This window comes from Balaenoptera musculus, chromosome 11 (assembly GCF_009873245.2).
Source record: "Balaenoptera musculus isolate JJ_BM4_2016_0621 chromosome 11, mBalMus1.pri.v3, whole genome shotgun sequence".
In the NCBI taxonomy this organism is placed as follows: Eukaryota; Metazoa; Chordata; class Mammalia; order Artiodactyla; family Balaenopteridae; genus Balaenoptera; species Balaenoptera musculus.
In genome coordinates, this window is record NC_045795.1 from 58,378,339 (window position 1) to 58,648,887 (window position 270,549).

The window sequence follows — 270,549 nt, forward strand, 5'->3', positions numbered from 1 at the left end:
ATTACCTGAAAACATAAGCAATATAAAAGATTAGAGAAAACAACACTGGGCCAGGAGAACACAGATCAAACTTTCACCCACACTGACTAACTAACCATAACTGCAAGGTAACATTTTACCATCATGATTTAGCCCTAGGCCATGACAAAATTTCACAGACTGGATGGCTTAACAGAAATTAATTTTCTTATGGTATAGGAGGCTGTAAGTCCAAGATCAAGGTGCCAGCTAGTTGGTTTCCTCTGAGGCCTCTCTCCTTGGCTTCCAGATGGCCAACCTCTTGCTGCCTCTTCACACGGTCATCCCCCTACGCATGTGCACCCCTGGTGTCTGTGTCCTAATCTCTCTTCTCATATGGACACCAGTCTGACTGGATTAGCGACCACCATAACAACCTCATTTTAACTTAATTATGCTTTGAAGATCCTGTCTCCAAATACAGTCACATGCTGAGGTACTGGAGGTTAGGGCTTTAACATATAAAGTTGGGCGGGACACAATTCAGTCCACCTGCCATATGCTGAACCCATCCCGCTCCTAAGCACCGAAGCCTCACCATCTCCCTATGTACAGGGTCCAAGCATGTTCCCTCCTCCTCAGCCCTAGCAGTTGCTGTTCCCTCTGCCTGAAAAGCTGCCCTTAAATATCAGCACATCTTGCTCCCTACTTTACTCTGGTCTCTTGTTCAAATGTCTCCTCATCAGAGTCTGTCCCTGATCACTCTATCTATCCCTTTCTATACCCCTTCCCTGCTTTATTATCCTTCATAGCATTTACCATTACTTGCCATAAAAATTTATACATTGTGGGGCTCATCCGTGTTTAACATACACCCAGGATTTTTAGAAATCATGTATGGTAAGGTCACAGACAAGGAGACAACTGCCTTTGAAAGAAGTACTTACAGTTCCTGAAAAGAGGGGGCATGCCACACCACGCAGGGGGCCCATGGGGAAGCACCATGGGGTCAGTCAGGAGGCAGAGGAGGGGGCAGAAAGCATAGGCAAAAGCCTTTATTACTAGAGCGGTGGGAAGTTGTTAGGTGGGGACGTTCTCCTGCTGGGCAGGAAGCAAAACACAGATGTTGGGGTCTGTGGTTGGAAGGTTTGTAGTATGATTTTTGCACACCCAAAGGGGAAATATAATCAACTTTGGCTGTTAGTTTGACTCTATGATCAATGGATGCCAAATCATCAATTACAATATTTCTAAATGTTGGTTAGAATAGCCCACATTTTTGGCGTTACACCAATATATTCAAATGTTGGTTAATAAGAGAATAAGGGAATGAGTTTCCATATGACTAGTTTATGCCTGTCCTCATGTACACCCATGTCCTAAGGGTAATTCTTGCTGCCACCACTCAGGTTCCAGGCTTCATCCTGTCCTCTCAGGCCAGGTGTACCTCTTCTCTGTACCTATCTTGTCTTATCTGAAACCTCTCAGAGGCTCCTTTTGGTGAATATAGATGGATGCAGCTTCACCTCGGACACAGTTTCCATGAAGTGCCTGCACTGGCTTACCTCAAAACTCAAGTGGACAGAGGTCAAAGGGAACAAAGCTCATCTGAGGCTTGGTTTTAAGGGACACAACCTGTCATCATCTAGCTTCTTCAATTCTTCTTATGGAGAAAAGTATGATTCTCAGTAGCTTAAGGCAGAGAACGATACATCAGCAAGATGGACTGATCACAACTCCCATAAAGAACCTCTACCCCAGGTTCTGTTTTAACATTTAACATTGTTTGTACTGGCAGCGTGATTCTCTGCTCACGAGAGGAAGATAACAGGCACATCTCAGAATGCTGAGACAACGCAGCGATCATTCCAGGAAGGAGCCTGAGAAAACTGTAGGTTCCATGAATCCAGATTCATAATCACAGGATCACAGGAAAGCATCCAGGAGAGGAAGTTGGGGGAGATAATGGACAGAGGATTTATAAGCCAAGAAGTAATGTGGAGCCCCCAAACTGTAAATAGAGTTCCCTAGAGACTACACACCAGAGATAGGAAAATGTTTATTAAATATGCAGGCATCATTAGAGCAAGACTGAATCCACAGCCTGTGCTTTTCAACACCACTGCATCTCTCTGTAGTATGATTGTGCCGATTAAAGCTCTATTATCAAAAACCTCAATTCAAGATCCCCTTATCTGTCCCACAGGACAAGGATAGGCTATTGATGTGATCTTGCCCTTTTAAGTACTTTATTCTTGTGTACTCAATGCTACCTAGCTTCTGTAGAGTATTAATGTATTTCTATTAATACGACCCAGTAAAATTATACTCATAAAGTGACAGAACTGAATGAATCAATTTGCCCACTAAACAAACAAACAAACAAAATGTACATACGGTGTGTTGAAAAACATAGCTCCCAATATAAAACCAATCTAGAAAGAGTGACAATATATTGAAGTTCCTAGCCACTCTTGGCTAAGTTCTCCACATATGTGTGGTGTGCCTTTAGCTTATCCAGTGGCCCAGTACTAATACTAGTCTGATGTTTCCCTGCCTCCCCAGCACCATTACCTCATGCTCTTTGTCATGTGTCGACACTGGCTTAAGGATCATATTTTTAATTTAAATTAATTTTATAGGAGCCTAAACAAACTATGTGATGCATTCAAATGGCAGATATAACTATTGTGAATTATCAGTGTTCCCTCCATGCGAATGGCTTACTGAGAGTTGACTGTGTCTGGCTTCATGTGATAAGAATAGACTGATGCTATTCAGTCTATTCAGTTCCCTCCATGCTCCTGGCAATGTGTGAGCAATGTGTGGTTTCCTAGCATGTAACTGCTTTTAACAGAAGGCAGCAAAAGTAACTACCCTTTGATATGTGATGTTATTAGGATATTTGTAGTTTTCTTTCAAAAGAGAAGCTGGTGTGATTAGGTACCTTTTGTTCCATTAACAGCAATAATAAAGATGCTATCACTCCTCAAAAAAAAAAAATGCAGGCAAACACTGGAAGACCTTGAAAAAGTCCTTAACTCTCAACCTCTGTCTTTTTTCCTGTATTGAAATAAGATAGTTGGACTAGACAACTTCAAATGTCCTTTTCAGCAATAAAGTCAATGAGTCAAAGGAACAAAACTGAAACAAGACTTACAGATGGTTTAACAATAAATTTTGATGACTCCCTACTACTATTTTTTTCCTAAGATATATCAATGGATTTTAAGATTCTTCATTAATTTTATCGCTCTGGCAAGGGTGGGGAGAAGGTAAGTTGGAAAAAAAAGAATGGTAGTCATGTTAAAATCACATCCCAAGTTATAAGGCATGTCCCAAATATTACAGTATTATAATAGTGACCTACTTCCAAATCCCACTCTGTGTCAGCTCCTTAGTTCACCACTGGAAAACAGGGATCCTGCCGTGGATTGATTCTGCGAGGTACACTCATTAAAGACAATGCCTGCAACACAACAGCTGCCACTGGTTAGACCACAGATTCCCAACTGCATAAAACTATATGTGCTGGTGGACCTTTACACTTTAACTGGTTTGTTCTGAGACAAAATGATTGCGATTGTCACACCCAGTTCTCCTTCCTCTGCTCATACATCATGCATGAACAGCAAGACAAAAATCTCACAACCCAATTTCAGGTCTGCAGTTTCCCCAAGTTCATGGCATTCTGACTCTAAAGACTTCCCGGGGGACTTCCCTGGTGGTCCAGTGGCTAAGACTCCGCACTCCCAATGCAGGGGGCCCAGGTTTGATCCCTGGTCAGGGAACTAGATCCCACATGCTGCAACTAAAAGATCCCACATGCCGCAACTAAAGATCCCCCATGCCGCAACTAAGACCTGGCACAGCCAAATAAATAAATAAATAAAAATTAAAAAGAAAAAGAAAAAAGACTTCCAGGAAGGTGAGGGAAGCAAGGCGTGTGGGTCATGGGAAAAGTTGTCAGATGATGCTAGACACCTCATCTTTGTGGGTAGAAAGACTCTAATAAGGACAAAGAGTAGTTAAAAGCATGAACTGAAGGGCACAAAAGAAAACACAACACAAATTCTCACAGGTAAAGCTCATTTCACAGAGCTTCTATCCAATATTAACACAGGTAGTGTTTTCTTGCCAATAGAGTAAATAGGTACTCCTTGGACATGGATGTTCTATTTCTCTTTGTACCTATTTGTCTGATACAGTAGATATGATCAACAGACTTCCACATGTGGTTGCCCTATACGAGATTTTCTTAACAGCAGCACTAATGGCATTTGGGGCCAGATAATTCTTTGTTGTGGGAGACTTCCCTGTGCATTGTAGTATATTTAGTTGCATCCCTGGCCTTTAGATGCCCACTAGATGTCAGTAGCAGCCCTATCCCCAATTGTGACAACAACAAAAAATGTGTCTAAACATTGCCAAATGTCTTCTAGGAGAAAGGAGCAAATTCACTGTCAGTTGAGAACCACTGACCTATACTGATATATTCACACATTCCTTGAAAGAGCAAGATGTGGTTGAGAATGAGAAGCAGAGAAGTATGGGTGTGGTTGAGAACTAAGTGGGAGATTGAGGAGAGAGCGTAAAATCATAGATTATAACCAATCACTGACATAGTTTTGAATACTCATCTAAGGAACTTGGGTTTTGTTTTACAGACAAGGGAGAATCATTAAAGGAATTTCAGAAAGAGGGTGATATGATTTGATTTTCATTTTAAGGAAATTTTCTTGATCTAAGAATGAGAGAGGATTGAAAAGACAACAGCTATCACAAAACTCTGACGTGATAACTATGGAGAATAGACCAGAGGATGTGGAAATGAAATGGCCAAGCTGCTGCATCTGTGAAATGGAATCATTAAAACGTAGTCTATTTATGAGGGTGCAGGACAGAGAGGAGCTGAAGATTTCCATGAGGTTCCTGGCCTGGACAAGTGGGCAGGTGGTGGAGAAAACAGGGGTTAGTGTGTACCCGTGGGTAAGGATAATAAGTTCATTTTTGTACATGTGGCTCCCAGATGTCGTTTATTTTTATTTATTTATTTTTTGGCCACACCACGCAGCTTGTGGGATCTTAGTTCCCTGACCAGGGATTGAACCCAGGCTCTCGGCAGTGACAGCGAGGAGTCCTAACCACTGGACCGCCAGGGAAGTCCCCCAGATGTAGTTTAATCCAAATGGGTAAATAATCCTGTCACCTGGTGACACTGTATAGAGTTAGAAGAGGGACAAGATTGGATCCCTAGGTGACTACTCATCTGTAGAGGGTGGACAGAAATGGAGGAAACTCAAAGGAGGCAGGAACTAACAGGTCAGGAACATCAGGAGAAAGTGGTGACCCAAGAGCCAAGAGGACATTTTCAAGGGGTGTAAATTATCAACAGGGATACATACGGTAGATGACGAAGCCCAGGAAGCCAGGCGCTGGCAGTAACCTCAGTTCAACGAGTTTGGTGGGAGCAGAGGTCAGTTGCTACGGGCTGAGGAGCTGGTGGACAGACAGAAGAGAAATAGAGAGTAGCTGTCATGAACCAGAACTAGTGTTTCAGAACAACTCCCACTCTGCAGGGCAACAGCCTCCAGCCCCACCTGCAGGTGGAGCCGGCATCAAGGCTCTCTGGATGGACCATGCCCACCTCTTATGTTTGTGCTGAGTTGATTGTCAGTTTCCATATTAACATCACCATGGGCGGCTTCCCTCAGGTATATCTGTCACCTTTTCAGAATACTTTCGCTTTATATATCCTGGGGGTTCTTTTTGTTTTGAATCTTATTTGCCACCAGTTTCCAGCATATATCACTCCCCTCTTTTTCTTGTTCCCCTTTCACTCAGGCTTGCATTTTTCAAAGGAACATCAGGGAATCTGATCTGCCACCCCCAAGGCAGAAATAGTAAGGGAGCTTAGCCCCATTTGCCTGAATACCCTTTGAGCCTCCCAGGAAAATAATAAAATAAATTTGGGGCCTGGTGGTTAGATCCCTTGCACTCAGAGTTAATATTTTCTCAAAGAGAAGGGGTCAGAGTGAAAAGCCTATGTCGAGTTTTCTACCGGGTGCTCTTGTGGGAAGAGAAATCTGTAGTATAAGACACAACCCAAGACACCAGCTGATTGTCTGCCAGACAAACGTACTGTTTGGCTTCTTCTTTCACACCAGTTCTTTCTCATTTCGTTTGATATTATCAACAGAATAAAGTTTCTGTTATATACTTGACAATGAATAAGTTTTTTTCGGCTTCAGGGGGTACAATACAGTGGAAATCAGAAGACATCAGGTCTCCAGCTGCATTCATGCTAAGCACACTTTAGCCTGGACTACGTATGCTGGAAATGGGGGTAGAGGCTGAACAATTCAGTTGCTTAACTCCAACATCTGTATCACTTCCACCAGACAAATATAGTCCTTCTTTCGGAGAAAAAAAATGGTTAAAGCCAGCTCTTTTTGTTTTCTCTTTCTGCTAAAGTAAGGAAGCAATTTTCCACTCTATACAGTAATTTACATCTCAATCACTGGCCAGAGGAATTGTCTTTCAACATCAGAGAATCTTCTCTAGGTCTGAACTCTGTCCCTCTCAATAGCTATTGGAACATTGTCCTACCTCTGAACTTTTCAGTTATGTGAGCCTATAAACATCTTTTATTAAACTAGTTAGATTTGGGTTTTCTGTCATTTGCAAATTAATTATACTGATCCTGGCTTATATTTGAAAGCACTGTCTTCTTGTATAGCACCTTAATATCACATTTTCTCTTAGTGGTCACACAAGCTCCTCATTTGTATTTCATCTCAGTTGCTTGGAGGTTAAGTGCCTAAATAGGTACCTTTCATGCCCTAACCTTAACTTCGTGAATCCCACCGGACTAATGTTTGTCATACCGTAACATACCTTCCAAATTTGATGAAAATATACTCTCAGTTCCAGATTCTCCAGTGGATAATTTCCAATCTCTTTGAGGTAACTTCCAGGCTCCCCTACCCTACCTATGTGAATTTTGGGTTTGCCACGCCACCAATGTTTTAAGTCAGATCATGTGGAATGCCCAGGATTTTTTCGTATCTGCTAGAGACTTTGTCTTACTGGACATCCATTTCCACGTGCTATTTCTTAATCCTCCTAGAACACCTATCTTTTGCCATGTTTTGCTAATTCTCTCATTGTGATACTTCTAAAATTTGTCTTGCCATTCCACCACTCTGCCTACAAACATTTCCATCTTTGAAAGAGAGTTCCTAGGGTTGATCAACTTCCATGATCCTCTTCTGTAAGTCCAAACTGTTTCTTCTCTTTCATAGTTCCATTTCCGTGGGTTCTTATTCTTATTCATTCTCTCTCTCTCTCCCATTTTAAAATACTAACATATATATCACCTGCACTCTGGGAGCTTCTGAATATTTAGGATTTTAATGAGCACCTCCTTAGAGTCCCAATTGGAAAGTCAACCCTATTTCAACTGCTGCCTGCATAATGTTGCCACTGGTAGTGTAGTGTTGCCAATCCCTCACTGATGCTCTTTCTTAGCATTTCTTCTTGGTGCTTCCCCCTGTCCAATTCCCTAAATACAGTTGGTATTCCAAAAGACTTCATCCTGGGCCCTCATATTTTGCTGTACTGTCTCTGGGGGCACTACTGTCCAATAGACCTTTCTGCAATAATGAAAATGTTCTACGCCTACACCATCCAATAAGGTAGCCAGCTACCACATATAATTACTGTGTGCTTGAAATCTGGCCAGTGTGGCTAAGGACATACATTTTAAATTTAATTTTAATACCCACACGTGGCTAGTGGCTACTGTATTGGATAGCGCAGCTCTAGGAGATTACATTCATTTCTTCCCATGGCTTTAAATACTTTCTGTTCGTTTGACCGCTCTCAAAGGTACAGCTCCAGGTATCACTAACCCAGAGGTCCAGCCCATATATAAAACCACCTACTTGAAATTTCTAATTGTACATCTCACACTTATCGCAAATGTTAATCCAAAATAGAGTTCTAGACTTTTCCGTCTCCGAACCTATTCCCATTCCAGTCTTATTCAGTCCAGTAAATGGCACCACTGTCTAACTCAGCTGCTCAAGTCAGAAGCCAGAAAGCGATCCCTGATTCCTCCCTGTCCATTACCCTTGCATCTAAGCCATTGGCAGCAGCTCACTGATTCTATTTCCAAAATATATCTTCAATCCACCTTCTCTTCATTTCCATTACCACCACCCTCTCCAGGCCACCATCCTCTCCAACTTGGACGGCTAGCAGTCTCCAACATGGTTTCTACTTTCACTTTTGTCCCCTTACAACCCATTTTCTATTAGCAGCCAGAGTGCTCATCATCACCTTACAATAAGAATCAAACCTGTCATTCCTCCACTGAATACCCTTCAATGACTTCTTTTCACTTAGGGTGGAATTGAATGATCTGGCCCATCGATCTGTATAATCCCAACTGGTGCCACACATGCCCTGTTCGTTTTGCTAAAACCTTGTTTTCTTGAACGTGCCAAACTCTTCACACATCAGGGAGTCTGCAGAGCTGTTCCCTCTGCCTGCTGTTCTTCCTGTTCTTGATACAAGAGGCTCGTTCTCATCCTCTGAGTCGTACCTTTAATGTTACCTCTTAGGATAGGCCTTCTGTGAGCATCTATAGAAAGAGGGCCCCACTTTCTGTACCTTGTTCATTCCCTTCAGAGCACTAGCAATCTTTAATAATCTTGTTCACTTGATTTTTTTTTGGTTGGTCCCTTTAATCTTCACTAGATTAATGTTCCAGGAAGGCAGGAAGCAGGTCTGACTTATCATTCCTTTACAGCACCTGGCACAGTGCTTTGCATACAAGCAGGTGCTCGGTAATATTTGCATAATAAACAACTTCCTCAAAACACGTGTTCACATCACTCATTTCCATTTCGTAATGGAAATGGGTCTGTGAACTCATACTCGTCTGTGTAGTACAAAATAAAATTTTTACTGCTTATTAGAGGTACTCTAGCTGGACTACACCAGACCAAGTTCTATTTACTACATGGCCTTTGGCTTCAGCAGTCAGAAACTCCAGTTATCAGTATGTTTGTACTTTTCAGGAAGCAGAAGTTTGGTCCAAGCAGGCCTCTGGCTTCTCCTCCTTGCTCCTTTATCAACAATTATATTCACTGGCTGGGAGCTTATAAAGTGGGATGCCTAAATAGCAATGGGGCAAACTGCAGTCTGGAAAATGGCTCTAAAGGTGGGGAGTCTGGAATGGATGTTTCATCTGTTTTGGCCAGCGTTCTTCTTCTCTGAATAGGGCCTTTGGTTCTCTGACTCTTTAAGATGGTTCGTACCATTCATTAATATCCTGCATTTCTTCAGTTAATATTTTAACAGCCTGTATCCCCTTTTTAAAAATACTTTATTTTACAGACTTGATTTCAAGTATAGTTAATTTTGGAATTCTTCACATTCCCCTTACTTGCTGCGTAGAATCTATGCATGCCATTTATGTTTGATCCTGGACCTATGCAGGGCATTTGTGACCCTGACGCCAAGATACTGGATTATATTTCCACTGCTAACTGATTGAGGATACCCAACAGAGCATGAAGTGACCACTTCTCCCTCCTTTGGTGATAGCCCCACAGCTTACTTCGGGATGTAAGTATTATGGTGATGAGAAGGGGACAGACTAGGAGAGAATTTAGGATAGTGGTGCAATGAGAGGGATTGTAGCTCTACAGATTTTTATGAAAAAAAATTCCCACTTGGTTTACATTTTCCCAGTCCCAGAGTACTCTCTTATAACACAAGGGCAATCAGGTCTCTCAAGACTCTGCAACCCAGACTATCTCCACTGCTTTCCTTAAGTTACCTTGGCGACCTAAAGGAGGCCCACAACTTCTGAGGAAGAGAAGGTCCTGGAGTTGGCAAAGTAACAGCAATATCACTATATCAAATACGGTTTTAAGTGGGGTAGACTTACGGAAAGTAGTATTAATAAATAGTTGTGCGGGCGTGTACCCAGAAAGATACAGAAACAATGTATTGTCTCTGAGGAGGACTGGGAGACAGGAGTGACAAGGAAATTTACTTTTCATTGAACACCTTTTTGAACTATTTCAATTTTTTTTTATCATGAGTATGTTATAGCTAGTCAAAAATAAATACGTTTCAAAATTTGAAAAACATAAAGAAATGTGGTGTTGATCCTCAAAGAGTCATTTAGCCAGACTAACAGCATGAGACTATTAGAAAAAATATAAGACAGCACATAATTAAATACCAACTTGGGTGGTACTGCCTACAATTAGAAAACGAAGAGAGGTCTGTTCACCTGAAGGAGCTGGGTCGTAGATGAGGAAAGGAGACTTTTAGCCCAGGGAAATTTGAGCAAATAAAAACAGGCAGAAGCAGAAATGTGCACAGATAAAGAACAATAGATTCGGGAGTCAGATAGGCCTGGTTCCAATCTTAACTCTAAACTTTACTAGCTGAGTGAACTTGAATGAGTTTATAACCTCTTTCAACGTCAGATTTCTCATTTATAAAATGAGGATAAGAGTACCTACCTTATAGGATTAAGAAAAGTTAAGGAATGTATGTAAAATGGTTAGCACAGTACCTGACATAGAGTAGGTGCTCAACTAAATGTTGTCTAGTATGAATATGGCTGAACAGAGAGACCAGTCTTGCTGGAGTACAGGGTATCTACTCAAGAGAAGGGGCAAGACAATACTGGCTATTACAGTTACAGCAAACTGTGGGCAGTCATCTCATCCTGTGGCTGGGGTTCCTGTAGCATAAGAATTATAAACAACTATCACCATTATGCATTCTCTAATATTCAAGAAAGTGAGAAGTCTGACAGTTATAGGGTTTCTCTTTAGCATGGCGCCTCTGGTGCATAATCAAAACAGAATTCTGACTGAAGGCCTTCCCACACTCATTACATTTATAGGGTCTTTCCCCAGTATGGATTCTCTGATGACGAGTAAGGCATGCCTTGCAAATGAAGCTTTTCCCACAGTCAATACATTCATGAGGCTTCTCTCCAGTGTGGACCCATTGGTGCTGAGCAAGATCCAAGTTCCACATGAAGTCTTTCCCACAGTCCTTACATTCATAAGGTTTCTCCCCAGTGTGGATTCTCTGATGTCGAAGAAGGACTGGGTTCTGAGTAAAACTTTTCCCACATTCCTTACATGTATATGGTTTCTCCCTGGTGTGGATTTGCTGATGTTGTGTACGGCTTGTGTTCTGACTAAAGCCCTTCCCACATTCCTTACATTCAAAGGGTTTCTCTCCGGTGTGAATTATCTGGTGCCCAGTCAGGTTTGATTTCCAAACGAAGGCTTTAGCACATTCGTGACATACGTAGGGTTTCACCCCAGTGTGAATCGTCTGATGTACAATGCAGTGTGACTGAAACTGAAAGTCTTCCCGCATTCCTTACATCCACAGACTTTCTTCCCATATGAATTCTCTGATGTTGATCAAAGTCTTCATTTTGAACAAAACACTTGCCACATTCTTCACATATATAGAATACCTGCTCACGTAGACCTTTCTGAGGTACAAGGTGGGTATAAACATCAGCATCCTTCAAATGCTCTTCTACTGAGATCATCTCATCCTTGACAATCACTTCTGTAATGTCACATGTAGTGTTCTCCACACTTTCCCTACTGGGGTAGGCAGGCCATCTCCTTAACCTGCTTTTCTCCTCTTCACAGGTTTTTCCAAACCAGAATTCCTGGGAACCACAGCACTGGGGTCCACCTGATAGCACCATGTGGTCCTGTGCCTCCTCAAAAGTATCCTCCTTCAAAATAAAACCTTCTTTCTCACTCTTGGACACAGACTCTGAAAGAAGAAACCAGAGCTGCAAATGTCATCATTACCCATGACAGAGTGACTAAGGTCACCAAGTGGTATTAATATGTCCATTTTTCTCCAAGTGCCACCCCTGTGTCTAAGTGGCCCTGACCTAGCTGAAAACGGTAAAACAGAGCTAACACACAGAAAGCAACCAAAATAAAAAGGCAGAAATTAGGCAGACAGTCCCTGAGGGCTGAGGGCTCTGATTTCCAGCACCAGAGCAAGCATGGGGCAGGCAGGTGGGGAGTTGGGGGCGGGGGATGCTCTTGGGAAATAGTTGAATTGAATTCTAAGGGAGTTAAGTCAAAATTCCTTCTAGGTAGTTCAGTTTATAACATGAGAAGAACTAGCCAGGATTCAGAGCAGAGGACCTGTTCAGAAATAAAGAATATCTGTGGTATACCTGGGGACCCTGAGCTTATCACACACGGTGGGAAGCACAAAGAAGACTCTCTCATACTTCTCAACACTGAATGGAAATAAAGTCTTCTCATTCAATCCAAACACCAGGTCCACCATGAAAAGTGCTTCCCTGAATTACTTTAGGCAGTGTTGGGCAAAGTGTCTCTTTGTTCCATAGTGTCTTATTCAAATCTCTGTTACAGCATCACATTTTGTTATAATTATACATTTTTGTATAATGTCTCATCAGACTGTGAGCCTTTCCGGGATAGGAGCCATATATTACTTGATTTTTGATCCCTAGCAATGAACACAATGAGAAAAATACAGCATTTACTTTTTTTGTTTGTTTGTTTGTTTAAATAATTTATAGGTCATGTTGTGTACTTCCTGTGACATCACATCCTGAGGTTTTTTTTTGTTTGTTTTTTTGTTTGTTTTTTAAATTTATTTTTCTTTATTTATGGCTGTGTTGGGTCTTCGTTTCTGTGCGAGGGCTTTCTCTAGTTGCGGCAAGCGGGGGCCACTCTTCATCGCGGTGCGCGGGCCTCTCACTATCGCAGCCTCTCTTGTTGCGGAGCACAGGCTCCAGACGCGCAGGCTCAGCAGTTGTGGCTCACGGGCCCAGTTGCTCCGCGGCATGTGGGATCTTCCCAGACCAGGGCTCGAACCCGTGTCCCCTGCATTGGCAGGCAGATTCTCAACCACTGCGCCACCAGGGAAGCCCCAGCATTTACCTTTAACGTATTGATTGACCACTGCAGCCAGATAGGTAAGCCTCTGTTCAGTTTGAGCCTAAGATGAAAGATCCATCCAAATTTAATTATCTGCACTTGTCCAAATAAAAGCTGAAAGTTTAGAGTTTACATTTCCTCTGATTAATTAGTTGATTTGGGGATTTTTAGACAGTCTTTTATTTAGAACATAAATGGAATGGAATTTTAACGTTTTACAAAGGAAAGACAGGAGAAAAATGTGTGACTGGGAGAAAAGTGCTCATTTCCCTCTCACTTACCGGTACAAATTAGGCTTGGACCCTCTCCTTGCAGTTTCGGTTTCAATGGCTCTTCCACCTGCTCAAGATGGGAGATCCCAGCAGGCTTTAGAAATGGATATCCTGCCAGGATCAAGATATAAATAAGGCTGACTCAGCTGGAGAAGTGGGGCCCATTAGGAAAGGAGCTGAGATGGAAGTGGTAGGGGAGAATGAAGGTTGGGGAAAGACTGGTAAAACAGATGATCTGAAACTTGAGAGTAATAAGAATATAAAGGATAGGAAATAGAGGTTCAGGGAGGTTGTGATTCCATCAGTTCACCAATATACAAAAACTTATCACTCATTTTAAAATGTCAAGAAGAAACAGGAAAGACTAAGGTCTCTTCTGCACCTGCCCCTAGGAGTTGAAAGCCAATTCATATAGAAAAGTATCAGGATAGGACAGAATTGCAAGGAGCTGTTCCTGAGGCTATGTTGGGAAAGCACCACCTCTTACTTTCCTTCCTTCCTACCTATTTATCTACTGCCTTCTCTTTTCACAAAGGATCAACAGTGGGTCTCTCTATGGCATCCATAAGAAATGGCCTCAAAGCCTCATTCAGCCATTCCCAGAAGTCACTTCTTACTCTAACAATAAACACCACTATTTACAAAGGTCCACTCTAATAAATTCTTCAGACTTAGCTAAGATTGGTCTCTTTGTAACTCCCAGCTAAATCCTCCTAAGAAACAGATCAATTCTGCAATTTCCAAATGATGACCTTTCAGTGTGATGAATTGGGAGATTGGTATTGACATATATACACTAACAGGTATAAAATGGATAACTAATAAGAAACTGCTGTATAAAAAAAAATAAATTAAATAAATAAATAAATATATGGAGAGGACTTTTAAAAAAAAAATGATGACCTTTCATGCTGCTGAGGCAAAGGACTGTGTGCCTCGTGAGTATTCTCTTCTTCAAGACTCTGAGTAGGGACATGAGCTCCAAGGAGGGCTGCCGCAAGTCAGGAAGTTAGGGTTTTGCTCAAGGAATAACTTAGCCGTTAGCTTTCTGCCTAAAGCAGAGATGAGAATGCCCTTGAGTGGCAGGGAGAGTACGTATTGAGGTCCTGAGAGAACGTAGAGGACACTGTAGGTGCCTCCCTACATCCATTCTACCCCTCCCCCACTAGGGAGTAGCCAGGCCCTTTGGGTGGGAGTGATCCCAAGTCCAGCTCCTGGTACAGGCCCTCACTGAGCTAAGCCAAACAGGTTCTCCCATCCCACTCACTACATGAGAGATCCGTTCAGGGACCAGCAATCCAGGCCAAGTCAATCAGTGCACAGCTTTTCCCTGGCTGTAGAGACCGATTTAGAGCCGGCATAAGTCTTAAGATGGTGCAGCAGAGCAATACTTGGGATTGTGATTCACAATGGTTAAAGTCTAAGGAAGGCCTGCTCTGTTCCTCCCCATTGGTGTGAAGAAGCACAGTCCTGGTTACAACTACCAATCACCTTACAACCACGAGAGCCAGACTATAGACAAAACCAACATACGAGGAGACAGAGAAGAGCAGAGACTGAAATTCTGATCAAAATGTACCTGCAGCCCATTCTACCTATGGACTTCCCAATTACACAAAACAAGAAATTCCTCTTTTTTATTTAAGCCAGTTTGAATTGGGTTGTTACTTGCAATCAACGGTATCCTAACATGGAAGGACTTCCAGACACAGCAAGGAACTGTGTGAATGGGGAAGTTGAGGGCACAGCTCAAGTCACCTGTGCCCACAGAAGAGGCTCTGTGGGAAGAAGATGAAATGCGGCCGGGGGGCAATAATAGGACACAGTTCTCAGTAGGAAATTAGGAGCAGGGAAGCCCTGTGTTGGGCCTAAACAAATGCCAGGGCTTTCCCACCAGAAATCGCTGAGGAACAGGAAGTATTTGGCTCAGGGTTATTTAGACTTCTTAATTTCTAATGATAAAAATGGCCATGATACCCCAAACGGCAGTCCGAATCTTCTGCTGGAAGATTATAAGCAGGCCAGGGAAGTAGAAAGGCCACCTCAGATCAGAAAGGAAACAGAAAAGTCAGGGAGTAAAGATACATAACGGCCCTGAAAAGAACAGTGGAGATGGGGAAGAGGCAAAACAGGTGTATAAAGATGGCACACAGAGGAGCCCGGATGAATAAAGCAAGGACTCAAGAAGATGGAAAACCATGGGAACACAGAGGAAAACAAGGAATCCCACTGGTGTCTACAGCACTAGGTTAAGAGAACACACACCCATGACAATTTAAAGATTAAGACAAGGGAACTGGTCAGATGACTGGCACATGTATCCTCACTCACCTGAGGAGATGCCCCTCGGGCCCTCTCCATCCAGAGCTCCCTGAGGAGCCAAGCTCCATGGTGCTTCCCCTCATTCCAGCTGGAAAATCAGAGCCAGCTTGGGAAATGGAAATGCTGTTTGACAGGAAGGAAATGGGACAGGCAGGTGAGTAGGGTGACACAGAGCAATCCCAGGGCTCCTCCCAGGCCTGTGTCTTCAGGGGCGGGAGGGGAAAGAAGGGAAATTACTAGGGAGAACAAGAAAAAGAAGTCCGGGAAAAGGGACAGGAGACCCAGGGAAGAGGGGCCTGGAGGCTCACTAAGGTCAGGAAACAGAGAGGAAGGGGTGCTCAATAACAGCATGAGTGAGCAAAGATGACTTCACTCTTTGAGGAACTGAGCTTTCTTGTGCTTTCCCTCTCCGAGAGCTCTCAAGTTCAGACGTCTGCATGAGGATGGCTGGTATTGGGCTGGGTCTCCCAAACTGAGGTGGTGGGAACTGAGGGCTCAGAGGGGCACCAGGAATCTTCTCTCCTCCCACTGTATCCACAGCACATGAATCAGGAGAACAGAAGCTCTCAGCCGGGGGTAAGGAAGTCCTATGTGAGGCTCGAATTGATACCAAGACTTCCTACTTCCCAGCAACCTCTAAGGTTGGGTCATTAAGAATCCAAGAGCCTGAAGTTGCCACTCAACTGAGGTTATCAAAGACTCCTGAGCCTTTGAGGAAGAAGGAGCCAAGAAATTCCAAAGGATAGAGGCAGAGTCCAAAGGGAAAGACCCTTACCCAGGGAAGCCACAGCCCCATAATCCTCCAGCATCACATCCCTGTACAGGGCCCTCTGAGCAGGGGCCAGGCCGGTCCATTCGTTCTCAGAGAAGTAGATGGCTACATCTTCGAAGGTCACTGACTCCTGAAACAACATGTGTTTAAATGCCCTAGGACAATCCCAGGATCCAGGCCTGGAGTCTGGGTAGACCCAGGCACTAAGAGGTACTGGAGGGGATGCCCACTGAGTTTCTGGATTCTGAATGTCTAAGGGAACTCTCAACAGATTTTTGCCCCCTACTTACAAAGATACAAGGGATCAGCTACCAATCTTCTCATGTCTCTTCATTTTTACTTCAGCAAACATCCTCTCATCTTTTTCATGAGTCTCTGCAAGTTTTCCCTTTTCACTCCCATATGTGCTCTAAGTGCCATCCTTTCTCCACAGTGTATCCTCCTTCAGAGGTCACCAACCCTTGATAACAAGACCAACTGACATTTATTGAGCCTGTGCCAAGCACTTTATATATATTACTCTGGGCATGCCTCACAGACTGTAAGAAGGACATTAGACCCATTTTACAGAAGGGAAACTGAGACTCAGAGATTAACATCCCCCGAGTTAAAGAGCTGAGACAGAACTCAGGCCTGTTGGACTCTCTGGCTCTTACCTACTATGGCACACTGTCTTCTATCCTCACTCCTGCCACCCCTGCCGCCCCTGTCTAGGACCCTTGCTCTTCTCTCCCTCCCAGTCACTGCCACCAGCCAAAGAGGCAGCTAAGGGCCCCTCAGAACACTCAGGCTGCTCGAGAAGCTGTATTCAACAGGGCAGAGCCCAACTCTGACTACTCCCTAACGCATCTACCCTACTCTTTCTTCCCCACATCCCAGTCCCAATGTTCCTTTTTCTGTATTTCTGGGAGCCCTAGCTCCTGCACCTTTTCTTTTCTTGCCTTTCTCTCTCACTCTCTTCCTTGAGAAACACAAACAGTGCTAACCTGGAGCCATCAAGACTTATTATAATTCCCGGCCACTGCCTCATTCAGGATCTCAATCTCCATACTATGGAGGGGCCAATTCTGGTCCATTCCCATCAGTCCTTGCCCGGCAATGTTCCCACAGCAACTTACCCAGCATTCCAAGGCTCAAAGACTTTGGCTGGCTCACTTCTGCCTGCCTAAAAAAGTCCAACTCCTCTGAACTGCAGACAATTCCAGTCACCATTCAGGGACCCAGCTTACTTCCCAAGGATCATCTCCTGCAAGACCACCCTCATGCCCTATACTGTCACGGTTCCGTTATGAACCCAAACCCTTTCCTTACCCAGATCTGCATCCTTGGACCTACACCGCCCCCGGTCCCCACCCCCCCTCCACCCCCGGCCTGAAGATCCAGATCCTTCCTCCTACTCCTGCAAGCTCATGTTCTTCTCAAGACCCACCTCAAACAAAACCAGCTCTGTAAAACCAGTCGTGGAAATTCTGGTCATTCGTCGCCGCGCACAGCGCTCTGTGCTGGGACACCTCTGCCCCAGAACTGGCTCACGCCTGTGCATCTGCACGTGTGCTTCCCCTGCCGCCGCAAGCCCGGGGGATGTCGAATCCACTCTGCCCCTACCTGTTCCTCCGGGCCCTCCACTCTGGGCTGTACCCCGATTTATCGGTAGCCGCACTGCCTCCTCTCCGCCCCTCATCTGGGCCTAGAGCCCGGGTCAGAGCCGAGCCAGCTTCGTGGCGCCGGCTCAGCGCTCACCGGGCCCAACCGGGGACTGCCCGGGGTCAGGGAGGGACGCTCCAGACCTGGGCGGGCCTGACATAGCGGCCCCCGGCCCGGGAGCCGCCCGAACAAGAGCCAGGCTCCAAGCCCCAGCCAGCCCCGTGCCCAGCTCCCCACTTTCTGCGTGGGCCAGGTCTCTGCATGCGAGAGGCGGGGGCTACAGCACTCTTGCCATTCCGGCTTCTCTAGGACGGTGGAGGGCTCCGTGTCTCCATGGTACTCCCTTCTCGCCATGCAAAGTAGGGAGGGGAGAGTGGTCCAGCTCTCCCAGAGACACTGAGGGCTCCGGGCGCTGCAGAAATCAAGGAGAACGGTAGGGGGGGTGGGGGGAGGCTGGGGAGAAGGCTTCCTCTGGGAATCCTTTCCTGGCCCTTTTCTTCCCACTGACCACTCTTCTCCACCTCGTTGCACCTTTGTAGGATGGATGCTGGTATAAGGTAGCACATCCTTCACTTGACTACGCCTGTTCACATATCTGCCTCCTTTTACTAAGTTCTACATTCCCAGAGAGCAGACTATGTCCTTGATATGTTCATCTTTGTGCCTCTAACATCCGCCCAATGTCTAGCACCTCTTAGGGCCCAATTTCTTTAAGTGGCATAGAATGTTTGTTGAATAAAAGCATGATTAAATGTTGAACCAGTTTATCAGTTGAAGAAAGTAAGGCCCAAAGAGAGGAAACGACTTACCTAACATCACACAGCATGTCAGGAAGCTATGCTTTTAAAGAAAGTTGTGGAAATAAAGGAAGACCTCCCAACTGAGAACAAGCAACGGCTATTTATTCAGAGCTTATTATAGCAAGGAAGTCAGCCACCATACTTGCATTTGGCAGAGAAGTGGGAAAGCTTTGTAGTAGGAAAAAAGGAAGGCTTCAGGTATGCTCTGAGTAAAGATTGTAGGCATGAGGGCTTACTAGAAGCAAAGCATCTTATGTGATTGGTTGGGAAGCATTATTCAAATTCTGGCTGTTTGAGGCTGGTTACTACAGGGGTTATTTTGGCTTCCTGGACTGATTGCTACAGATAGTAGTTTGAACTCTTGGACTGGTTATTGCAGATAGCGGGTTGGTTTCCTGGACGGGCTGCTGCAGATTGTGGGTCACAGTTCTATTTTTCTATATGGTTTGGCCATTGTCCATTTGTATATTCAGTCTCTTGGGTGAACAAGGTAGGAAGATGATGTCTGCTTCACAGGAATTCAAGTCTACAGGTTCAGATGCATTATAGCTACCCAGGTACTGAGAGCTTACAGATACCATACCTATGAAAAGTCACAGAGCAAAGGAGACCTCAGATGAACTCCCAGGCTTGTTGGTTGGTTGGTTGGTTTCTAAGAGGATACTGGAATAACTCATAAAGGGACACCAGCTGATAGTCTGTGAGTGCTGAGAAGGAAGCAGAGACTCTTAACTTGGGGAAGATCACTAGGAAGGTTGAGCATACAAAAATATGTTCCCATGATTTTCTTTGGGACTAGATGGAGAAAACTGAACTGGTGACAAAACAATTATGGGAGTTTTAGCTCAGAACAAGGAGACCTCAGATAACTGATGACTAAGTCATCGTCCACCTGAAGAAAGGTCTCTTATGACTATGATCAGCGTTTGGTTCAAAATTTTTTAGAAAACTAAAGAGGAGAGGAATAGTCTATCATAATTAACCATATATTTTTACTCTATTGTTCTTCTGTCAAACACACAGCAGCAGGCAAGGCCAAGGCCAAGGCCAACTCCTAACTGATTTGACCAGTAAATATACAATATGCCATTTTTAGATTCATATAATGTATTACTTACATAAACAGCAAAAGGAAGAGTAGCCAAATATCCCAGTTCCCCAAGTCTTTGTCCCACACACCAAAAACAATGACACGGAAACGAAAGGGGGCTGGATGACTGCCACGTGGGTTGTGGGATACGCCTTGCTGAGGAGACAATTGTAGACTGCAGCTAAACAGTGTTATAGTCTGCAGTTATAACCTGAGGAGAGTGGGGCAGAAAGCCTCATACCTCATCAGAATCTGGGAGGCTATGACAAATTCTCTCATGGCAGCCTCCCACGGGGATAGGGACAGAAGTGGGAGATGGCCTCAAAATCTTGTAAAGTTCCTCTCATCCTCTCATGTTCTGGAATGATCACAAGATGATCTGCCAAGACTCAAATCAGCTATAGTTCAAGCCTTTGCCTGCAAGGCCTATATAGATATGCGTGAAATTGCCAGGGGCACCATGGTAGAGCCATTCCCCTACAACTTTACCTCCTAACTTATAACACAGAAAGAATTCTCGGGAGCATAAGTCACCACATAGGTCATCAGATACTCTAATTAATTGTACAGATAAAGGATTGGGCCAAATATATTCCATTTGTCTTAGGTAGCACTGGACAAGAGTGACCATGATTACGACTCACGGTAGTATAACCAGGCTCACTGGAGGAAAGACCATGTCAGGCTCCACACCCAGAGCCAAGCCAACTAAATGTGTCATTAATCCAGGTGAGACAAGAAAAACTAGCAATGGCACATACCCCAGCTAAACTGGCTAGCAAAAAATCCAGGGCAATACAATTGTCCATTACCATTCATGCTAGAGAATTTAGAAAAATCACTGATCTGTGAAAAATGTACAAGGGAGTCCAACATAACAGTATGAGGCTAAAGGGAATCACGTCAATGTCCATAAAGTTAATCCTGTTCTATTGTTTCTTGATGAGGCTGTTCCTTTCTGGAGTCAATGGCTGTTGGGAGGATTCTGAGTTTTTAAACTAAGATCATCTGCTGGCCAGTAGTCAAACTGAGGGTAGTGGCAAAAGCCTGGGTTAAATCGGCCAGATATCTCATAGACAAAACCTAAGATAGATTAACGATCCCTCCCTCTGCCCCTGACTTCAGAGTCTAAGGTGTTTTCTTCTTCCCAACCAGGGTTGTTCCTCTCCTTCCACAACCACATGATCATTACAACCAGTCTCTGCAACAATTACTTCACCTTTTCCCCAATCCTCCCCATGTCTTCCCACACTATACGCTTCAGCTCATCCCTAGTTAGCTCAGAAGTTCCTACTTATAAAACGTGTAACACCCTAGACCATCTCCCACCCTCTGACATGTGAGTCATGCCAAAATCACCTTAGGAGTTATCACCTCATAATTCATGATCATTATAATCATTTTCTATAATTGCCTAAATCCAGTTACAACTATAATTTCCCACCTGAGTACTGATTTCACTATATGCCATAAGTTTTGGTTTCCATTTTCGTTCATGTCAAGGTATTTTCTAATTTCTCTTGCAAATGCTTCTTTCAAGAAAGCATTAGGAAGCTTGTACATGGATTCTTGCAGACTCCATGTGTGTCTTTTTCCCTTATGATTTGGCTATGTATCCTTAGTACGCCACTGTAATAAATCTTAGTCATGAGTAAAACTATATGCTGAGTCCTGTGAGTTCTTCTAGGGAATCTCTGAATGTGAAGGTGGTCCTGGAGATCCCTGATATGGGTTATGAGAACTAGATGGCATAAAACATGTAAAGCATTTGGTGTAGTTCTTGGCTCATGGTAAATTCTCAAAATAAGAATGGTAAAATTCTTAAATGGTAAAAAATAAGTGGTCACGGTGGCAATGGGGATGACCAGCACAGGGCCATGAACAGAATAGGCACCCAATGTCAATTATTCCAATCCCCATCCTACTCCTTCACTCTCTTCCCCTATATGCCTTCATATCTCTTAGCCTCTTAGTGAATGAACAGCCCAATACCTTCATAATGGCATCTCATTGTCGGCAAGTACCTCAAGTTCAGCCTCCTGTTTGATATAGCAGAACAGCAGGGCCCAGAAAGGTGAAATGAAATGTCCCATATCATGTCGTGAGTTGGTGACAGAGTTGAGACAAGAATCCAGGTTTGCCCTTTAAGTCCTACACTGGCTTCACTGTCACCTGGTACATGAGATGCAGACTAGGAGTAAGGTAATTAACCTGGGGCCAGGCTGTCAAGAACCCAGGTGCTATGGATGGGTTTCCTTCTCTTCCTGGAAAAAAGAAAACTTGAAAGCTAGGGAGGAAGAGGAACCATAAATAAGCCCAACTCTTAAGTTAAATGAGACTACTTTCTGATCTAAAGGTAGAGTGAAATAATTTTTTTCCCTGCATCTCCATTTCAAAGGTACTGCTATTGACTCCTAGGGGTGAGGCAGTGGGCAGGAAGTGGCTAGCACTGGAGGAGGAGTCAATATCACCCAGAATTGGAACAAAGGGCAAACAAGACTCAAGGGATAGCCAGTGTATCCGGTCTAGAGCATGCCCAGAGGAACCACAGCAGGTAAACGGAATTCTTTGGCCGGTGCACAGTTGCTTAAAGTTCTGGGCCATTTATAGAATGAAAAGACATGAGATCTGACGGCACCAGAAACCCACTTGAGCCCTGTGGGTCAACCCACTCAACCCAGGGACTTCCCTGGTGGTCCAGTGGTTAAGACTCCACGCATCCCTGGTGGGGGAACTAAGACCCCACATCCCACATACCGCGCAGCGCGGCCAAAAAAAAAAAAAAAGAACTCAACCCACCCTCCGGCCCACCATGTAATGTGCAAATGAGGTGAGCAACAGAGGAGCTCAAAAAATGTTGAAGGATAACAGAAAGGGCGGGCTCGTATAAGAGGAGAATTCCCAGGCTTGTGGCCTTAAGTGGTGGCTTCTCTCAGCGCGCGCGCGTTGGAAACAGCAGTGGCCTAAGCAGATAGATTAGGGGGTCCCCTGAGAAAGAGAACAAAGAATGACCTTCTTGAGAACCCATTTTGGCCTAACACATTTTGTGATCTAAGCCTGGCTACAACGCTTGCCCTTGAACAGGTCTCAGTAATTAATAATCTTAAAGGCGGGAATGCAGAAACACGGGAGGAGCAGTCAAGAAACCATAGTGCAGGGCTTCCCTGGTGGCGCAGTGGTTGAGAATCTGCCTGCCAATGCAGGGGACACGGGTTCGAGCCCTGGTCTGGGAAGATCCCACATGCCGCGGAGCAACTGGGCCCGTGAGCCACAACTACTGATCCTGAGCGTCTGGAGCCTCTGCTCTGCAACAAGAGAGGCCGCGATAGTGAGAGGCCCGCGCACCGCGATGAAGAGTGGCCCCCACTTGCCGCAACTGGAGAAAGCCCTCGCACAGAAACAAAGACCCAACACAGCCAAAAATAAAAATAATAAATAAATAATAAATTTTTTTTTTAATTAAAAAAAAAAAAAAGAAACCATAGTGCAGCCTTGGGGCAGGGTCCTGGTTCCTCAAGGGATATACATAATAACATACCTTTGAGTTCTGCAGGAACTAAGGCCCCCCCACACCCAGGTGGAGGATGGAATTAAGATGTCAACCCTCCTGAGTTCAATCAACTAAAGCTTGGACTCTGTCAACCTTTGCCCCGATTCTGTGCTAAATTCTGCTCCCCTCAAGCCCCCCTCATGAATATGCATGGAAATATGCATGTATCATTAGCTTAAACCTTCCCCAACTTTGCTGTTCAGGGTGACACTGCTTTGGGAAAGAGCTCTGGTGTTCTCCTTACTTGCTGCAAGTAATAATAAAGCCTTCCTTCTCCCGATCACAGTGGGCGGGAAGGAGTCAGCCCTCTCCGACAAGTCGTCGTCCCCCCCCCCGCAGCCCCACTCCCTTACTGATTGCTCCGCAGACCAAATGAGAGACACACAGCCCTCTGCGCAAAGTTCCGCCAACTTACGGACAGAGGGCGCCTCCGGACCAAGAACTGCCTGCGGCGCCTACCTAAAGGCGCCTTTATGGAGGGGGCGGGGGCCGGAAGTACGTCACCGCCTTTCCGGCCCTCAGGCCCCAAGGCCGCTCTAGCAGGCCCGGAGGTCGCCTATGCTTATCGTTGATCCTCCTCGACTGCCCCGCCCACCATGGTGACTCCGCCCCCACCCTCACACGGAGGTGCGGCTGGAGCGGGGAAGGCTGAGACTAGCTGCAGGCTTGCGGTGCTCACTCTGCACCGCTGGGCCCCGGCCACTCCGGAGGACTGGGAAGGCAGCCGCGTGGGCCGATTTCCCAGGGGCAGGCCAGCCTCCACCTGCTGGTCCATCTGGCCACCCTTCAGTGGCCCGGACCCAGACGAACGGGTGGCTGGACCTGCTGGCGTGGGAAGGGCTCAGTGCAGCGTGATGGGTCAAAGCCGGAGACTCTTCCCCCTCCTCTGAGCACTCCGGCCACATAGGCTCCCTTGGGACGACCCTGCCACATGCTTTAGAAGCACGTCCCCTACACCCTTACACACAGCACACATTGACCTGGCCTTGTCCTCCGGGTCTCCACTTAATTACCACCTGACCAGTGTGGCCTCCCTGACTCCCCACCCTCCTTCCCGCTCTGCCCTTTTTTTTTTTTTTTTTTTTAATTTATTTATTTATTTTTGGCTGCGTTGGGTCTTTGTTGCTGTGCGCAGGCTTTCTCTAGTTGCCGAGAGCGGGGGCTACTCTTCATTGCGGTGCACAGGCTTCTCATTGCGGTGGCTTCTCTTGTTAAGAAGCACGGGGTCTAGGCTCCCGGGCTTCAGGAGTTGTGGCTCGCGGGCTCTGGAGCGCAGGCTCAGTAGTTGTGGTGCACGGGCTTTGTTGCTCTGTGGCATGCGGGGGTCTTCCCGGACCAGGGCTCGAACCTGTGTGCCCTGCGTTGGCAGGCGGATTCTTAACCACTGCGCCACCAGGGAAGCCTCCTATTCTGCCCTTCTTTGCAGCACTTAACACAATTGTAATTATATGCTTCTTCAGTCAAGGCCATAAACTCCAAGAGGGCAGGGACAGGGTCTATCTCATTTAGGGTTGTAGCAAAATTTCTGGCAATTGAGTGCACATTAAATATCTGTTGAATAGATAGAAGGTGCTGTTCCAAGAAAGGGGGGAATGAATGGATGAGTGGGTGTGAGTGAATGAATGAATAAATGAAGGTGAGAATGAATGTAAGACGGTGCTGCCATCCATTAAAAACTGAGGGACAAAGTTCAGCTTTTTGGAGTTGACCCGCAGTTTCTGATCATATATATATATATATATATATATATATATATTTTTTTTTTTTTTTTTTTTTTTGGCCACACATCTTGCAGAATCTTAGTTCCCTGACCAGGGATTGAACCCGGGACACCAGAGTGAAAGCACCAAGTCCTAACAACTGTATCACCAAAGAATTCCCTTTCTGTTTTTATGTTTTTAAAATTTTATCTATTTATTTATTTTTATTTTTGGCTCTGTTGGGTCTTCGTTGCTGCACGCGGGCTTTCTCTAGTTGGAGCTACTCTTCGTTGCGGTGCGCGGGCTTCTCATTGAGGTGGCTTCTCTTGTTGCAGAGCACAGGCTCTAGGCGCGCGGGCTTCAGTAGTTGTGGCTCGCGGGCTCTAGAGTGCAGGCTCAGTAGTTGTGGCGCACGGGCTTATTTGCTCCGCAGCATGTGGGAATCTTCCCAGACCAGGGATAGAAGCCGTGTCCCCTGCATTGGCAGGCGGATTCTTAACCACTGCGCCAGCAGGGAAGTCCCGGGAATTCCCTTTCTGACCGTATTCTAAGGCTAAGGAGAGTTGGTGGAGCTGAGTACTTGCTGTGGTTGCCATGAGCAATCAGAGAGGACTTCGTGGAGGCAGAGTGTGGATGCTTTCAGCTCCCTGCTGGGAGGAGCTGCACAAGGCAAAGGGAGCTCCCTCAAGAGGGGGTGTAGGAATCTTATGGTCGTCTGAGGAGACAAAGTCCCTGTTTGCAGGTCATTTAGGAAGTTAAAGAGTAACTTGGGGGTTATCAGAACTGGTTGAATCGAGTCTGAACCTCATCACCTATTGCAACAATGAGCTAGGTTGCTTTACTAAACCCTGAGAGTCAACGGCACAGCTTTCTCCTTCTTGGGCCTGCTGGCAGGGACCTGGCCTAACATCTCACAGAAGGTCCCCGGTAAACTGTCAACTCACCTCACCCAAGCTAGAGCAGGTGTCAGAAAAAGTCTCCACTACACTCTGAACCTAGATCCTCATTGTAAAATAAAGCAGTTTGTTTGAAGTCCCTATCATCTCTGACATTTCATAATTCCAAGATTCCCAGTCTGTATTTCTTGCTAGAGAAGTATGCAAGCCAATTGGTGAGAGGCTTGGAGACTGAAGTCTGAGCCTGTGCTTGAAGGGTCCTCTGTCTGGGAGGTTCTGCGTGTCTTTTAAAGATAAGGAAGGGGTGGATGTGAAACTTAGTAAGTGCTCGGTGCATTTCTGCTAAATGAACTAGCAAATTAACGAATACATGAATTCATGAGTAAATAAAGGAGTGAATAATCAGTAAGTCACGGGGGTGAGGATGGAGTCAAGGAAGGCTTGGCAGAGAAGATGCTGGAGCTGGGTCTGAAAAGGTCAGAACAAAGCCTGAAGCTGGTGAGGGGGCTGTGACCATAGCTAGAGGTTTCCTTCTGGGCTTTTTCCTAGTCCCGCCTCCTCCTCCCACATGACAAGGTCCTAACAAAATCCAGGGTAACGTTTTGCTCCCAGGTACTGTCTCGCCAGGGTTATTTACTGTAACTTGCAGTCACCGGGCAAGGTCCAGGTGGACAGATTTTTCTACCCTCAACTTGTCAAGACCTCCCAAACTCTCTGACACCCAGAGAACAACGTGTCCAGAGCTCAACCTGGAAGAGCACAGCCATGGTGCTCTGGGGTCTGGTGCTGGGAGCTCTGATGGTGGCCACTGTGGGGTATCTGTGCCTGCAGGAGCTGCTCCGGCAACAGAGACCCAAGGAGCCCCCTCTGGATAAGGGCTCCGTGCCCTGGCTGGGCCATGCTATGGCTTTCCGGAAGAATATGTTTGAATTTCTGAAGCGCATGCGGGCTAAACACGGGGAAATATTCACGGTGCAGCTAGGGGGCCAGTACTTCACCTTTGTCATGGACCCTCTCTCCTTTGGCCCCATCCTCAAGGATACGCAGAGAAAACTAGACTTTGTGGAGTATGCGGAGAACCTGGTGCTAAAGGTATTTGGATACCGCTCCGTACCGGGAGACTACCAGATGATACACTCAGCCAGCACCAAGCATCTCATGGGGGATGGCTTGGAGGAGCTCAACAAAGCCATGCTGGACAGCCTGTCCTTGGTTATGCTGGGACCCACAGGCCCCAGTCTGGATGCCAGTAGCTGGCGTGAGGATGGCCTCTTTCACTTCTGCTACAACATCTTGTTCAAGGCCGGCTACCTGAGCTTGTTTGGCTACACAAAGGACAAGGAGCAGGACCTGCTACAGGCAGAGGAATTATTCGTGCAGTTCCGCAAGTTCGACCGCCTGTTCCCCAGGTTTGTCTACTCCCTGCTGGGGCCCCGGGAGTGGCTGGAAGTGGGGCGGCTCCAGCGTCTCTTCCACAAGACGCTCTCTGTGGAACACAACATGGAGAAGTACGGCATAAGCAACTGGATCACCTATATGCTTCAGTATCTGAGGGAGCAGGGAGTCGCCCCAGCCATGCAGGACAAGTTCAACTTCATGATGCTCTGGGCCTCCCAGGGTAACACAGGGCCTACCTCCTTCTGGGCCCTCTTGTTCCTCCTGAAGCATCCAGAAGCCATGCGGGCTGTGAGGGAAGAGGCCACCCAGGTCCTGGGAGAGGCCAGGCTGGAGGCCAAGCAGTCCTTCAACTTTAAGGTCGGTGCCCTCCACCGCATGCCGGTGCTGGACAGCGTGATGGAAGAGACACTGCGGCTGGGGGCCGCGCCGACCCTCCTCAGGGTGGTGAACGATGACCACAGCCTGAAGATGGCCAGTGGGCAGGAGTACCTGCTCCGCAGTGGAGACATCCTGGCCCTCTTCCCTTATCTCTCAGTGCACATGGACCCCGACATCCACTCCGAGCCCACCACCTTCAAGTACGATCGCTTCCTCACCCCCAGCGGCAGCCGAAAAGTGGACTTCTACAAGGCAGGCAAGAAGATCCACCACTACACCATGCCATGGGGCTCGGGTGTCTCCATCTGCCCTGGGAGGTTCTTGGCCCTCAGCGAGATGAAGCTCTTTGTCCTGCTCATGGTCACACACTTTGACCTGGAGCTGGTGGACCCTGACACACCTGTGCCACCCGTGGACCCCCAGCGCTGGGGCTTTGGCACCACACAGCCCAGCCACGACGTGCGATTCCGCTACCGCCTGCGCCTGTGGAGCGAGCTCTGCCCAGGTGGCCGCAAGCCTGGCTAGGGGGCTCCCTTGGGGTCTCCACCTCCTCTCACCCCTCTGAAGCCCCAGACCACCCCTTCCTCTGGCCTGCTTGCCCTCTCTGCTCTTCGGCCCTCCTTTTAGTCACCTCACAGGCTTATTCTTCTCTCTTTCAAACACTGTCTCTCACAGTGGATTCTGCAGAAACTGCGTCTCACAGGAAGTCCAGGGAAGGGGCAGTATCTGTGGGCAACTCAGTTTGGGGGCTAATACATGCCTTGACAAGTCCTGCAGTATAGACACTGGTTACGGTGGGCAATGCAGCATCTTGCAAACGTTTAGTCTCCACCCTCCCACTCTGCTTTGTTTTTTTTCCCTCAACACTTATTCCACATCCTGTGGAATTCAGGGTTTAGGACAGTGTCATCCAATAGCAGTACGAGGCAAGCCACACGCATAATTCTTAATTTCCTAGTTGACACATTTTTTAAAAAGTAAAAAGAAAGAGGTGAAATTCATTTTTATACTATATTTTACTTGACCTGATATATCTAAAATATTAGCATTTCAACAGGGAGTCAATATAAAGGTATTAATGAAATATTTTTACATTTCTTTTTCCCTTCAAAATCTGGTATGTACTTTTTAACGCTTGATACTGAGCATATCTCAGTTCAGACTAGCCCCATCCTAAGTGCTCAATAGCCACGTGGGGCTAGTGGCTTCTGTATTGGATAGAGCAGCTCTAGAGAAGGGCTGCCTTTCATGTAGGAGTTGTTCAAGGTCCCTCCTCTGTGCCCTCCTCTCCCCTCTGCACGCCTACCTTGGGGTGATCTCAACCCCTCACTTGGTTTCCACAACCATTCCTGAGCTCAGAGCTCTCTGCTAACTCCAGACCCCCAATCTCCCCCCAGGGGTCTCACAGCACCTCTGACTCAGTTCGGCCCATGCAGAACTCAGCATCTGTCCCCCAAACCTCTGCCCTGAACCACCTGCTTCTCCTGATTTCCCTGCCTCTCTTTACTTGGGACACCACCATCCACCCCCTCCCCCAAGGCAGATACAGAGGAGACACACTGGCTCCTCCCTTTCTCTCCCCCATAGGGAGAGAGTTCTGTCAGCCCGACCCCCTGTGGTGCCACTGAACCTTGTCCCCCCCCTTCCCCCCCCACCCCCCACTGCCTTTCTCATAGCTCAGAACTCGACATTTCTCTCCACGTGGGGCCTGTGGGCCCTCTGTTTACCCTGCTGCCAGAGACTTTTTTTTTCCAAAAGCACCTCTGGGTGTCCCCCTTTTACTTTTCTGGCTCCCCATCACCTCCACACACCTGACATTTAAGTTTTGCCACAGTTGGTCCCCAAATTTTCAATCCAGTGCAATTCAACTTTGGCAACTTTCTCCGGTGGCACTGTCTGTAAAGTACAGGGCTCGCTTTCACTGTTAACCCTGGTGCGAGCTACTCCCGGAAGCCTTTTTTTTTTTTTTTTTTTTTTTTTTTTTAATTTGGGTGATTTTCTTTTTATTTTTTAAAAGTTGTATGAAATTGTTCCAGATACATTTTCTGGGAATGAGTTTTCCCGGAAGCCTTCTTGAACCTCGCCCATCCCATCCTCTGGCCAGAAATGGCCTCCATCTCCTGGATCTGATCTCCCCTACCACCGAGTGTATCACAGCACATCTGTTATGTCATTGCTTTCTGTGTCCTGGTTTCTGCCTCCTGCCCTGCCGCCTGCTCCAGACTGGAGCCCATAGGGCTTGGTATCTTATCCCTTCATCTCTGACCCCAATTCCCTAAATGTAGATTAAATTACAGAAACATGACTTCCAGACTCGGCTAATTTACTTCATGTCCTCAAATAATTTCCTTCCCCTCCCACCTTCACTCAGCTTTCCGGCCTGTGAAATGGAGACAATCCCTGTTGCCAGGCGTGCTTACCGGGGCTGGGAGAGAGTGAGAGGGTGCTACTGCCAGAGCTGCAGCAGGCTGACGGCAGGGCCCTGGCTGGGGCTGGGATAGGAAGGGTAGTGACCGTGGAAGCTGATAGAGCGTCCTGGAGAAGGGAGGCCCAGGCAGCACGGATCCCTGTGGGAAGCATGCAGTCTTAGCTGGAGGTAACTCCTGGAGGAGACAGTATGTCTCTCACAAAAAGCAAAGCCCTTACCTTGGAATGCACTCTTTTTCCCAGGCCTGAGGAATGTAAAAGAGATTAACAAAGCTATCTCAAGCCAGGAGACCTCAGGGAACTGAGAGTCCTGGTTGGTTGTTCGTTATGGCTGGGGGCTGTGTGTGAGCCTGGTTAAGGGAAGATAATGTTCAAGGATAGTTGTTGTAAACTTGTTGACGTCCGTGGTGACGTCCGTGGTGGTGACTGAACTGAGATAAGCAATAAGCAATTCTATGGGTTCATTGTCTAATAACGAGTTCCTCTTCTGTCTATATAAGATTCAGTAAATTCTAAATAAAGTGCCTTGCAACCATCAGTTGTCTTGGTCCTTCTGACCCCATACTCACGGTGCTATTCAGTCCCTTACCCCTCTCCAGGACCTGGAAGACCCCCTGCGGTGGCTGGACCGTCGCAGATCCCCTGCAGGGACCACCCAGGGGGGCTTCTCTCTGCTACCCCAACCCTACACCTCTGACTGGCCTCTTCCTTTGTCTTAAGGTTGCCTGTTTTGCCCCGAGTTTGGCCAGGATAACAGGCTGTTAGACTGGGCAGGGGCCGGGCCGGGGACAGGAGTCTGTCCTCACTAGCTGTGTGACTCTGGGCTGGGGCCTGCCTCTTTCTGGGTCTAGCTGCCCCAAAATGGTGACATCTGCCCAGAGCCTGATAGGGTTGTGACTGGCTAGGAGAAGACAGACATCTGACCCCCTTCCACAAGGGCCAGGGGCGCAAGGAGAAGAGCCCCGTGGGGAGCACAGGAGAGGGAGAAGGGGGCTTGGAGGCCAGGACGTGTCTCTGGGCAGCTTACCAGCAACCTCCTCCACGCAGCCAGGCCCTGTGCCAGAGCAGGTGTGGGAACAGGGATAAAGACACAGGGCTTCCCCACACCTCCTTGGCCCTGCCCGGACATGGGTGCTGCATCCCTTCATTTTCCACACACCCAGAGGACTGTGGACCAGGAGCCGGGCCTGTGGACAGGCTGGGACGGGGCTGCGGGCCCGAGCCCACTAAGTCGGGACAAAGAGGCCTCAGCTGAGAGTGACCACGTGCAGATGTCCCAGGAACTGCATGGATCCTGTGATCGGTTTGAGGGTCTACCTGGGACCGAGGGAAGCCTCAGGGGAGTCAGGTGTGAGGTGAAGACGAGCGTACCATCCCACAGTCAGGGATGTCCACCATAACAACAGGCCCCCCCCTGCAAGAAAGTGGCGAGCAGCCAGGATTAGCCTGTGCACGTGGAGGCCCATGCCCACCTGCTGGCAGGAGAGGGGCCCGTGGCACCTGTAGTTGTATTCCCCCTGGCCTGGGGACTGCTGGACACACCCTCCACAAGGGCACCCTTCCTGCCCCGGCAGAGGCCTCGGGGCAGCGAAAAGACTGAGACCCACAAGGACGCATCTAGTTGCTTCCTGTCCTCACCCAGCAGTTCTGTCTGAGAACCCCTCATTTCTGCACCAAATTTTTTCTCCCTCTGTGTATCCTCTCTGAGGATAGCTTATAACAAAGCAAGATCAGGAATGACGTGCCCGTGGTGGAATTGCAGGCCTCTAGGAAAATAAAGAGATATGTTTCTATAGGCAGTAACTGCTGTGAACGCTCACACCACACTTCACAAGGTGGAAGGTGGGCAGCCCTGTTCCCAAGCAGAGCCATGCCCGCCCTTCTCCCTGGCTCAGCCGGGCGGGACAGTCTCCCTTGCCTCAGAGCCTGAGAGCCAAGAGAATCCTGGGGGCTTTCCTCAGACCTCAGGTAGGAAATACAGGTATGTTAGGCAGTGCAGACGGGAAGCCAAGCCTCGGGGTGGGCAGAGAGTGGCAGGAGGAACCAAGGTCCAGGCTGGGAAGTCAGGTCAGGATGGAGAGGGCACTGTCCTGGCTCTCTCCATCCTGACCTGTGTATGAGAGCCAACCCCCAATTCACTCCCTGACCAGTGCCAGCGAACCTTCTCGCAAACTGCGCCACACTCAGAGCCCTCACTGTGGTCAGCTGTGGTGTATGGCAACTAGACAGTGAGAGGGACCAATGGGCCACCTGCAGCCAGGCCTTCTCCTCCCCTTTAGGCACAGGCTTCAGGGCGCTACGTCTTATACACCTGTTATTTACAGAGAGCACACACCCACACTTAATGCAGCCGGAGAAAGGCACATAGGAACACACGGAAAACCCACGGGCACATACTCAGACCCACATGGACACAGAGACACATTCATGCTAGATCCATATACACAGCCATATGTGCTCCACACAGCCCCAACAGCAACACAGACACACCCACACAGACCACCCCCCCGCACACACGCAAATCCACCAATGCTGGTGACAAGCCCTGCTGGGTGTCCCTTGCCTGGCATACCTTGTCCCATCCCATCTGTGTATCATGGGCACCAAGTCAGAGACTCTGGGAACCTAGATCCTACCAGGACGGCTCAGGCTGTATCTCACCAGTCAGGCTGCCATGCGGGCAGGACTGAGGTCCCCTGTCCGGCAAGATTTCAAGAGCTCTAAAATAGAACGTCACCACCACATCCTCAGACAAACCACCACCTTCACATCGAGAGGATCTTCATTTCCCAGGGGACTGAGTGGGCGCACAGTCCTTCCTGACAGCGGGGAATCTGGGGCCTTGGGGAGAGAGAACCAGAGGCACCAGAGCTGACACAGTGGGAAAAGTCAGCCAGGTCAACTCAGGCAACATCCAGGGACAGCCCTGCTCATGACACATGTGCTGTGACCAGACCATCCAAGCTCAGGGGAAGAGAAGAAAGAGTGGGCAGGATACTGACCACCTGCTCAATTCTCTATCCATCCAGCTATTCATTCAAAAAAAAAAAAGGTAGTGAGCACCTACTACATTCCCAGCACTGACTGAAGCATGGGGGATGCAGATTTTACACCAGGCAGAGTCCCTACTCCCCTAGAGCTTACGTTCACCCAGCCACATGTCCTCCTGGTCTCCAGTCTATCCATCTAAAGGTTTCCTTCTGAGCACTACTGTCTGCCAGGCTCTGGGCTGGGTTTTGCAGGACAGACATGGCAGGACATGGCAGGTTGTGCCAGGTGGCTCTGGGGGGTAGGAGAAAGCAGTGATGCTTTAGAAGCTCAGGAAAGAGAGATGGCACTGTAGGCCAGGGGCTCCCTGGGGAAAGGCTTCTCAGTGGACGTGTCAGTGGGCAGGAAGGATGCCGACCGTGGGAGACATGAGGCACCCAGGCAGGGCATATCCGTCAGGAATCCTTAGATCGCAAGTAACAAAACACCACCACCCCAAACTGGAAAGGAATTTATTGGTTCATGTCACCGTCAAGTCCAGGCTTGGGATGAGCTTCAGCCGTGCCTTGATTCTAGGGCTCGAGCGCTGCCCCCAGGATCTGCTCACTCACTGCTGTCACCTCACCTTCTGAAGTTCGAACCAATGAAGGAGCAGCTCCAGACCTCACATCCCCTTGGCTTCAGTTTCATGCCTCTGTTCTAGCATGCTCTAGTCAAGTTACGTTTCACAAGCTCTGCCTGGGTCATGTGCCCATCCATAAATGAATCACTGTGCCAGGGAAACATAAGGTCGTCACTGGTCAAAGACCCATGCTCTACCCAACCTCTACCCAAAGCACAGGGCAGAGTGACCCCGGAGTGGTTTCCCAGAGCAAGTAGGATTCAGTTACACAACAAGGGTGAGGGGATACCTGGCTGGAAAATGATCCCTGTTCCATAAGGGAGCCGGAAAGCGCAAAAGCAAAGACGGGAACGTGCAGGAAAGAACAATGGGTGTGGCAACCAGGAAATGAAAAGGGAGGTGAAGGAGTACAAGGGTGAAATGGTGTATGGGATTCTAATTGTGAAAGCTCCAGCCTTAAATTGGACAAAGGTTCTGGACTGGGTAGTGCAGGGTCTAGGGAGCCCTGAAGGCTCCTGAGAGGGGGGCGTGGGAGGCAGAGGGAGGCAGATGCTCCTGGACCACCAGGAACACGTGCTCACTCTGCCTCCCACCCGCAGACTCCCATGTGTGGAGCACCTCCAGCCCCTCCTGACTGCCAGACCCCGGAGCCACCATCAAGGCTGTGATAGTAAACAATCTTGCAATAATATTTCCCCAGCTGAGCCACAGGGAAGGCGGCAGTCTGGTGGGTGGCAGGCCTCGGGCTGCTCTAAGAGGGATGGGAGAGACGGCTGAGGGTGTTGTGGTTACTCTGGCTGCTGGGTGTAGGTTAGATGACAGGAGAGCACAAGGATAGGAAGCACAGGGGTCAGCTGGGAAACTGTGGCAGCCATTCAGGCCAGCGAGTGTGGCGTCCTGGCAGGCAGTGGAGAAAGAGGAGGGAGAAGACAGGAGAGAGCGAACGCTGCTGATGGCTGAGGACCAAGAACTGACTGGTTACCAGCACGGTCACTGAGACCTCTGAAGGGAGGGCTTCGGTGGATGCGCAGCTGAGCTGGGTCCCATCTGCTCTCGTGGACGGCGGTGTGGCCACTCAGGCTGAATTCTTCCCCGCGTCCCCCTTGTCAGGGGAGCCCTCAGCCTGCCTCTCCCCGAGGTCATTCATGCCAGTTATATCTTCTTGGCCACTGAGCCTGCTACTCTCAGAATAGCTGGACGGTGGGGCCTGGGCAAGGTAAGGAGCCTGGTGTCGTCGGAGCACAGTGGCCAGGAGAGCCTTGAGGTACTGGCGGAAGCGGCGGCTGGAAAACGCATAGAGGACGGGGGTGAAGCAGCAGTGGAGGAAGGCGATGCTCTCTGTCACCTGCAGCGCGTAGTCCAGGCGCTGGCTGACCGTGCAGTCCCCAAAGACTTGCAGGTCCAGCAGCGAGTGCAGAAACAAGGTGACGTTGTACGGGAACCACAGCACAAAGAAGGCCACCACCAGGCCTATGGCCATCCTCAGAGCCCGGCTCTGGCCTGGGGGCCTCAGCCTGGCCAGGACAGAGCCAATGCGGGAATAGAAGAAGATCATGGCAAGGAGGGGGAGGAGAAACCCCAGGAGGTTCTGCTGGAAGCGGAGGAAGAGCTTCCAGATGGTCCCATGCCCCCCAAAATCCGCAAAGCAGTCCCACACGCCTGGGGCGTTCTCATGCGTCCTCACAAAGACCATGTCGGGGACGGAGGCAGCCAGGGCCACAGCCCACACGGCAGCTGCGAGGAGCAGGCTCTTGGCCCGGGTCCTCAGCCGGTGGTGGGGCTGAGCGCAAGCAATCTCCAGGTACTTGTCCAGGCTCATGCAGCTGATGAAGAAGATGCCACTGTAGAAGTTGACGGTGTAGAGGGTGCTCACCACCTTGCACAAGAAACTCCCAAAGACCCAATGCCAGGCCACAGAGATGCCCCAAAAGGGCAGCGTCACCACAAACAGGAGGTTGGAGATGGCCAGGTTCAGCAGATAGATCTCGGTCATCCGCCTTCGAGGCACATACCGGAGCAAGACCACTAGGAGAAGGAGGTTCCCGCCCAGGCCCAGCACAAAGATCAGGCCATAGAAGAGGGGCAGAAAGACTCTGCCAAACGACAGCACCTCGTCCTTCCTGCAGAGCATCAAGGCCACGTCGTGCAGGTAGTACTCATAGTCATAGAAGGAGCTGCTGTTCTCAGAGCTGGCCACCTTGGCGGTGGGTGTCAGAGGAGAGGCGGTGGCGGCCATGGTGGGAGGACACATCCAGGGCTGGAGCTCTGTGGGCCAGAGAGCAGTGTGAACAACAGGAGACGAATCCACCCTCTCTCCAAACCCACTTTAGCCACTGCTCTGGAGTGTCCAATAGGCTCTTCGCATTTACGCCAGTAACCCATAGGCTAGCAAGTACGAGAACAAGCATGAGGAGCCCAAGGCTACCACTTAATAGTTATGTCACCTTGGGTAGCTGACTTAACCTCAGGTGTTCTCACAGTACTCACTTCTTTCATGATGGTTTCTCTTCTTTATTTTCCCCCTCATCATTTATAAAGACTGATAACGTCTTTCATGTTTTTCTTTATTATTTAGGGATACCAATTCACTTATTTATTGTGTACATACTCTTCCTCATGCGTGGCTTGGAATTATTCTTCTTTGTGTGGCTTATAATTTTTTTTTTTTTAATGAGAGCTTCTCTTCAGTGGAGCTTGCTTTTTCTATAAATACCTAGTGTGTCTACTCTGGCTTTGAGCTCTCTTTACTTCTCTCACTTGAGGATTTCCCTTCCTTTGGTTATTTTTTAAATATTTTATTTATACATATTTAGTTTTATGTCAATATCTTCATTTATAAATATTTAATATTTTAAAAATATTTTATCCACTATTTCTAGGTTTTCAGCAGAAAGGTGTGAACCATCATGTCGATAGACTCAGAACTAAACCTAATCCCTCAGTTTCCCCATCTTTAATATGATATTAATTATAGTGCCTTTTCGTGGGGTTCTTGTGAGGCTTAAATGTTATAATTCAGGCAGAGCATTTCGAGCTCTATGAAGAATGCCCAGAACATAGGAGGCACTCAATAAACATTTGCTTAAATTATTGCTTTGCCCAGAGCTGAGTTCATCATCTTCCAAACCAGCCTCTTCTCCTCTCCTTTGTCTATCTAACTGAACAGCACCACCAGCTACTTGGTCATCTAAGACTGAAACGTGGGAGACATCACAGACCCCTTCCTCACACCCCTCATCATCACCCTGTGTGTCTCTACCTCTTTACTGCTATCTCCAGGTCCCATAAAAATACATACATGATAAAAATATTTACATGATACTCTTTTAATAAAATTAAGACAAATGAAACATATATATATAACCACCACCACCTCAGGAAGGATATAAATGTATGCTGTGAAGGAGCTCAAAGAGATGAAAGACAGGGGAAAGATAGGCACCAGACTGAAGATGGTGGCTGCTTGGGCAGGAGAAGCCAGAGACATGGGATGGGGCAGGTGACTGTCCATGGTCAAGTTCTCTCTGGGCAGCAGTTTCCCAGGTTTTAATTGTACTATTAAACATAATTTTAAAAAGAGAGCCTCACGTGAACCAGTGAAAAACGTGTCATGAACCAAGGATTATGCTCAATCCTGTTCTGTGTTCTAAAAGGAGAGAGACTTCATGTTCAGCACGTTAGATTGTTCACCAATGGGGAAGAGGGTTTGGGGAGGAGAGAGGAAGGAGATAAAAAAGAATCTGTGGCCCAAGCAGGCAATCATGCACAGGCACCAGAATAAGACCTGTAGGCCGGTGATGATAATGGGCCACAAACCCAGAAATACAAATCAACTCCACCTTGTACCTCTGTATTTTAGTTTTTATTCCTTGATTCAAATGAGGCTGAACGTTTAATACACCTAATGTATTATTTTGTATGTATGTCTTCTGTGCATGATTTATTGTTTTAATGGGTGGGATTCTCATTTTATAAGAGGTTTTATATAGTAAGGATTTTAGCTTTTTCCATATATATTGCAAACATTTTCCCCAGTCCTTCCCGGTAGAAGTTTTGCCTGGTTTTTTTTCCAGGTAGAATTTTGAAAGAAATGTTGACTCAGGTCCTCAGCTGACCCTTCTAGTATCCATGACACCGTGACCCTGTGATGGAAACATGCAATTCTGCTGAGGCAGAACCTCTCTCAGGAGAGCCCTGGAGTCCTCCTACTCCTTGAGCCTCTGCCCCACCCTTGGGCTTCTGTCAACTGGTTTCTGTGCCAGATGTTGGGGAAACACAGACGTCCTATCCCCACCCCAAGACCTCGGCCTGGGCGGCTTTAACTAGGGCTGGGCTCTGCTCCTGACTGGCCTCGAGAACTTGGCCCTGTGCCTTCCTTTCCCCGTCCTTCACTCCCTTCCTGTGCATCTGGGCTCTCCTGTCCCTGAGCCCCTCTTTCCTGGGCACCAGTATGGGCACCCCCCACCCCCAGCACATGGCTGGTTTGGGAGCCCGTGAGCTGCTGGCGTTGGGAGGAGGGAGTGCCCTTCTGCACTTGGGCCTGACTAGGGCTTATTAGTCAGGAGTTACCACTAATTAAATACCAGCTCTTCTAGTCTGTTAACACTGACCTTGATCCTGACCTGGCTTCTGAAAGTCTCTGACTTTTGCTTTAACAAACAACCAAGTCTGATAATTGCTTTGATCAAAGCCAGAAGTCAGGGTCAGCAGGCCCCAGGCTGGACCAGGTCACCTTTACAAGGCTCCCTTCACCTGGAACACTCCGTTCTTCTCCCTCTCGGGGCCTCTGGCCTCCTGATCGTTCACCTGGGGAATCTTTCCACATTCTCTGGACCTCTGGGGCCACCAGCCCCTCCCATCACTTTCATCAATAATACCAACAAGGATGACAACAGCAACCAGCATGTGTCATATGCACATGACAACTGGCCAGGCACCTTCATGTCAACTCTGGTAGTCCTGGAAGGCAAACCAGGAAGGAACTGTCAGCCCCACTTAACCCAGGAGCAAAGTAACTTCTCCACAATCACGCAGGAAGTCACTGGCTGAGCTGCATCTGAGCCCCAGGTCTTCAGACTCAGAAACAGTGCCTTGTCCCTGGTCCCATCTCATTCTCGGCCTCTGTTCTGCCCTGTCTAGAAGTTATCAAAAGGGGCCACCTGAGAGAGGTGTGATTTGAGCTCAGGAGGTCTTGGTTGCCCAGGTTTCGCCCTCATTGGCTGGTCCAGCCTCGGTAGATTCCACCATTAATGCCCCCAAGGCTTTATGGAGCCTCCTTGCGAAACGTAGTCTCCCTACGGTCAACAGAGTAGCCTCCCAAAAACATCCACATCCTAACCCCTGAAGTCTGTGGATATGTTACCTTACATATCAAAAGGGACTTGACAGAAGTAATTAAGGATCCTGAGCTAGGGAGAGTACCCTGGATTATCCCGGTGGGGCCACTGTACTCACAAGGTCCTTTACAAGGGAGGCAGGAGTATCCGAATCAGAGAAGGAAATGTGACGATGGAAACAGAGGTCAGAGGGATGCGGTTACAAGACAATGGATGCAGGCAGCCTCTAAAGGCTAGAAGAGGCAGGGAACTAATCCTCCCCTGAGCCTCCGGAAGGAATGCAGCTGGGCTGACCCATTTTAGACTTTTGATCTCTAGAATTTTAAGATAATAAATTTGTGTTGCTTTAAGCCACTGAATTTGTGGTAATTTGACACAGTGGCAATAGGGTCACTTCCGGTGACCCTTTGTGCCCTCCGCATCTCACACTGAGGGAGTGAGAGTGCATGGTGTCCACCCCCTCCAACTTACAGGTGGGGAAACAGAGACTCAAAGAGAGGGAACTACTTGTGCAAAGCATACAGTGAGTCATCTCCGTACGGCTGCACTGAGCTACAAACCCCATGTCTGACTGCCCTTCGGGTCTCTGTTACCCCACCCCTAACACTCCATCTAGCCCTGTTCTGTTTTCCCTTTTTTTGTTTTTTCACTTTTCCTTGTTACCTGAATTCATTTATTTGGCTTACCCAGAAACACCGTGAGAGGAATGAATTGCAGTGTCAGTTATTCACATCTTAGCAGATAGTAAGGCAACCCCGAATGAAGCTCTGGAGTAGAGCCTCTGGGGAATCCGGAGAACTAGATAGAGAGGAGGCCGAAAGGAGCAGGGACAGCAAGGGCAAGGTCAGCTGAGCTCCCCGTACAATGAAGCCAAGGGCACAAGGGCAAACTACAGCTTGTCTCTGGGGCAGTAACATCATCCTGAGGCTGCTGGCCTGGGCTGGCTCCAGCTTTAACTTAGCAAGAATCTGGCTGGAGATTAATGTCTTCTCCTGAGGATCCAGGCCTCCCCTCCCCAGGCCTCTCAGAGAAGTCAAAGTTGAGGCAATAAGAGAGAGGATACTGCTATGTCCATCTAGACAGGAAGGTAGCTATGTTAGTTGAGCTCCTTCTCATTTAATCTTCCCCATAGTTCTGATAAGCAGTACCATTATGATCCCCATCTTCCAGATGAGGAAACTGAGGCTTGGAGAGGTGAAGCCCAATTGCCCACAGCTTAAGATCAGCAAATGATGGGCCCAGGATTGGATGGCCCTAACAATACAAGGTAGAACTGTAACAGAGAAGAACAAACCTGACTCCACATTGGCTCTGTTGCCTGGGCTTAGCCATGCAGGCTCTGCACCTTTGTCTCATCCAACAGGAAAAGAATGATGCTTACAGCCTGAAATATACATAATAACCCTTTCTCAAGGCTCTGCCTCCCAAGCTTGACCATTAAAGGCGTAACACTTTTCATTCATATAGAGATAAAAATTTGCAGAACAGAAAATAACATTTGTCTTGTGGAAGGTTTACAGGAACATCTGACCAGTCCCACGTGGTCAGCTGCAGGAACAAAGGATTATCACATCCCCACCGAGGTCTGGCTGGTACCAAGAGGTCTGCAACAACCAGCCACACCCCGCTTCCCTTTTAGTATAAAAGAAGCCTGAATTCTAATAACTCAGGTAAGATGATTCTTTGGGACACGGGTCCCCCATCTTCTCGGCCTGCTGGCTTTCTGAATAAACTCGCTATTCCTTGCCCAACACCTCGTCCCCTGTCGTGCAGGGGAGCAGTACAAGCTTGGACTCAGTAACAGAACTGGCCCTTTTCCCCCAGCTCCCCTTTTCAACATGAACCAAACTTGAGTTTGAAGGATGAGCCTCTGATAGTGGGACTTCTGGCCTCATCAATGGGCGGCAGAGAAGACTCAAAGTCAGCCATATGCTGAGGCTGGCGAGAGCCAGTAATGCAACATCTGGGAGGCATTCAACAACCAATCATGGAATTAACCAATTCCACATTCAGTGATAAGTCAGTAGCCTGAAATGGGTCATGGTGGGAATATTTACACCAAGGCAAATGCTGTAAACCGGAGCTTCCCTTCCCTCGCCCACCGCTGCTGAGAATCGGCTGAGGAACCTTCACCAGCATACCTCTGACCAGGACCCCCTGGAGCATGACCAAACCTGCCCGTCTTGCTGTCACCCACCACCTTCCCTTTTACACCTTTCACATCAACCCCATGGCTGCCCTCCTCCCCAGCCAAGAGGTCTTGAGGACAGGGTCACGTGTAGGTCCCCTCCCAGCTGACCACAGCACCCCCATGCTGAGTGTGCTGCCCACAGTCGGCTGAGACCAGTGAATAAACAAGATCAAACGTGACCCTAAGAGGCCACACCGGCTTTCGTAATATAAAACAAAGAATAACATTTGAGATCACTTTCAGTGGACGATAATTTTGCTGGCTTCCTTGGAAAAAGATTTATATCCTTTAAAATGCAACCTCAATCCTCCCCTCCCAGGAGGCTACCTGGGCCACTGGCCTGGTGAACCCCCTGCCCCAGCCCCCCAAGCACTCACAGAAGGTCACTCCTCAGCCTCAAATCCACCTCCCAGAAACAGAGTCACCTTTTGAGGATCACTTGCCTCCTCTGCTAGACTGGGGATTCCCAGGCGCTGGAGCTCCCCGGCACAGGGCTGACATCCGAGAGGCATTCAACAAATGACCATGCAATTAATCAGCACAGTCACCCTCTCCCTCCCTTTTTCTCTCACCTCCTTTTTCCCTGGTCTGATTTTCTCCCTCCCACACTGGTGCCCGGCACACAGCTGAGCCAAGACCCTCCTTCCGTGAGTTATTTCCTCAGCTTGGGCAAGCTCTGCCTCAGCAGTCTTGGGAGCCTGTGACCACGGAGTGTGACCGGCCCAGAGCCCCCACTGTTTCCACTTGAGCCAAGTTCAAGGCCGCTTCCAGCTGGCGCAAGCCTCCCTGTGGCCACACCCTGCTCCCTCCCTCAGAAGGCTCCCCTGACTGCTTTGGGAGGACTAGGGTGGAGATAGAGTCCCAAGGCCTGGACTCCAACCTGGCTCAGCTGGTGATGGGCCCCCCTCTCTGCCTATAATTCTAGCATTCCCATCCCATCCCGGCCCAGCTGTGGCTGGAAAAGTTGAGGCAGGAGTTGTGAAGTGACTGACACTCCGACCACAGTGTCGGGCTGTGGAAAGTGCTCTGCTGGGGCACAGGTGGGGGACCTGGGAACAGCACTGGGATCTCTCTTTTCTTCCTCCTGGGTTTGGGAAAACACAAGATATTAAACTCTACTGTATGTATAACAATAACAACAATACCCACCACTTACATAGCACTTCCTATGGGCCAGGCTCTGTTCTCAGAACTTTACATGCATTAATTCATTTCATCCTTGCGATAACACTCTGAGGCGGATAGTTATTATCTCTATGTTACCTGTGAGGAAACTGAGTCACAGAGGGGCTAGGGAACATGCCCAAGGGCACACAGCTAGTAAGTAGCAGAGCTGGGATTTGAACCCAGGCCCAGAGTCTGGGCTAGCTCATTAAAAGACAGGGGTGAAGGTTGGGGACTAGAGACGGAGAGTGACAGGAGACCAGGCTGCCATCGCTCAGGATGCTTGAATGGAAGGCTGGTTGTGGGACTGATGGTACGTGAATAGAAAACAGGAAAAGGAACTGGGAGCCACACAAGGACAGGAGGAAAGAGGTCCAGGGCCATGGGAACGGCACACAGGGAGAGAATTCAGGAATGACCAACTCAGGGGGCACAGGTTGGGTCTCTGCTCCACTGCTCAGTTTGGGATGCTCTTGGGCTTAAACCTTCGTGCAGCCCCAAGACAGAGGCAGGGCTTTCATCCTGAACCCTTGAATTCCACGAGGCTGTTTTCTCATCATAAAATAAATAACACTACAGCAAAGGATTTCGTGGGATTAAACGTGGTGCAGTTATTATAATGGCTAACACCATGGAGCCCTGACAGTGTGCTGGGTGCAGGGACAAGGAGCTTCACATATAGTATTTAATCCTCATATTTACCTTATAGAAATTAAACACTATCATTAGTCCCATTTTGTAGCTGAGAACACCGAGGCACAGAGATTAGGGAACTGGCCCAAGAGCAAGTGAGTAGTAGACCAGGAACTAAAACCCAGAGTCCATGCCCTTTCTTCCACCGTGCAGCATGGCTTAGTTCCCTGACCAGGAGTTAAAACCATGCCCTCAGCAGTGAAAGCGCAGAGTCTTAACCACTGGACGGCCAGAGAATTCCCCAGAGTCCATGCTCTTAAACACTCAATTACACTGCCTCTCAAAGAAAATAACAAGTGAGTTGTGGTCCCTCCCCCCGCCGCTCCCCCACTTGCCCGCCAAGCTTTATATGTGTTAAGGTACTTACTGCTCTCACAACGACCTTTTGAGACAAGCACTATTGTTATTCCCATTTTACAAGTGAGGAACTGAGGCTCAGAGAGGGGGAGTAACATGCCCAAGGACACACAGCAAGTGTACTGCAGGATTAGAAATCAAGCCCCAGCAGTTGGCTCTAGATCTGGAGCCTTGAACCACACACTGCGAGCTGCTGTGAGCCCTCGAAGACTCACAGGACCAACAGCTGCCCCCTGCACGGTCCCCCTTGGGAAGCATGGCATTTGGATTCATTGTGATGTATAAAACACAATGAAAACAATACAAACCAGTCCTGACACTTACATGAGGCTCTTTTATACCCTGGTCCTTGCAAGTCTTCCTGGCTTCCCTGTGAGGAGGGGAGCAGGTGTCCCCTCCCCAGTTTCACAGGAAGCCCAGGGCCTCACCACAAACCAGGCAGAGCTGACCCTACAGCGCTGATCACTGAGCCCTGGACCACTGCACACACTCTCCCTCTTTACGTTTTTAACATGCCTTTTTCCTGATTACAAAAGTAATGTATGCTCAATGTAAAATGTGAAAATACAAGAAGAAAAATAGAAAAGAGGCTAAAAATCTCCCCATAATCCTACCTCCCTCCAAAATAACCCTTGGGAACATATTGGTGTATCTTGCCTTTTTCATGCCCAGAGCCCCCATCTCCTGCACTAACCTTCCCTAGGTTTGTGGAGTCACAGAGCCTGGCTGGAAGAGAGTGGCCTTGTCCGGTCCCCGCCAGGCAGGGGGCCCCTTGCAGCCTCCTGATAGACATGCTGCCTCCTACTCCCTGAGATCCGTGAGACCCACCCACTCCCCACTCCCTGGGATCCCACATTACTCCATGTTTCCTGGCTCTTACCAGGAAACAGAGATGCTTGTGACATTGATGAAATCATAAGAGCAACCCCTCCTCCCAAAGTTTGTTGCAATTAATAAAAACTAAGCAATTTTAGAGCCCGACTCTTCAAGGAGCTGCTGCTGAAGATTTTCACATCTTTCCTGAATTATTTTTGCCTTTTTTTGGGCCTCTCTTGTTGTCCAAAATTTCGCTACTCGAGCTCCTCGCGTTTGCATTTCAGCATTATGCTGGGGTCAAAATGAAATACCCACTCCACCGCCACCACCCCCAGGGAGGGTGGTACACTCAGCATGGTGCAGCATGGAAGAATAGACTATAGATTGGTCCAGTTCTTAATGGCTGAGTAACCCTGGGCAAATTACTTAACCTCTCTGAGCCTTAGGTTTCTCACCTATAAAATGCTTCCTGGTGGCATTTTTCTAATAATTAAATAAGTGCCTAGCACACATTGGTTCCCCTCCAGACCCTAAAATGACACTTGGCTCAAGCTGGGATGAATAAGAGGGGATCCTGGGACTGTTTGGGGCAGATGGAGGGGCTGAGAACTTGGCAGGAGTTGGGGGTAAAAAGAGAGGATGGGGGGTGCATAAGGAGAGAGTGTGGATGTGTGCTGGGAACCTCAGCCCTGGGAGGGGGACCCTTAAAGGCCATCTCATCTGTCCCCATCACAGTACAGCCCAGAGAGGAAAGGGAATGCCTGAGGTCACCCAGCCATGTCGGTACCAACTCTCAGGGATTTCCAGAATCCATGAAGCAGATTCTCAGAGCCGGAATCAAGGGGGCAAGGGGCCAGCAGACCACCTTACTCCCCAGCTGCTGGGGCAACTGCTCCAACAGCTGCCCTAGAGACAGAGCTCCACACTCACCCCGCTTAGCACCTGCCTCTCCCCACACTGTCCACACTCTCCGGGCCACTAGATCCAGTCTCAACCTGTGGCCCCTGTGTAGGGCCCACCCCATTCCGAGAGTTTCAGAAACCTACCAAGCCAGCCCCACTTGCCTAGGGATGTCCACCTCGCACCCAGGAGGAGAGCAGTAGCGCCTGGTCCTTCTTCCTCAGGGAAGTGCAGAGGGAGTGATTCTTCATAAGCTCTTCCCCTCCCTGGACAGCTTTCTGCACACATCCTGCCTTCCGGCTGGAACAAAGTACCTCTTTGTGCCTGCCCCAGACCCACCTCGGCTGCACAGCCACAAGCTGTTTCCCTCACTGAAAATGAGTCAGGCTCAAATGACTGTCCCCATGGAAGAACACCTCCCCCAAAGATAGTCTAATTACTTTGGAAAACATGTGTCCGCAACCACACTTCTCTGGAACGATTCCCCAGCAGCTGGGCCAAGGACAAGAACTGCCTCAGTCCAGACTTCCAGGCTTTCGCTTACCCTGTCCCCTATCTAGGTGGCCTTCCCAGCCTCCAGCTTCATTGGTCCTGGATACCTCCCCAGCAGGATTATACCCACTCCCTCATTCACCCCCAACTCTCCTTCTCTGACCATAACTCCCTCCAAGCAGTGCTGTGTCTGTTCCACCCACAGTGTCAGCGATATTCTCATCTCCTAGACCTTCTAGACCATCTTCCCTCTTTCCCCTTCCCTACTCCCCCTGCCACTCCCATCATGGCATGAATCTCCGCATAGCTAGCTGTCTGTTCACTTGTCTGCTCCCCTACTGGGTCACGAGCTCCCAGGGCAAGGACCATATCTGACCCACCAGCCTGAGTCCAGGGCCAGGCAAGAGCAGACTGAATGAACGAATATGTGTGTGCGACACACTGCCTGTCATATGCTTGGCAGTATGAGGGTACCTCTTCGCCAGGATGGCACCTGTGGTCCAGGGTCAATGTCTCAGCCACCTTCACCTCCAGCCCCACTGCCAGCCCGACACACAGTAGTTGCTTGGTGAATGCTCGTTGCCCCTACCTGAATTGAGCAGTAATAGAATAATGTCAGGTGGTTACAGGCACTGGCAATGGGGTCACACAGAGCTGGGCTTGAATCTGGCTATGTACCTGCTGTGTGACCTAGAGGTGGTGGCTTCACCTCTCTGAGCTGTGGTTTTCAGATCTTTTGCGGGTGTGAGGATGATACCTCCCTCAGACAGGCCTGAGAACTGAATGTCCCCAGAGAGGTGGACAAAGGCAGACATTTGCCTTTCTCTGGCATCGACAGGCCACAGGAGGCCAAGCCTGTGATGGGTTCTCACTCCCACAGAGGGAAGCAGGGGACCTTCCTAGTGGGTGGGTCTCCAGGCCAAATGCTAGTTACCAATAGGGAGAATAAGGCCATAGAGTCCTGCTTCCACCTTGGGGAACAACTAAGTTCTAGAACCTGGGCTCCTTCCTCACCCCCTTTTTAAAATTTAATTTAAAAATAATTTTTAGACTTGGCAAAAATTGTGCACAGAATTCCTGTTAACATCTTACAGAACCACAATACAATGATCTGAACCATGACACAATACTATTAACTAATCTGCAGACCTTATTCGAATGTCACCAATTGTCCCACTAATGTCCCTTCTCTGGTCCAGGATCTGAAGCAGAACCCCACCCTGCATTTTGTTGTTGTGTCTCCTTGGTCTCTCCATTCTGGGACAGTTCCTCAGTCTTGCTTTATCTTTCATGACCTGAAAGTTCTGAAGAGAACTGTAGAATGTCCCTAAATTTTGGTCTGATGCTTCTTCATGATTAGATTGAGGCTATGCATTTTGGGCAGGAACACCAGAGAAGTGACGTGTCCCTCTCAGCGCATGATTACCAGATGCACCTGATTTTAATATGGCTCATTACTGGCAATGTTAACTTTGATCACTTGGTAAGGTAGTGTCTGCCAGGTTTTTCCACCATGAAATTACTATGTATTCCTTTGTAATAAGCATCTCGTGGGGAGGTACTTTGAAACTATGCAAATATCCTGCTTCTTATCATACTTTTACCACTAACTTTAGCATCTACCAATGATGCTTTCTGACAACGATTATTACTGTGGTGTTTGCCAAATGGTCACTTTCTATTTCCATCATTCTTTCTATATTTTTTAATTAGAATTTTACTGTAAGAAAGTTAGCCTTTCTTCCTATTTATTTATTTATATCAGTATAGACTCATGAGTATTAATTTTATTTCATTATTATCATTATTTCTTTTGCTGTTCAAGCTGTCTCATCCTCTTTTGAAATATCTCAGACCATCTGCTTCCTGCTGACTTGATTTCCCAGCCACAGCACATCAAACACTCCCTGATGGGCAGGGCAGGTCACGGGGGCAGCTCAGAGTCTTTGCATGAGTGGTCAGGTTTCCCTGGAACCCACTGAGGCATCTTTCCAGCAAGAGCTGGGCCTTTTCCTGGAACAGGCAGGTTCCAGTCAGGGGAAGTCAGTCATGGCTCCAATGCCAGGGAGTTCCAGGAAGGGCTGGCCAGGTAGGCCCAGGTCCTTCCACTCCTCCCCAGTCTGTCATCCTGCTCTCCACCCCAATCCTGACCCGGCCCATAGCTGCACCGGCCAACCTCATGTCCTGAGATTTTCGTTCTCGACTCCCCCTTCTCTGCTCTGCTGCAGTGACAGTTGCTGAGAAGCCCAGGTGGCAGACAGTTGGGCAACACCTACTCAAATTCATACAGAGGAACTGCTCTCCACCTAAGAGAGAGCTACCAGCTGTCTTCCACTGGCTGCAAGGGCAGCCAAAGCAGTGACTGCAGTGCACTGCAGCAAGAGAAACTAGTCAGGGGGCAGCGGGACTTTCCCATGTGGGCTGCAGGGAGAGGGCTCTGAACTCATCTTCTCTGCTCTCTTTAAGATGTGCAAAGATTATCTTCCCTGGGAAGGGAGTAGACCCAGCCTCTGAAGCCACTCAGCCAGGATACACAGGCCTCTCCCACAGGACACAATGCCCTAAACTATAGGGTAGTGACCTTAAAATCTTTACTATTCTGTCATACTCCTAACTCACAGGACACATTTACTAATTACAGTGAAAAGGGGCATCATGTTTTCAAAACACCTGCTTCTCTCTTCAGCCAAGGACTGACTGTGAATCTGTCAAGCTTTTGCCTGCAGTCTGTCCTCCACGAGCCAGCTCCAGGCCTGTCTCCCCCCAGAAGCCTCCCCAAGTCTCTCCGGGCCTCCCTGATGCCCTGCTCTGAGCTTCCCGAGTCTGTAAGGGAATTATTATTCAGGGGCAAATCTGTCTCTCCATCATTCTGCAAATTCTCCAAGGTCAAGGGCCTTGTTCCTCTGCACGCAGAGTATCCAGTGCTACCCACACAGAACAGGAGCTAGAGAGGCGGCCAGTTGATTTGCTGATGGAGCCCAGCCAGCACTTGACAAAGTGGCTTTTAGATGAAAGAGCCCCGGTTTGGCCCTGCCTCAGCCTCTGTCTCACTTGCTGTCTCTTTCTCTCTATTTCTCTGTATTCCTTGGGCAAAGTTCACCCCATTCTGGGCTGAGCCCACAAGAGGGTCAGTCTGGTCCATCTCCAGGGTCTTAAAGTTGGAATTCCTAAATCACAAACTTGCCCCACGGTTTAGAAGTTCTGTTAGCGCCTGTGTCTAGTCACTTTGATTAGACGTTGTGTCAAAATCTCAGACCAGTTTCTTCCTATTATTCTCCATTGACGGCACAGCAGGAAGGAAATGTTCATCTCACCTCTTCCATTACCTCTTTCTGCGCCGCCCCCGCCAGCTGGCCCCCTCCAGCTGCCCCAGACATGTGTTGTCTCCCCTTTTGTACATCTGCCCAGGGTCTTGAGCTCAGGGCCTTGGGAGGGGGCTGCTTTCAGCTAAGGTGGGAGGGGGTATGTAATCTTTTCGCCACTTACCAGTCCCTTGCTGTGGTAAAAACATATCTGTTTGAAATCAACATATTTATTCATTTATCAAAATACCTTCAACCATATATTACATGAGCTAATGTAGTGGTTCTCCAGATGCCTTCTCTGTGGGTTAGGCCAAGCTGAGGTTATCACACCCATTTTGTAGATAGGGTTGCCAAGGGTCAGAGAGGGAATGTCACTTGCCCAGAAACCCACAGTTGATAGGAGCCCCTGGACTTTCTGATTCCCATGCCAGTGCTCTCTCGCCCATAATGTATGTGAATATTCTGTTTAATTCTTTGCTCCTTCCTTCTCCCTTCCCTCCAACTCAGATCTAGTTAGCTGTTCTAGGACAGAAATTATTTCTTACTCATCTGCGAATCCCTCACAGAAAAGCCCAGCCAGGGCTTGACATGCAGCAGACATGCAGTACAAGTGTACTGGGTGAACGTATGCTTCAACATTGAAAACTCCGCAGAATTACTTACTTTTACCTAAGACTGCTCCCAGTGCTGCTTGGACACAAAGACGCTACTCCCTGGGGCTTCTCTGGAGAGCGGTTGTAGAGGGCTGGACCCGATGATGTCCATACTCCATCAGCTGGCACACTCTGTTGTTGGCTCTGGGACTTTGCCCATGAGGACATGACTGAACCCAGGATGCCTGGCCAGCCCGAGGTCAGGGACGGTAAACAGCAGCAGCTTGCACGTACCCTCGGGTTCCAAGCAAAGACAACATCATGTAGGGCTTGGAAACTGGTGCTCATAACGGAGGCTGGAAGTAGGTGGGAGGCATGGACGAGCTGAGCCGCCAGCTTTCTGTGGCCAGTTTCATTTCTGTGGAATTATTTTCTTTTAAACACTTTTAAGGTCTTGGAAACTGAGGAAGCTGACTGTTAAATCAACAGTTGAGAACTGAAAGGCTTGCCGACCACTCCTTCACCTTTTTACCCCATCTGCCCATCCAGGAGGCCCTCCCCACATGTATGTCCCAGGCCCAGGCAGCCTGACTCCTGCACTCCCACTCTCAGCCCGCAGCCAGTTGGCTGATTGCACCTTCCTTCCAAATCCAGATGTTTTCTCCTCACCACATATGTTTTATAGTTTAAGTTTTTTTATTATGGCAATTTTCAAACATACACTTCGAGAAAGTGCCAGAATAGTATAAAATAATTCCCATGTATCCATCACCCAGCTTCAACGATTATCAACTAGTGCTCAATCTTTTTACTTACACTCCCTCCCACTTACCCCTTCCTGTGTTATTTTGAAGCAGATACCAGACATCATATCATGTAAGCTGTAAATATTTGAGTATGTGTCCTTAAAAGATAAGGACTTTGACCACTGTCACACCTTAAAAAGTTAACACTAATTCCTTAATATCAAATATCCAGTCACTGGTCTCATAAATTTTTCCCTTCACCGTTTGTTTCTTCGATTCAGGATCCAAATAAGGTCCACGCACCGTTAGTGGTTGATATACATTTTAAGTATTTTTAGATCTGTAGGTTCCCTCTCCACCTCTATCGTCTTGCTTCTCCTTGCAACTTGGTTGTTCATCCTGTACATAAAGTTCCCGGAGTCTGGGTTGTGCCGGTTGCATCCTCATGGTGCTCTTTAACACGCTTCTCTGCTCTCTGTATTTCCTGTGAATTGGAAGTGGGAGGTTTGATCAGATTCAGGTTTGCAACTTCACAGGTAGTTCTGTTCTTCCCTCAGGAGGCACGTACTGTGTGGTCCGCTGCCCTTCTTGCGAGGTGAGTGGCACTGGTGCTCAGTGCCCAGCCCCATTCATTCTTTAGCACTTGTATAATGGTGCTGGCGCACCTTTGACGACTTACAGTCTCCTCCTGCACTCCTGCGCACCCCTGACCTTGCTCAAGCGTCTTCCTCCTGAATGGCTTCTTAGCTCCTGGCATTCCTTGGAACTTGGCCACCAGACTCCTGTCAAGGACACACAGTACCACACAGAGCTGGGCATAATAAGCAGGGGACGGCACAAATTCCACCTGAAACATCCCAGGTAGGGGGATGTTCTTGGGGGACGGGAGGCCGAGCTATCATCACAATGTGAACCCTGACTCCTCCAACTAAAAAAAGAAAATTCTCAGAGGGCAGACAGCAGAAGCAAGAAGAACGACAATCCTGCAGCCTGTGGAACAAAAACCACATTCACAGAAAGACAGACAAGATTAAAAGGTAGAGGGCTATGTACCAGATGAAGGAACAAGATAAAACCCCAGAAAAACAACTAAATGAAGTGGAGACAGGCAACCTTCCAGAAAAAGAATTCAGAATAATGATAGTGAAGATGATCCAGGACTTTGGAAAAAGAATGGAGGCAAAGATTGAGAAGATGCAAGAAAGGCTTAACAAAGATCTAGAAGAATTAAAGAACAAACAAACAGGGGCTTCCCTGCTGGCGCAGTGGTTGAGAATCCGCCTGCCAATGCAGGGGACACAGGTTCGAGCCCTGGTCTGGGAAGATCCCACATGCCGCGGAGCAACTAGGCCCGTGAGCCACAATTACTGAGCCTGCGTGTCTGGAGCCTGTGCTCCGCAAGAAGAGAGGCCGCGATAGTGAGAGGCCCGCGCACCGCAATGAGGAGTGGCCCCCACTTGCCGCAACTAGAGAAAGCCCTTGCACAGAGGCGAAGACCCAACACATCCATAAATAAATAAAAATTAATTTAAAAAAAAAGAACAAACAGAGATGAACAATACAATAACTGAAATGAAAAATACACTAGAAGGAATCAACAGCAGAATAACTGAGGCAGAAGAACGGATAAGTGACCTGGAAGACAGAATGGTGGCATTCACTGCTGCAGAACAGAGTAAAGAAAAAAGAATGAAAAGAAATGAAGACAGCCTAAGAGACCTCTGGGACAACATTAAACGCAACAACATTTACATTATAGGGGTCCCAGAAGGAGAAGAGAGAGAGAAAGGACCAGAGAAAATATTTGAAGAGATTATAGTAGAAAACTTCCCTAACATGGGAAAGAAAATAGCCACCCAAGTCCAGGAAGTGCAGAGAGTCCCATACAGGATAAACCCAAGGAGAAACACACCGAGACACATAGTAATCAAATTGGCAAAACTTAAAGACAAAGAAAAATTATTGAAAGCAGCAAGGGAAAAATGACAAATAACATACAAGGGAACTCGCATAAGGTTAACAGCTGATTTCTCAGCAGAAACTCTACAAGCCAGAAGGGAGTGGCATGATATACTTAAAGCGATGAAAGGGAAGAGCCTACAACCAAGATTACTCTACCCGGCAAGGATCTCATTCAGATTCAATGGAGAAATCAAAAGCTTTACAGACAAGCAAAAGCTAAGAGAATTCAGCACCACCAAACCAGCTCTACAACAAATGCTTAAGGAACTTCTCAAAGTAGGAAACACAAGAGAAGAAAAGCACCTACAAAAACAAACCCAAAACAATTAAGAAAATGGTCATAGGAACATACATATTGATAATTACCTTAAACGTGAATGGATTAAATGCTCCAACCAAAAGACACAGGCTTGATGAATGGGTACAAAAACACGACCCATATATATGCTGTCTACAAGAGACCCACTTCAGACCTAGAGACACATACAGACTGAAAGTGAGGGGATGGAAAAAGATATTCCATGCAAATGGAAGTCAAAAGAAAGCTGGAGTAGCAACACTCATATCAGATAAAATAGACTTTAAAATAAAGAATGTTACAAGAGACAAGGAAGGACACTACATAATGATCAAGGGATCAATCCAAGAAGAAGATATAACAATTATAAATATATATGCACCCAACATAGGAACACCTCAATACATAAGGCAACTGCTAACAGCTATAAAAGAGGAAATCGACAGTAACACAATAATAGTGGGGGACTTTAACACCTCACTTTCACCAATGGACAGATCATCCAAAATGAAAATAAATAAGTAAACACAAGCTTTAAATGATACATTAAACAAGATGGACTTAATTGATATTCATAGGACACTCCATCCAAAAACAGCAGATTACACTTTCTACAATGAGGTATCACCTCACACCAGTTAGAATGGGCATCATCAGAAAATCTACAAACAACAAATGCTAGAGAGGGTGTGGAGAAAAGGGAACCCTCTTGCACTGTTGGTGGGAATGTAAACTGATACAGCCACTATAGAGAACAGTACGGACATTCCTTAAAAAACTAAAAATAGAATTACCATATGATCCAGCAATCCCACTACCGGGCATACACCCAGAGAAAACCACAATTCAAAAAGACACATGCACCCCAATGTTCATTGCAGCACTATTTACAATAGCCATGTCATGGGAGCAACCTAAATGCCCATCGACAGACGAATGGATAAAGAAGATGTGGTACATATATACAATGGAATATTACTCAGCCATAAAAAGGAACGAAATTGGGTCATCTGTAGAGACATGGATGGATCTAGAGGCTGTCATACAGAGTGAAGTAAGTCAGAAAGAGAAAAACGAATATCATATATTAACGCATATATGTGGAACCTAGAAAAGTGGTACAGATGAACCGGTTTGCAGGGCAGAAATTGAGACACAGATGTAGAGAACAAACGTATGGACACCAAGGGGGGAAAGCGGCAGGGGGTGGGGGTGGGGGTGTGATGAACTGGGAGATTGGGATTGACATGTATACACTGATGCGCATAAAATGGATGACTAACAAGAACCTGCTGTATAAAAAAAATTAAATTAAATTAAAAAGTTTTTTTAAAAGAGATTTAAAAAGCAGAGGAAAAAATAAATAAAAAATAAAATAAGAAAATTCTCAACAGGTGAGGTCAAGTGTAACTCAGAGTCAGCTGAGATCACACTGTCCTTTGAAACGGAATGAAATGGGCTTGCCTCCAGCAGGGAACTGCCCCTGCTAAAATTCCCAGGAGCTTATGTTGTCACGGTCACTTCGAGCTCTGAGTCTTTGTAACCTTGAACTCCCCAGCCCACTCACAGGTCACCTCCCACAGCTGTTCCCTGCCCCAGCAGATCCAGGAGTGGGACTCACCCTCGTCACTCGACTTTGTCTCCTCAAAATCATTCACATGACTCATTTGTGAGCATGACAGATATTCCTTAGGTTTGGGGCAATGGTTGGGTTTCAAGTTGCCATGTGCCTGGGCCACTCTTCATCCTCTGACTCCCCTCCCCACAGACACCCTCCCCTCATTAGTGAAGATCAGCCTCTGTAATGCCTCAGGTCTCACCCAACAGCACAGAAGACCTGGCAGAGGCTCTGAGATGCCACCCTACCCTGTCCCCATTCTCACCCAGTCCCTAGGGGTAGAAGGGAAAAGTGTGGTGATACATATTCCTCCCCCTTAGAACTTCATTTTTGTGACGACAGATTTCTGGGCAATGTGGCAAAGCCTTGGACTCCCTCTCAGAATAATATTTTTAAAAACACAAAACAAAATATGTTAAAAATGAATTATAGTCCAGAACTGGAAACAATCCTAATTGCCCTTCAGTGGGCAAATGGTTCAACTAACTGCGTATGTGTCTACCATGGAATACTTCTCAAGGACAGAAAGGAACAAACTATTATCTACACAATTTGGATACATCTCAAGGGAATTATACATAATGAAAACAAGGCAATCTCAAAAGGTTACACACTTCTACAACCTTCTGAAAATATGTAAACCTTAAAAGGGTAGAGACTTCATTATATAACATTCTTGAAATGACAAAACTGTAGAGATGGGGAACAGAATAGTGGATGCCAGGGCTTGGGAAGGGAGAGGGAGGCAAGAGTCTGCCTATGAAAGAACAGCATGAGGGGTCCTTGTGGTGATGGAGTTGTCTGGGGGCACACATATCTACACATGTGATAAACTGCATATAAAACTGGTGAAATCTGAATAAGGTATGTGGGTGGATATAGCAATGTCAATTTGCTGGTTGTGACAATGTACAATAATTTTGCAACAGGTTACACTGGGAGAAACTAGGTGAAAGGTATACAGGATCTTTCTGTATTATTTTTTGCAAATGCAAGTCTACAATTATGCTAAGATAATTTTTTTTAAATGTAAAAAGTTATTCTGAAATGCAGTTCTTAAAGTATTTTAAAAACACATTTATGATATAGTAATATATGCATTTCATTATTGACACATTTAAAAAGATCTAGTGACAAATCTTACAACTACCATGACAGTGATGAATATAAATGATATTTTAAGATACCTGTGACAAGGTCCTGCTAATATTACTGTTTTGTTGCTTACATTCATAATCAAAGATGTTAATTTTGTCAGAGGTTAATGAAAATAAAAATGTAAATTTTCTTCCTATCCAAATTCAGGTTTCCCTGAGTCATATCATGCGCCCCCAAGTTAAGAACTCCTGCCTTGTTTAAAATGGCAGCTTGCCTCCTCCGTTTTACAAGCTATAATGAACACAGAGGGCAAAGAGTAGTAGAGGGAGTGTCTCTGGAAGAGGCGGTGGTCACACTGCATTGGTCATGGCAGGGTGGGGCATTTCTGAAACGTTAATCGATGTTTCCCCCTATTGACTTTCCCTCCACTCAAATAGCCAGAACTTAGGAAAGATCTTTGAATTTTCCTTGTCCTTAGAGTACAGGAGTTTGAGGAAATTAAGGTTCTCTTTCTATCCTACATCAAACTAAAATAATATTCCCCAGGCTGGGGAGATGATGAGAGGCCTGAGGGAAGCACGTCAATCTAGACGCTAGACTGACCCTGTGCTCTGCCTACCGGTCAGAGACCTGGGGTTTGTGCAATCCAGGGGTAGAGAGACATGGCACACGGTGAGTCCAAGGTGAGTACGGCCACAGGCAGCCCCATCCCTAGCTTGGCATAGAAGCAACAAAATGAACTGCCAGGCCTGAAGGTGCTGGCAGACCATACTGAGTGTGGATGTATAGGGCTGGTGACCAACAAAGAGGCAAGAAATGACGTCTAAGTGGAGGCCCATATGGACAGATTCTACCAAGAACCATGTGGCACGGTGCTTGCCTGGGCCTTGGCACTGACTGAATCTCTCAGACCTGATGCAATTCTGGGCAAAGGGTGACCCTCACACTGACTGATATTTATTTTCCATTATCCTGTGGATCGGAGTCTCAAAACAGAAAATAAGTTGTTCTAGAAAATATAATCCTATGTTCTTATATACTTGAGTTTGTGGTCAAGAGCTAGTGGCATAGCTCCTGCAGCAGGTGCTGTTGCTGGTGCTCCTATACTCTACCCTCACTTATACCTACTTAGTGTACACTGGCTGACTCCCTACTGAAAACACCCACGCTGCTCTGTCTGAGGGCTTGCTCTGTCTAACAAAGCCTGTTTCACCCCTGCCCACCAGTGCCGCACGCCGGAAGTTCCAGGGAAGTAATGCCTCTCGCCGCCTCAAGAGCCCTCAACCAATGACTGGGCCAGAAGTTCCAGGGAACCAACGCTTCCCGCTCCCTCAAGAGCCCTCAACCAATGGCTGTGGTGAGTTGTTACACATATAGCCCACATCCCTTGCCCTTTGGGTGAAATAACTCTCAGGTGTATGGTCTATACTGTTTTCTTGAATTTCTCCAATGGGATTACACTCCAGTTACCCACAGGTGTAACTGGGTTGATAACACATCCTTTAGGTGACCTTCCCTCCCCTGCCTCACTTCCCTACTATCCTGCCTGTGTCTCCATCTCCCAAATAAACTACTACTTGAACCACATGACATTGCCAATGGCTGACCTTCTTTGCCTTATTAAAAAAAAAAAAAAAGGCAACTTTATATAGTTCAAACTAAAATTTAGCTCAAATCTCTGTCTCTGGGTCTGCTAAGACATTTATCTATATACTCCATCCAAGAATTGTCCCCTTGAGTTGCCACCCAGCCACCTCTGCGGTGGATCAGTGGGAGGAAACTGCTGAACCAAATCCAGGAGAATGAACCCCTGAGATATAGAGAGGACCAGTCTGCCTCCTCAGGTTCCACAGGACAGTGGGTCTCAGGAGAGGTGAGGCAAAACAACACAGAGGCTGCTTCAGGTTGGGGATATGCTCCACCCAGATATTACATATCACAGTGGGAAGTGTAGCCATAAAATGAGGACACCATGAGATAATAAAATGCTGTAATTGGAAATGTGATGAAGTGTTTGGAAGCAGAAGCCCTGGGTGTGGGCTGAAAATCTGCAAAAAGGAACATTTGTATGATCTCAGGAAAGTGACTGTGAAAAGCACCAGGGCCCTATTTGGCCTGATTCCAGGCCTGTCTCCTAGAGAACTCAGTCCCTTGGAGGTGGAGGGCCCTGGGCATATAAATGGTCTGGAGAACACTTTGGCTAAATCAGAACCCCGAACATAGGGACTTCCCTGGTGGCACAGTGGTTAAGAAACTAAGCCCGTGCGCCACAACTACTGAGCCTGAGAGCCACAACTACTGAAGCCTGCACGCCTAGAGCCCATGCTCCACAACAAGAGGAGCCACCGCAATGAGAAGCCCGCGCACCACAACGAAGAGTAGCCCCAACTAGAGAAAGCCTGCGCGTAGCAACGAAGACCCAATGCAGCCAAAAATTAATAAACAAACAAACAAACAAATAAATAAGAGCCCCGAACATAACATAGCACGTTAACCACCCAGCAAAATTAATCTGCCTCCATGGCTCAGAGGGTGTGGGGACCACCCCACTAGGCAGCAGGGCAGGAGCAGAACTTGGACCAGAAGCCAGGCCTGTTTCCACCCGAGCAGATGCTTTTGCCTGTAACCCACAGGAGGAAAAGCATTAACCTAGCAGTCCACTGCACAAGTTACACAAAATAATAATTACCCCGACTACCCATAATGTGCTTTGATATTTTCAATTCTATTGTTTCACATTTCTTAAATGCTGGACATGACACATGAACTGATTTCACAACTCACTTCTGGGCGGTGACCCACAGTTTGAAATACTGCCCTTGAATGTATCCAGAAATGAAAGGATGTGGACAGTAATGCTAGGCTTCTCCTAAATACTGTGTATTTACCATCAGCCTCCATGTCCCATTCAAGGCTGCAGAGAATGTTGGGCTGGGCCACGAGAGCCTCTAAAATTCTGTAAAGTGGACATAGAGAACAGACTTATGGTTGCCAAGAGGGAAGGGGGGGGTTGGATTGGGAGTTTGGGATTAGCAGATGCAAACTACTATAGATAAACGAGGACCTACTGTATAGCACAGGGAACTATATTCAATATCCTGGGATAAACCATAATGGAAAAGAATAGGAAAAAGAATTGTATATATATATATACATACATATATATGTGTATATATATGTATGTATATACAACTAATCACTTTGCTGTACAGCAGAAATTAACACAACATTGTAAATCAACTATACTTCAATAAATTAAAAAATAAAATAAAATAAAACTCCGTAAAGTGAAGGTGGTTCCTATTTCTTAATCCAGTGATTCAAACCAGGCATTGCCACTACTTTCACATTCTTTGCCACATCCCATACCACCTGTACTATGTATTATTGTGTGAATATTCTAAATCAACTCATCACTTTTTAAAACTTAAATACTCACACTAGCCTTGTCTTATGGAGTACTACTGGTAAAATCAAAGGTTTGGAGTTATTCCCTGATGCAAAGTAAAACAAAAACACAGTGATGAAAATAAAACATGCCTTCTGTGTTCCACGTTAAATCATAGAGCTAGTGGCCCTCCCTCCCCTGCTCTTTTCACAAGAAAATAATCCAGCCTCTGTATAGTTCAAGCTGTCCTTAACCCGTAGAAAGGCTTTGTCCTTCTGTCTGTCCACCTCTCCAATGATAATCAGCACTATTATCATGGCTAACGACATTTAAACTCATTTAATCTTCACACCAGCCCTATGAATTTCTCGGGTCACTCCATTTTACAGATGAGGAAGCAGGTATGGAGAGATCAGGCAGACTTGCCCATAGCTAGGAAGTGATGGAGCCAGGTTTTGAACACAGGTCGTCTAACAGCAGAGCCTATGTGCCTAACTACTGTGTTGTACTGCCCCCCTCTGAAGGTGCCCATCCCTAATGTCAGCCCTAGTGTTGCCTCTTACAGGACAGCTTCCTGGACTACCCGTCCCATAATATTGTTCTTCCTCTATTCCCAAAGCACTCACTTCTTGCCTGTTTAATTCATTTGTAGGTTAATCATAAACTACTTGGAGACACTGCCTCTACCAGGCTGGGAGCCTCGAAAGGACGGCTACATGTTATTCTTCTGTGTATCTCTGCGTCCAACAGCCTGTCTGAGGCATTGGAGGCCTTCAGTGTCTCTTGGGCCCTGTGATCTCTCCTTGTTATTTAACAAACACCCAGCACTCTCTGCAAGTCTCCAGCTCACAGGCTGGTTTCCAGTAAACCCTGGGAACAGTCAAAGGGTAGGGAAGATGAGTCAGAGACAATAGAATCAAGGGGTCTTAACCTGGGTCCACAGATTCCCAATGGACCCACGCCTAGTATGCAGGAGGTCTCTGAACTTAAATGGGAACAAGATTACATCCTTATTTTCACTGGCCTCTGATGGAAATTCAGCATTTCCTTCAAATGGAATTCGACCTGTGACTTTGTCACCAGTAAAGTCACTGATAGTTTCATTTCACATCACTATTATAGCAGACAATCTCAAAATATTTATACTCATCATTTCCTGGAAATTCTGGTCGTTTTCAGACTCACTGCTATATCTTGTATTTAAGACATCGGTAAAGAAACACATATATAGCATATACCATGCCACAGTAGGAAAAAATATCTTAGATCTGTATTTTAATAGGATTGGCATTTCTTGGCAATTTCAATAGGATCAGTAATCTTATGTGTTTTATTTTATACTTTTAAAAACATTATTTTGAGATGGGCCCATAGGCTTCACCAGACAGCCAGTGGAAGCCACGGTACAAAAAAAGGTTAAGAGCTGGGTTTGGAGCAAGACAGATCTGAGTTCAAACCTTAATTCTGCCATTTACAAACCAAGTTACCTGGGCCTCAGTTCCCTCATCTGTATAATGGGGATTACTACTTACCTTACTGAGTTAGCATCTAGCATCTGAATAAAGGTGATATCCAAACCCAGCCTAGACTGCCTCGTGAAGCAGACAAAGCCTGGGGATAGTGGAGCCCTCAGCTTCCCACCTCTCCTGTCAGAGAAGTCATTTGTCCCCCTCAGTGCGGCTGAGACCAGCTCCCTGTGGCAGGACAGAAAGGCTAACTTCAGACCCTTCTTAGATACTCTATCCCATTTCTGAGCCCAGAATCTGCACCCCACTCCCCAAATTGGCTGACATTATGTGTCTCACAGGAGGGGCCAGTCACCCTCCTTTAAACACTGACATACATTTCCACACTTTTCCACTGGGTGGAGCTAGTTCACACTCTTAATCTGTCAGCAGGACCAGGAGCAGAGCCAGAACATTTCGGAGTTGGGACCATCCCCCAACCCAGCCCCTGCTTCCTGACGCTCCCCCCGCTCCCGCCCCCAACCACCCTAATTGAGCCTGACGTGCAGAAAAGTGCCCCCTCTGTGCTCCTTTCCAGTAACCCACTACTCTTAGAATGGTGGTGACTATCCTGACTTTTAATATCATAGATTAGTTTTGCCTGTTTTTAAACTTTATTTAAACATAGTCATATTGAACATATTCTTTTGTGTTCGATTTCTTTTGCTCAACATTATGTTTGTGAGAGTACATGCCACTGTAGTTCATTTATTCTCATTGCCCTATAGGTTCCATTGGGTGAATATTCAATAATTTATTTGTCTGTTTATTGTTGAGTCGGCATTTGAATAGAGTCCAGTTTAGGGTTTGCTTTGTGGTTGCTCCCTGGAGGATGGTATCCATGCCTCCACCCATCCAAAATTGGTTTGGAGCTGGAGACTAATGATGCAATACACTCACAAGAGGATTTGAAAGATTAGTAACATAGCAAAGCTTTCTGGGGAGAGCAAGGCCCACATTCAAACCAGCCTGCTTGGCTTAAGCAGAAGGGGCAAGTGGCTCTAGTTTTTACAGTGGTTGGGGAGAAGACTCCCTCTCCCACTGGCTGAAGTTTGAGTGGTCTTAATATCCCACTCATGTCAAGGAAGCAAGTACCCGGGTTTTCTTATTGGCATGTCCAGGAGTGGGGCAAAAAAAGGAAAAGGGGAGTGATGGGGCTTGCAGGCTATCATGATCAAACATCAAAAATAGAATCAGAGGGCTTCCCTGGTGGTGCAGTGGTTAAGAATCCACCTGCCAATGCAGGGGACACGAGTTCGAGCCCTGGTCTGGGAAGATTCCACATGCCATGGAGCAACTAAGCCCATGTGCCACAACTAACTGAGCCTGTGCTCTAGAGCCCGCGAGCCACAACTACTGAAGTCCATGAGCCACAACTACTGAAGCCCGCTCGCCTAGAGCCTGTGCTCTGCAACAAGCGAAGCCACCACAATGAGAAGCCCATGCACCGCAACAAAGAGTAGCCCCCGCTCGCCACAACTAGAGAAAGCCCGCGCACAGCAACGAAGACCCAACACAGACATAAATAAATAAATAAATAATAAAATAAAATAAGGTACTAAAAAAAATAGAATCAGATTCTTTATTACACCATTACTACAAGTAGTACTGCTATGAACATCCTTGTATAAGCCTTTTGGCAAATATTACTCATTTCTCATGGGTGTCTCTAGGAGTGCAGTTGCTGGGGAATATGTTTGTCTTGGGTAAATACTGCCAAATAGTTTTTCAAAGTGATTGTACCAAATTACATTCCATTCAACATGCCAGTTTGTCTATCCACTCTGCAGCTGAGGCACATTTGGTTTGTTCCCAGTTTTCTGTGATTACAAATAAAGCTGCTATAAACATTCATATGCAGGTTTTGGGGTGAATATAGGTTTTCATTTCTCCTGGGTAAAAACTAGGAAAGAAACAGCTAGGTTGTATGGTAAGTATATGTTTAGCTGTGTAAGAAACCAGGCAAATCGTTTTCCAAGGTGGCTGTACCATTTTGCATCTCCACCAGCAAAATATGCGAGTTCTAATTGCTCCACAATCCCCTAAGAACTTGGATTGGTCAGTCTTTACTTTTAGTCATTCTACTAAGTGTGAAGTAGTATTTCATTGTGGTATTTATTTGCATTTCCTTAAGAACTAATGACATTGAACATATATGGATGCCAACTTGCCATCCATATATCTTCTTTCGTGAAATGTCTTTTCAAATCTTTCGTCCATTAAAAAAAAAAAAGGCTGTTTTCTTACTACTGAGTATGGAGGGCTCTCTGTTTATCTTGGATATAAGTTCTTTATCAGGTATATGGTTTGCACATATTTTCTCCTAGTTTGTGACTTGTGTTTTCATTATTGTAACAGTGTCTTTTGAAGAGCAGTAGTTCTTTTTTTGTTTGTTTGTTTGTTTTTTGTTTTTATTTATTTATTTATTTTATTTTTGGCTGTGTTGGGTCTCCGTTTCTGTGTGAGGGCTTTCTCCAGTTGCGGCGAGCGGGGGCCACTCTTCATCGCGGTGCGCGGGCCTCTCACTATCGCGGCCTCTCTTGCTGCGGAGCACGGGCTCCAGACGCGCAGGCTCAGTAATTGTGGCTCACGGGCCTAGTCGCTCCACGGCATGTGGGATCTTCCCGGACCAGGGCTCGAACCCGCGTCCCCTGCATTGGCAGGCAGACTCTCAACCACTGCGCCACCAGGGAAGCCCCAGAGCAGTAGTTCTTAATTTTAGTGGAGTACAAACAATTTTTTTCTTTTATGGGTTGTGCTTTTCGTGTCTTATCTAAGAAATCTTTGCTTACCCTCAGGTCACAGAGATTTCCTCCTATGCTTTCTTCTAGAAATTTTATAATTTCAGGTTTTACATTTAGGCCTGTGATTAATGAACCTATATTACCAAAACTTCAGAAGGTATTATTTGAAAGGGGGTTCCGATATTGGACATATTGAAAGAGGTCAGAGTTTATGTCCAGTAAAACACTGAAGCTATATAAGGAGGGCCACAGTTTCTGTGCATAGAGTCAAAAGTTAAGGATTTCTGCTAATCCAGAGTTTATCTTTCAGAAGAAATGGCGTGAAGTTCTAGGGATGATGGGGGCTGCTTTCCTCCCTGTATCCTCCCTTTGATAGATGTACCATCTACATACAGTACATATTTGGTAGCCTACAAATATGCCCTTTCAGGCTATAAATAATTTCACAGTCTTGGCTTTGTTTCTCTGCTCCTCAGAGAGCCATTTGTTTGGCCTTTCAAAAAGTTAAGAGTTGGGAGGGAGACTTGTTTAATGTAACATGACAAGCAAACCCTAAGTAGCATAACAAATACATAGAGAGTTCATCTTGCAATCAGGATAATTAAATTTTTTTTTTCAATTTTTGGCTGCGTTGGGTCTTCATTGCTGCACGTGGGCTTTCTCTAGTTGCGGCAAGCGGGGGCTACTCTCCGTTGCGGTGCGCGGGCTTCTTATTGTGGTGGCTTCTCATTGCAGGGCACAGGCTCTAGGCATGTGAGCTTCAGTAGTTGCAGCACGTGGGCTCAGTAGTTGCGACACGCGGGCTCAGTAGTTGCAGCATGTGGGCCCTACAGCACGCGGGCTTCAGTAGTTGTGGCATGCAGGCTCAGTAGTTGTGGCGCACGGGCTTAGTTGCTCTGTGGCATGTGGGATCTTCCCAGACCAGGAATCCAACCCATGTCCCCTGCATTAGCAGGCAGATTCTTAACCACTGTGCCACCAGGGAAGTCCTAGGATAATTTGTAATGAATAACTTTTAACAATTGTCCACCAATGTCCAGGATCTACCTGAACCAATAGAAGGATTATTCCTCTTATGAAGTGAAGAACCTGGGATACTTCTTTAATTTTAGAGGTTATCTTTTTCTATCTACCTTGAGCCACAGTTAAAGTTCATGAGCTATTTTATTCTTCCTTTACAGAGGCAAAAGACAACTTGGTTTGTGAAGCCCCAATGGCATTAGTTGCATTAGGCCTTGTTCTAGAATTCCCACAGGTTTTACAATGGGCTTTGCAAGTTAAAAAACAAACAAACCAGTTCTGAGGATTAGCACTAGAAAAAGGACATAAAACCAAATGTTCCTATAGGTGAGTAGTTCTCTATATTACAAAGCAGCTAACCAGCAAACATGCTATGTCAGGGAGGATCCATGTCTTACTTAGGTAGCCTTTAGGTGAGGGAAATTTTTATAGCATTTAGCACACTGTGTCCCAAACGTGGAATAAGCAGCAATCAGAGAACTTTAGAGACAATGCTAAAGTCTGTTGTGCATCAACTGCCAGGTGGTCATGGGTCACCACTGAAAAAGACATTTGAAGGAGAAGCTATGATGGAAAGGGGCAGGGAAGAGGGACCCTCCTGATATGCAGCAGTAAACTATGGTGGTAAGCAAGGTGAGGACTTAAGAATCCTATAGTACTAGCCCGGCAGTCTTCTCTTTCACACGCTGGACCTGAGGGTATTTATCTGGCATCTCCACACAGTCCCACACTTTGTGGTCTTCACTCAGTGCATCTTGAATGCCACAAAGTAACCCCCTTTTCTTTCTAGGCTAAAGCTTCCCAGGGCTTTGGTGGTCTCTATGAATTGTATCCAGATTTACCTTGTTTGCTATCAGTTTTGATGTAGTTGTGGCTGGTCACCCTTGCATCCTTGAGGATGGTCTACAGCCTCACAGAGCCATAGGGATGGCCAAGAGAACATCATAGGGCTCTTTCCATCTAGGTTCTTTATTGAAATTCCTTTTCATAGACCCTGTATCCTGCTAGAACATGCGTGCTATATGGATTCTAGGGTAGCCTGGGCTGCAAAGGAACCCAGGACATAACTGAGTACTTGACAAAAAGAATGCAAAAGACAAGTAAGAAAGCTCTCAGGGTTGGAGTGACACTACTGGAAAACCAGCTAGATAACAGTGTTGATATGGCTTGAGTCTCGAGATCTGGTAGATTGAAGAATTGCAGCGTCAGAATTCATCTTGATCTTGTAAGGGTTTCAGGCCATGTAAAGCTCCCTTGTTGCTGTTTTATTTAGTTTTCCTTAGTGCCATAATTTTGCTTCTAGCTCACCAGAGCTTTGGAAGTTGGAAGGGACGTGTGGTTTGTAATGTATACACGTTTGAAAAGTTGTCCCATAAAATGAGAACATTAGTCTGAGTTTAGATACAAGTCTAACTTTTCCCAGACAGGAATGCATTTTTCGAATTCTTCTGACTGTGGTAACATCTGCCTTCCACTAGGGGTCGCCTCACACTACCCATAGAATAAGCCTAACAACTCAGATCCAGTGGACAACTCCTAACGATTGGATCATATTTTTTGGGTGACAGACGAAAGGCAGTACACATAAGATAAAAACCAATAAATTGGAAAACCCAGGTCAAGCCTAGCATTTTTTATTCTATCATGCTCCTTCATTTGATAGGCAGGGAGGAGAAGGAGGGACCTGCGACCACAGGTTGCCCATCTTGGTGGAGGCTATAAATAGGTAGCACAGGATAGGAACCTGCTAGTGTGTGGGCAGCCTTTTCTGTATCAGGGCCCCATTTTGTAGAGGCTCTTCGGTGGTTCTTACATTGGAAAGTGACAAGGGGCTAGAGACCAGAACAGGGAGCTTATAAATGTATTCACACAATGGCCTGCTTCATCTCAAGCATTTCTCTTTATGGACTTCAACTGCTTTAAATAATAAACAAAGCTTTCCTGGGGAGAAATTCATACTTATAAATCCCATACACTAAACTTTAAATGTTAGGAATCTAAAGGGCTCTTAAATGTCTCAATATTAAGAATAATTTAGTAAGATTTCACCTTAGAAAAATGTATATTGCTCAAACATTTCAAACCAGTTACAAAGCTGTCATTCTACCAGACCAAACCCACCCTTCCTGTGACAAATATATAAAGCATCAAATATATAAAGCCACTTACTTACTTCACACACAAAAAATATTAATGCTAATGGGTCTCTTCTCTTAAATATTTCTATGCTTTATTCTGAAGCTTCCCAGGTTAAAAGATGTTTACCCACCTAAGGAAGGAAGTTACCATACCAGTGTCTGCTAGCAGACTGTTGGGCTGGGAGGCTGAGAATCTTATTGAGAACCCATGGGCAACACCAAACTCTATATATGATTATGTTAATGACACCAAAATGCCAAAGTGGTAATAATTGGGTGAAATAATATAATATAATATAATATAAATATAATATACAATATCTTGGATTTTCTTTAAAATACTCTAGGAGAAAAAAGAAAACGTTGGGACTTCCCTGGTGGCGCAGTTGTTAAGAATCTGCCTGCCAGTGCAGGGGACACAGGTTCGAGCCCTGGTCCGGGAAGATCTCACATGCCGCGAAGCAACTGAGTCCTTGTGCCACAACTACTGAGCCTGTGCTCTAGAGCCTGAGAGCCACAACTACTGAGCCCGCGCACCACAATGAAGAATAGCTCCCGTGTGCCGCAACTAGAGAAAGCCCGCGCACAGCAACGAACACCCAATGCAGCCTAAAATTAATTAATAAATAAATAAAAGAAAAGTTAATACATAAATATATACCTAAATACATAAATAGGGCAGTGATCATCTAGTCCACTTCCCTGGGTTCAAGTTTTATGTTATGCATTTTTCTCCCTAAAAGTCCACAGCTCTTAGCCATGTTGATTTTTTGACTCAGTTTCAAAATCTTAAGATACATAAATGTATATATGTTAAGATATGTAAATACCTTTACATAAATATCTCTAGAGACCCTTGAACTTGAAGACCTGATGGAACTGTGCATTCTTTCATATTCATAGGACTATGTAACTCTTGAGGATCTTTAAAATTAGATCCAATTGGATTTTGGATATTTTATATATATACATATATATATGTTTGGTTTTTTTTTTGGCCGCGCCACGCGGCATACAGGATCTTAGTTCCCCAACCAGGGATTGAACCTGTGGCCCCTGTAGTGGGAGCGTGGAGTCCTAACCACTGGACTGCCAGGGAAGTCCTGGATTTTGGATATTTCACATGGTTTTCTTCTGACTCAAGAGCAGAACGTATAGGTTCATGCTACTAATATTCCCTTTGAGTCAGAAAATGTCTCCTAACTGCTATTTTTAACAGTTTCTGTATTCTTCATGACACCAATAAACGAGTTAATAACATGACTGAGTAGCAAACTCAACAGTAATGCTCAACAGTGTTTCTACTTAAATTCTTGATTCTGTGATTGTACTTCCTTTTCTTTTATACTGAAAATCTTGATTCCTAAAATAATACACACAATCACTACTATGTTCATTCTAATACAAGAAAATGGTTTTAAAATACCATATTACTATGATCAATAAAGCTACAGAATAAAGTCTAAGATTTTTTATGCAGTTTCTTTTTTAAACTGTCTCCGAAAGTGTCACTCCCATTAAGTATGTGTGGGCAAACCATGTTCTAGAGGTGTGCTGTCCAATACAGTAGCCACTGGCCATATGTGGCTATTGAGCACTTGAATGCCCGAATTGAGAAGTGGTGCAAGTGTAAAGCACACACTAGATTTCAAAGACTTAGCACAATAAAAGAATGTAAATATCTCATTAATAATTTAATATTGATTATATCTTGACAATATTTTCAATATTTGGGCCTTGACTGGCAAGGAGGACTGCCCCACAACTGGAGTATTAGTAGGCAGAAGATAAAGAAACCACGCATTCATGCAGATGAAATTTGCCCTCCAGCACCCCCTACTGATAGACTTAACCCTGAACCTGCTGACAGGGAGAAATGTTCTAATATCACAAGCAAAGCAATGAAGGGTGGATTTGGAATAAGGTGGCATTAAGTGACAACTGGGACACCTCTAAAGGTAGGAGGGCTTGATCTTTTGCTATCAGGGGCTTTTTACAGGTACATAAAAGACTTCCCAGAAAAGAATTTCACCAATAGCCTTAATGAGGTTTTGCCACTTCTGCTGGGTGGAAATTTCCTTGTTTTCTCACAGATCTCTGACTCAGTCTGGCAATGATGAGAGTTTGTTTGTTTTGCCTTAAACATTTCGGGAAATGATGGTCCCAGGATCAGTCTTGGAACTTCTGGGCCATCTCTGGTATAACCAATTCCAAATTATACAAAACAGGACCAAAATGTTTTAAATTAACTGACTGGAGAGACGCTGGAGTTTCCTTCCTGACCCAGACAGAAGCATCCATAGAACATTTATCTAACCTAAAGGGAAAGAGAGTACACCTGATTTAGAGGGGTCTGAGAGGAGAGGGTTACAACAGAGGTCAAACAGATAGGCCAACAGGTTTAATTTATGATGCTTGCCAGAAGCAACAAAACCTTTCTGAAAAGTAAACCAGCCCAGGGACAGACCTTAGGTACAGCGTCACCAGGAGTGGAAGGTAAGGGAGGAGAACATAAAAGTAAGACATTCAGGGATCTCATGAGCTGGGCACCTGCTGCTTCATCCTACATCATACCTCTGTTCTTCTGCTGTGTTGCTCTATATCCCGCTGACTATGCCAAATCGTCAGGGGTGGCGGAGTCACAGACAAAATTTCAAAGCAAGATGTTGTCACTCGTAGGGACTACACTGCAGAAGAAAAGAAGGGAGAATAGGGTCATGGTAGATGGGCCTCTGCCCCAGACTCCTCCTGTCTCCCCTTATGTTCCCTGGGGCAACTTATAGTTGAGGGACACCACTTCAAGTTTCTGCCATGTCCTGTTCTGTATCCCTTTTGCCTCTCAGTTGACACAATGGAGAGACGACTCAAAGAGGAAAGCCACGTGGTGAAAGGACAAAGTGCAGGGGGCTGGTAGTCAATAGGCCTTTCTAGTCCCAACTCTGAAATTGGCGTTTTGTAGGAATAAGGCCTCTCTGGGTTTCAGGGCCTTTATCTGTAAAGTTAGAGCTGTTCGAACTCCAGGGCCCTATCAGAAAAGTCAAACGATGAAAGAGCTGACAGAGCTAGGATTTGGGGAAAAGGTGAAGAGAAAAAACAGCAGAGACAAAAGCCCTTGGCCTGATCTTCTGGTATTAGCATTGGGGAAGGTGACTCACTCTGGCCCACCCAGAATTGCCCATTATTCCTGGCCCACCACTCCCATTTTCTCCCCTGACCTCCTTGGGAAGAGAATTTCTGGTAAGTCATAGACAGACTGCCTTAGTCATCAACTCAATAGGCGCTATTGCCTAGAGCACAGTCACATGGATGACTTATGTGCACTTAGTAAGCTGATCTTGTTGAAAAGCTGTAAGACTCCTGACACACCTATGTGGACACGAAGACAGCAATTTTCCTGTGCCTTGCCTCTACCAAAGCCCAGGTTTACAGCCTCCTAGGTACTTTGCACTGGTCAAATAACATGTCTTATACATCGAGCCTCTGTGGCCCTCTCACCAACCCTCATCTCTTCTCTCGTTCTGTCCATCCAAAGCTTGCCCATTCTTCCACCCTGCTCAAGTCTGTTATCCCCCCAGACTAGCTCTGTCCCTTCTCTAATTCTCCAATATCAGGTGGCTTGATGTTCCCCTCCCCCAGGAGTGTTCTGCCCAGTAGTGTTCTGACTAGCTGTCAATAAATGGGACCATGAAGACTGTAACAAAGATATTACTCACTTGGTCAAATATTACACACAACTATGGGCCAGCCCTTATATCATCCTCCTGTTTTATTTAGTGTGCACCACCAAAATTGTAGGTACTTCATAATATAATTTTATTTTCTAATATAATTCTATTTTCAGAGGTTTCTAGAGAAAACAGTTTACATTCTGGCTTGAAAACTGTCCTTACTACACTGTATTCCTGACAAGAAGCCTCCAGAAATACCCTAATTAGCCCCTGAAATCATTGGTCTTTAATCCTAAGTTAGACAGAATAAAATATCTAACTGGTCTGTGGGATGAATTCACCTCTCCAAATCTCGTAGCCTCAGACCTTCCCAGAACATTCATAGATAGGTGGGCTCTGGGAAAATAATAGGCCTCAGAAAATAATTTATTTTGATTCCACCAGAAGTGACCCTTCTCAGGATGAACTTGATCTGACTTTCCGTACCCGACATCAAAATGTAATGTAAGTATCCTGTGACCTATCCCACTGAGATTAAAGCTTCTGACTAGAGCTCTTTCCCTTCCTTATTGACTTTACATATATTCTTTCAGGCTTATAGTTTCTTTTATGGGGAAGATTGAAGGGTGTTTGGTAGCTAAAAAGCAATTCAATTTCCCCTTGCCACCCAAAATTGGCAAACAACCATCATCAAGTCCTTAGTGGGCCTTCTCCCTGTGGGTGAGAGTGTCCAAGCGGAAGCTGGGTGATCAGCTGCCAGAGGGTTCCACACTGATCGACAACTGGGAATCAGGAGTCCTGAGGGTTGTTCCAACCTCACAGCTCTGTAAGTCTCTTTCCCATGCACAGAGAGAGACAGAGACAAAGCGGACAAGCCCAACTCCTAGAGCCCTTGTATTGGCACTTGGTCAGATCCTGTGTTAAAGGTTTCTCGTGCAGATGTACTGTCTTCTTAACTAAGCTGTAGGTTCCCCAGAGGCAGAGTGCCCAGCCTTTCTTTTCCTGTTCTACTCTCTACAGTATACAGACTAGGGTTCAATGTTTAAAAGGTATTCAATAACCCCCAAATTCTCTCATCTTTTTAGTGGCATGCTTTAAAGTCACTAATGAATACTGCATATTCAGGGATATGGAGATACACTTAAGACTTGGTCCTTGCACAAAAGAAACCCATAACATCAGCATGTAGAAAGACTGACTTGTAATAAAGGTTATATCACAGTTATGGGTGTTGGCATATCTATATATCATAGTTATGGGTGACAAGTTCAAATGAAGAAATTGTACATTTTTGCTGGTGAGATGGATGAAGAAAGACTTGACAGATGAAATCCTTTGGACCTTTTACCAGGTGAAAGTGAATGCCTAAAAACTTGGATAGAACACTCCACTCAATGACAGCAGGGTACACATTCTTCTCAAGTGCACATGGAGCATTCTTCAGGATAGACCGTATGTTAGGCCGTAAAACAAGTCTCAATAAATTTAAAAGAACTGAAATCATACAAAGTATGTTCTCTGACCACAATGGAATTAAATTAAATCAACAACAGAAGGAAATTTAGGGGATTCACAATTATGTGGAAATTAAACAACATATTTCTAAGTAACCAATGAGTCAAAGAAGAAATCACAAGGGAAACTATAAAATACTTTGAGATGAAAGAAACCAAAAACAAAATACAAAAAACTTATAGGATACAGTGAAAGCAATGCTTAGAAGGAAATGTATAGCTGTAAATGCCTAGGTTAAAAAAGAAAAAAGACCTCAAATCAATGAATTAACCTTCCACCTTAAGACCCTAGAAAAAGTAGAGCAAACTAAACACAAAGCAAGCAGAAGGAAAGACAAAACAAATATTAGAGCAGAAATAAATGAAAGAGAGAACAAAAATACAACAGAGAAAAAAAAATTTTAAGTTGTTCTTTGAAAAGATCAACAAAATTGACAAAATTGAAAAAAAAAAAGGAAGAAGGAAAAAAAGGGAGAAGACTCAAATCACTAAAATCAGGAATAAAAGAGGGATTATAAAAAAGGAATAAAAAGGATTGTAAGGGAATACTATGAACAATTGTATGCCAACAAATTAGATAATTTAGAAGAAATGCACAAATTTCTAGAAACATACAAACTACCAAAACCGTCTTAGAAGGAAACAAAAAATCTGAATAGGCCTATAATAAAGGGATTGAATTAGTAATCAAAAAACTTCCCATAAAGAAAAGCCCATGATCCGATGGCTTCACTGGTGACTTCTACCAAACATTTAAAGAACTACCACCAATCCTTTCAAAATCTATCAAAAAACAGAAGAGGAAGGAACACTTCCCAACTCATTCTATGAACCATTATTACTCTGATACCAAAATCCAACAAAGACATTACAAGAAAAGAAAACTGCAGACCAATATCCCTTGTGGATATAGTCACACACACACACACACACACACACACACACAAACAATTCAACAAAATACCAGCAAACCAAATCTAACAACATATACTACACACCATGATAAATTGGAATTTTTTTCCACGAATGCAAGGTTGGCCCAACGTATTAAAATCAACCAATGTAATACACCATATTACTACAATAAAAGACATAAACCACATGATCATCTCAGTAGATGCAGAAAAAAGCATTTGACAATCTTCAACACCCTATGATATGATAAAAGCATGCAGTAAACTGGATAGACACTTTTCCAAAGAAACATCAAATGGCCAATGAGCACATAAAAACATACTCAACATTATTAGCGTCAGGGAAATGAAAATCAAAACCACAATGAGATACCTCTTTACACCCACTGGGATAGCTATAATCAAAAAGATGAACAATAATATGTGGATGAGGATGCGGAGAAACTGAAACCCTCATTCATTGCTGCTGGGAATGTAAAATGGTACTGCTCCTCTGGAAAACAATTTGGTAGTTCCTTAAAAAGTTGAACATGGGGGAATTCCCTGGTGGTCCAGTGGTTAGAACTCTGCGCTTTCACTGCCTAGGGCGTGGGTTCAATCCCTTGTCAGGGAACTAAGATCCCACAGCCAAGTGCCATGACCAAAAAAAAAAAGTTAAACATAAAAGTTACCATATGATCCACCAAGGTATAGGTATACACCCAAGAAAATTGAAATTATATATATGTCCACAGAAAAAACATGTATATGACTGTTCCCAATAATTTTATTCATAATAGCCAAAAAGTAGAAACAATCCAAATGTCCATCAATTGATGAATGTATAAACAAAATGTGGTTTGTGTGTACATATATATGTGTGTGTACACACACACACACACATATATATATATATATATATATATATATCTGTGCATTGGAATATTATTTAGCCATCAAAAAGGAATGAAACACCTATACATGCTACAACATGGATGAACCTTGAAAGCACTGTGCTAAGTGAAAGAAACAAGATACAAAAGTCCACATATTATATGATTCCATTTTTTTTTAACATCTTTATTGGAGTATAATTGCTTTACAATGGTGTGTTAGTTTCTGCTTTATAACAAAGTGAATCAGTTATACATATACATATGTTCCCATATCTCTTCCCGATTCCATTTTTATGACATATCCAGAATAGGCAAATCCATAGACAAAGAAAATAGATTAGTGATTGCTTGCCTGGGCCGGTGGGGAGGTTGGGGGGAGACAGAGGGCGACTGAGCGTGATAGTTAATGTGTATCACCCAGATTTGGCATGATAAAAATGCTGGTCTGGAATTAAAGCTGACGGTTATACAACTTTGTGAATATATTAAAAACCACTGAATTGTACACCCTAAAGGGGTGAATTTTATGGTATGTCAATTACATTTCAATGTTTTAAAACTCAGATAAGTGACAGAATCGGAATCAGTGTGATATACTTAGCATAGAACAAAGTGGAACTAAACTTTAACTTTTATTTGATCATTTGTTGCAATAATGTTAAGGAAGAAAAGCAGAGCACGAGATTCAATGGATTGTAGTAATTCATTCTGCATAAGTTTAATGGAGTTCTTGCCATCCTATGTAACTATGCCAGTTGCTTCAGAGTGTACAAAGCTGAATGGTGCTCAGCTCCTCTCCAAGGGTCTTAGAAGCTTATGGAGAGGTTAGAAGAGGACACAGTGGACTGATAGCCCAAAGAGGGCTGGTTCTGCTTGTCTACTCAAGCATTGCGTATGTCAGAGCAGGCCACCAGGCTTCCATTTCTGGGAGCCCCAGATAGGCCTCCCTGGAAAGACAATGACTGGTGAGATGAAGGCTAACAGGCTGCCCCAGAGACACTTGATTAAGTTACAGAATGAAACCACACCTTGATCTCTCAGATGAGAGAGAGAGAGAGAGAGAGAGGGAGAATGGGAGGAGGGAGCACAAGAGCACAGCTGTGGGCCCTTCTGTCCGGGGCCCTTGACTGAGAACAGGGAAGGACTGGGTCAGATTACTCTGACCCCTGACTTAGCTTAGTACAAGTTCCTCTAGACAAGAGGGTAGGGGAGGGGTGCTGTAAGACAGAAAAACTCAAACATAAGAGTTGTCACACTACAGGTTTTATCAGAGATTAAGAAAACAAGGGGAAGGGGTAACTTGTACAAGGGTTGTACTTGAAAAAGCACAACCTGGGTGGGAAGAGATGTCCTTCCTCAACTTCAACAAAGTGAAAAAGAACAGAGGCACAGCCTGGACTGTATGGGGCCTGATAGAATAATGGGGCGTAGCTTAGCACCAAGTGATAGGAGACGGGACAGCATCACGCATAAACACCAGAGTGAGCATGACAGTTGACTCATGTCATGGGAACAGCAATGTGGAGGAGACACAGCTACGATCACAGGGATGAAAAGAGACGTAAGACTGGCATATAGTGGATATAGCAGGAAGATCCTAGCTTTCTTGATGGGAGCAGATTGGAGTAATAACTCTTCTGTTACCATTTTTATCATTAGGTGTGCTTCCCTGACTCTTCATATCTGAGTGGGGCCCCGAGAAACTAAGGTTACACAGAATACAAAGCAAAATGCTAGAAATGGCTCAACAAAATATAAAGTGCTGGGGAAAGGGAGTGTGTTTCAAAAGAAAAATGGGTAGCATCAGGGAATTCCCTGGTGGTCCAGTGATTAGGACTTGACACTTTCACTGCTGTGGCCCGGGTTCAGTCCTTGGTTGGGGAACTAAGATCTTGCAAGCCGCAAGGCGTGGGCAAAAAAAAAAATAAAAGAAACAGAAAAAGGGGCAGCATCAGCTTGAAGATCAGGAAAGATTTTATTTACAAAGGTAGTGGCATATGAAGTTGAAAGGATACAAAAGACTTTAAAAAGTGTTTTCTGATCACGATAAATTTGGTTTGATAAATACAGAAAAGAAAAACAGAGAAAAAAATGAAAATCACAAATCATTATTCTATATTCAGATAAAACCATCATTAACATTTGAGGGGGGACTTCCCTGGTGGTGCAATGGTTAAGAATCCACCTGCCAATGCAGGGGACACAGGTTCGATACCTGGTCTGGGAAAATTCCACAGGCCGCAGAGCAACTAAGCCCGTGTGCCACAACTACTGAGCCTGCGCTCTAGAGCCCATGAGCCACAAATATGAGCCCATGTGCCACAACTACTGAAGCCTGCACGCCTAGAGCCTGTGCTCTGCAACAAGAGAAGCCACTGCAATGAGAAGCCCTTGCACCGCAACGAAGAGTAGCCCCCGCTCGCCGCAACTAGAGAAAGCCTGCACGCAGCGACGAAGACCCAACACAGCCAAAAATAAATAAAATAAATTTTTTTTAAAAATAAATAAAAAAAAAAATAATAAAATAAATAAATAAATAAATAAATAAATTACATTCCCCTTTCAAAAAAAAACACATTTGAGGGGTATACCTTTCCTCATTTTATTTATTTATACCTCTATCTATTTATAAATATCTGTAATATCTATAAATATAGATATACAGATATGAAAGTGCATGTGTTTGTGAATATATACATACATATATATACCTACATCCACACACATACACACACATATTTCAAAACAAAAGTTGTGACTGATAGGGATTCTAACAGGGGAAATGGAAGGTAAGAGAAAGACCAGGCACAGGCAAGGAAAAGAAAGCACAGAGGCAATGGAACCTTCCAGAAAGAGTATGAGCTAAACAGGACTGGATTCAAATCCTGCCTCTGCTTCTATGGAAACATAAGCAAGTTACTTAACCATGCTGAACCTCAGTTTCCTCATGTGTAAAATGGGGATAATAACATTTACTTGATTGAGCTGTTTTAATGATCACTTGAGTACATCAAGTACGTAGCAGTGTGCCCAGAGAATGGGAGGCGCTGAGCGTGTGCTGGTGTTGTACAGCAGGCTGTTTGGTGCATGTGGTGTTGCTTGTTTCTGATGTAAGATACTTGCAGGTAAGAGGGAGGCCAGGGACACTCTCTCACTATAGCTCACGGATCACAAGGATTCCAGATCCCAGCTAAAGGAAAGAGCGAACTGCCCTTAAGCAACAACTCACACAATTTCAGGAGAAATCACGATCTGCGCAGGACACCTAATGCTTAGCCATCTCATGGCCTGTCATTTCCCTCTAATCAGACATACTGTACTAGGCGACAGGCCAAGGTTATGAGGTCACTTTTTCTACAGTTATTTTAATACTCATCATTCTAGAAACTCTTCTGACTCTCATAAAACAAAGTAGCAGAAGGACTTTGATGGCTAGCACTTGTCTGCTGATTCACTGAGTGAACTTGGGTCAGGCACGTAATCTTTCTTTTCCGGTTTTTCCAGAAACAGGGTAGGCGGATTCCTGTCCCTGAGCAAAAGCATCAGCACAGGGAGAGTAATTCAGGGCCACCAATTTGGGTGAAGTGTCTGTCTGCATAATCCATTTTTCTCTCAGAGTTATAGAAGTAATTGTCTGTCCATCCATCTCTGGCAAAGGAGACCATTATCCTGTCCTTATTGAGATATGGATCTAATTTAGATGTTGGCTACGTTTATGAGCCCTCAATTCATTAAGCCATCAGGACAAACAGATAGTGCCTCACAATCAGTGTCACGGCAAAATGACTTGGAGGACCTGGAGATCAGTCAATAGAAACCAATTTGCAGTGCCATTGAGTATGAGAGTGCCTTCCATAAGAGGCACCTCATTCTCAGAGAATTAGCAGGCTGTAAAAATAGCCCTAAATCATTTTTGGGAGAGACAGAGTGGGGGGAAGCAGACAGGCCATCAGTATCCAAGGCAGTGGGGGAGAGGAGAGGAGGGTTCTGAAAGGGAGACTGTCAATGGTGGGTGATCAGGAGAATTAACAAGCCACAGGAGCCCACAGTCCCTGCCCAGCTACTGCAGCCCCAGTAGCTGAAATGCAGCTAGAGTCCCTGAACTCAGGTACTCACCTCTGCAGAGAGATAGTCTTGAGTCAACAAGTATTTTCCACGTGCAGCACACCATCAGGTGCTGTGGGCGAAAATGTTTAGCAGAGGTTCTGATGCCAGGGTGCTTGTAACCCAACGTTCATGCATAACCACGGTACTCTCCATCATACCAAGTACCAGGAACCAGCTGGGGAGCCCAGGTGGAAAATCAGATTTATCCTTTGTGGTGGAAAGAGCTGTTCACCTGTGGTGGACAGAAAGCTTTTGCTTCCAGTGATCAATTCTTTCTTTGCACAATCTAGTCAAATTACCTGTACAAATACAGATTATAAAAATAAGTCGATCTTTTCAGTTATATAGCTTATATAAGATTACAAATTTTCTAATTTTTAAAATCAGGATATAAACCACATAAAACTAAAAGACCAAATTCTGCTTACTCATTCTCTACTAAAAGACACATTTAATAAATTATATAGGATATAAAATTATATAAATTTTTTGGTCATTGTATGATCTGCATTACCGTTTTCTTTTTTTTTATTTTTATTGGAGTATAGTTGATTTACAGTGTTGTGTTAGTCTCAGGTGTACATAAAATTATATAAATTTTTAAGACGAGATGGTTGTGCTGTTAATTCCAAATCCAATTATCTCCAAAGCAAGGGAATGAGGCAGGAAGGTTTCAGCTCAGTTAGAGAAGTTCCGTGCCCACCCCCCTCCAAATAACTAACAGGAAGAACAAAAAGGAATTCTGAGGAGCTTCAGTGAATCCAAGATCCATTTTTTAGTGACAACTGCACGGCTTTTTGTTGGAAAATATTGTCAGTGAAAACAGTCTTGCATCAAGCGTAAAATGATGTAAATGTATTTCCTTATTTAATCTGTTTAAGTGCTTTCCTGTATAAATGATCCTCTCAACATCACTGGGCCAGTTTGGTCAGAGCACAGTACTATGAGAGTGAAGGCACAGTCTCACCTCTGCCACCGATCTTCAGAAGGCTGGCCCCTTGTCATTCAGTTATCTGCCCACATGTCACTGGCTACGTGTGCACAAAAGTAGGAGTAGCATCAAGGATTTACCCAGGTTTCATGTTCGGTTAATGGGATGGAAAGCAGTTCTACCAACCAAGTCAGGGAATTTAAAGAGAAAGTACAGGATTATGAGGAAGGGGTGTCCAGAGCAGGGGGAAGGAGAAGAGAGAGATAATTATGTTCAGTTACGGACGTGCTGTGGAGTCTGGAATTTTATGATGGCCTGGACCCTAGTCAATTCTCCCTGGAGACTGGTCTGTACGGACTATTGCTACTTTAAAGCAGCAGGCCTGGGCTTCCCTGGTGGCGCAGTGGTTGAGAATCTGCCTGCTAGTGCAGGGGACACGGGTTCGAGCCCTGGTCTGGGAAGATCCCACATGCCACGGAGCGGCTGGGCCCGTGAGCCACAACTGCTGAGCCTGCGCGTCTGGAGCCTGTGCCCCGCAACGGGAGGGGCCGCGATGGTGAGGGGCCCGCTCACCGCGATGAAGAGTGGCCCCCGCTTGCCGCAGCTGGAGAGGGCCCTCGCGCGAACCGAAGACCCAACACAGCCAAAAATAATAAATAAATAAATAAATAAAGTAGCTATAAAGTTTAAAAAAAAAAAAAAAAAAAAGCAGCAGGCCTTGTCAAGGTGGTAGAGGGATGACACTACAGCATGTAGCAGCCTTCCCTATCCTTAAGACCCAGGATATGGCTTCAATATAAAGAATATAATAAGCTACATACTCAATAGTCTTGTTTCCTGGCAGAGGAATGCTGACAGTCCTTTTCTAATGCATTCAACTTCACTGCCAAGTACCTCAAATTCACTCAGCTCTTGAAACATCCTGCTCCAAAACCTTCAAGGGCCACCTAATATAATATTGTCCAAGTTCTTTGATTAGCGTTTAAGGTCCTCCCCTGTGAGCTTAGGCCTACTTTCCATTACTCTGGCTCTGCTTTAGTCACAAATTTTTGCCTTTTCCCCATTCACTGTCCTCCATGCCAGAACTACAATCCCATAGTCTACCTCTATTCCTCTGCCCACTGTTTCCTTTTTCTGGAATACTCTTCCAACTTATTTACATGCTAGTCATCCTTCAAAGCCCACTCATTCAAGCCCCTGTCCCAAGAAGCCTTCTTTGAAACCGCTCACTCACTATGATATCTGCCTGGATTTCCATTCAAAGCACTTATCACAGACTGTTTTTGATATTTTTCTATACCTGTTCCTTTGACCTAATCAGATGATAAATTATTTCAGGGAAGGAACTGAGTCTAATTTCTGAGTCCTGTACAGAGCACAATATACATGTCCAGTATTTGCTGACTGTGACTCTCAACTGTAGTTTGAAAATAGTCATAGATATTACCAATTTTCTCGAAAGTTTTAATATTTGTTTTAGACAAAATTCCACAAAGATCACACAGTATTTTTTTAAGGATGTCAAAAACCAGATAGTGTAGCTTTAAGCTGAGCCTTAGCCCAAATCTGAGTTTAGAAGCCCATTTCCCTTATAGTGCATATGATCATGTGTGGACAGCTACTTGGAGCATGAGAAGTTACCGAGGCTCTCTAAAGAGGGGAAATTAGCAAAGCTGTCAGAGACTTCCTGTGCTGCCTTCCTATAAATTACAGGTGGATTAATTTAATACATGAGAACCCAAATAATTTTTTAAAGTCTTCTGCATCAATATACTTTGAAATGACACAAAGTTAAGAAGAATGGAATAATATATGTTGTACATTTGTCACCAATGTCTTATGAAAAATTTAATAGTTCAATCAGCTGTCACTGTTGTTTTCTTGTAACATGATACTGAATAAAGTACAGCAGAACAATCTTTAAAAAAAAACTTCTGGGCTTCCCTGGTGGCGCAGTGGTTGAGAGTCTGCCTGCTAATGCAGGGGACACGGGTTCGAGCCCTGGTCTGGGAGGATCCCATATGCCACGGAGCAACTGGGCCCGTGAGCCACAACTACTGAGCCTGCGCGTCTGGAGCTTGTGCTCTGCAACAGGAGAGGCCACGATAGTGAGAGGCCCGCGCACCGCGATGAAGAGTGGCCCCCACTTGCCGCAGCTAGAGGAAGCCCTCGCACAGAAACGAAGACCCAACACAGCCAAATAAATAAATAATAATTAAAGGTGCTAATAATTAAAAAAAAAATCAGGAAATACAGAAAAGTATAAAAATTATAAAAAAAAACAAAACAACAAAAAAAAAACTTCTGCATCATCTGATACGGATAGGCATCATCACCATTTACCAAGATTTTGGTTTCTACATATGATCAGAAAGAGATCATTTCTTACACAAATAGGGCAGGGTCTGCATCTTTCTGCACAATGCATGGCATAGGAATTTTTAAACTAATAGCTAACACTCCACATTTATTTCCCCATTAACCACCACTACTGTTATCCCCACTTTACAAAGGAAGAAAGTGAAGCCCAAGGTCATGGCTAGTATGTGGCTAAGTTGGGACCAGCACTGGTCTGCCTGACCCCAAATCTCATTCTCTGGAAATTAGCAAATTAGCTAACATTATTTTGATTCATATAAATCCTCTTCAGGAATGAACATGCTGTGGTCACTGCTGCAGTTAGCCTTTGTTTTTCCAGAATCAAGGGACTTGACTTCTGCTTTACTTTTTTTTTTTTTAATTAATTAATTTATTTATTTTTGGCTGCGTTGGATCTTCGTTGCTGCGCACGGGCTTTCTCTAGCTGTGGCGAGCGGAGGCTACTCTTCCTTGTGGTGCACAGGCTTCTCATTGAGGTGGCTTCTCTTTGTTTTGGAGCACGGGCTCTAGGTGCTCGGGCTTCAGTAGCTGTGGCACGCGGGCTCAGTACTTGTGGCGCACGGGCTTAGTTGCTCTGTGGCATGTGGGATCTTCCCAGACCAGGGCTCAAATCCGTATCCCCTGCAGTGGCAGGCGGATTCTTAACCACTGCGCCACCAGGGAAGCCCTTGCTTTACTTATGCATATGACTTTCATATTCAAATCTGTCAGGCTCTTTTATCGCTTTAATTAACCTAAATGAGTTCCTGATCTTCCTACTTATCTTTTTTTTTCCAATTTTTTTTTTGGCCGCACTGCGCGGCATGCAGGATCTTAGTTCCCCCACCAGGGATCGACCCGTGCCCCCTGAAGTGGAAGCGTGGAGTCCTAACCACTGAACCGCCAAGGAATTGCCCCCTACTTATCTTTTAAGCTCTCCAGCTACTGCATCAGTTGTCACTTCTTCTTTTAGCATTACTGAGGCCCTACTGAGCTCAAAGAGTGTTCAAGGAGATGCCTGCATGAACCAGACAAATATACGTGCCCTCAAGCAGCTGAAAGCACTCCACATGACCAATGTAAAGGGTTTTTAATTTATCGTACTCAGCATGAATGTTTCCTACCAGTGTTTTAACTCAATTATGAGACAAAAGATTTTCAAAATCCTGAGCCTATGACACTGAGCTCCTACCTGTGGGATAAAGCACTTGGCAGTCTGCCTCGTTCCGTGGTTACATCCAGAGATTCTAGTTTAGTTAGAGTCCCCACGGTAGCGCTTGATGCTTTGCACTAATTCGCCAGGTAGTTACCGACTGCTCTACGAACAAATTAGGGGCTCTGTCCCGGGAAGTTCACTGCCACAAGGGGCCTCTGACACTTCTCTCCTCAGGTAAACCACCCCGATCTAGGTGGAGTCACCCGTGCTTGCAATGAGTGGCTTCCTCCCACTACAGTGTAAGCGCCAAGCCGGGAGGCCGACAGCGCACGTTCGTGGCGGATAACCGCCAGGGCTTGGAGTGGCTCCAGCGCCCCACCGCCGCCGGCGCCCCCGAAGGCAGGAACGTGCTCCCTCCTCACCCGCAACCCCCCAAGGACCGGCCGCGGTTGAACCCCCTGATCCCCGGCCCCGCCCGGCCGGCGCTCGGGACACCGCCTTCGCGATGCTCGCTGCCGCCGCCGCGTCCCGAGAGGAAAAGGGCGAGAGTAATCTCAAGTACCGCCGGGCCAAGGGCCAATACCCCGCCCGCGTCCTCCGCGCAATCCCGGTCACCGAGCTCTCACCTCTGACGCGATTCCTACGTGAGAGCCGGGGACGCGGAGTCACCGCCCGCGCACGTCGCCCCAGCCAATCCGGGGCTCGCGCCGGGCCGCCCCAGCCACCGCGTACAGGCCCGCACTCGCCCGCCGATCCCGACACCGGCGTCCCAGCCACTGGCTTCTGATTGGCTGAGGCCGGCTGTGGGCGGGACCGGGAAAAGCCGGGCCGACTGCTGATGCGCGAGGTGGGGCAGAAGCCGGTTGGAGCCTGCGACGTTGTGCTGTTGTCTGTAAGTGATGCATGCCGGACTTTTGGGAGCGGGGGATGCCGGGCCTTGGGATGGGAAGAAGTGAGGCCGCGCTGGGCCCGGCTGAGGGCACCTTGGGAGGGTTGGGGGTCGCAGGGCTGGGAGTGGGGGCGATGCCTGGGCTGAAAGGGGCGAAGTCTGGTTGGCGGGGCTCAGGCCCCACCTCGCGGTGCAGGGGAGGCGGGTGAGGGCGTACGGAGCCTATGAGGGGGATGCAGCAAAGGCTTGAGGAGCGAAGCCTCGCGGATGGAGCTGGGGAGGGACGGGGCTGGGGCCGACTTCGGGGAACTCGTAGAGCGGGGTGGGTGAGGAGGGATTGAGAGGGCGGGCGCTCTGGCCATGGAGTCCTGACAAGGTCACAAGAAGAGAGAGGGGAGGAAAGTTGAAGGGTTGAGAGGAGGGCGTAAAACCAAACGACCTTCCTGCCATCGGCTTCATCTTCTCCCCGGGCCGCTATTCCCTGCCACCTTTGGCGACCCTCTTCGGCCCTAGGGAGGTAAAAAGGACCCGGGCATGTATCAAGCATCTCTGACGTAATTTACATTTCTCCCTAAAAAGTAAACCTGCCAGATTAGAAATTACAAAACAGCACGGGATTAGTATTGGGAGCAGCCGAAATGATTCGGCAGGTTTATTCGTCTCTTTTATTATACCGGTGCGGGAAGCAGTTATTTCCCTCTTCGGGGTAATCCCTATGGAAGTAATCTATGCTTTCGGAAGTACCCAGACCGGTTTGGATGAAAAGTTAGGATGGATTGAAGCGGTACCAGGCCCCAGCATGACAATCGTATTTGAGTTCTGTATACCAGGGGTTCTCTTCCTTCCCTATGCACCAGAATCTCTTGAAGGGGTCTTCTTAAGATACAGATTCCTTGGGCCCTGCCCCAGACCATCTGAATCAGAATCTTCCGGGGTGGGGCCTTTGCAGCCATTTTAAATAGGCTGACAGGTAACGGATGCAAAATCAAAATTTGAAACCATTGTTGTTAGATAGTAGTTCCAGTGACCAAAATGACGGGCTGTGAAGATCCTTAAATCTTTTACATCACGTGATGCTGGGCAGCTCCAGTTCCCTTATGCCTCTTCTAGATTCCCATGCATTTGGAAAGGTCTTCAGCAGTATCTTACCAAGTTTACAGACTACTTCGTGTTTTCCAAACTGGCTTTGAGTATCTGGTTATAGGTGCCTCTTTTTGCACCTGTTCAACTTTCCGACAGAGATCTGGGTCAGCTGCTGCGGGTGGATGAGAAAATGATAAAAAAGGAAAATTCAGAAGTGGCGCTAGGGAAAAAAAAATCTTCAAATCACACTTGAAATCGTTAGATGAATTAAGTCACTGGGAAAGAAGGTTACATTTAATTTTAGGCATGACTGACATTTTTTACAATTCAAAGAAAGAGATGTGGGCTCCTGTTAAGGAGTGGATTTTAAATGTTTTTAAGATTAAATACATACCAGCATTATAAGACAGATGATTTGGCAATATATTGTCAATCAAAAGAACCCACAACTGTGTATCAGGAGAGCTGGGTTCTAATCCTACCCTGCCAGAGATGTATTCCTGTTGTTGAGCAGTTCATTTAACCCTTCATAACCTTTTTTTTTGCTTCTGTAAAATAAGCCTATTGGCATGGATTAATAATCTGGGTTTTTACTCTCAAGTTATATGATTTGTACTTACTGACCCTGCTATTTTAAAAGTTAACCATTTTTTATTTAGGTGGCTATAAATCATGAATACTTGGGAAACTTCTAGGTGGTCATTAGGAAGAGAATTATCAAAATCTTTTACTCAGGGAGTGTTACAGATATATATTATGCTAGATATATAATTTGAACCATAGAATAACAAATAACTTTGTGATACGTTGGACTTTTAATATTCCCCTTTATCCTGAAATGTGCACACAAGGTGTTCTGGATCAGAGACAGATTATCATTAGTCACTTGAGACTTAATGACCACATGGTTCCCTCACGCCCTGATTCTTTCCCCAGGGACTGCTTTCTGAAAGCCAGATCTAATGTCCTGTCCGAACAAACTGCTGAAAGGTGATCCTCCTCCCTCCTGAAAGGAAGGAGAAGAGAACTTTTGCTCCATTGACCTGTTGGACAGTTAAAGTTATCCAGATGTGAGAGATTAAAGGAAAAACTACCAACTTTCTTGCTTTTAAAGACAATTCCCAAATGACTTCTTAGTTTAGGAATAATTAAGGCAGAGGAAGAAAACATGCTTTTATATATGTAAAAGAAGGTGCTAGTTTTTAAAAGTGGATTGTGGTATATAATGGTTTTGTCTCTTGTGGTTGCAAGGATCCTAGACCTACTCAGGTTATCATGTGTTCTTTCATAGATACAATATAAGAATGAAAAGAAAAATAAGCACTTATGTACATACAGCTTGACATTTTTATTACTGACTCTACAAATGTGTATAATTGTTAGTTTTCACTAAATATTCCTAATTACCTGAGAATAATTTTAATTGTTGAAAATATTACTTTAAAATTTATTCAACAAACATTTTGTGGTATACTTTATGTAATAAGCATCATGCCAGGCTATGGTATAGACACAAGCAGGACAGGTGTAACCTCCTGACTTCAAGGATTCTAGTGAGAAAAACAGTTAAACTTGCATTTATAAGAAAGAGTTATTATAGAGAAGGCATCAGGTCCTATGGGACTGCGTAACCAAAGCACTTACCATAAACTTGGAGAGTCAGAGAAGACTTTCCAGAGGAGGTCAGTTAAGGCAAGAAACCGAAAAATGGGAGGACTTAGCCCAGAAAGAGTATCTGAAGGAAATGAAAAGGGAAGAAACGTTTTAGGCAGAGGAATCAGCTTGTGCAAAGGCTTGGAGGTTTAGAGAGCATCTATAAGAAGTTTAATGTGATTAGAATGTGGGGTTGGGTGAGGGAGGTTGAAGGAGGATTTGTGATAAAACAGAAAAGTCTTTGAAACTTTTGCCTTTGGGAAGTTTAGATTGGTTATGAAGGAAACTAATAAACATACTGGCCTAAAATAAATACAGTATTTAATCTTACCATCTAGTACATTTATATAGTATCTTCTTGTTGCTGGTTGTTTTTTTTTTTTTTTTTTGCCACCCAGTGTGGAGGATCTTAGTTCCCTGACGGGGGATTGAACTCATGCCCCCTGCAGTGGAAGTGTAGAGACTTAACCACTGGACTGCCAGGGAAGTCACCATTTATGTAATATCTTGAAAGCCAATCTCAAATATTTCTCTGAAACTTCCCAAACTTTGTTATCCAAAAGACATCACACTCCAAATTCTCATTGTCTCTGCTGGCAAAGTGATCACACTCTGGCATGTCTATTTTAAAGAATCTAATTTGTGAAACATTATTTCAGTGTTTTCATTCTATCTCTTCAAATATATAGTGAGCATCCTGAACCTTGAGCTTGTTGAACCTTGTATATAATAAAAGCTCAGAGAAAGGGTTTATTCAATTAGCAGGTAATGGAGCACAATAAAGAAGAGAAAGTCTAGTTCTAATTTCTTCTATCTAGCTGTGTGATACTGTACAACTCATCTGGATTAAGGTTTTCTTCTCTGTCAGATGACAGAATTGGACTCTTCCCAATGAGGATGGGGGCTTGGAGGGACAATTTCACTTTTCAAACTAAGCACTAAGCCTCCCTTCTAGAGTTGGATTTTCTTTGAGGACCTTGACCACTACTAAACCCCCTGAATAGCAAAGTGTTGAATGAGAGCTGTTATTACTGAAGGGAGTATGATGCACATGAAAAACCCAGAAGCTAAGGTAAGACCATATGGGTAATGGCAGTTAACTTTTGAGTTTACTGTAATTGACGTCAATCAGAGACTTGTGCACTTACATACTATGTTTGACTCCCTTTTTTATCTACGTGTAAAGTTTATAGTCTGTTCAGCTCAGTCAGAAGGAAATATGTACATAGTTACCGTGACTAAGGTGAAATTGAATTTGTTATTACTTTATTGTGATGAAATGCCTACTAGCGTCCTGTGTAAGAAAATTGACCAAAAAGGGAGAATGGAGCCTTGGTCCCTTTGTGATAGAAATGAATCTTTTTTTCTGCCCTCTAATTCATATAATCAGGCTAGTATCTTGCCTTTTTTGGTACCACTTAAAGGAATAATCTTATAAAAGAAGTATGCTTTTAACTGCAGAACCTCATGGAAATTCTGTTTCAGGAAGATTCTTCAATCACTATGTCAAGTGACACAGATGTTTCTCTTTCTTCATATGACGAAGGTCAGGGATCTAAACTTATCCGAAAAGCTAGAGAGGCACCATTTGTCCCCATTGGTAAGTTTGACTTTGATGGTCTAATAAGCTATTGTAAGCTTTAACACAGTAGAAGTGTGGTAAACTTGTTTGGTTCATCAAGAATTTCCTGAAAGCATTTATTTTTGAATATATTTTCAGATCTTGAAATATGCTTAGATTGGTATGATGTAGCTCTCATTATAAAAATTCTTCTCTGTGTATTCAGACTTCTTGTTTTAGTGACTTATTTCAGTGAATGTGTTGGGACCTCAAGACTACCATCAGTCTCAATGATTTGCTGGAAGGACTCACTAAGAGTTGTTATACTGACAGTTGTGGTTTATTACAGTCTCTACTATATTAACTGATTGCCTTTGGGGATGGAAGTGAGACAGAGAAGAGTTCCCCTGGCACTCTTAAAGGAATTTATTTACTGGCTTCACAAGCCCACATTTTAAAGATGATCTTAACTTTCTGGATCTGCTACTGTTTGCTTCCAATTGTGGATTTTTAGTTCTGAGGGGGGAAAAATTAAAAATTCAATTTGTATGTTAGCTGGTTAATGGTCTCCTAAAGCATCCTTATAAAAAAAAAAATAGAACGTTGATTGATGATAAAATCATCTTGATTCTCTGCCCCCATGCATCTGACATACTTGTGACTGTCTGTTTTACAGGATTGGCAGGTTTTGCAGCGGTCGTTGCATATGGATTATATAAATTGAAGAGCAGGGGCAATACTAAAATGTCTCTTCACCTGATCCACATGCGTGTGGCAGCCCAAGGCTTTGTTGTGGGAGCAATGACTCTTGGTAGGTTCCTACAGGACATTTCAAATTTGTGGTTCCCCGTTAATGGATTTCTTTGTATATAAAACAAGGTAGATGCTTTTAGCTGACTTTGAAGCAGTTTGCAAATATCACTTATATTCATTTTCACATAAAAACTGAATAAAAATAGTTCAAGTAGTGACATAGTTTTACTGTCTATGATATAATCTTACTAAGGTTTTAAAGAAAGAAAGAAAAGATAGTGCTGCCCATCACTGAGTTTATAATTTCGTTGAAGAGTCTAGATATGTAAATAGGGTTGGTAATAAGATCCATCGTCTGGGAGAGACATGATTGCTGTTTTATTGAGTTTTTGAAGGTGGAAAAGATATTACATGCTTTTATAGACTTTATAATTAATTGACTTTATCTGGCATTTTATAGCAAGAGTAACTCCTTTTAAAGTTGCCAGATAAATATTGATATTTTAACAGTCTGAGCTAGTCATACTGGCCTTGAGATACTTGGGAAATTGTGTAAAAAGAATTTTAGAAATTTGAATTGTTTAAGAAAGCAAGAACGTAAGCAGCCTAGTGCCTTGTTCCCCTTGTAAATATTGTATGCTAGCAAGGGTGCTACTTTTAGCTACTTTATGAACTGTTTTTAATTTTCTAATACTGAAGAAAATATTTAAATGCTTAACTAGCATTCTTTTTCTTTAGGTATGGGCTATTCCATGTATCAAGAATTCTGGGCAAAACCTAAACCTTAGAAGAGGAGATGCTGTCTTGGTCTTGGTGGTGCTTGCTTTAGTTAGACATCTCATATTGAGGTTATATGTTTATGTTGAAAATAAATTCTGTGGGTCGGACAATAACATGGTAATTTGAATATTGGCTTCCTTTCTTGCAGGCTTGATTTGCCTAGCGACTAGTTCACTAGCTAGGTCATTTAGGGGAGTCAGATTAGCACAAAAACATGTCACTTTTAAATGCACTTGATAGTGGTACAATGTCCACCTTCTTAAACTCTTCTGATAAAATTAGTTTTAAAGAGGACAACATGCCAAACCTGAAAATGCTCCCAGTTGCTGCAGAATATCATATGCTTTTGATGTAATGTAGGAATCCTATTTACCCCAGTTAATTTAACTCTTTCTGACTGCCTTGTGGACTGAGTACTGTTTTTAAGGTCTGGTTAGCTCTTGAAGAACCCTTTCAGAACAGTGCACAGAATACAACATTATAAACCTCCCAGCAACTATGTGTGTGTTTTGGTAACAGCTGCTTTGAAGTAGTATCTGTTTCAGAATCATAGTTGTAAACATGAGAATAACTTAACTGTAGATCCCCGTTTAGCTGTTTTGTAATTGCAGAATTATAGTTTGCTGCTGTTATATTAGAATAATTTTTAAATGGCATTTTGAAATAGAAGTGTGTATTTTAAGTGCTAATGCAAAGGTAAATGAAAAATACTTTTTAAATGTGTGCAGTCTGTTTATTTTCTCTGAAAGAATCATAAATGTTAAATTAAATAAATTGCCTATAATGGAAGTGATTTATGAGCAAGCTGGTTTGGTCAGACATTATACAAACTTTGGTATACTACAGAATGCTTTGTTGTACTTGTGAAATTCTCTTGTCTAACCTGAATTTACATTCCATGGTGATAACGTGGTAAATATAGTGTTATTAAAGTAAGTGAACACATCAAATGTTTTGTATTTATTTCAATTTGGAAACAACTATCATTCTTCAAAGTAGCACAAGTAGTTCCAAGAAAAGAGGGAGAACATTTTATGCCTTTTGTAGGAGCCATAGTTAAAGAGTATTTAACAAACAGGAATAATAGCTAACGTTTATTGAGCATTTACTGTGTGCCACACACTGCTCTAAGCACTTTTCATGTATAATGTCATTTAAGTTTCCTAACAACCCTAAGAAGTAGGAGCTATGATCCTCCTTTCAGGGAGGAGGAGACTGAGGCATGAATAGTTTTAAGTAATTAACCCAAGGTCACATAAGCTAGAGAAGGTTGTAGGTTTGGGACTAGAACCTGGGCAGTCAAGCAGTAGATGCCAACAGAGACTTGAAATGTTGGCCTTTGTGAAGTTAATGCTGGGTGGCAGCGGTTATCATAAATTAGTACTGTTAGACAAGAGGGTACGGCATGGTCTTGGCTCACCGCTCCACTGACTGTATAACCTGGACCAATCAAGGTTTTCTCAATTTTCTGCTAGTTAGAAATGAGAGATTGGACTACATAATTTCTATAGTCCTATCTAGTTTATAGATCATTACATGGGTCTATGGGAAATGTGCTTTAAAAATATAAGCTATTACTAGGAACTCTTCTCAGCCTTCAGTAGGCATTATAGGAGTTGCTTGTAGGCAGTCCTAACAATTATTTCATGAAGGATAAGCCTCCTATAGAAGAACAAATTTGTGAACAAGTTTCAGAAACTCTTTCTGATGGATGAGTACATTATTGATTTTGTTAAATAAATACTAATTTGAGAGAAATTGATCTAGACAAATGCCAGAGGACAGAAGAACAGGAGCAAAATGTTGAGACTGTAGTGAGCATATTAAGTGATCAGGAGACAATAAGTAAGGGTGCTTGCCTGAAGAAGACAGTGGTAAATTAGGGTGGATGAATAGGCTGGCATCAGATTATGGAAGTTATTAAAAGTGGCTCAAGTGGATGTAACACTACTTTTTATTGAGTCAGACCTGGGTTCATGGTTTTGCCATTTAGGAGCCAAGTAGCCATGGTTTCCTCATCTGTAAAGTGAGGACAATGTCAGTGGCCTAGGGTTGCTGGGAAGATAAAATGCAATGGGGAACATAAAAGGGCTTAGCATAGCACCTGATGCATTAGTAATCTCTGAATGGTTGCTGTTAACCACTGTTACTGTTAGGCTTGGGAATGTGGCATCACAGAAGGTGTGTGAGCCCTCCTCTCACAACTTACAGTCTAGCAGAGAAGGCTGGCATTAGATCAGTGATTTCGAAAAGCATGATAAATACTAGGTACAGGATGCGGCAGACTGGGGGACCTAACCCAGGGCTGGAGTCAGAGAAGGTATCCCCAAGGAAGTGATGTTCTAACTTAAGATGATTTTTCATCTTAAGTTAAAACATCATCTTAAGACACTGATGAAAGAAATTAAAGATGATACAAACAGATGGAGAGATATACCATGTTCTTGGATTGGAAGAATCAACACTGTGAAAATGACTATACCACCCAAAGCAATCTACAGATTCAGTGCAATGGCTATCAAATTACCAATGGCATTTTTTACAGAACTAGAACAAAAAAATCTTAAAATCTGTATGGAGACACAAAAGACCCCGAATAGCCAAAGCGGTCTTGAGGGAAAAAAACGGAGCTGGAGGAATCAGACTCCCTGACTTCAGACTATACTACAAAGCTACATAATCAAGACAATATGGTACTGGCACAAAAACAGATATATAGATCAGTGGAACAGGATAGAAAGCCCAGAGGGAAACCCACGCACCTATGGTCAACTAATCTATGACAAAGGAGGCAAGGATATACAATGGAGAAAAGACAGCCTCTTTAATAAGTGGTGCTGGGAAAACTGGACAGCTACATGTAAAAGAATGAAATTAGAACGCTCCCTAACACCATACATAAAAATAAACTCAAAATGGATTAGAGACCTAAATGTAAGACCGGACACTATAAAACTCTTAGAGGAAAACATAGGAAGAACATTCTTTGACATAAATCACAGCAAGATCTTTTTTGATCCACCTCCTAGAGTAATGGAAATAAAAACAAAAATAAACAAATGGGACCTAATGAAACTTAAAAGCTTTTGCAAAGCAAAGAAAACCATAAACAAGACGAAAAGACAACCCTCAGAATGGGAGAAAATATTTACAAACGAATCAACAGACAAAGATTAATCTCCAAAATATATAAACAGCTCATGCAGCTCAATATTAAAAAAACAAACAACCCAATCCAAAAATGGGCAGAAGACCTAAATAGACATTTCTCCAAAGAAGACATACAGATGGCCAAGAAGCCCATGAAAAGCTGCTCAACATCACTAATTATTAGAGAAATGCAAATCAAAACTACAATGAGGTATCACCTCACACCAGTTAGAATGGGCATCATCAGAAAATCTACAAACAACAAATGCTGGAGAGGGTGTGGAGAAAAGGGAACCCTCTTGCACTGTTGGTGGGAATGTAAATTGATACAGCCACTATGGAGAACAGTATGGAGGTTCCTTAAAAAACTAAAAATAGAATTACCACATGACCCAGCAATTCCACTACTGGGCATATACCCTGAGAAAACCATAATTCAAAAAGACACATGCACCCCAATGTTCACTGCAGCACTATTTACAATAGCCAGGACATGGAAGCAACCTAAATGCCCGTCGACAGACGAATGGATGAAGTTGTGGTACATATATACAATGGAATATTACTCAGCCATAAAAAGGAATGAAATTGGGTCATCTGTAGAGATGTGGATGGATCTAGAGGCTGTCATACAGAGTGAAGTAAGTCAGAAAGAGAAAAACAAATATCGTATATTAACGCATATATGTGGAACCTAGAAAAATGGTACAGATGAACCGGTTTGCAGAGCAGAAATTGAGACACAGATGTAGAGAACAAACGTATGGACACCAAGGGGGGAAAGCAGCGGGGGTGGTGGTGGGATGAATTGGGAGATTGGGATTGACATATATACACTAATATGTATAAAATGGATAACTAATAAGAACCTGCTGTATAAAAAAATAAATAAAATAAAATTCAAAACTTCAAAAAAAAAAAAAAGAATAAGTAGGTTTTTGTATTTTTATATTCAGGATCCTGCTATTCCCGGAAAAAAGTTATCAGCCTATTTCTAGTTAACGAGCAATAGTGACATCCGGTGGTGACAGCTGGAATTTGACTCCACACATAAATCCCCAAAGTACCCTCTGCTTCTGTACCACGGAGTCAGAACTTTGGAGTAGAGGACTGGTCATGCAGACCACGCCTCTTGCCTCACCGATGAGGAAACACTGCTCAGAGTTTCAGGAACTTGAAATTTAGGCTCTACCCCCATTAAATTTACAGCCCATCAAAACAAAGGCCAGAACAAAGCTGAATGAACATAAAGTATTTTAAAGTTCTCATGTGTCAAATAGTGGAACTGCCAATTATTTATATACTTAATCCTGTTTGAAAGCTCTTCAAATTGAACGGGAAATTGGAGAAAGGAAACCAAACATGCACCAACCGTGACTTGATTACCACTTTCTTAGTGAATGATTTACCTGCTATAAGTTCATGTAACAGCCACTACTACTCATGCATCCTGGCTTTATTCTTAGATAAAGAGAGCCTACTTTCCCCTTAGTCACTGAAATGGGGCAAAATAATTTGTTTTTAGCAAGACGAAAGTTAGGAAATTTTCTCCTAAATTCAGCAGTGATAAATAGTTCCAGAGTGGAGGCCAGCATCCAGTTGGTCCCCTCAGAGGAACCCAGGAACAGGTCCCCTCTGTAGTATCCTGAGCTTCTTATAACATTGGTTTTAGGTCTTTTTCCTGTCCCCAGTGTAACTCTGAAGTGTCACAGAGTGACTAAAAGTTTACAACATGAGGTAGAAATGCCATCATCATACCTTTCGGCTAGAGCCCTATGACCTAAACTCAGCTTATCTGCAGCTATACTTACCGTCTTCCCCACTGGTGCTCCTTCTGAGATCACCCGTTCCTGTCAGGGATCTCCATCTCACACATGTCACACCCTGGGCTCAAACTCAGAAGTGTCTTTCCTTCCTCCTGTTCATTTATCACTATAAAGCCAGTCACCAAACTCTGCCATTTTTCATAAGCAGAGTCCTTCATCACTCAGATTTGCTCTTTTACTTGTTGCCTAGGCCCTTCACCTCCTGTCCTGCCACCTAGCTCCAGCAGAGCCACTGATGCAAAGGCCCTGCGCTCACCACTGCCCCTGACACCTCTGCTTGGACTCTAGTCATTTCCTGAATGTTCCCTCTTCCTGACAATTCAGTGCACTCCTTAAAGACCCAACCCAATTCTACTTTTGGTGAACTCTGAACTCTCCCAGGCCATGATGAACTTTACCTTTTTACAAATCTTGCTATATTTGAGTTTAAAACACAATGCGTGTTCCACTATGGTAACACTTTGTATAGTGCTTTGCTGTATATAAAGTGCTTTAATACTCTTTTAAGTCCCTCACAAAAAATTAAGTATGTATTATCCTGACTTTTTCAATGTGGAAAGCTGTAATTTACTCAAGTCCACACAACTGAAAAGTGACAGAGCTGGGACCCAAATCCAGAACTTGAGACCCCTGGTCTCATGGAAAGACTGCATGATGGAACAGAAGGCAGGTACATAAAATCATGCCTGTCCAAGAAATACTTGTTCTCCCTTCCCTTCATTTCCACCTTCCACTGCACACACATGCACACATACTCCCCACTTAGGTCCCAAATCCAATACTTTTTTCCAATATACTGTAGCTGCTTTATCCTCAGGTTTTTTCATATATAAAAATCCTCAGTCAGTATTTGTTTTGGTCTTTATATAAGAAGGAAGCTGAGTGGATGCAACTAGAGATTATCATACTAAGTAAAGTCAGAAAGAGAAAGACAAATACCATATGATATCACTTATGTGGAATCTAAAATATGACACAAATGAACCTATGAAACAGAAACAGACTCACAGACATAGAGAACAGACTGGTGGTTGCCAAGGAGAAGGGGGTTGAGGGAGGGATGGAGTGGGAGTTTGGGGTCAGCAGATGTAAACCTTTGTATACAGAATGGATAAACAACAAGGTCCTACTGTATAGCACAGAGAACTATATGCAATATCCTATGATAAACCATAATGGAAAAGAATATTTTAAAAAGGAATGTATATATGTATAAATGAATCACTTTGCTGTACAGCAGTAATTAACAGAACATTGTAAATCAACTATACTTCAACTAAAAAAAAAAAAAAAGGAAGCTGCGGAGATTCCCACATAACCATGGTCTTACTGTGGAGGCAGTAAATTAAAACTAGTAAGTACACAAGGCATTGGAGACCTAATCACCAGGGGAGAAACCAGTTATCACTGAGACAAGGTGACTTTCATCCAAGTGTTTTGAAAGACCATGATGTGAGCCAAGAGTGAAACTGAGAAATTTGGGGGGAAAATAGAAAATATATTACCAATCCATTATGCTTGGAGGAGAGCCACGGTAGATCTCAGCCATCAGAGAGGTCCCTTGGAACTAAGGACTAATGAATCTTGGCAGAACATTGAGTCTTCTAATAAAGTCAACCATATGATGAATGAGATCACCATATATACAAACACGTCTTAGACAAAATTGCTCCATGGATAAAATAGGACTTGACTATAGCCAAAATGGTGTTAAGTTAAAAGGCAGAGTGTGCGGGGAGCAGGGGAGTCTGAGAGGCTGGCGGCCAAAAAAGAAAGCCCAAATCCATGGGGAGATGAAGAGGCAGAACTGGCAGTGCATATCCAGCACCTTTTAGCGAGAAGGAACTTGAACCTGGAGACAACAGACAATTTTTATCTATGGGTACTTCTGACTGTGAAGTAGAATGTTTAACAAGGCTTAACCCTGGGTCAAAAATATTTCAATGCAGTTTGCTTCTGTTTGCTCTGAATCGCTCACAATATCTTTCTGATGACTCTTTTGGCTTCATGGGTGTCTGATTCTGGGAAAGGAGGAGCTCTGGATATGGGTCACAATCCCCTAGTGTAAACTAGTGCCTTAGTGTTCTTGTTTACATGTTAATCACTTAATACCATGGCTGGCATAAGTCTGGTCCGAAGAGACACTCCCGGTTTAATGACCAAATTAGATTTTGGACCTGCAAAGCTGAGGTCCATTAAGAGGAGAGCCCTGAAATGGGGAGAGCCAAATGGAGCCTTGGTTTTAAGCTGCAGCAAAGCTTACTTCCATTTTGAGGCAAAACAGCTAAGTCTGTATAATGCATGACAGCTGAAGAGCATTTCAGTTTACAAAGCACTTTCGTGACCTATTTGTTATCACGGGAATAAATTTACTATTGCTATTTTAAGAAGAAAGTTGGGATTTGTGACTTGACTAATGTCAGAGAGTTAAAGCCTAGGTATTCTTACTTCTGACAGACTTTAGTCAATTCAATTTTGCTTCTCATAGTAAGAGTAGAATCACTAACTGCTTATGTTATATTTACTTATTTGTGGGAGAGAGAATATTATTTCAGTGAAGGGAAATCTATTTGGTGATCTTATCATCTTAAAAAAGATAAAGGTCCCAGTTTAAAGTTGGAGCTACATTAAACTGTGGGAAGGACGTAATTTAGCGATTAGAAAAAAGAGCAGTTAGACCCAAACAAATATGCTCAACTGATTAAAAAAAATTTTTTACTATAAAATATACATAGCAATTTACTATTTTAAGCATTTTTAAGTGTACAGTTCAGTGGCACTAAGTATATTTAAAATGCTATGCAGAGTCCGCCCTTGGGGCCCCGTGCTTATCTGAGCCGTGTGGATGACAGGCTCTTGGTGCTCCAGCCAGGCGTCAGGGCTGTGCCTCTGAGGTGGGAGAGCCAACTTCAGGACACTGGTCCACAAAAGACCTCCCAGCTCCACGTAATATCAAACGGTGAAAATCTCCCAGAGATCTCCATCTCAACACCAAGACCCAGCTCCACTCAACGACCAGCAAGCTACAGTGCTGGACACCCTATGCCAAACAACTAGCAAGACAGGAACACAACCCCACGCATTAGCAGAGAGACTGCCTAAAATCATAATAAGGCCATAGACACCCCAAAACACACCACCAGACGTGGTCCTGCCCACCAGAAAGACAAGATCCAGCCTCATCCACCAGAACACAGGCACTAGTCCCCTCCACCAGGAAGCCTACACAACCCACTGAACCAACCTTAGTCGCTGGGGGCAGACACCAAAAACAACGGGAACTACGAACCTGCAGCCTGCGAAAAGGAGACCCCAAACACAGTAAGTTAAGCAAAATGAGAAGACAAAGACACCGCAGATGAAGGAGCAAGATAAAAACCCACCAGACCTAACAAATGAAGAGGAAATAGGCAGTCTACCTGAAAAAGAATTCAGAATAATGATAGTAAAGATGATCCAAAATCTTGGAAATAGAATGGAGAAAATACAAGAAACGTTTAACAAGGACCTAGAAGAACTAAAGAGCAAACAAACAATCATGAACAACCCAATAAATGAAATTTAAAATTTTCTAGAAGGGATCAATAGCAGAATAACTGAGGCAGAAGAACGGATAAGTGACCTGGAAGATAAAATAGTGGAAATAACTACTGCAGAGCAGAATAAAGAAAAAAGAATGAAAAGAATTGAGGACAGTCTCAGAGACCTCTGGGACAATAGTAAACGCACCAACATTCGAATTATAGGGGTCCCAGAAGAAGAAGAGAAAAAGAAAGGGACTGAGAAAATATTTGAAGAGATTATAGTTGAAAACTTCCCTAATATGGGTAAGGAAATAGTTAATCAAGTCCAGGAAGCACAGAGAGTCCCATACAGGATAAATCCAAAGAGAAACACGCCAAGACACATATTAATCAAACTATCAAAAATTAAATACAAAGAAAAAATATTAAAAGCAGCAAGGGAAAAACAACAAATAACATACAAGGGAATGCCCATAAGGTTAACAGCTGATCTTTCAGCAGAAACTCTGCAAGCCAGAAGGGAGTGGCAGGACATATTTAAAGCGATGAAAGGGAAAAACCTACAACCAATATTACTCTATCCAGAAAGGATCTCGTTCAGATTTGATGGAGAAATTGAAACCTTTACAGACAAGCAAAAGCTAAGACAATTCAGCACAACCAAACCAGCTTTACAACAAATGCTAAAGGAACTTCTCTAGGCAGGAAACACAAGAGAAGGAAATGACCTACAATAACAAACCCAAAACAATTAAGAAAATGGTAATAGGAACATACATATCGATAATTACCTTAAAAGTAAATGGATTAAATGCTCCAACCAAAAGACATAGACTGGCTGAATGGATAAAAAAACAAGACCCGTATATATGCTGTCTACAAGAGACCCACTTCAAACCTAGAGACACATACAGACTGAAAGTGAGGGGATGGAAAAAGATATTCCATGCAAATGGAAATCAAAAGAAAGCTGGAGTAGCAATCTCATATCAGACAAAATAGACTTTAAAACAAAGACTATTACAGGAGACAAAGAAGGACACTACATAATGATCAAGGGATCAATCCAAGAAGATATAACAATTGTAAATATTTATGCACCCAACATAGGAGCACCTCAATACGTAAGGCAAATACTAACAGCCATAAAAGGGGAAATCGACAGTAACACAATCATAGTAGGGGACTTTAACACCCCACTTTCACCAATGGACAGATCATCCACAATGAAAATAAATAAGGAAACACAAGCTTTAAATGATACATTAAACAAGATGGACTTAATTGATATTTATAGGACATTCCACCCAAAAACAACAGAATACACATTTTTCTCAAGTGCTCATGGAACATTCTCCAGGATAGATCATATCTTGGGTCACAAATCAAGCCTTGGTAAATTTAAGAAAATTGAAATAGTATCAAGTATCTTTTCCGACCACAACGCTATGAGACTAGCTATCAATTACAGGAAAAGATCTGTAAAAAATACAAACACATGGAGGCTACACAATACACTACTTAATAACGAAGTGATCACTGAAGAAATCAAAGGGGAAATCAAAAAATACCTAGAAACAAATGACAATGAAAACACGACCCAAAACCTATGGGATGCAGCAAAAGCAGTTCTAAGACGGAAGTTTATAGCAGTACAATCCTACCTTAAGAAACAAGAAACATCTCAAATAAACAACTTAACCTTACACCTAAAGCAATTAGAGAAAGAAGAACAAAAAAACCCCAAAGTTAGCAGAAGGAAAGAAATCATAAAGATAAGATCAGAAATAAATGAAAAAGAAATGAAGGAAACGATAGCAAAGATCAATAAAACTAAAAGCTGGTTCTTTGAGAAGATAAACAAAATTGATAAACCATTAGCCAGACTCAGCAAGAAAAAAAGGGAGAAGACTCAAGTCAATAGAATTAGAAATGAAAAAGGGGAAGTAACAACTGACACTGCAGAAATACAAAGGATCATGAGAGATTAATACAAGCAACTATATGCCAATAAAATGGACAACCTGGAAGAAATGGACAAATTCTTAAAAATGCACAACCTGCCGAGACTGAACCAGGAAGAAATAGAAAATATGAACAGACCAATCACAAGCACTGGAATTGAAACTGTGATTTAAAATCTTCCAACAAACAAAAGCCCAGGACCAGAGGGCGTCACAGGCGAATTCTATCAAACATTGAGAGAAGAGCTAACACCTATCCTTCTCAAACTCTTCCAAAACATAGCAGAGGGAGGAACACTTCCAAACTCATTCACCCTGATACCAAAACCAGACAAAGATGTCACAAAAAAAGAAAACTACAGACCAATATCACTGATGAACATAGATGCAAAACTCCTCAACAAAATACCAGCAAACAGAATCCAACAGCACATTAAAAGGATCATACACCATGATCAAGTGGAGTTTATCCCAGGAAGGCAAGGATTCTTCAATATATGCAAATCAATCAATGTGATACACCATATTAACAAACTAAAGGATAAAAACCATATGATCATCTCAATAGATGCAGAGAAAGCTTTCAACAAAATTCAACACCCATTTATGATAAAACCCTCCAGTAAGTAGGCATAGAGAGAACTTACCTCAACATAATAAAGGCCATATATGACAAACCCACAGCCAACATCGTCCTCAATGGTGAAAAACTGAAACCATTTCCACTAAGATCAGGAAGAAGACAAGGTTGCCCACTCTCACCACTATTATTCAACATAGTTTTGGAAGTTTTAGCCACAGCAATCAGAGAAGAAAAAGAAATAAAAGGAATCCAAATCGGAAAAGAAGAAGTAAAGTTGTCACTGTTTGCAGGTGACATGATACTATACATAGAGAATCCTAAAGATGCTACCAGAAAACTACTAGAGCTAATCAATGAATTTGGTAAAGTAGCAGGATACAAAATTAATGCACAGAAATCTCTTGCATTTCTATACACTAATGATGAAAAATCTGAAAGTGAAATTAAGAAAACACTCCCGTTTACCATTGTAACAAAAAGAATAAAATACCTAGGAATAAACCTACCTAAGGAGACAAAAGACCTGTATGCAGAAAATTATAAGACACTGATGAAAGAAATTAAAGATGATACAAATAGATGGAGAGATATACCATGTTCTTGGATTGGAAGAATCAACACTCTGAAAATGACTATACTACCCAAAGCAATCTACAGATTCAATGCAATCCCTATCAAAGTACCACTGGGATTTTTCACAGAACTAGAACAAAGAATTTCACAATTTGTATGGAAACACAAAAGACCCCGAATAGCCAAAGCAATCTTGAGAAAGAAAAACGGAGCTGGAGGAATCAGGCTCCCAGACTTCAGACTATACTACAAAGCTACAGTAATCAAGACAGTATGGTACTGGCACAAAAACAGAAACATAGATCAATGGAACAGGATAGAAAGCCCAGAGATAAACCCACGCACATATGGTCACCTTATCTTTTTTTTTTTAATTTATTTATTATTTATTTATTTTTATTTTTAGCTGCATTGGGTCTTCGTTGCTGCGCACGGGCTTTTCTCTAGTCGTGGCGAGCAGGAGCTTTTCTTGTTGCGGAGCACGGGCTCTAGGCATGCGGGCTTAGCAGTTGTGGCTCACGGGCTCCAGAACGCAGGCTCAGCAGTTGTGGCGCACAGGCTTAGTTGCTCCGCGGCATGTGGGATCTCCCGGACCAGGGCTTGAACCCATGTCCCCTGCATTGGCAGGCGGATTCTTAACCACTGCACCACCAGGGAAGTCCTGGTCACCTTATCTTTGATAAAGGAGGCAAGAATATACAATAGAGAAAAGACAGCCTCTTCAATAAGTGGTGCTGGGAAAACTGGACAGCTACATGTAAAAGAATGAAATTAGAACACTCCCTAACACTATACACAAAAATAAACTCAAAATGGATTAAAGACCTAAATGTAAGGCCAGACACTATCAAACTCTTAGAGGAAAACATAGACAGAACACTGTATGACATAAATCACAGCAAGATCCTTTTTGACCCACCTCCTAGAGAAATGGAAATAAAAACAAAAATAAACAAATAGGACCTAATGAAACTTAAAAGCATTTGCACAGCAAAGGAAACCATAAACAAGATGAAAAGACAACCCTCAGAATGGGAGAAAATATTTGCAAATGAAGCAACCGACAAAGGATTAATCTCCAAAATTTACAAGCAGCTCATGCAGCTCAATATCAAAAAAACAAACAACCCAATCCAAAAATGGGCAGAAGACCTAAACAGACATTTCTCCAAAGAAGATATACAGATTAACAACAGACACATGAAAGAATGCTCAACATCATTAATCGTTAGAGAAATGCAAATCAAACTACAGTGCGATATCATCTCACACCAGTCAGAATGGCCATCATCAAAAAATCTACAAACAATAAATGCTGGAGAGGGTGTGGAGAAAAGGGAACCCTCCTACACTGTTGGTGGGAATGTAAATTGATACAGCCACTATGGAGGTTCCTTAAAAACTAAAAATAGAACTACCATACGACCCAGCAATCCCACTACTGGGCATATACCCTGAGAAAACCATAATTCAAAAAGAGTCATGTACCACAGTGTTCATTGCAGCTCTATTTACAATAGCCAGGACATGGAAGCAACCTAAGTGTCCATCGACAGATGAATGGCTAAAGAAGATGTGGCACATATATACAATGGAATATTACTCAGCCATAAAAAGAAACGAAATTGAGTTATTTGTAGTGATGTTGATGGACTTAGAGTCTGTCATACAGAGTGAAATAAGTCAGAAAAAGAAAAACAAATACCGTATGCTAACACATATATACGGAATCTAAAAAAAGGAAAAAAAAAAAAAAGGTCATGAAGAACCTAGGGGCAAGAAGATGGGAATAAAGACACAGCCCTACTAGAGAATGGACTTGAGGACACGGGGAGGGGGAAGGGTAAGCTGGGACGAAGTGAGAGAGTGGCATGGACATATATACAGTACCAAATGTAAAATACATAGCTAGTGGGAAGCAGTCGCGTAGCACAGGGAGATCAGCTAGGTGCTTTGTGACCAGCTAGAAGGGTGGGATAGGGAGGGTGGGAGGGATGGAGACATAAAAGGGAAGAGATATGGGGATATATGTATATGTATAACTGATTCACTTTGTTATAAAGCAGAAACTAACACACCATTGTAAAGAAATTATACTCCAATAAAAACATTTAAAAAAAATGCTATGCAACCATTACCATCATCTGCCTCCAGAACCTTTTCATCATTCCAAACAGAAACTTCAGAGTCTTTAATAATAACTCCCCATTTCCCTCTTCCCCTGTTCCCTGGCAATCTCTATTCTAGGAACCTAATATAAGTGGAATCATACAATAGTTGTCCTTTTGTGTCTGGCTTATTTCACTTAGCATAATGTTTTCAAGGTTCATCCATGTTGTAGCATGTATCGGTACTTCATTCCTTTTATGGCTGAATAATATTCCATTTAATGGATAATACCACATTTTGTTTATCCATTCATCTACAGATGGACATTTGGATTGTTTCCACCTTTTGGCTATTGTGAATAGTGCTACTATGGACATTGGTGTACAAGTATCTGTTTGCTTTCATATTTTGGGCATATACGCAGAAGTGAATTTCTGGATCGTACTCTATGTTTAAATTTTTGAGGAACTGCCAAACTTTTCTACAGCGGCTGCACCATTTTACACTCTCACCAGCAATGCATAAGGGTTCCAATTTTTCCACATCTTGGACAACACTTTTTATTTTCCATTTTTTTAATAACAGCCATCCTAATGGGTATGGAGTGGTATCCCACTGTAGCTTTGATTTGCATTTCCTTAATGGCTAGTAATGTTGAGCATCTTTACATGTGCTTATTAGCTATATGTATATCTTCTTTGGAGGAATCTCTTCAATTCCTTTGCCCATTTTTGAATTGGGTTGTTTTTTGTTGCTGTTTCTGAATTTACACAACTGATTTTTGACAAAGGTTCAAAAGTAATTCAGTTGAGGAAGGATACCTTTCAATAAATACTGCTGAAGCAATTGGACAGCCATAGGTCAAAAAAAAAAAGAATCTCAATCTAAACTTCACATCTTACATAAAAATTATGCCAAAATAAATCATGAACATAAAACTTTAATGCTTTTAGAATATCACAGGGGGAAATCTTTGGGATCGAGGGCTAGGCAAGGAGTTCTTACACTTGACACCGAAAGAAAGAAATTGGTAAATTGGACCTAGTCAAAATTTAAAATTTTTGTTCTGTGAAAACCCATGTGAAGAGAAAAGGCAAGCTACAGAACGGGAGAAAATATTTGCAAACTACAATCCAACAAACGATTAATAGCTAGAATGTATAAAGAATTCTCAAAAGTCAACAGTTAGACATTGGGCAAAAGACATAAACAGACACTGCACCAAAGAGCATATACAGATTGCAAATAAGCACCTGAAAAAAATATTCAATATCATTATCCATCACGCACATTATAACCACAATTAGAAGTCACTACACACCTATTAGAATGGCTAAAATAAAAAATAGTGACAACATCAAACACTGGCAAAGATATGGAGAAAGTGGATCACTCATACACTGCTGGTAGAAATGTAAAATCATACAGCCACTCTACAAAATAGGTTGACGGTTTCTTACAAAACTAAACATGTTATTATCATACAACTGGACTCCTGGGCATCTATCCCAGAAAAATGAGAAGTTAAGTTCCCACAAAAACCTATACATGAATGTTTATATCAGCTTTATCTGTAATAGCCCCAAACTAGAAACAGCCCTGATGTTCTTTGACCGGCAAATGGTTAAACAATTTGTGGTACATCCATACCATAGAAAACGAAAAGAAGAAAGAAAAACAACCGTGAGATATCTGAAGACTTTCTAATTATAAAGACCTGGATATAGTAGTGACTTAAATTGGTAAGTGTCTTTTAAAAAAAACCAAACATACAAGTGTTTTCCACTTTGAAAATAAACCATGTTCACTATATTCTAAATCCTCTAAAGTGCAAAAATAAAAACACAGCACTGCAATTCCAGTACACGAATACAACCATTTTTAACTTTAATATTTCTATGCATTCTTCCGCAGTCTTGTTTCTGTTCCTAGGGGTTTTTAATTTTGTTTTTTGTTTGTTTTGGCTGCGCCATGCAGGGCATGCGGGATCTTAGTTCCCCGACTAGGGATCGAACCCGAGCCCTGCAGTGGAAGCGCAGAGCCTTAACCATTGGACCGCCAGGTAATTCCCTCCGTTCTTAGTTTTTAAAAATACAACTTCATTTACTTAGCAATTACTATTTCGCGTCCTGCCTTTTTCACTCACCGTCACAAAATAACCTTTTCCCCCGCCACTGTTCCACATTTTCCAAAGACATTCTGAATGGCTACGTTAAATTTCATGGTGGGATCATTCACCTTAATTCCCCCCAGCAGGACTGCGGGATGCGCATCTCTGCGCAGAACGTTTGGCCCACAAAACTTTTAAAATATGTTCCAGAAGCGGACCACTGGGCCAACTTTAAAGTGTCATACACAAGACGCCCTCATCCGTCAGCCCACCTCGCCTATGTACTTACCGCCTCAACCCGGACCATCTGCGCCTCTGTCCCTTTCCGATCTCCCGGCGCCCTCTTGGTTGCCGTAGACTCGTGAGGACGTCACGCAGCGGCGTGGCTGGTTTCCCTGGTGACGGTTGCCGGGGCAGCGCAATAAGGCGTCTAGAAGAGGTGCCCGAGCTGCTGCAGCCAAAGAAGGCAGCAGCGGCGTGACCACTGTAAGTGCGGGGAAAAGTACAGAAGGGCCCGGGCTGGAGCTGGGGGAGCCGGCAGCCGCCGGGGCCCTGGCCGGAGCCAGGGCTGCATACCTGTGTAAAGATTTATTGAGTTGTACACTCAGGACTTACGCACTTTACTATGTGTAAATTATAATTCAACCTAAAATTATACCTTAGTTAAAAACAGTAATGATGTCTGAGCCCCATTCCTAGGAATTAAGATTTTAAATGGTCCAGGGATGTGCCCCAGCATTGCTATACTTTAGGAACTCCTAGGAGATTCTAATGGTCAGCCAGAGTAGAGAGCCACTGTTTTTAGGGACAGGAAGGAGTCAACTGTTGAATCTGAGTGATGGGGAGAGTATTCTGATGCCATTCGAGGTCTGGTGGCACATTCAGGCATGGGAGGGTGTGTAGAGAGCTGACGCTTAGCTCGGCTCAGCTTTGGCTTTCAGGGGACCTGAAGTGAGGGTGGGTCTTCCAAGCTTCCTCATGGACACATGCAAAGATAAGCAGCCAACTTCAGGCTTGGGGGTTGTAGACAGGGCTGACTATGTGCTGAGCACTCTTGGGAAAGGAGCAGTTTGTGGAGTTTGCTTAGGCTCAGGCTTCTTTTCCTTCTCCAAGGGCAAGATGGCAGAGGATGAAGGCTCACAGGACACCTTGAGGCTCCAGTTCAGGGCCATGCAGGAGATGCAGCACAGAAGGTTACAGAAGCAGATGGAGAAACGGAAGGAAAAAGAACTTAGCCTCCAAAGCAGAGCTGATGACCAAAAAGAGCCCCTGGAGATCTCTGATGGCCTCAGCGTCCTCCAAGCCGGGGAGCAGAACTCAAAAACCAGCTTTGAGCAGAGGTAAATGCAAGTTTGGACTCTCCCAGGAGCACTGCAGGGAGGTAGGGAAGGTGGGGGAGAATGATTGCAGACAATTCGACAGGCAGGTTGACCAGATGTGTGTTTATCAGCTGAGACCCAGAAGTTTTGACACAGAGATTGTTATTGAAGATTCTTGCATCGGATAAAGGGACATAATTTGACATGAAGTGTGTTCAAAAACCACTTAAAGTCAAATGGAAAATTTGAAACTCATCAACGTGTAGTTTATTCACTTGAATTTTCTTACGTAGTCTCTCTTTCGTGAAAAATGTGTTTTGGTTTTTGAGGAGCTGGTTGGCTGGCCCTGATGATTCACAGGTGATCACTACTCCAAACCTCATCTGGGACTGTTCTCCTGTGTCAATTTCCCTTTCCTGACACATAAAGACACATAAACATACCCGTCCTGAAGAAGCAATTTATGGATTCCTTGCTTTTATATGGTTGGTGAAACAGTTGAAAGGAGTCCAGAATCTTCTCATTTTGTTTTAAATTTGCCAATGTCACACAGATGCATTGATTTATATTGGTTATTAGAAGCAGGAGTCTGGATTGAAACAAAATTCTTTGCTAGTCATTTTGCAAAAAAAAAAAAAAAAAAATCACAGCAGTTGTTGAGCTATCTCTTTGCTTCTGGTTTCACCCAGAATCTATCTTCTCCATCTGCAAATTCTACTTTTCATGGTTTCTCGATTTTCACAATGTTCTACTGAAAAATGCTAATTAGGAAAAAATAAAGATTTCTCAATAATTGAAAAAATTCATACGGCTCCTAAATATTAGCTCTAAGTTAACCCCAGACCTATTCCCAAATGATCTTTCCCCAAGTCAGAGAAACTGGCATTTGTGGAGACTTGAGCTGTTGGTAGAATAACACCAACAATAATAATAGCTGTTAGTTAATAATTACTGTTATCTATAATTTCTGTAACTTATTTACTTCTTGAGCAACTGCCTCTATGGAGCTGGCTCCATGCCTAATGGTAGAAGTGATCACAGACCCACCAGTCACATGTTTCTCACGTTTTAAAGTTCTAAAAAAATGACTTGCAAGACAATTGTAGTATACAAAACTAGCCACCTATTCTGATTTCCTATTGGGTTTACCTGAGACCCAGAGACCTGGTCTCAACTTAAGGCTTAGACAATTCCTCTTTCATCTTCTAATATACATACGCAATTAAGGCTAAAAATTTCCTTCTAAGTATCACTTTAGCTGCTGTTCCCAAGTTTTCATATATATTGCTTCTACAGTCAATCCATTCTAAATGCTTCATAATACACATTATGATTTCTTCTTAACCCATAAATAATTTAGGAGTGTGTGTATGTGTGTGGGTTTTTTTTTCCATTCCAAGCATATGATGGGTTTGGAGTTCTGTTTTTTATTTTACTTTTGTTCTCTTTTTAGTATTGATTTCTAATTTTAGTCAATTGCCATTAAAGAAAATGGTCTGTATGATGTCCATTATTTGGAATTTGCTAAGGTTGCCTTTGAAGCCTAAATTATAATACATCTTTATGCATGTTCCATGGATGCTGGAAAACAGTATGAATTCTCTGGGTGGGGTTTTATATACCTCTGTTGAATCCGTAGTAAACCATGTTATTGAAAACTTCTTTCTCCTTTCACTTGTGTGTGTGTCCTTAATCGTTCAGTTTTGAGAACAGTGTGTTAAAAATCTGCTCACTGAGATTCCCTTAATTTCTCATTCCTATTTTGTACAGACCAGTTCTTATCTCCACCCAGTGCCCAACCAGGTACAACAAACCTGGGCTGTGGAGGCCTGACCCCTGCCCAACGGTTCCTGTGATTCTGCCTTTGCCTTGCAGGATGCTTGAAGACGAGATCGAACGGCTTCGGGATCAACTCAGGGAAACAGTGGATGAGAACGGGCGATTGTATAAGTTGCTGAAGGAGAGGGACTTTGAAATCAAACACCTCAAAAAGAAAATAGAAGAGGACAGATTTGCCTTCACAGGTAGCTCCACCGCTGTTGCGACAGTTTCTGCTCTGAAGTCCAGGTCGGCTGGCCCAGCTGCCATGGAGCCTACAGGGCAGGACAAACAGCAGGTTCCAGAGGGCAGGTGCTCAAGAGACAGTGCAAGGTTCAGCTGTGCTCAAGCTTGTCCAGATGAATCCTGGAAGTGAGGGAGAGGGGAGAGGAATGGAGCAGGCCAGGTAGGCCAGCATGCTGGGAAACGGAAGCACGAGAACAGCAGGGGCAGAAGGCAGGCATTCCAGGCAGTGTGGGTGACCCCGCTGGGACTCATGACAAGAGTTCTCCGTGATGCTCGCTGCATGTTCGGTGGGCCAATGGCATCCACTCTATCTGGATGCTCTGGCTCAAACACCGTATCATGGACGTGAAAAAGCCCCAGTGGAAGTAGGCATTTGCTCTACACCACTTGCTGTTGCTGCTCCAGAAGGGTGGACAAGACAGGGGAGTTAGCTGTTCTGGGAGGATGTCCTGAGATCCAGCAGCATGTACAGTGGACCTTGGCCCTTCAGGTCGGAGTTGGACCTTGGTTCTGTTGCTGGAGACCTTGACCCTGTGGGTCTGTTAGGGACCTTGGCTTTGTGGGCCTGGAGATGACCTTAGCCCTGTGGGTGTGGGCTGGACATTGACCACTGACTCTGTGGTTATGAGCTAGACCTTGTTCTTACAGATCTGGTGGGGACCTTGGCCCTGATTGTCCTCTGCTCGATGTACGCCCGTTGAGCAATCCCCAGGTGGCTGAGTGAGAAAGCACAAAGTCAGTGTCAGCAATCACAGAGGGCATGATGCCTCACCTGGCATCTGCCAGAGCGTCTCTCTCTGCCTTTGCTAGTAAATGACTTTAAGAGTAGGTGCACCCAGAGGACCAGTGCTGAATTAAAAAACAAGGGGAATCTGGTATCTTAAAGGCCCTTGGTAGCCTGTTGTGCTTCCCTCCATTCTTTGGCCTCTTCTGTCTAAAACAAAACCACACTGAAGAGAAGACAACACCTAACCTGGCTCCGGGTTCAGATGCGAAGGGGCAGCTTCTGCAAGGGTGTCGAGAAGTTGATGGGCTCCGGGGAGGGCAGGAGATGCCTCCTCACCCCAGGAGACCTGGGAGACAGGGCCTGCCCCCTCTTCTCCAGCCTGCCCCACATCCTGTCTTCTGCTGCTTCTGCCGGCGTGCTCATGGCCTCATCTGAGTGTCAGCCCTGAGCCTCCCTCAAGACCTCTTAAATCCAGTCCTCGCTCAGAAGTCCCCATTTCTGATTTCCAACTTCATGTTTTGAAGAGAAAAATCTGACAGTCTCAGTTCATGTTTTTAAACCAGGCTAGAGTGACAGGCTGCTGACGGCTGATGAACTGGTTTTCCTTTGGGTGGACTTTTAGTGTTTGCTTTAGTTTCGTTTTTCTATTTCTTTGTACAATTTTTTTAGTGATTGGGCTAGTGCTTACAACACACATAACTTTACACACGTAACTTTTCATGGTCTACTTAGAATTAATATTTTACCACTTCAAGTGGAATGAAGAAACTTTACCACCATATAAGTCCCTTTACTCTCCCCCCTTATATTACAGCTTTTATATGTATTATGTCTGTATATGTTGAACATCCCATCAGACTATGCTATCATATTTGCTTTCAACCATTATACGTTTTGAAAAACTGAAGGATGCAAAATAGTCTATTATATTTACCCAGATATTTTAGCATTTCTGTGCTTGCCCATTCACTGATGCCCCCATTATAATGGGGTTGCAGCTTCAAGCGTGGGGCTTGTCTGGAGACAGAGTTGGGAGAGAGCCCTGGCTTGCTCTTAGCCCCACTTCCTGCCCTTCGGACTAGAGAGAGCTTCTCTTAGACTTCTTTCTGATGTCTAGTTCCAGGATTTGTAATGCTTTTGGGTCCTGGGAGGAAAACATAACCAGAGAACTCACCACTGGACCATTTGTATTTCTAGGTTTGGTTTCCTTCCCCAGGTTCTTTCTCCTTTCTCCTGATGTGTCCTAATCCTCTTCAACAGACACGAGGTGGCCGAGGGCAGCTACTCATAGTTGCCCAAATGGCTGCTGGCCCAGGCCAGCAGCAGCAAGCCTGTTCGATGTGTGGGCCTGTGTTTTTAACTGACTTCACTGTTTTCCTTCATTTTAGGGACGGCTGGTGTGGCTGGGGACGTGACTGCCACCAAGATCGTTGAGCTGTCCAAAAAGAACCGGGTGCTGATGGCAGAGTCCGAGGGTGCGAAGACCAGAGTGAGGCAGCTGAGCAACCGCATCCAGGAGCTGGAGCAAGAGGTGAGGGGCCTCAGGCGCCCCTGCCCCGGGCTCCCTGTACCCCACGCCACTCCTCCAGAGAGGGAGCACGCTTAGATACCGTAGGTCCTTCCCAAGGACTGGTGGGTCAGTGTTTTCAAGGAGTCCCTCAGTCTCTGTCATATCCTGAGAGGGGAAAGTGTCGGGAAGCAAGGAGGACGCAGGCGGTGGAGAGATAGCCTGACACAGCAAGGAGGACGCGAGCTTGGAGCCTGACCACCTGGGTGTGAATCTCAGCTCCACTACTGACTTGTGTTGTGACTTTGAGCCAGGTATAAACTCTCCGTGCCTCCACCTGTCACGTGGCAGTTATAACGGCACTCACCCCAAGGTTTTCTGAGGATTAAATGACTTAACACTGTAAAATGCTTAGAACAGTGCCTAGCAGGTAGTTAGCACGAGAAAGGCGTTGTTGAATAAATTAACAGGGATCCTTGCTAATCTGAAGCTAGAGCCAGGAGCATTCCACCAGTTCGTCTCACTTTTGTCCACCTTCCTCTTCCTGCTGCCCCGACCTTCCCACAGCTAATGACAAACCCCTCCAGTCGAGAAAGGGCACAAGCCCCAGCGGTTCATGGTCCCTCAGGAGCTAGAGTGAACCTACGCAGCTTCTCCTTATGTGGCTGGAGGAGCAGAGGCTGGCAGAGGTTAAGAGGCTTTCTCAAGTCACACAGCATGTGGTGGTGCCGGATTTCAGATCCAGTTCTGTTGCCCTCCAAAATCCTCCACAGTCATTACACTTGGCATTGAATTAGACCTTCTTTCTTCTATAACGTATTTTTTGAGAACCATCGCAGGCTCTGGGCCAGGCCCTGGGGAGACCGTGGGGAGCAAAATAGGCCTGGTCCTTGCCCTCCTGGAGACAGACCAGCATCGAGGGCCCCTTAGAGGAGGGAGTATGCACAGTGGGTCCCTGGAGGATGAGAAGGGGTCAGACTCGTAGTGGTGGGGGAGAGGCCTTCATGCAGAGGACCCAGCAGGTACAAAGGCCCTGAATAGGAATAAAGGCCTGAAAGGGGACCAATGTGGCCGAGCTTGGAGCAAGATGAGGTCAGAGAGGTGGGAGGGCGGGTTGTGCCCAGCCTTGTCAGACAGGGATGGTCTTTGTGTGAAGGACAATTGGGAAACCCTTAAAGGGTTGGTTGGCTGTCTGTATACAGCAGTGGTCTTGGCCACCAGGCCATGAGCCTGAGTGGCAGGTTTCTCAGTGTCTCTGACCTTGTCTCCTCAACTGTAACGTGAAGTCCGTAGTTCCTTTTCTCTCCGCCTCCCAGGCTGTTGTTAGATGCAGACCACGGTTGCAGAATCATTATTTACTAAGCTGTTCGTGAATCCTAGGCTGCGACTGGGGAGTGGGGCAGACAATCAGTTAAACCCTCTCCCATCGCAGAGCGCCTTGTAAAGGAGAGTTCTTCCATTAATGGGCCTTAAAATGAGCTGAAGGGACGGACTGCTGAGATCCGTGACCACACATCCGACGGCAGCACCAGAGCCCTTCACTCAGGCGCCGCAACTGCTGAGCAGAATTAAATATTAAGTGCCGGGTTTGCTTTTTCAGCTGCAGATGGCCCTGGCCAGGCTGCCAGCCAAGGGGGCCACCGACGCAGGAGCCAAGCTGCCGAAGGCCCAGATGGGAGACAGAGCCTTGGTATGAATTCTCTTCTGTGCTGGGGAGTGTGTGAGGCAGCCATGGGCTTGGGCCTCCCCTCTTCCATGGGGGCGTAGGTGCCTCTGTCCAGCGTCCACCCCATTGCTGAGCCAGTGCCACCATTGCAGCATCCTCAGAGCCATCAGGGGACAGTGGCCAAGTCTACCGTCGGAGGCCAAGAATGCCCCGGTGAAGGCTGGTGAGGGGCTAACTCTGATTTAGTCCCCAGAGAGGGAGGTCAGGAGGGGCCTGAGGACCCTGGAATCCTAGAATTTCAGGACCAGGAGGGAAGACCTGATCCAATTAGCCTCCTGCTCTCAGTCCAGCTGTAAAGGATGTCCATTACAGCATCCTTACTGGGGAGACATCCAGCCTCTCTACCTTACCCCAGGGACAGGGAGCTCACTCCTCCTCAGTGGAACCCTGCTTTTTGCTGGGGCAATCCACATTGTAAGAAGTCTTCCCTTCGTGGAACTCCAAATCTACAGCGTAAAAGTGACTATTGGGAATGGGGCTGTTCCCAAGATTCCATTTTTTCTAAGCCAATGAGCCTCCATCAAACTCAGGGCATGGGAATTGCAGCTCCATGAAAGGAAGGCAGTCTGACCCAGTGGGCTACCGGGGAGAAGCATGGAGCCCAAGCCAGACAATAAATAGCTAAGAGTCTCAAGAACATCCCAGGAGGCCTCCCCTTGGTTTTCTTTTTTCTGTTGTTTTTTTTGGCCACACCTCACGGCTTATGGGATTTTAGTTCCCCGACCAGGGATTGAACCTGGGGCCTCGGCAGTGAGAGCGCCAAGTCCTAACCACCGGACCACCAAGGAATTCCCCCCATGGTTTTCTTAAGAAGCCAAACGAGTTGGTGAAACGGAATCCAAGCCTCAGGACTCCTAGTTCAGTGCCCCTTTTCCACCCGATCTTCCCTGTTGTCTACGACTCAATATTAAGCCGCCTCATGCCTGTCTTAAGAATACTGCCCTCGAGTGATGGGCCCCTCAGGTTCCAGGGGTGAACATGTCTCCTGAAGGCTAGTCTTGCGTAGATCTGTCTCATTGCTGGGGAGGCAACGGAGGGGCTCCGCCCTCAGCAGACGCTAGACTGAGTGTCGTTCAGAGCCTTTCCCAGCTCTGAGGGACACGTCTAAGCTGCCCCTTGTTTATCCGTATCTCTGACTGGGGCTGTCCTAAATGGGAAACTACTTGTTCAGTCACTTGTTGAGCCTGACAGAATGTTCTGAGCCCTGGAACACAGAGAATCAAAGACAGGCCCACTGTCCACAGGGGGTTCAAGAGGGGAGATGAGTAGGCAAACTAAAGGAAGGAGGGGGACAGGGCCTTCAGAGAAAGCCCCTAGGCTCTGGGTTCACAGAGGGAGCACACGTTCTACCTGAGGCAGCCAGGAGGTGGGATGGATGAGGGCTTCCTTAGGTGGCCTTGCTGGAGCAGGAAGATGGGGGTGGCCCTTCCAGCAGAAGCAGTGCAAGGTCAGAGCAGGAAAGCGTCAATATTCCTATTTTGTTTGTTAGCTGGGCATCAGCTGGATAACGTTTGGCTGCAGCCCAGGGCCCCTGAGGAGGAAAAGGGGAACACATCCAAACAAAGCTGGGCCGGGGTCACCTGTGGAGGGAGGCCTTGATGGTAGCTGGAATAGGAAGTCCAACTTCTTTCTGTGGCTGCAGGGAGCCTGGGAGGTTTCTGACGGAAGAGTGCGTGGTGGGTTGCAGTCTCCATTCCTCGGGACACGTGTTTTCCCGGGCATCTTCTGATCAGAGAGAGGACAATAGCCATGTCCCCCTCGTTAGACTGTTCAGGGCGACCCAAGCCTGGGCCATACTCCAGGGCCTGCAGGTTCACTCCACATCCCAGCCCAGAGCTGCAAGCACATTCCAGAGTGGAGCTGAGCGCCCTCACTCCGCGTGGGGCCTCATGAAGCTGTGGTGTGAGTGGCCTTGGCGCTATCTGCTCCCATGGACACCATTTCCGGTATCGCCTCAGAGGAAACAGCCCCGGGGTGGGGAAAGGGCGTGCCCAGGCCCAAAACACCCACAAAGGCTGTGAAATCTCACTCTGGGCAGAAACAGCTCTGAAATGTCAGGCAGGTAGGGTTGGCTCAGCTTCCTGGGAGGGGAGGTCTGGGGCCTGGCAGAGCAGAGAGGGTGATGCCCTCACCAGAACACCATATGGCCCTCAGCCGCCTTTGCCAGCTGCCCACCCAAGCCAGGCTATGCCCCCCAGCATCGCCCCCCATCAGAATCTGCCCCAGAGGGCACCCTTTACGTGCGTTATCCCATCAATACTCACATGTACCCCGGAGGCTGGTGCCCCCATTTCACAGAAGAGGAAACGAGGCTTGGAGATGGTTATTGCCACCTGGGTCTCAGATCCGGATCCAATCGGTGTGCTCTTTCCGTGCCCTCAGGCTCCCAAATGCTCTCACGGCTCCTGTACCGACACCCACCAGAGCCAGCAGGGGGCTCAGGGCACCGAAGATCTGACAGGCAGGGACTGTTGCTTCCCAACGCAGGGCAGATTCAAAGCAGCAGCTTAGCAGGGGAGCAGACGGGCTCCCAACAGCAGTGGGGAGGGATGGCACACAGCCAGGCTGCGGAAGGACATACCAAAATATAGATTAAAGAAAGATGCACGTGTGTTTTATGTAAATTCCCAATTTGCAAATTCTGCTCACACTGGTTACTCTGTTTGGCCTCCTGGGGGTGCTGTGAGGAAGCAGCCGTTTCCTAGATGAGAAGACCAGATGAGTCCAGGCCTTCTGGGCCCTGTGTGCAGGTCTAGTTTCCTTGACCAGTGGTTTTCAGCGGGGCTGCCCAGAGCCTCTGGGGTCCATGGAACTCCCCAGACCCAGTCTTCTGGGATCTGTCTTTCACGCTAGCGTTCACAGGCGGTTTTGTCTGTGGCTACTAAGGAAAGTTCAGAAAGCCGCTGCAGGACCCATCCTGTTTCCCAGAAGTCTAGTCCACCCGATCTGCTGGGACAGGAGCAGATGTTCTTAGTGCCATTGCCTGATGGGACACTCAACCCACCAACTGATGTTTCTGTCACCACGATGCCCTGGCATCAGCAAAAGCTTATATTGGGAGAAACAGCCAGTGCAAAGGAAGGACCAGGCCTCTACTCCCACTTCTGTCACCCCAACCAGCTGTGTGCCTGTGAGGCCATGTTATTTCCCTTCTCTGGACCTTATCTGCATCACCTATGGCAAGGGTTTGAATGGGCTGACCTTGGAGTCCCTTTAATGCCAAAGTTCTGAGAGTTTCAGGAACTTCTATTTAAATCATAAATGGGGAACACATTTGAGAAAAGTTCCATCCAAATAGTTTAAATGAAATATTTTTTTTTTAAAAAGACTTTGCTAAGAGTTCCAGCAGGCAGAGTTTTCATGGCTCCTGCAGTTCTTCAAGCCACAGAAATGGAGCATTTGGGGATTAAACTGGGTCCTTATTTCTATTCAGTGAGCTCATTGCCGGGAAAGGGAGCCCAAGGCCCAGTCTGACAATTCTAGGAGAGGAAGGCCCCAAGTTGGGATGGTCACGGCCCTCCTGCCAAGCTGGGGCTGCCTTTGCTAAAGGAGCCAGTTCCCTCTTCATCCTGAGTGAGGATGGATTTGCTATGATGCCAGTCTCTGAGCACAGCAGAGCCCACAGCCTGGGAGTGTCTGGGGGTTGGGAAGCAGCCCCCCTCCAGATGCTCCCCGTCTGCGGCCACCACCCACGTCCCCCTGTGTGCACCACACTCGGAGCACAGGGCTCAGCCCCCAAAGTTGGGCTGCCGGGATCCACATCCACGCTCCCCCTTACCTACCACGTCCCCCAAGCCGAGGGGTCACCCCCCTCCAGCCTCTGCTCTGCATCGGTAACGGAGCCTACCTCACAGGGGTTGTGAGGATGAAATGGGTTCCTCCTCGTCAAGCACTTCGTGTGGTACCTGCACATACCTGGATAAACGGGGGCTGTGATTATGGTTACTATCTAGGCCACAAATGACTGCTCTCCCTCCTGTCTTTCCCAACTAGCAGGACAGCCCAGAGGTGAAGGTCTTGCAGGACAGGCTGGCGGCCACAAACCTGAAGATGAGTGACCTCCGCAACCAGATCCAGGCTGTGAAGCAGGAGCTCCGGGTGGCCCAGAAGGTATTTCCAGGCCAGGGTTCAGGTCGTCGTGGGTGGGCCTGGGCCTGGGAAGGCCATGGCTGGGACAATGGCTTCCATTCAGGAGCTTGGCCCCATGAGCATCATGCTGCTTGTTCTGGGTCAGGCTCAGATCCAGTAACTTCCTTCCACCAGCCCTTGAAACAGACCCAGCAGGTGAGGGGGGTTGCCGGCTGCCTGCGGGGCCCTGCATAGAAGCCCTTGTGGTGCCCCCCCAACCCTGGACGGGGGAACACAGTTCTGTCCACCCTGGAGGGGCCCTTAAACCTTCCCTGTGCTATGTGCACCCCAACAGATCCTGGGCATCTCCTTAATAAGCCACCTTGGACTTGGAAGCCTACCAAGACCCATCTCCTGCTCTCTGCTGTCTGTAATATTAGAAAATGTAAAGGTTGTTTGTGTGTTAAAGGCCCCTTTCAAAGGAAAATGCTCGGACTTGGGAGGCAGGCCCAGCTGGTTCATTATTTATTTTTATTTACATAGTGAATTCTCTGGCATTTGTACCACCAGCAGCGGTTCCTGCTGGAACCACTCAGGCCAGCCAAGATTTCCAAAACAGAGTTCTATTGTGGAAACAAGCACCAGAGACTTGGTACGCTAGATGGGTTTCCGTGACAGGCTGCAGAGCGGCCCAGGGCACAAGCTGGGGTGTACTGTTTCCACCTCAAAGCCTCGAAGTTGGGCCTGAACACCTCTCTGCAACAGCCCCAAAGCTGGACCCTTCTGGACCCAAACATCCCCAAGTGACATTCGGTAGCCCCCCCACCTTTGCTGCACTCAGACATGGCCCCTTGTCAGTGGCTTTGCACGGAGGGCGAAGCCCTGTGGCCATGTCCTCCCTGGAGCCATCCAGAATGATCTCAGTTCTGGGTGACAGGTGAACAAATTTGGAGTAGGTCTTGGTCAACTCTGTGGTTCACTCATCCCAGAATGTGTCAAGGGCAAGGGGCCCCACCTGGGCATTGTCAGCAGTTCCTTGTCTGCTCTAAGCATCACCAAGAAGTGCTGGGGATGATGGGTTCACTGCTTTCCCAGGGAGAGCTGCTCTTGGAGCGTGGTCAATTGGCCTTTGAGGCGGGGAGCGGGGGAAGGGGGAAGGTTGTGCAGGTGGAGGCCGGGCCTTCAGGGAGCCCCATGCACTCAGCACTGTTTGTGCACGTGCAGCAGCTTTAGGGCTCTGGCAGAGCCCTCTCTCCCAGCCATACTGAAGGCCTCACCTTTTTCAGGTGTTAACCAGTGAGGTTGGGGAAGATGTGAACATCCAGCAGCTCCTGTCCTCGCCTGGGACGTGGAGGGGTCGGGCTCAACAAATTCTCGTCTTGCAGAGCAAGGTGAGCGAGTCATCAGACTTCTCCTGGCCCTGAACGTAAGGCTTGAAATGCCCCAGAAAGACCCGCGCTGACCCACATTAGAGACACAGAACCCAAAAAAGGCCTTTAGGTTCTGCAGAGCGCACTTGCAGGGCTGTTGTTTTACATTCTCCCCAACCAGCCTGGTTTTCATTTGTTATTAAGTGAACGAGCATTTATATAACACTACATACCAGGCACTGGCGCTCAACAAATGCCAGAGCCTTTGATTTATTTTACTCCAGGCAGATTTTTTTTCCCTAGTTCATGTAAATTTGCGTGACTGTTGTACTTGTAGGCTTTTTCCAGTTTCGTCCAGATGCCTGTAGGCTTTTGAAGGTTTTAATTACCACCCCCGCAAAAAAAACTTAGCCTGTCTCCCTCTTTACGCTCTAAATATTTTGGAGCATCTCTAGAGGCTAGGAACAGGGGCTCCACAGCCAGACTGCTTGGCTTCAAATCCCAGCCCACCACCCACCAACTGTGTGGCCTTGGGCAAGTTGCTTCGCCTCTCTGTGCCTCAGTTTCCTCCTCTGTGTACTGTGGATAATGACAGTGCCTACCCCACAGGGTTGTTGGGAGGACTGAATGAGTACAGATGTGTAAATTGCTTACCACAGTGCCTGGCATGCAGGAGACACCATCCGAAGGTTAGCTGTACCAAGAAACCAAGAGTCACACAAATAGGTGTGTCGTTTCCACTATCTGCCAAGTGCATCGCCTTCATCCCCAGGTTCCCAGGTGGCTTGTACCCTCAGGGTCTCCTGTGGGATCCCTGAAGCCAACATGAAGGGGGAGAGGTCTCTGAAAAACTGTGGTTAACGACCAGTGTGTGGCCTTGTGGTTCAAGAGACCTGAGTTTGAGTCTGGCCTCAGTCACTGGTCTATAAGTTTGGTGTCTTTGGGCAAACCTCTTCATCTCTCTGTGTCGCAGTCTCCTCACCTGTAAAATGGAAATAATAATGCCTTCCTTGTAGGGTTGTTGTGGGTTAAGTGAAATATCGTTTGGGAAGTGCCCAGCACAGTGCCTGGCCATAATAAACACTCAACACATTAGTTATTATTGTTAGTGTTGTTAAGCTGTGTAAACAAACGGTTAAAAGTAATAGTACTGTGTTCTTTAACGTTTAGATGGAATTACCACACAGTGCCACACGAGGGCACTGAAATGTGCTTTCAAAGCCATACTGAGGCCCTTTACCAGGGATCCTAGTGAATTTTGTCCCTGGCTCAGGTTTACCCAACTTTGTTCCATCATTTATGTTGTGTTGATATGGAAATCAGGGTTAGAAGGACCCTAGGAGTTACCCACTTTAAACCCAGTGTGATAAAGCCATCGTTCTGTCGGATGACATTCACCTCCCCTGTGCTGAGGGCTTCACCCAGGCCATTTTGGGGTTTCTCGAAGTTGCCTAATCCTAAAAATCACCTGTAGCACTTGTTTAAAATGCAGATCCCCGAGTTCTTCCCCTGGAGCTCTGACTTGTTGGTATGGAGTGGGCCCCAAGATTTGTCATCCCAAGAAGCGTCTTGGGGATTCCCAGGCTCAGACAAGTTCAGGGTACTGAATTCTCATAACAACATTATGCAGCGTGTACTCACAGGCCTCTTCACGGATGAGGGACCTGAGATTCAGAGAAGTTAAGCAATCTGTGCACAGTGACACAGCTAGCGAGGCTTTGAGCTGGTCTCCCGGCTTCCAAACCCTGCCTGCCCTCTGCAGCATCTCCTCCAAGTGGCCAGGAGCCCACAGCCTCCCGAGGAGCCCGCCCAGGCTGGGGTGGCCTGTCTGTTAGCTCTTCCTGGTACTGAGACCTGCTATCCTTTCCCTCCCAAGTTCCTGGGGCTACACATCTGCTTCTTGGCCTCAGAGATAGGGTGATTTTTCTCATTTACTTTGAAGTTTCTCTTTTCCAAGCTAAACCTCCCTAGTGTCTCCCCTTGTTTTGCTCAGGATGCCACCGCAGATCCCTCCCATCCCTCCCCCACCCAAGTCCCTCTCCTAGGGACCTCCACGTCCACCTGGAACCGTGTTGTCGCCTGTCTAGTGGGGTCTCCTGTCACATCACAGGGCGGCCCCCCTGAGGGTCGAGTCTGACTGCAGGCCTGTTGTGGAACCACCCTCAGGTTCGAGAGCTTGAGAAACAGCTGGGACAGACTCGGAGCCGGTCGGTAGAAACAGCCAGTGACGACTTGTCTGTCTATCCCGATCCAAGGAAGCTGTCGGCACAGGAGAAAAATCTGCTGAGGATCCGCAACCTGGAGAGGGAAAAACAGGAAAGCTGGGAGGTAATGTGTGCCTGGAAGGAGGTCAGGGGCGCCTGGGGCCAGGAGACCACGACCACCCCTGTGAGGACTTGGAGGCTCTGGGGTTTGGGGTCACCTCTGTGCATGTTCCTCACGTCCTATCCATCCCCCTTGAGCTGCCTGACTGGTTCCTCAACCAAGGCCCATTTCATGAACGTCGGGTGGCCCCATTCTGGCTGTTTTGGAGATGCTGAACCTGAAACTAGCTCTTGGTGGAATGAGGCACTTCAGTTTGAACCCCAGGCTTGGCGCTGTCCACCGAAGCATGGCTTTTCTCTTTTTGCCTCTCAGGCAGGGATTGAGGGTCCTCGGGACGACACACCCAGCGTTGGCCAGTGGGTTTCCTCTCGTGTCCGAGTCTGGCCCCTGTGTTCTCGGGCTGTCATCCATCTGGGTCACGTCCATCATGTGCTTGGGCTGCCTGATACCCCGGGAGGCCGAGGCTGGGAGTCAGGGGCCCGGCTCCACTGACTTGCTCTGCGACCTCAACAAGTCCCCTCCCAGCTCTGGCCTCACCAGCCAGTGAGAGCGAGGGCTCAGCCGTGGGCCGAGTCCCACTCAGCCCTGCTGCCCGTGACCGCGCCCTCTGGTTACAGAAACTTGCAGTGGAGCGGGATGCCCTCCAGAGAGAGCTCGAAGAGCTGAAAAAGAAGTTTGAGGGCGTGAGGTCCCGGAACAAGGTGCTGTCGAGCGAAGTGAAGACCCTCAGGAGTCAGATGGGGACCCTCGTGGAGAAGGGCCGGCATGACGACGAGCTCATCGACGCCCTCATGGTACAGCCACCTCTGGGACCCCCGCCCCACCCAGAGACCTGTGACCCAGCCCCAGCCCCTCCGGAGCCCTCCCTCGCCCCAAAACGCCACCTGCATAACCCAGGAGCTCATTGCCTCCACTGGGCCCAGCCCCAAAGCTTGGCCGCAAGTACGGGAGCAGCTCAGAGGTTGTGCGAGGGCCAGTACAGGTCGTGTCGTGTGAGGTTGATGCCGGGCACAAGCCACTGCACCTGTGGACCCCAAATGAGAAAGAAGAGGATGAGGGGGCAGCAAATGGGATTACGCCCTGGGATATTTCTCATGGAGGAACGGAAGGGACAACTGAGGGGGGCGCTGGTGCATATCCTTGTCTTTGTGACAGCATACAGCACCCCCGTTTCTGGGCACGTGCGGTGTGGTTTATAATGGTTAGTCACCAAGATAACCCTTAGGGACACATAATCCCATTTCACGGATGGGGAAACCAAGGCTCTAATTGGCTAGATAAGTCATCCAAGGCCACACAACTGAATTCAAACCAGATTTATCTGATCGTAAAACCTCCTTTGATTAACAAAGCCGCACTGCTTTCCTGACCCTAACCTGGCCTTTTCTCTCTGGGGCCTGAGCCACCCCAGGGTTTTGGCCTCTGAATTCCAAGTTGTGCCCACAGGCCCCTGGGGTGGTCATGACTGGCTTGACAGTGGTGCAAGGGGGAACTGACGCTGGCTTAGGCATGCCTTGGTCCATAATAATTCACCAGGCAGGGTGGTGGGCAGGGCACAGAAGACCTGGAATCTGGGCCCCCTCTGTTCATACCTCACTGTGTGATTCTAGGCTAGTTGCATCCCCTCTCTGAGCCTCAGGTCCCAGTTTTTATTTTATTTTATTTTTATAAATTTATTTATTTTATTTATTTATTTTTGGCTGCGTTGGCACTTTGTTGCTGTGCGCGGGCTTTCTTTAGTTGAGGCGAGCGGGGGCTACTCTTCATTGCAGTGCGCGGGCTTCTCATTGCGGTGCCTTCTCTTGTTGCGGAGCACGGGCTCTAGGCACACGGGCTTCAGTAGTTGTGGCACGTGGGCTCAGTAGTTGTAGCTCGCAGGCTCTAGAGTGCAGGCTCAGTAGTTGTGGCACACGGGCTTAGTTGCTCCGCGGCATGTGGGATCTTCCCGGACCAGGGCTCGAATCCGTGTCCCCTGCATTGGCAGGCGGATTCTTAACCACTGCACCACCAGGGAAGCCTCAGCTCCCAGTTTTTAAATAAGGTGTGGGCTGGATGTCCATTGAGGTCCCTGGAGCCACTATTCTTTGTCACTGAAGGTGCATGGTGAGAGCTGCAAACAAGCCCTAGCCCTGCCATTCACCAGCAGTGTGTCCTGGGCTCTCTGGGCCTCCATTTCCTCCACAATGAGGTGAAGACAACGCCCTCACCTGTTCCAGGTCGCCAATATGGTCCTTCTCAGCCCCCCAGGCAGGAAGCCTCCACCCCAGAGGTCTCCTTGGGAGCATCTCCAGGGATGGGGTCTCCATCAGGTGCTGAAGGATCCGTGGTGAGGGGTCCAGGTACTACCTTCAAAGGTGGTCTTCCAGCACAGTGGGATAGGGCTTCTTTTTACCCACTGGCTGAGGGGCCACCATCTGAGCTGTTTTCTGTTGTCCTGAGAGCCCCGTGGATGTCCTTCTTAGCCCCGATCTCAGGGAGAAAGAAGTTGAGGACAGGAAAGCCTGGTTGAACCCCCCCTGAGGACAGGCAAGGTGTTCCTCCTGCTTCTCAGGGGAACACTAGCGTCCCACTGTTAGGTTCCCGAGGGAGCAGGGAAGGGGTGGGAGCTGGGGGTGGGAGGAGGCGGTCTTCTCTCGTGTCCTTCTTTACCCAGGGCCATGGCTGACCCTCGCCCATCCTCCCACTTGGCCCCGCAGGACCAGCTGAAGCAGCTACAGGAGATTCTGGGCAGCCTGAGCCTGCAGGAGGAGAAGACACGAGTGTCCCGGCACCACCTGGACCAGCAGCTCAACAATGAGGCCCAGCAGAGCAGCAGCCTCGTGGCCCAGCTGCGGGCCACAGTGGCTGAGCGGGAGGCCAAGGTGCGGCAGCTGGAGGTGGAGATCGGGCAACTCAGTATGCAGGTGAGTAGGGCGCTGGCTCAGCCCAGCATCCGTTCCCACGTCCTGGCAAGTCCATCCGGTATCCAGAGAAACCTCAGCCACCTCCACTTCTCCCCACCTGCCTTCACTTGGGCTGTGCCACATCCTACCTGGTCCCACTTTGGCTCCCTGCTTCCATCTGGCTCTCCGGCCCATTGTACACGCACCTTTCCTCTCGAAGGGACACACCAGATTGTCTCCCTGCTCCACATAAAACCTGTCTGTGGCTCCCCATCACCCTCCGCCTCACTCAAGCCTCAAGGGTTCGGGCTCCTCCCAGCTCACCCTCTCCCTCCCCAGCTGTGGCCTTCATCCTCATGGTCCAAGATGGTGGCCACAGTGCCAGCCTTTACATCCACATTCCAGGCAGTGGGATGGCAGAAGGGAAGCCACGCTCCTTCGTCCAGTTTGCAGGGTGCCATGTGACTAGCTCCTGCTGTCCTCCCTCCTGCATCTTCTCTTCACTCCCCACTTTCCACAACTCTGGTCATGTGGATACCATTTAGCTCCTCCGTGGCCTTGCTTTCTCCCCATTCTGGGCCTGTGCACATGCCTGAAGCACAAACCTTCCCTTTCCTCCCCCTCAGCCTTTAGATCTTATTAGTCAAGAGCTCCTCCAGGAAGTTCCAGGGCTCCCATTCTGGGTTACGTGCACCTCCTGGGCACTCTCCTAACTCCCTGTACATTCCCAAGCCAAACTTTGGTCACGCTGTGTGATCAATTTCCTGTTTTCTCCCCCAACCTCTCCTTGAGGGGAAAAAGACCATGGTGCCTGGCCCAAGACTGAGCACACAGTAGTTGCTCAGTCAATGCTCGTCTAAGGAGTGAGCTCCTGAAGATATTTTCCCTTGGCAGAGGCCTGGAAGGAACAGCATCTTCACCTCACTGCTGTCCTGGCTCCAGGCACACAAAAGAAGGCTGATTCTCACCTCAGAGGCCACCGGACAGCTGGGGCCAAGCACTACCCACCAGACAAGCTGGCACACACTGCGAGTTTTCTCAGGATGGGCAGGGCTTGGGGGACATGCCAGGTTGTTTGGGGCTCACACCGACTGGCCCACTGTTGATGGCAGCCTGACCTCCTGCTGGGGGTCCTCCAGTGCTCCTCCTTCAGCCGGCCCCACCAGCCATCCGGAAGAGGGAGGGATGGGGGAAGGTCTGAGTGTCTCCAGCTGACAAAGGCCAGTGGCCTCAAGTCACACCTGGCATTCATCCGTGTGGGTGGGGCTACCTAGAGAGGTGGGCCTGTCCCTATACTTCCCCCTGGGACCTGAATGTGGAACAGCTTCCTGGCCCGGTCACCCTCCTTTGGCCATGAAGCTCCCTTTCTGAAGAGAGGCATTATTAGCTGTCATTATAATGCAAGGGGCGCCTTCACCAAACAGGCCTCGCTTTGCACTCCTGAAAAGAAGCCTCTTTCATTTCCCCTGAAAGCCCCAAAATCAAGCCAAGGCCCCCTCCTGCCTTCTCCAGGCCTCTGAGCCAAAGCCCTGAGAATGGAACCCACATCTGTTCCCTGCAGTATCTTCGGAATAAAGGAGTAGGCGAGGGGTCCAGTGGGCCCGAGGTCAACCCGACCTCCGCCAAGTTCCCCGAGGACCCGAGCCTGACCAAGTCCCCGGCCTCAGCAGGCGATCACGCTGGCAGGCTTGGATCTTCTCGGTAAGACAAAATGGGATGGAGGGGTTGGAAAGTGAATATTAATTATTCAGAAGAAAGGATGGGAAGCCACGGGTGCAATTTTATGATGTCTGTGGTATTGTCCTTCCAAAGTGGCGGGGGGGCTTCCGTCAGCCCTGCATCTGCGTGAAGGAGCCAGTTAGGTCCAGATACTATTACTTCAAGAGAGTTTGGTTGCGGCTCCCTGTAAAATCCTCTCCCAGCTGGCCTCGAATCTCACCTGCTTCTAGGATTCTCAAACACACCTGTGTTGGATTGTTCGAGGCTCTGATGTCCCCTGCTCCTGTCTTGTTTTGAGCAAGCGAGAGTTCTGGAAAGGAGGGCAGCAAATCCACAGGGCTGCTGCAAGGGCCGGTGCTGGTCCCCTCCTCTGGCTCCCCGGTTCCCTGCGGGCCCCTGCTCCCCGCGCAGCTGGGCCCAGCCTGCCTGCCCGTGGTGATGTGCCCATTCCGCCTTCGCACAGCTCCGTGACCAGCCTGGGCCACACACTGGTGGAATCTGCTCTCACATGGCCTTCCCTGCACGGTCCTCACGGGCCCTCACCCAGGTAGGAACCCAGGCCCCCCCCGCCCCGGGCCCTCACAGGCCTTCCCATGCTTGACTGCTCAGTCAGTATTGCCATCCCATTACAAGGATGGGAAACCGAGGCCAGGCCAAGTCCAGGGACTCTTCCAAGGTTCCATAAGGACATGGAGGGTCAGGGAGGTCCAGTGCCTTATCCAAGGTGATAGGGCAAGCGGCTTCAGAACTACAGTCTTGGTCTAGTGTTCCTTCCTGCTACCACAGAGTTAACACGAGGAATCTTCCAGGGCCTGGAGCCCAGCACCTTCCCTTGCCTCCTCTTGCGCATTGAGAGTCCATCTCTAGGGGGAGAAGTGCACGTCACATGGGTTCCCACTTTAAGCCACTGATATCCCCTCAGCTCTCTGGCCCCCTCTTGTTGATAGAATCAAGCCTTAGGGCTTCAATGGGCCCTTGTTCTTCCTGCCAGCTCACAGACAAAGGGTGGCTCTGTCCTGCCTCGGAGCCCCGTCCCGAGCCCTACCCACTGTCCACTGGAGCCATGCTCCTGCTGTCAGCTGCCGTTCCCACTCCTCGGGCAGGTCAGTTCAGGCTCCGGTCGAGCCTCGGAGGGGCCCTAGTCTCACGTTTGACTTGCTGTGTGGCTCCGGCAAATCGGTCCTCCTTGGGCTGCTATTCCCCAAGAAGTGCTTGGGATACTTCTGGCCTGACGTTTGGTAGCCCAGGTACCCGTGGGCCAAGGCCACCCCTGCAGATGCCCCATCCAGCAGCCTGGGGTCACAAGGGCACTGGGAGAGAGGGGCCCAACTCTGAGCCTCAAGGGCCCCTGCCACACTCTCCTCACACCACAAGGAAAACAGACAGGCTCTGTCACTCTGACGTGGTTGTCACAGTAGTAGAGGCAAGAAGACGGACAAGATGCCCCCAAGGTCCCTTCCAGGCTTATGTGGCCATGACCTTTGCACTCCACAGGGATACAGGAGCCGACGTGCCCTGGGCTGCCCAGACTGCTGGTTCTTAATCCTGTTTCTTCCACCACACACAAATATTTACTGAACCCGACCGTGTGCGGGCCCTGCCCTCATGGAACTTACAGTGCTCTCCCGTCGGTGACAGGACAGATGTTCACGGGGTGGGAGTGACCCCAGAGAGTGTGGGGTCACTGTCAGGGATGGCATGGCGGCTCTGACGGGGTGCCTGGGAGGCAGGCGGGGCGAGGGGATCAGCTCCTCCCCCAACACGTGAGATCACAGGGGTGACTGGCGTAGGGTTCCCCACTGCGCTGCGCACACGAATCAGCTGAGGATCTGCCAGGTTACATGCAGGTTCTGATTCCGCAGGTCAGATCCTGCAGGAAATGGGATCCTGCAGTTCCAACAAGCTCCCAGGTGATGCCACAGTCGCTGGTTCAAAGACCACGCTGAGCGGCAGGGCCTTAGAGTATATTTAGGAGCCAGAAAATGGAGAAGCCTGTAGTCCTCAGAGCCCATCTCAACCAACCCCCGTTTAGAGGGAGGACTGGGGCCCCACCTTCCTATGATTCTGGAAGAGCAAGTCAGCATCACCAGGGTCTCCCTGGGAAGGGTGAGGGCAGAGCAGAAAGCAGCTTGGCACTCGCACATGGGCTCTGGGGGCTTGGGGTCGGGGACAGAGCTCACCTTGGGTCCCAACCCCAGCCAGCAGGTAAGGCCCAGTGGTGAGGAGGGAACCGGTGATGGGCTGGATCAGGGCTGGAGAAAACTGAGCAAATTACAAAGCAAGTGTCCAGGGTCCAGGAAAGTGGACTGGGCTTGGGGCCATGCCAGGAGATACAGGAGGGCCAGGACAGGCTGACAGGGAGACAGAGGCTGGGCCTACCTGACACTGAGAAGGGCGGTCAGGTCCCAGGCCACACAGGTTCCCAGGGCACCCCCAGGTCCCCAAGAGCCAACTTCCATAGCAGCCAGACTAATTCCAGGCCCCTACAGGGATTGGATGGACAGAGGTGCTGATGAAACTATAGCCCTGCTGGGGTCTGGCTTTGGAGCCAGCTAAGTGAGGTCTAGAGACTTCAGCAGGGCCGGGAATAGTAAAGTGAGAAGACGCCAGCGGAAGAGGCCAGGAGGCACTGGACTGGCTTCTCCTCTCTGGCTCCCTCTGAGGACCCCTGAATGTCCTTCCAGCCCCTCCCACCACCACAGGGATAAGCATCTCTTCAGGTAACCCTTAAGTGACCTCTGCCCGCACCTTGGTCCCCAGGTTCTCGGACTCCCCAGAACAAAAAGCCTGGCAGACACAGGTGACAGAGTTCAAAGCCCTGTGGCAGGCCGCTGAGGTGGAGCGTGACCGGCTCACCGAGTTTGTCACCGTTCTGCAGAAACGGTAACACCTGGCGCCAGGGATGCACTCTCACGGGCCTAGGTGGGCTGGGGGTGGGCAGCCTGGCCCAAGGGCATCCCTCTTGGACAGAGGCCAGGCCGCGTCCATGACTGGGTCCACCTCACTGGTGAGTCTGGCTCCCACAGTGTTGGCCCCGGGCATTCCCAGCCACATCTCACGTGACCCTCAAGTGCCCCTCAGTCTCGGGGCCCTGTTGTCATACTTGTGGTTTGCCCTGTCCTACGTGCCCCCAGTAGGACAGCTGCATGCAGGTGGCTGTGAGGTGGGCATCTCAAGGGAGGGACTCTCTGGAGTAGGTAAATGAGTCAGATCAACTCACCAATAATGACGATCTAGGATGAACATGGCACTGTACTCGGTGTCACTGGCGGCTTTGGTGGGAAGAAGTCCCAGGCTAGACTGAGGTCTGGAATTACAAAGAGGAAGAGAGCCACTGATAGATGGGGAGCTGAGACTTCCCTGGTTGGGGGAGGAAAGTATGTGACCCAAGGCAGTGCACCAGGGGGTTTGGTTTCCTCCAAGGGGTTGTTGACAGATTTCTATTCAGATAAATCAGCGTTCCTCGCTCAAGTGACCCTTTTGGCAAGAACTGTAGGTGCCCAGGCCAGCACATGGCCCAACCATGTGACCTCCGCACTGAAAAATATAAAGGACACCACTGAGTGTCTGCCTGAACAGGCCGTGTCACATGTCAGTCAGGGCTCTTTGGTGACAGACAAAAGAAACCAGTTCTGGCTAAGTTAAGGGAAAGGAGAGTGTGGGAAGGTGCTGGCCGACTCCAAGGTACTGCCCTCCTTTGCAGGGCAGAAGAGGAGCCCAAGAAGATCCAGGGACCTTGGTAGCAGGAATCCTTGAGTGGTCTCTCCTGGGCCACTGGAACGATGTAGACCCAGTGGCTTTCAGTTCTTGTGCCAGTGGGTTCTAGGAGAGAAGGGCTAGCTGGCCTGGGTGGCTCACACGTCCAACCCTGGGCACAGGCCAGGCACCCTGATTGGAAGGACCTCCAAGTGCTGACATAATGGAGGAGGGGTGGGAATTCCCTGGCTGTCCAGTGGTTAAGGCTCCGCACTTCCACTGCAGGGGGTGTGGGTTCGATCCCTGGTCGGGGAACTAAGATCCTGCATGCCGTGCAGCGCGGCCAAAAAAAAAAAATTTAAATGGAGGAGGGGCATCGTGCTAAAGGGAAAGGTGGAGTACAGTCACCAAAGGAGCTGGGGTGCTGGGATGGCCACTCCCTAAGCAGTGAGGAGTGATCAGCTTTGTTTTCTTTTCAGTAGAAAAGGGAGGGTATGAATTTCAGACATGCTCAAGCAAATGAGAAAAAGTAACATTAATTCTTTTTCTGTCATTGAAATATACTGGAGGGCTTCCCTCCATTATATTATGTGGTGCAGTGGTTAAGAATCTGCCTGCTAATGCAGGGGACACGGGTTCGAGCCCTGGTCTGGGAAGATCCCACATGCCGCGGAGCAACTAAGCCTGTGCACAACTACTGAGCCCGCATGCCACAACTACTGAAGCCCGTGTGCCTAGAGCCCATGCTCCGCAACAAGAGAAGCCACCGCAATGAGAAGCCCGTGCACCGCAACAAAGAGTAGCCCCCGCTCGCCGCAGCTAGAGAAAGCCCGTGCGCAGCAACGAAGGCCCAATGCAGCCAAAAATTAAAATAAATAAATAAATTTATTAAAAAATAAATAAAATAAATTTTAAAAAATATATATAACGGATAGTACAAGCCTCTAGCCTATCCAATGGAAGAAACATACCCAATTATGACTTTCTCTCCCAATTCCTTTGAGTTTCTTTTTTTTTAAATTTATTTATTTTATTTATTTATTTATTTTGGCTGCGCTGGGTCCTCATTGCGGTGCGGGGGCTTCTCCAGTTGCGGTGCAGGCTTAGTTGCGGTATGCAGGATCTAGTTCCCTGACCAGGTATCAAACCCCGGCCCCCTGCATTGGGAGCGCAGAGTCTTAACCACTGGATCACCAGGGAAGTCCCTGCTTTGAGTTACACCTGAGTTTGGGGGCAGTGGATTTGTGCATCAAGGTGACTTGGTTATCTACTGCTGCACCATCCCAAACCCAGTGGTCTCAAACACGATGGTTTATTCTTTCTTACCATTCTGTGGGTGGCCTAGGTAATTCTGCTTCACATCATGCCACCTGGATCACTCACATGCCCCGTTCAGCCAGCTCAGCAGGGGCACCTCCATTCTCCTGTATGTGGCCTCTCTCTCCATGTGGTGCCTCATCTTCCAGGGCCTCTGGGATGAGGGTGGGGCAAGCAAGGCACCTAGGGCACAAAATTAAAGAGACACTCACTCTCAGAGTCACGCGTGTGTGATTCTCTCTCAGCGGATACCCTAGAGCTTTGGGGGAACTGAATTTTACTTAATTTTCATTAGTTTTTATTTGAATAGCTACATGTGGACATGAGGCTGCAGCCACTGTGTTGAACAGCACTACTCCATCATATTCCACCATATTTCATGGTGTGAATATGTTACCATTCATTTGGTCTTTCCCCTGTTGATGGACCTTTAGGTTATTTTAGTCTTTTGCTTTTGCAAATGAGTTTCAAGGAACACGTTTGAACAGGTTGTGTTAGTAGCTGTATACTATGCTGGCATACAGTTTTCTGTTGGTAGTTGTATTCTTTTCAAAACTGTTACCATTCTGTTTCTTCTTGACTCTTCACCAAGGTGGGAAGAACACTTCCTCCAACTCTGCACGTACATATCCAGGCTTCCACTCTGATTTGCATGTGTGTATGTACGTATGTAATCCTTTGCTTGGGTGAGATCTCTTGGGACAGTCCTGGCCTTCTAGCTGAGCCTTCAGTATCACAGAAGTCTGAAATGCCATACCTAACCACAAGAAGGACCTTAGCCCCAGCCTCAGTGAAATTAATCAGATCCTTTAGTGAAATAACCAAATAACAAGTTCTTCAAGGCCCATGAATTCATGACAGGCATATAGAGAATAATAATAATAATAATAACAAACAGAAAGCAATCACTAACTCCAGGAAAAGCAAGCAAATAAGAAAGAGAATGTAATCATGAGTATACTGCCTGTCTGAATAATCGTCCTAATGTAACCCCCTGTGGTAGACAGGATTTTGTCCTCCGTGCCCTTCACCCCACTCTTGTGCCTGTGAATACTTTACGTTATATGGTAAAAGAGACTCTGCAGATGTAATGATCGTTATGGCCCCTGAAATAGGAAGATTATCCTGGATTACCACGTGGGCCCAATCTAATCACTTGAGCCCTTAAAAGCAGAGAAATTTCTCCAGCCCGGGCCAAAGAGATGCTTCAGAAGAAGTTAAAGTCAAAGCATGAAAAGGGTATCTGGTTGGCTTTGAAGATGGAGGGGGCCAAGTAGCCTCTAAAAGATGAAAGTCATCCAGCTAACAACCAGCAGGAAACAGGGATTTCAGTCCTTCAGTTGGAACTGAATCCTTCCAACAACTTGGACGAGCCTGGAAGCAGATTCTCCCCTAGAAACTCCAGGTAAGAGCCCAGGTCAGCCAACACCTTGATTTTGGCTTGTGAAACCTGGAGCAGAGAAACCAACAGAACCTGCTGAACTTCTGACTTACAGAACCATGGAGCGATAAATCTGTGTTGTTTTAAGCTAAGTTTGTGGTAATTTGTTACAGCAGCAATAGAAAACTAATACACCACCTAACATTAACTGAGCCAAAAAATGGTAATATAACTACATTGGGAGGTGGAGAGGCGATTCTATTTGGCAAGGAGAGAGTACTAAAATAAAACTAAGTTCTCATGTTGCCTGACAGGAAGTCAAAAGATTATATTTAAGACCAAAAAATAGCAGCCTAAGCATCTGTAGAAACAGCTAAAAGCGGTAGAAGTGGTTGCTTCTGGAGAGCAGAAATTGGGAGTGAGGAGGGGTGGGGAGAAGCTGTGTGTTTTTTTGTTTTTGTTTTTTTTTTCATTTTAAGCCTTGGAGAGAATGATATGGTTTTAAATGCACATTCCTGTGTTACTGCAATAAAAATCAGGAAGAACGAGTCCCATGCCCGCTGGTGTAAGGTGTGCCCACCTCTCTGAGAGCCTGAGCAGGTGGGGTGCCAGGGATTATGGCAGCCCCTGCTCTCTCATCACCAGGGTGGAGGAGAGCAACAGCAAGCTTCTGGAGTCAGAGAGGAAGCTGCAGGAGGAGCGGCACCGCACCGTGGTGCTGGAGCAGCACCTGGAGAAGATGCGCCTGGAGCCTGGGAGGACGTCAGCTTCTCAGAGAGCAGCCCCCAGGAGCAAAACAGGTAGGGCTGAGGTGGGGCCGGCCCGGGGTCACATTGGGCCCACGGCGCTCTGGGGCTCCTGGTTCTGGCTCGGGGGCCAGGGGGGAGAAGACACACAGCAGCAGGGGCAGGCAACGCTCCACCCTGACGGAGGGGCTGACCGCTGCTGCTGACTGGCTCCTCCCTCTTTCCTGAGCTCCTCACCTTTCAAGGGCAGGACCCTAAGGTTGCTTGTGTCACTTATGCTTTCATCCCATTGGCCAGATCCTAATCACATGACCACACCAGCTCCAGAGGACGGTTTAGTTGTCCTAAATCAAAAGGTTAGTTCTACTGCTCTAACACAGTGGTTCTTAAGGTACAGTCTCCAGAAGTGGCAGCATCTTGTGGGGCTGGGAAAGTGAGGGTGTGGGATGCCAGAACCAGAAGCCACTTCTGGGGAGGAAGAACCTTCAGTGTGAAGAGGAGGAGCTTGCCTCTCTCCAACATCCCCACCCCAGCCCCTCCAGGCTCGGGAGTAGAGGTGTTGCCCCCCACTTCCCTGCCTCTCAACACCCCAGTACTCCCCCACCCCCAGCCAAGGACACTCAGATTTTTTCCCAGCGCAGAGATCAGAACGTTTCAGGAGGACATTCCAGAAGTAGGGCACAGAGCGGGAGTGGTGCCATTCTCCCACCAGCAGGGCCAGGGCTCCAGGGGCCTTCCAGGAGCCGCTGAGTCCAGGCTGGGGAAGGTCCTGAGGGCTTAGCCCTGCTGGGCTTGCAAAAACAGGTCCCTTAGGAATGTAGTGTCTCCAGGCCATGGACCCACCTCCTGCCAAGTGGCCGGGCTCCCAACTAGGGACAGCTAAGCCACAGCAGGAAAAACCACTTTGGTCCTGCCAAAGGGCAGGGCAACTGCCTGGGGAGAAAGTGACCACGTGGCTTCTGTCCATGCTGGCCTGTGACATGGGAAGAGCACCGACCCTCTTGGGGGCATAGCACACCCCTCCACCTGTACAATAGGGAGCCTGATTGTGCAATGTGGTCCCTCATGGCAGTTCCCTGCCAGTGGGGAAGAGAACAATAAACCAGTAAAAGATGGTAGGTCAGATGGAGGCGGGTGCTGTGGCTTACAGCTGAGTAAGGGGACAGGAGGTACAGAGAGCAGCTGTCTTCTACGGGGCGGCCACCCTAACTGATGAGCTGATGTCTGAGCAGGGATGGTGGAAGGGGGTGAGGATGTGGCATAGATACCAGAGGGAAGAAGAAGTGCAAGGGCCCTGAGGTGGGCGCACGGCTTGGAGGCTTGGAGGTAGTGAGACTGGATCATGGGGAGGGGAATATGTGGTGAGGTAGGGAAGTCACGAGGTGCTGAGGAGGTGGTCCCATCACACAGGCCTTGAGGGCCAAATGTGTATTCACTGTGGCCTCACAGAGCTCTAGAGGCAAGAACTATTATCCTCATGTTACAGGTGAGGAAACCAGCTCAGAGAGGTTGATGGTTTACCTGGGGCCACACAGCAGGAAGTAAAAGCCAGGTCTGCTGATGCCAAGTGATTTTCCCTGCGCCATGCCACCCCTGAGGGCCTGTTCAGCACAGAGGTTTTCTGATGCTGTGACAGTGCTCGAGTTCCCCACCAGGTGGGCTTTGATTTCTTTTTCTGAGCACTCTTTGTCCCCTGGCCCCAGCCACCGTGGATCCCCTGTGAGTGTGAATGGAGACTGGAGGCGGGGGACCCAGTGGTAAGAGGGCATCAGATGCAGTGACAGCCTAGACTCAGACTCAACCTGCAGGCCAGACCTCAGGCCCAGCTGCCTTCCAGAAACTTATAAAGTGCAAATATGGAGAGAGTAGTGAGAGGAACCACCTCGGTACAAAGCGGGAAGTCAGGGCCTGGAGGAAGGCAGCCCTTGTCCTGCACCTTGAAGGAGGTATAATGTTTCAACAAGTGGAGAAGCAGGAAGTGGACAGTTGGGGGTGGGAGAAGGACGTGTTAACACAGGGCCATGGCCTCATCACAGAAAGTGGCTGCTGCTGCCCCACAGGTGTGCCCACCTCTAACACCAGGCACAACCCAAAGGAGAGTGACAGGAAGGACCCATCTTCCGCCCAGATCTCCAATGTGCCCGTGGAATCCCAGATGGAGGAGCTGACCACCAGGTGCTCCCTGCCCCGTCTTCCTGAAAGGGTGGTGTTGCCTGGGTGGAGGTGTTTTGATAGGCAGAGGGATCACGTCCCTCCCCCTTTGACTTCTATTTGCCCAGAAGGCTGGTCCTGCTGGGTCCTGGGTTCTAGGCCTGCAATTCAGTAACTGGCCATCAGAGGGCAGAGAAACCCAGCCATAACCCTAAAGAGCCCATGGTCCCAAAAGAAGTTTTATCAAGTGTGGGTTACTGAACCCACTTTTCTAATTCAATTAAACCTTTTAAGGTCAAATGCAGTGGTGGGAAAGGGGGAACCTCTATAAATTAGTACTCATGCCTGAGGCAGCCAACATTTGGGGGAACAACAGGGCACCAGGCCCAGTAGCTGTGGCTGGGCCCAGACAGGAATCCCACATGGTATTCCCCCAAGGGTCCCTGAGAGGAGGTCAGAGAGTACCCTGAGTCTGGAGAGCAGCCGAGCTGGCAGCCATCCCCAGGGCCCTCTACACGCATGCACACACACTCACGTGTGCCAGCTCAGCCGCGCTGAGCCCTCTTCTCTGTGTGGTCTAGGCTGGCCATCCAGGTGGAGGAGAACGAAATGCTGAAGGCTGCCCTAGGCAGTGCCCTCCAGGGAAAGGAGGAGGACTTCCGAATGTACCATGAGACTCTGGGCCAGGTGAAAGGGGTCTTCCTGCAGGCCCTGCGGCAGCAGAAGGCGGACAAGCACTAGGATGGCGGCCCAGTGTCAGCCTGGCTGGACGGGGCAGCCTTAGGCCTTGAGAGGACGAGGCTCTATCTGAGGACTACATCTGCTCCTGGAAGCCAACCTGGGGCAGCCAGCTGGGCCCCTTCTCCTAGAAGAGGCTCTCCAAGGTCAACAAGAGCCAACATCCCATGGCAGGAGGGCAAAGGAGAAGCCCTGGGCACACTTAGTGATGGCAGGGGAGGAGGCCAGCAGCCCGTCGGCATCAGCAAGAGCTCTGGGATGAGAAGCCGGCTGTGAACGGACAGATGCAGTCCCTTGGGCAGGTGCTTATCCCAGAGCCTAGCGGGGGACCCTGCATGCCCACAGGGCTCCACATGTGCAGGAGAGCCCAGAGGGCTCCAGGCTGGGCGCATCCCCCAGGCCGCCCAGCCCCGCCCCACCTCCCTCACCAGCGCATCCTCACACCCCACTCCTACCTCCATTGCTCTATCTGTGGGCATCCCCACCCTCTACAGACTTGGGGGCACCACGCTCCTAGCCACCTTGTCGGCCCACCCCTTAGGGTTCTTCCTTAGGTGCAGACCCTCAGGCTTGTAATAATAATGATGATTTTCATGATCACCACAGCTCCCAGTGAGTGGGCACCTACTGTGGAAACCTGACCCCATCTAGACCTCTAGAAATCCAGGGGGTTGTCACCCTTTTCTACTGATGGAGAAACTGAGGCTCACAGAAAGACACGGAGCTAATATTTAACGCTGGCCTGCCTGCCTGCAAAAGCCAGGGTCCTCCACTGGATCCGATTACCCAGGGTGGGCGTGCCTACCCACGGCTGGGCAGCTCTGTCCCCCTGCCAGCTGCTCCAAGAAGCACCTCTTTTTGCTTCCAAAAGGCTGCAGCTGGTGGGTGCTGGTGGCAGAGGGCAGAGGTGGGGCCGGCTTGGAGCTCTGGGCAGGGGGATTTTGAGGCAGTGGGTCCAGGCGAAGGCACAGTGTACCTGCCTCACCACAGCACAGGGGTGAACTGGGAGGGCTGCTGCAGGAGAGCCCCCAGGCCCCTCTGTGACTGCCGCAGTGTCACCCCCTCAACTGCAGTTACTGCCATGCGGAGGGGTGGCTCCATGGAGGGTAGCCACACACCCCGACCCCAGACACCCGGGCCACACCTGTGCACACAGGGGCCCACACAAAGACACAGATGCACACAAATACCTAGGCTCAGGAGCATGAATCTTATGTAGACACACATGTACCAGCAGACAGTGCTGACTCCACACTCACAGGCCCTGCCTGGCCATTTCCCTTCACATGGGATCAGAGAAAAACTTCCTTCACAGGAAAACAGGACCCTTTCATCCTGATGGCCTTCACTACACTTGCTGGGGGTCTCTAGACCTGTCACCCCATGCAGGGTCGGGGCTCCGAGTAGGGGGGCCAGCATGGAGTCCCTCCTCAGCCCCATCCCCGAGGAAGGGCTCAAGCAGACAGGGTCCCAGAAGCCCCAGGTAGCTCCCCCCATGGAGGGGGTTCACGGTACGTATGCCGCATATGTGAGTCACTGCACAAGTGACACAAGTGACCGGTCTTCACGAGCGGGAATGTGCGTCTACATCCACACACACACACACACATACACGTGTGTGTGAGGAGGAGCCAGCTTAGAGCAGGTCTGCTCCATACCCCCAGCAGAATCCCTCTTCAGGACTCACTGAGTTAAAAGGTGCCAAGTGCTAGTGCAGCGGCTGGCACACAGTAAGCGCTCAATAAACGTCAGCCCACAGTATTACCTCTATTAGTTCCACAAATACTTGTTGAGCAATTACTCTGCCCTAGGCAAGGGGGTGCCAGGTGAGGCAGACTCAGTCCCCGAGCTCCCAGAAGCCCCAGATCAGCTGGGGAGACAGATTCCCAGGCCACCATCTACCGAGCCAGCTGGCCATCAAGCAGTCATCGAGTGCCAACTGCATACCAGCCTCCAGGCCTGTGAGGGACCCAGAGGCGAATCTGACTTGCTGCTGCGGCCTTCAGGGAGCTGCTTGTCCGGTCAGAGAGGCGTGGGAAATAGAGGGCCGCGACGGGGCGGGATGGGTTGGGGGTATGCAGAGACAGAAAGCCGCATCTCAGAGCCTCCCACCTTTCCTGCTGGCTTCCGGGCTCAATGCCCAGGTCTGGGTGGGGTGAGGGCTGTCTTTCCAGTCTCCCTGAGGTGTGCGTGGGCAAGGGTGGGGAGGGGAAGGCCCAGGAGAAGAAAGGGTTGTCAGAAGGACCAAGGGCTGGGGCCCTGAAGGATCTAACTCAGGTGGGCCAGGCATGGAGCACGGCAAGCTGGTCTGTCCAGGTTAGTGCCTGCGGCCCCTCCTGAGCAGCACCGCCTGTCCCTGCGGCCCTGAGGAGGACCTCCCAGCCCTCAGGCAGGTGGGCAGCAGGTGGGCTGGACCTGCCTTTCACAGATGGGAACACTGAGGTCCCTACCCGGAGCCACAAGGTGGTGGGAGCGGGAGACAGGTGCCTGGAGAGTGGAGGAACAGCAAGCAATGAGGCCAGGGGTGGAGGCACCTCACGTGAGGACTCTCCCTGGCCGCACCCCAGGCTGCAGGCCTGGGCGCTCAGGTTCCAACATTGACAGGTGAGACCCGGCTGAGCCATGGGTGTGGCTTGGCCACTGTCCCCTTGGGGGCCTTTGGGGCACCACAGCCGAATCGGACAAGGCTGCAGTCTGGCTCAGGCTGATTCAAGCCCCAAACACGTCCCCATGTCCCTGGGCCCTCCCCTGCTCTCAGGAGCCCAGGCCAGGGTGGCCTGCAGCAAGAGGACTCCTCTGGGCCCTCACATCCGGTGGCCAGAACTAGCCTCCCCATCCCCTCCTCCAGCGAGCTCACGGCCACCCCACAAGGAAGTCTCTGCCCGCGCACCCCCTCTCCTGCACACAGGCCGTATCTCCTGTAGTCCCTGAGCCTTACACACACACACACACACACACACACACACACACACACACATGCCATAAACAACATACCACACACACACACACTTTCCCCGACTTTTTACTTTGAGCAACAACAAGAAACAAATGAAAAGGACTTTGAGACTTGAGAGAATTGGCCCCCTGCCCATCTTTCCCAGTAGCCCTTGCTGGTCTTAGCCCAGTCACTTCCTGCCCCTCGTTTTGTGGGCACCAGGCGCCCTCCCCTCACCACCCCTCACTCGGGGGAAGCTGGCCTCAGGCTGTCCAGCCGCAGGTCCAAGGGGCCTCCCTAGCCCTCTACCCACCTGCCATCCCCACAAGCCAAGCTCCCTACAGACCCCACTGCACGCGGCCCGCCTGGTGGACCTCTCCTCCTGCTGTGTGTGAGTGCTGCCTCTCTTGGCCTCTGGAGTGTGGGGTCTCAGCCTCTCTAACAGCCTCTCTTTATGAGCAGTTCAGTGAGCCAGGCCCTGGCCACGGAGTGAGCCGTCGAATCCCCCCAAGGGCCCAGTGAGGTCAGGGCCGGCAGTGTGCCCATTTACAGATGAGTATCTGAGGCTCAGAGAAGTGGGTCGCCAGCAAGGCGGAGCTCAGGCTCAAGTCAGCTGGCTGCACCTGTGCTCTTAACGGTGAAGCCAGACCACCACGTCTGCCTCCCAGAGCCATTCTCTTAGAGCCTCGCGAGGGCACCAGCTGGATGGCCGGCTCAGGCTGGTCTCAGCCAGCACCAGGTGTGGGTGAGCTGGGTTCTTGCCCCTGCAGGGCAATCAACTCCAGAAGCTCATGCGCTGACCCAGTGACTTAATCTAACCCACTCCTGTTCGTCAGTTTCCTCTTCTATCAACTGGGGAAAATGGTAACGACCACTTCCCTAGAGGCTGTGGTGACATTAAAAAGAGTTAATCCAGGTACAGCCTTAGAACTGTGATCAACTTATTTCTCCTCTAACAACCATTGACTCTACCTCAGGACTCTACACAGGTGCCCCACCTCCTCCAGGAAGCCCTCCGTAATGCCCACAGTCTGGCTCAGGCACACCCCCTCCCCAACACTGGCCTCCTCTAGCACCCAGGATCCATGACTGCAGCCCGCACGCAGCCCCTCCAGTGCAGTAATCACTGTTCATGCTTCTCAGAGTCAGGGACCCGCCGTGCAGGCCTCCGTGTCACTCTGTGGGGAGTGCGTGCTGAGAGGAAGCTCAGCGCCTCCAGGTATTGTGGGAAGGTGGGGCACTCTCCCTCCCAGGCCTTGCTCAGGCCCTGGAAGTGCCCCTGCTGAGGGTCGGGGTAGGAGAACACTTCTTCCTCCTCTAGTCTCCGCTGAGCCTATGACTGGGCTCAGAGGGTCAGCACGGGCTCCAGGACCTGTCCTGTGACTCATTATAGTCACACAGCTCCTTCTACCCCCCAGACCCCAGACCCTGCCCCCCGTGCACATGCATAAACAGGCCCTCACAGACTCTGAGATCCTCATCCTAAAGGACCCCAGAGTGGCTGGATCCCTGGGTGGCACTGGCCTTGGGGAGGTTGTGAGGGACCCTGGCACACTGCCCACCATGGAGCTCCGAGGTCCTGCATCCAACCATGCATACGTTCAACCAGCTGGGCTCTGAGGCCACGGTGGGGTGGCCTTCAGGATACCCCTCTGCATCAGGTAGGCTGGGCTGAGGCCTCGGCTGCCCCTTCCCAGAGTGAGGGCCCTGTCCCCCCACTCCTCTCCCCCAGAGGAGTCCTGGTTTCTTAGGAACATTGCCGTCTGCCTCCACCCTGTCGTGGAGAGGATGCCAGCCACTCCAAGGACCCACTCAAGTGACCCTGCCAGCTCCCCTCCACCTGGTCAGCTCCCTATGGGACAGGGCTCGGGTATAGGGCCCACATGTCTCTTGCCAGTTACAATTCCACTAGGCAAGTCAGTCCTCCCCCAGGCACTGATGCCTGGCCAGCCAGGACTCTCTGCATGATGAAATGGACCAGGGCAGGGGGCTAGGTGGGTGTGCCATGGGACAGCCGTTGGGAATTCACATGTAAAGGTGTACGCTGGAATTCATGGAGCTGCACATGAAAGTGTGTGCATGGTATGAGTGTGTGTGTCTGCATGGCGGGGGCAGAGCTCACAAGCCTGGAGAGGCCAGCGGGGGCCACCTGGAAGCCTTCCTGGAAGAGGAGAGTCCTGGCCAGCAGTGAGAAGGAGACACAGGCTCTATGGACCAGGGGAGGCAGGTCGAAGTGAGGTCCAGGTGTCCCTGTCTGAGCCTATGCCAATGGCCACCCCTTCTGCCCCTCCCCAATCCTCCCTGCAGCTCCCTGTGGCCAGCAGCTCTGCAGCACTCAGCTCTGCTCCACTTCGCTCAGCTCCGCTCCAGGAAGGCCACCTCCTCCCTGCCCTCCTCCCCCCCCCACCCCTCCTGCTGTCACCACTCACCGTTCACAGCCTCGAGGGGGTGGGGACCCCAGGGCTGGACACACCACACCAGGGCCCCAGAGCCCAGCTGGTCGGACGGTCGCACGGTCGGACGCAGGACCCCAGAGCCCCGAGGTGGGCAGTGTGCCAGGGTCCCTCACAGCTTCCTCAAGGTCAGTGCCAGCCAGGGATGTAGCCACTACGGGGTCCTTGAGACCTGTAGAGCCCACCCCAAGCCCCTCATCGCAAACCTAAGGCCCCAAAGTGGGCTTTACTCCAGGTGTACCTCAGGCGGGCAGGTCAGTGGGCAGGGGGCACTCCTCTGTCCACAGGCTGGTCCAGGTCTGGGGGTCTATCAGGAGAGGTCCCAGGCTGGGGGCCAGCCCTGGCCTTGCTCACAGAGGCCTCACAGGGGACACCCGGCACCGGCCATGGGGAGCTAAAATTGGAAAGTGGCGAGTGGGAGGCAGCTGACAAAGCTATTTCGCAGGCTCTTCGCCGTGCTCCGGTTTCAAGCTTCTGCTCCCTTAACCCGATCCTCAGGGCCTCCCTACCCCCACCTGGCCCGTGGGAAGGTGCCTCAGCCCTCAGGCCAGCGGTGTAGAAGTCAGGTCCGGCAGGCCGCTGGTAGGGGCAGGGGCAGCGGACGGTCTTCTCTGATCAGAGACTGCAGGGGGGCTCACTGAGAACACTCAATCCTGTCCCTGGTCCGCGGTGTGACCTTGACAGGTCCCTGCCCCTCTCTGGTCCATGAGCCCTCCATCTGTGTAATGGGGAGAATGCCGACTGTGGCGGCCCAGGAGAGCTGGTTTCGGAATTGGTGAGGGAGATTTAGAGGATCTGGGGCAGGAGAGAGGGCCATGCCAGCCATCTCTTGCTCAGCCCAGCCTGAAAGGATGCCTAGACATGTTCTTCCCTTCAGTGTGGGCCCTGAGTCTGTCACCCATGCGGCCCTTGGGAAGGCCACGGGTCAGGCCGGAGCAGGATAGAGAGGGCACAGGTGCTAGCTTAGGTCCCAGGGATGACCCAGAAGGACTCCTGGGGATGAGCTAGGCCCTGGCAGGAGGGAGTGGCCAGGCTCACCCTGAACCCAATACTGGTCAGCACCTTGGGTAGCGGCCAGCACACTCCCTGGTGTCTGCCTGGCCCAGCCTAGCCCCACACCCACTACCCCAGGGCACCTCTTCAAGTAGCACAGCCTCCAGCCGGCATCCAGGGCCTGAATACACAGAGCACTGAGAGAGTGGGCAGGTGTGGCCACGGACACAGGCAGGAACCAGGGACGTGGCAGGCTGGGGCTCAGGGGCTGGTTGGGGTAATGGGGGTCAATGAGAAGCTATAGGCTGAATGAGAGGGATGGAGGTTTGGTGCTGGGGTAGGACCTGGGGAGGTCATGGGAAGTAAAGGCAGCTCAGGAGGGTATGGAATCAGAGAAAGGGGCCCGGAGGAGGTGGGGAGGTTTGTCAGGAGTTGAGAGAGACTTACTGAGGGGAGTGGGAACCCTGGGGGCCAGAAATATGATTGAGGTGATGCAGAGGGAGTTTCTCCACAAGAAAGTCATCTCAGACCTTGGAGGAGCAGTTTGAGCAGAGGGTGGGGACCGGTCCACCTGAAAGGTATGGAGGAGTGAATGAAGGTGAAGAAGGCAGGCTGAGAGTGAAGACCATGCTTTCAAGAGCCTTCAGTGGGAAGGGCGGGAGCGAGAGTAGCAGCTAGGATGGGGCACCAAATGGCAGGGGGCCTGGGAGGAGTGGGAGATGGGCGGGGAGAATGATGGCATGAGATGCCCAAGGGGCTGTCTCTCTTCAGAATGGGGACCCCATCACCTCAGTGGGGACCATGAACTGGGCTAGGCAGGGCTGGGGGGCAGCAGTGCCCTCACCCAATCTGTCTCCCTCAGCCCCATCCAGGCTATGGGCATCAAGACAGCCTTGCCCGCGGCAGAGCTGGGCCTGTACTCCCTGGTGCTGAGCGGGGCCCTAGCCTATGCTGGCCGGGGCCTCCTTGAGGCTTCACAAGGTAACAGCTGGGCCCCGGGACAGAGGGGTGGGACCGTTCTTCTGCTGGGGGTCTCAGGGCTCCACCCAGCAAGGCCAGAAACTTAGAGGCTCCAGACTCAAGGGCAGTCCCTAGGCCTTGGGGCTGGGGGGTTGAGTCAGATGCAGCCACAGGGAGACTCAAATGCAGAAGCACTGACAGAGACCTGGACAGAGCCAGAGAAAGAGAGAGAGAGAGAGTGTGTCTCAGACACTCAGGGATGCAGAGACCTGGCCCCAGACACACAGTGAGACCCAGAGAGAAGCAGAGGCAGAGAGAGACCCAGACCCTCTCCCCTCCCCCCAGGGTGGCGTCAGCCTTGCTGTAGAGGCAGGTGTGGGTGTGAAGCGCCCTGAGACCAGACTCTGTTCTCAGGTGGGGCCCACAGGAGAGCCTTCCGGGAGTCTGTGCGACCCGGCTGGGAGTACATTGGCCGGAAGATGGTAGGTCCCCCGCACCCCAGGGTCCCTGACCGGGGTCTCTGATCCCTGGCCCATCTCTCCTGTCCCAAACCTTTCCCCGCTCTCCCCTGTTCCCAATGGTCCCACATAACAGAGGGCTCGCAATGGGGAAGGTCTCTGGCTTGAATTTTCAGCATCTTCAGTTTCTCCATTGGCCCCTCCTCTGTCCTCCTGGGGCCAAATCAAGCCTGCCTCAGACCCTGCTCATTTAGGAAACAAACCGAGACGGGCTTCCACAGGGCCTCCAGCACCATCCTCCCCAGGAACAATGCAATAATGGTGGAATGTCAGGCAATGTGCTGGACAGAGGGGGAGCTTGGAGCAGCAGGGCAGCCCACGTGGTGCCCCTCATTCCTCTCTACCTACCTTCCCGGTACTTCCCTCAGAGGGGGAGGCAGGGACCTCAGCCATTGCTCTCCTCTAATGCACAAGAAGACTCTGGGGGCAGGGAAGGGGCTGAGACTCTGACCAGCCCAAGTGCCAGCCCACTCTGCCCCCGCCCCACCTTAACCTGCCTGGGCCTGCCCCAGGACGTGGCTGACTTCGAGTGGGTGATGTGGTTCACCTCCTTCCGCAACGCCATCATCTTCGCTCTCTCCGGACACGTGCTGTTTGCTAAACTCTGCACTATGGTTGCCCCCCAGGTGAGCTGGACCTGAGCCCCCCCTGCCTCCCCCTCCCCCTCAGCTACAAGGGTTGCGGGGAAGCCAAACTGGGCTCCCACCTCTGTTCACATGGAGAGGTAGACAAAGCTTTCTCCCCGTCCACAGCTCCGCTCCTGGATGTATGCTGCGTACGGGGCCCTGGCGGTGGTGGGCACGATGGGCCCTTGGTACTTGCTGCTGCTGCTTGGCCACTGCGTGGGCCTCTATGTTGTCTCACTCTTGCGCCAGCCCTGGCTCTGTCTCGGCCTCGGCCTGGCCAGCCTTGCCTCTTTCAAGCTGGACCCCCTCATCTCCTGGCAGGTGTGCGCTGGGGCGGGGCAGGGGTGGAGGGTGCAGGGATAGGACCCCAAACCTCTCACCCCATCCAAAACGTCTGCCTCCTAAGTCTCCCCAAGCATTTCCTTCACTTTCCCACCTGTCTTCAAGCCTTTGACCATGGAGCATGCCCTGCCCACAACGTGGTCGCCTCCACCGCAGCAGAGACATGTCCAGCTCCTTCCCTGCTCTGCCCCAGCACTTAACATGGAATTGGCCCTCGGCGGCCAGTGTTGACGGGCGCTGGCAGAGAGGGAGATGGCAGGACCAGGCTGGGCCCCTGCGGGAGGCTGGGTGGGCTTCCCAGAGGCAAGGGGCACCCTGGTGAGCTGGCGGCCTGTTCTCTCCCATCCAGAGCGGGTTTGTAACAGGGACTTTTGATCTTCAAGAGGTGCTGTTTCACGGGGGCAGCGGTTTCACGGTGCTGCGTTGTACCAGCTTTGCGCTGGAGAGCTGTGCCCACCCTGACCGCCGCTACTCCCTAGCTGACCTGCTCAAGTACAATTTCTACCTGCCCTTCTTCTTCTTCGGGCCCATTATGACCTTTGATCGCTTCCACGCTCAGGTGAGGGGACACCCTGTGGGCTCCCAAGACAGGACTGCGTCCCCCCCTGGGCGGAAGTGAACCCCCCTCAGATCCCAGAGGGGCCCGTGTCTTCACTCTCAGGGTTGCCAGGATGAAGCCGCGTCTCCCCTCACCCTCGCATCCCCAGACAGCTAGTTCGTGACTCACCGCTCAGACAGGGCTCCTCGCGCAGGGCTTGCCTCCCGCCCTCAGACACTAGCCGTCCCTCAGGTGAGCCAGGTGGAGCCGGTGCGGCGAGAGGGCGAGCTGTGGCGCATCCGGGCCCAGGCGGGCCTCAGCGTGGTAGCCATCGTGGCCGTGGACATCTTCTTCCACTTCTTCTACATCCTCACCATCCCCAGTGACCTCAAGTTCGCCAGCCGCCTCCCGGACAGCGCCCTCGGTGGGTGCGCGCCGGGCCCAGGACAGGGACGGGGACGGGGCCGCCACTTCAGAAGGACGGACCCTCTGCGCCCCAATGGCGGCGGAGTCACAGCTGGGGAAGCTGGCGCCCCGGGGGACAGCACCTATTGCAGGGTGGGGGAGCGGGGATTTAGCCTTTTAAACGCGTGGGACTTGGAGGTAGGTTTGCCCCGTGAGGCCCGGAGTGGTACCCGACAGAGGCCGCCCACCTCGCCGGGGCCTGGGGCTGATTCCCCCAGTCAGATAAGGTCTCCCCGGGGCCAGCCCCTCCCACCAGGACGTGGGGGCGGGGCCTGCGTGGGGCGCGGGGCTTGCGTGGGGGCGGGGCCTCCGCGGGGGCAGCCGGGGCGCAAGGACCTTCCCCCCACCACCCCGGAGCTGGGGAGAGAGTTTCCGTAAGGGAGGGCGGGGCTCCGAGCCTCCTGGATTTAGGAAGGCCCGGGGAGGGGTGGGGGACGGGGGGAAGGTCAGTGTGACGCCCCCGGGCCGTGACGACCCCTTGTCCCCAGCTGGCCTAGCCTACTCAAACCTGGTGTACGACTGGGTGAAGGCGGCCGTCCTCTTCGGCGTTGTCAACACCGTGGCGCGCCTCGACCACTTGGACCCGCCCCGGCCTCCCAAGTGCATCACAGCGCTCTACGTCTTCGCGGAGACGTGAGTGCGAGGTCCGGGGACTCGCCTCCGGGATCCCCACCTCCCTTTCGCCTCTTGCCCCAAGCCCCGGAGCTCGTCTCCTGGCTGATTCCCGCCCGTCTGCTCTCCTCCCACAGGCACTTTGACCGTGGCATCAACGACTGGCTTTGCAGGTGAGTTGGGGTGGGGTGGGATGTCACAGCCATACCCCAGGTGTCTGAGCAGGGCAGTGGCCAGGTGGGTCCACGTCTTCAAAGATCACCCCTGGGCCAGAGGAAGCAGGGAGGGAGGGAGGAGGTCATGGCAGAGGTCTAAGTGAAAGACAGAGGTTTGGACTTGGGTGGGGCCCCTGGAGGTGAGAGGAATGGAGTGGAGACACACAGCAGGCAGCCTGGACAGGACTTGGCCGTGGATTGAGGGCATCAGGAAGGAAAGGGCAATGACTCCCAGGAAGTCGTGTGCCCGGAAGGACTCTGGTTGAAGGGAGAAGGAGGAGCCGGCAGAAGGGCCTGAAAGGAGCGGTCAGAGGAGCAGGAGAAAAGTCAGGACCATGGGACACCCTGGAAGCTAAGGGAAGACCATCCTGGCATGGTAGGGGCAACTGGGTCAGACGCTGCTGGCGTCAAGGAAGCCAGAGACTGAGCGTGAGTGTGGGCGGCGTGGAGGTTCTCAGCCTTTCCCTGGAGAGGCAGGGGCGGGGAGGAGTCGGGGCTGGGGGCATGGGGGACAGAGGAACCGCAGGGTAGTTCCTGTGTGGACAGCTCCTGGAAGAAGCCTGGTACTGAAGGGGGACACACAGAAGTGGCCGAAGGGAGAAGTGGGTGTTTTAAAGACAGGAAATAATGGGACATGCTTGGGTGCCGAGGGGAATTATTCAATAGAAAGGAGGAAGTTGGCAGTGCAGGATAGAGGGGTGATTGATGGAGTGAGCTCCCTGAGAAGGTGGGGAGGCGATGGAACCAGGCAGAGCTCTGGCTTCGGGACACGGAGGAGGAAGAAAGGCCAGTGTGGATGCAGAAGAATGGCAGGTGAGTGTGGAAAGGTGAGGGATTCCTCCTGAAAGCTTCGGTTTTCTCCATGAAGTAGGAGGCAAGGTCATCAGCTGAGAGATGCAGGGTTGGGGGTGGAGGGGGCCACACAGATGCTGCCTCTCTCCTCCTGCCTAGATCACCACACCCATTCACACTTGCAGGAGAGCTGAGGTGGAGTAGCCACTGCAGAGCCTCAGAGAAGATGCTGACCAGAGAAACCGTGGCACTGACAGCTCAAGTGGGGTTGGGGGTAGTGGATTTATGGATTCTGATATGTGAAGGTGTAGGATTTTTCCCATCAGGGCTTCGCTTCTTGGGTGCAGGTGAGGAGAAAGTGGGTGATTGGGCTTTCCCAGATGGGTGAGAAGGAAGAAGTGAGGGAGAAGGGTTTTTAGGTTATTTGTGATGATGACTCATTGAATATAGTTAAGAAGGGTGGTAAAAATAGGAGGGGGTCACAAGATGAGGAAGGTGGGGGGGGTCAATGAGATTGAAGAAGTGGAGCTAGGGAGTCAGGTCAGGTGGGGCAGGGTGAAGGATGGGAATTAGGAAGGAGTCAAATAAGTGGTGAAAAAGTTGGGGTGTGGCCATGGGAGTGGGTGACTGAGGTGGAGTGGAAAGGAAACCATTGGTGAAACGAGGAGGTCAAGGAACAGAGAGGCTGGTTATGCAATGGGTCCTCTACTGAATTTATTTAACAGATATTTATTGAGTACCTACTATGTGCCAGGCACTGTTCTAGGCACTGGGGATACAGCAGTGAACATGGCAAAGACCATGAACTCATGGAACTTACAGCCTAGTGGGGAGAAACAGACCATAAACAGGTTAAAAAAAAATAATTTTAGAGAGTGGTAAGTGTTATGAAGAAAATAAAAGAGTGTAATGGGGTAGAAGCTTCTTTAGTTGGGGTCCGGGTAGCCCTCAGTGAGATGAACTGAGACTTGAGTGATAACGAAATTTGGAGAAGAGAATTCCAGATAGAGGGAACAACAGGTACAAAGGCCTTAAGACAGGAACCGGCTGTGTGTGTCTGAGTATCAGTAAGACCAGTAAGGGGAGGGCATAGTGAATGAATGGGAGAATGGTGGGTGATAGGTAAGGGAGGGAGGCAGAAACCAGATGACGTGGGATCTTCTAGCCATAGGAAGGTGGTTGAGTCTATTCTAATTGTAATGAGGAGCTATTGCGGGAGGGTGTGATTGTGGAAGTGAGGTGATCTGGGTTACACTCTTAAAAGATGCCTCTAGCTGCTGTGTGGACAACAGACTGTAGGGGGCAGAGGCAGAAGCAGGGAGATGACTTAAGAGGCTCTTTCGATAATCTGTGTGACAGGAGATGATCGCCTCGACTAGGGTGGTGTTAGTGGAGGTGATAAGCAGTGCTCAGGACCAAGTGGAGCCTGTAACGTTTGCTGGTTTGGATGTGAGTGGAGAGGGGAATTGAGAATCCAAGATGGCACCAAGGCTCCTGGCCAGCAACTGAATGGATGGTGGTATCATTAGCTGAGATGGGAATGAAGTGGGTTTGGGCAGGGATGGGGGAGTTGGTCATTTATGTGAGATGTCTGGTAACAGTTGGATATATGAGTCAGGAGAGAGACTGGGCTAGAGAGACAGATTTGGGGCTTGTCTGCATAGAGACAGTATTCAGTCTTGGGTCTGGATGAGATCACTTGGAGAAATGAAGGTAGCTAGAGAAGACGGGAAGTTCAAGGCTGAGCCCGCCACATTTTGAAGTTGGGTAGAGGAGGGCAGCCACCTGAGGCCCAGAATGTTGAATGTGCCCAGGATGATAGCGTTGAGGAGCTGCCCCCGTTGTGTATCCTTTGCCCGTCTCCCACCTGCCTTTTCCCACACTCCCACCAGCCCCTCTTCCCGCCTTTCCTGCAGGTACGTCTATGACCACGTTGGTGGGGAGCACTCTGCGGTGATCCCAGAGCTGGGGGCCACTGTGGCCACATTTGCCATCACCACTCTGTGGCTCGGACCTTGTGATACTGTCTACTTGTGGTCATGCCTTAACTGCTTTGGCCTCAACTTTGAGCTCTGGGTACAGAAGCTGGCAGAGTGGGGGCCCCTGGCACGAATTGAGGTGAGCAAGGAAGGTCTGGGGCTGGGTTGTCTGGGACACTGGAGGGGGTGGCACTACTGCTCTCTGGAGTCTTCCAGCCACACTTGGCTCCCAGTCCAGAACTTTCTCACCATCACCCCCCTCCGGGTCGTCGGGCAATGGCTCCCTCTGTGGGTACCTGGTGCTCCCTTCCCTTCTGCAGGGTCGGGGGGCACCCGGGCCTGGCTGTGTTGTTCAGGCCCTGCCCTCTCTCCAGAGTTCAGTTTCCCATCTTTTAACAATGAGGGAGAGCTGAGCGGGGACTCTCAGGGACACAGGCATATCCCCAGGACCCAGGTGGCCACATAGGCAAGGCCTCTGACCCGCCACGTCCTCTTTCCCCTGGGCCTCTTGCCTCACTGCCTATGTTTTCCTGGACCCAGCAGGCCTCTCTGTCGGAGCAGATGTCCCGCAGGGTCCGAGCCATCTTTGGGTCCATGAACTTCTGGGCCATCATCATGTACAACCTTGTAAGCTTGAACAGCTTTGAGTTCACAGAGCTGGTCGCCCAGCGCCTGCTGCTCACAGGTGAGGGACGGGGGATACGGAATATGCCAGGTATCAACCTCAAGGACTGTGACCTCCTGAAATGTCCCCACCCCACCGCAATTCCGCAGGGACTCAGCAGGGCGGGACAGTCAAGTGGGGAGAGAAGAGTCACTGGGGGAAAGGGGAGCTGCTTCCCGGCGCCCATGACCTCTTCCCCACACAGGGTTCCCCCAGACCACACTGGCCGTCCTGTTTGTCACCTACTGTGGTGTCCAGCTGGTGAAGGAGCGAGAGCGAACCCTGACGCTGGAGGAGCAGAAGCAGGACAAAGAGAAGCCCGAGTAGGGGAGAGGGGGAGAGGGGAGAGGGATGGGCTCCGCTCAGCTATTCCTGGGAGGGGCCTGACTGATAGAATAAAAGACTTTTCTACCACGGTTTGGCTCTTCCCTGCCCCTTGCTCCAGCAGCCTCCTGGCTCCCTGTCCAGGCTGGATGAGGAGCTGGAGGTTCAGGGAGGGGGCTCAAGCTCTTGGCGCAAACAGAACGTGTAGGAGACACACGTGGAGGGCAGAGACCACCGACCTTGGCAGCCCAGCAGCTGAACACAAAAGCCCCAGTTCTTCAAAGCACCTGGTCGCTGACGCTTGGAGCACCTGATCCCAGACCCCGAGCTGCTTGCTCGGAAGGCACTTTATTCTTCTTACAGGAGACTTACCCAGGCTGCAAGGTGCACTCGATGGGGACCCTCCCCATCTGACAGGCGAGGAGACTGAATTCTGTGGGGAGTTTATGGGCACACACACAGCCAGGCCGGGGCTGGGCCAGGATGCAGCCTGACACCCCCCGAGGTTCTGCCTCATGGACCAAGAACACGGGGGATATGGAGACATCGGAGAGGCCAAAAGTTTCTCGTCCCTGCCCGAAAGGCTAGCTCCAGGCAGCGATTTCCCTTTCCTGGCTGAAGCGGCCCCTCGGGCACTATGACGGGATGGGATACAGGTGGGCTTTGCCTCTCCCAAACTCCTCCTGGGAGCCCCCATCCCAGAAGGCCGGGCCTGTGTGGGCTGCAGCATGGGGGCGCGCAGTCAGGTCCTCTGGGCGGGTCACAGCTTGGTCAGGCGCAGCACGTTGAGCCGTACAGGTAGGAAGGTGGCACCAGCAGCATAGGTGACCTCCCGCAGGACCCCCTCCCACTTCTTCTCATCCTCATTGTACCTGGGGTGGGAGGAGTGGAGACAGGGACGAGGAGCTCAGTCAGCCAAGTCCAGGGTGGGACCCAGCAGGGAGGGGTGGCTGGGTGCAGTATCCCACCCTGGGGAGTGCCGCCCCCCCAGCCTCAGGCCGATCTCCAGGAAGGTCAGCTCCTGGAGAGCGCCCGCGCTCTGGAAAAGGGGTCCCACCCGCAAAGAACACCTGCCCTGCCTTCCAGGAAGAGCCCCCTCTCAGGAAGCCCAGACTCCTTGAAGTCCACCTCCCTCCAGGAAGGTCTGCACCTCCCCAAACCCCTCCTCTTGAGAATTTCTGTACTCAGCCCTCCGAGAAGTCCCCCCGGGGCCTGCTCTCCCAGCAGCACTGCTCTCTAGAGGCTGCCTGCAGCACTGGGCATCACTGAAGGTTCGGAAGCTGCCCCAGGCTGCCGAAACCTCTCCCCTCCACCCCCAGCTAGGACCAGCCGTAGAAGCAATGGCTCTGAGAAGCTGGGATCCAGCTGCTTCTCAATCCCGACCCAGCTCTCCCCCTCAGGAGGGAGGGGAGAGGAAAGACCCGGCTGCCTCTCAGGGCCTGCTCTGCTCCCTGGGGCCCGGTTCTGGGGGTCTGGGCCCTAACCTTGGCACCAGCTCCTGACTGACACTGTCGATGCTCCCCGGGGGGCGTGGTGCCTCGTGTGCAAACCCAGACTTTCCCAACAAACTGGAGAGACCCTGGGCTGAGCAAGGCTTGTCTGCTGCCCTGTCCCCACAGGATTCCCTGGAAGAGGGATCAGCTCTGCCCACAGATGAGCCTGCTGGGCGCTGCCTCGGTGCCCAGCTGGCCTTGCTCACGATTCCCCTCACCTCCCTAGGGCCAGGCTCACCTCCAGATGTCGTTGAGCTCTGTGGGAACCAGCTCCCCGGACTCAGTCTCCAGTGTGGCAAAGCCGCCGATGGCATAGAGGGTGCCTGCCAGGCTGACCAGGCTGAGTGAGCTTCGCTCTTGTGGGAAGGCCTCAAAGGGCGCCCACCTGGCAGGAAGGAGGGGGCGTGAGGAGGTGCCTCACCCGCCCCTGGGGGGCCGCAGCAAGCCCAGTGACTGTCCCCCGTCAGCACTCACAGCTTCAGGTGCACCCTGCAAAATCCGACTCCCAGGCACCCGTGCTCCCAGCACAACCTGTTTCCTGACCTCTCAGGAATGCGCTCTGGTCTTCACTTCTTCCCCATTCTCTTGCCCCTCCCATTTCCCTCCATTGTCCCCTTGTCGTTCCATCTAACCTGCCCCATGAAACCCACCAGGGCTCTCTCCAATGTCCCGCCTTTGCTCCTGAACCAACTCCAGCTTGCTACCTCAGTGACCATTGAGACCGTCCCTTGCACTCCTGCCCCGTCCCTTTTCTCCCCTTCACGGCCCAGTGAATCTCAAGGTGCCTTCACTCCCCTCCCCTGGCTCCCGAAGTTGGGTCTTCATCCCTCCAAAACTGCTCTCGGGTCCCCAGCCACCACAGGGCTCTGGAATCCAGGGTCCACAGTATGCACTTCTGCTGATGTGACTTTCTTCACTTCCCACCTCCCAGCCTCACCTCTTGGGATTCCTTGCTGAATAATGCATCTGCCCCTGCTGCCCCCAGGGCTTGGGCCTCGGCTTCTCCCACTAACATCCTCTCTCCTGAGGGAGCTTGTCCCCTCCGAGTACTGTCCCCCCTCCCCAGATCTCACCCTCGAGCTCTCTGTTTGCCCTAGTGGGCTCCTCCTGGACACCCAGGCACCTCAAATCCACATGTTTTAACTCGACCCTCATTTTTCCTACCTAACTCCAACAGTTCTTCAATAAGTGACGTCCTTGGGACTTCCCTGGTGGCGCAGTGGTTAAGAATCCGTCTGCCAATGCAGGGGACACGGGTTCGAGCCCTGTTCTGGGAAGATCCCACATGCCGTGGAACAACTAAGCCCGTGCGCCACAACTACTGAGCCTGCGTGCCACAACTACTGAAGCCGCACGCCTAGAGACCGTGCTCCTCAACAAGAGAAGGCACCACAATGAGAAGCCCACTCACCACAACGAAGAGTAGCCCCCGCTCTCAGCAACTAGAGAAAGCCCGTGATCAGCAACGAAGACCCAACGCAGCCAAAAATAAATGAATAAGTTAATTAATTAAAAAAAAAATGAGGGCTTCCCTGGTGGCGCAGTGGTTGAGAGTCTGCCTGCCAATGCAGGGGACACGGGTTCGAGCCCTGGTCTGGGAAGATCCCACAGGCCGCGGAGCGGCTGGGCCCGTGAGCCACAATTACTGAGCCTGCGCGTCTGGAGCCTGTGCTCCGCAACAAGAGAGGCCGCGATAGTGAGAGGCCCGCGCACCGCGATGAAGAGTGGCCCCCACTTGCCGCAACTAGAGAAAGCCCTCGCACAGAAACGAAGACCCAACACAGCCATAAATAAATAAATAAATTAAAAAAAAAAAATGACCTCTCACCCTCACTCAAAAGCATTCAGCTCTCCCTGTCACCCCCACCATCCAATCAGTTGCTACACCCTATTCTTCTGTCTGCTGAACTCTTGCTCCTGAGTATGGTCCCCGGACTGGCAGCATCAGCATCACCAGGGAGTTTATTAGAAATGTACTCTGAGGTCCCTCCCCATTCCTGAGAATCAGAATCTGCATTCAGAGCATGATCCCCAGGGATTCACGGGCACGTGAAAAGCGCTGGCCTAAGTCTTTCTCCAGTGCATGCTCTCTGCCCCATCCCTGCTGTACCCCCAGCTCCAGACCACCATCACTTCTTGCTATACAGCTGTACCCCTGCCTCCTAGGAAATCCCTAATCTCTTCTCTACATGAGCTGCCATGAGGCATCTTAGGAAAACACAGAAGGGAGCTTAAAACCCATCAGAGGCATTTCATTACTCTCAGGATAAAGTCCCTCAGCCCAACTGCCCCCTCTCCAGCCCCAGTACCCACAATCCCCACCTCCCTTCACCCACCACACTCCATCCAACCTGACCAATGCCCTTTCCTCCAATGAGCCTGCCTTTTTTTCTCCTAAATGCCTTGGCATCAGCCTTCCTTTGCCTTTGGGCATCCTTCTCCCACCACCCCTTTAGCTGGCTGAGTCCAACTGGTCTGCCAGCTCAGTTTTCTTCCTGATCTCCCAGGGCAGGGCAGCTTCTGTCTCAGTCACTGCTGTATCCCTAGCACCAGGCCAGTGCCTGGTACGAGTCTCTGAATGAGGAACCTGGCATCTCCTGGGAGCTCTCTCCTGCAGACCAGGCTGGCCACAACCCTTGCCCCACCTTGTGGGGGAAGCCCACCTCACTGCTGATCAGAGTAGAGGGGCTAGTTCTGTGCTGATGTCCAAGCTGCACAGTGGAGACTCAAGACAGAGGCTGTTTCCTGCCAGGGCAGACACAGAGAGGGCTGACATAGGCCCAAAGCCACACAGCTGGGCTGGTACAGTGGGGCCCTTCATCCCTGGCTGTCCAGTGGAACGGAGACAGGGAGGGGGGAAGCAGGCATACTTGCTGTCCACGATGTTGTACACCTCAGCTGAACCGGTCAGCCCTGTGTCTGTGACCCCAGCAGCCACAAAAATGCGGCCGTCATGGATGGTGGCCCCGAAGAGTGAGCGGGCAGTCTTCATGGGGGCCAGCTCCCTCCACTCGAACTTCTTAGGGTCATAGACGCACATCTTGTTCAGGCATTTCCTGTAGGGTGGGGGGCAGTGAGTGAGAAGGAGGAGGCGGGAGCAGAGCCGCCTCTCCCTTGGCCCAGTCCCTCCAGCTGCCTCGCAAGGCAGTCAGGACAGACCCCTGACAGCCTCGGGGAGACGCTGCTTCCGTTCTACCCGCCGACCCGGCTGCTGCACTCCTTCCTGGCCCGCGCCTCACCTGTCGCTACCTTTGCCGCCAATGACGTAGACAAGGTCCATATGGGAGAGCACAGAGTGGCCGTACACGGCATAAGGCAGCGGGTCCGATTCGCCCCATTTGAACGACCTAGAGGGGAGGGGAGTAGGGCGCTCTCAGCCCCCGTCTCTGCATTCACCCACCACCCAACCCATATTGGGATGCCCCCGATTCGTTACCGGAACTCCCAGACCTCTTAGCTCCTCGCTCCCACCCCACCTGCCAACCCCGCCCAGCCCCTACCCAAGCCCGCCTCCGCCCCCAGCCCTGGGCTCTCGCTCCCCCGCCACGCCCCGCCGCCGTCCTGGACCAGCCCCCAGGCTCCTCGCCCGGATCCTCGGCCCCGCCCCCAGGCCGCGCTCACAGCCTGTCGTAGCACATGACCGAGTCCAGGCTGCGCTCGTCGTCCTTGAGCTCTCGGCCGCCGACCACGTAGATGGAGTTAAGAGCCTCTCCCAGGCCGAAGAGGCAGCGCGGCGAGGGCAGCGGCGGCATCCCCAGCCACTCTGAGTCCAGGTGGTCAAACTGCGGGCCGGGTGGCCAGTCAGCGACCGCCCCCCACGTCCTCCACCAACCCCACGCCCCAGTCCCAGCCCGGCCCCACCGCAGCCCCGTCTGGCCACCCCCAGGTCACAGAGGAGTCCGGGTCTCCAGGTAGGGCCAGCGCAGACTGGAGGCGGTGCCTGGAGACAGTGCCTCTCCTCCGATCAGGCTGAGAACAGCCGACCGTCCCACCCACTGTAGGTGCCGGGAGACCACCGTTATAGCACCGTGATGGGGCATCCCATAAAGAGCTGAGAAGGGGCCTCTGAGAGGGAGGCCCAGCTGCCGTCCTGGCCTTCCACAGTACAACTCCTGAACTGAGGCCTGCCTGCTCCCTGTTTTCCAGTCCATCCCACTGCACAGGAAACATCCAAATACAGCCACTCACCCCTTAAAATCTACAGTGTAAGTCTGCGACCCTGTGTACCCCAACAGGTTTTTTTTTTCTTTTCTGGCGCACCCCTGCAGCTTGTGGGATCTTAAGTTTCCCCACCAGGGGTTGAACCTGGGCCCCCAGCAGTGAGAGTGGAGTTCTAACCACTGGACTGCCAGGAAATTTCCCCCAACAGTCTTTTAATAACCATACTAGGGGCTCATCTTTTGGGAGAGTTTTCTGAGGCCTGAGCACTGTGCTGATGAACACTTTATAACCATCAATTAACCTTCAAACAACCTTATCAAGCAAGGAAGAATAATATCCCCATTTACGAACAGAGGCCCAGAGAGAATAAACAATGTGCCCATGATGTGCCTTGGCTGGTGGAGATGCCCCCCCTCCCACCCGCCCCAGCTTAACCCTGGCACCACACTGCCCCTCACGCCTCTCAAACCTGGTCAGGCCTCACTAAGCACACCACTCACTATAGGCTCCTTCCCATCTCCGTCCCCTGCTCACTGGTTCCCAGCCAGAAGCACTGCGCCCTCCCCTCCATGTCTCCAAATTCACCCAACTAGCAAGGCTCACACCTACATGGCCAGTCACCAGAAAACCATTCCTGCCCTCTGAGATCCCACTGTCACATTATAACTTGGACTGGGCACCCCACTCTCCTGGTCCTTCCTGGGCCTCAGTTTCCCCATCTATGCAATGGGAAAGCAAGGGAGGATGGTCCCTTTGTTTGAGACACTCCGTTCCACATTCCAGTGCTGGCCTCAGGCAAAGTTCCTGGCCAGGACCCCTACACTGACCTTGCTCTTCCTTTTCACTGTCCCTGACCCCACCCGCTGTGCAGAGCTAGGGCCTCCAACATATCAGACCATCCTGAGGCTGACATCTCCCTGAAACTGAGACACCAAAGTTATGCATCTTATTGTCAACTGCCTATAACTATCTTCAGCCTTCAGGCAAGCGGCTGTCAGTCATCCTCCCCGGTCGACATCTCAGCCTAGACCCAATGACATTCCCCAACAAGGAGACACAGGCCTCTCCTGGGCCCCAAGGCTGGCCACGCCCCTCCCAAGGCTGGCCACGCCCCTCCCAAGGCTGGCCAGGCACCTGCAAGAAGTAAGCACTCATGGGGTCCTCTTTGTTGTCCTCATTGTAGAAAAGGCCCCCAGCCACGAAGACCTGGTTCTCCTTGGTCACTAGACTGACGTGGTTCTTGGGGATCTGGGTGGAGAGGGAGGCACAGTAGCACTCGTTGGCTGCCGGGTCATAGGCCATGGCGCCCTCCTCACTGATCATGAAGATGAGGTCCTGTAGGAACATGCCAAAGCGCAGGGTGTCATTGAGGATCCCGGGTAGGATGCGCTCGGCCTCCTCTTCATCCTCCTCTGCCTTGGCTTCGGCTGTGCCCTTGTCAGTGGCCTTGGCCCCCGCTGCCTCCTTCCCCTTCTTCTTCTTGCGCAGCATGGTGATGCGGCCCTCGTGTGCATCCTTCACCATCTGCACCTTGCGCAGCAGCTCGGGCTGGGCACGCACGAGAGGGTGGCGCTCCACGCGGCTCTCTAGAAAGGCGCGTGGCAGCAGGCGGCAGCGCACGCTCTCGAAGACGGTGGGCAGCGAGCGCTGGCGCTCGGCCTGCCCCTCGGCGTCGCCGCTGCTCGCCCATCTCATCACCGCCTCGAACACGGCCTCCTCCTTCTCCACGTTGAGGCCGTCGCTGGAGATGATGGCGATGAGCTCGTCAGCCGAGAGCCCGAGGAAGTCGGCGTCGCGGGACACCAGCGAGAAGCGCGCGCAGATGAAGTCGCGGGCGGCCACGGCAAGGCGCGCGCAGTCGAGCAGGAGGCCTAGGCGGAAGACCGCCAGGCAGTTGGCGAGGCACAGGCGCTTCTGCAGGAAGGACACGCAGATGGTGAAGATGGATGGGATCTGGAAGCGGTGCGCCGCGGCGAACAGGTCCTGCACGCTTGCCTCGTCCAGCGCGATCTCTGACGTGTACAGGTAGTGTAGCACCTGGGCCACCACGTCAGGGGACACCTCCTCCAGGCGCAGCTCGCCCGCGCGCTCGGGCTCGGCCAGGAAGCGCGCCCGGAAGTAGGAGCTGCAGGCAGCCAGCACCAGGCGGTGGCATGGGAACTCGCGCTCACCCACCCGCACCACGCAGTCGAGGAACTTGCCGTGGTCCAGCATGTCCTTGAGCCCGTCCTGCAGGAGCGTCTGCTGGTACAGCCGCTGCTCCTCCGCCTGCTCCAAGCCCAACGCCATGGTGGGTGGCCTTCTCTCTGCACTCCCTGCCTTCCTGCTGGGTCGCGCACAGTCTACGCAGCTGTCCGAGCTGGACTATATATAGAGGCGGACTGGGCCCTGTAAGGCGAGCTGCCTGGCCTCCTGCACATGACGCAGGGGGGACAGCTGGGCTGAGGCCCCCTCCCAGAGCAGTCTTGACTCAGCCCAGGGGCTCATGGGATGGGGGTGGGGTGTCTCTGTCCTCCCTGAAAGATGGGGGCCTCGCTGTCTCATTTCTAAACGGAGCACAGAGAGGCTTTGACGGCTTTCCTTGGTTGGGTGATACCTCTCAGGGGAGGGGATGACCCAAGCTCTGCCCCTCAGTCCAAGGAAAGGGAAGCCTTTGAGTCCCTCTTCCAGGATCTCCCTTCCTTCATGCCTTCTCGGCCTTTCTACCCAGGTGCCTCTATCCTCCTCCTTGGAGTGTATCTTGCTCCAGCCACCCCTGGACGCAGTGTGCTTGGGTTTCCTGCTCAGTGAACTTGGGCATGGGGACCCTGTTGCCTCAACTTTAAAGTGGGAAGGCTTTTCCTCTTTCTGCCCCAGCTCTGAGTGCCTCCTTGGACTGTGCAAGAAAGCAAGAAGGTACTTAAATAAACAAGGTCACCACTTTCCTGTGGGTCCTGGGAAAGCCAGATCACTCTGTTGAGCCTCAGTTTCCTTTCCTACACAGCGAAGAGATGGGCGAGTTCAATTTTAAGGGCCTCAGTTCTGCTGAGATTCGGAAGCACTGAGGTTCTGTGTCCCTGCGAGTACACTGGCACAGGGTTTAACCCTGTAAGTCGTCAGACATGCCAGAAGATTTAATTTCATAGGATTCAACTATTCTAGGTGTTTAAACCCCCAGGGATCAAAAAACAAACATAACACTCAGAGTTTAATATTCCAGGAAAGCTGTCTATGCTCGGTTCTTGGTCCACACTAAGCTTGGCCTGAGCCTGCGCAGCCTTGGGGCCCCTGCACCCTGTCTAGCATGTATGGAATCGGGGTAGAGGTCTGGGACAGCCGGTCCCGATGCCCACCCTGCTCTGGACCTCTGACCACCCTCCCCCTACTCCACACATGCACACACACATCAGCCTCAGCCACCAAGATTAACTTGTTCCCAAAGTGCCAGAGGCTGCAGCTGTGGGTTAAATTTAGCCCCAGAGACACTGGTGTGAACTGTTACGGGGCATTCTCCCACCATTCTTCTGAGTCACTTGTTTATAACCTCAGGCTTGGGGGGCAGGGGGGATTGGCGAGGGGGCCTCAGGCTGGGCCAGGACTGAGTCACCTCCCCGTTTTGTGATCTCAGTGACGTCACTGCCTGTCCCTCTGATCAGTGCTTTCAACCTGCTTGCTCACCCCACCAGCAGGTCCCAGAGGGGCACAGCACCCAGGCAGTTCCTGGAGGTGGTCCTGTCTGTCTTTCAGAAAGGGCAAAGGCTCACCCAGGGGCCTCCAGCCCGGCCCTGGACTGCAGGGCACTTCCAGTAAGAACCATCAGTGAGGAGACCAGGCTCTGAGAGGCTCAGCAACTTGGCCAAGTCACACAGCTGGCAAGTGGCTGAGCCAGGATTCGAAGCAGATCTGCCTACCTCCAAAGACTGTGGGAATCCCTTTCTACCTTGCTGCTCCTGCAAATAACAAAAAATGTCTGTTAGTCATAGTCTCATTTTCCAAAGACCAGGACAGAAGGTACTGACTGAACAATTAACTTATATTTATCAGATGACTCAGTGACATATTTTTAGATTATGATGAATTCCATGGTGCTCATTTCCTACCAGGCATTCTACTAGAATGTTTACAAGTGGCTCATCCATTCATCGAGAACCTACTGTGCACTCTTCTAAATGCTGAGGATTCAGCAGTGAACACATCGGGCAAGAATTCCTATCTTTATGCAGCTTACCGTCAGTTGAGGGAGGGGGCAACAGATAAATATATAAATATATACAGGGTGTCAGATGAGAAGTGCTATGGTGACAAGTAGCTGGGAAGGGGGCATGGGAAGTGACAGGTGGAGGTGGTCACAATTTTAAATGGAACAGTCAGGATGGACTCACTGAGAGGACTACACCTGAGCAGGTTCAAGCCAATGCAGAGGAGGTTTCCAAGCAGGGGAACAGCTTGAGCAAAGGCCCTGAGGCAGGAGTGCACCCCTCATGTTCCAGGAACAGCAAGGAGGCCAGTGAACAATGAACGAGGAGGTGAGTAGGAGAAAAGGGCAGAGAGGTTGTGGTGGGGTATCATGTCTGGCCAGTGTACAGACTTAAGGTTTTCCCCTCAGTGAAATGGGGAATCACTGTTTATTTTTAAATTATAATTATGGGAAATGCATGTATTTCCAGAGAGAGAATGATATACTAATCTCCCATGTACCCAGCATCCCATTTCAACAACTATCAAGTCATTAAGTCATGGCCAATCCTGTGTCATCTCTGCCCCACCCACTCTGTTCTCACCCAAGGACATGCCCAGGGATCGGATGTGGGAGCGAGGAAGCATGACTCCAGGGCTTGTAGTTGAATCAAAGGAAACTGTCATCTCACTTCATCCTTTTAAACGTTACAGCGCTAGGCTTCTCAACAGAAACGCACCAGCATCTAAAATTCTGAGGGCAATGATTTCCAGCCTGAATTCTGGACCCAGGCAAACTCATTCCTGTGTCAGGGTGAAAGAAACAGTCAAGCTCTTTGGAATTTAATTCCCTGAAGTGGTCCTGAGGAGAAGGTAAATTTTAGGGTTAAGAAAAAGGAGTCCACCAAGACATAAACCTTCTAGAAGTTAAAGATCTCTTCAATGAACTGAAAGGGATACAGTCTCAGCAAAGTGGGACAGGGAACCACTGGCTGGGGGATGTTGTTAGGCAGTTTCTCAAGTCTCCTCATGAGAGCTGGTTGCAGGGTGCACCCCAGGGTCATCTTGCTGCACGGCTCCCTGGTTACAAGAGTGATGAAATTGATGGAACACCCACCGCATTTGCACATATTGGACGGAAAACTGAATTTATAGCAAAGGGTTTGGGAACGCAGCAGTGATAAGCACATAGAAACCGAAGCAAATCACGTTTAAGAGAGACAGAAGTAAAAAGCTGTGCAAGAAAGGAAATGGAATCATATTCTATTATATGGCTTGGTTGAGATCAGTGTTTACACAGTCATAATAATGTACACACTAAATATTACTCTAACCCCAAATAATAATATAACCATGCTGGAAGGAAGGAGGAAGGGAAATTGTGTGCATAGTGTTTGTGCGTGTCATGGGAGTGATGAAGAAATACATCCATAGCTGATGCCTAAAACTGAAAAAAATCAGGAAAGTAGCGTTGGAGGTGTGCTTTTTGTGGGCATGAGAACACCAAAAATACCAACTGAATTGGAACTGCTCGCCTACCGGGAGTTGGAGAGGAGCAGGTGCAGGGGACTGCAGGTTTTTGTTAAAAAACGAAAGTTCTAGAAGTATCAATATTTGGCTTCTTCAACTATGCCCAAGTAAAACTTTCATTTTAAAAAATAGATATTTTCCCAGGGATTCTATAGAAAACAATGCTTGTGGCATCAGGCCATTGCTCACAGCACGGTGGGGCTGAAGGGAGGAGGCCATGGGGAGAGGCAGCAGACCACAGACGGACGGGTAGAAGAGGGGAAACAGAGAGAAGCTGAATCCCCACAAGACACTGCAGGAGCAGCCAGGACCACAGGCCTGACAGCAAGCTTCAGTTTTAGGGTGACTTGAGCGAGCCCCTGTTCCCTTCAGAGAAGTGGGACCGTGTGGAAGGCAATGTCCCCATCCTGGGGATTTGTACCCCCTCTCTGGCTGGTTAGTGAACCCACCCACCAGCCTCCTCTCCTAGCCCTTCCCGGTTATCCCCCTCTCCAGGTATCTGGGACCAAGTGCCACATACATGGGGGCCTCATTCACCACGTGTCACCACAGCCTGGAGTTCTATCCCGCACAGAGCCAGCGCTCCAGTGAACTAATTCATGGAGGTCCCCAGGGAGAACTGCCTGCTCCCTCCTCAGAGTCCGCTACCTGTCTTCCATCTGAGATGTCCTCCCGGGTGCTGACATCTGGCTCCTTCAGACCTCAGCTCCTGACCCTGGATGTTCCCCAGGAGCCCAGCCCACCCTCAAGGGAGGGAGACGGGGTGTGCAGATGCTCGGGGCACGGGTGTCCATGTGGTCTTCGGCCAAGCTGTCAGGTTCCGCGCTACCCTTGCTCTGGTCCAGGTCTCTTCAGCCAGTAGTCAGGGCGGCAATGTGTAAAGAAGAGGCTGGGCCAAGGGACAGTTGTACTGCCTTTATTCCCCTTCACTCTTCTCCTCACCCTCCTGTTGTCCCCCACACGCTCTGGGGCTGTGGGGTGGCCACATAGGGCCAGACATCAAGGGTCCACATGCCCGGGCACAGCCGTTCTGCCACCGAGCCCCCCTGAGGGGTGCCATGTTGGCCGTGGTGGAACGCATCAGGGTCGGAGGCTCAGGTTCTGCCCCCGGCCCGGGTTCCTAGGGCTCACCTCTCTGGCCACTCACCTCCAGCTGGCCCAAGACCAGGGAGTACAAGGGGAGCCGGGGAGGGGGCAGGCCCAGGTTCTGGGCTTGAGGTCTTGGCCAATTGGGCTGAGAAGTCCAGCTGGACAGAGGGACGCCCTGGCAGATCTCCAGTGGGAGGTGATGATCCCAAGCCCCCTCCCCACCACCAGCCCTGGGAAGTGGGTATGGTGCCCAGTCCCCTCGCTCCAATACCCAGGTGCTTGTTAATTTAACAATTAAAAAGGAAATGTAAAAGCTGGTAAAACAAGAACCCCTATCCATACTGGCACTGCTGAGGTACCATTATTGCTTCAGACCCTTGTGGTCTGGCCAGAAAGGAGCTCCCACCAACACTGGCCCAAGGGGAAGAGAGCATTTAGCACCGGGGACACAGGGTTCCTGTCCCCGCTGGGGTAGGGGCCTCCCAGGAGAGGGGTTGGCCGTGCCCACCTACAGCTACAATGACCATTTGACCAGTGCCCAGCCTGCTGTCTGGACCCCTCTTGTGCCCTGAGAGGGGAAGCGTACAAGGACAGGAGACCCAAGTCCTGGGACAGGGTCTTGCTACCAGCTCCCCACACCCATCTCCAGCCTCTGCTTGTCAAAGTCTGGCCTCATGGACCAGAGGCGCAGCCTGGCCAGGGCCCCCTAGGCTCACTAAGGCTGCAGGGAGGGCAGCAGGTGACAGGGCCACCAGCCCCTATGGGAGACCCCAGCGTCAGCAACAGGGGGTGGGAAACTCATTGGAGTCCCAGCCTACAGCCCATTCGGGGAGATCAGACTTTTCTTAGGAAAATGTGGGCCAGCTCTGAAGCTGCCAGGCACTGGGACCAGAGGTTAGAAATAGCAAAGGGAAGGGGGGAGCAGGGAGGGGAGGACCCTGAGGACGTCATGGAAGCCCAGAGATCAAGGGGTGCAGGAGAGGAAAAGAGCTACAGTAAAGCAGGAGCCTGAGAGGCGCAGCACTGACCCCATAAGAGGCTGGAATTCCCAGCCTTGGTGTGGGGGGAGCCTCAGTCCTGGGAGCCAGGCAGGGAGCTTTCCCCTCTCGGGGAGGGGACCACTTTTTCTCCCCAAAGGACAGCAGGGGCGTCTGAGGGTGCGTACGTAGACTCTGGCTTGCACTGTTCCTGCTACAGCCCCAAACTCAACCGGGCCAGGGCACTGCCCCCTCTAAGCCCAGAGAACCATCTGGGCTGTGTGGCTTGGATTCTAAATCCTCAAATCACTCGGGCTCCTTGGGCTTGCCCACATCTGTACATAATAAAGTGCTTTGTTTATTGATGATTAAAATGTCCCCAGCCCCCTGCCCCAGTGCCATGGGCCTTACAAGGAGGTCAGAGGGGTCCTGACCCCCTCAGCCCTTGGGCTGGTGGGGCCAGTCCCCCCAACCCGCCCCCTGGGCTCAGGCCTCTTCCCACTCCAGCCATGCTGGGAAGGTGGTGATGCGGGGGCAGTCGAGGGGTTTAAGGTGCAAAGAGTATAACAGACAAAACTGTATAAACACAATAGGAAAGAGCTTAACTAGGAAACAGGTAGCTTATGGAACCTTCCTCCCCATTTCAAAGGCAGGAATAGAGACGTTAAATGACAACGAAAAAGGATGTCCTATTAGTGCTGGCCTCGTGAGGGCAAGCGTTGGGCACAGGCTGGGTGGGGCTCTCCCGGTACCCCCGACCCCGACCCCCAGGGCCTGATCATGCAGGCTCCTCGCCCCACCCATGAGCAGAGGCGCAGGAGGGACGAGGCCGCTGGACACCAGCCAGGGGCAGGCTGTGGCCAGGCCCAGGGAGTGGCTGAGGCCTGTGCTGCCTTCCAGGAGCAGAGACAGACGCAGACACAGACATCTCTAGCGTGGGAGATTTGGCTGGGGCAGCTGCTGAGGGATGGGCTGCTCCGTGAACAGCTGCCCTGCCCCCTGCCCCACTGATAGCACCTTGAAACCTCAGAACATCTGCCCGAGCCTGCTCCTTAGGGCCCCAGCCCCTGGGGTCCACCCATGTGCAGGGGCTCCTGGGCTGCAGTACCTGGGGGCTGATGCTGTGGGAGCCAGCCCGTCTGCCCACCCAGGGCCCGGCCCACCACACCCTGAGGCCCGGCAGCTCCTGGGGACATCTTCCCCAGGACCCAGGGCCCTCGGTGCAGCCGGGAGCAGGTCGGGGATGCCATGGGGAAAGCAAATGCCTGGGGTCCAGCCCCCGCCCGCCCCCCTCCCCACGGTGCGCAGCTGCAGTCGGTGCACCTCGCCACGCACGCCCACCCCACACAACCCCCCGGCGTCCGGGCCCAAGTCCCTGCCTCGGCATCCGCAGCCCTCACGGTGGGCCCACAAGTCCTCCAAAGGGGGACGGCACCCCAACTTTTCCCCAAACCCTCCGGGATGAGGGGCGAGTGAGGGGGCCCAGGAGGGGCGGGGATGAGCAGCTGAAGGTGACCTGGGCTGGGCCTGGCCACGCCCCTCTGGCTGAGGCCTCGGCGGAGTGACCAGTCACACCTGCTCCCCAGGTCCCTCCCCACCCGTACCTGCTGCCTCCAGCGCCCCCCTCACCTGGAGGGGGATGCTGTCAAGAGTTTCCTCTCTTGTCGTTTTCCTTCACTTCCAAAAAACAAACAAACAGACAAAAAATAAAGGCTTCAAGGAGCCGCTGAAAGGGGGCACTTGGGAGTGAGGTGTCCTCCGCCAGCTCTGGGGGCTGCCAGCCTGCACAGCCCCCAGGGTCAGGGGCCCCGGGCAGAGCGTGTCCAGCCAACTCCGGAGGTGTTGCTCCCCCCGCCCCGCTCCACGACGACGAGTGGAGGGTCCTGGGCCCCGCGCAGCAGGCAGGCAGTTAGTTGTTGGTGTTCAGCCTCCCGCCGGGGCTGTCAGCGGTGGGGAAGAGCGGCGGCGGGGGAGGCAGGGTCTGGGGCAGCCCGGGCAGCAGGGGGAGGGCCTGGGGCGGGGCGGGGGGCAGGCCCGGGGCTGCGGGGGCGCTGTCGCCGCCGGCCAGGGGGTGGCTGACGCGGAAGCACTTCTCCTTGTGCGCCTTGAGCATGTTGGAGAAGCGGAAGCGCTGGCCGCACACGTCGCAGGGGTAGGGCTTCTCGCCGGTGTGCGTGCGCCGGTGCCGCTTCATGTTGGGCCGGCTGGTGAAGCTCTTGCCGCAGATCTCGCAGATGTACGGCTTCTCCCCTGCGGGGTGGGTGGTGATGGGCCGTGGGGAGTTGCTGGCGGGCTGCTACGCCCCCCAGCCCCCCGCCCCGGGCCAGCCTCTGGGCGTCCACGGATCCATCCCGGGCCCGGCCCTGGCACTGTCGGATCCTCGCCACCTTGGGCCAGCCTGTACCAGCCTCGCCCGACCTTGGGAGGCAGGGAGGCCGGTGCTGAGCCTCCTAGCGGAGAAGGGGGCCCGGCCCGGTGTGGAGTTCCTCCCCGTGGGGCAGCCGTACCTGTGTGAGTCTTCATGTGCTCATCAAAGTACTGCTTCATGTTGAAGTCCTTGCCACACCACTGGCACATGAACTGCTTGTGGCCGATGTGGATGCTCATGTGTGACCGCAGCTGGTACTTGTACTGGAAACGCTCGTTGCAGTTCTGAGGGCAGGGTGGAGGGTGAGGGGGTGAGACCCGGCGCAGAGTGGGGAACAGCCTTCAGGGAGGGAAGTGCTGGCCCGAGACCACAGGGCTGTGGGAAGGACTCACATGGGGAGGGGCTCCTGGGCAAGGAGGTGTGGATGCAAAGGCCAGCCGAGGTGCTCCTGGGGTGGGGCAGTGCACGGGCACAGGTGGAGAGGCCATGGGCATGCAGCGCCCAGGCAGGAATGGGGCTCAGGAAGTGGGAAGAGGCCACAGAGTGGAGGGAGCCCTCATGCTTAAGGCCCTCCATCCTTCCTCCTGGTCCAAAGGCCCCCCTCATCCCCACCTGCAGCTCCATCTCTGATCTCTCTGCCTAAGATGCTCCTTTCTCCACCTCTCCAGAAAGCCTGCCCCATGGTTCCAGCCCATGCAGACTTCCCACCCTGAACCTTCGGAGGCTGGGTTAGGGTGGGGTGGCAGGGGTGTGGGGGGAGGTGCAGGTGGGCAACCAGGTAAGGATGGAGTGGGAGGCAGACATCAAGGAGGGGCCCCTCTCTTTCTGCATCCTATACTCCAGTACCCCAACCCCTGGTTTTTAAGCAGCTGCTGCCTCTGATCCCTGCCCCGTCCAGGATGGCTCCCGGGGCAGGAGGAGAAGGGAGCTCACCTCGCATCTGAACGGCTTCTCCCCGGAGTGCTGCAGTGAGTGCACCTTGAGAGACATGCTGCGTTTGAAGGACTTCCCACAGGTCTCGCAGGTGAAGGGCATGTCCTTGGTGTGGGCTACAGGGCAGGCACCATGGCCATGACATCTCGGGGGGACCCATCTGGCTCCTCCCAGGGGACCCCTGCCTGACCACCCCCCAGACCCAGCCCAGATCCCGCCTCCCAGGGCACCACCTACCCTGGGGCCTGCCCCATAGCCTCTGTCCCCCAGGCGAGGCCCCTTCCCTCCCGGCTAGGTCTCTCTGTTTGGTCAGACAGGCATGGAGGCCCTCTTGGTTCTTTAGCCTCTGGCCTCACTCCCAAAGCTTCGGGGAAAGATAGAAGGATTTCAAGTGGACTGGCCTCGGCTCAAATCCTGGCTCAGCCACCGGCTCCCTGCATGGCCAGTGTGTGCCTCAGTGAGCCTCAGCATCCTCTTCTATAAAAAGAGGGTAGAGTGGTCTTGCGCCTCCAGGGTGGCTGGGTTTTACAGAGGGTGGCACCTGTAAAGGCCTCAGCCTTGGGTCCCATGCCATCCAGAGGGAGTTAGTTACCTGCGCTCCTCCCAGAACAAACTCCAAGGAAGATCTGGGAGGAAGCAACTGGAGACACAGAGGGCCCCCCTCAGAGTTCAGAGCTGGGGAATCCAAGCCCAGGAAGGACCACCAATCCTGGGTTACCCAGCATGCTTCTGGCCGATACCTAGACCCCGGGGTCCCAGCTCCCAGTTAGTTCATGCTGGAGGCCTCTAGCACTGTCTGGTAGAGAATGGGGGTAAGGCCTGGCCAGGGCACACTGCCCCTCCTTGGCTACCCCTCCCTAGAGCTCCAGGCCCCAAGCGGGCAAAGAAGGGAGGGCCACCTGGACACCAGACTCCCACCTGGACACCAGACTCCACTAGACTCCCACCTAGAGGGGAGGGAGAGCCATGCCCAAGGCAGCAAAGTGGCCCAAAACACACTTGGGGGCCTCCTTGCCGTGTCCAGGTATGACCCCTGGGGGAGGGTTGCACTCAGAGAAGCCTGAAGCCCTATCAGAGGCACCGCTGTCCTCAGACTGAGACTGGGCCTGTGTCAGCCCATATGGCACTTCGTGTAATTTAGAAAAAGGTGCTCTGGTGGACACAGCCCCATGTCAGGATGCACAGCCTGGTTGGCAGTGTGCTAGCTGGATTCTGGTCCCCACCTGCCATCTTGTCCAGGAGTCCTTGTGCCATGTGCAACCTGCCCAACTATGCATGGCAGCCCTGGCCCCAGAGCCTGTCCAGGACACACCTGCCACTGCAACCAGCCCCCCACCCCCTACCTCCCAGCTACGAGGGGCCTTCTCACCCCTTCATATTGCCCTTGGATTGTGAAGTGTTTCCCAGAACACCCAGCAGCTGGCCCGCTTGGACCTCAGGCTCCATCCCTCACCAGCCTGGACTTACCGACCATGTGCTTGCGCACGTGAGCCATGGTGTAGAACTTCTTCTCACAAATCTCACAGGAGAACTTCTTTTCTGCGTAGCCGTGCACAATCTTATTGTGCTCGTGGAGGGACCAGAGCTTCTTAAAAGCTTTGCCACACGTCACACACTGCGGGGTGAGAAGACTTTAGGCCCTGGGTCAGGACCATGTGACCTAGGACTAGTCACTGCCCCTCTCTGGGCCTCAGTTTCCCCACCTGAACTGTGCTGGAGAGAGAGGCCTTGATGTCCAAGGACCAGCCAGATGTGATGTTCTGAGAGCTGGGGGTGGTAACTCCCTAAATACTTACCCACCTACCCACCCACCCAGGGTGGGTCCCTCATCCTGAACTCACTAGGGTCAGGGGCCACCTCTTCCAGGAAGTCCCTCCTCTGTGCTCATTTCAACAAGGCATCTTTCTACAAAGAAGAGACACAACTGGCTGAAGGACCACAGTGGGTGAGGAGGCTACTCGGTTCATGGAGAAGTCCCTCAGATAACAGGTCCTGGCAGAGCTGGGCCATTACCTCTGCTGCCTCCCCCTGCTGGGACCCATGCCCTGACACCATGGAGATCCCCAAGGAGACAGATTCCAAAGGACTGGGGACTGTAGGAGGTACAAGGGCCTATCAGGCAATAGACGGTGGCGGGAACCGTGAGGGCCACACTCCCCCCCTCCTCTTCTCCTGGGCCCTTGTCCTACCCATCCCTGCAGCAGGCCAGGGCTCGGGCAGAAATTGGGTCAGGGTGCCCAGGACAGAAGAGGTACAAGCGTCTTTCCCCTTCAGGAGGGAAGCTCAGGTGTGTGCGCACGGAGAGTCAAAGGGCAGCCCAGCAGGCAGGCAAGTGGGAGCGTGGGCAGGAGGGTGGGGCAGGAATCCAGGTAACCCCCAGATAACACTTTCTCCACAGGGCACTGCAATTAGCAATTAGTTCAGGCAATTAGCACCCGCCTACCTACTGCCCCCCAACCTCACTCCCAGTCAGAAAAGGCAAAAACCAGCCTGGCTGGCCCTGTGCTGCCTGCACCCTGAAAGGCCGGGCTGGCCCAGACTCAGGCTGGCTCAAGGCTTGGCAGCCAGCCCAACTCCCCTGTTTGGCCCCGGCAGCCCCTGCGCTTCCCAAACTGCTCATCCAGTCCCTTTTCCCAGGCCCAGGCCAGCTGGTACCTCCAAAGAGCTGAATGCAGGGGTTTCTTCCTGCTCCGCTGCCCCTTGCTCCTTTCAGCCTTTGCAGGAAGTGGGAAATGGCACCCCCTTCTGGGCAAACCCCTCCTCCCCTCATCTGTCCTTTTGCGCAGTGCACAGTCTGAGAAACTATATGTGGTGGCCCTGTTGGCCTTGCGGCAGCCCAGAGATCTACTAAAACACTGACTCATCCCTCCTCAGAGCTGGCTGTCCCCCAGCCTCACGTGCTCAGACAACTCTCATCCTCTCATCCTCCCGAGTCCGGGCTCCCCTCTGCCCCTCTGGCCAAGGGTACTGTTTGTTCTACCCCTATCTGCACGTCTCTGCACGTGCTGAAGCCCAGCTCCATCCACCTCCTCCAGGAAGCTCTCCCTGACGTTATCCCTTGAGCTCTCACCACCTTGGGCTCACCCTTGGGCCTGGGCTGGTCCCACTGTCCAGGGGGCCAAGCCTGGTCTCTGCAGACTGTGTGGGCAATGCAGGCAGCAGGACACTGGGTGCCCAGGGCCCAGTTCCAGCCTGGCCCAGCCTGGCTGGCTGCCCCTGTGGGCCCCGTGAACCCACCCCGAGGCCCACCTGGATGTTGCGCTCGCAGTCTGTCTGCCGGTGCAGCAGCAGCTCGCTCTCTAGCAGGAAGCGCTTGCCGCACTGGTCGCAGATCTGCATGCGGCTGTGGGTCACGTTCATGTGCTTCTCCAGGTACCAGCGGTTGTTGAAAACACGCGGGCACTTCTGGCACGGATGGTGCTGCTTCTCCTCCAGCTTCACCTTGGCCCCCAGACCGTCAGCGGCCTGTGGCCCTCGGGCTGGGGCAGGAGCCACTCCTGCAGGTGGCTTTGGCCGCTTCCCACCCTGCCGCCCAGCCTCCTCAGGCTCAGGGAGGCCCCGGCGCCGGGCGGACCGCGTTGCCATGCGACTGTGGGGAGGGGGGTCTGCCCCGCTGCCGCGGCCCCCCGGCCCCTGCCTGCCCCCCGCCCCCCCGTCCTCCTCCTCCTCCTCCCCCTCCTCCTCCTCCTCCGAGCTCTCCTGGTCCGGCTCGCTGTGCCCTTCCTCCTGCTCCTCCTCCTGGTCCGGCTCGCTGTGCCCCTCCTCCTCCTCCTCCTCGTCCTCCTCTCCCTGACTGCCGCCCTCCTCCTCCTCCTCCTCCTCCTCCTCCCCTCCACTGCCACCGCCCTCCTCTTCCTCCTCCTCTTCCTCCTCCTCCTCCTCGTCGGCCTCCTCCTCCTCCGAGTGTCTCTGCAGCCCGTCCTCCCCGCCCAGCACCATGGTGGCCGGGCCTGTGGCAGCGCCCGGCTTCCCCTCGGGCCCTGTGGACACGTGCAGCGTCTGGTTGTTGAGGTTCACCTCCACGATGATCTGGGACTGCTCCCGGTGACCGTAGGCGCCGGAACCCCCAAGATCCTCCTCCAGCTCCTCCCCACCCTCCAGCTTGCACAAGCTGGCCGGGGGCCGGCCGGCCTCCTCGACGCCACCCTCCTTCTCCTCCTCCTTAAAGAAGGGCTGAGCCGGCCCGATGGTGGCAGGCACCGTGCCACCTGTGGCCCCAGCCCCGTCCTCAACGCGCACCGAGTAGGGGTCAGGGCCCTCACGGGCGTAGATCTTGGGCAGGCCCGGGGCGTCGGCCTCCTGCTTGATGTCACAGTAGTAGGGCGGTGTGGCCGGGGTGCAGCTGGTGGCCGGCTGGGCAAGGGCCACGGTGCCGGGGCCTGGGGGGCCGAGGGAGCGGGCGTCCAGCAGCTCCTGGCAGGACGCGGCAATGTCGGCCATCTGCAGCAGCGAGGCGGCGCTGAGCACCTCGTGGACGTTGGCCGCGTTGACCAGCAGCTTGGACGTATAGATGAAGTTGAGGATCTGCTGCAGGCCGCCGGGCGCCAGCGCCTCCAGGGACAGCTCCACGCGCTGCAGCTGCTTGTTCTGGGTGAAGAGCGAGTGGAAGAACTGGCTGTAGGCGGCCAGCACACCCTTGTGGGCCGGGAAGACGCTGCGCTGGGGCACCAGCACCAGGTCCACGTCGCACAGGTCAGGCTGGAAGAGGCGCTGCTCGTTCAGGCGGCCCATCAAGCAGGCGAAGTGCAGCGCCACGTCCTCCACCAGCGAGAACTCGGCCGCCGGTGAGTCCGTCGTCTTCTCAACCAGCAACTGTGGGGCAGAGGGCACAGGTCAGGTCAAGGCCATCTGGGAGGTGGCCACCCACCCATCACTCCTGGTTCCATGTTACAGGGAAGGTGCCGAAGCCCAAGCAAGGACGAGGGGGAACCAGGATTCAAGCCCGAGTTTGCTGTTCCTCAGAGCTCAAACTCTGGTCGTGACCTTCGGAGGCCGCATGTCAGCTCCTGGGTCAGTGGTTAACTTTCCCTGGCCTCCAGCTCTTCCACTGTGAAATGGGAGAAGTGGTCCCGGGAAGGGGAGGGGAAGAGGAAGAAAGGGGAAGGAAAAGGTTCGAGGGTGATCAACCGCCCAGGTGGGCCAGGAGCCTAGGGGTTTCCTGGGATGCGGGGCTTTTGATGCTAAAACCAGGGCTGACCCCAGCAAACCAGGACTGGGTTGTCTCCCCAGAAGCGTCCCCAGAGGCATCCCTTCAGCGTTTCTGGGCCCCGTGGATTCTCTCCTCCACACTCACTCACATACAAATAAAGCCAAGCCTGCCTAAGCCCAGACAGCTCAAGAACAGGTCAGGCTCACTGGCTCACTGCTCTGCCTCTGGCCACTGCACCCCTGGGGCAGCACCTGAGGGGATCCCTCAGCTCACCCACAGCGGCCCTCAAGGTCTAGGCCTGAGGCCTTGCAGAGGCAGAAACTTTTGTGAAGAAATCCAGGCCCATGGTCCCGCTGCCCTGTTGGAGGAGGCTGGTGAGGTCCAGCCGTCCCCTCCTCCCTCAGCCAGAGCTTGGGCCAGGCTGCCGCCTGTGGCCTCAGGCCTGGCGGCAGCAGCTCCCCACCACAGAAAGGTTCTGTAGGGGCAAAGGACACAGCTGTGTTACCTGTCCACCATGCTTGAGGCAGGAGGCCCCTAAGGCTTGTCCCAAGCCCTGTTCCCTCTAGGCCCCCAGACCCCAGGTCAGGTGTGGTCCAGGCCCAGAGGTTCCGAGATGGCCTCATCTTGGAGGTCACACCACTGGGGGCTTCTGGAGCCTGAGGGAGGCCCTTGAATCTGATGGGTCAGATTCCTAGACCCTTGGACCACATCCAGTACCTGTGAATTGCCCAAAGTAATTATTCCTGGTCGCACCACAGCGGCTTCCCCAAAAGGTGGGCAGCACAGACAGGCAGGCTGCCCAGTCCCTTGCATGGGTCCAGCGCACAGCAGATGTTCAATTAACATCTGTCGGCTATCTGCCTGGCTGGACCAGCCCCGCAGGTTCCAGGTTCTGGCCCTCCTCAGGCCCTGTCCAGCTAAGTCAGAGCCTCCTACATTTGAGAGTACCTTGCTGCACTGCAAAGACATCAGCTCCCTGACCCCGTGCACCTCTCTGGAAGCCCTGGGATGAAACCCCAGTCCTGTGCATCCACAGCCCAGCCCTCCCCTTCATGCCAGTCCTTCCGGTCACCTGAATGAGAGGATCTGCCCTGGGCCTCGGGATGAGCCTCAGGGAGCCTCCAGGGGCCACCTGCTGACAGATCTGCCCTGGGTTTCACCCTTCACATCCAGCAGCCCAGGACAGCACCCATGCGCTCTCTCTCTCTCTCTCTCACCACCATCTCTCTTGAGTTCTCCCCCAACGCCTCCATCCCCCCAGCCAAGAAGCCACCCATCTGCTCCTCTGTCTCAGGGCTGCTGGCCCGTCCAGGCTTGACCAATCTAACGGGGATAAGGTGCCAACCCCCTCCCATCTCCATCCACTGACTCATTCTGATTCATCTTCTGGGACCAACCCCTATTACATAGATGGGGAAACTGAGGCTCAGAATGGGAGGGTCCCACAGCAAGCAAGAGCAGAGGCCCTAGAGTCTTAGCTCTGCTAAGGCCACCCAATCTGTGCTGGACTAGACACTATTCCACGTGGAAGTATTTCTTGGCCTTTAATGACTTAAAAAGCAAGATGAGGCATCTGGGGACCCTCCCACCCAGGGGACCAGCTGTGCTTCCCCAGACCCCATCACCACCTCCAGCAACCTGCACCCTCCTTCCCAGAGCTGCTGCCACCTGCGAGTCAGTGAGGGGTCAGGGTGCAACTTGGCTGTAACAGGGATTCCTCAGGGCCTCCAGGGGCCAGGCAGTGGTGGGGAAGTGGCTTGGATAAAGACTTGCCAATGTCGGACCTGTTGTGGGGTACCCACCCTAGGGCACAGGGTTCTGGTCCATTGCTCCCCCTTCACAGAATGCCCTCCAGTGCCTGCCTGCCATGGGGCAAGGGCAATGCCCGACACTTCCCTTGTGCAGATCTGGTCCCAGGATCCAGTGAGGACCCCTCTGGCCTCAGCAGGGGACGAAGGGTTAGTCTAGGGGGTAGTGCTGCCCCAAAGACTCCATTTCCAAGGCAATGCTCCCAGCCAAGCCAGCACCATCCTTGGCCCTTGAGGGGCCCAAGAACCTTACAACCAGGCAGCCTGACTGGACTTCCTTGACCGGGCACATAGATGCTGCCTAAGTCCATAACTGGCAGCCCCTCAGCAGGGCGCGGCTACCCCCTAGCCTGGTACCTCCCACACAGGGCCACCAGCTGTGTCTGCCTCTCCAGCCAGATGTGCTAGTTCCCTGAAGCTGCAGATGCCCCTCCCCATCTGGCTGTGCCAGCTGCAGCCACACACCCCACCCCCAAGTCCAGGCCAGCCCAGCTAAGATACAAGACCAGGGGAGTGGTCAGGCACTTCCGTTGCCAGGGCGTTTCATGCCCTCAACCCTCCCCCCAAGCCAGGCTGGGGGAAGGCCAGGTGCCAGGGACACCTGCCGAGGCTGCCTTACCATGGTCAGAGCCTTCTACTCCTAAGGGGTACCCTGCCGAACTGTCACGAAACCACCAGCTTCCTACCCTGCCCTGGCATCTCCCTGGAGGCCCTAGGATGAAACCTGGGCGTCCATCTGCACACCCTACTCCCATGTCAATCCTTCCATCGCTGGGCAGCAGTGGGTGGGCCCAGACTGAGCAAGGGGGCACAGGCTCATGACGTCCAGCCTCCTCCTTTTAGGGAGGAGGTGTCTATGCCAGCCTCCTCTCAACTCAGGCCATCCGTCCTTTCCGAGAAACAGGCCCAGAGAGGGTGGGAGACCGGCCCAAGGTCACACAGGAGTTTGGACCGGAGCTGCAGGCGTCCCCCACATTCCGCTCGGCCCAGGAGCCCCGAATCCCCAGGCAGGGCGTCTCCAGCGCCCACGTGGCCCAAGGCCCAGGCGGGAATCCGACCTCCTCCCTCCCCCCATCACCCAGTCCGAGGGCGGTGCCGTCCCGGGCTCAGAGAAGCGCCCCCCTCCGCCAGTGCCTAGCAGGACCTCAGCCTCTCGCGCCCGGCCCCCAACCCCAGGAATTTAACCCCTACCCCGCCGACGGCCGCGTCAGAGCGCCGCATTCCCAGCCCGCAAGGACCCAGAGAAGGGGTCGGGGAGACCCAGAGAGGGGTAAGATCCCTCACATCCCTCCACCCCGAGCCGGCCGGCCGTGCGCTCCAGAGGGCAGAGAGGGCAGGTGGGCGGATAAGCGGGGGGACAGGCAGGGCCTTGCGTACCATGGTGCCGTGGCGCTGGGGGCTCACAGGGCCCCGCGGGATCGCGCTGCCCCCGGCGGCCGGGCCGGGGCCGCTCCATGAAGCGCTGCGCTGGGGGCCGCCCCCGCGCAGGGCCCCGCGACCATGGCCCCCGGGGGCGCGGCCGGGCGGGCGGAGGCGCAGGGCCGCGGCGAGTCCAGCCGCCGAGCAGCTGCGGCCCCAGAGCCTCGGGCGCGGCGGGCGGGGGGCGCGGGGCGCCTATTGGAGCCCGCGCGTCAGCTGGGGCCGCCGTCTGGACGCTTAAAGGGCCAGGCCGCCCTGCGCGCCGGCGAGGGTCGCGGACACGCGTGGTGCGAGCCGTCCCGGTGCAGCCCGCCCCTCCTCGGGCCGCCGGACCCCCTGGCCAGGACCCGCCGCTCCTATCCTAGCGGACGGACCCCGGCCTCACTCTCCCGCGCCGAGCCCCCTTTCCTCCGGGAAGTTCGTCTCGGAGTCTAACCTCGGTGTCCTCCAGCTGCGCCACAGAGGCGGGGTCGGAGTAGGAGGCGGCCCTGAAATCGGGAAGCTGGGCTCTCCCGCCCCCCGCCGCCCCCCGCCGCCCCCCCCCCCCCCGCAATCAGCTGCAGAAAAGGCTTACACCTGCTCCCCTGAGCGACCTCACACTGAGGGACCGAACACCCGTATCCTAGCCGCGTCACCATCCCCACCCTCTGGCCTGGGCTGCTCAGACCTTAGGGTGAGTCTAGGATCTCCAACTAGCCTGGCCGCCCCCCGCCCCCGCCCCACCCCAGGACAGCTCAGGGTTTGTTTGGTTCTGTGCCTCCAGGACCTGGTTCTGGTCGACCCCTACCTGGTGGCTGCCTCTGGCTGCCCAGGGCCGCCCAGAGCAGGAGATGCGAGAACCCGTACCGCAGCTGCACTGATGAAATCCTTTAATGTGACAGGCCCAGAGGCCCAGGTCCCACTGTGTCCCCCAGCCGTGTGGCCTGATGGCTGCTGAGAGGCCGCCTTGCTCCGTCTCTGCTGGGGAGATGCAGCCAGGCCTGCGGAATGCTGCTCTGGCATGGACACCAGTGGGGGCTGGGGGCCGGCTGTGCTGGCAGGAGGCTGCAAAGGAACACTGCCAGGCTGAGCAGGCAGCAGGGTGGGGACCACAGGGTGCTGGGCCTGGCAGGGTCTAGGTGGTGGCTGGGCCGCCATTGTGGCAAGGGGGCCTCTCGTATGGCCCATGTCATCATTCAGATGCCTTTCTGTGCCCCCAACTCCAAGCTGATGGCTGCCCCATCTTTGGTCACTCTCACATTGCCCCCATCTGCAGTACCACAGAGCATCCCCCATCCCTCCACTCACATGTGCACTTGTGCTTACACACCCGCCCATGCCCATGCCTGGCTGAGGCAGTGTCCCCTGAGTACGCCACCTTACTCATGAGTGGGCAGGGACTCTGGGGCCTGTTCAGAGTGACTTGGTTCTGGGTGCCAGGGAAGGAAATGGAGCAGAGGCCAAGATCCCCGGCAGGCGCCATCCTGTAGTCTGATGTCTGTCCTGTGAAACTGCAAGGGCCTCCCCTGAGGCTGGGATGGGTAGGCCCTTAAGACAGGGCCATCCCAGGGCCAGGGAGAAAACATCTCACGGGCCAAGATGGGGGTGACCGAAGAGCGCCAAGAGAAAGAGGAGGAAAACACATGGCCAGATGGAAAAAGAGATGGGAAGAGAGGAAGGGGCACAGATGGGGACATGCCCCCAGAGAAGGCCACTGCAGACATCGCCGTGGTGGGTGCAGAGACAGCTGGCTCAGCTCCCAAAGACCTCAAGCTGAGGCCGGGCCAGAGCAGCCTGCATGCCTGACCAGCCCATCACCTCAGGGCTGCCTTCCACTTCTTCCTCCATCCCAACCCACTTCCTCTTCTGACTCAGTGGATCCTTGCACGGACCTGGGAGGTGGTAAGAGAGGAACTGTGTACCCATTGGTGGGATAAGGACAGTGAAGGTACAGCAGGACAGATCACACAGCAAGACACCAGCGTCAGAAGCCAAGAAAAGGGAGGCTGGAGCAGTCTCCCCCGCAGGGTGGGAGGAGCCTGGCAGAGAGGGCTGCACAGGACACTCCTGGGCCCACTTCCCAGCCAAGGTTTGGCAGGGGGTGTGGCCAGCTTGACCAAGGTAGGGCTGCTGGCCCTTTTGGGATTGGCCTTGGTTGCAGCAGTCAAGCCAAAGGAGGGGCTGGAGGTTGGGTGAAAAGGGAGGGAATGGGGGCTCAGTCTTCCTGAAGACCCCAGCTGTTCCCTTTTCTTCTCTGGCCTACAGCCCATCTACTGTGGGAACCCCAGGACAGAGCCAGCTCTGGGAGAGGCTACTGGCACTTGGGTCACATGAGACTTGGCAGGAAGGCACTGTGTGAAGAGCTCAATCTGGTGGGCTCAAATGGGGCTGCTCAGAGCTGATGACTGAAAGTTGAGTAACACTAGGGCAAAAGGAGAGGAAGGGAACTCCAGGCAGAGAGAACAGCACCTGCACAGGCCGGAAGGGAGGGTATAGTTTAACATCTGCAGGGAACTAGAGGTGATTTGATGTAGCCGAATCCAGATTCTCATCTGGTGGGAGTGGCCGGATGGAGATAGGCAGAATTGTTCTCTTGGCCTTGGAAAGGGTCATGCCACAGGATCTTCCCCTCAGGGTTGGTCAAGGCAGGCTTTCTGGAGGGTGTAGGGTGGGACCAGTTATCGGGGAGGGGGATCCCAGGCCAGAATCGCATGCCACAGGGGCAAGCCAGGAGTCTGTGGAGACAAGGGCAGGGCTGGAGGATCCTCAGACACTTGGGACTGGGTGCTGGCAAGGTCGGCAGAGCCACACCCCTGCCTCTAGAGGCCAGCTCATGGGTTTTCTCACAACTTCCCTAAGCTTCTAGACCAAACTTCTCTCCCAGTTCGGAGAGGAAGAGACTCAAACCATGCTGTGGGGCAGCACACGTGTGCGTGTGCGCAGAGCAGGGCTCAGCCTCCCTAGGCGGGGCATGGAGCTGGTTAACTGTGATGGGGGAGGGAGCAAAGAGTGGGCAGGGCCAGAAAACAGAAAGGGACATCGCAGCATGGGGCTGGTGGGGTGGCAGGGAAGTTCCACCTACCTACTAGGTGCTGACCCAGGGCTCTGCAGGGTCGGGCAGCACGGATCTCTGGGTGTGGGGTTGGAGGGGGGGGTGGGGTGGTGGTGGATTGCTCCTGTCCTGAGCTCAGCACTAACAGGCTACAGCTGTAGGGGGGTGGGGCCCTAATTCAAACCAGCAGGTTGCCCAGTTCCCTCCCAGAGCATAAACGTCATGGCCTAGGCATTCAGGGCCTCCCTGGCATCTATCAGGATCCTCTCCCACCCTGCTGGTTCAAGGGGCCCTGGGCCTCTCACTAGTGATTGAGCCTGGCCCTCCCTGTGAAACTTGTGGGACAAGCACTCTGATCTTGGAGGCAAGCCCAGGGGCTAGTGTCCCTGAACAATGTGTGTTTAGTTCCAAGCATTTAATCCTCACCACTCCTAAGATAGAGGAGTTGTATTATAAAGGTCAAGCAATTTACCTAGCTATCCGCCTAGAAGTGTCAGAGTGGAACTTGAACCCAGGCAGTCTGACTCAGGCCCCAAACCCTTAAGGACTGTGCCATAGAATAGTTGCTCATAGAGGTCTTTAATTTCTTCAAAATAAAATCAGATTGGGCCAGTGGGATCCTTCTTGGTCTTTCTCTGGGAATCTGGCCTGGTGGTAGAGGTTTTAGTTGCAGGAGACCCTGGGGGACCTGAGACTGGGAAGTTCCAGCCCAGAGCCCGATCCCGTGGGCTCTCTGGGAGGCTGATTCATCTCCAGACCGGCCCAGGAAGGGCCGAGCACCCCGGTTCTCATATCTGGTTGCACCCTCTTTCGGGGTTTATGAGCTGAGAGACTGACAGTCTAAGGACCATTAGCCTCATGTTGCAGAGGAGGGTCAGGCCTCCAGATGCAGAACACAGGTGTCCGTCCTGAGAGCTTGGGTCACATTTTCTACCCCAATGTCCTCAGGACTCTGGGCTGGCGGAAGAGACGCAACCCTCCCCAGGCTAGTCTGGGTCCTGCCGACTATGAAACTCGGCTCAGGCTCTGGAGCTGGAGTCCGATAGCTGTAGGTGGTGAACAGTGGGTCTGGGGTCTCCAAGTGGCAGAAGTGCTTGGCCCAAGCTTCGTGTAGCCCCACTGGAGGCCTTCTGATTTACGGGAGCAGAGCAGGCAGGGGCGATGGAGCACTACCTCTACCTTCTACTGAAATCTTTTTTTTTTTTTTTAAACATCTTTATTGGAGTATAATTGCTTTACAATGGTGTGTTAGTTTCTGCTTTATAACAAAGTGAATCAGTTATACATATACATATGTTCCCATATCTCTTCCCTCTTGCATCTTTAAAGAAAACCGTCCATGAGAGCCTCTTGCTCCTTTGTGTGTGTTGCCCGGGTGGGCTTTCCTTGCCGCACGCTCATCAGGCGCTGACTGGAGCTGCCTAGGGTCTGTCTGCAAGAGTGCACGCGGTCTTCTTCCAGGGTGCCAGCTCTTCTCCCTGACCTTTACAGCGTCAAAGAACTTCTCCCTGCTGAGCGGGAGTCCTCTTGGCACTCTGCCCAGTTCATTCTATCACCAGTGCCTCATGGGATTCACCTCTCCCTCTGGGCAGTGGCAGAGTGGATTCCCTCTCCCAAAGACCAGCCGTCTGAGCCCAGGCTCTTCCCACGTGAGCCATGGCTTCCAGCCCCTCACCTGGCCACACAGTTTGTGTCACTCACTCTGCACCGGTGAAGCCTCCTTTCGCTTCCAAACAGTGATGCCTAGCCAGTGTTCATGGTCACTCGTGAGAGGGGCATTTCCCCTGAATTCTCTTGCCAGCTAATTCAGAATAGAAAAAAACCAGTCTTTGACACATTTCCTCCCAATACTGCCCAGCTGATCAAGACGATCACTATCAGAATTTGATTAAAGATCCTTGTGTTCTCTAAAAAATAACACCCTAAAGGAACCTCACTTGGGGATTTCCCTACAGCAAACAGACTCTACAATTTCATTTAAATTTTAAGGCAACACATCCAGATTTGCCTGTTTTCAGGAACTGCCGGACTTGGGGGTTTAGTGTTAACTTTGAAAACTGAACCTCTGCCAATCTTACTGTGTGAGGTTATGTTGTATTCACTAAGAAAGTACAAATCCCTTTGAGTTCTGAGGAGAATAAAGTTAATTGTACTTGTCCTGCAAATTCTCATGTGGATGCTAAAAATATCACCATGAATGTTTTCTCCAGGAGAGAGTGCTATGTGCCTGCCTGGTGAACCACTGTTAGGGAGGGACAGCGGAGGCTGCAGGTGGCGTAGCAGGTAAACATGCTGTCCCTAGGCAGCATCTCACAGATGGGCGGGGGGACGTATTCCCTCCTCAGCAAAAGCATCTGTTATATGCAGGTCACCTCAGCTGGATGACAACAGAGCCTGGAAGAAACATGGAGTTGGCAGGGGAAGGAAGACCAAACACCATCAATGGTTCTCTGCGTAGGTGAACGTTTCTGCCTGAAGTTCTCTCTAGCTCCACCTCGTGCCCTACCACTAATACTCGGCCAGAAGACGAAAACAAGCCACAGACAGATGAGATGAAGTCTCTTCACTGGCTGGGTCAGCAAGGAGACTCAACGTCTCCTTTTCCATTTCAGAAAGACTATTTGAAGTCTGGATGAATAAAGAAGGATGAAACATGCACAGACTCAAACTTAGACTAAGTATATATTTTAATTTCTACAAGGCCCCCCTTTCCAGTTTTAGGGAAATTTAAATGAAGTGTATACAAATCAGACATTACCAATATGTACAAAAGTATTTTCTACAGTTTTTGAACAATACCAGCTATATCATATTTCATTTGCAGTAAACAGGACATTACAAAAAGAGTCCAATAATGCATTGTCTATTAAGAAGCACAATACACATAATTCAATTTTATTAAAAAATAATTTAAAATACAGAACAATCCCCTTTATGAAGAAAAGCTATTTCTGTAGTCCATTCAGTAAACACACAAGTTGAATGCTGCAGCTGAGGGCTGTTCTTTTCCATGGAGAAAACAAACGAGGCTTCTAGGGCCCACCTTTTCAGGGTAAAATTCTACCCACAGCACAACAGGCGAAGTTATTGCCTGTGGGAGGCAGAATTCTAAAATGTCCCTCCCCCTATTTCATGTCCCAATCCCAGGAACCTGTAAATGTGATACCACTTCTGTGACTATGTTCTGTGGCACAGCTGACCTTAATATAGGGAGACTATCTCAGTGGGCTTGATCAAATCACACGAACCTTAAAACAGAGGAGGAAGGCAGAGAGACCTGAAGCATGAGAAGAAGGCCTCGATGGGCCATTGCTGGTTTGAAGACGGAGGGAAGCACACAAGAAGGAATGTGAGCAGCCTTAAGGAGCCGAGAAAGAGGACCCCGGCTGACAGCCAGCAAGGAACTGAATACTGCTAACAACCTGAATGAACTTGGAAGCAGATTCTTTCCCAGAGCCTCCATAAAGGAATGCTGCCCTGCTGACCCTTGATTTCAGCCTTGTGAGACCCTGAGCAGAGAATCCAGCCATACTGTGCTGGACTCAGGAGCTACAGAACTGTAAGCTAAGAAACGAGTGCTGCTTTAAGCTGCAAAGTTTGGGGTCATTTGTTACACAGCAGTAGAAAACGAATACACTGACCAAAGGTAACTCTTCTTAACGTAATTAGATTTGGCAGTTTTTGTTTGGGTTCTAAATGCAGTTTCTTTCCACTGCGTATTATTAAAGCAATATTCTCCTCTGCAGGCAACCTTTGAAAACCCTTCATATGATCGCACGTTTGTTTTGTATTCACTATCAAGTATGTTTGTTTGACTTAGGTCCTATTTTCTAATGTATTCTCATCTATCAACTTGGCAAACAACTGGCCACTTAACCCTGTTTATGAACCTTTTATGGGTGATGGTTTTAATATATCCAAGGTCACCCCTCCATCCATCAGGGGTGGTCAGATCCCTCCAACTGAGGGCTCTTTCCCACTTCCCAAGTACACCAGGCAAGCCCTGGGGTAGGATCGCACAGAGTTCTGCATCAAACATCCAATATGAATTTCTTCTGCATAACTGGATTAAACTGGCACTAAGGTGATTAAGTACACTTGGGGAAAAAACTCAAACTAAAGGTTAAAAAAAATCTCACCAGTTTTTACAGGTCAAATCATTTTTGCAGGAACCACCCAAGACTGTGAAAGTGTGTAATCTATGCAGTACTGCACACCCCGATTCCCTGTCTGTTGTCATAGGTTTACCATCTCACACAAGGCTTCACTGAGTCAGTGCAGGCCACTGAAACAGGGAAACATGCTGGCGGGTGCGGAGAACAGTTCAACTGCTCTTGCATCTGCCTCTTACTTGAAAGACTTAAAAGTAAAGCCCTGCAAAATGTGCCCAGGATGGTGGCAGGGAGATCTTGGTGTTACTTTTGAAGTCCACTCTCCAATCACGTCCTCCAGGGGCACACGCATCAGTTCTGTGCAGCAGACCCCAGTGGCCACACAACCCCATGCCAATCCTGCCCGCTCCATGGCCCCCAGCCCACACCTGTGCTTGAGAGAGGCCCTCCAAATATTTAAAGTGAATAGAGCTTAGAAGGACCCATGTTTGGTGCCAATGAATTTTAAAAAATTCATTTCTCTCTCTGACGGAATTCCAATGTACAGTATATAAGAATAATGCACCAAAAGGTACCAAACACCAAAGCATAAACTGGAATAGAATTGTTTTTTTACAAACCGAACTTCTGATAGTATTTATTAAAAAGCACATAAAACATTAGGGCTTTAGAGACAGTGCAGGTATTTATAGTTAAGGCTGATTTACTCTTCTTAACCTCACCCGCCAGCCTGAAATAATACAGTGGGCTGTATGGTGACTACTTTCCTGATCCTCTGAGACAACAAAGAAGTAAGGAATGAATTAAGAACCCCAGAGCCACTGCCTTATACTCCTGGCTACCATTAGTATCAATTCTGGGCAGTTTGTTTTTAAGAGCACACATGTATAAGGTTCTGTGTAATTGGTATATAAGTATTTGGTCACCTTTCACAGTTCTCCTTCACAGTTCTATGCTTGGCAGCATATATGCTAAGACCTTAAAAACGGGCAAAAAGAATCTGTATTCTAAGAAATACATGAGATGGAGAGAAATAATCTAGCTAAAATAATATTGCAAATCATATTTAAATTTCATGATTTCTTGATTCAAGAAAATGAAATTCATTTCCATAGTTGGCTACTGTAAAATGTGGCATACAAATATTTTTAGGAGACATATCTGTATTTTAAATTCTACGCACATGTAAATGAACAAATAACAATAAGTGTCTATTTTTCAACTTCATCTCTAATATTGAAATAGAACAACAGACTGCCATTAAGTTTCGTAGACTTTTAAGTTACCAGATATTTACAAATAAGATATAATTTGTATCAAAAAAAGGGGACACTTTCAACTATATCTGCTGCTTTCACTGGGACTCCGGTGATGAGAGTAACTTCGGTCACTTTCACTGTCAGAGCCATAAGATCTACAACTCCTGTATAACAAAACAAAAACAGAAATACCTTTTAATTGTCAACCCTTTGAATTCCTCTTGTAGCTTCTTTTTTGATATGAGTGGCCTGAAAGCAAGTGGCTTGAAGAGGCACAGCAGTGGGTTGGCGAGTGGGGTACTGACTGTGGCAATACTGTGGACTTTTCAAAGATGTCAATGACAGATGGTGGTAATACCGAGGTTAAGATAAAATAAAGAAACTTCTTGGGGAATTACTTGAAATCCACTCATATATGTGAGAATAATTTTCCATGTTACCCAAAATGAACATCAATATTTAATCAGACTGAGGAAGTAAGGGAAAAAAGGCCCACAAAGAGAGTTTCATTAAAAGACAAGGAAATCAAAATCAAATCAAAATGGGAGCCCAATGAGGGGTGAGGCTGAGGTGGGGCAGGGACAGGACCACTGGGAGAGTGAGTCAAGAAGACTTGGTTATGGTCACCATTCAGTTATTTCGAAAAATATTCAGAGAGAGCCAGTCACTTTGCTAGATGCAAAGGGCACACACAGAGTAGACTATGTAGAGTTCCCTGGGGCTCAAGGATAGTATAGAATAGGGGGCAAGATAAATAAAGCACATGAGGCGGGAGGGCAACATATGTCAGAGTGAGCAGTCAGGAAGGGCTTCCCTGGGGCAGTGAGTGGGTTGCAGTGGAGACCTGCAGAGTAGGTGAGAATTGGCTATTTCAAGAGGCAGGAGGGGAGATGGTGAAGTGGGCATGTGACTCTCTAGGCAGAAAAAAAAAGGTTCCAGAATGTTAGTGCAGGGAAGACAGAAAAGCCCAAGCTGGAGTTGGCAGGTGGAGAGGCCTCCATGCAATGCTGAGGAGCATGGACCTGCCCCTGAAGGCAGTGGGGCATCCTTGAAGAGTTTCAAACAAGGGAGTGTCCAGATCACACTGATATCCTACAAGCTCGACTGACTGTAGTTGTAAGGTACGGGGGAAGGGTAAGACCAGAAGCCACCAGGAAAGGGACATTACAAAAAGCAACCCACAAAGACTTCTGCAGTATGAGCCATATGTTACATAAAACATATCTATAAATACATATAATATATAAACATTTTTAACCATATAAACTGCAATCCTAAGTGATTATTATATTTAATTATATGTTACATTTTAAAAAATATTACCTTTTTAAAATTTAAAACACTGACAAATTGGCTGTTAGTTCTAGCAAGCAACCCTATTTAAAGAATGGGCCATGGTTTGAGTGGCCTTCTCTCTTTATTCCTTCCAAAAGAAATGTTTGTCCAAGGATATGTGAATATTTAAAAATCCATTTTAGATTCAAACATTAACAACCACCAATAAATATTACCCAGCAACTCTTAATACAAAGGCCACTTTCAGTAACTGCCTTTGGGGTGATGAAGTTCAGGAAGAGAAAGAAGTATTTCTGTCCTCAGAAGATGGTGCTTTCTCTTCTACAGCAGTCTCTCACCCCACACCCCAAGTGCCCACAGTAACTTACAGTGCTTGAAAGAACAGAGACCCACCTGGACCGCCTATTGTAGCTTCTGCCTCGGTGATAACTGTCGCTCCTCTGGCTTCTACTTCGACTCCGACTCCTGCTATAGTAGCTATCGTAAGTGTAGGACCTGCTTTAACAGCAATAACAAACACTAAATCTTCCCATTCAAATACTCATATGTTCCCGTTTCTTTTTAGGTTCTTAACTGTCCTCTTAGAACATGGGCACTATGTGACAGTAGGAAGACACATCTGCAGAACAAGTACTGGAAACATTTAACAACTGCCCCAAATCAGACTTACCATATTAAACAGAAAAATGTTAGTTTCTTTTCTGCATTGAAAAATATCACAAAATTAACACTGAGTTAGTTCAATTGAATCTCGTGGATCTTATTAGGCAATTATAGTCAATAAATCCCTGCCATTACAATTCGACATCAATTATCACTTTTGACACTAGAGCACAATGGACCAACAGATTAAAAACTGTTCAAAAAGACAAACGTATGTTTTTCAATAAAATACAACACCTTTTAAAAGGGAATTAAGGGCTTTATAAAACAAGGCCCTTTTAATTCTGCCCCCGCAGGTGGTTTCCCAATCCCTGTCCATACCTGGACCGACTGTGGGGATCGTACGAGCTGCTCCTGGATCTGCTCCTGCTGGACGTCCTAATAGTAATCACATGAGGGGCTATCAACTTGTGGATCAGGACAGGCTGTATCAAAAATCTAGACATTTATTTGCCCATCAAGGAGAAAACACAATGCAATCCGGCAGCTATATTTATTTCATTTTCATATCAAAAGTATATTGGAATTTTTTTAAAAAGCATGTTGGATTTCATAAGAAAGGTTATAAGTTTTACACAATTCTTCTATGAGGTGCACATCAAGAAAGTCACTGGGGAGGAACTGGGTGGGGAAGGGGGAAGACACAGGTGGGACACTTGTAAGTAAAATGAAGCTGCAGCAGTGGTAAATACCTAAGAGGCAAAAGAGGGCTGGAAGAAGCTGGGAAAACCAGAAACTTGGGGTCACCCACCATACACACACTTCTTCCTTTGTCCTCTTTTAATAGTCCTCCTCTCCCAATATCTAACCCGAGTCAAGAGATGACTGCAGATGGAAACTTAGGTTAAAGAGGATGTACTGGGGGTTCAGGTAGCAGTCAGGGCCGCTTTTAAATATTTCTACTGCTTCTCTTGCCTCACTCTGATAAGATACCATCTTGAGAATAGCCAGTAAGAATCCAATAGCCCTTTGAAAGAAAGAGCTAGGTGAGAAAGTAGGCCTGTCTCATATTCAGCGATGACAAGATCCTTTTCAACAGCTACCCCACTCTGCCTGTGCAGGGCAGGCCTTCAAAAGAAGACAGATGGAGACCACACAGTAGGACAGGATTCACAAGCTCACCTATGACTCTTGTAACTGCGGTAGGAACTGCTCCGGCTTCTTGTGCGGCCTCTGCTGTACCACCCTCTGCTCCGACTTCTGGAGTAGCTTCTTGATCTACAAGTAAGAGTGGGAAAAATATAAATCATGTTAACTCATTATGCTGTTAAAATTAATTACTAGTAGGGCAGGAGGGGGAAAACCCAACAAGAGGAAAGGTCTCTGGAAAGGTCTCTCACGAACTCCTCACAGCGGGTATCACAGAGACGGCTAATGAGGGTTTAAACTGAACAGAATGAAATAAAGAGAAAACAGAAAAGGCTGATACAGGTATGTTCATAGGAGCCCTATCTGTAATACCAGAAGAGGAAACAATCCAAATCTCCATTAACAGTAGAATGGGTTAAAAAAAATTAACACAGATATATACTGAAATATTCTAAAGTAGGAAAATGAACTACAGCTGCATGTATCAAAAGAGGTAACTCTTGGGAACATAATGTTGAGTGAAAAAGGCAAACGTAGAATATCTATACATATAAAAAAGGATTTTGTTTGAAAACAAGCAAAAGCAACATTATTTATAGATAGAAACATTTATAGTAAAACTACAAAGAAAAACAACAAAATTATAATAGAGGTTTAGAATAATGTTTAACCCTAGAAGAGAGAAAGTAGGGTAGCATTGGGTAGGACTACATTAGGTATGTCAAAGCTCTATTTTTAAAGCTAGATACCATTTAAAATTATTTTTTATACCTTAATCATTAAAAAAATTTATACCTATTTAATATTTAATAAAACAAACAAGAAACTTAATGCAATTTTGCCCCCACCCTGCTTCCCCTAGTTTATGCCTGCCATTCAGGAACTGAACAATACCCCTGTGTATGTGCTACTCAGGTAATATCTTCATAGGTTTTATTCAGTATGTACTTATGTTCTGGAAGACAGATGCAGTTTATTTGCAAAGACACATTCTGTTCTCATAAGATCCTAGTCATTTACTCAACAAACAATTATAGGGCGACTCTGTTAGGTGAATGAAAGATGAGTAGCAAACAGCCCCTGACTTCACTGAGTTTGCAGGCCAGAAGGGAAGTCAGGCCCACGTAAGTAACCGAAACAGGGAGGCAGTTTAGCTATCTCAGTCTACCACCTGTGAGCTGCCCAACTTAAGAGCAAATTTCTTAGCGTTTCTATGCCTCACTGTCTTCATTTATGAAATGAAATACCACCCACTCCAAAGGCAGGGGTAGGAAGGCAGATGAGAGTGGCCAGCGTCACCAACAGCTCAGAGCTGTCGGAGCGTAAACAGTAAGTATACACCGAGCAGACAGGAGGCTGGAGTAGCTCAACAGGCACCTTCATCTAGAATATGAACCCGGAGAGAAAAGGCCAGGATTCACCGGCTCTCTGGGCCTTGTTGGGAGTCAGAGCAGGAGGAGGTAGAGACGCCAACAACTCAAGCATGGAATGGTCTGAGAGGGAATGAGGAGAGCTAGCAGAGGGCTTCTAGAAGGACTGAAGGGACGGAAAACCTGCCCTGGCACTGGCCATGCAGAAGTACCTGAAAATCTTAGTCAGCTGAGTGAGATGGGGGAGGGAAGGCACAGAATACAAACAGCAAGCAACTGAAGAGTAAATGGGAGATGGTTATTGTAGATGGTAAATGTTGGCTCCTATTTTTAAAGAAGTCTGGGTAAGGGAAGAAAATGACTGATAGATAACTAGGAAGAAAAAAAGTTAAAGATTCTTACTGCATTTTAAGTTCAAGTGATGAAAGTCAAGCACAACGTAATAAAGGATATGAGTCAGAGGCAGTGAGGCAAAACCATGAAACATTTACAAGGAAAAGAAAAGAATACAAATTACTTATTAACTTCATACCACCATCACCAATTTTTTTTAGTTTTAAAAATGCTCATTCTCTGCATTAGCCAGTCTATGCTGATGACAAAAGTTAGACGTAACCTGAACCCAAAATCAACCAATCAATCTTAAGATGATCATTTTTACCATTTCCGGCCCCTTGAATAAAGATCAACTAGATGCATGTCCTCGGCAGCTAACTTTGCCTCTCTGGCCCTCACCCTCCACTTGTATAAAATGGAGGGTTAGATTACTGATCTCTAAATCCTACATATTCTGTAAATGCAAGAATCCCTTCTAAGGCATCACTAACAGCAGAGAGAGCGGCCTCACTCCTTTAAAACTGGAGAACTTGCCACCTATCACGGCAACTCACTGCAATTGCCATGGAGCTTTAATTGACAGCAATAGTTATTTTACCCTGAGCCCAAATTTCTTCCCCTGAAATCTCCACTCCCTGTGTCTTCAGTCTGCTCTGTGAGTCACACAGCACAAGCTTTCTCCTTATTCCCTCCCAGATACTGGGAAATAGTGATCTTGTCCCTAACTCTGAGGTTCTTCCAAGCAAAACAATAAGAGACTCTCCTTGGGAGAAAAAAAGGAAAAGAGAATAATGCTCACCGATAAGATGATGTGGAACTTCTCGATCGACTTCTTGAGTGACTGTAGGAGACAGACCTTGTTCTGTGCCTTGATTTGGTCTCAGATTTACTTCGAGATCTACTTGGACTCCTGGACTGGCTGTCACCATCCCGACTAGGTGTCTGCTCATCACTCGAACTCTCCTGATTTCTTGGCCTCCGGTTTAAGCGTGCTGTCTTTCTTACTTCATCAAAGAGAGACCCAGGCCGAACTTTATTTTTGCTTTTAATTTCTATTCTCAAGCCTTGTGGTTTCATTTCGGGCACAGTAGTCAGTGCCTTAACTTCCACAGCACTTGATGTCGTAGCAGATGGTGCTGCCAGGTTCCCCACACCTTGCAGGGGCTTCCACTTATTATCCATGAGGCTGGTCTGGCTTTTCTCAGCCACCTCTCTCTTCACAGTGCTTTCTACAGCAGTGGCCAAGCTGGCGGAGCTGCTGTCCTGTTTTCCCACCTCACCCACCGTTTTGCTTTCTGACATGCTGCTTTCCTGTTTTCCCAACTCTGCCTCAGGATGCTCTGTTGGCATATCCTGCTTTAGAACAATGCTTATATCCGGGGTGTCAAGCCTTGAATTTCCTAGAGGGGAAGCCCCCTCGGCCTTTGCTGGGGAACTCCTATCAGGAGTGCAAATCTCCATGTTGTCATCTGTTTGAAGCATATCCTCCACTCCGCTTGGGATGCTCTCTTCAATATGCTGAATGTTCGGGGGAGAACTGACTACATTTTCCTCAGTGTTTAAAGCTGCGGGAGACACACTGAGCTTACTATCATCTTTAGTAGGCTGATCAGTATCTGATGAAACCGTTATTGGATTATGTTTACCTGAAAGGTTGCCATCTTCACAGGGCTTCTCAGTTTGGGGAATACTTTCTTTTACGGCTTCACTGTTTTCAGAAAGTTGATTTTTCTCTTTTGCTTCCTGAGTAACTTGCTTTTCATTAATCTCCTCCTCCTCCTCTTCACCAAATTCTAGTGGAGGCTGCCAGTGAAATGCTTGTTTTCGTTTTGGAGCCTTGTGTTTTTTATCTTTTTTCCCTTTCAATTTCTCTTTTGCTTTTTTGGTATGTTCCCTTTTAAGATACTCCTTTGAGCTGTGTTTATGCTTGTGTGGTTTTCCTCTACTGTTTTCTGAATTGGAATAGAACCCCTCAGAATCAGAGGTTGATGACCGCTGTTTGCTTGATTTCCAGGCACTATTACCATCAGGCAGTAAAGTACTTGCTGAAGACTTAGCTGCTGGTTTGGCTTTGATGTGAATTTCACCCAACTCTGACTCCGAATCTGAAGTGGCTTCACCTTCCTCCTTATCAGAAGATGGCCGGGAATTATTTTTACTGTTTTTAGTTACATCTTGTTCAGAATTTGACTCAGAGTCCCATTTACTCCCAGCATAATTCTTCCTTTTGGGCTTACTGGCATTTCTAAAGTGATCGGAAGGACTTTCTTTCAAAGTTCTTTTTTTTGAATGAGAGCATTCCCGTTCAGGCTTAGATTTCTCTTCATCTCTGTTTTTCTCTTGTTTATTATTCATGTCCATTTGGACTTGCTTCTCTTTTTCCTGGGCTGACTGTGTAACCCGAACACTTGACTGTTCACTGTCTGAAGAATAATCTAAAGATGACCTGCTTTCACTGTACTTTCTATGACGTGAAGACTTGTCTCTGCCTTTGACATATTTATTACGAAGTGTCTTTTCAGAGCTGCTGCTGTGCCTTTTATTTGAGGTGTTATTTTTTTTCCCATTGGATCTAAATTTTCTCTTGGCTCGTCTTCCATCATCACTAACAGAAGAGTATGAAAATGATCTACTGCACCGTGAGCGGTCACTGTATTTATTTCGTGAATGAGATCTAGATGAGGGAGACCTAGACCTTGAATGTGAACTAGCTAAACTTCGAGACCTTGTGTATGACCTGGAATAAGATCTACTCCTAGAAGATCTACTCCTTGACCTTGGTGAACTTTCTGAACTTCTATCACTGTATTTTGAATAAGCGCTCCGATCACTTTCTGAATTTTTTTCTCTTTTATGGTAGGATGATGAACTACCAGTCTCTTTAACATTTGCTAAACCATAAGTGCTTTGGATGGGCAGCAAATGGGTTGTTTTAGCTTTCATTTCCTGAATTCGTTCATAAGAGGGCTTCCAGGGCTTCTGTCCAGGCTTCCACCTTGAAGGAGGGGGGCTGTCACTCAGTGGTATTACAGGAATATTTTCCGCCACCACTGGTTGTACTAAAACATTTTCATTTTGTGTCACTGTTGCTCTTAAAGGTTCTGTTTTAACAGGTTTATTTTCACTTAACTGAGAGGCTGTTCCTCTTGGTGATTTTGATGCTGTTCTTTGGTGCCCTGACTTAGAACTAGATCTGGACTTTGATCTACTTCGAGAATGTGATGAGGATTTTGATGGAGTCCTTGATCTTGAGCTTCCTCTAGAATAAGACTGTGAGTGAGATTTTGATCTGTATGAGTCTCTGCTGGAATGGGTTGAAGAGCTCTGGTCATCCTTATCAGATTTAGACCAGTCCCTCTTGGACGAGTGATGAGATGACAATGAGGAAGAACGAGATCTCCTTTCTCTATCACATGAGGATTTCACTCTTCGGGTGGAAGATTTTAAGGATTCTATGTCAGATGGTACAATAATCCTTCTCTTCTTAGTCTGTTTGTGCCTTCTGCAATGTTTCTGCTTTTTAGCTTTCTTTTTATGCTTAACCTTTTTCTCTTTTCTGCGTTTTTTATGGTGACCATCAGAGTGTCTTGCTGTACTTAGATCTGAATAATATCCATTATAGGACCACGATCGGGATCTCTGGGACAAGCTTCTTTCATCCCATCGGCTTGAACAGGGGTCACTTAACCTATAGAAAAGGACATAATACGCATGCAATTATTTACAAGCATGTTTTCTATGCTTTAAAATTAAAACACATTTGTTGTCAATACAAATGCATCAGCAAAAGCTTAGTTAACAACCAAGTACTGACTCTGTCAACACTTTAAGCACACGTAGGAAGGATAAACCAACAGCTGACAGGCCTGGTCCCGACCTTGTAATTTCAAAGAGATCACTACTATCAGATCACTACTATCAGAATTACGAAAGGATTTTTTTCAGAGCCAAGCCAAGAATTTTCAAATTTGATAGGAAAATAGTTTTGAAAAGCAAACCAACTAGAGCAATCACAAAAGCACTGCTGACCTACTGAATTCCTGGCTATCATCCACTCAATAACACTCTGCCTCCAGGAATAATTTCTGAGGGAGAATCAAATCAAGTTCCCAAACAATTCTGTTAATTCTCTGCAGATACAGGATAACTGCCTGAACTTTAGGCGAAGCCTCTTTTTCTTTTTTGGCTGCACGGCTTGTGGGATCTTAGTTCCCCGACCAGGGATCGAACCCGGGCACCAGCAGGGAAAACTCCCGAGTCCTAACCACTGGACCACCAGGGAATTCCCGAGAAGGAATTCCCGGGAATTCCTTAAAAACATGACTACTGTTTTTATCTCAGCCTCACAGAGGTAATCAACAACTTTCCCCTAAGGTTTTAGTTAAACTACTTAGTACAGAAATTAGGGGAAAAGTACGTGAAAATAGATGCAGACTTTACAATATCTCAGTGGTAATGTCAGGGCTCAAAACTGAGAGTTCTCAGTGCCACTGTGTCTACACCACTTCCACACAGCAGACGCACACCTTTTCCTCCCTCTTCTAACTTCGAACCATTCTGCTGGATGCCCACAGAGAAAAACAGAATTCTACCATGAACAATTACACACGGTCCCATTGGTATATTTTGCACTAGCTATTCTGGGGTCAGCCCCATTTCTAAAATAGATACTGCACTGTGGAGTGTCACTGAAGACAGGAGATGGATACACTTCTGAAGAAACAAAAGTCCCTGGGGTCAGAAGTTAACACACACACTGGGTACAGATTTCCCTATCTACCCATTTATTCATTAGTGACTATGAGAACAGGCTAGGAAAGAATCTGCTATATAATTTTTTTTTTTAAGTCCTGATTATTTCTAAAATTGAACAAGAAATCTTTAAGAAATTCAGGAGGGTTATAGTCTTGTGAGGGAAAACAGAATTTTGATTTAAGCACACCCAAAGTCAAGCAGCCCTCCTCCCATTTCACCAAGCATTCCCAAATGTATTCTCTTTGGTCACAGTCTAATTTTAAAGGTAAAAATTTAGTGAAAAGTCCAGAAATATGTCTCTATCCCCTTAAGACTTAAAATATAGAGGACACAGGATTGTACTTACTTATCTCCTTTACTCCATTTTTCTCCACTAGGCGGTCTATATGCTCTTAATCTCTGCATTTCTTCTTTCCAGTGAGGAGGAGTTTCACTGCTATCATCATCATCTGATTCGGAACAGGATCTTGATCTTGGAGGTGTGTGATAGCGCTTTAAAAACAAAGTTAGGAATAACTATCTTCAAAATATCTCTTAATTGTAATCTGCTATAGGACAGAGGTAGGTATAAGACCCAATCTCTGACGCCATTCAAAGGCAATAACGACTGAAGTACCAAGAAGGTGGTATGAAGTTGTGTCAAACTAAAAAAAAAATGGGAAAGCTGGAGATTCACCTGTAATCACACACAAAAATTTCCTCTTTGAAGTCCTAATGGTTATATTCATTAGCCTAGATTATTCAATATACTAACATTTCTCAGCATACTGATTATTTCACATTCACTTCATATTCAAACCCATTCCAACACAGCAGTAAACACTAATCTAACAGCAGTGCCTTCCCATAACTATATAGAATACAGCTAGCTCCTTGGACAGATTTTGGACTATACCTAAGATTAAAGCTAGGATTTTGCCTATAGGTAAAAACATTTTACCGCTTAAGATAAGTAATTTGAAAAAAAGTCCAGTTTTAACACACATACAATTGTGCCCCTTCCTTTAATCTTCCGTCCAGACTTTGATACAGATGGTTTCTGATCACTTACAATGGGTGTAATATCAGGAATCTTCCTGGAAAAGAAGATTGAAAATTAAAAAAAAGCAAATGCTAGGCAGTTTTCTCAGTGTTTAAATGCAGAATTTATGTTCCTATCATACAAAAACACTTCATTTAGATTCAACACTTTTGTAGAATGAGGCACTCCACATAACCTAGTTTTCTAAGCAAATCCTTTAAATACCAAAACTTAAAAAAAAAGTAACCCAACTGAGTAGAAATACACGATACTAGTATCTATCTTTTAAAGTACAGAACTACTTTCAAAAAAATCCTTTTTTAGATGTCTCTTGTCAAAACAGTAATGTTCTTAGGGAATCCTGAGGTATTGTTGACTCTAATGCTCAAGTGTTTTTAACAGTTTTAAATTTTATTTTATGTATATATTTTAAATTATTTATTTATTTATTTAATTTATCTCGGCTGTGCTGGGTATTAGTTGTGGCACGTGGATCTTTACTTGCGGCATGGGGGATCTTTTAGTTGCGGCATGCGGGCTCTTTACTTGTGGCATGCGGGCTCCCAGTTGCGGCATGCGTGTGGGATATAGCTCCCTAACCAGGGATTGAACCCGGGTCCCCTGCACTGGGAGCGCAGAGTCCTACCCACTGGACCACCAGGGAAGTCCCTTACTTTATATTTTTGATAGTTTGTTTGTCTACCCCACTTTACTATAAGCTGCCCCTCCTTCAATGCTCTGAATCTGCTACTTTATCTTACGGGTAATTCTAAGAGTACAGTTTTTATGGCAGCTACAGTCCTCCATGCCTTAGAAGTCTTTTCATACTTGAGTTTGTTTTGTATCTGTTATTATTAACATAATGGCTAGCTTTTATTGAGGGCTTACTATGTGTCAGGCATTATATTAATAAGCATTTTAAACATACTTTTTTTATTGGGTAAAAATATATAACATAAAATTGGCCATTTTAACCATTTTTAAATGTACAATTCAGTGGCATTAATTATACTCACAACGTTGTGCAACCATCACTACTATCTTTCCAAAACTTCTTCATCACCTCATCCCGAAACTCTACCTATTAAGCAATACCTCTCCATTTCCCTCATTCCCTTAGCCTCTGGTAACCTCTAATTTATGGATGAATAACATTCCATTGTATATATATATACACCACATTTTGTTTATCCATTCATCTGTTGGTGGACACGTGAGTTGTCTCCACGTTTTTGTTACTGTGAATAATGCTGCAATGAACCCTGGAGTACAAGTATCTGTTTGAATCTATTTTCAGTTCTTTTGGATATGTACCTAGGAGTAGACATGCTGAGTTACATGGTAAATCCATGTTTAACTTTTTGAGGAACCACCAAACTGTTTTCCACAGCAGCTGCATCATTTTAGGCTCCTCCTAGCAATATATGAGGATTCCAATTTTCTCCACATCCTCACCAACACTAGTTTTTTGGGGTTTTGTTTTAAATTACAGCCGTCCTAGTAGGTGAGACACAGTATCTCACTGTGGGTCTGATTTGCATTTTCCTAATGACTAATGATATTAAGTATCTTTTCACATGTTCGTTCCCCATTTGTATATCTTCTTTGGAGAAATGTCTATTCAAGTGCTTTGCCCATTTTAAAACTGAGTTGTCTTTTTGTTGATATTGCTCATGCTTTTGGTGTCAAATATAAGAATCCACTGTTGAACCTAAGTTCAGGAAGGTTTACCCCTTTGTTTTCTTCTAAGAGTTTTATGGTTTTAGTTCTTATATTTAGGTCATTGACCCATTTTGAGTTAATGTTTGCATATGATGTGAGGTAGGGTCCAACCTCATTCTTTTGCATGTGGAAATCCAGGTGTCTCAGCACCATTTATTGAAGAGACTATTCTTTCTCCATGGAATGGACTTTGCACCCTTATCTAAAATATAATGGCCATGCAAAGTTTGAATCTCAGCATCAAAAATTAGAATTTTTATCATCTTGGGCCAGTTATTTGCTCTTTGAGCTTCAGCTTTCACACCTGTAAAACAGAGATAACACTTCAATTTACCTCATAGGGTTTTATACGAATTAAAGAGATAATGTATGAAAAACTGTTAGTTCAGTGCTTTGCATATAGTAAGGGCTTCCCCCCAGAGCAGGGTTCTCAAACTCAAATGCTGACAGGCAGGTAATGTAAATCAGTGAAGTGGACACAATAGAATAGTTCACTTTCCACTTGATTATTCTTCCACTTGAAGAATAACAGTTCAAGCCCAGTGGTACACTTCAACTTCTCTTGGTCAGGAGACAGCAGAGATTGATATGAATAGGGACAGCACTCTGAGTAGCCACTAATTTTTGCCTTGCAGTGAAATAGAACCAATGTTTTAGAGGATTCTTCAATTTCTCAAGAGAAGACAAAAATCTGAATTTTTGTATGAGTCAACAATGTTTGAGCCAGTATTTGAGCCAATGGTGACTCCGGACACCTGGGAGCCAATTTTTAAAAATAAAACAATAATATGAAGGATAAATAACATAGGTCTATACTCCAATGTTTTCATGATCCACCACCAGTTTTCTCTTCTGCTACAGAGGCTCTTGGACCATGAGTAGGTCCTATATTTCAGGGTCTGAACCTCAGTCATGGGGGACCAGATACTGGATGTTCTCAGTGTGTCCACTATGCCCATCCTCTCGGAGACTCACACTGCTCACCTAATCCACATGCCACTGAGGTACTAACCAGAGGTCAATATAATAAATGACACTGGGAAAAAAAAAATCTAATGGCCGGGCTTCCCTGGTGGCACAGTGGTTGAGAATCTGCCTGCCAATGCAGGGGACACGGGTTCGGGCCCTGGTCTGGGAAGATCCCACATGCCGCGGAGCAACTAGGCCCGTGAGCCACAACTACTGAGCCTGCGCATCTGGAGCCTGTGCTCCGCAACAAGAGAGGCCGCGATAGTGAGAGGCCCGCACACCGCGATGAAGAGTGGCCCCCGCTTGCCGCAACTAGAGAAAGCCCTCGCACAGAAACGAAGACCCAACACAGCCATAAATAAATAAATAAAATAAAATAAAAAGAAAGAAAATAAGCAATTTAAAGAAAAAAAAAAATCTAATGGCCATAGATGTATGGGTTTATTTCTGGACTCTCAATTCTATTCCATTGGTCTCTATGTCTATCCTTATGCCAGTACCACACTATTTTTTTTTTTGAATTTTATTTTTTTACACAGCAGGTTCTTATTAGATACCACACTATTTTGATGACTGCAGCTTTGTAGTAAATTTTGAAATCAGGACATATGAGTCCTCCAACTTTGTCTTTCTCCCTCAAGATTGTTTCGGCTATTTGGGACACCTTGCAATTCTATATGAACTTGGACATTGACTTTTCCATTTCTGCAAAGTCTACTGGAATTTGACTGAACCCATAGCTCGCTTTGAGTAGTACTGACATCTTAATATTAAGCCTTGCAATCCATGAACATAGAATGTCTTTCCACTTATTTAGGTTTTAATTTCTTTCAGCAGTATTTTAGATATATACCTATAGTTTTCATTGTACAAGTCTTTCACCTCCTTGATTTAATTTATTCCTAAGTATTTTATTCTTTTAGATGTTATTTTATGGAATTACTTTCTTAATTTCCTTTTCAGATTGTTCAATGCTGGTTGTTAGTAAGTGTTTTAGAGGCATTAGTTCATTTAATTCTCATACAACATTATGAGGTATGTACTATTATCATCTCCATTTTAAAGACAAAGAATTTTAAGATTAAGAGGTTAAAAATGTTGCCCAAGGTCACGGAAAGAAATGAAACTTGACTCTTATAACCATTTTATAGGGTTTTCCCAACCAGGAATCTGGCTCCAGATAAACATACAATATTACTATAAGAAAACCTTGACTAAAAAGTATATTATAGTCTCTTCAGTCATTTCATATTCATAACATCATTTGATTCTCACAAAGAGAGATGTAATAGGGACTCTTGGCAGGCAACTGTTAACCTCATTTTCCTCATGAAGAACAAAGCACTGAACCAAATGACTTGCCTATTAAGTGTTCGGCACAAATTAATGTTCACCTGGGAACCTTTTAGATGCTGATCCAATGCTGCCACCCTCTATCTCCTCCCCACAACATTCTGATTTAATTTGCTGTATGGCCCAGAAACTGGTATTTTTAAAAGCTTGCCAAATTACTCTGAAGTGCAGCTGAAGATGAGAAAAAATGAATTAGAGCAAGTGTGGAACCCAGCTTTCGCTAAGTGAATTATAAGTGATAATGAGCTTAACTGCTGGTAAATTCAGTAAGGTGGCAAGCTCACTAAGGTTGACAGCCCGTTTCTTATCCTTGCATACCTTGCATTCTTAGCACACAATTCTAGCTCCCAAACAACTGATCAAATCTCAAACATTCTAATGAAATAGATCAACTTGCTATCTTTGTATGACAAAACTACCTGCCAATTATGATTTAAAATAATTCTGCAGAATATAACTTCCAAAGATGTTATGTAACCAAAGAAGAGTGATGACCAAATAAACTTATCAGCAATATTCAACCATAAATACAAGACACTGGTATAAACTACTTTAAAAATACCAGATAACAGGGGTCGGCAAACTTTTTCTTAAGAAAAGAGTCCAAGAGTAAATATTTAGGATTTTTACGCCAAGAAGAAAATTAAGATAACTATGTAACAAAAAGAAAACAAGTTTTCACAAATGTTTTATCAATGAAATTCGAAAGTATCATTTTTTGTGACACAGATCTACTAATGAGAGGAGTGGAATTCTTTTTTAGGGAGAATAACATTTCACTTCATTTAATTAGGGTTCAGTATCCCCTATCAAAGCAGATAATGTTAATACTGTTCTTCTGGTAATGCTGATCTGTAATGAGATTTTTACATACTCCATCTCTGAAAATATCTTTCCACACAGATGGATTTTATGTGTAGCACCTGAAATACTGGAGAGTTATAACTGCATCACTGTGATGTGTAGTGCACTGAATAGCATGTAAAGCGATGAGAGCACCACATACAAACTCTCTGCAACTCCTTGATTCTGCTGCTGTAACACAAAAACAGCCCAAGAAAAACAGTGAACAAATGGATGTGGCTGTGTTCCAGTAAAACTTTATTTATGGACACTGAAATTTGGATTTCATGTAATTTTCACATGTCACAAAATATTATTCTTCTTTTGATTTTTTTCCACAAACATTTAAAAACATAAAAACCACATTTAGCTCATGGGCTGTACAAAACCAGGCAATAGGCCGAATTTAGCCGATGGATGACTATAGTTTGCCAACCCCCGCTAGATGACACTAAAACTGACCTTTCAAGTTTCCTACTTTCTGAAAACCAAATGGATTTGATCAATGAATGGTGTCTTATATTTTCAGAAAGAAGGATCCCACTAAAATTTGTTCACAATGAATGGTGTCTTATATTTTCAGAAAGAAGGATCCCACTAAAATTTGTTCACAATATATTATATTATATATAATATAATAATATAATTAACAGCAAAACTACTGATACCTTACAAAGCTCACTAAAAAGGTTTACACAACTGTCATAAAGAGAACATTCAATTTTTAAAAATGAAAACATCAGTATGTTAAGCTATTAGTTCAAAGATACATCCCATTTCATAATAGCTTTTTAAAATGAGAAAATACAGAATTTTAAAATATCTAATGAACTAAACAATAACCACATGTAGAGACTTGATTGTGAACAGGGACATGTGCATAACTTCTCAGGCTTCAATATTAACTCTTCATAGGAAACTTGTCAATTACACCAACCACTTTATGGTATTTCTATTCATACATTTCCCTTAACAATTCTAAACTTGAGTCTAACACACAAAATACATTAATTACTATTTTTGGAGACCAAATCTAAAGCTACATGTTAGCTTTTCCGGTATAGAGGATTTATCACTGAGCAAGTTAACAACAGTAACATATGGGACTAATTTTTATCCCCAGTCATCATGCAATAATTTTGCACTATAAACTGGAGTATGTTTTATCACTCGATTGGATCCAAAGAGTTCAATTAACCCTCTGTTTTGACAACCAAAATCTCACCTCTAATGAAAGGCCAAGTAAATGAGATTGGTAATGAAATCTTTCCAGATCTCCACTAAGAACTTCTCCCCGATCAACTTGCCAAACCCCCTCTCTCTACTAGCAGAATATGAATTTTGAAAGGTAGGGTACATGTCATTTACGAATCCAATATCTCCCCCAGTATATTTCAAAGTGCTCTATGGGTCACGCTCAATAAATGAGTGTGGACCTGCAATGAGCTGACAGAATCACCAGTCAGAGAAATGAAAACATGTAGGTTAATCATCCTTACGGTTCAGGCTCCACTGTGACAAGAGGCATATCTCTTCTTAGTAAAAATCGGTTCTCGGGCACTGGAGGAATCTCTTCCGGGCGCACCACAGGCTTTTCCCTTTTAGCATTTGAATCGATACACCTTTTTTCATTGGTATCACTCCTCTCGGAGTGACTTAGAGAGAACAAACCGAATCACCAATTAAGATGTGTAATGTCTGCACTTTATAATAATATTAAATAATATAATATAATAATATAATTAACAGCAAAACTACTGATACCTTACAAAGCTCACTAAAAAGGTTTACATAACTGTCATAAAGAGAACATATAAAACATCAATGCAGTGAAAAAGCCACAGTACTAAAATTCTGATAAGAATTGCCAAATGATCCTTTTTTCTTTCAGGGATTATTTTCACCTGCAAACGCATAAATCTTTGACATGAAACATCTGTGCTACCCTTGATTTGCTAGATTTCAATTTAAAGTCCACAAAATGCTATCCTTTTCAACAACAGGTAACAAAGCTAAGTTTACAGAATCACACATACTTTCCCCATTCCAGGTGTTTGTTTTTTAGGTAAGACTACCTTGCTGTTTCTCACTTACCCTTTTGGGCTTATTATATGTTTATTCCTTGGCTCTTCTGAACTGCTTGCTTCCTTTCGTCTCTTTTTAGAATGTTTAACTTTTGGCCTCCTCTTATGTTTCCTTCTTCTGCTTCTCTCATGTTCAGTTTCACTTTCTGAGGATGATTCTGAAGAGGAAGAGGAATTGGAAGAGGAATCCGAGACTTCTGAATGAGTTGGTTTCTTCCTTTTTTTCTCAAAAACTTTAAAGAAATATTAACAAAAATATTAGTACTGGACTTCAGTGCCTATGTTTCAGAGTAAAAAACATGATTACCAAGTATTGTAAAACATGTTTTGTATAAAGAAAACTAAAAACAAAATTTATTTATTCTTTTTTTAATTTTAATTTTTTTTAACATCTTTATTAGAGTATAATTGCTTTACAATGAATGGTGTGTCAGTTTCTGCTTTATAACGAAGTGAATCAGTTATACATATACATATGTTCCCATATCTCTTCCCTTTTGCATCTCCCTCCCTCCCACCCTCCCTATCCCACCCCTCTACGTGGTCACAAAGCACCGAGCTGATCTCCCTGTGCTATGTGGCTGCTTCCCACTAGCTATCTATTTTACGTAAAAACAAAATTTAAATAAACTTTTTTTTCAAGTTGATAATACAATTTGCTGGTGAGATTGTAAGGTAACAAAGCCTTCATGAAGTCTATATTCTAGTTGGGTCAGAGAAGAAAATAAGCAACTATATAATATGACAAATGATAAATGCTAAAAGAAGGGGGAAGTAAAGGCAGGGTAAAGGGAACAGAGAAAGTCAAGGTAATTTAAGATAACATTTGAGCAGAGACCTGAAGGAAGTGAGGGAGGGGATCATGCAGGTATCTGAACGAAGAGTATTCCAGAGAGAAGGAACAGCCAGCACAAAGTCCCTGAGTGCTTGGCATGTCTGAATAAAGGTCAGCGTGGCTGGCAAGACAATGAATCAGGGGAAAGAGAGATTAGAGAAACAGCAGAACGCCAGAATCCCTTACAGACCATTGTAAAGACTTTAGCTTTGGCTGATGGAGAGGGGGCCCTTGGAGAAGATGGCTCTGGTTGCTGCTGAGGACTGTAGAGGGTCAAGAGTGTAAGCAAGGAGACCAGTCAGGAAGCTATCATTGCTGAGAAAAGATTACAGAGGAGCAAGGACAGAGGCAAAGTGAACAGTAATGAGGCTATTGCTATCTTGTAAAAGATACCTGGGTTTGGACCACGCTGACAGCAGAGTAAGTAAAAAGAAAAGGTCAGATTTGAAAAGATTCCCTGATGGGTTGGATACAGGGTATGATATAGAGGCATCAGGGCTATTGCTATACTACTCGTAGGAGTTTCTTCCGCTACTGAAATCTAGGAGGTATCTTTAAGTTACAGTCTTCAACATGTGTTACCTGTATCCTAGCTCCCTCTACCCCCAAAACACTCTTACCGTCTTTTGTCGACTTCGTGGCAAGCACCCCACAGTCAATAACTCGCACATCTGCATAAGGTCTACTTGCAGCATCAGTTTTCAGATTTTCAATTTGTTCGATTACTTCAAAACCGGAAATAACTAGTCCAAAGACAACATGTACCCTGTTACAATACAAATTGAAGAAAAAATTGTTTTGACGATAATTAAGCCATGAGCAGTAATCAAGACAACTGTTATCAATGACATAGCCACAGACCTGAAAATAAGAGCGAAGTGTTTGATGTATGAAGCAACTAGAAGGGAATGAGAACTTCTGCTTCATAAAAGGAAAAAAAAAAATCTCAAACTGGGCCTTAGTTTTCTGCCTTAAAAACAATGGTTCTTAACTATTTTAGAGTAAAGAGTCTGATAACAATCAGATTGCACTTGATACTCAGACACCATCCTTACAGGGCCACTCAAGAGCGCATGCCTGAGAAGTTCACCCATGAGCCCACGCAAAGACCCCTTCAGTGACATGAGAGGTCTCAAGACCACTGCACCCTGTGATCCTTAGGAAGAGCTCGGCTATGAGAGATTAACCCAGAGATCAAGAGCACCCCCTTGAGGGTTCACCCATGGTCTAATCTGTCTTGGATTGGCCACCCAAACACCTCTCCAAGATAAAAAGAACATAACTCTTACCCATCCAGGTGTGGAGCAGGCTTTGTGGTACTGTGTAACAAACATCAACATAAAGAAGATGGCAAAAACCAGGTGTTCAGGTGAACAGAGCAGAAGGGTTTAAATCACAGCATGTAGAGAACAAAGAGGTAAAGATAAAAAGATAGGGGAAAAAGTTAAACATGATACACACCTGAACTTAATAAGCTTAAAAACAGCAACAATAGTCATTTTACTGATTTAAAAAAAAACCCTCAAGATTATAATGAATTACAAACTCATCTCTCTCTCCAACATGAAGACTATATATGTATACATATATGTGATATAGGTTTGAAATACACAGCATAAATATACATTAAAATTAAAGTTATTCTCAAATCCAAAACAACGACAACAACAAAAACAAACTCAAAATTTATCAAGATAATTAAACAAGAATAAAAAACACCTAGCCATTTGCTTATGGAAAGAAGTGTGACCAACACTTAACACTTGCCTCACATACTTAAATGAATTTTTCTATTCATTATTTTTCATACTGAGTCAGTCTGCATCTTTTAGGCAGGCAGATGGAGGCAGGTCTCAGGAGTCCTGTTTTCAGAACTTCCTGCCCCTCTTCCTTCACCTAAGGTGACCCTCTGCCACTCACAGCAACTCTGAAAATGCAGTAGGGAGAAAACCTTCAATCTGCCAACACTCTGACAGCAAACTAAGTAATCATGGCATCATAGACACTTTAAATTTCCATGGCCCAGAAAACACCCAACCGGCTGCTTCTATAGTCACAAACTGGCAGTCATTCTTGGGAAGTCTATGGGGTATATTTGGTTAAGATGTTTTGAACCCAAGCTAGTTTTCCCATAACACTTTCACAGATCTTCAGATTACGTGAATTACAGTGGGAAAAAATTCAAAAGCAGATAACTAGACTCAGAAGTATCTATCACAAACATCTTAGTTTATAAGAAAGAGAAATAGTATTTGAGAGAAAGGTCACTGGATTATCAGGCCATGTTAAGGCAGTCAATTGTACTAGAAGCTCCCTTACCAATTCTTATACTCATTTTAAGGCAATTCTAAGAAACGTAAGTCAGTAAAACACAATTTTAACCTTCACAACAATGTTAAAAATCATTATTCTACCAGGAAATGTAACACTTATACTTACATTAAGAATATTCAGTTCTGTAAAAGCACTACAGAATTTAGTTTTAAAAAATTAAAATATCAACTCAAGAAGTGCCAGAATTTTAAAGGGAATCTTGAGTTTTAAAACCACTAGTCTCAAATTTTCCTTAGATGATTGAGAAGTGGTAGTTTAAGCCAATGTAACAATAAAAATGAATAAAAACAGGCAGAAGAAAGAAAGAAGAAAAAGAAAATCTCGCGAACTGGTGAGTCACTGATGCTTAAATCATGAAACTAGCATCCCAAAATTACCTTGGACAAGAACTTTAAGATAGAATTGTGCTTCCCATAATTAAAAAACTTTACCAAGCACAGTAAAGATAGTAAGAAATTAGTACATATGCTAGACAGTGATTCCACTGTATGAAAGATGGAAAGAGGTAAAAATTTTAAAGGTAAAAATGTTCTGCAATATAAGGGATCAAGGGTCTCAAACATGCAGTAGTGAAAACAATGATTTATTGATTAGATATATTCCTCTTCCTTGGTCCTTTCTCTCACAATTCTCAGATATTCTGGTAATGGGGAAAAGCCTAAAGATCGTCTTAAAACACAAACAACCCAATTCAATTTGCATCCTGGCTAACAGGAGTGCTATGAAAACCACCTCAGAGCAAACCTTTGGAGCAAATAGTGAGATTAAAACATCTGAGCTAACTGCAGTGATGGAGGAACATAATACTTGAAACTCAATTTGAGGATAGAACCTTTATGGACAGATTCAAGTTTTGTTTTTAATTCAAATGAAAACTGAAGACAAACTTGGTCCTTTAGTGCAGTAGTGAAGAAAACAAATGAAGACAAGAGCAATTCTTTCAAGGACAAATTTCACCTGGCCAACTGTGCCTAAACTGGTGGGAATAATTAAGTCCATTACTCGCATCTGCAATTCAGGATGCAGAAGTACAAATTTATGCTTTAATAGGGTTAGACTACATAATAAGAATACTGAAAGTATCTTAACAAAAGCCCCCTGGGGTTCTCAGCCCACACTCTAAGAGTAGAAATTCCAGTGTAAAGCAAGCTTGCTGGCACTGGGCTGATGGGCAGGGGGAAATGATATGCTCGGTCCAAGCCATTCAATTCTACTAAAATGGGCAAAGAGATCTCATCCCGCCAACTCTTAATTGTACTGATGTTTCAAAACTATACAGCTGTAAAGACCCAGGGAGTGGTAACATATGCTCGGTAAGTTAAGACCTTAAGGCCAGAGACTATCATAAATATGTAAGTTTATACATGCTTATGAAAACATACCTAAAGGAGAAACAACCACAAGAACATTTTAAATTAGAAAAGCTTTCAATATTTTCACATTTCCATTTTCTCCTGTCACTCAAACACTGATTTTCTAGTTTCCCTCACCTATGAATCTGCTTTAAAAATATATGCACAAGGGTTCATTTAAACCTTGTAAATCTTAGAAACTGAAAAGTATCACTGTTACTCCAAAAAACAATCTATATATTATTTTTTTACCATTATCAAAGCAGCTTTCGGCCTTATACAGAAATTAACAGTTCTGTACTGAAATGAGATCTAAACCATTATATACAATATAACCCACCCCCCAAGATGTGTGGGAACTTGGTGGTAACAAGCCACTGAAATTAAAATTATACTTCCCAGGATTAACCATGAACAATAAAACACACTTGTTTTACATGTACTGCTGCCACAGATCAAGCAGAAAGTTTTTTTTCTTAAAATGGTTCAATGCACATAACAATAGGATTAAAGAGATAAAGGCAAAGAAAGAAAAAGAGAGAGCCTTAGAGTAATGAGACATTACCTTTGGAGCGCACGGTGTAACACTCTTTCTGTAAATTTTACACAAAAATGGCAAGAAATAAATTGTAATACACTTTTAAGACAAGACTGAATCTATGTTTTAATATCAATATAACTTTGAAATTAAATACTTTCAAGTTTTATGCAAAGCAAGAAAGCTTTTAAAAAAGGAGGGCTCTAAATTTTCTTTCACATAGGATATGTATGTAGAGATGAATTATGTTTAAGAAAAGCATTGTGGTTGAAGTGGGAATCTGCTCAGATCCCTAATATTGTAACACCAGAGTGTGAATAATAGCTAGAAACAAAACATTATATATTGCTTTACAAATCACAGAAACTGGCTAAGTCATCAACTAACATCCTTCTCAAAAAGAGAATAATGTATCCTGAATACATACATAAATAAAAAATCTGAATGCCCAGGAGCAGTTACTAGCAGTAGAAATCAAAAATTTCAATGGAAAGAACTGAGTTAAGAGACTTAAAACAAAATTTCAGGGAACTTTTTTTACTAATTCACTTCAAACAATTAAAGTACCTTTCATGTTTCTACATTTGAAAGCTTTTTTGGTCACACATCAAAACAGACTACCATCAGGAGTTAATGACCAAATGTTTAGACTGTAGTTTCTGTCCACTGCCATTACATACACTCTTATAGTTGTTAAGGAACTGAAAATAATAATAATAATAATAATAATAAAGCATACCTAGAATTTTAAGGATCTTCTCAAAGGATAAAAAGGCAAGAGAGGTATAAGAAAAAGTATGCTGTCAAATCTTGGCCACAGTACTTTCTTTTCCTGTCTAATCTCTGATTTTCTCCATTATGAAAATTTTTTATTCAATGAATATACACTGTCTGACCAATTTTAATCCGATTAAACTTTAAACATATCTGTTACTATTCAGACCAAAACCTATATTACATACAGTGGACAAAATTCTTTATAGGGGTTTTGGATATATTAAATCTTGAAATATTTAAAAATAGCTTTAATTTCTTATAAAGGCATTGATACATGAATTACTGTCAAAAAAAATGTTTCAAATAATGTGGTGTTTCCAATGAATGTTGTTAAAAAAAAAAAAGTGACTCTAGTTGTAAAGTAGTATGAGAGAAGGAAACAAAGACAAACTATTTCTGTCTTAAGCAGGCTTTAACATGCAATTTTCCCCTTCAACTCCTGAAACTATCACCCCTGTAAGAGGCACCAAATTGTACAGAGTGACAAAGCTCATGTAAGGGCAATGGAAACTAACCAAGCCACGTTACAGTGCTCTACCTATCGTTCCATAAGTCACCAAAATAAAACAGCTTTAAAAAATTCAGCACTAACATTAACATAATACACAGCAAACACCATGAGATACAAAATTCCTTCCAGGTTGCTACCAGAAATGTCACACAAACACTAAGTAATATTAAGACTGGATGTTAGGGATGACACTTGATATCCAGAGACGATGGATTATGGTTAAGTGTCGTGAAATCTGTTCATGAAAAAATCCTGAAATTAACATATGAAGGTATTATTCCCAAAAAAGTAAGGAAAAAAGCCAGAACTTCTCAGGTTATTAACATTTACTAGCATTTCTTCTCACACAAATTCATGAATATGTGGAGGGAAAAAGATTTCTACCCCAAATCTACTTTTGCTACCCAAAAATATCAATATAGCTTTATAAAGCCCTTAAAACCAAACCACCCCTCAACTTCCCTTGCTCTGCTACTCTGAAACGATCAGCACTTCTCTCCCATTCAGGTAAGTAGCCATTCTTAATTGACATAGAATATATCCTAGAACTTATGTTTTCCTCCCACAGTCCTATTTACGACTGTTAAGATTTAACACACACTTTTTGTTTAAAGTTCAAAGTTTGACTTTTTGACATTATCTTATTTTCTTGTATTTTTATAATTATCATGACCACTGACAGTGGCCAACGACAAAGCCTGTTCTCCAAGGCTCTGTGGGTCTTTTCATTCCCTGGTTGCGATATGAGGCCTGCATAGACTAAGCCAAGGGAGACGAGAGCAACCGCCACTCCAACATGTTCTAACAGCAGCCGATGAAGAGACTGCAGCTGATTTAGGCAAGATGAGCCAGAGTTTCTTTGCAGCACCTTTCAGACTGATGAAAATTAAGCAATTACAACTATTTCCTTTAGGAGAGACAATATTTGCATATAAATCATGCCACATATTCAGAAACCTAGGATCAACCTACAAAACACTTTCTTCCTTTTATGTCTGCATTTTCACACCAAAATGTTTACTTTACATTTGAAAGTGGGGTAGATACTTTACAAACAGAAAAGGAAAAACAAAACTAACTCAAGGTATATACAAGACTAGATACAAGGCTTCCTGATAGCTAGGTTAGTGCTCTAACCAAGAGAATAGGTATTTAATACAAAGCTATAAATCACCTAACTAATCTTTTTAATGACTACTTTATGCAATATTTTCTTTATCCTTTTGATGAATGAAAATAAAGACAATGAAAATCAGAGTCAGAATTAATAGACTGTCATGACTGACAGCCAAAGGAAAAGAAAAATGCTTTCCTATGTGTCATATTATTCTCCAGCAATGCTTGAGGTGTCTAAAACTTACTAAAATTAAAATAAATTCAGGGGAATTCCCCGATGGTCCAGTGGTTAGGACTCTGCGCTCTCACTGCCGAGGACACAGGTTCAATCCCTGGTCAGGGAGCTAAGATCCTACAAGCCGCGCGGTGAGGTAAATAAAATAAAATAAAATAAAATAAAAATAAAATAGAGTAGAATAAAGTAAAATAAAATAAATAAATAAATAAATTCAGAGCAGACTGGTCAATAAACCTATGTAGCTTACAGCGTGCAGCATTCTCTTTCTAGCTATCAATTTCTTTAGGATTATGAGTAAAACTCCTACAACCTAGGCTGCGTATGTCTTTTCTTCCTTACTCACCATTATCTATAGAACAAAGGATCTCTAAATTCTTTTCTAGTCTAAGACTTTATAATCCTATAGCTTTTACTGTGGCTTCTTCCTAGTCTTTGGCCTAAAAAATAAATAATAATAAAAAGGACCCAGTTAACCTGGTTACTACTCTGGTCCCAGTTCTTTGAATTCCTTCAAAAATAGCTCAGCATGAACAAACCATTACTTCCTCAGTGATTCATGGGGATAGTGCCATATATCACTCCTTTCACGTTTCCTGAGAAGTACTATTCCAAAAACAATTAGTTTTCTTCTATTTAGGCCCCTAAAAGCAAAATCACTATGACTAATATAGTAGTAGATATAAGTAGTTACTGCAAAAATTACAAATAGCTTTATAGAAGATTATCTGGTTTTTATCACACATATAATTTTTCCACCCAAAGAAAGCAATATATACAAAAATATGTTTAATAAGATGATGTATATGCCTTAGGTAGGGGAGGTTTTAAATGTTTTAAGTAATGAAGACAATAGTTATTCTTGAGCACAATAGTTATTGCTCAAGAATTCTTGAGGAACATTTTGTTCAAGTACCCACACTAACTGCATCAAATTTACTCCTTAGAATTAGGAGGTAACAGATTTATAACATAAACTACAAATACAATTTTGCAAGGATATGTTAAAAGTCCTTATTAACCCTATAAAACTGGAACTATAAAGGCAGTTCTTGGCATTTTATGATCCATTCTCACACTATCCTTTCTTTTTCAGGCTGCAGAACTGCTGCTCAAGGTGCCACAGGAAGAGCTGTGGGAGGAGGATGAAACGCAGGAGCCACCCCTGGGGAGCCATCAGACAGCTCAGTGACCATCAACCCTCGGAACCTCAACTTGCAGAGCGATTGATTATCTGTGGTCATCTATACAATTTGAAGATAGTACATTATACTTTTTTACTACTTCCAATTCCAAAAGGATTTGGGCTTGTAAGACATAGACTTTCAAAGATATTTCTTTCATGGGCCACCATCTCCATTTTACCTATCCCTTCTATAAAAGCAAAGAAACATTTTGTTTAGCAAAGTGAACATTAGTTTTATTTTATCCTGCAACCCCTGAGGAATTGGTACTTTTAGCTCACATTAAAAAAAGCACACACATAAAAACTTCTTAAAAAAAAAAAGAGAGAGAGAAGGATTTTTTGTGAGTGCAAAAATGTTTACTTCCAAGATTGCTTTTAACTGAAAATTCATTTCCAGAAGTAAATTTCAAACTAAAAGTAGAAAATTTTCTTTCAATCACAAGTTCACAGTGATTTTAGTGCCATCTACAATCAGTTAATTATGAAAACAAGGTTAAAAAATTTAATACTAATTTACAGGTGTTAAAATTTTAATTTGGTATTCCGTGTCAAAAAATAGTCTAATGTAAAATTAAGCTACGTAGAAAACAGACATGGCTTTAATTTTATTTGATACTAAACATTTCTAGAAAAGACTTAAGCAAGTACTAAATAACAAAAAAACAAGATATTCTAAATTTTCTGAAGAGAGAATCTCATATACTGGATTTTAACTAATGTATGTAGGTGCACGGGTTTTAACTCTAACGTTTTCTAAATAAGCTAATTAGTATATAACAATGGGAAGAAGCTGCTGCTACCTGATAAATAAAAATTTAAATGTACTGATATAAAAAAGGAAATCTAAAAGAAACTTTAGAGCCCTCAGATGGTAGCTTTTTGACCAATGAATCATTAGTTTATCATGTACACAGTTCAGATAAGCTTAAAAATGGAAATGGGAAACCTCAATCAAAGAGTAAACAGCTTCTACAACAAGTTTTTCAAAACATTTCCCCCTACTTTTTTTTGGCCCTCAAGGAGGTTAAGAATTGAAAAATACTCTAGTAAAGTAGTGTAATAACTAATACTCTATGGGATCAAAACAAGACACAGGAATAACTGTTTTAGGCCTTCCTTTTTTCCTGCACAACTCCAAGCATTATCATCTTCTACCAGCTTTCCATTTTTAGGACATTCTTAGGAACAGAATGCCCCTTATCTGAACTTTATCAGATCATGTTGGAATCTGTTTTTCACACAAACTTAAAGTGTGAGATTTATTTTATATGAATAATTTACTCCTTTAAAGACAGGGAAGCGCCATTCATACTCATCCATTCAGAAAGATGACAAAATTTTTTTCTGGTAAACCATGGAAAAATATTTCTCCAATATACATAGCATAACTGCAGAGATTTACTTCCAATCAAAAGCATTAAACTCCGTGCTAGCCAATTATCTTTCATATCTTATATCATGGGATTATAATAAAAATAGGTTTTGGAGTAGCTTTAGATAAGAATATAACTAAAAGTATGCCAAAAGTCTTTCAGATGAGAAATAAGTAAGGTTTTGGTTGTGTATACACATACACGTAAAGGTGTTTGTTTTTTAAACATCAGATTCAGCATTCTGAAGTTTTCTAAGTGATAATATCATAAACTTTGGTGGAAATGATAGCAACATTGGGTTAACTCAATTACGCATAGAGATCTCACAAAGTTTAAGATTGTTAACAATGCTGGCTTAACACCAAATCATTTATCTCTATACAATGTCAGAAAACAATGGCACCTCTCTCAAACTGGTTCAAAGAACAACAGTTAGAGAAAAAGCAACCATACTATGGTTTACTCAAACCAACTGCTTTCCATGCCAAGGGCACATCCAGTCCTAGTCATGGACAAGTTTTAAATGTTCATCAAGGGTTTATGTTCCAATCCAGATTTGGTAATCTGAGCCCCCAAATTTGTTAAAATTCAAAGCCAATTTCTTTTCTTAAGATGACAACATATTCTGAAAATAATTTACATCTTTTAAGTTACGCCTTTTAAGTACCATTCTTCAAATCCAGGATATACGCTTACCACTGTGGCTGTTAGAGCTTACCAATTACTATAACATAATAAAACCCAAGTTGACAGAATCTAGCATTAAACTTGGTTTAACGATACCATCTTTCTCATGAATAGCGCTTCTCTGTTTAGAAAAAGCTCATCTCTGAATTATGCCTACTCACATGAAAAACTGGGAACCATTGGTATGTTTCCCTCGATTTGCCATTGACAAAAGGAACGCTCTGTCATGTTTGAGAATAAAGTTTTCATCTGTTTGAAGAAAACACAAATTTGTCAGTCTACAATTATAAGTCACTTTTAAAGTGCAATGTTCAAAGTAATAAATAGAAAGCAAAGGATGAAATTCCTCTTCTGGTCAGTACAGATACTTGACTGAATACTTTGAAAAAAATTCTTTTAACTAATTAAATAACAAAAGCATAAAACAAAAACAAAAACTCTACTTATTTACTACTTAGCCTTGAGAAAAAGAACATATATTTAATACTTTTATACAAACAGCCTTAGAACAGTCACTTTTAGTAGTAACATATTTTGGCTAAATGATGTTTAAACTATTAACTTTCAGGGAAAACTAGCAAGAAAGTTTTAGAAAAATCTTTACAGTAAAGCTCATTTCCTCCAAATTTCCAATTAACCTGCATAATGCACTATACACGGAAGTTTAATAATCCTCTTACGTGCTTAATTTCTATATGGTAAATTTATTACTCAATTCAATTGATGCTAGACTATGAAACCAAAAACCAAAATATTACAGTAAGTTAAGTTGTAGGGACATGCCTAAATTAAATTAAGTTATGTAGATTCTTTCTAATCAATAGGATCAAAAATTATCTAAGGAAGCAAGTCCTGTAAATACAAAAATTTAAATGGCAAAATACAATTTTTAGATATACAAATATCTGCCACAGGGAACAACCACATTACAGTGGCCTACAGCATTAGTTTCAAATTGTTACATGCTAATAGAACCAGCTAAAGAGCTGTTTCCTACTAGTTCAAAGGAAAAACTCTGTCATAAAGATCACTTAGAGATGGATTTAATTCCAGCAGAAATATCCTGAAAACTAATTTAAATTTCCTTTTAACACTCATACAAACAAATCTTTCTTTAAAACAAACAGAAACATAGAAAACTTTAAAAAAAAAGATTACCTTGGGAACAGGCTTCTGAAAAAGTAGTAATCCATTTTCCCCCAAAAGAAATATAAAAGACTATTATAACACTGAAGCTATCATGGCATTAAAACCTAGTAATATTGGATCCCATTATAAATTTCCGCAACTGACTTTTCTAAGGCTTTTTGGGGCAAGTGCAATAGTTAGATTTATGCAAATACTACTGTAGGAAAAAAACACAATCATATAGCTCTAGTATACAAAAGAAAACATACAAACCTTTGAGAAAGGAAGAAATACCAAATTTTATTCAAAGAAATTGCTTGGTTTAGAGAAAATAAACATTAACTAGATTCTTTTCCCTGATGTGGAAATAATAACCCATTGGGAAAAGAAAAGAAGATACAGATGCATGTATGAAACAGTATACAGAATTTTCCAAGTCTTCAAGCAATATAAGAAATCCAGCCACAACCTGACCCAGACTGTCCATAAATTTATTAGGAAGGGTGCAAGGGAACAGAGTTGGAGTTTGTGTTACTGAGCTTCGTTCTCTTACCTTTTCATTTTGCAAAAGACCACATTCTCTATAAACAAAAGAATATGTTGACAGTTTTAGGCAGGAAGATAGGAGTTTTCATGTATATAGTTGCCTAACCTCCATGCTGAAAGTCATGTTTAACCATAAAGTTAGCCTTAATTAATCTTGTCAATTAAGTTATATATTACAATGTAATTTATCCCCAAGTTCATGCAAATAAAGTATTTTCATGCAGCATTAGTTTCATGCAAAAAGTGAACTATAAGTAAACCTCTTCTCATTAAAAGTACATGATCAAACTTGCTTTAATATCAGAACTGAGACAAAAGACCATAATATATTAAGCCTTACCTTTAAAATATCCACCATAAATTGATTCTCCACCTTTTCCATTACCTGAAAATAATGAGCTACATTAAACAATAATGAAAACTAAAAATATACTAATACACATAAATTACTTTTTATGGTTTCAATTTGCTGAAGGAGTAATTACTGCAGATGATAAAAATTCTAAGACTCCTCAATTAACCTGTTTTAAACTATAAATCCAATCCCATTATAATAAAAACTATTTAAAAAATTCTCTCCATAACCCACTTATTTCAAACAGCAATCACACCAACAAAATTCTAAAAGAATAAAAACAATTGAACAGTACTTTGGCATTCACTGTAGGGTATTCACCAAGTAACTGTATTAAAACTGCATAAAAACAAACAAACAAAAGTCTTAGTATTTTGCTTTTTATACACTCTTGGCCTACAACATTCATTCATCCAACAACTATTCACTGACCACCTAATATTTACATCATACTGTGACACTATATTTACAATTAAAAGTAATAATGAGATGCTTTAGAAACTGATAGAGTTATTAAGAGCATAACTTTTAGCTCTACCTTCACTGAAGTCCCCACCCTGAATCATAAAGTTTTTAACCACACGATGGAATGTAGAACCTTTATAACATAACTTCTTCCCAGTTGTTTTCCCAAGGCCTTTCTCCCCTGGAAAAAAAAAGAAATGAAGTTTAGCTACAAACATATCCTTCCATGGAAAGCACCATCCAATTAATCCTTTGTCAAATCCCTCGTGCTGGGCACTGTAAGAGATAAGTAACATAAATGTTTTTCCTATTTTTTCTACTTTTTAAAAATATAAATCCAATTACATGTAACAAAGAACAATCTCATTATGTTCTGCTTCTCTATTTTCTAATCTTAAATTTCTTGTGAAATCTGGAATGCTAAATTTGTTCAAAGTACTAAAATCTGTAAAATTCTACCAAAATAAGTCAGTTTTGAATATACTATTATTTTATAAACTACAATGGATAAAGATTTCATTACATATGGTGGTACTTCCTTTTTCATTTCTGAGACCATTTCTTTCTCCTCTCTTCCCTTTAAGAAATGCTTCCCTAACATCATATCAGTGAAAACAATATTTTTTATTTGCTAAACTCATTTCACAGATCATTACTTTTTAAGGAAAATATCTACTCTGTTAAGCAAGGTAAAACTGTAAGCCAGGACTTCTCATTGGGAATAATTTAATAATTCATTTACCTGAGCATAGGCAAAGGAAGTTTTTGCAAGTTTTTGGACATATATCTGAAAAGAGCTGAAACATAATGCGACCAACTGAAATAAAACACATGAAAAAAAGGTAAGCAAGTTGATTAAATATATCATATTTTATATGAGAGAAATAAATAGAATTAACAAATCAAAGGGCCCATTTTTGTAATTCATTTTAATTTTTTAAGAGATTCAACAGGAAAGAATTTAACTAGGCAATACCAACTAACAAGAACCCCACTCTATTAGCATTAGGATTCACATGCAACCGAACTGATTTCAGCCCTAAAACTGTAGGATTTTAAGTGTCTTTTAAAGGGACCTTATATTATTAGATTCCTTATAGTGTATCTCCTACCTGAACTATTAATCTTCTTTAAAAATACTCTCGAAGGACTTCCCTGGTGGTCCAGTGGTAAAGAATCCGTCTTCCAATGCAGGGGACGCGGGTTCGATCCCTGGGAACTAAGATCCCACATGCCGTAGGGCAACTAAGCCCGCGCGCTACAACTACTGAGCTTGCGCACCTCAACCAGAGAGCCCGCGTGCCGCAAACTACAGAACCCATGGACTCTGGAGCCCGCACACCACAACTAGAGAGAAAAAACCCGCCCGCCATAACTAGAGAGAAGCCCGAGAGCTGCAATGAAGACACTGTGCGCCGCAACGAAAGATCCCACGTGCCTCAACGAAGATCCCCAGTGCCACAACTAAGACCCGACACAGCCAAGGAAAAAAAAATACTCTTGGTAATAGTTGTCTGATTTATGCTTGAACCCCTCCAGTGATGAGAACATCATATCATAAGATAGTCATTCCGGCCAGTACTGTTAGAAGAAAGTTCTGTCCTCTACATCAGCTTTTTACCTTTATGAAAAAACTGTTTACAGACAACTTCCTGAACTGCCACTCACAACTAAAACTCACATTCTATTCCTGAGAGAGTAGAAAGAGAATAGGTATGGTTCCTAAAAACTAACCAACAAACAAACAACCCTACAATAAACAGGAAATGAGAAGGAGCAGGTCTGAAAATTCGACTTAACTATGCCAATAGAGAAGTGTTTCACAAACCTTTTGGTCTCAAGACTCCTTTATACTATTTTTTCTTTCTTTCTTTTTTAAAACTTTTAATTTTTTTAGTTTATTTAATTTTATTTTTTATTTTTCTTATTTTTATCTTTTTGGCTGCATTGGGTCTTTGTTGCTGCGCATGGGCTTTCTCTAGTTGCAGCGAGCAGGGGCTACGCTTCGTTGCGGCACACGGGCTTCTCACTGTGGTGGCTTTGCTTGTTGTGGAGCACAGGCTTTAGGCACATGGGTTTCAGTAGTTGCAGCACGCGGGCTCAGTAGTTGTGGCACACGGGTTTAGTTGCTCCGCGGCATGTGGGAATTTCCTGGACCAGGGATCGAACCTGTGCTCCCTGCATTGGCAGGCGGATTCTTAACCATTGCACCACCAGGGAAGTCCCTCCTTTAAACTCTTAAAAATGATTAAGCTTTTAAAATGTGGTTATATTTATTGCTATTCACTGTATTATAAATTAAAACTCAGAAACTTTCAAAAAACAAGAATACACAAGCACACATTCCATCAGCTGTCAGAGTGGTGACATCATCACATATTGTGTAATCTCTGGAAAACTCGACTTGTGAATGAGAGTGCAAGAGGCAAATTACATTATTCTAAAAATGGTTTTGACTTTGCATACCTCCTGAAAGTGTCTCAATAAAATAAGAAATGGAATTTTGATTTATAATCACTTTCTTGAGTTCCCTTTCCCTTTATTCTACAAAATCTTTTCCATTATGAACATTTGTATATACTCAAGGAGACTTGTGGAATAAATCAAAATTAACTGTGGACCAAGCATAAGTCATTTGCAGTACAGACACAGAATGATTTACTGTGTATCACTATGATTTTAATTTATTCCTGGCCACGTCAGTCAGTTCCTCTGAGGACAAAACAGAGCTACTGCATAAGAGACAGCCTTAAAGGATAAAAAGTGGGAGATGGAATCATATAAGGAGACTTTCCCAAGTCAACAGTGCCAAATGGAGTGCTGGAACCAAATTTTAAAGCAATTTCAAAACCTTCTAGCTGATCTTGATATCTAAAGGAATGAAGAAAAGGTAAGAAAAGAAAGTAAAAAGGAGGACAGCAATGTATCTAAAATCATTTCAGAATTTTAAAAATTGCATGTAATATCAGTAATATTAAATACTACTCTTTGTATTTACATGGAACTATTTTACCAGTGTGATAAAAGTATTTCCATCACTCTTCATAAATCCCTAAGATATGGCTGGCTAGGTGGGTGTCAAGTTCAAAATCATCTAGCTTTGCAAACTAGAACATACTTAGATCTTTGGAATCCCTTTAAGATAGTTAATTTTTAGAATAAAAGACATAATCAAAACTGAAACTTCGCCTTTTCTTTTAGGAAGTAACTTCAATATCAAGGGGTTTTTTTGCTTTTTTTAAAAAACTGATTTATTTATTATTTGGTTGCACCGGGTCTTAGTTGCAGCAGGCGGGCTCCTTAGTTGCAGCACGTGGGCTCCTTAATTGCAGCAGGCGGGCTCCTTAGTTGTGGCATGTGAACTCTTAGTTGCATGTGGGATCTAGTTCCCTGACCAGGGATTGATCCCGGGCCCCCCGCATTAGGAGCATGGAGTCTTATCCACTGCGCCACCAGGGAAGTCCCTCAAGGGTTTTTAAAAAAAATCTTTAATGCATCCAAGTGAAAACTGATGAAAGTTTCAAATATTTTTAGTTTCTCCTTTACAGATGATTAGTAGTTATGAACACTCTAGTGGTACAATACATATGAAAACAGTTAAATGTGATTATATTTCCAGGTCTAATATTCAGAGAGGGATATCTAACTACAATGATTTTTAAAAAAATGCTCACCTCTAATATCTTACCCTCTAACCTGATGAAGAAAAGAAATTTCTATTGATCTCTCATTCTCATGGGGCAGGGGTTAGAGCAGAGGTTTTGTCTTTTCCATGGCATTGTGTTTTTAAGAGCAAAAGAAAAAAACTGAACAAAACCAAACTGTTTTGGGCTCAATACCATGGTGCAAGGTTAAAACACTGCTAAAGGCTCTAAAGTAAATGATGTACATATCAGAACTGTAAAATATCATACTGGACAGCTAGTTCATCCACCAATGTCAGAATTTCCTTTGCAACAACACTGACAGATGAATACCAACAAAGGGAGAAAAATAACAGAAAAGCACAGGGACTCAAACAGGGGTAGGAGGTGAGAATTAGAAAAGGAACAGCCATCTTATGTTAAAGGTAGAAAAGGAAAAAATCTTTGTATATTTCACTTGGCATTTTGAGGCAAAGAAAGAAAAGGAAAAGGACAGTGCTAAGAAGTGAACTTTCTTCTCTCAAAGTCCCCATAAAAATCCATATGAATTTGTCTTCATGGCCTTTCAACCAGGCCTGGTGTTATTACAGGGATTCTCTGGGCCCTACTTCTAAAAAAATAAGGAGAAAAAGGGGTGGGGAGCACACTCTTGCTTACAGAAATGGAAACAAGACTTTTCCTTAAAATTGAACATGAGCTCAGTGCTCGAGCTCATGCTCATGCATGTGCACTAATTAAAGCAACTTTAAAAAAAGTGTGTCAGATACTGTGCTAGGTTCTTTACAAATACAGGCAGCTCTGCAATAACGACAGAACTGAAAGAAACATTGCATTATCCAAAATATCACATATAAAGACAACTGTTTCCATGGGACAATAGGGGTTGGGGACAAGGGAATTTCAGGTCATAGTAAAAATGACTGTTTTCCTTAAGAGTATCAATAATAAAGGCATGTTTTTAGTTATAAGAACATGTTATAAAACTTAAACATCATTGAGGAAATCCTACAATTGATCACACCTCACTCTGGCCTTTCTCAGCACTGTCATTAGCATAACCCTTCTTGTGGTCTTTCAAATTACTATTAGGACAACAAGAATAACTCAGAATAGCAGTGCTGTTCACAGTTCTTCTCTTCCACATCACTAGTTCCCCACCTTGTTATCTAATTGTGTCACAACACAAACGGTATTGCTCCTTAATTAATCTATCCATTAGAATAAATTCATTTTACAAAAACACAATCTGTAAGACAGGTGGTTGTATTATTTAATTACTTTCCAAGAACCTTACTATGCAGGCACTATTGCACTGAAGTCCTATTAATTTATGAGTGTATAAAAAGGGGAGAAATCATTTAAATAGTGCAGACCACTGCATCCAGTCACTGTATTCATGAGCTTATGACCCAGGGTGTGCTTGAGATGGGAGATTCATTTCTCCTGTTCCCTCAGCACAAATCAGATCTCATATGCTCGTTCTATCTCAAAGTATAAGCTATCTTGAGTGTGAGTCTAAAGTTTAAAGGGTAATTTTGAATACAAGCAAATTTCACTGTACTGCTATCTTTAGAACCACAATAACAAAACTCTATAGTATTTCCATTTACAAAGAGGTCAAGTGTCTTGCCCAAGGTCATAAGCAGTACTCAAACATTTGTCTTCCTCTTTACTTAAAACTTATTTCTCGGTTTCAGTTCCAAATACTTTACAATGTTTACTAAGAATACACTTTTTTAAAAAATAAATTTATTTATTTATTTTTGGCTGCGTTGGGTCTTTGTTGCTGCGTGTGGGCTTTCTCTAGTTGCAGCGAGCAGGGGTTACCCTTTGTTGCGGTGCGCGGGCTTCTCATTGCGGTGGCTTCTCTTGTTGCAGAGCATGGGCTCTAGGTGCGTGGGCTTCAGTAGTTGTGGCTCGCGGGCTCTAGAGCGCAGGCTCAGCAGTTGTGGCACACGGGCTTAGTTGCTCTGCGGCATGTGGGATCTTCCTGGACCAGGGTTTGAACCCATGTCCCCTGCATTGGCAGGCGGATTCTTAACCACTGCGCCACCAGGGAAGTCCTACTAAGAATACATTTTTTGTTCAGTTTCTTCAATTCACGTGAACCTTGAGCAGTAAAGTTAAAACACCCATTTCAATGATATCCCCATTTTATCTATTTTGATAACTTGCCAGGGTTTTATAATATTGCTCTGAGGCCCACATAAAGCAAAATTCTAAAGTGAAGCATTCCTTTAAAGAAACACTTTGGTTATCACTTTGGAAAACCAACTTTAAGCCTCTGACAAATACAAAGTAAGTAATGTTCTATTTAAAAAGGGAAGCGGAGGGACTTCCCTGGTGGCACAGTGGTTAAGAATCCGCCTGCCAATGCAGGGAACACGGATTCAATCCCTGGTCCGGGAAGATCCCACCTGCCGCGGAGCAACTAAGCCCATGCGCCACAACTACTGAGGCTGTGCTCTAGAGCCCGTGAGCCACAACTACTGAAGCCCGCACGCCCCAAGCCTGTGCTCCGCAACAAAAGAAGCCACCACAATGAGAAGCCCGCACACTGCAACGAAGAGTAGCCGTTGTTCGATGCAACTAGAGAAAGCCCGCCTGCAGCAACAAAGACCCAATGCAGCCAAAAGTAAATAAATAAATAAATTTTAAAAAATAAAAAGGGAAGGAGCTGTATTCCTCTAAAATGTCAATGTCATAGAGACCAAAAAAAAGGCTATGAAAAAGAAGGATAAAGAGACATGACAGCTGAATGTAATATCTGATGCCAGACTGGATTTTGTATTGGAGGGGAAAAAATGTTATAATTGACTTTTTAGGCTAACTGACAAAAATGGAATACAGAGACAGTAGATTAAAGTATTATATCAATGTAAATTTATGAAGTTGGTAACTGCATTGTAGTTATGTAGGAGAATATCCCTATTCTTTTCTTTCTTAAAAATTTTTTTAATGTTTCTTAAGACTCTTTTAATGAATATCCCTATTCTTAACAAATATACACAAGTATTTAGGAGTAAAGAGCCATGATGTGGGTGAACCGCAAATGGTTCAGAAAAAATTGTGTGTGTAGAGAGAGAGAAAGAGAGAGATTAATAAAGCAAATGGTATAAAATGTAAATAGGTGAATCTGGGTAAAGAATAGATGGGCATTCTTTTTCCTATTTTTATTTTTCAACTTCTTATAAATGTGAAATTATATCCAAACAAAAAGTTTAAAACATCTGCAGATAAAGCCCAATGCTTGAGTTCTATGAAAGCATGTGTCTATAAGAGCAGTTCTCAAACTTTTTGGTCTCAGAATCTCTCTATACTCTAAACAATTCCTGAGAACCTTAAAGACTTTTTAATATGGGTTATTTTAAATAATTTACATTTTCAAATATGAACAAAAAATTTAATGAGTGTCATTGTTTTACATTTTTGCAAATCTCATTAATGTCTAGCGTAATAGAAGATAGTTAGATTTTCCTATCTGCTTCTGCATTCAAGCTGTTGTGTCATCATATGCCATGCAGCCTTTGGAAAACCCTAATGGATACAAACAGAATGGGAGTGAAAAAAATGGGGGTTTGACTCCTCCTGGCCTCATGACACCATCTCACGGTTTGAAAACAAAAGGTCTACACCATTATACTACTATAATGTAGTATATTACAACTATAATTAATTTTAAAATACCTTACATAGACATTCTCATATAAAGTAATCAGATGAGTTTTAAAACTATACCTTAGGCCTCTAAGAAAGAAACACCCTTCAGGGGTGATAAATCAAAGGCCATACTCCAGAGGTGGCTTCTAATATTGCTTTTGCTATCTTTATTTCTAATCAAACAGAGGCCTTGTAATTAGCAAGATGAATGTTAGAAACAGGTTCTTATTGGTAAATTAGTGATGTTTGGAACATACAGACTGAATAAAAACATTTGGAGATAATCCATACCCTTCCATTAACAGGACATATAAATCTGGAGTCACCCTTTGGAGTGGAACCTAAGGCTGGGTCCACCAAAAAGGTCCTGGGTCTAGTCAAGATTTTGGAGGATTCTGGTGAAGAACACTAAAAGATTTCGTGTGACAATTTTCAAGACCAGAAATCTTTCACATAAAGAGTGTTTGGAGCACTGAAAAGGACAGAACTGGAACGTCATTCAACTTACAGAACTGGTTATATGACTTACTTGTGTGCATACTTGCTTGCCAACGTCTACATGTGGCAAATGAGACTTGCTTTCACTGTGCCCTGGTAGCAAGGTTGTGACAAAGGCAATCTATAGCCATCACCTAACTTATCGGAGACTCCCCGATATACTCTAAAAAGAACTTAATAGCCATTCTTAACTAAACTGGCTTAAATCAGTTTGCAACAGATATCTAAAACCTGGTCCCCTGGGCTCCAGTACTCCATTTCTTGATACAAGATCTGAATAAGGCAAGTAAAAGGCAAGTTTCTGATGCACCAAAGAAGGAAAAACAAGATTCCTATTTCATGTCTGCCCTGGAAGGTACTCAGTTTAACCAACCACTAACAGCCATAGAGAGAAGTAACATTTAACCAAAGAAGGGTGGGCCTACCTGTCAGAAAAATAAAGTTGTCAATGAGAATTTCGTATCTATACTTCCAAACTAGGTATCATATTTCACACAAAAAGCTAATACTTTCAGAAAACATGAATTTATTTGTAAAGACGATGAAAAAGGATTGGCTAATTTCTACTAGTTAGGACCTTTAAAAAATTTATAAGGAATTCTAGGTTCAGTCAAGATGGAGTAAATATACCCTGCCCTATCTTTCTTATTGAATGCACCTAAACAACCTTGGACAGAAAGCATGGAACAATTACCTAAGGACTGAAAAATAAATGGTAGTAGGCATTGGGGAAGGATATCAGAACACAAAAGCCCACCAAGTTGGCAATGAATTTTGTTTTTGTTTTTCCTACCATATCTCTTGGCCTGGAATCAAAAGCAATCTGAAACCTGGAACTGCCCACTGGGTACAGAGAGAAAGAGCTCTAAGAAAAGCCCTCCATTTCTAGAAAGGGGGCCCCAACAGATCAGAGTGAATAGGGGAAATGTCATTTTTTTGGTGTATTTTTTCCATACTCTCTTGTCCCAGCTCCTAAGGAATTCTGCAGTGGCAGCAGCAGTGACAGCAGTGGTGACTGGGCAAGCATATAAAACTCCAAGGGAGGGGAACCCTTCTCTCTGACTAGAGGAACTGTGGTCCCAAGAGCTTAGGAAGAATTCCTGTTGCATTTTACTCCCTATCCTATTGCCACTTACCCTCAGAGACAGAGACAGACACAGTCATGGGAAGCACATGGCAGAACAGGGAAACTAAAACCCTTGCTTTCTAGCCAGATGACCAAAAAAGGGAGTCCCTAAGGGCCAGAATGTGTTGGGGAGATCTCAAAAAAGAGGGAGCTCAAAAAACAATCCCATTGGGCTTCCCTGGTGGCGCAGTGGTTGAGAATCTGCCTGCCAATGCAGGGGACACGGGTTCGAGCCCTGGTCTGGGAAGATCCCACATGCCGCGGAGCAACTAGGCCCGTGAGCCACAACTACTGAGCCTGCGCGTCTGGAGCCTCTGCTCCGCAACAAGAGAGGCCGCGATAGTGAGAAGCCCGCACACCGCGATGAAGAGTGGCCCCCACTTGCCGCAACTAGAGAAAGCCCTCGCACAGAAACGAAGACCGAACACAGCCAAAAATAAAAATAATAAATAAATAATAAATAAAATATTAAAAAAAAAAAAATCCCATTAAGTTGTACATGAATTCCTGGGCTTATCCATGAACTATGCATGGATCTGACACTAAAAAGCAGAAGGTGGGTGGGAACTTGCAGGCTGAACCTAACTGGGTTGACTGTTTGCTATAACATCATCATCTTCAACAACACAAGTCCATATTCTCCCCAGGATTTAAACTAGATCCAGGGTCATATAACATAACATACAAAATGTCCAGGATACAATCCAGCATTTATGGACATTTAAAGAACCAAGAAAATCTCATATCTCATAAGGGAAAAGAAGACAATCAAAGACAGCAACTCCGTGATGATACAGATGTTGAAATTATTAGACAAAGACTTTAAAGCAGCCATTACAACCATACTCCACTAAGTAAGGACAAACACTCTTAAAATGACTGGAAAAATAGAAAGCCACAAGCAAAACCAAAAGGAAATTTTAAAATGAAAAAGTATAATAACCAAAATTAAAGATTCACTGGGTGGGCTCAAAAGGAGGACAGAGATGACAGAGGAAAAAGTGAACTCGAAAAAAAAAAAAAAGTGAACTCAAAGACCAGTTAATAGAAATTATCCAATCTGAAAAACGGAAAAAGTAAATAAACAGAGCCTCAGGGACCTGTGGGGTAGTATCAAACCTCTGATATTTGTGTCATCAAAGTACCAGAAAGAGAGGAAATAGTGTTGGACAGAAAACATATTTGAAGAAATAACAGCTGAAAACTCCCTAAATTTGGCAAAGGACAGACACAGATTCAAGAAGATCAGCAAACCCCAAAGAAAATAAACACAAAGAAATTCACACTACAATAAAACTGCTGAATCTAAAGACAAGATAAATGTTGAAAGTAGCCAGACAAGAACAATACATTTACATTTGGGGGAGCAACAGTTTGAATCACTATAGATTTCTTATCAGAAACCATACAGACCAGAGGGGAGTGGAACATTTTTCAAGTGTTAAAAGAAAATAACTACTAACCCAAAATTCTATATATAGTGAAAATATTTTTCAAGAATAAAAGCAAAATAAAATTTGCAGTTGAAGGAAAACAAAGAGAATTTGTTGCCAGAAGTTCTGCTCTGAAGAAATACTTAAAGCAAATTCTTCACGTGGAAGCGAAATGCTACCAGAGGAACTTCAGACTTCAAAAAAGAACAAACAGTAACAGAAAGGGTAATGATAAGACTATTTTTTTTCTCCTCTTAAGTTCTTTAAAATATGTCTGACAGGGCTTCCCTGGTGGCGCAGTGGTTGAGAATCTGCCTGCCAATGCAGGGGACACGGGTTCGAGCCCTGGTCTGGGAAGATCCCACATGCCACGGAGCAACTGGGCCCGTGAGCCACAATTACTGAGCCTGCGCGTCTGGAGCCTGTGCTCCGCAAGAAGAGAGGTCACGATAGTGAGAGGCCTGCGCACCGCGATGAAGAGTGGCCCCCGCTTGCCACAACTGGAGAAAGCCCTCGTACAGAAATGAAGACCCAACACAGCCATAAATAAATAAAAATTAAAAAAAAAAATGTGTGACATTTGAAAGCAAGTTTTCAGTGTTTGTAGATGTAATACATAGGACAAGTACAACATAAGGTGAGAGGTAAAGGATGCTATATGTGGGATGGTTTTAACAGTTCTCTTGAAGTGGTAAAATATTAATTCTAAGTAAACTGTAAAGAGCCAAGCATACATACTGTAATCTTTAGAGTAACCACTAAAAAAACTATACAGATAGCTCTAAAAATTCAATCGAAAATTTAAAAAATACTAATTCAAATAATCCAAAAGGCAAAAAAGAGAACAGAATAAAAACAGAGGAAGTAAAAACAATTACTAAAGAGACAAATCCAAACATAACAATTATATTAAGTGTAAATAGTCTAAATATACTGATGAAAAGACAGAGAATGTGAAAATGGATTAAAAACCAAGACCCATTGATTTGCTATCTCCAAGAAACCCACTTTAAATTTAACGATATAAGTAGGTTAAAAGTAGAAAATGATGGCTTCCCTGGTAGCACAGCAGTTAAGAATCTGCCTGCCAATGCAGGGGACATGGGTTCGAGCCCTGGTCCAGGAAGATCCCACATGCCACGGAGCAACTAAGCCTGTGCGCCACAGCTACTAGCCTGCGCTCTAGACCCCACGAGCCACAACTACTGAACCCGTGTGCCACAACCACTGAAGCCTACGCGCCTAGAGCCCATGCTCCACAACAAGAGAAGCCACCACAATGAGAAGCCCGCGCACCGCAACGAAGAGTAGCCCCAACTCGCTGCAACTAGAGAAAGCCCGCGCCCAGCAACAAAGACCCAACTCAGCCATAAATAAATAAATAAATAAATAAATAAATAAATAAAAAGTAGAAAATGACATACCATGTAAACACTAATAAAAAGCTGCAGTAGCTGTATTCACATTGGACAAAGTAGACTGTGGAGCAAGGAAAATTACCAGGAATAAAAAGGGTCATTACATAACGATAAGCGAGTTAATACATTAAGAAGACATAACAATCCTGGGACTTCCCTGGTGGCCCAGTGGGTAAGACTCTGTGCTCCCAATGCAGGGGACCCGGGTTCAATCCCTGATCAGGGAACTAGATCCCGCAGGCATGCTGCAACTAAGAGTTTGCCTGCTGCAACGAGGATCCCATGTGCCGCAACTAAGACCCAGCACAGCCAAAATAAATAAATAAATAAATATTAAATTAAAAAAAAAAAAAGACATAATCCTAAATGTGTAAGCATCCACCTAACAAATGAGCCTCAAAGTAAATGGAGCAAAACCTAACAGAACTGAAAGGAGAAATAAACTCACGATTATAAGTAGAGAACACTCCTCTCTTGGTAATCAATAAAAGAAGAAGACAGGAAATCAGCCAGGATATAGACGAACTGAACAACACTATTAGCCAACTGGATCTAAATGACATTTACAGAACACTCTACACAAAAACAGCACAATATACATTCTTTTCAAGTGTACCTGGGAAATTCACCAAAATAGAACATATCAAACCTTAATAAATTTTAAAAAGCTGAGATCCTACAAAGTATGTTCCCTGACCATAATGCAATTAAACTAGAAATCATTATTAGAAAGACAACTGCAAAATATCCAAGTATTTAGAAACTAAAACACTTCTAAATAATTCATGAGTCAAAGACTAAGCTGCAAGGGAAATTAGAAAATATTTTGAACTGAAAGAGGATAAGCAATATATCAAAATTTGTGCGGTACACAAAATTTGTGGGGTCCTTCACAGAGGTAAATTTATAGCATTAAATACTAATACTTGTCAAGAAAGGTCACAAGTCAACAATCCAAGTTTCTGCTTTAAGAAACTAGAAAAAGAGCAAAATAAAGCCAAAGCAAGCATCAGAAAAAAAGAGCAGAAATCAATGAAATTGAAAACAGAAAACAAAACAAACAAAAAAATCAATGAAACGAAAATCTGGTTCTTTGAAATGACAGTAAAATTGATAAACATCTAGCCAAACTGGCCAAAGAAAAAAAGACAACAGGCACAAATTATCAATATGAGGAACAAAGGCAATACCACTATAGATCCCACAGACACAAAATTAAGGAACGATGTTGTTTGACAACTAAGATTAAATGGACCAATTGCTTAAAAGCTACCAACTACCAAAACTCACTCAAGGAGAAATAACAACATGAAGAGTTCTGTAACTATACTCAAATAATTTAAAGACATTTCCTCTTCTAATATATACTTGCATTCATTTGGTGGCTTTACTATTCAAAAGTCTAATTCACATGTTTGCTAAAAAAGTACACAAATTTCCACTGATGGTAATGCAAAAGAATACACACTGTGTTGTATTCAACTCAATTTTTATCAGTACTGCTTGATATCTCATTAATGTGGATAGTATGTCCACTCTTAAAGGATCTCCGCTTATCAAAGTAAATCAAAGATATTACTTTATATTGATATTTATATCAAGTGAATTATTAACTATAGGAGAAGAGTATTACTTGAATAAGTACTCAATGACATACATACTAATGTTTAAATCCTGCAAAGCAGGACACCTCATTTCAAACAACTGAAGTGATCCTTAAAAAAAGTTGTGTAAAAATCAAGTATCTACTACTTACATAATATACTGAAAAGTACTGAAAAGTGCTAGAGAAGTATTTTATATGAGACTGAACCATATGAAATTGCCAATTATCAACTGGTTCAACCGAGAACAATGTAAGCATTCCTTGTTTTCTATATGATTCAGTGTTCTCAAGAGTTCTAGTCACTTCTACCAGAACGGTATTACAGTGTTGGGGACCGAAGTTCATTTTACATTTACCAAACGTATTCTGGAGATGTTTCATGACGAAAGTCATTTTCAAAACTAGGATATGAACGTATATGAGGAAAGGAGTACTGTACTTTTACGTGGCTAGAGAACCTTTGTTTGACCTCCACTTTCCAGGAGTCTGCTATTTTTAACTATTAAAAAAAAATAAGCCCTGTTATTCAAAACGTGGATTCACTATAGAGTAAGGATTAAGATCCACAAGCCTCAAAGTATGAAAAAGAGAGAATGCAACAAAATTACTAAGACCACATCATTCCTTTGCTCAAAACCCTTCAATATCTTATCTCACTGAGTCAAAGTTCTTACTATGGCCTTTACCCATTTCCTGCTTCTCACCTGCCTCCTTTACTCCAGCCCCCGTGGGCTTTTCTTGCTGTTCCTCAAACTTGCAGGTACACTCTCTCCTCAGGGCCTTTGCATTAACTACTCCCTCTAGCAGGAATGCTCTTCTCAAAGATATCCACACGACTCACCTCCTCATCTCCTTCGGGTCTGCTTAAATGTCATCTTCTCAAAATGGCCTTTTCTGACCAACCTATTAAAACAGTATCCCTAGGGACTTCCCTGGTGGCGCTCCCAATGCAGGGGGCCGGGGTTCAATCCCTGGTCCAGGAACTAGATCCCACATGCATGCCACAACTAAGGAGCCCGCCAGCTGCAACTAAGATCCGACACAACCAAATAAATAAGTAAATAAAATAAATAAATAAAATAAAATAGTATCCCTCCTACAAGACAAAAAAATTTTTTTTTGGTTTATTGTCTGCCTTTCTCCAATAGAATATAAACTACAAGGAAGAGAGACCTTTGTTTAATGCATTGCTATATCCTCAGAGTCTAGAACAGCAGCACGTAGAATCTGCTGAACAAGACTGGCACAAAAGACTGTATATATGCCTCCAATTAAAACTTCCCTCACAGATACTAAAAAAGAGGTAAGAAAACAGTTTGGAACCCCGCGCGCTCTGTAACTTAGAATGAAACAACTACCCTCTAGAAGAAAATATTTTATTTTCAACAAAATATACTAACGAATGGCTGGATTCCCTAAAAACAAAACATTAATGCTAAGCGCACACATGCTGCAAGTCTGTTGGTACTGAATGCTTTGGTTTATCACCCAAGACTTGTGCTAAGTCATTTTCCTACGAACCAAGAAATTCTGGCTAAAGATACTTAAGGAAAAATAAAAGCGGAGTTAACCTATTAATGCTGTACAAGGATTAGGAAATACAGAATATACGAGTCCAAAACTCACAGTACAGAGTGAGAGACCAGAAATCGAAATTGGGAGTGTTTGCCCCCTAGAGACACTGAGAGAGACAAAGTCCACAAAGGATTGCACCCCTTTTCTTGGCGCTAGGCACGGCATGAACACTCATTCCGGGGATGCAGGGGGGCATGGAGTTTGGGACTGTGAGGCCTGGATTCCGATTAGGATTGGAGTCGTGTATCCCGGCCGCCCTCCTCTGCACAGACTTTCGCTCGGGAGAAAAAAGAGTGGCGGCTGCGCCTACCAGCTCCCAAAAAGGCTTGGGGGAGGGGTGATGAAGGTAGACCCCTCCCCTTCCCCAAGGCAAGCCCAGGGCCCGCAGGGCTCCCCAGTTTCCCGGCTCACCCGGCTCCCGGTTGATCTCGATGTCGAAGTGACACTGCGGCCGGTCCTGCGCCCCCATCGCGACCGAGGCGGCGGCAAGAGCTGGGAGAGACGGGGAGCAAAGCGGTCAGGGCGCGGGGTTAGGGCGGAGCCCGCGCCTCAGTCACCTCCCGCTGGCCTGGTGCGACAGCGCCCGAGGCCGAGACCAGCTCCTTCTCACCCCAGGCCTCCCGGCCCCCATGGAGCGCGCACACACATGCAGGCTAGCTCTTCACCTGGCTGGCCTCCAGCCTGAGATGCTCCCCGTGAGCTGAGGAGAAACCGCTGCCACCACGGCCGAAGCCCAACGCCACTAACAGACCACCACCCCCGCCCCCTGGCCCGGCCTTCCAGTGCCACGCTAAACCCCGCGAGAGTCGGGACAAATACCGCGAGAGTACGGTCTTGAAGGCGGTGGGTAACCGAAGGGGGTGTGCTTACGTGGGCGTGCCTTGGAGCTCGAAGAGCCTCCAGCCCCGGCGCTCCTATTCCTGAGCTGGCCCTGTTTTGCCCCGCCCCTTTCCCCCCTTGTACGTTGGAATCAGTCGCCCAATCTGGGAGCCCCGGACGCGCCTGTGCTCTCTACTTTCTGTGGTCCTTTCTCCAGGGCCGTGTCTATGTATTTGCAAATACCGCGAGGCTTTGCTGTTTCCGAAGCTGCGAAACAGTTGGGAGAATGAGGTTGTTGACGTGTAGTAAAGCGACAGAGCTTTGGTTTTCTTTTTCTCAAGGAGTAGTTATGACACTATCCCGTTAGACCATTTGTCTCACTTCAAAGGCCTTTAGGCTGAATTGTGCGTTCGTCCCCGCTTTGGGGCCAGCGTCACTGGTATAGTTGTGTTCAAGGCCATTCTTCCTCTTTTGTGAAGTGTCAGTTCAAGACCTTTGCCCTTATTTGAATCGCGTTCTTCGTCTTATAGAATGCAAGGGTTCTGGATACTAACGTGTTGTTAGATGATATATGTATGTTTTGAATACAACTCTCTTGTTAGGTTTATGTAAGTGCGAATATTTTCTCCCAATCTGCGTCTTGTCTTTTCATTGTTTTGAAAGTGGCTTGTGCAAAGCAGTTTTTAATTTTTGATTCAATCACTTGATCAATTTTTTCTTTTATGGGTTGTGCTTCTTTGTGTAGGAAATCTCTGCCTACCCCAAGCTCGAGAAGATTTTCTCCTATGTTTTCTTTTAGAAGTTTTGTAGCCCAACCTTACACCATAGGTGTAAGCCTATGATCTATTAGAATTTGTGGATGTGGGGTCAGGTAGAAGTTGAGGTTCATTCTTTTCCCCGTAGGGCTATACAGTAGTTCCACCACCATTTGTTGAAAAGACTTTTATCCATTGAATTACCATGGCTTTGTGACCACACATGTGCGATTCTATTTCTGGACTCTATTTGTTACACTGATGTATCTTTAGGCTGGGACCACACTGTTGGGTTGTAATTGTTTTCCATTATTTTCTTAAAATTGTAAAATATACTTTACATAAAATTATCTTTTAACTGTTTTTAAGCTTACAGTTCAGAGGCTGTTAACTACATTCACATTGTTGTGCAACCATCACCACCATCTATCCATAAGACAATTTTCATCTTGTAAAACTAAAACTTTGGGGACTTCCCTGGTGGCGTGGTGGTTAAGAATCCGCCTGCCAATGCAGGGGACACAGGTTCGATCCCTGGTCCGGGAAGATCCCACATGCCGCGGAGCAACTAAGCCCGTGCACCACACCTACTGAGCCTGTGCTCTAGAGCCTGCGAGCCACAACTACTGAGCCTGCATGCCACAACTAGTGAAGCCCGTGTGCCACAATTACTGGAGCCTGAGCACCTAGAGTCCGTGCTCCGCAACAAGGGAAGCCACCGCAATGAGAAGCCGGCACACCGCAACGAAGAGTAGCCCCCGCTCGCTGCAACTAGAGAAAGCCTGCGTGCAGCAATGAAGACCCAAAGCAGCCAAAAATAAATAAATAAAAATTTTTAGGCCTTCCCTGGTGGTCCAGTGGTTAAGACTCCGTGCTTCCACTGCAGGGGGCGCAAGTTCAATCCCTGGTCGGGGAACTAAGATCCCACATTCCGCAAGGTGTGGCCAAAAAAAATAATAAAAAAAACTAAAAAAAAATTTTTTCATGTTTGGTAATTGCAATCATTGTTGCTTTTGTTGTGGTCATCCATGTACAATGCTTGGTGTCAGTCTATTTATGTCTTGTAAAAATAAAATACAGTGTGTGTGTGTGTGAATAAAAAAAAAAAAAAAAAAAAAAAATTTTTAAAAAACTAAACTAAAACTTGGTACCAATTAAACAATAACTCCTCATTCTCCCCTCTACCCAGGATCTGGTAACCACTCTCTACTTTTTTTGTTTGTTTTTGTTTTACTTTATTGTGGTAAGAACACAACATGAGATCCACCCTCTTTAAAAATTTTTTGGCCATGTCATGCAGCATGTGGGATCTTAGTTCCCCAACCAGGGATCGAACCCACACCCCCTGCAGTCGACGTGCAGAGTCTTAACCACTAGATGGCCGGGTAAGTCCCGAGATCCACCCTCTTAACAGATTTTTAAGTGTTCAAGCTGTCTAATAAAGGGGGGCAGCTGCCATCCCACTCCAGCTGATGGTTGCCACATGGATCTGTAACCCAGCATTGCTAGAAAGCCAGGCTTTCCTAGGAAATCCTCTTGTTTTTTAAATATTAGCAACTAATTCAAAACTAAATACATTGCACAGCACCCACCATATCTGCTGATCAGATTAGGCCCATGAGCAGCCTACTTGGCATGGAGTATGAGCACGAACCACATGAATAGTAGAGGAGGGAGGAGACCAAGGATGGGTTAGAACCCTACAGATGGCAGAATGGGTGGGGGAGCAGGCTCCCTTCCAGACTTGAGAAGGCCTAGAAAGGGCCAGAGCCTTCAGCTAACACACAAAGCTAACACACTTGGATGTTTACCATGTGCCCAGCTCTCAACTGCATTATCTCCATCTCACAACGTGAGGAGGCGGATACTACTTTCATTATCCCCATTTTAGAGCTGAGGAAACAGAACTTTCAGAGGTTGTGTTAGATCTGGGACTCAAAATGAGGTCCCTCTTCACTGTTTACATGTTACAGCCTCCCTGGGTTGCAACCCTTGACTCCAACAAAAGGAGCTTTTAATTTTGGGTTCACAAGAATCTCTTTGCCTCATTTAACAGGTAAGTCTCAAAGAGGGAAGGTTCTTTATAGAACAAAGCTAATAGAGGCAAAAAGAACAATAAAATAGAAAATCACCATTATGTAATCCCTGAGGAAGTAACAGATCAAAGCTGGGTAGATCATAATTTAAGTGAAAGGCTATCAGGAACTTGATAATAAATCAAAGTAGGTTATTTCCTGATGTGATGCGAAAGCAAGCACCTATCACTTCCTATGATGTATTCTTGCCAAAAATATTAGAACCTGAGTCTGAATGAGCCTCTACCAGTTTATAGGAAAAGTGGACGATTAGTGGGACAGATATAATGACACCACAGGGATACAACAGAAATGTGAAAAATTTTAGAGCAAGTGACCTAGTTTTTCCAACAAATGGCAAAGAAAAGAAAAGGGAACTGTGAAGTATTTTTAGAGACTTAAGGGACATCAACAAAATGCAGGGTGTAAATCTTGTTTGGATCCTGATTCAGACACATCAACAAAAACACGTTTTGTGGGAACAAAAGAAAACTGAACATCGTGGAATTCAGGGCATGCTACTCCAAAATATGGCACCTTGGCATATTGAATATTTTAAGCTGAAGCAATTTGAGAAATGGCAGATGCTGGAAGGACTCTCAGACCTTCTCCCATGAAACAGGTCATGAGACCCTCATATTAGAAGTGTCCTCCCTACATCCAGAGGGATACAGATTTTTAACAAAAAGGCCTTACTAAGTTCCCTCCAGTTTACTACACTTAGCTCATACCTTTATGTCCTATAACATTTTTCCATGACTTTCTACTTTTCATCAAACTTACTATAAAAACGCTCAGGTTTAACTGCTTCTTTGGGTCTTCATTTCCTTATGAAGGCTCCCATGTCACATAAAACTTATATTAAATAAATTTGTATGCTTTTCTTTTATTAATCTGTCTTTCGTTATAGAGGCCTAGCCAAGAACCTTAAAAGGATAGAAAGAAAAAGATACTCTTCCTCCCCTATCACATCTTCTATTAGTAGATGTTAGATAATAATTAAGAATTACTATTAATTGTGTTAGCAATGATAATGGTGTTGTTACATATATTTTTAAGTCTTTACACTTTTTCTCAAAAACCAAATGGAAAACTTATTACATGAAAATTCCTATACCTCAATATCAGTCTTTTGTGGAAAGGCAAGCTTTATTTCAAAGCAACCTGAAAAGAGCAGTCAGGGGGTCCACAACCGCAAACTGGTAGGAGGGAACACACAGTTACATGTCCATTGGCAGGGTCTCAGTCGGGAGTCTCACCCAATACCTGCTCAGTTTCCTCTTCAGGTTGAAACTGAAAAGGTAGACTCGAAGATGCCCCTGATGTCCAAACACACTTATTTCAGGAAGAAGGACACCTGGAGTCAACTTAATTGAGCGAATCCGCTTAATTATTAAAATAAATATTTATTCTCTCTGAGAATATGGTTAATTTAGTAGCTTTCTTTGTATTTTCGAGCCACAGAGGTTCCATTCACCTTCTAAGCAGTTGAGTTGGTAAGGATCCTGCCTCCATTTCCTAGGAAATAGATTACATTTGATTACTCCTCACAACAGCCAACTGGAAGATTATTCCATTGCTTTTGAGGCGCTGGTTGGGTTGGCGTCTGCGATGGTGGCCAAATAAATGAGATTTCTGTGTAACACATGCTGGTACCTATGGGTAAAAAACAGGTAAAAATTAGACGTTTGCTTTTACTGAACATGAACAAAAAACTGGGAAAGAATTTATCCACCCTAGTGAATGGCTCATCCACTGATTGGATCACTCAGTGTTGTCAACCTTCTTATTTAACACATTAAAGGAAAATATATCCAGAATCTTACCTGTTCTCACTTCTCACTTCCATAGCTACCTCTCTAGGCCAAGCCACTATCACTTCTTGCTTGGACTACTGGAGCAGTCTCCTAACCTGTCTCCCTGCTCTACCTTTGCACCCCTACTCTAATTATCCACATAGCAGCCTGAGTGATCACTGTACATTTTAGGTCAAGATCATGTCATACCTCTGTTCAAAACCCTCCAAAGGCTCCCATCTCATTATGAGTAAAGCTAAGCCCTCATGGCCTATAAGGCCCTACATGATCAGGGCCTCTAGTTACCCTCTCTGATCTCATCTCCTACCACTTTCCCTTTACTCACCGAGTTCTGGCCAGAGTGGCCTCCTTGCTATGACTTGAAGATATCCAGCACGCTCTAGCCTGGGGGCTTTTCCACCTGATACTCTCTCTGATTCACGTATCTGCATAGCTGCTCCCCCACCTAAGGCGTCTACTCAAATGTCACATCAGAGATACCAGGTATAAACTAGCACTCTTCCCCCCACTTACCCTGCTTTATTCTTATTCGAAGTGCTTATTAGTATGTGCCTAATTATATGATTCTACAGTCTAGAAGGTAAGTTCCATGAAAGCAGAGCTGGTATCTGTTTTGGTACTGATTCCCCAGTGGCTGAAACAGTGCCTGGTACTCAGTATTACTTATAAAATATCTTGAACAGGGAATTCCCTGGCAGTCCAGTGGTTAGGACTTGATGCTTCCGATGCAGGGGGCACGGTTTTGATCCCTGGTCGGGGAACTGAGATCCCGCATGCCACACAGCACCCCCCCAAAAAAAATCTTGAACAAACTTAAAGAAGGGACAAGACACTTCCATGATCAATGCACACTTACTATAATAGCGATTCTCAATCAGGGGGTAGAGCTCTCCACCTAGGAAGACAAATCAGGCTAGGGGGCAGGAAGCGTGGACTGTGCAGTGTGAAAAGGTCCATTAGGAGATTTTGATAACTTTCTTGCCCCATAGTTTGAGAATCACTGCACCAAATAGAGTGTTTTGCAACTATTTTCCATATAGAAAAATGAGAGTATTTACTATAAACTGTACAAAAGCAAATTACCAAATGCCAGTGTCCAATGTAAAGACTTACCCAAAGATGGATATCTCTACTATTCCACTGAGCTGTTCAGTGAGGGATTGCAGGTTACTTTTTTAGGGGGTGGGAAAAGCATGGCTTCAGTAACAATGAAATAAAATTTTTTTTCTGTAATAAATGGGGCATAATTCCTGGAAGGACATTTAGAAAAGAGGCTGTTTTCTCTCATTTTGGCATATGGCTAGACAGCACATTAAATTACTGTGCCAAATTTACCTCTGTCTTAACCTGGAAATCTTTTATTGGTCTTTGCATGTGTTACAAGAAAAGTATGAGCCAGGGTTCCATGACCAGAAAGCAGCCACTGCTCTCATCATCTCCTGACACTAGTTTTCCGAGTGCTTTCCTCCCCATCCCTGCTGTCATCGGCTGACATGACTTCACGTGAAGCAGTCTTTGCAATGAGCACAATTCAAGTTTTGAAGAGGGAGCCACGTCTGACTCCAAGCTTCACAGTGCACTGTCCGTATGGTCTTGGGCAGGTAAGTAACCTCTCTGAGCCTCATCTGCGATCAATCACTCAAGACTCCTAGTTCAGGTCAGCTGCTGTATTCCTACACTGGCTTCCCCGCCAAACTCATTAGTCAGGGGAATAGGGAGGGGACTTACTGGACGCATTCATTCGCCCGGCCTTTGTTCTGATATTCCACAATACAGCGGATCAACTGATCATTCTCCTCCAGGAGCTGAAAGATCAAAGGGTCAGTGCAGCACGACATCAGGACGGCGGGGACAACTGCCTCCTTCCCCCACCCCCGCCCCAATGCCGGGATTTCCAGCCCCAGCGCCTCTGCTGACTTCATTCCCAGCTGACGGCAAGTCACCCTAGGCACACCAGTCTCAGCTGCTCACTCCAGGAAGCTTCCAGCACCCGTAGCACTTCGGGATCTCTGCTAAGATCGCTCTGCCCGCATTAGAGCTCACCCGCTGGATCGTCTCCTGATTGACTTCCGCCTTGCCTCTCAGCCAGTCCGGCACGAAGGCCACCGACATCCCGGGAAGCCAGGTTGGAAAGCGGCCTCACGCCTTGCAGACCCCCGCGCGTCTAGACCAGAGCTGACCAGCAGCCCTAGACGCCCTACAGCCGCAGCAAGGACCCACGATAAGTGGGCCTACGCTCTCGACGTTGATTGGGTCCTCCCACCTAGGGGGCGGGGAACAGGCGGAACGTCATTTGTGATTGGGCGCGCAAGAGCGATTCTCAGCGTCCTCCTCCGACCCCGCCCCTGGGGCTTCGGTGCTGTTTGTGGTTCTTTTGTGTTTGCGCAAGCTAGCCTCAGGGGTGGGGTCCGGCGTCAGCTCCTCGCCTTTTAGGCTTTGGGAGCTCTTTGCGGCAGCACCTTCCCCAGGGTCACACAGTAATCGAGGCTGGAACCTGGATATCTGGCTCCAAATCCATACCTCTTTCAACACCACTCTGGTGCCTCCAGGCCTGCGTCTGGAGCCTGAACCCTGGGCATTGCCTCCTGCCAAGCCAAACCCTGCAGGGCCAAGGAAAACACCGGTGTCAGCTTTACCCTTTGCTGAGGGAGAAACTCGCCTATAGGCCTCTTTTTCCTTTGGGCCCTTCTTTTTTTTTTTTAAATCAGATTTACAACCCTAAAAAGCACTATTATTTTCCCCAATTTACAGATGAGAAAACAGAGGTTAAGTAACTTGCCCAAGATCTCATAGCTACTAAGGGCAAAGTCAGTACCTGAACAGAAGCAGTCTGGCTTTAAAAATTTTGATCTCAACCACTGCCCTGCACAGCCTATGCACCATACTGCGGAGGTGGTTTGCTGCAAGATAAAGGGAGGAAGCTGGGCCAACCTCTTGGGCCACAGTGTTACTGATGGCAACCACTAAAACTCTGAATTGGTTGTCTTCTCTTTTGTCTAGTCCATCCATGGTGAACATGGGAGCAAGGCTGGTTTTCTCTGTAGCAGAGAGTGAGAAGCAGCCACTTAATTTAGGAGGCAGATCTTGGAAGACTTTACTCCTCAAAAGGGGTATCAGGGCAATTCTGCCTTCTAGATCTTCATTTCCCTGAGTGGTGGCCCTGATCCAGAGCAGGCTCATCTGCTTTGCTGGGCTCTCCCTCCACAATTCCCTTACTCATCCCTCGGAGGAGGTTTCATCCCATTTAACAGAGGGCTAAGTGTGAGTGATAAATTAGCTATGGATCTGTACAGTTTGAGGTGATGTCTAATGGAGATGTTGAAGTTTGTGGCTGGCTGTTTGGCTGGAACTCAGGGCCAAGGACTGGGCTGGTGATGTAAACTTTGAGAAGAATCACTTGTGGAAACTGGCATCATCCTTGAAGCTACTCTGTCACCCTTTCACATCCAATTCATCACCAAGTCCTGTTGATCTTGCTCCTATATTTCTCTGCAGCCTGCCCAGTTCTTTTCCTCTTTACCACCCTTCCTGCCTAAGCTCCAGCTTCATCCTCTCTTGCCCAGTCAACTGCACTGGCATCCCAGCTGGTCCTACCACAGTTTCCATGAGCCTTCTCCACTTTGATCTTAACATCAGCAGCCAAAGTGAATTTTACAAAATGCAAATCCAATCAGTTTTCCCCTGTCCCAAACTCTACCATGGCCTCCAAGAGCCTATATGGTCTTACCTCTTCTTTGCTCTCTAGTAGCTCTCACTCTACTCCTTTACTCTCTAAACTCTGAATTTCAGCCAAAGCAGTCTTGAGGAAAAAAGCAGAGCTGGAGGAATCAGACTCCCTGACTTCAGACTATATTACAAAGCTAATCAAGACAATATGGTACTGGCACAAAAACAGAAATATAGGTCAATGGAACAGGATAGAAAGCCCAGAGATAAACCCACACACCTCTGGTCAACTAATCTATGACAAAGGAGGCAAGGGTATACAATGGAGAAAAGACAGTCTCTTCAATAAGTGGTGCTGGGAAAACTGGACAGCTACATGTAGAAGAATGAAATTAGAACACTCTCTGACACCATACACAAAAGTAAACTCAAAATATATTAGAGACCTAAATGTAAGGCCGGACACTATAAAACTCTTAGAGGAAAACATAGGAAGAACACTCTTTGACATAAATCACAGCAAGATCTTTTGTGATCCACCTCCTAGAGTAATGGAAATAAAAACAAAAATAAACAAATGGGACCTAATGAAACTTAAAAGCTTTTGCAAAGCAAAGGAAACTACAAACAAAACGAAAAGACAACCCTCAGAATGGGAGAAAATACTTGCAAACGAATCAACGGACAAAGGATTAATCTCCAAAATATATAAACAGCTCATGCACCTCAATATTAAAAAAACAAACAACCCTTAAAAAAAAACAAAAAACAAACAAACAAAAAAACAACCCAATCCAAAAATGGGCAGAAGACCTAAATAGACATTTCTCCAAAGAAGACATACAGATGGCCAAGAAGCACATGAAAAGCTGCTCAACATCACTAATTATTAGAGAAATGCAAATCAAAACTACGAGGTATCACCTCACACCAGTTAGAATGGGCATCATCAGAAAATCTACAAACAACAAATGCTGGAGAGGGTGTGGAGAAAAGGGAACCCTCTTGCACTGTTGGTGGGAATGTAAACTGATACAGCCACTATGGAGAACAGTATGGAGGTTCCTTAAAAAACTAAAAATAGAATTACCACATGACCCAGCAATCCCACTACTGGGCATATACCCAGAGAAAACCACAATTCAAAAAGACACATGCACCCCAATGTTCATTGCAGCACTATTTACAATAGCCAGGACATGGAAGCAACCTAAATGCCCGTCGACAGACGAATGGATAAAGAAGTTGTGGTACATATATACAATGGAATATTACTCAGCCATAAAAGGGAATGAAACTGGCTCATTTGTAGAGACGTGGATGGATCTAGAGACTGTCATACAGAGTGAAGTAAGTCAGAAAGAGAAAAACAAATATCGTATGTTAACGCATATATGTGGAACCTAGAAAAATGGTACAGATGAACCGCTTTGCAGGGCAGAAATAGAGACACATGTAGAGAACAAACGTATGGACACCAAAGGGGGAAAGTGGCGGGGGTGGGGTGGGGTGGTGTGATGAATTGGGAGATTGGGATTGACATGTATACACTAATATGTATAAAATTGATAACTAATAAGAACCTGCTGTATAAAAAAATAACTAAAATAAAATTTAAATGATAAAAAAAATAAATAAATAAACTCTGAGTTTCTTCTCTCTTTCCTTTTTTTTTTGGTGGGAAAATATACATAACACAAAACTTACCATTTTAACCATTTGTAAATGTACAGTTCTGTGACATTTAGTACATTACATTGTTGTGCAACCATCACCACCAACCATTTCCAGAACTTTTTCATCTTTCCCAACTGAAATTCTGTGCCTATTAAATAACTCCCCATCCATCTCCCCTCCCCACACCCCCATCCAGTGTTGGTTTTCATCCTTCAAGGAGCCCTGCAGCAGTCCGCACAGAGTTCTTTATACATCTCTCTGTCTGAAACACTCTTCTTCCCTTTGCCTAGTTAGCTACTACTCATCCAGTGTCACGTTCTCAGGGAAGCCTCCTTGAACCCCCAAGTCCAGACCAGAAGCTCCTGTAAATTCTTTCAAAACCCGTGCTCCTCTCGGAAGAGCACATAGCTCGGTTTGTATTTAAACATGTGCTGTGTGTTGTGGGATGGGTGCTCTCACTCTGCTCTCCTAGCGTAGTTTTTACTGTCAGGAGTTACTCGCTGTGTCCACAGTGCCCGGCATAGTGTCTGGTTCGCAACAGGTGCTCAAAAATTGTTGAATGAATAAACGGATGAACACTCCTTCCCAATCTCCCTTCAGCCGGTCATCCGTCTGTGAGTACGTCCGCTCCCAGACTGGGGTGTGTTCCTGGCGGTCGGACTTTGGCATCTCATCCAGGCTGGCAGGTGGCTGTGCTCTTTGGTTTGCCTATCTCGGGCCTCCCGCCAAGCAGACAACTGAACCCACGCCCCGGGCGTGTCGCGGCGTCACGCGGAACCTCCCTGCCTCCACACGTCAGTCCGTTCGCTACCCTGGCAGGAACTGAGCTTAAACTGCAAAACTTCTCTCACCTCCGGACGTGGGAATTACAGGCTTGGAACTCAAATCCACGCGGGTGAGAGCCGAGAGATGTGAGGAAAATTGGGAGGCGTCCCCCGGCCACGCCCCATCTACATTTCGGTCGCAGTCCTTTAAGAACCGCTTCATTCAAGACTCCGCCGGGACCAGGCAGTGTGGGCGCACCAGGATTGGTCGGTTCGGGTTTGGGTGTTGCTCAGCAGCAGCGAATGAGGGCGTGGGGTGGTGTTTCAAGACTCGCGCATGCGCATCGCCGCCTACCTGCGCCTGGGCCGCCGGTGACCCGGGCCAGGTTCGCCGGGTGGGCTAAGGTTGCGGAGAAGGCGGAAGGTGGCGCGGCGGCGCGGCGGGAGGGCGCCGACTCCCGGAGGCCGCTGTCGGGGCGAGGTGAGGGCTGGCGGGCGGAGGCGGGCGCTGCAGTCCGTTAGTCAAGAGCTGGCGGGGTCGGGTGTGGCGCAGGGCGGGCCTGGAGGTGGAGGGCCGTCCCTCCCCCCCGGGCCCGCCCAGCCATCAGGCCCGGCTTAGCTCTCCAGGGCTTCGTCTGGCGTCCCGAAGTCTTCTGCCCACCCTTTTCTGCCGCCGGCTGCTCTCCTGACTCCAGGACGATCCGAGGTGCGCGCCTGCCAGGAAGCCTCAGCGGCCGACGCGGGTAGAGCGCTGCCCCCAGTGGGAGGAGACGGGGTGTGTCCAGATGATAGAGGGGATGATTGTTTCCTTAATTATCCACGAAACTCAGGTAGAGTGTTTTAATAGCAAACTTCCCTTCGCGTGCCAATATTATAAGACTTGGTTTACCAAATACTGGGTGCACTAGACAGCTTTTCTGAATATCAGATGTTCAGAGGTACTGTATATTTGTGTCCATTACAGGATTACATCTAGACTTCCAGAGCCAGAAGGATTAAGCACCCCGGTGCTTAATTAGGTTTGTAGACATCAAAGCCACAAAAGAATATTCCCAGTGGTTAAAAGTAACTGGTGAAATTTGTGACACGATCAGAAAAGTAATAAAGCTCAGACTGTGGATAGGGTAAATCTTCATTAAATTTTACAAAGAAGGGAATTAATTCTGATAGAGATAATTTTAGTAAAATAAAAATGTAAATAATTGAAAGTGCTTTAGTATTGCTAAACAGAATTAAATTGACATAACAGTTTGCTCTGGAAAATACATTTTAGACAATGTTGTTATAGCTCCAGGAGTTTGTGTTACAACACAGAGGACATCTTGGGGTCCCAAAGCTTTTTATTCTTAGAAGGAGCCTCAGAGATCCACCGCATCCAAAGATGACCGATGATCAGAGAGGAAAACCAACTTATCCAAAGTAATACAATGAGTAAGGAGCAGTTGTAACTAGTGTAATCCTAGGCCTTGGCTGCTTTTATTAACAGGTCTCTGATTAGTTCTAAGTATTAGTGCTCCAGGGGAAGGAATTGTTTTCGGGAAATAGAGTAGCTGTAATCCCAAAGATTGGATTTAGAGAAGCAGAATGTAGTGGAAAGATCGTAGGCTTTCCAGTATTTTGAGTAAGGAAGTTTTGGATGGAATACTGGCTCTACCACTTGAGCCTTGGAGCTACAGTTTCCTTTCTGTCCAGTGTAGATTATGCCTACCCCATAGATGGTTATGAGCATTAAATAACATTACCAGTGTAAAAGTTCCTAGCACAGTGCCTGACATATAATATTAGTTGCTATCAGATTCAGCCCCCTACTCTTCTTAGCTCCTAACAAGTGACAGACTTGACGCCTACCCTCTCCCCACCCCATCCCCAAGCAATGCGGAACCAAGGCACTTTCTTGAACTACAAATGAGGTAACCAGTTCTCAAGTCCTGTGGCTGAAGGTGAATTCAGTAAGGGTGATATAACTCTATTTTGTCTTCTGTATTTTTTAAATTTTATTTTAAATTTATTTTATTTTTGGCTGCGGTGGGTTTTCATTGCTGCGCGCGCGGGCTTTCGCTAGTTGCGGCGAGCGGGGGTTACTCTTCTTTGCGTTGCGCGGGCTTGTCATTGCGTTGGCTTCTCTTGTTGCGGAGCACGGGCTCTAGGCACACAGGCTCAGTAGTTGTGGATCACGGGCTCGGTAGTTGTGGCTCACGGGCTCTAGAGCGCAGGCTCAGTAGTTGTGGCGCACGGGCTTAGTTGCTCCGCGACATGTGGGATCTTCCCGGACCAGGGCTCGAACCCGTGTCCCCTGCATTGGCAGGCGGATTCTTAACTACTGCACCACTAGAGAAGCCTCTGTCTTCTGTATTTTGGATTTGAGGAGTGGGTAATGCCTTATGGTGAACGCTTGTGTTTGAATATTTGTGTGCCAAGTGAAACTAGTTTTGCTTGTTTAAATTACTATTTTGCAAGGCCCGGTCATTTAATGCTGTTTGTCTCTCCCCCTTTCTTTCTGTCTCTCTTTTGGAGGGAGGAGAAGTGTATGTGGCAGGGGTTTGAGAGAGGGTTAAGGATACAGGGATGAAAAGAAACCAGTTGGAACAAGGAGGCCCTCCAGCTAAGCACAGTCTTTTGCCGGTAGAATATGGGTAATCTCTGACATGAGCAGTTTATAAATAGATGCTGAGAAAAGGATTTAGGAAATGGCAGAGGCAGATTAAAATATAATTTTGATAAAACCTAATAGTAACTAGAGTGCTATATTTGATTACTATTTCAGTTTCTATTTTAAAAAATTTCATTTATGTAAACCTCTTTTTTCTTCTCCAAGTAGAGATTTATCGTGGAAAAATTTTTATTAGTTTTAAAACCTAATTTTTTTTTTTTACAAGTTTTATTAGTTTAAAAGTTTTTATTGAGGGCTTCCTAATATGTGCCAGACGTAGTGCCAGGTTACAGGGTCTGCTGGCCTGTAGAAGGAGCTAGTAAGACAGATTTGTATGTCGGGGTGAGCACTCTTAGGCTGCCTTTGTCCTTGTGTAATTGATAATATTTTTTCTGTAACTGTGACATGATTTTCCAGATTCATGCCTCTGCTTTCCTGTTTTAAACTGAGTACTGGTTATCTGCAAGTGGCTTTTATTTTAATGAATTCAGAGATTATAGTACCTACCAGTTTAGAAATGTCATGTAGGAATGGAGCTACTCCCTATAAAACATGCCCTTTAACATTCATGCATAAATCATCAGAATTACAGTTAATTAGCATAAAAGATTATTGTTCTACTAGTAGAGATATTTTAAAATGACATTTAAATGTAAAAAGCAAGTATGAGCATACTTTAAGTGATATAAAAACCTTAAGGTAATACTTTTTTTTTCTGTTTTTACTTTAAAGTAATTATACTGACAGGAAATTGCAGAGATAGTACAGAGTATGATTGATAGACTGTATGATAATTGCAAGCTGAGTTTTAAAATAAACTGTTTTCCAGAGTGACTGTACTGTTTTACAGTCCTGCCAGTAATGTGTGAGAGATCCAGTTCTCACACATTATGCACATCAAATGCTGTGCATGCTTGCCAGCATTTGATATTGTCACTTTAAAAATTTTTACCTGTGCCAGGAAGTATGTAGTATTATCTCATTGTGATCTTAAGTTGCATTTCCCTTAATAGGTAGTGATGCTAAACGTCTTTTCATGTTCTTATTTGCCATTTCTATATCCTCTGGTGAAATGTCTGTTCATGTACTTTGTCCATTTTCTAACTGGATTATTTGTTTTATAACATTGAGTTTTTTTTTAAATTTATTTTATTTTATCCATTTATTTAATTTTTGGCTGCGTTGGGTCTTCGCTGCTGCACGCGGGTTTTTCTCTAGTTGCTGAGAGCGGGGTCTACTCTTTGTTGTGGTAAGCAGGCTTCTCATTGTGGTGGCTTCTCTTGTTGCGGAGCACGGGCTTTAGGCGCGCGGGCTTCAGTAGTTGTGGCTCACGGGCTTCAGTAGTTGTGGCTCACGGGCTCTAGAGCGCAGGCTCAGTAGTTGTGGCGCACGGGCTTAGTTGCTCCGCGGCATGTGAGATCTTCACAGACCAGGGCTCGAACCCGTGCCCCCTGCATTGGCAGGCGGACTCTTAACCACTGCACCACCAGGGAAGCCCAACTGTTGAGTTTTGAGAGTTCTTTAAAAATTCGAGATATCTAGAGTCCTTTATTAGGTATGTGGTTTAAAAATATTTTTTTCCCAGTCTCTAGCTTTTCTTTTCATCCTCTTCACATGGACTTTTGCAGTGCAAAAGTTTTTAATTTTGATTAAATCCAATTTACTGTTTTTCTTTTATGGATTATGCTTTTGGTGTCATACATAAGAACTCTTCCCCTAAGTCCTGAAGATTTTCTCCTATGTTTTCTTCCGCTTTTATAGTTTTACTTTTTACATTTAAATTTATGATATATTTTGATTATCATCAAAATAATGAGAGGTGTGAGATTAGGTCAAGATTCTCTTTTTTTCTTTCATTCCTTCCTCCCTCCCTCCCTCCCTTCCTTCCTATAGATAGATATTCATTGCTCCAGCACCATTTGTTGAAAAGACTATCCTTCCTCCATTTAATTGCTTTTGCACCATCGTCAAAAATCATTTGGCTGTTCTTGTGTAGGTCTGTTTCTGGCTTCTGTATTCTGTTTCATTGATCTGTGTGTCTTGTCCCCCTGCCAGTACCACACAATCTTGATTACTGTAGCTATACAGTAAATCGTGAAATAGGATAGTGAGGTACAATCCACTTTATTCTTTTTCAGAATTGTTTTAGCTATTTTAGCTTGTTTGCCCTTCCATATAAATTTTAGAATAATCTTATCTATATCTACAAGCTATCTTGCTGATGTTTTTACAGGAATTATATTGAACCTGTATATCACTTTGGGGGAGAATTGATATCTTTACTATGTTGAGTCTTCCAATTAATAACATGATATATTTCCTTATTTATTTAGGACTTTTTGATTTCTTTCAGCAATGTTTTATAGCTTTCAGCATACAAGTCCTATACATGTTTTGTTAGATTAACACCTAAGTATTGCATTAAAAAAAGTATAGCTTTATTGAGATCATTTTTTTGGATGATTGTCAGTGGTATTTTATTTTTAATTTTGGTTTCTATGTGTTTATTGCTGGTACGTAGAAAAAGAATTGATTTTGTATATCGGTCTTATATTCTGCAACCTTGTTGAACTCATTCATTTTAGGAGTTCTTTTTTAGTAGGCTCTTTGGCATTTTCCATGTAGACAGTTATGCCATCTGCAGATAGGAGTAGTTTTATTTCTTCCTTTTCTATCTCCTGAGACTTTTCACATTTTTACCCTTCAATGGAAAGTGTGGGGAGATGGGACAAATGGGCTGAGTATGGTCTGTTGCCTGGTAGACTAATTTTTCTTTTTGCCGTCTCTTATTTTTATACCACTGCAGTTTCTTCACGTATAAACTGGGAATAATTATCCATTCATCCATTACAGATGGAAAAGCTATAAAGTATAGCTTTACGGAGATCATTGTTTGGCTTTTTTTTTTTAATTAATTAATTAATTTATTTATTTTTGACTGTGTTGGGTCTTCGTTTCTGCGAGGGCTTTCTCTAGTTGCGGCAAGCGGGGGCCACTCTTCATCGCGGTGCGCGGGCCTCTCACTATCGCGGCGTCTCTCGTTGCGGAGCACAGGCTCCAGACGCGCAGGCTCAGTAATTGTGGCTCACGGGCCTAGTTGCTCCGCGGCATGTGGGATCTTCCCAGACCAGGGCTCGAACCCGTGTCCCCTGCATTGGCAGGCAGATTCTCAACCACTGCGCCACCAGGGAAGCCCCATTGTTTGGATTTTAAATGGTATTTTATTTTTAATTTTGTACTGGAGACAGTCCTTGGCGTGGATTTGAATGTGGAGAGCTCAGAGGAGTGTAGATATAGGCGAAGAATGCGCAGAGGCACAAAGGTGAAGAGAGTAGTGTACATCCTGGGGCTCCTGTTTCCTACAGCTCGTGGTAATTGAGATGCCAAATTACATCCCTAGTGTTCTTTGGGAGAAAAGTCCACCAGTGCCCATACCTGTTAATATCCTATCCAGGTAGAGGATCTGACAACAGGATCTGTGAAACAGGATGTGTAGATCCATAGAAAGATGCATCAAAGCTGTAATAACCTCCTCACTAATCCCTGGATGCAGGGCTGCCACATGCAGAGGTGCAGTTTATGCCCTGTATGAGCACCTGCAGAATTAATAGATGGGGGCTGACACCCAGCTAGGCTCTGCCAGCAGAACTGGTCCAGGGCTGTTTCTACCCCGAGAAGCACCTTGTTCTAATTTGCCGCAGGTGCCATGAGGCCTCAGAATCTGTCTCCTTTTGTTGCTTAATGGTGGTCACATATCATGGCTAAAAATTTAGTATCTTATTTGCTAAGTGACTTCCTTTAGCCATCTGTAGGAACTCTCATCATTTTGAAGACTGGCTCTGGGTCAAATGTGCAGAAATTCAGGAGGACATACTATCCTCTCTGTTTTATTTTTGCCTTCTGCTTTCCTTGCTGCCAGCTTTAGGTTAAAAGCTCAGAAGCCCTCCACTTCAGGTGAGGATACGGCAAGTAAACTGCTCAGCACCTACCTCGCTGGATGACCTGAAATGCACAGGTCCCTGGACCCCAACCCTGCTGCATCAGTGCCAGGCTCTTCCTGGCCCTTTGGGACCCTCTTGCTACCCTTGTCCTGCTCCCCGCTGTCACTGCTGTTGCTCCTGAGCTCTTCTGGTCTCTGTTCCCTCATCCCAGTTGGTTTAATTCTGCAAATGGAGAGATTCATTAGAGAGAAGGAAAAGGAGGATTACAAGTGAAGAAGAGACAGGGAGGCTAATGGAGGGAGGACAATTGGGAGTGACATAGCAGTAGAGGGCAAGGAAATAAAAATAAAAGCCACATTTGCACTTGTGGTGGGGGTGAGGGTGAAACAACCCAGAGTGAACATTTCAAGGGCGGTGGTGTCCCTGGCTCATCACCCGGCCCTCAGTAACAAGGTGACCTTCCTTCCTCAGGTGTCCTCATGACTTCTCTTGTGGACCATGTCCATGATCCTTTTTGCCTGTGTGGTTAGGGTGAGGGATGGACTGCCCCTCTCGGCCTCCACTGACTTTTACCACACCCAAGATTTTCTGGAATGCAGGAGACGGCTCAAGACTTTAGCCTTGCGACTGGCCCAGTATCCAGGTCGAGGTTCTGCAGAAGGACTTGCCTTCAGTATCCAGTAAGCAAGCATGTTCACTGTTCAAGAACATCTTAACCGCGTGCAGAGGTGACATTATGCTGATCACACTGTGTGTTAAAAGCAGGTCTCACATCAGACAGCAGTCCAAGGTTGTGTGTCTTTACAATAGAATCAAAGGGACTCAAGCACTGTTGCCCCAACTCCCACCTTTCTTTCTTTCTTTTTTTTTTTTTTTGTAATTAGTTTTTATTGGAGTATAGTTGCTTTACAACGTTCTGTTAGTTTCTACCGTACAGCAAAGTGAATCAGCTGGCAGAGCGGCCCTGAGCATCGGCAGGCCCTGGTCACCCAGTCTTCATGCCTTTAGTTTGGTAGTTTTTTCTGCATTAGGTGCAGGGGTGGAAAAAAGGTGAGTTAAAAGGAGATACTAGATTAAAAGGTCAGGAAAGGAAAAGGACGAGAGTGAGGAAGCCAAGAAAATAAGAAAAAAGACTTAGAGTTCTTGCCTTCAGTTTTTGCTTTTTTAATTTTTTCACTTTTTAAACAAATTTTAAAGTAAAAAATGTTCATATGACAGGAGCAGGGGAGTAAAAATGAGCATAAGTAGGTCCCTCTTCTCAAGGAACTCCAGGTCTAATGAGGGGACAAGAGAAATAATATAACTGAATATAACACAGTGGGGCAAATGCTCCAGTGGAAGTAGGAATCAAGTGGTTACAGTAATCATGGTAATAAGAGCTAATATGATTGTTTTCCATGGGCCAGGCACTATTCTAAGTGCTGTATGGGCTTATGAGGTAGATAATGGTATTATACCTGTTTTACAGAGGAGGAAACTAAGGTTAAGCAGCTTACCTAAAGTTAGACTGGTAGTAAATGGTAGAGCCAGGATTGGAATGGAGGCAACCAGGCACCAAGGTCTGCTCCTCATGTGTTACGTCATTTCTTATTCTAGGGGTTAGAGTAAAAAGCCGTTCTGTGGAGGGATGGCGCAAGGCAGGTTTCGAAATCTCAAAATGGCTTGTTATAGATTTTACATCATTGTTTTCCAGAATTTAGGCCTTCACTTACCAAGTTCTTTTTGTTCCCCTTGAATAGTAAATTTTTGATTGACCTGATAAGGTGGCATTCTCTCAGGGGAGTTCAGTCTCAGAATTAGGAAAACAAAAGGAAAAGTCCAGGCCTAATTCCAGGCTTGGTGGTATTGTCAGGCGAGAAGGGTCGTGGCCTGAAGAGGGACCCAGATGGTAGGCACACGAAGCTGTCACCCTGTGGTATGGGCTCTGGGTGCTCCGGGGCAAAAGCTGAGCTGCGTCTGCCCACATCTGCAGCTCCTTTCTCTGGGTGCCTGGAACCACCTTCCTCGGTGGTCCCTTCCTCATTATGTCTAACAGTCTATGCGACCTTTGTACTGTACCTCAAATAGGAAACCTTTTCTCTGTTCAAACAAACAAACAAACAAAAAAACCTATCACTTCAAATGAAGTTCTGGGTACTTCAGTCATTTTTTGAAAAGTAGAATGTAAAATATTCTACTCATGTGTATTTTGACTTAAATAGTCACCATTATTTTCACAGAGGAAACTAAGGCTTTTTGTTCCTTACAGGTGAGCGGTCCCATAGCTTAGTTAATAATAAATAAGTTAGAGTGATCACACATTGTCAGTGGCAAATGCCACTATACATTTTAAAGGAAGTGTAAGAAAGGCACAGTCCCCGGCAGGTCTAGCTGAAGAGATGCAACAAGCAGCTCCAGGACTATTCAAGGCCCAGCAGATCCGGAGTTGAGGCAACGTGGCGTCTGGGTGCAGGATGCGAATACGTGGGTCTGTTCCCCGGTAACGCAGCTGACACTCTTTTGTTCCAGTTTCTCTTCTTCGAGGGATGTGGCCTGCATGGCTATCTGCTCCTGCCAGTGTCCAGCGGCCATGGCCTTCTGCTTCCTGGAGACCCTGTGGTGGGAATTCACAGCTTCCTATGACACCACCTGCATTGGCCTAGCCTCCAGGCCATACGCCTTCCTCGAATTTGGTTCGTAACCCTCGTTCGTATTGCTATTGTTCTCTCTTGCGGCATTGTATGTGTAGGATTTCCAGTTTGGATTTGGCTTTGACCGTCAGGGAACACCACTGGAGGTGCTGTAACGTGTCACTGGAGAACAGCCTTGTACGATGAGATTTCACAGCAGTGGAAGGGGCCTGCAAGCGTGGAGGTTCAACACTCTGGCTTTTCATCTCTCCAGAGCCTGGGGCAGGGTGGAAGAATGGCGAAACCTGTATCTTATTCTGGAGCAGACGTCAGCAAACTGTGGGCCAAGGGTCTGTTTTTTGTAAATAAAGTGGAACGTAGCCATGCTTATTCTATTACTAACAGGTTGTCTGTGGCTGCTTTTGCCCTTCCCTGGCAGAGGTGGGCTGTTGTGACGGACCATCTGGGGCCCATAAGCCTAAAACATTGACTCTCTGGCACTCTGAGAACACTGCCAACCCCTACTCTAGAGCGGTGCTGCTCAAGGGTGGTACGTGGACCCGTTCTTCCAGCATGAGGGACGTACAGAGAGTGAGAATAAAAGTTTAGAAATTCTTGCAGTAATTTGGCACTCCTGCGATATTTTCAGTTGTATTTTATCAAAGTATCTGTCTGCAGCCATCTGGAAATAAGAAAAAACTGGTCCTTCACGCAGAGGTTTGAGGAGCACAGCTCTGCCAGAGGACACTCCTTTTCTAGGCCCTGCCAGAGAGGCCCTGTGGAGGCTCAGGGCTTTGGAACACAGCAGGGTAATCGTAGCGTATGCTATCAGTATCTGTCAGCTGTGATTCAAGTCATTTTGAGCTCCTGGAGAGGAGGAGTAGAGGTGGGAGTTGGGGGACATTCTCTGGTCTCGATGTAAATCGCCATGGTCCCTATGATGCTCTTGAACGAGGGGCTGGCAGCATTTGGCACTCAGGGTCAGGTGCAGGGCTGGCACCTCGAAGTGTGGCCACTTATGCTTCTGGCAGCTACTGCTCACATCCCCTCATGTGGTCTCTGGCTGGCCCATCAGTGATGGGCCCAGCACCCCCTTTTGGTGTCACCCAAAGGTGCTGGGGAGCTCCCTGATACTCGGGCCCCAGCCTGGTAGCCCTGTGACATAGACCATGAGTTCTGCCTGAGTCTCCCTGTGAGGATTGGTCCAACTGCCGCTCTCAGCCCCACTTCTTCTTCTGAAGGGCGTGCTGTCCCCAGTCAGACAGACCACAGCTGCAGCCTCCCTTGGCTGTTATATGATTGGCAGCTGGTAGACCTGTGTTCTTCTCTCCCCTCATCTCTGCATGCGCCTTCCTTCCAAAGCGGTGGGCTTGGTCTCACAGGAGACCCTTCCCAGCATCACGTTTATTCATTATTGAGTGCGAGTAGAATATAAGTAAAAGTATGTGGATATTAGAATTATACATGATTTTGCTTTGCCAATATGTATGAAACTTCACTTCAAATACTTATTAAAACTTGGTAATGGTTAATACTAATGTAAATAAAAGAATTAAAACCAGTACCTTTCAGATATGTAATCCTAGTTTGCACAACATAACTCACAATGATTTGTAATTTTTTTTCACACGCCTTTTCTTGGGATAATCAGGTCAAAAATGACTGTCCCCATTTTTCTATCTTAGAAATATTCTGTGAATGGCCCAGGATTGTACTATGAGTCGTGGCTGAGCTAAGACTCAAGCCTCTGTCCCCTGACTCCCTTGCCACTGAGGTTCTGATGGACAGACTGTCACGTTTTAATTATTCTGCTTTGAAGAGATTGATGAGACCAGTCCTGATATGTACTAATCATGTGTAGTTGACACTCTTCAGAGCCTGGCTGACTTATTAGCTTGCTTAGAAACGTAAACTTCATTGTGTACGTGTTGTCTTATAACATCCCTTGTAATGAAGACACTCAGCTTGGGTTGCTCTCTTTTCGCAGACAGCGTCATTCAGAAAGTGAAGTGGCATTTTAACTATGTAAGTTCCACCCAGATGGAGAGCAGCTTAGAAAAAATTCAGGAGGAACTCAAGTTCCAGCCTCCAGCGCTTCTCACTCTGGAGGACGCAGATGTGGCTAACGGGGTGATGAACGGTCACCCACAGATGCACTTGGAGCCTGGTAAGTGGCCTGCTGCTCTCTGACGTTGATAAAGATGAGGTGAGATTGTGTATTTCAAATGCACAGTGACAGTTTTAGTAGGAAGGTGTTTGGGTGGGGGGGCAGTGTATAAAATACCTGGGGAAAAACATGGGCTGATCTTGTTCCAGGTGGCTGTTATAAAAAACTCAACTGTTGTGACCAGTGAGTCGATCTGAAGAGAGGCAACTCTTCTGACGAAATTCAGGAGGAGAGTGACTTGGCAGGTTGTTTCCTTAACCAGGGTGAAATCTGCACATTTAAATGGTGTAAAGGAGATTTTCACTCTCTTTTGCTGGAAGTCACTTGTTGAACTGTACAGATTTGTACATTCTCTCTCTCTCTCTCCTTTTTTCCTTTGACAGTGAGTCCCTATCTCATCATTTAGTAAAACATTGGGAATCTCCACTGAGAAGCCCCCGCTCCTTGATGGAGGGAGTGGAGGGCTATGGGGGTGAGAGTGGGCAGGGGCCAGAGCCAGGACTTCTAGACCTCTCGCTCTCTGCTTCTCTGTGGGACCCGGGAACATCGCTCTATCCATTTGGATTCCCGAGTCCTTATCTGAGGAATGAGGTGTTAATGGACGTGCTCACAGTGCCCTGGCGTCCGTCCGTGACTTAGTCTGGCATTAACACCAGTAGCCACTCAATGCCTAGCACATAGCAAAGCATGCTTTTTTGCATTCCTTGTTTACAGTTACACACAATTAAACCAATCTTTAATTGAAGTGGATATTTATATTCTAAGAATTCTGTAATGGTGTAAAAGCTGAATCCTTCCCTGGAAGACAGAACCATCTACATTATAACAGTCTAATTACTTTGTTTTAACAGTTTTTTGTTTTTTGTTTTTTTTTTTTAATAGTAATCTTTTATTTATTTATTTATTATATTTATTTTTGGCTGTGTTGGGTCTTCGTTTCTGTGCGAGGGCTTCCTCTAGTTGTGGCAAGCAGGAGCCACTCTTCATCACGGTGCGCGGGCCTCTTCACTATCTCGGCCTCTCTTGTTGCGGAGCACAGGCTCCAGATGCGCAGGCTCAGTAGTTGTGGCTCACGGGCCTAGTTGCTCCGTGGCACGTGGGATCTTCCCAGACCAGGGCTCGAACCCGTGTCCCCTGCATTGGCAGGCAGACTCTCAACCACTGCGCCACCAGGGAAGCCCCTGTTTTAACAGTTTTATACTAAACTCATTGCTTGAATTTTGAAAGTGGTGTATTAAAAATGTTCACATTTTTGGCTTAACTTTGTGTTTCGATTTGATCTGTTTCAACCAGTAAATTCCTGGATTGGCTCTTACGCCATTCAATAAGTTGTTGTAATTTATATTGGGATTGAACTTAACGTTTGTGGAAGGAAGACTGGGTAATCAGACCCCAAGCTTCTCCTTTGCCGTATCTGTAGACAGGGTAACTTTGTGATGTATGTTTTGTTTTATAAACACTTAGACAAGAGGAGAAAATCCAGAAAGTGTCAACTTGCCTATCTTTCTAGGATGTTTTACTGTGGTTTGACTCCCCCTATTGTTCCAAGACTAGAACCTTTACAGGTAGCATGCTCTGTTCTAACAGAAACTTTGAATTGCTCGGTGGAAACTCTAACACAGTAACAATAGGCATCAGTTGGGTTGTGGCTAGATATTTGTGTGTGTGTATGCATATGTGGGAAATGTAAGGACAAGAAAGGATGATTTAAAAGGAGCATAGCAAGAGAATGGGTGGGACACTATTTAATTGTGTGAACCAGAATCCGTTTCAGCAGTTACCTTTAAAGAGAGAATGATCATTTGTCCTAATTAGAGTTCCAGAAACAGCTTGTGGCTGAAATAATCAATGTTTCCCTCCTCTTCCCAATAATTTTAGAATTTAAAAAATTGCATTTGCTGTGAATTACTCCAGGAGCACACATGACACTGAATGTTGTCCTTGTCAGAAAAAGAATGGAACATTTTACAAGCTGAGGGTTGAGCTGTGTAATAGAAATGCTTCAGGATTTGACAACCAATTTACAGCTAAAGCCATAAACTGCTTTAAATCAGGATTTCTCAACCTTAGCCCTATTGACATTTTGTACTGGAAATTCTTTGTTGTGAGGGCTGTCTTGTGCATTGCAGGATGTCTAGAAACATTCATGGCCTCCACCCACTATAGATGCCAGTAGCAACCTGTCCCCAGTGGGGACAACCCAAAATGTCTCTAGACATTGATTGAGGGGCCATATCGTCTCTGGTTGAGAAGCACTGTTTTAAATAGAAAGGAAATGAAGCACTTGAAAAATCTGTGCTTGCTCAGAGAAGGGGCCTCTTTCTGGAAGAAATTCACCTTGGATTCCCAGATCCATTCTGTCCTTCATTTCTTGCCTTTTCCCCCTCTAACTACAGCTGCTTTTTAAATTAATATGTTTGCAGTTGTGTGTTTAACATAATAAACCTTTTCATTAGCAGAGGTCTAGTGAATGTCTTTATTTTTCCTTCATATGGAAATTGTTTTCACTAGACACTTCTCGTTTTTCATTGTGAAGCTCCTAATTTCCGAATGGAACCTGTGACAGCCCTGGGCATGCTCTCTCTTATTCTCAACATCATGTGCGCTGCTCTGAACCTCATTCGTGGAATTCACCTCGCAGAACATTCTTTACAGGTAACCTTTTCTATACCTTTTAAATCAAAAGACACATGATGGAAGAAACGGATGGGGATACATATTAGTTATAAGGTTATTATGTACTACATTTTAAAAATTGAAGTAAAATTTTTACTTCTCGTTTTATTCTTTGTCGTAAGTTGAGCAAATATGAAACTTGCTCTTTTGTATCTGTTTTCCTAAGACGCCCAAGAGCCCTGCTGGGATATTGGTGAGAAATGGAAAACTTGCTTCAAGGACATCAGGCCTCCCCATGGACCCGGGGACTCCAGGAGTCTCTGCGGGGGCTGGATTGTTCATCCAGGGCAAAAGTTTGATGCTCAGACTTTAACGTTCAGGCCCTTTTTTCCCCTGGGGAGAGCGGCCTCATAGTCTGATTTATAACATTCAGATACCAGCTTCCTGGTGTCTTTGTCAACAGAACTGTGTCACTGCGAAGTTCCTTCGCCAGCCTGCTCATCTCAAAGCACGTTTCTACTTCAGTGCTTTTTAAATATTATCTTTAAATTTTGAAGTATTTCCAACACTTTAAAAAATAGTATGGAACCACTATGAACATGAACAGATAGATGTTACTTTTAAAAACAGAGCCGTAACGCTCACACCGAGGCATGTGGTGGCCAAAGCCTGAAGCGCAGCTTAGACTGAATCTCAGGTGGCTTATGGGGACCGAAGTGTTTGGGGAACAGCAGCAGGCCTGGGCCACGAGTGGTGGCTGGCTGTTTCCACACCCCATCTCTGGCCAGTGTGTGGTGTGGTTCCCACTCTTACTGTTTACGACGACTCATAAGCAGATGCTTACCGAGTGTCTGTATGCACTAGAACAGGCGTTCGTTGGTCAAGACATAGTCCCTGAGTTGGGGCACATAGCAGAGTGCGGCAACATCCCTAAGGAGGTGGCGGTCCCGGGGGGAGTGGGAGGAGTTGGGGAAAGCTTAGCACTTACAGATGAGTTGGATTTTGACAGGTGGCAGGGCTGGGGGTGGGGGCATTCCGGGTTGAGGGCTCAGCACACATGCCTGGGGACTGGAGGGCGCTTGGTGTGTCCAGGCCACTCAGAAGGATTTCATGTCACCCCCGGTGCGATGCGTGAACGGGGGCTTATTTCTCACCCAGCCAGGGATTTTGTACCGTCAACCATACCAGACCCAACGCGGAGTAAAGCGCTTCACGTCGTAGTGTTTTGTGTCCTCTAAATATTCCTTTCCTTGTGTTCCTCGTATTTGTCTTAGGTTGCACAAGAAGAAATTGGAAGTATTCTGGCTTTTCTTATTCCTTTTGTAGCCTGCATTTTCCAGGTGGGTGAAACGTTGATGTTTTAGTGAGTGGGTTAAACCCATGGCCTTATTTTGTTCTGTTGGAACCATCAGCAAGTTTCTAGATCCTGCTTTTGTTCCACCAAGGCCTTGGTTCAAATCATGGATATAGTACCAGCCCTTAGTGGAAGGACCCTCCACCCATCCTGCCCAATCCTCTCATTGTACAGAGAAAAGACCTTTGGGCTCAGAAAGGGAAAGCCACTTGCCCTAGGCCTCAGGGCCTTTGACAGTGCAGGACAGAAACCAGGAATTTGAACTGGGCTCCCAAGAAGCGAGGGATGAAACTGCAGTGGGGGTTGGGTTGGGCCTGACCAGTATGAGGCAGGGTCCTGCCTCGTGCTTATTGTCGGGGCGTCCAAGTATGGAAATGTCCTTCTGCAGAAGTGACACCTATGTCTATGTGTTTCTTTTCAAACACAGGACTAGGTTAAAAAATTTGTTGTTTTTAATAGTAATACCATCTGAGTCAAATCTGTCCTTAGGAAACGAAACAAAGATTATAACACTAACTAGAGCCCTTTGATTCTTAGTTATTTTCAAATAAGCTGTGTACTTAAGGAGTGGGGTAAAAAGGAGCTTTTGAATCCCCTATAGGCAGAGTTAATTCTAGTAAAAACCTAACTCTCTTTCTTCATCCTCCACATGGACTAGGAGTTTAGTACCTTTTCTGCATGTTTGAGCTTCTTCTTCTTCTTCTTCTTCTTTTTTTAAATTAAAAGTTCTGTTCTCAGGGCACTTCCTCTCTCTCCTGCATACATCCTAGATGGCCTGTTTTTAAGAATTACCTGATTGTGCAAAAAGAAATTTTCATCCCAAGATTGAAAATGCACTCATTTTTTTTGAAAACAAGTCTCCAAGACCTTGGGTGTTGCCAGGAGGAGTTTCCTGGAGCCTGCATTTCAGGGCTGCAGGTATCGTACAGTTCCACCTTCATCCCCTCACCTGCAGTCTTACTTAGATAGCTCTTTCGATGGGGAACTCTCTCCCTCCCCGCCTGAGCTTTTGTCAGATTGTTCTGTGTTTTGAGAATGTGTCTTTTTAAAAAAAAAACAAAAAACACCCCAACATTGAACCAAAAAACGATTTCCACCTTTTGCAGAACAAGAATGGCCTCTTTCTGTGTGATAGCCCTACAGGAAATATCAGTCACTCTCCCTGCTATAAGACCTTTCCCTGAGTCAGAGATGCTTTTTTTTTCTGTCTTTTTTTTTTTTTTAGTCTGTGCCACTCGGCATGTGGGATCTTAGTTCCCCGACCAGGGATCAAACCCGTGCACCCTGCAGTGGGAGCGTGGAGTCTTAACCACTGGACCGCCAGGGAAGTCCTCAGAGATGCTTTGGAAGACATAACAAGGAGGCTGTCTAGGGAACGGTGGTCCCCTATGCAGTTGTAACTCAGGAAAAGCTAAAAGAGTAAAAACACGGCTTCTCTCAGCAGCTTTCTCACCTGTTATGACCCCCCTGAAGGAAAATTCATTTGGAGGCCTGTCGACCTTGTTAGGGTATTCTGGCCTGGCTGTCTACCCCTGACCTGCGCCTCTTCTCTCTCTACAGCACAGCCTGGGCATTTCTGTCTTTCTTGAATTCTTTCAAGAGTGCTGTGTTCTAGTTCCTCCTGTGATGTCTTTTTCACTTTTCTTATCTCTTCCAAATCCCCACGTTCATCCAGTGATTAACAGCAGCTGATCCAGGGAGTCCAAGCTCCACTGTAACGAATTCAGTTTAATAAGCTACTGTGTATGAAGTGACGCTGCGTGGCAGGTACGATAAGTGAATCCTGCGTCTGACCTTGGCCATTTCGTTATCTCTGACGGGACTTCCTCTTCTGGTGTCATTTCAGTGTTATTTGTACCTGTTCTACAGTCCAGCCAGGACGATGAAGGTGGTGCTGATGCTGCTTTTTATTTGCCTGGGCAACATGTACCTGCATGGGCTGAGGAACCTCTGGCAAATCCTCTTCCACATAGGAGTGGCTTTCCTGTCTTCCTATCAGATCCTGACGAGGCAGCCTCAGGAGAAGCAGTCTGACTGTGGAGTGTGAGGATGACGTCATGGGCTGAACGGATCCTGTGATTTTCTTATGAGGGTCATGGGTGTTCCCCTTTTTGCTTCTTGACTTCACCTTAAGTCTCCATCCTTGAAGTTCCTTTCAACCAAAGCGGATTGATCCCGAGAGCTGAGACTTTTCATAGGTGCAGTTGAAAGCATGAGATTGCTTGACATCCAGTCCGAGTTTTGTGCTGAGGGTTACTGCAGAATCTCCAGTTCAGCACGTTTATCTCAGACAGCAGAATCTGGGGGCTTATTCAGAAAGAGCATTATTGGAAGACCAAAATGGAATTATTTTGGTCTTTTAAATTGAGTGATGCAATAAACCACTAGATTCAATAATAGTAGTTTAAAGTAATTGGCAGTTGTCTCTGAGGAACCACTTAAAAATCTGTATCAGCTTTTCAGTGTAAATGTGACTTGGTTAGTTTTTTTTTTGAGGGCCAGAAGAGGGTGAATTTAAAACTTTAAAAAGTGGTTTATAACTATAAGATGGATAAATTTTGTTTACATTTTTTGATAACTTAGGTCTGATATGATACCTTTAGAATATTTAAATATATTTTAGGTATAAGTTGAACATGTCTTCACTTAGGGTAAGGACAAACTTAAGCTGAGAAAATGGTTAAGAAAGCTGAATTTATTAAATTTATATATAACCTTTTATGGTAGTGGGATTGTAGGGATATAGAAATGTTTTGTATTTATTTGCAGGGTATATCTGAATATTTTTAAAATTGAGTAACCAGCGCTACCGGATCATTAACTTATAAGCATGAGCAGAAATGAGTATATCAGGATTCCTTGCAGTTGGCCACAAACTAGAGTAGGCAAGTCACACATTTTCATACGGTGGCACTTTACAGTCACAGGTGGGAGAGGCTGCTGTCATCAGCCTTTTAGGTGGCGGCCGAATACCTGTCACTTTAATCATGTCATTTGATACTTGACCCTGTGTACTTGTTCTCAGAAGATCTCCCAAATTAATTACTCCTCCGCAGCTTTCCCAATCATCTTCATTAGATTAAGGGCCTCATTTTTTTATGAACAAGAGTTAAGTGTGTGTTAACTCTTTTAGAGCTTTATAGCTTATAAAGTTTTATAATTAACCCTGTGCTCTGAAAAGTTACTTTTCTTTCTCTCATTGTCAAAATACTGACTGATTGTAATTTTCCAAAATTTAGATCTGAATATGATCCCTCAGGTCTCTAGAAATTTCAGACTGGGTTGCCCAGTACCATTCAGGAGGCCATTTTGGAAGTTTGCCCTTTGGATTGTTCTTCATAGAAGTCCGGAATCTGAATAGCTCCACCACAATTGCATAGAATACTTTGGGTTGAATTATGTGATCTTGATAAATTAAAAAATCCTATTTTGGTAGTTTTTAATAGTCAAAAACTGTTGCAAGGGTTATTGAGCAGATGGGGAAAGCAAGGATGTCATTTTAGGGAATTCAGTTGTACTTGGTCATTACTGGTGGTGAATTGTTATTGAGCTACCTTGGTGTCACTTAAAAGTCCATGTGACTATGAACTGTGTTGGGAAAATGTTGCCATGGTAATTTTATTTTCTTATAATAGAATTTCCTATTTTTAATCAAACAAAGTATCTGGATATGAAAGTTATGCTGGCAACATCCTCAGATGTAAACTTCAGAGTTGTCTCTCCACTGATTTTGCATCTGCATAATTTTCCGCATAGCCAGCAGGTGAATTTTCAGGCTTTCCGGGACATAATTTTGAAGAGATGGTGAAACAGAATGGGAAGCTAAGGAGGGGAGACAAATCTTTTTATATTAGAAGCACACACACAAAGCTTTAAAAGTTGATTAGAACTTTAAAAGCTTTAAAAGTTTGATTAGCTTACCCAATGTATTGTTTTCTTTTTGAGCCTGTGTGCTCTTGGTGTTGCCATGTAGCCCTGTACCCCAGATGGTCTGGGGTCTGAGCCTGTGATCCACATTCAGCAAGTAGTGAAGAACAGTCCTTGCAGAGGAGACCTTCCTGGTGAATGCCTCCTGCCCTGTTGGAGAGGTTATTCACACCTGGTTGAATGTGGTCTGAATCCGTTAACATCTATATGGGGTTTGAGATTTACTTTTGCAAACAGAAGGGAAAAGATGCAGTCGACAAACGCTGTAAAATAATGACCACATAAACATCATTTAACTGAAATCCAGCTAAGAGCAGTCTCAGTTCACTGGTGGTAGAAGCTAATGATAGGAAAGGCGTTCTGGAGATTTTATCCAAGGGAAATCCCAGGCTCAGGGGTTGACTTGGTTCAGGCCTGGAGTTTTGTAGCCCTGTGTCATCCTTGATGCTAGAAAGTTGACCCCCACGTTACTCTCAGTCCGCCACACACCTCTGTTTTAGCTGTTCTAGCACCTTGATTTTCTCAGACGTTAACCCATCTCACAGGGCTGGATCCTGGGATAGATGAAATAATGTTGGAAAAACCTTAAAAGTGCCTTCGGGTGTCAGATGTAGCAAGACCTTGAGCAGCAGTGTGTGAGGTGTCCCATCTGCTGTATCTGGGCGGGGATGTGGCTCAAGGCTCTCTGGCAGGGGCCAAGTCTGAGAGTTCCCAGTCCGCAAGTGTGCTAGTGTGGGAACCACATAGGCTCTGCTTTTCTTTCCCCAGGCTAGCCTGACTGTGACGAGGACCATGCCTGGGTTTCCTGTCCTGGGCGGGGGCAGTCAGGCGTATATTTGGGTGGGATTTCCTCTCGGTACTAGAGGCCTCACTGCCCTCAGCGGGAGGAAGGTGACCATAGGCTCCTGGTTTTGCTTCTCCAGCTGGCACTCCTTTTATCTGTGAATCAAGGCCCAATGTTTTAAAGCTCTTCAAGGGGTGGGAAAAAGGGTATTAGAAGGAGAGCTGAAATTAGAACTTTTAGCATCATTGCTACCAACCCCCCCTTGAGCTCCCTGTTCTTTTCCTAGGTGCCCCCGTTCAGGTCTCCCCTGCCTCTTTCCACTTCTGCCCCCCACATTCCAGTCCTGGGGACCGAGACTGAAACTGGAATCTCTGGAGGGACGGGGAAGCCACCTTTCATCTTAACGGATAGGGCGGGTCCAGGAGATTCAGAGAGGGCGTGCATGGCCCCAAAGCCCAGCCCTCTTCCCTGTGCACCCCCAGGCACACAGCAAGGCTGGCTGTTTGCGGCCCAGGAAGCAGGGCTAGATGAGAAGCGGAGCTGGGGGCTGGCTGGCTGCTGGAAGACAGCAGCTGCCCTTGGCACATGGGGGCTGCACGCCACACCTTCATCCAGGACTGCCGTCTGTTGTTCCTTGAAGGAGTTGGCTGCTCGTTACATGAAGGACAGGTGGCCCTCAGAAAACAGTGCAGTGCAGGTGAGGACCAGTGGGGAGGGAGGGTTTACGGTGACCAGATGAGTGCACAGACCCCTGCCCCGATGTCGCTCACATTCCAAGTGATTCTACACAGAATCCTGCCCAGGTACGGGGAAACCCTATCTGTGCACTGTGAGTGTTAATAATGGTGGAAGAAGAGAGAGTAGATGTGCCCTGGAGAGATGGGGTGGGAAGGAGCTCCCTGTCAGCTGGCCCGAGGCCTGGAGGTCGGCGTGGCTCTCCCACTTGGTCCGGCCCCACAGTGGGTGAGTCGCAGCCCGTTGGCCGGGTATCCTCTGGAAAACGGTGGTAACGTCAGCCGGCTCCCCTGGCGAGCTGTCAGGAGGGTAGAAGCAGTAGTGGAGGGGATGCTGGGTGAATCCATTGTTCATGTGCAGGAGGAGAAAGGCTTTGAGTTGGTTCACCCAACAGGCGGAGGTCCTGCAGGCTTCAGGCAGTGCAGCTCGGCACAGCTGTGTCTCCTGGCCTTTACAAAAAAAGGCCTCATGCTTTCATTCCAGACAGGTAGCAGCCTCTCTTCCTCCCCCTGGACCTGCCTCCTGCCTTCCAGGCACGGAGCCTTTGGTTCCAGTGGCATTGGGTCCTCCAGGATCCAGGGAGGCTGGTTGGACCAAACCTCATGGCCTGTTTCTGACCCAGATGAGGAGAGCTGATTCTCCCTTCTGGGAGCAGTGATGTCAAACTTCTGTTGCTGGGGAAACGTCATTGGCAGAGAACCTGTGGAAAAAGACTTGTCAGTAAAATCTGGGAATGGCCGGATATGGAAACATCTGCCCATGTGTACCGATGGCAGAGCTGTTGCCCACAAGCGCCTTTCATTTAGGGTAAAATTATCAAATCCAGTCTATTCCTCTACCCTGTGCTTGGTACATATGACCTTCTTTAACCCTTATACTTACATGATTCTGGGTTGTTTCAGAAGTGTTATTTAATGAATGATTCATATAATGTGGCCCCAGGATTCCATTTTGTTTAGTGGACTTTTTTACTAAGAGCATTAAAGATTGAGGCTGATTTAGCCAGAGAAAACAATTTCCTTCATGTATTCATTTTGAATGCTTGCTGCCCATGTTATACAAGCTTCTTACTGTTTTCATGTAATAACAAAGATCTATTTTGAGTAAACGATGAGTGCATTTTAACAAACTTTCACACAGTAGTAAAGCCTAAACTTGTGTTAATGTTGGTAACGAATGTCGTATAGCCGTTTATATACTATGTATATATAAATTAAACGAGGTGGCCTCAGAAGTGGGAGGAGAGTAAATCTAAGGTGCTTATCAACCTGTGTGTTTGTATTTGTGTGAAAAGTCCTGAGTTATGGGTCCATTTTCCTAGATGAGGTGATGTGGGCCTGGCGTAATGGAGGGGGGTGTGTTGAGAGAAGTGAAATTCAGGTCCTCTTGTCCAGTGAGGTCTAGACAGGTGCAAGGGCTCAAATAGTCTTCAGCACTAATCCCCAGACTCTGGAATGCAATCATGGGTCCAGGAAAGACCTTGGAAAAACCAAAATAGCAATTGCCGCACTGCCCTGGGGGCTGGAGGGGGCTGCCTTCTATGCAGGCTCTGCTTCTGCCCAGCCCTTTCCCTGCTCTGGGCTCTGAGCTCCGGTCTGTATGTACTCTAAGGGTGATGTCGTTTTCATTTCCCAGGACGAGCCCTGTCAGGAAATGGCCACCAGGGGGCACATCATCAGGTTCCCAGCCCAGGGGACTGTGCTGTTTTGCAGGATCGTTCCTTTAGCAGCTGATGAAATTCCCAGAAAGGAAAAAAATGCACCAGCCTCTCCTGACGGCACTTTAACCACACTGGGGGATGCATGTGCCAAGCTCCTCTTCACTATCTTTCCTGAGTGAAGATCTTTTGGAGGAGGGCAAAGACCTCCAAAATAAGCATCTGAATTACTGAGTTCTGGGATTCGGGCGTTGGCAGACCCTTTAGATACCACTGGGTTCAACCCCCTTGTTGCTCAGGTGAGGAAGTTGAGGTCTGTCCTAGGTAGCCAATGACAGTGTAGCCCAGAGCTCTGTCCTCTGGGCTGAGACCAAGGTGCTGTCAGCCCACTTGGCGGAACCCACAAAGAATAAAAAGGGATCTTGGCCCATGAAGGATGCCCTTTCTGTGCCAGGAGGGCTGGGTGCCAGTTCAGGCTGATGAATTGCCTTCCTTTTTCTTGGGCTCTAATCCCCTGTGGGGTCAGGTAGCAGAAGTGCTGCCTGACAGCTGCCCAGCATCCTTGGGCAGTGCCAGCGGAGGAGTGAAGGGGCTCAGAGAGAAGGGGCCCACCTGAGTGCGCCTGGCTCTGCTGAGTCAGCTCTAAGACATCCCCGGATCGAATGTGCAGGGCAAAACCTATTAAGTTCACTGAAGAGCACGACGGAGAGTATCTGTGACCTGGGGTGAAAAAGTACTTCTTAAACAAAACGTCATAGGCACGACCCTTAAGGCAAAATGATTGATGAATCTGATGACATACAAATAAGGATGTCATGGGCAAAGTTAAAAGGATGAGAGAAGATATTTACAATGTCTGAAACCAGTAAGGGATTAATATACAAGCACTTCCTTAAATCAGCAAGAAAGACGAGCAACTTCAATAGAAAAATGAGCAATTTGCAGAAGAGAAAACCCAGAAAGCTAATAAGCATATGAAGATGTTTACAATCATCAGGAATACAGAGAAATACATATTAAAACAACCATAAGACATCACTTTACGCCTGTGAGTTTGGCAAAATTTAGAAACCTGGATGGGAGTATTGGCGCGAGTATGGGTATCTAGGACTTCGTGTACAGCGAATCTGAACAGCAGTGCTACTGTTATAAGCTGAACTGTGTTCTCCCCAAAGTCATATGTCGAAGTCCTAACCCCCAGTACCTCAAAACGTGACTGTATTTGGAGACAGGGTCTTTAAAGAGGTAATTAAGGTTAAAAAAATTAGAGGTCATATGGGTGGGCCCAAATCCAATATGACTGGTGTCCTTATAAGAAGAGATTAGGACACAGACCCATACAGAGGGGAGACCCTGGGAAAGTCCAGGGAGAAGGTGGCCGTCTGCAGGCCAAGAAGAAACCAGCCCCACTGACACCTTGATCTCCAACTGCTAGCCTTCAGAAATGTGAGAAAATAAATCTCTGTTCTTTCATCCACCCGGCCTGTGGCACTTTGTTCTGGTGGCCCTAGCAAACTAATACAGCTGCCTACCCAAATTTAGTGTACACACACCTTAGGATGTGGAAACTTCACTTCTGGTTCTATGTCCCTGGGAAATTCTTACACAGATCCTTAAGGGGTCACGTATGAAGAGAAATGTTTACTGAAGCATTATGTGTGTTGGCAGAAAGCAATCTGCGTGTCTACCGGGGACAGATAAAGTGTGTAGGCTCACCACGGAGCAGCAGACAGGAGGCAGAAGTACCAGATTTAGATGTAGTCTCATGGATGCATCTTCAAAACATAGAACTGAGTGAAAAATAACATTTATACGATTAGAAACGTATGTGCACAAAATGATCTAATATTTCCTAAGAATGTACTCCAAAAGATACATGTCAAATTCATTTGCATGGTTGCCTACGAGGGGCCAGGAGTTTGCGAGTTACATATAGAGATAATAAGGAATTTTTTAAAAAAAGGAGGGCTAGCTAAAGTCAGCAGTCAGGTCTGAGAGCCCTGCGAGAACCAGGGGGCCCGCGTTGCCCCTGGAGAGCTTTCCCAGGGTGCCCAGCCCTGACTGGACTTGACGAGGCCGACAGGGCCTGCCCCTGGGGCCTCCAAAGCCCCACGAGCTGCCTGAGTGGTTCGGCTTCCAGAGCTTCTTCAGTGGGCGACAGGGGTGGGGGGAACTCGAGCCGAGCCCAGGGGCTGTAATAGGCAGGGAGGGTTTCTGGGACCCAGGGGGCAGGGGCGGAGGGGAGAAAGCAGGGAGGAGGGGGCTCCAGAGGGGGAATGCAGGCGGGTGGGAGCTGACTCTGGCCACCGGGACTCCTCAGATTCAGGCCGTCTCACCAGTAGTTTCCTGACAGAGACTCTCTCCCACATGAGGCACTCAGCTGAAAGGCTCTCACTTGGACAAAGAGCACACAGCTGCAGGGGGACAGAGGTGCACCCAAGGCAAGGCCTTCCTCCCACCCCAGAAATAGCCTGTTCTGGCCACGGAGCCAGCAGTGTGAGCCCGCGCAAGTGAAGCAGGAGGGGCCTGGGGCTGGGAGGCGTGAAGGTGACCAGGACCATGACTGCCCTGAGGGGTGGTTGCAGGCACATTTTCTGAGGCCGCAGGGATGAGAGCAAGGACCATAAGCAAGGAACACAGGGCCAGAATGAGGATGCACTTTCTCACAGAGCTGTCCAACAGCGCTTGGAGAGGTCTTCAGCACTCGACCATGAAGGTGTGCAAGCAGATGTGAGATGAATCAGATGGGACCTTGGAACATGCTGTCCCCATCTCAAAGACATCGTCTTGTCCGGGATGCTGGTGTCCGCGGGGACATCTGCCTATCTCCCGGAGTGCCTCCTGTTGTGCCCATCCCACGGGGTGAGCCAGACGCCAGTTGCAGGAAACAGCCTGTGCCAGCTCCCATTTGAAGAGCAAATATTAGTCTTTTCAAGAGCTGCCTGTTCTCTGTCACTTGGCACGGAGGACACTGAACCGGGGGTGGAGGGGTGCCTCTTGGCCCCCATGCCCAGATGGAGTCTCTGGACCCGGGTCACTGCCACAATGTAGCCCCAAGGAACAGCCCTCCCCATGTCCAGGCAGGTATCCCCTTGTGGTGAGTGTGCGATCAGTGGGCACTGGAGCCCCTACCTAGGGGAGGCTTGGATGGCACCGAAGCCCCAAGTCCCAGTACATGGCTCTCACGTACTGTCCGGGCTGCTGCTGCAGAGGCAGGGGACTGGACGTTTTGACCTAGACCTCAAGGTCTCTGGGCCCCAGTTCTGACATATATATGGTTTTAAAACCGTCTGATTACCAGGAAAGGGGAATGACCTGTTGCTGCTCCACTATCTCCCTTTGGGGAGACCTCTTCCAACTACTCCAACCAACAGAGCGTCCCTTAGCCAAGCCCCGCTTCTTGCCTTGTTTCTTCTGTAATTTTCCTCATTTATTATCGACTCCTCCATTAGAGGCTTAGCTGCGTGAGCGCAGGGCCTCTGCCTTGGTCGCTGCTTGGAACTGTGCACACAGTACGTGCTCAGTAACTGTTTGCTGAGTGAATATAATGACGTTAATACTTTGAAAATATTAAACCGATAGCATTCTCATCCGCTGAGCCCTGAAATCGTATTCCTCTGAAGGCCCTCCACCAGGATGACTGGGGCAGGGTGGGGTGGGTGAAACCATCTCAAGGAGAAGGGAGGATGGAGGGGGAGGGAGGAAAGCCCAGCCTCAGCTGGTGAGCGGTGGGAACAGGAGGGGATGCACCTCTCAGACGCGTGTCCTGGTATCATCCTCTGGGATGAAATCTTGAAGGGAAAGAAACTGAAAGCTGAAGATAGAGGGGGCGTGTGTCCCCCTCTGCATTGGAAGACGGGCCCCCAGGCAGCCTGTGGCCCTCAGGTGGCCCTGCTGGGTAAAAACGGTAGAGCTACAGATTTGATGGCAAGAAGGTCGGAGTGGGCATCTTCTCTCAAGCCTCCCTCCACTCCCAGAGGCCTGGAAGGGTCCGGAAGTTCCTGTGTGCTCCACAGGGCACGGGGAAGGTGGCTGAGCTGGGACTGGTGGGCCTGTCTCAGCACCGCCGGGGCCAGTGCTGAGGTGAGAACAAGTCATCCCCAGGGCCGGATGGAGGCACGGCGGAGCCTGGAGGGGTCTGAGGAGCCAGAGTGAGCTGAGGTGGGACCCCAGCCAAGAGAACAGACTGTGAGCTCATGAGCTATGAGCGCCCGGCCACCGTGAGTGTCCACCAAGACCCTAGTAGAAGACCCTAGCCCTAGCTTTGTGCCAGGCTCCGTTCTCTCCTGCCAGGAGGCCAGCCGTATTGGACTCTGCCTTGTATCCTCTTCACCTTCCTTTGCCAGCTCCTGCAGGAATAACGGGACCATCCCCCATCTCAGCTGTCCCACACAGCTCTCGCTTTCTGCCCCAGTCCCTCTGGAGTCACCGTGTAGGATGCCTGCAGGGACCCGCTTACACTCAGGCCTGCCCAGCCTGGCAGTGTGAGGGCATTGCCGCGGGCAGACCTTGAGGTGTGTTCTGCCCACTCCTCAGAGGGTCCCAGTGGGACACGAGTTCCTGTTGGCAAAGCAGTGACCAGTTCAATAACCCACCTTGATTTTGGCTTTCTCCATTTCCCTGCATCACACTTCTCTGTTCCTTGTTCCTGTTTCCTGGTCACTGGCTCTGCTTTCTGGGGACTCAGGCTACAAGGCCACCTGAGCCTCTGTGCTAGAAATTGCCTATTGGCACTCGGCTTCCCTCTCTGGCCCCTTCCATATTTCCCTGTGTTGCAGGGGCTAGAAGGCTAAAGACTACCTCTCCCAGGCCCCCATGCTGCTGGGGATCTAGATGCAACTTAGAGGGAAGCGCTGTGGGAGAGAGTTGGAAGGCAGAAGGGAGATGGAGGCCTTTCTACCTGCGGTGCGGTGGCTGCCGGGTGGGATCTGGCAGACGTGAATTTTTGCAGCAGCAGGACGCTTTGTTCCTTCCACTTCCTTGTCACCAGTTTAATGGATGTGCAAGTAGGACACTGACAATAATTTCCTACAAGGTGGCAGCTGGGGTGGTGTGACCATGAAGCTAGGTGTGCCCTATTTTCCATTTCTCCAAATCTTTATACATTTAATTTCCTGCTTTTTTTTTTTTGACATCTTTATTGGAGTATAATTGCTTTACAATGTTATGTTAGTTTCTGCTGTGTAACAAAGTGAACCAGCTATATGTATACATATATCCCCATATCCCCTCCCTCATGCGTCTCCCTCCCACCCTCCCTATCCCGCCCCTCTAGGTGGTCACAAAGCACTGAGCTGATCTCCCTGTGCTATTTTACATTTGGTAGTGTATATATGTCCATGTCACTCTCTCACTTCGTCCCAGCTTAACCTTCCCCCTCCCCGTGTCCTCAGGTCCATTCTCTTCGTCTGTGTCTTTATTCCTGTCCTGCCCCTAGGTTCTTCAGAACCACTTTTTTTTTTTAGATTCCATATATATGTGTTAGCATACGGTATTTGTTTTTCCCTTTCTGACTTACTTCACTCTGTATGACAGACTCTAGGTCCAGCCACCTGGACCACCTCACTACAAATGACCCAATTTCGTTTCTTTTTATGGCTGAGTAATATTCCATTGTATATATGTGCCACATCTTCTTTGTCCATTCGTCTGTCGATGGACACTTAGGTTGCTTCCATGTCCTGCCTATTGTAAATAGAGCTGCAGTGAACGTTGTGGTTAACTTCCTACTTTAAATCTCTTTCTGCGCAAAAGACCTAGAGTGTTTTCTCTTCCCTGCACTGACCCATGACTGGTTTGTCTTCCTCTCCTCCACCATCTACCACATCACCAGGCTCAGATGGAGGGAATCTGAAAGGCCACACACTTACCCAAAGAGACGTCCAAAAGGAGATTGAGAGTCAGACTCTGTTTGTTGCCTACTCGACAACCATCTTCCCTTAACAGATCAATCCTTCTTCCTTATCAGATCAACTTCCCTCTGGAAGCCTGGTCTCTCTTACAGCCAGGGCTTGGGTGTGTGACCTAGTCCTGGCCAAGGAGCCTGAAGAGAGTATGTAGAAGGTGGGTTCTGGGATAGCTTATCTTCCTGACAAAAGGAGACACACAGGATGCACTCTCCTCCCTGCCAGTGGATGGAGTTCTGTGAGAACATGATGCTTGGGGCAGAAACAGGTGCAATCAAGAGGGGATAAGTCTGCGGATGAAAGTCAACACATTGAGGATGGCAGAGTGGACAGGTAGAAAACATCTAGGTCTATGTTGACATTATTGAACCTCTGAATTAACCCTGGAGCTCCCTACTTCTCGTGGGCATCACCCTGGCAGGACCCCTTCCCTCTGGGCCGCATAGAGGCTTGTTCAGAGCTCTTCAAAGTTTTTTCCATGCCAGTATGCTGGGCTTAGAGATGCTGGGATCTCTGGGAGCTGGGCTGGGACTAGGGTGAGGCAAGTGAGGCACTGTCCTCGGATGCAAAATTTAAGGAGGGTCACAAAAAACTCAGTAGGTAATCAGGATAAACGATATTTTACAGGACCTAAATTCCCTGACCAGGGATTGAACCTGTGCCCCCTGCAGTGGAAACACAGAGTGAGTCCTAACCACTGGACCACCAGGGAATTCCCTTTAATGTAATATTTTAAAAAATCAAAAGTAATGTAAAAATACAAAGCGAACAAAAAACGTCAAGATTTTTACATAAAGACGATGAAGATTCAGGGTCACCAGCCAGGTCTGCTTCTATGTTTCTACACAGGGCAATCCCAGTGAATGTCACCTATGACAATTCATACAGTGAGGCAGGGTTCTGGGACTGTGAGAATTGGGTTCAAGGCCGGGCTGTACCAGTGACTTGCTGGCGATCCCAAGCAAGTCCCTTCCCTCCTCTCTGGACATAATCTGCCCTGCATGGGGGCTGGGGCATCGCCAGGATGGCCTCCTGACCCATCTTTCTCATCCCCATGGCCTGCAGACGTTACTGTCCCTCTTTCTGGGAGGCTGTGTCCTGGCTATTAATATCTCAGCCATCCCTGGCCTGATCAGGGTGTTTCATGACTGCCAGCTGTGGCTCCGGCCCGCTCCCCCGGGAGAAATAAGAGGAGTTGCTGTACCCACATGGGGGTGGGGGGCGGGCCTTGCTCATTAAAACAGGACCCGGGCAAGTGATGGGGACTGAGGCGCTGAGACCAACTCTTCACCCCACCTGGCCTGGCCCACCAGATGGAGGTGCCTGGGGATACAGACCCCCTGCACCTCACCCCCCCGGGGGCTGCCCTGGTCTCCCTAACTCCTGCCTGGGCCCTGTTGCCTTAGGTCAGTTTCCAACAGCCTTGGGACTTCTCCCCAGATGCCCCACAGACATTAGCTTCAGCATGTCCCAAACCAGGTCCTTCCTCACCTGGATGACGGACTGGCAGCTTTTCCTTGGCCTGTCCCCAGGGCCCTTCTCAGCAGCCCGAGTGGCCTGCCCCAAACCCACCCTCATCCCCTTGGCCTCATTTAAGAAGTCCCCCCTGAATTCCTACTGCAAAGGGCTCCCCGCACCTGCTCACCTCGATTCAGGTGTTCCTGGCATCTCTCATGCTCCCTTGGGATCTGGAGACTACTACCTGGTCCTCAGGGACCGCCCCTCACCTGGGAAGATGCTCCCTAGCCATTCTACTGGCAGACTGGTCACCCTCCTTGGGCAGCCTGTCCCCTGGAGTGGCAGGAGTCATCCACATGGTGGCCGTCTGTGCCAGGATGGTGAGGGGCTACTTGTCATTGCCTTCCCAGAGGGAGCCCACCTGAGTTAACTGGGCTTTGCCCTCAGGGTCTGGGTTCAACCTTGGTAAAGGGTCAGGGCCTAGCCTGTGGGCAACCAGAGGTCTGGTTCCACCTGGGGTCACAGCCGGGTCTGGGATGGGAATCACTGCCACAAGGTCAGGGGCCTTGGTCTGAGGGCCAGGTCCTGGGTCTCCTTAATCCCAAACTGTCCCTGGGGTCATCAATCCTGTGTCCTCACCACTTCCTCTCTCTTGTATCTTGTTCTGAAATGGAGCTGAGGAGAGAGGTCTGCCCTCTGTGTCAACTGGCCTCCTGGGGAGGGGCCCGCACTCTGGGAGCTGGGAGCTGGGCTGGGACTAGGTATTTGGGCCCCTAAGGCCAACCTTGGTGATGTCCTTGAGGCACCACCAGGTGGCAATAGAGATGAGCTGGTCTGGTCTGTGCCGGGAAAGGCAGGAGAGGGACTGGGGAGCTGGAGGAAAGAGGGGCTGCAGGAGAAATTCTGCTCATGGTCACCCCTATTCCACTCCCATTCCATGCGCAGCCTGGGATGTCTGCTCATGACCTCTGCTGGCCAGGGACAGTGTCTCACCTTCTCCCCATTCCTGAATGCTCCCCACTCCCAGGGGTTGGGGGGTGGGGAGCTTTTCACTTCCTGCTACCTCCCAGGCGGGGCCCCACTCCTGTCCTCCCTTTTTTGTCCCTGTCTTGGGTCTGTCTCTGTTTTATTCACTTTTTACCCTCCTGGCTGGTAACTCTGCTTCTCCCCAGACATGACTCACTAATGGTGGGATTTCAGGCACGGTGGTGGATGGGCCACGTCCAGGCAGGAAGGTTGCAGGAAGGGGAAGCCAGGGAGGTCAGCTGGAGCAGTGGCTTTGAATCCATCCCTTGCTGACCAGCGTCATCTTCTTTGCCCTGCAGCCTCTGTGTCTAAACCTTTCTATTCGCTGTATTGTCTCTGTTTTGGTGACATCTGTTC

General features: G+C 47.0%; 10 protein-coding genes and 4 long non-coding RNA genes across 50 annotated transcripts; 7 read left to right on the forward strand and 7 right to left on the reverse strand.

Annotated features, from left to right (window-relative positions):
* The first annotated feature begins 26,587 nt into the window (after window positions 1-26,587).
* Window positions 26,588-30,445, forward strand: LOC118904139 (5-beta-cholestane-3-alpha,7-alpha-diol 12-alpha-hydroxylase). The gene has a single exon (XM_036869985.1). The coding sequence runs from the start codon at window positions 26,762-26,764 to the stop codon at window positions 28,295-28,297; it is 1,536 nt and encodes a 511-aa protein (XP_036725880.1). The 5' UTR covers window positions 26,588-26,761; the 3' UTR covers window positions 28,298-30,445.
* Window positions 30,446-33,685: 3,240 nt separating this feature from the next.
* ACKR2 (atypical chemokine receptor 2) lies at window positions 33,686-82,435 on the reverse strand. Of its 9 annotated transcripts, XM_036869993.1 has the most exons (4): window positions 82,323-82,432; window positions 77,261-77,550; window positions 68,748-68,860; window positions 33,686-36,074 (listed from the first exon to the last, which is right to left on the reverse strand). In XM_036869993.1, the coding sequence occupies exon 4, from the start codon at window positions 36,058-36,060 to the stop codon at window positions 34,885-34,887; it is 1,176 nt and encodes a 391-aa protein (XP_036725888.1). In that variant the 5' UTR covers window positions 36,061-36,074; window positions 68,748-68,860; window positions 77,261-77,550; window positions 82,323-82,432; the 3' UTR covers window positions 33,686-34,884. The 9 variants fall into 9 exon arrangements, 8 of the variants coding, with proteins under 8 accessions (XP_036725888.1, XP_036725883.1, XP_036725885.1 ...); XM_036869988.1 differs by lacking the exon at window positions 68,748-68,860; XR_005021933.1 differs by lacking the exons at window positions 33,686-36,074; window positions 68,748-68,860 and adding an exon at window positions 50,418-50,886 and having other exon boundaries at window positions 82,323-82,435.
* A 26-nt stretch (window positions 82,436-82,461) lies between these two features.
* HIGD1A (HIG1 hypoxia inducible domain family member 1A) lies at window positions 82,462-89,360 on the forward strand. The gene is made up of 4 exons (XM_036869995.1): window positions 82,462-82,588; window positions 86,807-86,921; window positions 87,559-87,693; window positions 88,374-89,360. Exons 1-4 carry the CDS (start codon window positions 82,535-82,537, stop codon window positions 88,421-88,423), a joined length of 354 nt encoding a protein of 117 aa, XP_036725890.1. The 5' UTR covers window positions 82,462-82,534; the 3' UTR covers window positions 88,424-89,360.
* LOC118904143 lies at window positions 83,203-106,397 on the reverse strand. The gene is made up of 3 exons (XR_005021936.1): window positions 106,017-106,397; window positions 104,544-104,738; window positions 83,203-85,403 (listed from the first exon to the last, which is right to left on the reverse strand). It is a non-coding gene; the product is annotated as an uncharacterized LOC118904143 (long non-coding RNA).
* On the forward strand, window positions 104,619-134,216 carry CCDC13 (coiled-coil domain containing 13). Of its 2 annotated transcripts, XM_036869975.1 has the most exons (16): window positions 104,619-104,740; window positions 105,368-105,594; window positions 107,449-107,597; window positions 109,753-109,895; window positions 111,472-111,561; window positions 115,591-115,707; window positions 116,952-117,056; window positions 119,202-119,363; window positions 119,978-120,154; window positions 122,057-122,263; window positions 123,804-123,943; window positions 124,425-124,508; window positions 126,722-126,844; window positions 131,001-131,155; window positions 133,162-133,276; window positions 133,834-134,216. In XM_036869975.1, the coding sequence occupies exons 2-16, from the start codon at window positions 105,374-105,376 to the stop codon at window positions 133,991-133,993; spliced, it is 2,148 nt and encodes a 715-aa protein (XP_036725870.1). In that variant the 5' UTR covers window positions 104,619-104,740; window positions 105,368-105,373; the 3' UTR covers window positions 133,994-134,216. The 2 variants fall into 2 exon arrangements, with proteins under 2 accessions (XP_036725870.1, XP_036725869.1); XM_036869974.1 differs by having other exon boundaries at window positions 104,736-105,594.
* LOC118904142 lies at window positions 116,176-143,630 on the reverse strand. Of its 2 annotated transcripts, XR_005021935.1 has the most exons (6): window positions 143,545-143,630; window positions 128,984-129,157; window positions 127,182-127,268; window positions 126,341-126,444; window positions 119,097-119,333; window positions 116,176-118,017 (listed from the first exon to the last, which is right to left on the reverse strand). It is a non-coding gene; the product is annotated as an uncharacterized LOC118904142 (long non-coding RNA). The 2 variants fall into 2 exon arrangements; XR_005021934.1 differs by lacking the exon at window positions 126,341-126,444.
* HHATL (hedgehog acyltransferase like) lies at window positions 139,268-148,497 on the forward strand. Of its 5 annotated transcripts, none has more exons than XM_036869983.1 (12): window positions 139,272-139,506; window positions 141,234-141,352; window positions 141,746-141,813; window positions 142,362-142,475; window positions 142,602-142,796; window positions 143,167-143,376; window positions 143,608-143,779; window positions 144,309-144,453; window positions 144,570-144,605; window positions 147,356-147,557; window positions 147,959-148,103; window positions 148,288-148,497. In XM_036869983.1, exons 2-12 carry the CDS (start codon window positions 141,247-141,249, stop codon window positions 148,407-148,409), a joined length of 1,515 nt encoding a protein of 504 aa, XP_036725878.1. In that variant the 5' UTR covers window positions 139,272-139,506; window positions 141,234-141,246; the 3' UTR covers window positions 148,410-148,497. The 5 variants fall into 5 exon arrangements, with proteins under 5 accessions (XP_036725875.1, XP_036725873.1, XP_036725878.1 ...); XM_036869984.1 differs by having other exon boundaries at window positions 139,274-139,506; window positions 147,962-148,103; XM_036869980.1 differs by lacking the exons at window positions 147,959-148,103; window positions 148,288-148,497 and having other exon boundaries at window positions 139,268-139,506; window positions 143,617-143,779; window positions 147,356-147,952.
* Window positions 148,498-148,712: 215 nt separating this feature from the next.
* KLHL40 (kelch like family member 40) lies at window positions 148,713-156,416 on the reverse strand. Of its 2 annotated transcripts, XM_036869976.1 has the most exons (7): window positions 155,195-156,416; window positions 153,521-153,681; window positions 153,139-153,246; window positions 152,770-152,955; window positions 151,064-151,134; window positions 150,138-150,284; window positions 148,713-149,278 (listed from the first exon to the last, which is right to left on the reverse strand). In XM_036869976.1, exons 1-7 carry the CDS (start codon window positions 156,347-156,349, stop codon window positions 149,178-149,180), a joined length of 1,929 nt encoding a protein of 642 aa, XP_036725871.1. In that variant the 5' UTR covers window positions 156,350-156,416; the 3' UTR covers window positions 148,713-149,177. The 2 variants fall into 2 exon arrangements, with proteins under 2 accessions (XP_036725871.1, XP_036725872.1); XM_036869977.1 differs by lacking the exon at window positions 151,064-151,134.
* Window positions 156,417-158,203: 1,787 nt separating this feature from the next.
* LOC118903831 lies at window positions 158,204-163,509 on the forward strand. Its single transcript, XR_005021875.1, has 2 exons — window positions 158,204-158,565; window positions 160,241-163,509. It is a non-coding gene; the product is annotated as an uncharacterized LOC118903831 (long non-coding RNA).
* On the reverse strand, window positions 160,648-174,416 carry ZBTB47 (zinc finger and BTB domain containing 47). Of its 2 annotated transcripts, none has more exons than XM_036869299.1 (6): window positions 174,276-174,416; window positions 168,362-169,924; window positions 166,580-166,727; window positions 165,113-165,228; window positions 164,319-164,463; window positions 160,648-164,061 (listed from the first exon to the last, which is right to left on the reverse strand). In XM_036869299.1, exons 2-6 carry the CDS (start codon window positions 169,841-169,843, stop codon window positions 163,721-163,723), a joined length of 2,232 nt encoding a protein of 743 aa, XP_036725194.1. In that variant the 5' UTR covers window positions 169,844-169,924; window positions 174,276-174,416; the 3' UTR covers window positions 160,648-163,720. The 2 variants fall into 2 exon arrangements, with proteins under 2 accessions (XP_036725194.1, XP_036725193.1); XM_036869298.1 differs by lacking the exon at window positions 174,276-174,416 and adding an exon at window positions 173,447-173,590.
* LOC118903830 lies at window positions 173,159-180,264 on the forward strand. The gene is made up of 2 exons (XR_005021874.1): window positions 173,159-173,339; window positions 178,887-180,264. It is a non-coding gene; the product is annotated as an uncharacterized LOC118903830 (long non-coding RNA).
* On the reverse strand, window positions 179,193-228,591 carry NKTR (natural killer cell triggering receptor). Of its 9 annotated transcripts, XM_036869296.1 has the most exons (18): window positions 228,455-228,548; window positions 228,201-228,281; window positions 213,572-213,646; window positions 212,903-213,010; window positions 212,350-212,394; window positions 210,497-212,044; window positions 204,478-204,505; window positions 201,516-201,545; window positions 200,847-200,992; window positions 199,402-199,624; window positions 198,807-198,962; window positions 192,388-192,475; window positions 191,746-191,891; window positions 187,444-190,332; window positions 184,972-185,067; window positions 184,171-184,227; window positions 183,580-183,684; window positions 179,193-182,054 (listed from the first exon to the last, which is right to left on the reverse strand). In XM_036869296.1, the coding sequence occupies exons 11-18, from the start codon at window positions 198,833-198,835 to the stop codon at window positions 181,967-181,969; spliced, it is 3,498 nt and encodes a 1,165-aa protein (XP_036725191.1). In that variant the 5' UTR covers window positions 198,836-198,962; window positions 199,402-199,624; window positions 200,847-200,992; window positions 201,516-201,545; window positions 204,478-204,505; window positions 210,497-212,044; window positions 212,350-212,394; window positions 212,903-213,010; window positions 213,572-213,646; window positions 228,201-228,281; window positions 228,455-228,548; the 3' UTR covers window positions 179,193-181,966. The 9 variants fall into 9 exon arrangements, with proteins under 9 accessions (XP_036725191.1, XP_036725185.1, XP_036725183.1 ...); XM_036869290.1 differs by lacking the exon at window positions 204,478-204,505 and having other exon boundaries at window positions 183,580-183,681; window positions 210,497-210,584; window positions 228,455-228,591; XM_036869288.1 differs by lacking the exon at window positions 204,478-204,505 and having other exon boundaries at window positions 210,497-210,584; window positions 228,455-228,591.
* Window positions 228,592-232,454: 3,863 nt separating this feature from the next.
* Window positions 232,455-235,483, reverse strand: SS18L2 (SS18 like 2). The gene is made up of 3 exons (XM_036868787.1): window positions 235,299-235,483; window positions 234,984-235,060; window positions 232,455-233,094 (listed from the first exon to the last, which is right to left on the reverse strand). Exons 1-3 carry the CDS (start codon window positions 235,365-235,367, stop codon window positions 233,007-233,009), a joined length of 234 nt encoding a protein of 77 aa, XP_036724682.1. The 5' UTR covers window positions 235,368-235,483; the 3' UTR covers window positions 232,455-233,006.
* A 3,278-nt stretch (window positions 235,484-238,761) lies between these two features.
* SEC22C (SEC22 homolog C, vesicle trafficking protein) lies at window positions 238,762-261,395 on the forward strand. Of its 13 annotated transcripts, none has more exons than XM_036868775.1 (8): window positions 238,772-240,068; window positions 246,425-246,633; window positions 248,462-248,625; window positions 248,715-248,912; window positions 250,550-250,729; window positions 253,266-253,384; window positions 254,620-254,685; window positions 256,546-261,395. In XM_036868775.1, the coding sequence occupies exons 2-8, from the start codon at window positions 246,452-246,454 to the stop codon at window positions 256,744-256,746; spliced, it is 1,110 nt and encodes a 369-aa protein (XP_036724670.1). In that variant the 5' UTR covers window positions 238,772-240,068; window positions 246,425-246,451; the 3' UTR covers window positions 256,747-261,395. The 13 variants fall into 13 exon arrangements, 12 of the variants coding, with proteins under 12 accessions (XP_036724681.1, XP_036724670.1, XP_036724672.1 ...); XM_036868777.1 differs by having other exon boundaries at window positions 238,772-239,843; window positions 246,400-246,633; XM_036868779.1 differs by having other exon boundaries at window positions 238,772-239,629.
* Window positions 261,396-270,549: the final 9,154 nt, after the last annotated feature.

Bases quoted from the DNA above. Each gene is read 5' to 3' on its own strand.
- LOC118904139 (XM_036869985.1), top strand. From the start codon at position 26,762: ATGGTGCTCTGGGGTCTGGTGCTGGGAGCTCTGATGGTGGCCACTGTG.
- ACKR2 (XM_036869987.1), bottom strand. From the start codon at position 41,837: ATGTCAGCCCTGTGCCGGGGAGCTCCAGCGCCTGGGAATCCCCAGTCT. The intron at 36,075-41,779 runs GCAAGTGATCCT...TCTGGCCCACAG, and splicing joins TCCCCAGTCTAGCAGAGGAG to AGCTCCAGCCCTGGATGTGT.
- HIGD1A (XM_036869995.1), top strand. From the start codon at position 82,535: ATGCGCGAGGTGGGGCAGAAGCCGGTTGGAGCCTGCGACGTTGTGCTG. The intron at 82,589-86,806 runs GTAAGTGATGCA...ATTCTGTTTCAG, and splicing joins GCGACGTTGTGCTGTTGTCT to GAAGATTCTTCAATCACTAT. The intron at 86,922-87,558 runs GTAAGTTTGACT...TCTGTTTTACAG, and splicing joins GGCACCATTTGTCCCCATTG to GATTGGCAGGTTTTGCAGCG.
- CCDC13 (XM_036869974.1), top strand. From the start codon at position 105,233: ATGGACACATGCAAAGATAAGCAGCCAACTTCAGGCTTGGGGGTTGTA. The intron at 109,896-111,471 runs GTGAGGGGCCTC...TTGCTTTTTCAG, and splicing joins TCCAGGAGCTGGAGCAAGAG to CTGCAGATGGCCCTGGCCAG. The intron at 119,364-119,977 runs GTAATGTGTGCC...CTCTGGTTACAG, and splicing joins AAAAACAGGAAAGCTGGGAG to AAACTTGCAGTGGAGCGGGA.
- HHATL (XM_036869978.1), top strand. From the start codon at position 141,247: ATGGGCATCAAGACAGCCTTGCCCGCGGCAGAGCTGGGCCTGTACTCC. The intron at 141,353-141,745 runs GTAACAGCTGGG...CTCTGTTCTCAG, and splicing joins CCTCCTTGAGGCTTCACAAG to GTGGGGCCCACAGGAGAGCC. The intron at 144,606-147,355 runs GTGAGTTGGGGT...CCTTTCCTGCAG, and splicing joins ATCAACGACTGGCTTTGCAG to GTACGTCTATGACCACGTTG.
- KLHL40 (XM_036869976.1), bottom strand. From the start codon at position 156,349: ATGGCGTTGGGCTTGGAGCAGGCGGAGGAGCAGCGGCTGTACCAGCAG. The intron at 153,682-155,194 runs GTGCCTGGCCAG...CCCGGCCCGCAG, and splicing joins TGAGTGCTTACTTCTTGCAG to TTTGACCACCTGGACTCAGA. The intron at 152,956-153,138 runs GTGAGGCGCGGG...CCCACCCTACAG, and splicing joins GGCGGCAAAGGTAGCGACAG to GAAATGCCTGAACAAGATGT.
- ZBTB47 (XM_036869298.1), bottom strand. The intron at 165,229-166,579 runs GTAAGTCCAGGC...CCTGCCCTGTAG, and splicing joins CGTGCGCAAGCACATGGTCG to CCCACACCAAGGACATGCCC. The intron at 164,062-164,318 runs GTACGGCTGCCC...CCCACCCCGCAG, and splicing joins GCACATGAAGACTCACACAG to GGGAGAAGCCGTACATCTGC.
- NKTR (XM_036869288.1), bottom strand. From the start codon at position 228,258: ATGGGGGCGCAGGACCGGCCGCAGTGTCACTTCGACATCGAGATCAAC. The intron at 212,395-212,902 runs GTAGAGCTAAAA...CATTATTTTCAG, and splicing joins GGGTGGGGACTTCAGTGAAG to GTAATGGAAAAGGTGGAGAA. The intron at 198,963-199,401 runs GTAAGTGAGAAA...GTTCTCTCTAAG, and splicing joins CATATAATAAGCCCAAAAGG to TCACTCCGAGAGGAGTGATA.
- SS18L2 (XM_036868787.1), bottom strand. From the start codon at position 235,367: ATGTCGGTGGCCTTCGTGCCGGACTGGCTGAGAGGCAAGGCGGAAGTC. The intron at 235,061-235,298 runs GTGAGCTCTAAT...TTGATCTTTCAG, and splicing joins ATCAGGAGACGATCCAGCGG to CTCCTGGAGGAGAATGATCA. The intron at 233,095-234,983 runs GTAAGTCCCCTC...TTTTACCCATAG, and splicing joins CGGGCGAATGAATGCGTCCA to GTACCAGCATGTGTTACACA.
- SEC22C (XM_036868775.1), top strand. From the start codon at position 246,452: ATGTCCATGATCCTTTTTGCCTGTGTGGTTAGGGTGAGGGATGGACTG. The intron at 248,626-248,714 runs GTTCGTAACCCT...TTTGACCGTCAG, and splicing joins ATACGCCTTCCTCGAATTTG to GGAACACCACTGGAGGTGCT. The intron at 250,730-253,265 runs GTAAGTGGCCTG...TTCATTGTGAAG, and splicing joins ACAGATGCACTTGGAGCCTG to CTCCTAATTTCCGAATGGAA.